Source organism: Drosophila serrata, unplaced genomic scaffold (assembly GCF_035046125.1).
Source record: "Drosophila serrata isolate PLE 108 unplaced genomic scaffold, ASM3504612v1 contig_184, whole genome shotgun sequence".
In the NCBI taxonomy this organism is placed as follows: Eukaryota; Metazoa; Arthropoda; class Insecta; order Diptera; family Drosophilidae; genus Drosophila; species Drosophila serrata.
This window is the reverse complement of record NW_028257082.1, coordinates 4,756,896-4,993,249: the sequence shown is the minus strand read 5'-3', so window position 1 is coordinate 4,993,249 and position 236,354 is coordinate 4,756,896. Positions and strand designations below refer to the sequence as shown.

At 38.8% G+C, this 236,354-nt stretch overlaps 34 protein-coding genes and 5 long non-coding RNA genes across 72 annotated transcripts; 20 read left to right on the top strand and 19 right to left on the bottom strand.

Moving 5' to 3' along the window:
- The first annotated feature begins 1,441 nt into the window (after positions 1–1,441).
- On the top strand, positions 1,442–2,869 carry LOC110180303 (uncharacterized). The gene is made up of 2 exons (XR_015270658.1): positions 1,442–2,138; positions 2,632–2,869. It is a non-coding gene; the product is annotated as an uncharacterized LOC110180303 (long non-coding RNA).
- A 4,224-nt stretch (positions 2,870–7,093) lies between these two features.
- On the top strand, positions 7,094–9,089 carry LOC110176919 (putative cytochrome P450 28a5). The gene is made up of 6 exons (XM_020943415.2): positions 7,094–7,332; positions 7,391–7,637; positions 7,707–7,811; positions 7,872–8,415; positions 8,480–8,746; positions 8,803–9,089. The coding sequence occupies exons 1-6, from the start codon at positions 7,145–7,147 to the stop codon at positions 8,967–8,969; spliced, it is 1,518 nt and encodes a 505-aa protein (XP_020799074.2). The 5' UTR covers positions 7,094–7,144; the 3' UTR covers positions 8,970–9,089.
- Positions 9,090–10,264: 1,175 nt separating this feature from the next.
- On the top strand, positions 10,265–12,329 carry LOC110177243 (putative cytochrome P450 28a5). The gene is made up of 6 exons (XM_020943890.2): positions 10,265–10,503; positions 10,561–10,807; positions 10,874–10,978; positions 11,036–11,579; positions 11,641–11,907; positions 11,961–12,329. The coding sequence occupies exons 1-6, from the start codon at positions 10,316–10,318 to the stop codon at positions 12,125–12,127; spliced, it is 1,518 nt and encodes a 505-aa protein (XP_020799549.2). The 5' UTR covers positions 10,265–10,315; the 3' UTR covers positions 12,128–12,329.
- On the bottom strand, positions 11,433–16,564 carry LOC147644378 (uncharacterized). Its single transcript, XR_015270657.1, has 3 exons — positions 16,311–16,564; positions 11,662–11,902; positions 11,433–11,572 (listed from the first exon to the last, which is right to left on the bottom strand). It is a non-coding gene; the product is annotated as an uncharacterized LOC147644378 (long non-coding RNA).
- A 1,625-nt stretch (positions 16,565–18,189) lies between these two features.
- Positions 18,190–21,106, top strand: LOC110177069 (F-box only protein 39). Of its 2 annotated transcripts, XM_020943589.2 has the most exons (6): positions 18,190–18,602; positions 18,687–18,841; positions 19,482–19,730; positions 19,790–20,134; positions 20,195–20,629; positions 20,695–21,106. In XM_020943589.2, the coding sequence occupies exons 1-6, from the start codon at positions 18,515–18,517 to the stop codon at positions 20,971–20,973; spliced, it is 1,551 nt and encodes a 516-aa protein (XP_020799248.2). In that variant the 5' UTR covers positions 18,190–18,514; the 3' UTR covers positions 20,974–21,106. The 2 variants fall into 2 exon arrangements, with proteins under 2 accessions (XP_020799248.2, XP_086683758.1); XM_086827632.1 differs by lacking the exons at positions 18,190–18,602; positions 18,687–18,841 and adding an exon at positions 19,271–19,404.
- A 1,403-nt stretch (positions 21,107–22,509) lies between these two features.
- LOC110183196 (uncharacterized) lies at positions 22,510–25,519 on the top strand. The gene is made up of 5 exons (XM_020951441.2): positions 22,510–23,419; positions 23,497–23,679; positions 23,733–23,880; positions 24,021–24,332; positions 24,530–25,519. The coding sequence occupies exons 1-5, from the start codon at positions 23,089–23,091 to the stop codon at positions 24,687–24,689; spliced, it is 1,134 nt and encodes a 377-aa protein (XP_020807100.2). The 5' UTR covers positions 22,510–23,088; the 3' UTR covers positions 24,690–25,519.
- Positions 24,688–25,822, bottom strand: LOC110183284 (uncharacterized). The gene is made up of 4 exons (XM_020951555.2): positions 25,714–25,822; positions 25,523–25,649; positions 25,089–25,450; positions 24,688–25,032 (listed from the first exon to the last, which is right to left on the bottom strand). The coding sequence occupies exons 1-4, from the start codon at positions 25,722–25,724 to the stop codon at positions 24,879–24,881; spliced, it is 654 nt and encodes a 217-aa protein (XP_020807214.2). The 5' UTR covers positions 25,725–25,822; the 3' UTR covers positions 24,688–24,878.
- Positions 25,823–26,658: 836 nt separating this feature from the next.
- Positions 26,659–30,285, top strand: Efhc1.2 (EF-hand domain containing 1.2). Its single transcript, XM_020951223.2, has 5 exons — positions 26,659–27,664; positions 27,721–28,274; positions 28,380–28,899; positions 28,957–29,481; positions 29,540–30,285. The coding sequence occupies exons 1-5, from the start codon at positions 27,614–27,616 to the stop codon at positions 30,188–30,190; spliced, it is 2,301 nt and encodes a 766-aa protein (XP_020806882.2). The 5' UTR covers positions 26,659–27,613; the 3' UTR covers positions 30,191–30,285.
- On the bottom strand, positions 30,211–33,311 carry Hacl (2-hydroxyacyl-CoA lyase). Its single transcript, XM_020951329.2, has 4 exons — positions 33,069–33,311; positions 31,908–32,103; positions 30,603–31,842; positions 30,211–30,526 (listed from the first exon to the last, which is right to left on the bottom strand). The coding sequence occupies exons 1-4, from the start codon at positions 33,117–33,119 to the stop codon at positions 30,307–30,309; spliced, it is 1,707 nt and encodes a 568-aa protein (XP_020806988.1). The 5' UTR covers positions 33,120–33,311; the 3' UTR covers positions 30,211–30,306.
- A 781-nt stretch (positions 33,312–34,092) lies between these two features.
- On the bottom strand, positions 34,093–43,166 carry LOC110176894 (sialin). 2 transcript variants are annotated; one of them, XM_086828337.1, is made up of 7 exons: positions 43,084–43,166; positions 36,841–36,908; positions 36,374–36,525; positions 35,321–35,863; positions 34,743–35,022; positions 34,436–34,677; positions 34,093–34,374 (listed from the first exon to the last, which is right to left on the bottom strand). In XM_086828337.1, the coding sequence occupies exons 2-7, from the start codon at positions 36,857–36,859 to the stop codon at positions 34,216–34,218; spliced, it is 1,395 nt and encodes a 464-aa protein (XP_086684463.1). In that variant the 5' UTR covers positions 36,860–36,908; positions 43,084–43,166; the 3' UTR covers positions 34,093–34,215. The 2 variants fall into 2 exon arrangements, with proteins under 2 accessions (XP_086684463.1, XP_020799041.1); XM_020943382.2 differs by lacking the exon at positions 43,084–43,166 and adding an exon at positions 42,362–42,482.
- Positions 43,167–43,435: 269 nt separating this feature from the next.
- Positions 43,436–46,054, bottom strand: Ate1 (arginyltransferase 1). Of its 6 annotated transcripts, none has more exons than XR_015270656.1 (8): positions 45,787–46,054; positions 45,267–45,722; positions 44,962–45,146; positions 44,435–44,781; positions 44,178–44,359; positions 43,952–44,115; positions 43,743–43,894; positions 43,436–43,682 (listed from the first exon to the last, which is right to left on the bottom strand). XR_015270656.1 is itself a non-coding variant. In XM_020942124.2 (8 exons), exons 1-8 carry the CDS (start codon positions 45,869–45,871, stop codon positions 43,566–43,568), a joined length of 1,494 nt encoding a protein of 497 aa, XP_020797783.2. In that variant the 5' UTR covers positions 45,872–46,034; the 3' UTR covers positions 43,436–43,565. The 6 variants fall into 6 exon arrangements, 4 of the variants coding, with proteins under 4 accessions (XP_020797783.2, XP_020797799.2, XP_020797775.2 ...); XR_015270655.1 differs by having other exon boundaries at positions 44,962–45,149; positions 45,787–46,010; XM_020942124.2 differs by having other exon boundaries at positions 44,629–44,781; positions 45,787–46,034.
- A 24-nt stretch (positions 46,055–46,078) lies between these two features.
- Hsl (hormone-sensitive lipase) lies at positions 46,079–50,135 on the top strand. 2 transcript variants are annotated; one of them, XM_020947136.2, is made up of 4 exons: positions 46,079–46,225; positions 46,606–49,017; positions 49,079–49,204; positions 49,259–50,135. In XM_020947136.2, the coding sequence occupies exons 2-4, from the start codon at positions 46,612–46,614 to the stop codon at positions 49,415–49,417; spliced, it is 2,691 nt and encodes an 896-aa protein (XP_020802795.2). In that variant the 5' UTR covers positions 46,079–46,225; positions 46,606–46,611; the 3' UTR covers positions 49,418–50,135. The 2 variants fall into 2 exon arrangements, with proteins under 2 accessions (XP_020802795.2, XP_020802786.2); XM_020947127.2 differs by having other exon boundaries at positions 46,084–46,545.
- An 84-nt stretch (positions 50,136–50,219) lies between these two features.
- Positions 50,220–51,403, bottom strand: PCNA (Proliferating cell nuclear antigen). Its single transcript, XM_020943718.2, has 2 exons — positions 51,096–51,403; positions 50,220–51,028 (listed from the first exon to the last, which is right to left on the bottom strand). Exons 1-2 carry the CDS (start codon positions 51,201–51,203, stop codon positions 50,354–50,356), a joined length of 783 nt encoding a protein of 260 aa, XP_020799377.1. The 5' UTR covers positions 51,204–51,403; the 3' UTR covers positions 50,220–50,353.
- A 745-nt stretch (positions 51,404–52,148) lies between these two features.
- Positions 52,149–53,052, bottom strand: plu (plutonium). Its single transcript, XM_020947254.2, has 3 exons — positions 52,919–53,052; positions 52,469–52,870; positions 52,149–52,413 (listed from the first exon to the last, which is right to left on the bottom strand). The coding sequence occupies exons 1-3, from the start codon at positions 52,932–52,934 to the stop codon at positions 52,319–52,321; spliced, it is 513 nt and encodes a 170-aa protein (XP_020802913.2). The 5' UTR covers positions 52,935–53,052; the 3' UTR covers positions 52,149–52,318.
- A 2,946-nt stretch (positions 53,053–55,998) lies between these two features.
- On the top strand, positions 55,999–56,998 carry RpS18 (ribosomal protein S18). Its single transcript, XM_020949929.2, has 3 exons — positions 55,999–56,193; positions 56,389–56,574; positions 56,643–56,998. The coding sequence occupies exons 1-3, from the start codon at positions 56,071–56,073 to the stop codon at positions 56,910–56,912; spliced, it is 579 nt and encodes a 192-aa protein (XP_020805588.2). The 5' UTR covers positions 55,999–56,070; the 3' UTR covers positions 56,913–56,998.
- Positions 56,653–63,969, top strand: LOC110182060 (phospholipid-transporting ATPase ABCA3). Its single transcript, XM_020950023.2, has 9 exons — positions 56,653–57,327; positions 57,424–57,925; positions 57,988–59,142; positions 59,200–59,752; positions 59,817–60,767; positions 60,828–61,122; positions 61,177–61,362; positions 61,430–62,296; positions 62,525–63,969. Exons 1-9 carry the CDS (start codon positions 57,083–57,085, stop codon positions 62,718–62,720), a joined length of 4,950 nt encoding a protein of 1,649 aa, XP_020805682.2. The 5' UTR covers positions 56,653–57,082; the 3' UTR covers positions 62,721–63,969.
- Positions 63,624–66,518, bottom strand: LOC110182066 (putative sodium-dependent multivitamin transporter). The gene is made up of 2 exons (XM_020950036.2): positions 65,240–66,518; positions 63,624–65,175 (listed from the first exon to the last, which is right to left on the bottom strand). Exons 1-2 carry the CDS (start codon positions 66,219–66,221, stop codon positions 64,388–64,390), a joined length of 1,770 nt encoding a protein of 589 aa, XP_020805695.2. The 5' UTR covers positions 66,222–66,518; the 3' UTR covers positions 63,624–64,387.
- A 1,005-nt stretch (positions 66,519–67,523) lies between these two features.
- cn (Kynurenine 3-monooxygenase cn) lies at positions 67,524–69,738 on the top strand. Its single transcript, XM_020944594.2, has 3 exons — positions 67,524–67,764; positions 68,146–69,189; positions 69,256–69,738. Exons 1-3 carry the CDS (start codon positions 67,669–67,671, stop codon positions 69,493–69,495), a joined length of 1,380 nt encoding a protein of 459 aa, XP_020800253.2. The 5' UTR covers positions 67,524–67,668; the 3' UTR covers positions 69,496–69,738.
- A 1,215-nt stretch (positions 69,739–70,953) lies between these two features.
- Positions 70,954–71,889, bottom strand: LOC147644377 (uncharacterized). Its single transcript, XR_015270654.1, has 2 exons — positions 71,789–71,889; positions 70,954–71,716 (listed from the first exon to the last, which is right to left on the bottom strand). It is a non-coding gene; the product is annotated as an uncharacterized LOC147644377 (long non-coding RNA).
- Positions 71,890–71,892: 3 nt separating this feature from the next.
- LOC110181946 (terminal nucleotidyltransferase 5C) lies at positions 71,893–126,385 on the top strand. Of its 5 annotated transcripts, XM_086828336.1 has the most exons (4): positions 71,893–72,985; positions 74,813–76,402; positions 106,139–106,192; positions 121,102–126,385. In XM_086828336.1, the coding sequence occupies exons 2-4, from the start codon at positions 75,347–75,349 to the stop codon at positions 122,767–122,769; spliced, it is 2,778 nt and encodes a 925-aa protein (XP_086684462.1). In that variant the 5' UTR covers positions 71,893–72,985; positions 74,813–75,346; the 3' UTR covers positions 122,770–126,385. The 5 variants fall into 5 exon arrangements, with proteins under 5 accessions (XP_086684462.1, XP_020805545.2, XP_020805552.1 ...); XM_020949886.2 differs by lacking the exon at positions 106,139–106,192; XM_020949893.2 differs by lacking the exons at positions 71,893–72,985; positions 74,813–76,402; positions 106,139–106,192 and adding an exon at positions 76,903–100,655.
- Positions 126,386–133,072: 6,687 nt separating this feature from the next.
- On the bottom strand, positions 133,073–136,755 carry LOC147644376 (uncharacterized). The gene is made up of 2 exons (XR_015270652.1): positions 136,618–136,755; positions 133,073–133,731 (listed from the first exon to the last, which is right to left on the bottom strand). It is a non-coding gene; the product is annotated as an uncharacterized LOC147644376 (long non-coding RNA).
- Gdap2 (ganglioside induced differentiation associated protein 2) lies at positions 136,715–150,404 on the top strand. Of its 3 annotated transcripts, XM_086828335.1 has the most exons (13): positions 136,715–136,939; positions 137,060–137,126; positions 137,192–137,343; positions 137,406–137,548; positions 137,612–137,744; positions 137,810–137,919; positions 137,983–138,237; positions 140,478–140,605; positions 140,677–140,777; positions 147,360–147,513; positions 147,578–147,717; positions 147,784–147,982; positions 148,053–150,404. In XM_086828335.1, exons 1-13 carry the CDS (start codon positions 136,914–136,916, stop codon positions 148,095–148,097), a joined length of 1,653 nt encoding a protein of 550 aa, XP_086684461.1. In that variant the 5' UTR covers positions 136,715–136,913; the 3' UTR covers positions 148,098–150,404. The 3 variants fall into 3 exon arrangements, with proteins under 3 accessions (XP_086684461.1, XP_086684460.1, XP_086684459.1); XM_086828334.1 differs by lacking the exons at positions 136,715–136,939; positions 137,060–137,126; positions 137,192–137,343; ... (2 more) ...; positions 137,810–137,919; positions 137,983–138,237 and adding an exon at positions 138,707–138,847; XM_086828333.1 differs by lacking the exons at positions 136,715–136,939; positions 137,060–137,126; positions 137,192–137,343; ... (2 more) ...; positions 137,810–137,919; positions 137,983–138,237 and adding an exon at positions 139,803–140,010.
- Positions 137,927–138,687, bottom strand: LOC147644375 (uncharacterized). The gene is made up of 2 exons (XR_015270653.1): positions 138,439–138,687; positions 137,927–138,380 (listed from the first exon to the last, which is right to left on the bottom strand). It is a non-coding gene; the product is annotated as an uncharacterized LOC147644375 (long non-coding RNA).
- On the bottom strand, positions 149,891–152,711 carry LOC110185096 (2-acylglycerol O-acyltransferase 2). Its single transcript, XM_020953823.2, has 6 exons — positions 152,509–152,711; positions 151,841–151,938; positions 151,654–151,776; positions 151,247–151,588; positions 150,989–151,188; positions 149,891–150,921 (listed from the first exon to the last, which is right to left on the bottom strand). The coding sequence occupies exons 1-6, from the start codon at positions 152,635–152,637 to the stop codon at positions 150,764–150,766; spliced, it is 1,050 nt and encodes a 349-aa protein (XP_020809482.2). The 5' UTR covers positions 152,638–152,711; the 3' UTR covers positions 149,891–150,763.
- A 1,382-nt stretch (positions 152,712–154,093) lies between these two features.
- On the bottom strand, positions 154,094–156,519 carry Dgat2 (Diacylglycerol O-acyltransferase 2). Its single transcript, XM_020962555.2, has 7 exons — positions 156,477–156,519; positions 155,524–155,870; positions 155,368–155,465; positions 155,179–155,310; positions 154,771–155,112; positions 154,517–154,716; positions 154,094–154,423 (listed from the first exon to the last, which is right to left on the bottom strand). Exons 2-7 carry the CDS (start codon positions 155,650–155,652, stop codon positions 154,266–154,268), a joined length of 1,059 nt encoding a protein of 352 aa, XP_020818214.2. The 5' UTR covers positions 155,653–155,870; positions 156,477–156,519; the 3' UTR covers positions 154,094–154,265.
- Positions 156,520–156,528: 9 nt separating this feature from the next.
- Positions 156,529–158,717, bottom strand: LOC110191640 (diacylglycerol O-acyltransferase 2). The gene is made up of 7 exons (XM_020962544.2): positions 158,526–158,717; positions 157,879–158,060; positions 157,716–157,813; positions 157,523–157,654; positions 157,099–157,440; positions 156,841–157,040; positions 156,529–156,785 (listed from the first exon to the last, which is right to left on the bottom strand). The coding sequence occupies exons 2-7, from the start codon at positions 158,005–158,007 to the stop codon at positions 156,628–156,630; spliced, it is 1,059 nt and encodes a 352-aa protein (XP_020818203.1). The 5' UTR covers positions 158,008–158,060; positions 158,526–158,717; the 3' UTR covers positions 156,529–156,627.
- A 1,160-nt stretch (positions 158,718–159,877) lies between these two features.
- On the top strand, positions 159,878–164,083 carry tor (tyrosine protein kinase receptor torso). Its single transcript, XM_020947233.2, has 14 exons — positions 159,878–160,282; positions 160,604–160,828; positions 160,887–161,124; positions 161,214–161,296; positions 161,352–161,520; positions 161,576–161,881; positions 161,939–162,274; positions 162,327–162,498; positions 162,559–163,060; positions 163,121–163,215; positions 163,273–163,395; positions 163,452–163,589; positions 163,668–163,814; positions 163,865–164,083. Exons 1-14 carry the CDS (start codon positions 160,130–160,132, stop codon positions 163,917–163,919), a joined length of 2,742 nt encoding a protein of 913 aa, XP_020802892.2. The 5' UTR covers positions 159,878–160,129; the 3' UTR covers positions 163,920–164,083.
- Positions 164,084–164,221: 138 nt separating this feature from the next.
- LOC110179630 (uncharacterized) lies at positions 164,222–165,865 on the top strand. The gene has a single exon (XM_020947245.2). The coding sequence runs from the start codon at positions 164,379–164,381 to the stop codon at positions 165,663–165,665; it is 1,287 nt and encodes a 428-aa protein (XP_020802904.2). The 5' UTR covers positions 164,222–164,378; the 3' UTR covers positions 165,666–165,865.
- Positions 165,866–166,191: 326 nt separating this feature from the next.
- Positions 166,192–170,154, bottom strand: Coq9 (ubiquinone biosynthesis protein COQ9, mitochondrial). The gene is made up of 4 exons (XM_020958526.2): positions 169,985–170,154; positions 166,727–167,406; positions 166,462–166,671; positions 166,192–166,388 (listed from the first exon to the last, which is right to left on the bottom strand). The coding sequence occupies exons 1-4, from the start codon at positions 170,043–170,045 to the stop codon at positions 166,350–166,352; spliced, it is 990 nt and encodes a 329-aa protein (XP_020814185.2). The 5' UTR covers positions 170,046–170,154; the 3' UTR covers positions 166,192–166,349.
- On the bottom strand, positions 167,686–169,912 carry LOC110188603 (glomulin). The gene has a single exon (XM_020958404.2). It carries the CDS (start codon positions 169,730–169,732, stop codon positions 167,801–167,803), a length of 1,932 nt encoding a protein of 643 aa, XP_020814063.2. The 5' UTR covers positions 169,733–169,912; the 3' UTR covers positions 167,686–167,800.
- A 167-nt stretch (positions 170,155–170,321) lies between the features above and the next one.
- On the bottom strand, positions 170,322–170,933 carry maf-S (MAF bZIP transcription factor K). Of its 2 annotated transcripts, none has more exons than XM_086828331.1 (2): positions 170,824–170,933; positions 170,322–170,773 (listed from the first exon to the last, which is right to left on the bottom strand). In XM_086828331.1, the coding sequence occupies exons 1-2, from the start codon at positions 170,854–170,856 to the stop codon at positions 170,396–170,398; spliced, it is 411 nt and encodes a 136-aa protein (XP_086684457.1). In that variant the 5' UTR covers positions 170,857–170,933; the 3' UTR covers positions 170,322–170,395. The 2 variants fall into 2 exon arrangements, with proteins under 2 accessions (XP_086684457.1, XP_020802132.1); XM_020946473.2 differs by having other exon boundaries at positions 170,322–170,761.
- A 181-nt stretch (positions 170,934–171,114) lies between these two features.
- On the top strand, positions 171,115–199,558 carry LRR (capping protein regulator and myosin 1 linker 1 leucine rich repeat protein). Of its 19 annotated transcripts, none has more exons than XM_020954368.2 (22): positions 171,119–171,842; positions 187,750–187,847; positions 188,967–189,017; positions 189,079–189,207; positions 189,281–189,364; positions 190,250–190,476; positions 190,539–190,700; positions 190,759–190,856; positions 191,088–191,129; positions 191,589–191,776; positions 191,840–191,917; positions 191,976–192,309; positions 192,367–193,354; positions 194,370–194,532; positions 195,058–195,132; positions 195,679–195,699; positions 196,064–196,658; positions 196,724–197,131; positions 197,202–197,318; positions 197,376–197,432; positions 197,599–198,002; positions 198,304–199,558. In XM_020954368.2, exons 1-22 carry the CDS (start codon positions 171,806–171,808, stop codon positions 198,394–198,396), a joined length of 4,449 nt encoding a protein of 1,482 aa, XP_020810027.2. In that variant the 5' UTR covers positions 171,119–171,805; the 3' UTR covers positions 198,397–199,558. The 19 variants fall into 19 exon arrangements, 15 of the variants coding, with proteins under 15 accessions (XP_086684454.1, XP_020810027.2, XP_086684450.1 ...); XR_015270648.1 differs by lacking the exon at positions 171,119–171,842 and adding an exon at positions 175,227–175,534 and having other exon boundaries at positions 197,599–198,119; positions 198,304–199,009; XM_020954057.2 differs by lacking the exon at positions 171,119–171,842 and adding an exon at positions 175,227–175,534.
- LOC110185712 (protein regulator of cytokinesis 1-like) lies at positions 184,956–187,581 on the top strand. Its single transcript, XM_020954730.2, has one exon. The coding sequence runs from the start codon at positions 185,707–185,709 to the stop codon at positions 187,426–187,428; it is 1,722 nt and encodes a 573-aa protein (XP_020810389.2). The 5' UTR covers positions 184,956–185,706; the 3' UTR covers positions 187,429–187,581.
- Positions 199,559–200,069: 511 nt separating the features above from the next.
- Positions 200,070–201,088, top strand: U2A (small nuclear ribonucleoprotein polypeptide A'-like U2A). The gene has a single exon (XM_020962881.2). It carries the CDS (start codon positions 200,217–200,219, stop codon positions 201,015–201,017), a length of 801 nt encoding a protein of 266 aa, XP_020818540.1. The 5' UTR covers positions 200,070–200,216; the 3' UTR covers positions 201,018–201,088.
- On the bottom strand, positions 201,086–202,089 carry LOC110191903 (GEL complex subunit OPTI). The gene is made up of 3 exons (XM_020962892.2): positions 201,818–202,089; positions 201,655–201,758; positions 201,086–201,587 (listed from the first exon to the last, which is right to left on the bottom strand). The coding sequence occupies exons 1-3, from the start codon at positions 201,926–201,928 to the stop codon at positions 201,392–201,394; spliced, it is 411 nt and encodes a 136-aa protein (XP_020818551.1). The 5' UTR covers positions 201,929–202,089; the 3' UTR covers positions 201,086–201,391.
- Positions 202,090–202,143: 54 nt separating this feature from the next.
- On the bottom strand, positions 202,144–203,532 carry LOC110191882 (mitochondrial import inner membrane translocase subunit TIM50-C-like). The gene is made up of 2 exons (XM_086828322.1): positions 203,398–203,532; positions 202,144–203,307 (listed from the first exon to the last, which is right to left on the bottom strand). Exons 1-2 carry the CDS (start codon positions 203,483–203,485, stop codon positions 202,229–202,231), a joined length of 1,167 nt encoding a protein of 388 aa, XP_086684448.1. The 5' UTR covers positions 203,486–203,532; the 3' UTR covers positions 202,144–202,228.
- A 41-nt stretch (positions 203,533–203,573) lies between these two features.
- On the top strand, positions 203,574–204,304 carry mRpL52 (mitochondrial ribosomal protein L52). Its single transcript, XM_020962904.2, has 3 exons — positions 203,574–203,760; positions 203,823–203,971; positions 204,028–204,304. Exons 1-3 carry the CDS (start codon positions 203,712–203,714, stop codon positions 204,211–204,213), a joined length of 384 nt encoding a protein of 127 aa, XP_020818563.2. The 5' UTR covers positions 203,574–203,711; the 3' UTR covers positions 204,214–204,304.
- A 2,800-nt stretch (positions 204,305–207,104) lies between these two features.
- On the top strand, positions 207,105–207,922 carry LOC110179614 (uncharacterized). The gene is made up of 2 exons (XM_020947220.2): positions 207,105–207,295; positions 207,358–207,922. The coding sequence occupies exons 1-2, from the start codon at positions 207,284–207,286 to the stop codon at positions 207,739–207,741; spliced, it is 396 nt and encodes a 131-aa protein (XP_020802879.1). The 5' UTR covers positions 207,105–207,283; the 3' UTR covers positions 207,742–207,922.
- A 1,119-nt stretch (positions 207,923–209,041) lies between these two features.
- On the top strand, positions 209,042–210,873 carry DCTN4-p62 (dynactin subunit 4). Its single transcript, XM_020943818.2, has one exon. It carries the CDS (start codon positions 209,153–209,155, stop codon positions 210,713–210,715), a length of 1,563 nt encoding a protein of 520 aa, XP_020799477.2. The 5' UTR covers positions 209,042–209,152; the 3' UTR covers positions 210,716–210,873.
- The last annotated feature ends 25,481 nt before the right edge of the window (positions 210,874–236,354 follow it).

Genomic DNA, 236,354 nt, shown 5'->3' with positions numbered 1-236,354 from the left:
TGCACTACACTAAAAATAATCTTTAAACTATGTACTTTGATTGTGGATCAAAAACTAAGCTATAGAATAGCCTCTTATATTTTATTTTCTCCATCAAAAGCAGCAGGTAAAGTTATACAATTATTATTATGATTATATTATTATGATACATTCAACTTGAAATTCCTTTCACATTTTCCCTATAGTTTAAACACAAATGTCAAGGAATCTAAAATTAAATAAATTCCTTCTTCAATTTGCATTTCTCGGTGCACCTCTAACTCTATTCTCCTTTCAGGGGGAGGGCGACTTGCAAAAATATGCAAAATTTGCAGCTTTTCCGAATTTATGGTTATTTGTGTTGCACTCTTAATGCTATTGAACTTGCACTTAACAAATAGCATCGGGCCCAGCCCCATTCGTTGCACTCCATTTAGACGATGAAATAAACGCAGCATCCACTTCCTTTCGAACTCATCCTTTCGTTTCCATCTGCTGGTGTGGCTGGATCCTTTGTATTTTTGTGTTTTTGGCTATCTTTCAAAACATTTTAGTTACATTTTGTATATTACATTTCAATATGTGTTTCTGATATGCGTATGTCTGTGAAATTGGAGAGCAGAGCCAACCCCAAATAGTTTTGTGTATATATCAAAAATATATATAAATATATGTACATATGAGTAGTTTGGGCGACTCTTGTGGTCAGAGGTTGAGTTTTGCAGCTTTAAATTTCGAAATAAACATGAAATGCAGAAATTGTGAAACTTATATTGCATATTTGTGTTGGGGATAATAAAAAAAGCAGAACTTAAGCTGGGTTGTTTAGGTATAGATTGACACAGGATGGACATATGGTTTTAATTAAATTTTGCCTGTCAACTGTAACTACAAGCTGGCATAAGACAACTCATAGCGGTTGTAAAAAATAATAAACAAATATATATATATATAATATTTCCCTTGTCCTTATTTACTTATTTCCTCATTGTGTAATTTATATTAACTATTTAAATATTTGTATGAGTTTCCATACATTTAGATATCATTGTTTGAGGGATTTTACTAGATTTTTTTAGAAATTACAAGTTATTATTCAGTTTGATTTCATAAAAAACCACCAGAATATATTACCAACCCACTAAATTTGCCAAAATATATCAAAAAACCAAAATCAATGTTCCTCTCTTTCGTATAAAGCACGTAATTTGCCACCCATTTGGAGCCATCTGTGAAACGCCCCGCTAATTAAAACCCATATGCGCCAGCTAACAGACAATAATTAGCACACAAACGCGTGCAAACAAACACACAATTAAAAGTGCATAAATATGCAAGAATTGTGCATGTTGGCAGAGGTCTTGCCATAACCCAAACCGAACTCAGATGCCACCAAACCCACGCCTCGCTGGCTGGCCATAAAAACTAAAGGCATTATAATGTCAGGCTGGCTTTTATGCACACGTCAGGCTAATCGCTAGCACAAACACACCTCTATAAACTGGGGGGAATCCCCTTCCAGTCACAGCCTCAATTCCAACCCCAATGACAGTACCCACCCACCCACAATCCTCTTTGAACTGAAACCCGTGCTTGTGCTGGGCAAATAGAGTGAAACCATAATTGTTGTACTTGGCAACTTGAGTTCTCTCCTCGCTTTTTGTGTCGCAGTCAGCAGCCATCGTTGGGGGACCATGAAATATGAATAATGTCAGAGGCAGCCAGGCAGCCAGGCAACCATGGAGTTTTGGCCAAAAGCCGAGTTTGATGTGCGTAGAGTATTTGCTAAACCCATTTAATGTGCCTCCCCCCTGCCGGCGTCCACTAATTTCGCTTAATTCACCAGCCAGCGGGGGATGGGATGATAGTTTCACGTGGCGAAAGGTTCAGATATTATTTTTAATGAAACGGGACGGAAGAGAGAGTCACTTTCACGGGCTCGTAACTGCAAATTGGGGGTACTTTTCAGCCAAAGATCTTGGGTGACAGACACAGGACGCAGGAGGAGAGTAACCGGAAGAAATATTTGCATTTTCACCCAAGGCAGTTAAATATTTGTGGAGCCACGTGATGGTAATTAAAAGATGACTCAGGTTGTGTGTGCTCGGGGTTGATAAAAAGATTTTGCCAAGTGCCAAGGATAATCATTAAAATTTGATGTAAGTGCATTAGTGAGAAGCTGACGCGGAAGTAATAGTCAAAAGATATTCACTAATTGCCTTCCCCTCTGCCTTGGACATCGCAAACGAAGTGCAAAAATGTGTATTTAAATATTTAAGTAATTCCAGTTTTAAGTTATTAATGTTTATAAAAATATTTGTGCACTCGTAATACTTATGCACCGAAAAAGAAATTTGTTTAAAAGGAAAAAAGTTTAAGAAGACATAGTTATTGTGCCTGAAGTTACTTTTTCTGCATTAAAATATTATTAATACTTACTGAAATATTTAATTTTTTTTTAAGGGTAAGAAATATCTTCAGAATTATGAACTTTAATATTAAATATTACATCAACTTATTGTTATTTTAAAAAAATGTCAAAATCCATTTCAACTCTTTTCTTTTACTCCTCTAGTTTTGGTCACTTTATGAATCCTATGTATTTTAAGGATTCATACTTTATACTTTATGCTTTATACATTTTTTTCCTAGGTGTGCACTTAAATATCGCATGTTCCATGGGGCCATCCTCCGGATGGACTGCGTCCAAAGTCCTGTCACGATATGTCAGTCGGCGTGACCTGCTGCACCGCCGGCAACCGCATGTCAGCGATGATGTGAAAATTGTCAAGGGCAACTCTTTTTTGTTAACACACACACACACGCTGCAGTTAATGTACACCATATTATACAATATATATATTATGCAAATTGCATATTAAGCTGAAAACTGAATTGTAATTTTATTTATACTCTGGCATGGCCAATTTTCGCACAGCTTATAATTTCTTAATTAACTTAAACAAAATTTTTTGGCTAAATAGATTCAGTTCACGCTCAACGAGTAATGAAAATGAGAAAACAAAAGCCATTACTTAGATTGCAATCAATAAATATAATCGAAAGGAACATATTGCTAAATAAATAAGCTGTGAGTTAATATTAAACCTCGAAAGCCCAACAAGTAAACCAAAATATAATTGCTGAAGTAACAGCAGTTTAAAATTATACAACTTCTCGTTTGCAAACTGAAAAATCGCTCAACGTTAATTACTTAATGGCTTAAAAATAATCTCATTGGAGGTCGTGCAAATTTAACTGCCAGCGATTCCGCCTCGGAAGCGGCAATTGCTGCTCGAAAACCGCACTTATAAACTCCGCTCGGCTTATTTGTACATATTTGTCTTTTGTAAGCATACGTCAGGTTGTGGCAGGACCAAGGACTAAGGACGAAGAACGAAGGACGATGATGCATCAATGGCAAACAGCAATAACAACAACAACAATAGCATGGCTTTCGCTTGTTGGCAAAACGCATGTTGTGAACAGAATTCAATTTTTAATTTACATGCTACTTGAAGAGAGACCGAGCTTTATACAAATACAGAGGGACATCCGTAATTTGAACTAACAATAGGAAAATACAAATAAAGTTGTCTTATAAGTTCTTACTTAATTCAAAATATATAAATAAAATAAATATATAATATAATCCATTTCAAGTTCTTCAAATTGTATTGATTACTTTTCATAGCATACTTTTCAGCACTTTTTAGTCGGACCTTAAAACACCAGAAAAATCTTTTACATTGAGTTAAAAACACTTTAAAATAGGTTATTAATAAGTTTAAATAATGTTTTTTAAGTCTTTTACTGTCGTTTTAACTTTGTGAATATAGTTTCTTAATTTATGGAACTTTAAACCAGTTAAAATTGTACAAATTTTAATTGAAACTCACACTTACCTCACAGTCAATCAAAATTCCACTTATTGATGCTTGACTATTTAAAATTTTCAGGAAGAGCAAGTCGAACGATTTAAATATATATCGCTGTATATGGACTGGCTGTTGTTTGCATGTGTGCGAGAGCTGTAATGAAATCCCCTTTAAATGTTTATGAAAAATTCATGACGCGTGCAAATGGCGCGAAAACAAGTTGCCCCGCGAGTGTGTGTGCCAGTGTGTGTGTGTGTGTGTGCGGGAGTGGCTTACATGTATATATATATATATGTGTATATATATATATACATATTTGAGGTCCTGGATACAGGGACCCATTGCATGGGTGAAAATGATGGCGCCAAGCTTTGCCGGACACGCAAGCGTTGCATGCAAAATATGTTATGAAAAGAATTCGGACGTTGTATTGTTGTGTATTACCAACATTTCTTGTTGTTGTTGCTGTTGTTGTGGCTTTTTGCGGTATGTTGTTGTTGTTGCCAACTGAACCACGTACATACATCAGTCTGTGCGCCCAATAAGTGAGCAAGTGCACGGGTCATCCCTGGCCGCACGTGATCACAAAAATGAATCCATTTGTTTGTTAACTCATTTTATCTCAATTATGCGCAAACAATGGAATTACGGTTACAACCAAAATGATAATAAATGCACCCACACAAACACACCCATGAATGTCCAATGCTGGGAAAAACTCTGTAAAAGTTGAAATTATTCCGTTTTCCACGCCCAATTAGAGATGTGGAAATCGAAAACCTAATTATACTAATTACAATATTTGGATTTTACTTTTAAAAAGTGCCTTATTAAATATAATAAATATATTAATTTAAAATATATATGTTGAAAATGATCAATATACATATATATTAGATAACATATGTTCCTTATCTCTCGTTCATATAATAAAAACAACAACTAATTTTTAAATACAATATTCTCATATTTATTAAATTTAAAATTCAAACTTTCGATATATTATCGATATGTTCGATATAAGCATTTTTCATCCCTATAACTACTTTTACTCACACTCTTACTATACTTATGTGGGAACGCGTCAATGCGCGAACAGGAGGGCCACATTCGTGGGGCAGAAAGGACGAGGGGTTGAAAAAACTTTGACCGTTTCAATACTAATGAGGCTGTCAAGTGTTTTGCATAAAAAACCAACCAAAAAATTCGGTGAATGAGAGCGGGAGCACTTTAAGTTAGGTCGCTTTTTTATGTTAATGGCCATAACACACGCACACTCTGGGCCTGTGTGTGTATTGGCATGAACGGGGCACGCACACACAAGTAAATTAAACTAGGCAGGACGGCGTTTGTAGTGCAAGTCAATTTTTCGATAATTTGAAAAGTTTATTTAATACAAAACGTGATTCAATTACAAAACTGACCGAAAAATACACACGCATTGCGGAAGTCAGGAAAAGGGGGTGTGTTGGCAAGTTGGGGCGGATGTTTGCTGTCCACTCCTTAGCCAACAACAAGACCAAAAAAAAAACCAACTAGTTTTTGCTTGTAAAGCGCAGCGTGTGCGCCATTTTGGCCGCTGTCCCTTGACTTGGCCATTATTGTTGCCGCTGTTCGTGCCACACAATGGCACTTTGTTAACGAAAACGGAAATGTAGGGGGCGGCGGGTGGCACATGTTGTGATTCTGGTCATTATGCTTTTTGCCAAAGCGTCCTTCGTCGCTGCAGCACCTGTCCACACCAGCAGAAGCTCATCGCCCCACTGAACCTAATTGAAACGTTCGATTTGAATTAAGGTCGTCAAAGTTCCTTCTTGATGTGAAAAATAATTATATTTATAGTAATGCTAGGGATTATTTTTTAAGTATTCAATTTGCAGTACAGTCAATTAAAAATGTCCTTAATGTATAATTTCTTATATTTATTTGTGTTTTATGCTGTTATGTTTGTAATCTATATAATTCTTTAAAAACGGATTCTAAAGGTATGCAGTAAAATGAACTGAAAAATATGGTATTATAGTTGAAAACAACTTAAAGCAAGTTTAAAAACCTTAAAAGAAATATATTTATGTTAATGTTAAAGGTATAATATTTGAAGTCACTTTAAAGATGTAAATAATAATGTTTTAAATCAAATTTTGAGCCCCTGAAATAAGTTCAGAAAAATAAGCAAAATAATAAATAAGTTTAATTGTTATAGGAAATCTAAAAGTATATAAAGAGTAATACCAAATTGGCATACTAAATTCAAGGGAAATATAATATTTATTATAATATTGTCTTCCAAGAAAATATAAATGGCAAGTATTGGACGATCTTAACTTAGCTTACATTTTAAAAGAGAAATTTACAATACGCCGATTGTATTGAACATTTTTATGATAGCTATTGTAAATATATTTCACAATTGCAGTAATAGACACAACGGGGTAAAACGTATCTCAAACTACAAAGTTATTACAGTTATTATATGCTTAGAGCATTTGCTGCTAAGCATTTATTGCTGTTTTTATATATGGTCAATTGAAGACCTATAGAACTGGTAAACTAAAAGAACTTTAATATATTTATAAGCGTTGCATTTTAGACTTTAAGTGAAACCCAAATTTAATTATTTAAAAAATCAAAGCTATTTATTGTGCCTAAAATTAAAGATGGTAAGCTTTCTCGATCTCTTACAACCGATTTGCACAATGTTCCTCTCTTTGTCGAAAGCTTTAAGCTTTAGTTTGTGATATTCGTGAATGAATTTCGTTAAGATTTTCCAGATTTCGACAGCAAACCTTTGTTGATAACAAAGATTATAAAAAAAATAACCATTCGATCGAGTTGATAAGAAGTGAGAAGCTTACCGCTCAATTAACTGTTTGCCGGTACCACAGAGCTTCATTGGAGAGCTTTACGCTCTCATGTTCAGGTGTGTTTGTTAGAAACTACAGGTGGACTTCTGCAAGTGCGACGCATAAAATATGTATGTATTTTTTTAAGGCTATCATGCATGCGGTGTTTATCTGTTAATTCATATTAATACAAAATATTAACTTATTTGCAATTTTTCGTTTTGCTCTTAAAGGTAGAAATCTTGTTAGATTTCTATACTATTCCATTTATTGAATGCATACTGTAATTTTTACCCCACGAATATTTTATTGTTTGTTTATTGCAAGCTTTTTTCCTGACCTAAAACAACTAAACAGTTCGCGGTGACTACAAATAGAGCGCAAATCCGAAACTTCCAACAAACGCTATTCAGAATTCGCAGCGGACGATCCACCTAGAAGAAGATGATTCTGATTACTTTGGCCTTGGGCCTCACTGTGGCCGCTCTTCTCTACCTTTCCATGATCTGGAACTTCAGCTATTGGAGAAAGCGTCGAGTGCCGGGTCCCAAGCCCAAGATATTTACTGGAAACTATCCCAACCTGTACACAATGAAGCGAAATATGATTTACGATCTCAACGATATATATAAGTGAGTACTTCTAGAGCTTTGAAGAGGTATTGTTTTTTAAATTAAAACTCTTTTAAAGGGAATACAAGAACAAGTACGATGCGGTGGGCATTTTTAGTGGACGTGTGCCTCAACTCTTAGTAGTTAGTCCAGAGCTAGCTCATCGTGTTTTTGTGACAAATTTCAAGAACTTTCATGACAATGAATTGTCCAGGCTGACCGACGAAAAGAGCGACTTCATTCTATCCAACAATCCGTTTTCCCTTACGGGCGAAAAGTGGAAACAACGCAGGGCTGATATAACTCCTGGACTGACCAACAGTAGGGTAAGTTGTATAATTAATCGATATGATATCTGTCAGATAGTAACTAATTAGCCATTATTTAACAAACAGATAAAGTCAGTCTATCCAGTGACGAACAAGGTGTGCCAGCAAATGACTGAGTGGGTGAAAAAGCAAATACGTTTGGGCTCACGCGAGGGAATTCATGCAAAGGATGTACGTATTCAGTTGTATGTAATATATTAGTTATCCAAAATATGTTTATTATCTCCACAGTTGACCCTCCGCTTCACCACCGAAATGGTCACCGATTGCGTTTTGGGTTTGAGTGCCGAAAGTTTCTCGGAGAAGCCTACACCCATAATGGCTCACATCAATGACCTCTTCAGCCCGAACTGGAGCTTCTTGCTTCTCTTCGCTCTGGTCAACACCTTTCCCTCTTTGGGACACCTGATCAAGCTGCGCATGGTGCCCCATCATGTGGAGCGTTTCTTTGTCAATCTGATGGGTACGGCGGTGAAATCACGAAAATCCCAACAGGCAACAGGAAATTTCCAGCGAACGGATTTCCTGGATTATCTTTTGCAGTTGGGTGAGAAGAGGAACCTGGGCACACGTCATCTGCTGGCTCACACCATGACCTTCCTCTTGGATGGCTTCGAAACGGTGGCCGCTGTCCTGTCTCACATGCTTTTGTTGCTGGGTCGCGATGAGGTGGTGCAGGAGCACCTCAGGGAGGAGATTTTACCCCATATTCGGGATGGAAGTATTCCCTATGATAAGCTCAACGATCTGCCATACTTGGATGCCTGCCTGAATGGTAAGATAAATCATGTTAATGATGGGATATATAGTTAATACTGACCCTTTTGCTTAATCCTTAGAATCTATACGCTTATTCCCACCTGGTTTTATGACCTCCAAACTCTGCACCGAATCTATAGAGCTACCAAACAAGGATGGCCCCAATTTCACTGTGGATAAGGGGACCGTCATCGTGATTCCCCATGCCTGCCATATGATGGATGAAGAGTACTTTTTCGATCCGCTGACCTTCAAACCTGAACGCTTCATGGAACCAGATGCCGCCAAAGCATTCAGGGAACGTGGTATATTCATGGGATTTGGAGATGGTCCGCGTATTTGCTTAGGTGAGTCAATGTACTTTGATTTTTAAACAATATTCTTATCATTTCTACACCAATAGGTATGCGCTTTGCCCAATCTCAAATTAAGGCCGCCATCGTGGAGCTTATTAGCCAGTTCAATATCAAGGTTAATCCCAAAACCCGTAAGGACAACTTGTACGATCCTTCCCTGTTCCTCGCCAACCTAAACGGAGGTATTTGGTTGGATTTGGAGGCCCGTCAATAAATGCCATTTAATATTTAGTCATTACGTCAAAAACATTGAATAAGATCGTTATCGCTATGGATTTTTCTGATCCGACCAAATTAATGTCTGTTCTTTAATTAAAAGTTGTTTTTACATAAATGCTTTTAGTGATTTTTAATTTATTATTGTGATTATTATCAAAGAATACAGCTATTTAATTATTCAGAGAAAAGAACCTATAGACCTTTTTAATGATTTAGCAGAGTAACTAGGTACAAATAAAATAAAATAACAACAGAATTAAATAAGATAAATCTTTTAAATATGAATTCATGTACTGTATTTATGTAAATGCATCTTAAAATTAAAAATTTTATTCGACAGCATTAAAAAACTAGAGTCATACAATTTAAAATCCATTAATGTTATTACATACAAACCTGTGAACTGTACAAAATACATCTTACAAAAAATCCAAATGAAAAAAAAAAAATATATAAATTATAAAAATAAAGTGAATTTAGAAGTATGTTAATATCTGCACAACATCAATGTACATTTCTACAAATAAATTTAGTTAAAAAGTACTTGAAAAGCAACGGACGAACACAGTTTTCGATTTTTTATTAGGTGCATTAAAAATTTAAATACCTCTCCGTATCATAAAGTAACTTTATAGGTTTTATAAATTGGTCGTTCAGTTTTTGATCGATTCAATCAATTTCCTTATCCCAATAATGAGATCCAATTCTGCCGTTGACCTGAAAATAAATTTTAAGCAATATTAATATGAATTGTTAATAACTAGAATTTCTTGACAGTTTAATATATACTGTGTTCCATATACTAAAAACTGTTTAATTAAATTAATATTATTAAATTAAAGAAAATTAGACAACTTAATCGTTATATAGTTTTTATTTAAATCAAGAAACACCAAAAATTCACACACTTCCAATATCTGAAGATTTGGTCGATCTTTGAACATTGATTTTCACAACATTGCTGCCTCTACAAAAAGCTTTAAGCTTTTGTTTGTGAAATTGTTAAATGACGGCTTTTCTTGGATTAACTAAAGGTCATCGCAAACATTTTTGATAAGAGAAAATAAAATTTAATCATATGGGGAAATCCTCAAGAATTTAATACCATTACTTACGTTACCATGCCTTAAAAGCTACAAAGTACATAAGTTCTCAATAGCTTAATTACATATTCTTGATTATAGTATTGGGTTCTTATCTTTAGTGTTAATTTGAAAGCTTTTTTCCCTGACCTAGGGCAAGTTAGAAGCAAGTATAAGTAGGGAGCGTTTGCCGAAACTTTCTACAGTCGGTCTTCGTAATTCACAGCAAGCGAACGGAGATCGATCCACCTGGAAGAAGATGATTCTGATTACCTTGGCCTTGGGCCTCACTGTGGCCGCTCTTCTCTACCTTTCCATGATCTGGAACTTCAGCTATTGGAGAAAACGTCGAGTGCCGGGACCCAAGCCCAAGATCTTTACCGGGAACTATCCCAACCTGTACACAATGAAGAGGAATATGATTTACGATCTCAACGATATATATAAGTGAGTATTTTTAGAGCTTTGAACAGGAATTGTGTTTAATTAAAAACTCTTTTAAAGGGAATATAAAAACAAATACGATGCGGTAGGCATTTTTAGTGGACGTGTGCCTCAACTTTTAGTAGTTAGTCCAGAGCTGGCTCATCATGTTTTTGTGACAAATTTCAAGAACTTCCACGAAAACGCTTTATCCAGGCTGACCGATGAAAAAACTGACTTCCTTATTTCAAATAATCCTTTCTCTCTTAATGGCGATAAGTGGAAACAACGAAGGGCTGATATTTCCCCTGGTCTGACCAGCGTACGGGTAAGCAGATTAAAATAAATCACTATCTATCAGATTGTAACCAAAAACTCACTTTGAAAATAATAGATAAAGTCAGTCTATCCAGTGACGAACAAGGTGTGCCAACAAATGAGTGAGTGGCTGAAAAATCAAATACGTTTGGGATCACCTGAGGGTATTTATGCAAAGGATGTAAGTTCATTAATATAATATATCGTTTAGATATTAATTTATGATATTTCTCTACAGTTAACCCTCCGCTTCACCTCTGAAATGGTCACCGATTGCGTTCTGGGTCTCAGCTCGGAAAGTTTCTCGGACAAACCGACGCCTGTTATGGCCCACGTTAAGGACCTATTGAATCCCCACTGGAGCGTCATGGTTCTCTTCGCACTGGTCAACACTTTCCCCTCTCTGAGCCATCTGATCAAACTTCGTTTCATACCTCGCCATGTGGAGGAATTCTTCACCGGATTAATGGGCACAGCGGTGCAATCCCGAAAAGCACAACTGGCCACAGGTGATTTCCATCGTGCCGACTTCCTGGATTATCTAATGCAACTGGGAGAGAAGAGGAACCTGGATACGCGTCACCTCTTGGCCCACACCATGGTCTTTCTCCTGGATGGCCTCGAAACGGTGGCTGGTGTAATATCACATATGCTTTTGTCCCTGGGACGCAATGAGGTTGTGCAGGAGCGCCTGAGAGAGGAGATTCTAGCTCACATGAAGGATGGACACATACCTTTCGATAAGCTGAACGATTTGCCATACCTGGATGCTTGTCTAAATGGTGAGGAAACATTATAATGGGAAATGCATATAGTTTATACTCTATTTCGTTTGATCCTTAGAATCTATACGCTTATTCCCACCTGGCTTTATGACCTCCAAACTCTGCACTGAGCCCATAGAGCTGCCCAACAAGGATGGCCCCAAATTCACTGTGGAAAAAGGAACTGTCCTGGTGATACCCCACTACTGCCACATGATGGACGAAGAGTACTTCCCGGATCCGTTTGCCTATAATCCTGAACGTTTCATGGATCCGGATGCCGCTAAAAAATTCCGCGAAAGTGGTGTATTCATGGCCTTTGGCGATGGTCCTCGCATGTGCTTAGGTCAGTAAAAATACTACATTTTATAGACATTATGTTTATTAATTTTTTAATAGGTATGCGATTTGCCACAGCTCAAGTTAAGGCCTGTATTGTGGAGCTTATAAGCAAGTTCAATGTCAAAGTTAACCCCAAGACCCGCAAGGATAACCTGTTTGATCCCGCTTTAATAGTCGCCCATCTAAGCGGTGGTGTTTGGTTGGATATAGAAGCCCGTCAATAACTACTCTAAAAGCATTTGTCACCACACCCTGAAGGCAGAACCAATTAAATGGAGTGCCATTATCAGAGGATGTATATATCCAAGATAGATATATATATAAATGATTGAATTTAATAGGTGTAACTTAAAGAAATAAAAAGAAAAAATATCTAAGAACATGCAACCGAAAGTGTTTAAAATAAATATAAAGTAAAAATGACCTAAACACACTCCTACTATTTCGAGGTCATAACTAAATAGGTTGTAATATAGATTAGTAAAGATTAGTTAAACTAAAAGATACTTTCAAGATTTTACTATACAACTTAATTATAAACTTCATACACTATCTAAGACCATTTCCTTTTCTTCTCTAATTATTTAAATTCTTTAATACTTTACCGCTTTTTATGAGATGAAATAAAACCCACTATAAATATGAAAACTTCTCATAATCATTTCAGCTGGTATTTAAATTCCCCAAAAAATATTCCTAGAGTGGCATTAACATTTTGTTATCCTCGGGATAATTCTCTTAGCGTTTTCTTTTCCTACCTTGCCTGCCAACTTGCCGCCAAGCCAATGAATTTTTATGCAAATTGCAGTCGCCTTGCAGTTGACAACGTTGGCACCAAGCTGAAGCTGCCGACGCACTCGAAAACTTTTACCAACCTCCGCCAAACACTCGACGACAAGGACGAGGACGAGCACGAGGACATCGGGGGTGTCGGTGCCATAAATCCTTGAGCAGCTATCACCACCCCTCGAGTGGGTTTTCGAGAGCGGGCTTGTTTACCTTGTTAGCGACAGGGGAGGCCCGCAAGGGGACTGGGGGAAAAATACTCCAGGCAATCAGACAGAATTTGCATAATTTGACAATTGTTTTCAAATTGCAATAACAATTTTAGCTTAATTGTTTTGCACACGCCAGCGAAAATATTCTTTTGCAGCAGTCCGCTTAATTTCCATTCATTTGATTAGTGAGCCAAAGTTGTTCCTTCTACGCCAATTCTTTTTATTGGGCGAAACTGCCACAGGCAGAAACTTTTTCAATTCAATTGTAAAATAAATATTTTACAAATAATTGCCGGGCATCCCACCCTTGCAGGGGTGAAGAATATTTGGAAAAAGTTTCTATTTTATACGCAGTTTCTTTTTTTTAATGGCCACACAATTTGCTGCGTTTAGCAGTCGTCATGCACAAAGAGAAATTAATGAATAAATTAAATAAGATTAATTTAGATTGGCAATAAATATATTTGCAAAGACTTGCTCTAAAAGTTGTACTACAATCAGTTAATAAACATGGAAGTTAAAAGACCTTGTAGACCAAATTAAAGCTTAATTTTTTCTGTGTGTATCAATGCCGGAAAAGGAACTTCCCTCCTCACTGTCTCCCCGCTAAAAAAAGAAAGAAAAAAGATGAACCGCAGCTGCTGCACAATTAAAATGCATGACTATTGTCAAGGCAAATTGCTTGGGTGGAGAATCCGGGATTGCTGTGACAATGGCAGAACAATTGAGTCAGGATGGGACAGGAAGTCGAGGACGACCATGAAACTGGGTGGTAGTGGAACTGCTGCAAATGGCCGATGTGATTGAGCCGCCCTATATGTTTATGCAAACTTTTTTTGGGGGGTCTTTAAGTTATCCACTCACCACAAAAACTTTGGCATAAGCAGCAGCAGCAGCTGCGCCATCGAATTTCATTGTTATTTTTAGGCAGTTGGAGCTGTCACAAAAGTTTACTGGCAAATGGACAAAACGAACTGGCAATCGGATCAAACAAAATTTAAGCCAAACAAAAGTGGCATATGCAACAACAACAACAAAAGAAGGAGGAAAAACACCTTGAGGGAGTTGGAAAAGTTGTAAAATGTATGCCAAGGAATTCGATTTGTTTTACAATCAGAGTTACGTAAGGCAAACATCTGTGATGTGCTTTATTTGTTTAATAAACGTAACGTCCTTTAAATAACAAAATCCCTTTCTATATAAAGATTTTTCATATGTAAATGAAGTCTCTAGTGTACCCCTTTTCCTCATTATAAACCTATAAATACTTCCATTCCCTTGATTTCTTCCATTCAAAATGCAATTCACAAAAAGCATGGCCAAGTAACACATCAACCTTTCCTAGTTCTTAGTGCTGTCCCTCAAGCAGAAGTCAACAATTTGCATAACCACATGGCAGAATGGGTCACAACGGCAGCTAAAATGCTACAAAATTATACATTAAATTGCGATGCGAAACTTGGCAACATCCGATGGCCAAACAATGGCCCCAAACAGCTGCCAGTGCGATGCACCTGAGCAAGGCCAACAACAAGGACACACCGCCACCAGTCTCACCTCACGTCAGACCCCACTCCGCCCCAAAGAGCAGGACTCGTTGGCCAAGTCCGGCTGGCTTGGTTAGCCAAGCCAACCAGCCACTTCCTGCTTCCCAGTTTAAGCTGCACGCACAGAGCAATATCCATATGCATAAGCGGACCGGCGAGCCTCAGTCATGATTTTCACAAAATTCACCTGTTAGAGGTGTGAGAGCGAAAAAACTAAAATTAATAGGAGATTAAGAGGAGGATTCACATATTTAGAAATCATTCTCATAAATTTTGATTATTTTTGTTATATACACATTATTTTTTTAACAAAATATTAATTTATGACAAGATGCCCATTCGTAAAAATTTGCATATAAAAGTTGTTTCCCACCAAGGCAAAATCTTTTGACTTTAAAAATATAATGTATTTATTTGGATTACATTTTGAAGTGCAAGTCAAAAAAACAATTTAAATAAGTGATTTACTAGACACAAAAACATTTATTTGAAAAATGATAATGTATTTTAAAAGAATGTAATACTTAAGAATTATTATTCTTTCATAAAACTGAATCGTTTTTAAAATCTGTAGACGGAACCTCTAAGAAGCTAGGTAAATATTTATTTTTAACAGAACTAAATTGCATTGATTATATATTTTGACTTCACGTAATTTAGAACAGTATTTTATGCAGAATAATTATAAAAAAATTAAGTACAATTTGGCTATTTATTTTCATTTTTATATAAGTTAAATATTTGTTCTTTTATTTACCCCTTTAAATGTATGTGTATTACTGGATGTAAAAACTAAAATTCCATTTAGAATTAATGCATTTTATGTTTAAACTTTTTATTTGAATTTTCCACGAACCACCTCATCACGCACTCATCCCTAATCGCTGCCAGCTTTTAATGGAGTTTGCATACATTGCAGCTCAGTCCTGGAAAGCGTTGCGAGATGGCTGACGGCCGGACTGGCTGCCTGCCTGCCGGGACTACAGACACAAATAAGGTTTTTGGGTTAAACTCCAAGTTTTTGTTGACATTTAAATTTGCATAGCAACATTTTGGTTGTAGCCAGCCGGGCAGAAGGCCCAGAACCAGAGCCAGAGCCGGAGCCGGACTCTGTTCTGTCCTGTCATATTTGATGTTTTCGCAACCGAAAGCGGAAGGGCGCTGCCAACTGTCAAGCGGCCAGCACACACACACACACACACACACACACAAAACATACACACATATGTGCGGGTGTCCGGTGAGTGTGTTTTAACTGGTTTTAAAATTGTTTTAATTAAGGCCGTGTTGCGCATTGTATGGTTTACTGGCAGAGCAGCCAGCTTTTTCCACTCAGCCGTGTGGCTCATTCAATATTCAACATATTTTTAAGTGCTTGGGCGCGGAAAAATGCCCTGATCCTAAGAGTATGCAACGCGGGACGGTAGAAAACAAAAATGGCGATACTCCAAAAGTTGCCGCTGGCTGGCCAACGCTTAGTGAAATGGCCGGAAATGCCTTCCCTTGATGCACTTTTTACCATTCCTTGGCTTCGACCCCATCAACATAAACAGCTGTTTCCGCTAAGTGTACCTGGACACTCGAGGAACGAGGCAAAATGACAATGCCCCATTGTGTGTCGAGCTCGGGAATGGACATGCACAAGTGGACGACAGCGGAAAATATCGGGAAAACTGACTGGGATAACAGCTGGCTCAGTTGGTGGGAACATCGTCAAGGAAACGGGCAATGGCAATGGCAATGGCATCGTTCGGTGGCCTGATGGAATTTTCCATCGTCTTTGCCTTTTCTGCCGGCAAAGTGGCGGTGTCAAGTGTCACCAAAGAGAAGCAAGATAACGCCAGGATTGGTAAGTAGCTTACAGGACTTTTAGCGCCGCACTTGCAAGTAATGTTGTACTTATCGTGTCCAATGCTTGAAATTGAAGACCAGCCTCCGTGCTAGACAATATTTAGAAAGAGGAACATCTTGTGAGAGTTATTTTTTGCATGAAAATAAACAATATTAATGATCAATTTGTACATATAAAAAATGGTAGAAAAGGTGCTAGTTTTTAAAGGGCTAACAAATCTGAATATTGAGCTTTAAATTGAAAAAATTCAATTTCTTTTCAAATTTTGACAAATTTAACGATGTAACCCCTTCAAAATTTTTTTTTTACCGGAGATGGCTAGAAAGATGCGGCTGTTGCTGCTGATCAAGAATATATATAATTTATAAGGTCTGAAACGACTCCTTCAGTGCTTTGCAAGCTTCGGACTGAAATTATAATATCTTAGCAAGGTTATGCAAAAATAGCCAAAGTTAGGCCAAAGTCATGTTATGTTTCGAAACTATCGTAATAATAAATACATTTATGTGATTAAGTAATAACTAAGTAAGGCTGTTAACTTTAAGTATAAGTTTGTGGGTATCCCTAATCCAAATTGGGGTATTACCTTATATTAAAATTAAGTAGTGGGGTCCATAGCAATAAGGAAATTGGAAAATAAATCAATAGCAGAGCTGATGACGTAGGTATGATCTCTCCTATAGCATCTATATGCATAAAATAATTGTCATAATTATCCTTTGCCATCATTGCTTGGTTCCTTTCAGTGTATTATTATATTCTTGGTGACTTTAATTAATCATCGAAGTGCGCTTCTTCCTGGTTGTCCACATGTATTACATTAGTCATTCGATATTTTTCGGGTCGAAGGGCAATCACTATCACTTTCACTATAGATGCTAACAGGGGCCTCCCCGCGGACGGACTGAGGCCAGAGCGACTGCAGTGCCTGTATTTATAGTCGCCGAGTAAAGAGAACAGAGAAAGTGAGAGCAAAAGAGAAAGTGGTATCGTTAGAGCTATGCAGAGAGAGATAGAGAGAAAGCGGTATCTCTAGAGATACATGGGGAGAGATCGACACACCGAAAAAGAGGCAGAGAAGCAGAGAGACAGAGAGGCAGAGAGACAGAGAGGCTGAGAGACAGAGAGCCAGAGAATACGAAATGGGTTTATCCCAAATTAAATGAAATCATGTTAAAAACTTTAAAAGTAAAAATTTGATTATAATTATATTATAATTAAAATACCCAGCAAGGGTATAATAAAATATAATTCCCTTACATTCTTATCCTATAAATTCACCAGCTCATATAAATTAAGGATGATGATGAATAATGAGTAATGCGACATAACAAAAAAAAAATTATTATCTCAAAAAGGATATATTAACTTATTACATAATTAATGTAATATTTTTTCTCCGTGCACATAGACCTGACACACGTGCATGGACACTCAAGTATGTCTGGCGGGAAATGCACATGCCACAAAATGCATATCGACCTGATCACAACAAGTCCAAACAACCCGAGTGTTTATTTATAATTTACACCTCGGCGGCATCAGCATTAGCATCAAGAGGAGCAACAAGTTGCCCCAGTTCCCAGTTCCGTGCTTCAAAAACGGAGGCCCTTAGACCTTGCCCACCCCACCACTGCCTGGCGTCGTCTAATTTTATAAATCGAAAATGAAAACAACAGAGAGAGAATCGGAATATCACAACAGTTGCCATATCTCGAGCGCAGTTCCAAGCATCAACAAAAAAATCAACAAAGAAATATTAACCAAAATAAATCCGAAGCGCGATGCGGAGGAGAACATGAGAACGCACACGGTCTTTGGCAACTGCGAGAACCTAACAATTTCGAACACGAGAACACGGGAAAGCGGAAAATCGGAAAGCAGTCTTTCAGTTCGGTTTCAGCTTTTCGAAAATAGCCAGCAGAGCGATTTGAAAATCTGTGAAGGAACCACTATCTCTATTCGGGAGACAGTCGCCTGGCCAAACGCGACGCAACTGCGAATGCAGGCGGACGGACGATCTCGGTCGGTCGGTCGGTCCAACTATATAAAAATAAACCGAAACTGAAAGCAAGAAGAAGCCGTCCGAGCAGGCTGTGCCAAAAAAATTTCAAAATTAGAGTACATATAGTGATGTGCGGTCGTTTGCGTTGTAAATAATTTGTGAAATAAGATTAATAATAAAAATAATATTACAAATATAAGCCAAACAACATGTCTGCACTGAGTGTGGGACGCAAAAGTAGCGGCCAGCTGGAGGTTATGCAAAAAGCTGGCTGGAAGATCGATGAGAATGAGAAAGGTAATGGGTCGGAAATTCCCATGTCTAGATTGAGGAATAATCTTAAATTTGTCTCCTAAAAAACTTATATATATATGTGTTCAGCCTGCTATATCGATGTGGATGAAGATGATGATGATGCCGGTGATGGAGCGAATGATTCCAAGCGGGTCTACTCCAATTGGTGCTACCTGCCGGACCTAATCCTCGAGGAAATTTTCACATATCTAAGCCCCAAAGAGAGATACTATGCAGGACTGGTTAGTATACTTAACTAAAGGGTTTGAAATTATATCTAATATGGATAGAACTTAGTTAATTCTAATCTTAATTTTACTTATACAAAAATATTGACTTTTTTCTTATAATACATATAAGAAATGATGATAAAATGTAAACTAAACCAATCAGAAGCAAAAACTATACAGATCTGGTTGCTAATTGAGTAATAATGAATGAAGAATTGATTGTTATTTATGTAAATGTGTCTTTGTTTGGATTTTATGATATAAACAAACTCTGTAAAATAATTCTCTAAAAGAAAACTCAAAGCACAATATGATATGTTCGCTTGAAAGACAAAAGAAATTGTAATACACATTTGAAGTTTACAGAAATATTTACCTCAAATTCATCAAAGACAATAAAAAATAGGCTTAATTTTTGAAAGAAACTCTTCTTCAAATATCTATACATTTAGTAAACAAAACACATATAAGTATACTTATATTTCAGTTAGATTCCTAGTTCAATAAATATGCTGTCACTATTTTATTAATTTAATTGCACAACATTCATTATTCATGATCAGAAAAATTATTAAGTAAATATATATTCCTAGATATATAATTATATCACGAATAAATTCTTAAAATTCCCATTTTACTGATATATTTTCAGGTTTGCCGGCAATGGTATCGTGCCTTTTACTTGCCCACGGTTTGGAACAACTTTGTGGTGGATGATCGCACCCTAACCCGACCGAAGTACAACTACTACTCCGGCTGGCAGTACTGCCTGGATCACATGCGTACACAGAACTGTCTGGCGAGGATTGGGAAATATTTAAGGGGAATTGAGTTTCGGCCATGGCACAGCTTTAACAATATCTACCAGTTTATGACACTATTATCATGGAGCATGGATAAGGTAAAATTACTCATTATTTAGTTTGTTACGATTAACTTTAAAAACTTTATTATTTTTAGGGTGCAGAACTGAATGCCTCGCCGGAACTGGTGTGCATGGGTCGCCGTATCCGGTCGCTGGTCTATCACTTCCCGTGCAACATGTCGCAGCCCAATGATCCCGAGGGTATCAAGCTCTTCGGCACTGGAGGGCAGCTCCTAAAGGGTTTGAAAGAGCTGCTCCTGCGGCTGACAGATCTGCACACTTTGAAGTTGGTGGACTTTGTGCTGGAACGCTTCGAGGCGAATCACTTGCTCGATGAGGTTGTTTGCAGCTGTTGCACCAAGATGAGGGTCTTGAATCTTGTAAATGTAACCACCACACACTGTCCCATTATGCATGTGGGTTTGTTCCTTAATCTGCAGGTGAAAAAATGGAATTTAACTATCTTTTTCGTGTTCCTAATAGTGTTATTTTTTTCCTAGGTGCTTACCATTTCCCCTCAGAACATAGACGACGATGTCCTGTCCCTGCTGGCGGACACCAAGCTACGTCATTTGTATTTACTTCAAAACTGCTATACGCCAAGTCACCTGACCATAAGTGCCTGCGGCGTGAAGGCCTGGCGAAGTCTGAAGAAAACGAATCCACGCATGCGCGTCCACCTGCGTGTGGAGAACCTGACGGATGGCGAGGTGGTGCTGCAGCCTGAGGCACCTGTCCACAGCATCACATACTGGGCACCGCAGGCCCGAATCCGGGTTGACCTCCTCGTCCGAATGGTGGACCATTATCGGAACACCTTGGCTGTCTATGGCCATGAGCTCCTGCCGCGCTTCTCCAGCCCCAAGCCCTTTCACAGCCGCGTCGATAGTCTGATGCTGCTCCTATGCCGGCAGTGCTTCAATCTGGACACACTGGTGAGTTTCTGATTACGAGTTTTTTGTATTTACTTCCACTTAATACCTCTGTACCCCCTCCACAGATAATCCGCGAGAAAGTCTCCACCTCGACGCTTTTGTTGATTGCCCGAACTGCCAAGAATCTGCGGCATCTCTATGTGCGACGCTTTGCGGTGATTCTACGGTGTGACTGGCCCAGGCATTTGGAGTGGAGCGATGAGTTCTACGCCTGGTTGAAAAGGAACTCCAGATCCTATGAGGCTGTGGAGCGGGAGATCTCACAGATCCTGGGAGAAAAGTGGCGCCTGCTAAGCGATCGGGACTTTAAGCAGCTGACTGTTAACGTGAAATCGGGAATCTAGAGATTGATTGATATATATGCCCTTCCTTGTGGGACTTGTGATAAACGGTGTAGAGCTTTAACAATTTAACCAAAGTTAACTGTACGAAATAAAGCAAATTGTTTTTCGATATTTTAACTAATTGACACTTAAAGGCCGCTGAAATTTACTTGAGTTTTGCCTCTGTTTATCCACCTTGGTGGGGAATTACCAAAAATACAGGTCACAGAATGATTTAAAAGGCAATGCATCCCAAACAGATGCATCAGTTCGTTCGAAATCTTAGCAGAAACATGCAGGCTTTAATTGTCATCTTAGGACTTCTCTTCTTCATGGCTGGAGTAATGGCCTTACCTCATCACGATCCGCACTACGATCCTCATCATGATCACCACCACGATCATCACTATCACCTGCCTTATATTCCGCACCACGATGTACATTGGGATCTACACCATCATCATTAAGGCCTGAAAATATATATTAAAGATCATCGTAAAGCTGAATTTTGTTGAACATTAAACAATAATTTAATAAAGCAAATATCGTGAACAATTGCCAATTTGCATGGGAAGGGGAAAAACATTTCTTCGAGTAATTCGCACCTTCTCAAGTTGCTGGAGAAATTTACTGGATTTTGTTTGTACACTTTGGTGATAGAAATTCCCAAAGATAACGTAAGCCAGATCGACTTAAAAGGCATCGGCAGCGTCTTGAATACTTCAGTTTGTTCACAGATCTTGGCCAGAAACATGAAAGCTTTAATCGCACTAATCGGACTCTGTGTACTTTGCGTTCTGGGATCTGTAGAGGCAACACCCATTGTTGTGGGATTACCTCTACCGCTGCCCATAGGTGTTGGTTTCGGAGTGCCTTATTCACATTCGCCATATGAGTACTATCCATCATCATACTACCATCATCATCACCATCATCATAGTCCCTATGATTATGGGTATGGATACGGACACTATGGATACTGAAGACCTCGGAGTTGTGCGAGTGAACACTAAGTTAAGGCTTTAAATGTATTGTAATTGCATAAATAAAATAATATTTATTACACGTTGTTAAGAAAATAAGATGAAGTTTTAATGATGCAGGAAAAAGAGCTATAGTTATTTTACTCTCATCTTGCTGATTTTTCAAGCTTCTTTCAGATTACAATAATCTATAAATTTAATATATTTCTTTAAGAAAGCTAACATAAGTATTTTATTTTCATGGATTTTAATAGGGACCTGCCATGGTATCTGTTTATTGTTGTATTTTTCACTTAGATGAATATTTTAAACACATAAAAATAAAATTTAAAAAGTACCCAAGTACTAAAACATAAAATGCAATACATAGACATAGTTTTTACAGAGAGCAACAGATTTTCCCAATTTATACACGCCTTTTCCCGAAAGCTTGGCTTGGACATATATCACACTTAGTCAAGCTTCCCACTGACCATTTTATAGCAACCTAGTGCCATAAAGCTCGATGCACTGCAGCTCGGAAAAGCTTGCCCTTTGCATTTTGGCTTTCAGCAAACGGCGACCTTGAGTGCATCAGCGGGGAAAAGCGAATCAATGCAGGCAGGAAAATTCAATGTCAGTGCCAAAGCTTCAGGCGGCATTTGGCCCGCCACCGCAAAAAAAACAGTTGCATACTTTCGGGCCGACGACACATTACGTATACGCCGTGGTGGATGAGCGCTATTAAGGCGATATATAGGTGGACACAGAAGAATCTCAGTGGTGCTCGCGCGAAATTGCGAAAGACAACGGTGCGAAGAGACAAATTTAGACGAGTCCCATTAGATTGAACCGCATTGAGGAAGCGCAGGCGGAGATTCTCCGATTCTCTGTTGGCCAGAGCAAACTGTTGCTGTTGCTGCTGCTGGGGCTGCCACTGGGCCTGAGCCACTGGGTGGCTGTGGTGGCGCTGGTGGCGGTGGCAGTGCTTCTCTGGCGGGTGGCGGTGCCGAGCGATGATCATGACCGCGTAAAGACGCATATAAATATAATTAAATCAACAAAGTATAAGCAGACTAAAGGCGACGCCGTCAAACAACAGCAAACAGCAGAAACAGCAACAGCAGCAACAACAGCAGCAGTGAGGGGATTGTGTAACTGTAACGGCACCGAAATGAACAAGACCATCCTGCACTGGAGCTATCTGAACTTTAAGGATGTGCCCATGGATCTGTTCCTATATGAGGATCTCGAGGAGGTCTACCTCAAGGAGAACTTCATCTCGGTGATACCCAAATGGCTGCTAAATATCACCACCCTCAAGTTCATCCACCTGGCGGGTAACAATCTCAGCGAACTGCCCACGGACATCTATATGCTGGAGAACCTAGAGTTCCTGGACGTTTCCAATAATGAACTGAAGGAGCTTCCCCCCACATTGGGTCTCCTGCTGAGCCTCCAGCAGCTGAACGTGGCGGGCAACCAGCTCACAGAACTACCAGTGGGTGAGTAAGACTGCCACTGGTGACTGACTGACTTCTAGCCACATTGCATCCACTTGTTTTCCCCTGTCCTATCCCAGAACTGAGCAGCTTGCGCAATTTGGAACATCTGAATATCGCCAAGAACCAATTTCGCCGCCTTCCCCTGCAACTGAGCGAATGCGTCCGCCTCAATGAGCTGAATGTGAGCGACAACGAGGCACTGGTCCACATCCCCGAGCGCATCTCCAATCTTCCGATGCTGCAGTCCCTCGCCGCCGATCGTGAGTATACGCAGAGATCGTGATGCAGTCGGAGAAATTTACATATTTTGCAGGTTGCTCTCTCATCTACCTGCCGGCCGCCCTCTCCAAGTTCATGAACCATGTGCGCATCTTCCACAACACGGCGATCAACTATATACCCATGGTGTACGAGAGGTTCTACCAGAATTTCTATGATAACCGCCAGAGGATTACTCCAATGTAAGGCTAAGGGTAACTAGGACATAATCAGTGTCCGAACGTCTTGGAGCTCTTTCTAATTATTACTACTTTTTTACTTAATCCAAGCATTTCTTTACGCTTTTCCAAAAATTCAACATTAAATCTTACCCCTTTCCCAGAGCCGTTCGTCGCAAAGGTCTGTTTTGGATACGCGAACTGGAGACGAACTGCCGTCTGGTTCTTCCGGTTGGCACCCGCACAGTATTTCCGGTTCCGTCCACAGAGAATCGGGTCACGCTTTACGACGACTGTCTGCATGCCCTGCAATCACTGAACCGCTCCTTGCCTATCTATGAGAACGTTGCACTCCATCGCCTGCTACCGGAACCCTATATGAGCTGTCACCTGAACAACGGCCCCATCGCCCGCTGCACGACTACCACCTGCTCGAGGTGTCTGTACACCTCGTACTACTTCATGGTCGTGAAGAGGTGGGTCCGCGTTACGTTAGTCATGTGGTCATTGTTTTGATGCGTACGAAACCGGTCCGCTTTCTAATTGGGGCGAATGGACCTATCACAACCGCAAGAAGTACAGTGAAGGTTGCCTAAGATGAGCACATGGAAAAGATATTAGTATATAGAGTTATAATTGCCAAAATTTAATCAAATCTTATAACTTTCCATAGGCGCGGCAGCACCTCCAAGCAGCTCTTCACCTGCAACTTTTGCACCAATCGCTGTGCCATCCTCTGGTTATCCAGCAATGACAAGAAATACTATCAGTTACCCTGGCGAGTCTCTGATGATGATGATGATGACGATATACCCGACTCTGGCGGCAAGTAGAGGGTATACGATAGATCTCCCTCGTTGTATATAGTCACATGTACATGTAGAATTATTTAATTATTATCTTTAATTACCATTAATTAGTTTTGTACATGTTATTTAAATGCTATTGATGAACTACTGACAACCGGCGCCATTCGTCCAAAGAGAAAGCTCCCGCGACCTGTAACTAAACGTAAAGACCTACTAAAGATAACTCTGTGTGGTTCGCCGTTCATGGAGGTGCACGTAGTCGTCCAGAACGCAATGGGTTGCCTGGGGATAGGCTCGACGGCAGTCGACGCCATGACGACCCATCCGATAGGCATCCAGGTATCGTCTATCCAGCGTGTGATGAGGTCTGGGAAAGGATCAAGGTCAACTTCGGTTTCAGCCAAAAGGGGAGACAAATCTCACCTTAAAATTCTGTGCAGCAACTGAGCATAGAGTCCACTGTGCTCGTCCACCTGTCCATTTTCACAGATCAAACGCTCCAGACAGGCTGTCCCATTCTGACCCAACTGATTCATGTAGCCTTCGGCGAATCGGAAGAGCAGGAGCTGAGGCTCATCCACCAAAAGACGAGCTGGCACCGTAGGTGTCAAAGATGGCTGCCTTGCAACTGGTCCCTTGAGGTCCCGGGAACTGTCCCATAGTTTCCACCAATAGATGGGAGTTTGTGGTTCATTGAACTGATAGTGGAAATTCATTAGCCAGACCAGCTGGCGCCAGGCCTTCTTCTCCATGAACGATACCGGAAAGGCACAACCAGAGACAAACTGTTTGAATACAAATTAATGTAATGATTTACTATATACGTTAATGATCAATAAATATATTTGATGTCAGACCTTGACTACGCCCCCGTTCTGGAAGATAAGGAAACGCTTCTGCCGCCGATGATGTCGCCAGGCCGTCAGATTAGCCTCCAGTGCACCCACCGCCTCCAGAGTTAGAAGGAAAAGTACTATCTTGGCCCTAAAGGGGGGTTAAATGATCAGTTGGACCTTACACAATTATCACTTCACGGTTCAACACTCACAACAGGTTCATTCCGCCGCTTTTAGTGCTGTCCGCTCGAGGTCTTGACAACGTTTACCGCCTCGATTCTTACAGTCCAAGTGCCGGGCCATCGTTTTACTATAGTTTTTATACCCTTGCAGGGTATTATAATTTCAGTCAGAAGTTTGCAACGCAGTGAAGGAGGCACCTCCGACTATATAAAGTATATATATTCTTGATCAGGATCAACAGCCGAGTGGATCTAGCCATGTCCGTCTGTCCGTCTGTCCGTCTGTCCGTCTGTCCTTCTGTCCGTCTGTCCGTCTGTCCGTCTGTCCGTCTGTCCGTTTCTACGCAAACTAGTCTCTCAGTTTTAAAGCTATCTGAATGAAACTCTGTAGTTAGCCTTCTATATACTCTCACTCGTATATATGTCGGAACGGGCCGGATCGGACGACTATATCCTATAGCTTCCATAGGAATGATCGGAAAATTTTTACAAAAAAAATTAACTTTTTCAGTTTTCAATAGAATTGGCTCAAATTTGAGATATAGCGATTTTACTATACTCTACAATTTTGTATAAAATTTTATAAAAATCGGACTACTATATCATATAGCTCCCATAGGAACGATCGAGAAATTAATACAATTAAATTTATAACTTTTTCAGTTTTCAGCTGATTTTCATCAAATTTGAGGTATAGCCATTTTATATAAGTCTTAAATTTTGTGGCAAATTTCATGAAAATCGGACGACTATATATATATCATATAGGTGCCATACAAACGATCGTTTGATGTAGAGGAAAAATGCAATCTGTGACTGTAAAATTGCAAATATAATATGTATAGGTGAATGAAATGAAAGCAGGTATTACTTCATTGTTTTTTAACACAAATATATATAATTAATATTGTATGGATTCCTATTCACAGAAATTCTATCTGCAAGGGTATATAAACTTCGGCGTGCCGAAGTTAGCTTTCTTTCTTGTTGTGTATAGTTTCTTTGGAGAAAGAGAGGTGAGAAAGCACGTGCTTCGGTGGGTTTCCTACTTTTGCCTGCCAGACTAATTAGCAAACAAAACGTCTGCACCGACGAGGGCATTTAGTCAGCGATGGCCAAGACTCTAGAAATTCAGTGGACCACGACACCAATTCAATCAACGATTGAGAAGAGATGCTTTCAGGTTCAAATATGACGCGATTTCTTTAACGTGAGTGAAGACAGGTGAGACAAGCACTTAAGGGACAGCCGACAATGGGAAATAAATAAATGTTTAAATAAAATAAATAAATAAAAGTTCAAGTTTAAGTACCAAGTAAGTTTGGTGTTTTCTTAAAAATTGCCATAAACCTTTGTCATTGATTAAAAATCATTTTAGTAATACACAAAGTTATGAATGCGGCCTATTTTTAAGTACTTAATATACAAGTTATTACCCTGGTTTTAACACATTTATGCTTTTAATTCCCAAGCAACAAAATATAACCATTACATAAGTAATTCCGCTTCTTTAAACCCAGGTTAAACCTACATTATTTGTATATAAATTAATAAATTAATTGGTAAATATTAAAAGAACTTAAACATCACCAGTGTTAATCAATTAACACAACAAACATACGCATAGCGATGTATACTTAGTGGTCGTAGCTCTATGGAAACCACTACCAGTTGCCAGTTGACTTTTCGGGCTGCCATGGCAAGTTGAGCCATTGCCATAGTTCCGTTTGTTCCATTTATCGAACAGCAGCAGGAGCGGAAATGTCGAAACACTCGAGCAGTCCAGGATTCTGATGCGTGGCGTTAACTGCCACAGAGTTGGTTTTGGCTTCGACACAAATGTAACCACAATAATTTGGCAAAAGGATTTTTGTAAAGGAGCAAAATTACACATTGGATATTTGGAAAACTCACGAAATTCACCGTCAAGATGATGCGATTACCGGGAATGCCCATGCTGCCAGGAGCACAGTTCTATGACGTGAGTTGGCATAACCAAAAGAGTCCTCCTCCTACACCTTCTACTCCTTCCAACAGCGTGGCAAGCGTCGCCATCCGCGGCAGCAGACCCTGATGCACTACCAGGGCATTCAGATGCTATCCGACCGCCGGGAACCGGAACTGGTGGAGCCCGATGGCATTGTGGCCGATCCCAAATGTCCGCCCGTGCCTGCCCAGATCAACAGTCTGTGGGCCCCCAAGGCTACCACCAAGTTGCCACCTTGGTTGGCCTATGATAAGCAAGTGCTTTGCTTCAGTGCCTACTTCAAGGAGAACCTCACCGAGATCTATCATGCACCCTACCAGGTGCGTAAGGTTAAGATCTACTTCTACCTGGAGGATGGTACCATGCAGGTCACCGAGCCAAAGGTGGAGAACTCTGGTATACCACAGGGTTGCCTGGTGCATCGCCAGCGTATTCCCAAGGCTCCGCCCACCGATCGTGAGTTCATCTCCATTTTTGACCTAAATGTGGATATCGATGTGCAGATCTTCGATCGGATCTACCACATCAGTGGATGCGATATCTTCACGCGACAGTTCCTCAATCGAGCCGGAATCTTTGTGCCTGAAACTCAGCAGGAACCAAGGTAGGATTGGGAAGACTTTAAATGTAGGAATTCTAAATTCGATTTCAATTTTCAAAGCCTTCTATAAATTATTTGTTGCCTAACCATTTTCTAATTTATCCCAAGTGATCCCACCACGGAAATACGCAAGCGTTCTGGTCTGAAGCAGACAGCGAGTTCCTGTCCTTCGGCTCTGCCCAAACGTCATTCCTTTGCCCAGTTCTTGGAGTTCGATCGGCGTGTGCTCAAGTTCCAGGGCTATTGGAATGACCGAAGCGAGTTTGGGGATGTACGAAAGCTGGAGATATGTTACTATCTGGCAGACGACACCATTGACATAAAGGAGAAGTTCCCACGGAACTCGGGACGTGAGGGACCCAGCACTTTCCTTAAACGTGGCAAGCTGCCCAAGGAGTTTACGGGTCTTCCCCTGCCGGGCCAACAGACGGCGGTGACACTGCTCAATGTCCTGGGCAATAATATGCGTGATGTGCGATACGTAGCCGACCCGTTGAACACGGGACAGAAGCCCTTGCATTACTACAACGACCAGGATCTGCAAATTGGAGCTGTACTGAATGTATTTGGTAGGTCAGTGGTCCTCACGGGCTGTGATCAGTTCACCCAAAGCTACTACAGGGAAAAGGTGAGTTCTAGAAAGATCTATAAAGACTATTATTATATTATTCTTTCTTACATTTAGTATGGAATCCAGGAGTTCGAGTCACAGCCCATTCCCGAGCGCAGCGATGTACGACCATACACTCAGGGCGGTGGTATGGCAAAGCGTCGACTGCCTCCCTACAATGGCTGGGGCAGTCACGAGGACTCCGAGGGGAATTGCATCACAGTGGAGCCCAAACCACCGCAGGCTGACTTTAAGAAGCTGTTCAAATACGACGGCTGCATCCTACGCTTCGGGGCCAAGCTTATCTCAGCCATTCGGGATAATGGTGAGCGCGAGTTTATCATCAGCTACTTCCTGGCCGACGACACGGTCCAGATCTACGAGTCATCGCGTCGCAACTCGGGCTTCCTGGGCGGCGAGTTCCTCAAAAAGGCGCGTGTTCCACTGCCGGGCCAAGATATGTTCGCCTCCTCGCGACCGGAGTACTACAAAGCCAATGATTTTTACATAGGACGCACCATGACCCTAAAGGATCACATCTTCCACATTGTTTCGGCCGATGAGTTCACTCTGATGTACATGGAGCAGCATCCCAGCGAGGTAAGCTTGATTGGTGTTCATGAAATGCAGCTTATAATATATATTTTCCGATATTTAGTTCCCCGTGGCAGATATCCAAAGGATCATGCAGAAAATCCGCGATGCCGTGCGTCCCCATTATAAGCAGTTTGTTCTCCAATGCAAGCCGGATGGGGATCTCGGTGACTTAACCACCGTGGGCTTTGACACACTGCGATCCACTCTCCTGTTGTACCTGTCCAAGGATTGCCTGCTCAACCACGAAATAGTGACCGTGTGTCGCTACTTCTCGGCTGAGCAGGCAATGCCTCCCAGCTGCGACAGGAACCGAGTGCGGGCAGCAGCCCAACTGGAGCTCAAGCGAGCTCTGTGGAATAGCGTGGATGAGTTGAACGATCACCTCAGTCACATCAATCCGGCCTGCAAGCCGTACATCAGCGAGGCCCAGGTTCGATCCACCTTAAGAGGCTGCCGGCTGCCCTTCAGTCTGGAGCTGGTGGAAGACATACTAATGGTGCTGCAGCGTAATGGACAGAACGAGATCGAAGTACGCGACTTTCTCGCCTTCTTCAATATGCGCAGCGACCAGGTTCCGGATATTGCTCCCCTCAACATCGCCTTTGAGCTTTGCCCCAAGCTGCCGTTCCTACACAAAGGTCGACTAGTGGACTTCACCTGGTTCTTGGCCTATCTTGGTCTGGAGGAGGAAATGAAGCGGGCCAACAGTTAAGAATTAGCAGGCAGGAGGGCTTATCAAAAATTGCATGTATATACAGAAAAAATTCGTGGCAATATAACTTTCGGAATGGTGAACTTTGTGCTTAAGACCTAGGTGTATATTGTATCCTACAGTTTGGACTCGGTGAGCCAGTTGAAAGACTGCGGCTTGCGGTCGGAGGACGGGCTGATAGCCACGTTAATAATGGTCGGCCTGTCCGTCAGCTGGTTGGCCGCCTTGACAGCCGCCTGCAGCTGCTCGATCTCCGTGCAAAAGTAACCCTGCATGCCGAACATTTTCATCATCTCCTCATAGCGCACCTGAACGCCCAGTGCCGAGGGTGGTGTGCTGCAAGATAAGATTAGCCATAAGTACTGCTGCTCCCAGATAAGCTGAGATAAGATGCATATGGGCATACACTTACATCTGGGTCAGATCGCCCTCACTGCGAATGGCCTCGAAGGTGTCCTTGTCGAAGCCTCCGTAGATGCCGTTGTTGTTCACAATCACAATGGTCACTGGCAGCTTGTACCGCACCATGGTCTCGATCTCCATACCAGAGAAACCGAAGGCGCTGTCACCCTCCACGCAAAGGACGCGCTTGCCGGGCGCAAAGTCACGGCAGAAAAGGGCGGCGGCCACGGCGAATCCAGGACCCACGCCCATGGTGCCGAAGGTGCCGGCATCTAGGCGATGACGTGGCTGCTCGTTCAGCAGCATCGACCGGCCAATGTCCATGGTATTGGCTCCCTCGCTGACAATAATCGTGTCCTTGGGCAGCAGCTCGCGCAGATGGTGGAAGACCGCATAGTAGTTCAACGGCGTCTCCGTGTTCAGCGACATCTTTTGCACGGTGTCGCGGTTCTGCTTGCACTTGACGGCCAGCTGCTTCCACCAATCCTGCTCGTAGCCAAAGCGGAAGTTCACAGCGTTCATCTGCTCGAACAACTGCTCGGCGAAGGGCCGGATGTCCGCCTGGATAGCCACCGAGGCAACCACCGAGTTGTGCAGCTCCTCGGGATTGATGTCCACCTGGATGAACTTCACGTCCTTGTCGTAGCGCGGTTGCTTGCCAAAGTGCAGGATCCAGTTGAGGCGTGCGCCCAACAGCAACACCACGTCCGCCTTCTGCAGGGCCAGGGTTCTGGCCGAAGAGACGCACTGGGGAGCCGTGTCAGAGACCACACCCTTGCCCATCGGCGTGGGCAGGAAGGGCAGGTTCGTGTTCTCAATGAAGTGACGCAACGTGTTCTCGGCATGGGCATAGGCGGAGCCCTTGCCCACGATCACCAGCGGTCGCTTGGCCTGGCGCAGCAGCTTGGCTGCCCGGATCACATCGTCGTGGGGAGGATAGGCTAGTGGTGGAGCCGGATGAGGCATCGCCTTGTAGATGCGATCTTCAACCGCCTTGGATTGCAGAATATTGCCAGGGAAGTCCAGATAGGCAACACCGGGACGTCCATAGGTGGCATAGCGCACAGCCTTCTCCACGTGTAGCGGGATGAGGGCGGCGGTGGCCGGACGCGCGGCATACTTGCAGTACGGCCGCGAGAGCTCCACCTGCGGGCACTCCTGGAAGCCGCCGATGCCCTCGTGATCCTGATTGGTGGCGCCGCCAATAACAACCAGCGGCCAGCAGTTCACCTGAGCATTAGCCATGCCACCTAGCGGGATTTATGTTTTTGATTAGCACAGCCAAAGGTATTTTCTTAACAGCAATGGGACATACCTGTTACGTGGAGCAATCCGGGTCCGGATACCACCAGGCAGACGCCAGGCTTGCCCGTCAGATAGCCAATGGCCTGGGCGGCATAGCAGGCAGCCTGCTCATTCCGCATGCCAATGTACTTCAGTCCGGCGGCCTGGAAGGCCATGGACAGCTCAATGACAGGGATTCCGATGATGCCAAAAACATACTCCACGCCCTGTTCAAAAAAAGAGTGCAAAGTGAGTTCATAGTTCGGGTATTAAGATAAGATTTAATAAAAGGAAGTCGATTACAATCTGAATATTTAATCTAAATTTAGCAAAACCTTTAAGTGGGGGCTTTTAACTTTGAAAACTCTAAACTATCTAGGGGGTAAATAAACTAAATCAACTTTTGATAAAACGTAGATTATAATTTCTTATAACGAATACGACTAACCAGTTGCAATAAGCAAATATTTTGGTTCAAACGGCTCAAATGCCATTTGTTTATTATTGCAATTAATTAAATCGCAGGCTTAAGCTGTTGTCCATTTACTTAATTTGTTGTTTTAAAATCCCTTACATTTATTTAATATGGAACCCTGGCCACACACACGCCCAAGCACGAACAGTAATCCCTAAACTAACCCCAAAAAATGCCGCCAGGTATCCAGCACCTATTCCATTTATCCATCAATCAAACATATGAGAACCCTTAACTCAAGGAATTTATAGTGCAAATCACTAACCAATATGCAAACACGTTCTCAAGTGATTGCCCCGCCGGATGGAATCCGGTCCGGTTAAAGTTTTATTGATTTTAATCTGGCGGCCCCCTGCGATAATCGCCGCCGTATGCAGGCAAACAATTCACAAGGGTGTTTGGGTCGTGGTACTGTAGGCTAAAACCTTTGGAACATTGACTTTATCACAATCCGTTCTCACTTGTACGCCTTTTATGAACAACAGGAATAATCGGGTGGAAACAACCAAAAACTACCAAGTGTTTTTGAACTTTGCACAACAAACAGGTGCCCAGATAAGAGGGCGATCCATTGTTCTTGCCAGGCCCAAAGATTCCAACGCATTTTCGGCACTAATATGGCGTGCCCGAAGATCCCCAACGAAAGATAATTGGCAAGTGCGGTAAACTGCAGTTTTGGGGGGACATGTTGGCGGACGGACGACGATCCTCGCTTACCTGTTGCTTCAGTGACTCGGCAATTATCTGCACGGCTTCGACCTCGGCCATTTTGTGCGCTGCTTGTGGTAATTGTGCTAAAAATGTTAAGTGCGCCGCCGCGTTACCTTGCGTACTGGCTAAAAATTAGTTAAACAAATTAAAATATAGAGTCCAAGAGAAGCGGTGACCGCAGTTCGCAAAACAGCAAAATACCAAATTGCGGCTGTGTGACCGTTCCCTGACGATGGCAAAATCGATTTCGACGAGTACGGGTAGTCGATATATTATCAGTTGCGGTTAAATTTGATTTCGTCGTACATAATTTAAAACACTTTGGGATTTAAGCAAGTTAATGAGCTTGTATAAAAATAGTAAAAGATATTTGGCAAAAAATTAAACAGCTTATTTTTCTTGACAATTATGTTTTCAGCTATAATTTGCAATATTAAGCAGTTGCCAGTCTGTCTTTATTTTTCACTCACATTTTTAAATATTTTTTTTTTCTTTAAATATGCTTTAAAATTACAAGTGACATAATATAAATTCATTTTTGGGGATTTACTTTAAAAAAAAACTTTAGTATTTATATTATTTGAAGAAAGATAAGAATGGAATTTTTGAAAATTCCTCATACTTGCTATACTCGCTGAAACTTTGTGCTTAATCGAATCCATTAAAAATCTTGAATGCATTTTTTACAACCAATAAATTGCGACTTAGAGTTACGCTCTTGGCACACTAAATTCGACTTGCCATGACGTAGATTTTCAATTAAAATCGGGAATTTATTAGCTGCAAAAAACGTCTAAAAAAGTGTCCACTAATTTGATTAGCATTTGACTAATTATGAGTGTCAATTCCATTTTTTTGTGCGAACTCCAAATCAAATTACTTCTGCACAGAGCCCCGCTGCCAACCAGTTCGCCAAAGTGCTTCCCCTGCACATGCAGGCTAAGGTCGTTGGACTAACTGGTTTCAGATACACCTGACTCGTGGAGGCAGAAATCACTCAAGCACGTGCCACCAATAAAAAGAATAATTGTTAATATTAATAAATACACGGCTAAAGCTTTAATAGGACTCTCCATTAACAACAAGCACACATCGGAGTTATGGCATAATACTAAACGTAAGCAACATCACAGGTGGAATGCCATTGCACAAACTACAACTTTGTGTTGACAATATCCTCGCGCGACTCGGTGGTCTCCACCTCGTTCCACTTTTGGATCTTACCCGATCCAAAGACCCAGAAAAATAGGGCAGGCAATATGTAGGCAGCGGCACCAATGATGAAGACCCAATGCCATTGATCGATGGTGTTCTAAATGGATAATATAAATTAATAAAACCTATTTAGAGATTTAAAGAATGTAATAACAAACCTCGTTCTTGGTGAAGGCTGCCACAATCAGAGGCGAGAAGATTCCAGGGGTAGTGCCTACGCAGTTGATGATGCCATAAAGCGTTCCCGCATAGTTAGGCGCCAGATCCTGTGAGTTGGCCAAATTGGAGGCCGTGGCAGCGCCATTGAATCCCAGGGAGATGGTCATAATGGCCACACACACGTACGGATCGCGGCCGAAGTAGGCCAGGATTATCAGCATGATGCCAGGCAAGATGTGAGCTATTTCAAATAATAATTATTTTAATTACTCTCCATTCAATAATAGTTGTTTTTAGTAAACTTACAAGGCAGGCAGAAGGCCTTGCGCATGCGAGTGACGGTCCACCAGCCGCGTCGGCGAATCCAATCCGCCACAGCACCGAAACCGAAGGCGCAGAGCAGGCGTGCCACATGAGGCAAACTGGACAGGAAACCAGCGGAGGAGAGATTGAAACCCAGCACCTCGCTGAGGAACTTGGGCGTGGCGGTGATCAGGAAGAACAGGCCCCACATGCTGCCATAGTGAAGCATCATCAGTGACCAGAAGGGAAGAGACAGGATCAGCTCCTTGTATGGAGGCCATTTCTGGAAAGAAAATGCAAATTATTGAATATGTATCTCCAAAGTAAAGATATTTGATTTCGCATTCAAATTGAGGCCATTTAGCAAGTCTTCATTATTAATTTCTGGGAAAACTGTGATATTAAGAACCCCTAAATATAAACCACGAAATTAGGTAACAGCTTAATAAATACTAATTAATTTCTGCAAAAATCCCCCGCTGTGACTCACATAAAAGTTGTAGTATTTTGTAAAATTTTATAGGTTTTCGAAGAAGGGAAATTGACAATATTTCCCAACTAAAAAGAGGTTAACAACTTACCTTCTTGTTGCTCAGTGTGTTGCCCAAACTGTTCTCGATGTATTCCCGCTCTTTGAGGCTGATACCACTGTGCTGGGCCGGAGTATCCGCCACCAGGTAGAACCACACGGCAACCACAACCAGCACAAATATACCAACGATGTAGAAGGCCCAGTCCCAGCCAAGATTCTCGATGATAACACCACTTATGGGCCAAGTTATTACAGTTCCAAATGTACCGCCCATCAGCGAGGCCACAAACTTGCCCTTCTCATCGGGTGGTGACCATTTGGACACAAGGCTGTGGCAGCAAGGATACACCACACCGTTGAGGAAACCAATCAGGAAGCGCACAGCGAAGACCGCATACTTGTCCCAGGCAGCGGCGGCAGGAGTCAGAGCCGTAAGGATACCGGCCACCAGACAACTGTAACCGGCCACATTACGAGCTCCAAGCATTTCGGCCAAGGTGCCGGCCGGCAGGGAGGTGATCATGTAACCATAGAAGTAGGCTCCCAGGAGCAGGGCCTGATCCGATTGCGTCCAATTGTAACGGGGTCCATACTAGAAGATATTTAAAAAAGGAATTTGAAGTATTATATTAAAAATGACTAACAAAATGCTTTAAATAACTTCAAAACCATCTATAAAAGTAAACAATAAAGCGAGGAACATTTATAAAGTTAAACATCGCTGTTTTTAATAATAATTATTAATAAATAATAATAAGGTATTATTTTAATAATAATATTATTCTATTATTATTAATTCTCATTAAATCATTATTAACCAATCATTAGGACTCATTACTAAGGTTTTTGTAGGGAAAGTTATTTAATTTCCAGTGAACTAATTTCCAGGCCGTATTTATTTTCACTTTTAGAGCAATTCAATTTGCGTCAATTACATTATTTTGATTTTTATTTTTGGAATTGAAAAGAGTAATATTTATACAGCTAATTCACAAGCTTAATGAGCAAAAAAGGGGAAAAATGTAAACAGACTCGTTTTTGGCAAATACTAAAGTTAATAATCATAACTGGAATGTATATTTGTTTCGGTTTCGACACTCACATCGGGCAGAGCTTCCACTGTTCCATTCTCATGGTTGCTCTGGTCATCCACCATGGCGATGATGTTGATCGAGAGATTCACCCGCATCATATAGCTGAGGAGGCAGGCCATGAAGAGCATGATCGCCACATTGATCCGCTTGGGCACATAGACTGCGAACGACAACAAATATTGATTATTGACAACGACGATATATGGATCAGGCACAGGCCCCTTGCAGCAGATTAGTCCAATTAGCAGATCAGAGATCTCCAGATAGATAACTCTATTCCCTGGCGGGCGTCTGAACTCATATCTCTAATGGGCCGCGCATGCGCAAATTTCAATATTTGGGCCCGACATGATTTACGGGGAATTTCACCTCGCCAATACGGTGATCGCTGAGATCACGTGAGGCTTTATTCATGAGATATTTGGCGAATCCCCCCGAGCGTGTGGTAATGTATTTTAATATGGAGAGTACTTACAGCACGGCATGAAGGCCATTTCGGCGGCTTTTGTTGTGGCTCCGGGTGCCGCGCGCGTCAGGTGTCAGCTGAAAAGCGAAAATAACAGGAAGATGTTAGCCAGACATTTATGCAGATCACTCCGGTATCCGTCCGGGTACTTCCCACAACATTTGCCGAATATAATAAATAAATTATTAAGTGGCGGAGTCGGCTTTGGCTATTTTTGGCAATACCTGATCTCAAAGACGTCTATTTACCAACATTAACAACTAATACGCAAATAGCACGCTATTCAAATTAAAAATTCAGAAAATACCCATAAAAGATGTTAAATATATTTAAATAATCTATTAATCATCTGTATTAATTGATTTTAAGTTTAAGAATGGCTTAAAAGTCTTTCAGAACTGTTTTTAAATGTCAATGCAGATAGCATCGATGGAATAAATTTGTATTCCCTTGCAAAAGGTATTATAAAATTTAGTCAAAAGGAATCGTTTCCGACCATATAAATCTTCTTGATCAGCATCAACAGGGGAGTCTATTTAAATATTATTTTTAAATTTTATAAGGGGTTACATCGTTCAAAAATCCCCAAAAATATAAAATTGTTTTCATTGTAATCTCAGAATGCAGATTTATTGACCTAATAAAAACTAACATAGGAAAGATTTCCGAACTAAAATTAATGTTTTTTTTTTGCTTAGTTATGTTTTTTTAACTTAACTTTATCTTTAATTAAAAAAATATAAAAACAACATTGATCCAAGATATTATATATATCAATAATATTTTAAGCTTAGGAACGATTTCAATTTAAATGCAAACTGCAAGGGTATATAAGCTTCGGTTTTTCGAAAATAATTTACTTTTTTGCTAAAAATCAATATTCATCATAAATCTTTGTGATTTCTGGGATTGGCTATGAATTTTACTTAATTAATAAATATTAATATAAATTTTCTAACAGATTGTGGGTAAGTAAAATAAAATTATTGGTTGCTATGCTACGAGCTCAAAAAAAACCAATTAGAAATATTTAACAATTAGTAAATATTGTCAAAAATAAATAAGAATTAAATATGAGCTTCCACTTTTAAATAATTTACCTTTTTTAAGATGAATGGCATTTAATATAAATTGCAACTAGTCATAAAATATCTTATGAATTGGATTTTAGTTTATTGATTTTTCTTGTTAAGTTAAAAGTTAAATAAATATAAATGAGTTAAAGAACGCCAATTTAATAATAGGCAAAGTTTTTTTTTAGAACGGTAAAAAAACAATTTTTCACTAATAATAATTTAGCATTATTTAGATTTAAATGTTCTTTAAATTTTTAAGACAGAGATTAGTTTTCGTAGAAATAGACAGTCAAAAATGGCTAGATCAAATCGCCTGTTGCTGCTTAAATATCATCTTTCTTCTCTTCGTCTGACAAATTCCCTTAGTATTAGCTGTCATAAGTATTACATTTAAATAAACTCTGCGATGATCATAGAAATACTCTATTGAAATCTTTAAAACTTTAAGGCCTTAATTTACGAGATTCTAGTTTAAAAATGTTACCTATTTTGTTAGGAAAAAAATATAACTTTTAAGTCGAGCCTCTGTTAGTTTTGTAAATAGTAGGTGTACCAAAAAGTGAAATATATATCATATAGTCTGAGTAGCAATATAACCGTCATACTATCGAGTAGACACTATTTAGTTTAAAATATATGTAATTACAATTTAAAAGTGATGACCGATTAGGGTCAAACACACAGATATATGTCACAATAAAAGCTACGATTATATTAACTGCACGTGTTGGGGTTCTGTTTAGAACTAAACCCTGCATTTCCGACAATTTCGCGATCGGTTAGTAACATTAAATCGCTTTTGCTTTGGTATCTGTGTGCATTTGCTGCACTTGTCTAATTTTATAAGCACGTACCACTTGGCACGTGAGGGTCGGACCGATCTGTGGCCATAACAAAATGCATAAATAAATCAAATGACCCGCAAAACACACAACCATAAAAGTGTCAATCGAATAATATTTCAATGTTTCGACAATGTCGTTGGAGTTGGAGGAAGCGGATTGATAATACGATCTAGTAATTGCCCGGCGTCATGCTAAGCTTATTTTCAAATTATCCTATCCCAGAGTGATCTTGCGATAGTATTAACTTAGAACACAACGCTTCGTAGCCGTAAGTATTTCTGGTAATTGAAGCATTTAAACAGCTGCCCCGCTGCAGTCGTCGTACAAAAGAAATGTTTGCGCGAAAGCCTTTCAACTCTCTCGTGCCTATAATCGAATATATACTATATTTATTTATATGTAAATAAAGATCGTAATGAGTTCTGGAGGGAGTTTAAATAAAAGCCTGCTCAATTATGGCCCAGTGAAATGGCACAGATAATTTATGACGCCTGGAAGTAAATTCAAATGATTAAGCAACAAAATCGTACCACATTCTAAAAAACATTTCCTATGGCTCCTTTAAATCTTTATTATTATTAACATTGAGAGAAGCCCATAAATATAAGCTTTATGCAGGCTTTCCTACGAACACGATAAGTAATCACTAACACGGCCAATCAAATTTATCAATGGAACCACAATACCCTATAAAACAAAGCGCCGCTCTTATCTTTAACAGCAGCAGCAGCACGATCCCCTTTTGGGGCCAATAAAAAGATATATGTACCAAGGTGGTATGCAACTACTTGTAAGCTTATTTTTCTCATTCCGAAAATACACAATTTTAGATATAACCATATCGTATCCTCCGGCTAGAGATATCTAACTGTAAGGTAGGGAACTAAAAACCGCACTAATTTGGGGCTTGCTAACGTGACTTGGATGTGAATTCCCGTAGATGATTGATTCGGGAAAAAAACTAATTGGAAGTGAACAATCGGAACGCAACATATTTTGGTCACTATTGATGATTCGCAAATACGTGAAGGTGAATTGAAATTATTTTAATTATAGGTATATACTTTCCGAGACAAGATCAAAGAACCCTGCCTGACCTTAGGCATTAATTTGGGGCCTAATACTAAGTTACTGAACCTCTAATTACCGGTACTCATTACAACCAACTCTGGATCGGAGTCCCGATAAACCGAAAGCATTATCATTAGGGCAAAAGCCTCTTCTTATTTTCAGGTTTTCCCTAATGTATATATGAGGAAATTAAGTTAACACCAACCAGCCTCTTCTCTAATCTTAAGCGTAACGCTTTTATCAACATCGACAATTTATGGATCGTAAAAAGGCCTTAAAAAGTATATAAAGTATAGTCGAATATATGGCGCATGGACTGGTCGTGATAAGTCAGTCATTTAGCTTGTAAACGACGATCATTAGACTCAGGTTAATCGTCAATTAGCCGCAATCGCAGTGGACTCTTTTGTTGGTGGACTCTCAGCTGGGCAATACTGCCATGTATTGCCCCGATAAATGATTTGATTTACAGCCAAAGCTCAGCTATATCGTAGGATCAAAGTCACTATATGTTGAGCCACAACGAACCCGAAGATGTAGCAAAAATCTTGGTTATTCACAACACGCGTTTATTATTTACATAAGACTTGCGGTGTGTTTTGTCCACTTGACATGGTTTTTGAGGTGCGTCTCAGCAGCTCCTCCCCGTGGGTCTTTTTCTTTTGCCTTGAATCCAAGTCGAGGCTTTGGCACTTATCAACGGGAATTTTGCCGCAGAATTCTGCAAATTAACTCTTGATGGCAATCAAGCGTAACTGACAACAAACAAATCAGAGGCAGAGGCAGAGGCAGGTAATGAACCCAGTTAGCTGCCAGCTTTATTGTAGTAGATCATTGTTTTTATTGTTTTTGCGAAATTCGGGTTCTCATAGCCTCCACTACTCTCACTCGAAATGTACTGGCATTTTGCACCAATTCCCATTGAAATCATATAATTTGTGTTTTTTTGCATTTTTGCACGTTATAATTAAATTTCGGAAAAAAAAACACAAACACACACATACAATTACGTGGCGCATGTTATATAGACTCTATAATGATTGTAAATACCTGTCCACCTATACCGATTCAGTTTCGGAATGAAATAATGCGAAATCAATGCGACAATTGCTAAAAATTGCACGCGCATGTTAATAAAAATCACGAGTGAAGCAAATATTGTCGCGCGCTTTGTTTTTATATATAAATATTTCAAATATTTTTCACATAACGAAAAAATGTTAAACCTATTGCGATTATTTTCCGTTGCATAAATCAAAAAAAAAAAAAAAAACTTGGCTGAATATTTTGCGAAGACCCAAACCTGTACATTAACCTAGATACTTCTTTCCATCAGACTGCCGCCTGTCTGTCAGTCGGTCTAACTTTCGGTCCAAAGTCTCCCCAATCCTGGTCCAACTTAACACAAAATCAGCACCAAATTGGGATTATAGCTTCCCGGCTGTGGTTGCCAAGGCCTGGAATTAACGGAACCCAGAGATCACTTGTCCGAAAGCGCAAAAACCGAAACAAAACAAATCGAAATTGTTTCGAATAGTGGTCGCGGTTCAATGAATCGAAATAACGAAACCAGTTATTATTTGAAATGCAAATTTTTTGTTAACTGAAATGAAAATGACCACAGTCGAAATTAGTGCCAAGCACGCAAAGAAAATCTTGAGATTATCTGACAATCGATATTTTTTTTACATTTTTCAATACATTTTAAATTCATTGGATTCTCATACTTTCTTATTTTAAGATACGCAAGATGCTTTAGCTCTTTATCTAATTAAACGTTTGCCTGAAACTTGATATTTTTGAAAACCTTATTGAATTTTAGATAATAAAATTAATTTAATCAAATTCAAACGAGCACCAGAAAATTATTTTTTTATCAAAACATTAATGCAATTATAATTTTTTTTTTAATATCGATTTATTGCTTTTTGAAACTTTTGAAATACACTCAAAACTGATGCTTTTTTTAATCCAAATTTTTTCTAAGTGCCTTTAGTCAAGCACACAGAACATATTTACATATGTATATATGGATAAAAACTAGATTAAAGAGGGCCTGTCTCTCTGAAGTGGCTTATACTTCTTGTTCTTGACCTTTTTGCAAAAAACATTTAACAGATCGATTAAAGATCTATAAAATAAATAATAAATATTGACATAAAAAACTTCTAAGAACAAAAGAACTTGGCATTAAATGACATTTAGCGCTAAGCTAGGTTCAAAAGGTCCATTAATAATCAATTTTTAACACTTAATTTGCTTGTTTTACACGTAAAATTTAAACAGAAACGCACACAATTCGCGATCACAAAACACCAAATTTCATCTTCATTTATCTTTGCTTATGTTTTCGTGTCGTACTTCTTCGTGGCACAAATTTTGCATGGAATTTTTCCATCACTACAGAAAGCCCTCGAAAAGATATTGACGACGATCATGATTATCAGAAATGTGGCATTATGGCGCCAAAAATCAAGTTCAAAATGCATTAAATGATTTTTTCGAAAATTCAAAAAACTTGACTGCACCGGGACTCACTTTTTGATTGGTACTTGTTTTTTTATATATTTTGGGGAAACGGAGAGTCCGCCGCCGGATCACGATACAAAACACTGCTGAGAACGTCGCGCGGCGAATGAAGCTAAATCGCCGACTGCCAATGGCATATATACTTTTTAAGCAAAACTTCCACCTGCCGCAACAGCAGCAGCAGCAGCAGTCTCAGTCTCAGTCTCAGTCTCAGTCTCGGTCGTGCTAGCAGCAGCAGCAGCAGCGAAAACGGTTAAAAATTGTTTAAATTGTTGCTGACGGACGATGGTTGAAGCTCACCGTCGGACTGGCTTTTAACGCTTTCTGATAGCGTGCCAAAAATCGCATGCGATTTTCACACAAAAAGCCGCGAAATTTTTAAACAATAAAAATTCACAAAATTGTGCTAAAATTTAAATCAATAAACACGGTGACTAATAGTCAAAAATAAAAATCCCGCACTCGCTCCTCTAATTTATCCAGTTGAGTGAATTTTAGAATAGATTATTTTCATTATTTATTATCTCAAAATAAAACTCGTTCTTTAAAAATACGAATTACCGCCTATAAAAAACACGTGTGGCTTCACTTGACCGTTCAGTTGTCTCAAAATTTGCCTAATTAGCGCATTTGGCAAATGCCAGTGAAAATTCACAGAAGCGTTTAGCCAACTTTATTGACAATATTTATTACTAATTATTAAGTAAATAAATATTGAAACTCCTCCTCACCTGGTATATAAAGACTGATGTCGGAGCCCTTCTAAACGCTTTCGCGACTTTCGGCAATTTAACTTGGCTTCCTAGCCCAACTATCTCACGATGTGTGTGCCATAAAGTAAACCACATTATCTCCCTGTACCAACAGTGCTGGGTGGATGTGTATGTTGCCAGCTCCATAAAGCTTAATTGATGCATTTAGCTGCTTGTTCCCGATAAGCAGCAACAGCAGCAACCACCACAATGATGAGTGAAAACATCTGTCCTCTTGCCTGACTTACGTTATATCAATGACAAGCACCTTTTCCCATGCTGCCTGTTGACAAATCCATTTGCCGCCATGATGATAATGTCATTACATGAATTTAATTTAAAACAAGTGCTCATTTATGAAGCTGATTTACTTGGGCACATCATTGGCTACGGGACTTTGATTATAAACAATTTTAATTACAAACTTTAAACAGAGGGACTAAAAAATTTTTAATTCATATTTAGGACATATTTACGAAGAGCATGCGTCTGGCACAGACCTTTCCTACAAGTTTGCTGTATTCTACAATAGTTTCGCGTTCGCTTGCGCGTTCTAGTTCACTATCCTGATGTGGTAACTGTCGAAAAATAAACATTTTATTGTTTTTTTTTTTCATTTATAAACTATATGTACTTACCTGCGTATAATGCTTGTAATCCGTGCAGGTTGAGGCATCCAACAACAGCATAACTGTGTCTAAATGCTCCATCAAGAACTCATTCACATCCCGGGCGCTAGGATCGGGATTTAAGCGAAGATATTTTTGTTCGTCTAGCTTAGAACGTATGGCTGAGGGGAAATTGCATTAATTATCAAATTATAATTAGTCAACGTTAAAGAACTCACCATCGGTAAGCAGAAACCAGTCATAAGTCTCGGGGCAGAGCAAATACGAGGCGGATAACTTGCCTTTATAGCGCATCTTTGGACAGGAGTGTATATAGAAACCCATGTAGTAGTATTTTAAGGCGGGAACACTCTCAGCAATGGTCTGCACCAAGTCAAGTTCTCTGAAAAATATCCATAAATTATAAAACATATTTCTGCACATAAATAGGCATATATTTCTCACCTGAGTGAGCCGTAGGTGCCCAGCGATAAAAAGCTGTAGTCTGGATCGTAGAAAAAGTACACAGAGCTTATGCAGGCTGGCAGAATGTCAATCACGCCCACGGCAATCAGCTGATCGTCCAGCCAATATTGCTGATGAAAGGAACCATAGCCCATTTCAGGCCCATCACTTGGCTTGTCATTCTGAAATTGAGAAGAAAAGGCTAGAGTCAGTTTAACAAGGGTTTGCAGTGATTAGGAAACATTCGAATGAGCAACCTTCATGGGCGTCACTTGCAGATGGTCCTTATAGGCCTCTCGATCCTTTGGCGGATCGTTGTGTATCGATATCTGATACTTTGCGTACAGAGCAAAGCTCTCGGGCAGTGTACGTTTAAATTCCTCGCCATGGACGGGCACCAGACGCAGCTGCGAATACAATTGTTTGGTAAGATAAAATGATTGATAATTACCTTCAAGGATGATTTGACCAAGAACCGCTGCATACTGGCTAGGGTGAGGCGTGCGGGGTTATCGTGGTGAATGGCTATTTGGTATTTGCGATACAAGGCTATCACTGCATCGGAGCAGGTGCGCTGTGTGTCTGAGGAAGCGACCAAAACGATCTGCAAGAACACAAACAGCACAACATGTGTCTACATGTAAAGGGTTCGGGGACTCGTACACACACACAGAAAAAACACGAATAACACAGAAGGAACACGCTAACTAGCCAAGATTTGCAAACGGTCAATCGAATAAAAAGCAATCCTAACTACTACTCTTTAACCATATTTGACACTCACCTTCAGCTGATGTTTGTTAACGCCGGTGTCGCTGTCGGTCGTGCACAAAAAGTCGCGCAGACTCTTCTCCTGAGAAGGACAGGCCTTTGGCGCCTGCGGTTCGTTGTCGCCCAGCTTGGCTTGACGACGCTCCAGTCGCATTTGCTTGGCCTTCTTGCGCGGTGCGTTTGAGATCGGTGCTGCAGCTGCTGGAAAAAGGTTAGAAAGGAGGTTACTCACGTCAATGAAAATATGGAGCTAACTTATTGGAATCTTAAGATGCCTGAGATCAATTGTGAAAGCTAATTTTTTTCCTATATACCCACATTTGTTGGGTCCCAGCGTTGGAGCTTGAACCGGCGGCACAGAATCTGGAGCAGCCGCCGCCGCCGCCGCCTGCTTGGCTGGCTTCTGTTTTTGAGCCTGCGCCAGTGACGTAACCTCCTCCACATTGATCAAGACCGGACTCTTATCGGGCAGCTGCGGTTGCGGCTCGCTGGCAGTGACCTCGCCGCCTCCAGGCGCGTCATCGCCGTCACCATCACCGGTGCCAGCCCCAGTGCTTGACTCACGCTTGCCGTCGCGCAAAAATCGATTCATACGGCGCAGAATGCGCTTGTGTGACTTTGAAAGTTTGAATTCCAGCGCATCGCATTTGATGGTGTAACACGGGCAACAGGTCTCCCGGTTGCGCATCTTGTAGCAGTAGTTGCCGCAGCGCCGCCAGCCGCGATCGATGAGATCCTGGTAGTCCTGGCAGTCCAGCCGATAAGAGTGCATTCCTGCATGATGACGAAATGCTTTGAGTACACTGCACTTGGACCGGAAGGGGTAACGGGTTCTTACCGTGCGACTTGCTGCAGTTGGTGTTGGCGCAGTAGCCGCACTTGCCCAGCTGGCTGCCGAAATATTGGACAATGCTCACGCTCATGTTCTCGCTTTGCCGAAGTTGCCGGTCAATGAACGCACATAGTGCAAATTTAATGAAGATGAATTAATTGCACGCGCCGTTCGATTGCGACATTTTTTTAGAGCTGCGCAAACTTCGATGACCGATACTTCATAGAAGGTATATTGTCATCGATGTTCTTCCATCTCTAGCGCAAAAAGCCTCATCAAAATACCGTTCGCTAACTTTTGGGATTTTTAAATTGCGCCAACGGTCACACTGGCCGCAATTAAGTTAATTCGGGCCAAAGTTTTTCCACAATTTAGTTATGTTAGAAGCCGCTTTAGATGTACTAGTTAAAAATGAATTAACTTTGAACCACAGAACCTTAATTCTGTAAGTATGAGGTCGTAAAACACGAATTAGGGTCTCTAGAGTGTTCAACACGGATGTTTCTAGGGAAGTGCGTAGTAGTTGTCAAGTGAAAGTTTTTATTGCATTTCTCAAGAGCTTGCAATGACATGTTTTTAAAAACTCGTTATCCAAAGCCATAATGGTCCGCTATTAGATTACCCTGATTGCATCATTGATTCCATTGAAATCCACGGTTTTATGACTACTCAAACCAACTGCTCGAGGCTCTATCAGTCTGGCGACCTTCACAGAGCTAGACACACTACACTCTTCCTGTTAAAACAATGAAAAACTTGGACATTGTACGCCGATGCAACAAAAGAAGTAGTAATAATGGCTAATATAATATGTTTCCTTGGCAGAACACAATGATTGACGCGGCTTCCGCCGAGCGGGGCAGTCCCAAGCTGAGTGCCCTCTTTAACGACAATCTGAAACTGGCGCATGAGGACGATGGCCACCACCCGGTCGCCACCAGCAATGGAAAGGCGGCACAAAGAACGATAGAGCAACCCACACCACCGCCACCCCACGTACCCGCCGAGCTGAAGGCGTCTTACCGCAGCCTGTTTACCGCTTGCCAGGATCATGCCGCCTTCTTCGCCAAGGACCACACCGAGTTCGGGCAGCGCCTGCACGCCGCCCACATTGCCTGGCAGGACTTCATTGTGCTGGCCAACCGGCTGGTGCAGCAGATCGAGGCCTTCGCCCACGAGTACGATTTCGACGAGGAGACGCCGGGAAATGGATACCGCAGCTTCGTCTACGTGACCAACGCCTGCATCTCGCACGGTGTCAGCATCTGCAAACAGCTGTCGACCACCCGATCGACGCTTTTCTTTCGCAAGAAGCTTTTGATGAAAGAGGTGGAGGCCTGCTCACAGCTGCTATCCTCGCTATGCACCTGCCTGCAGTATCTGCTCATCCTGCGCCAGTGGTCGGCTAGCACGGGAGATCTATTCGCCTGCGGCAATCACACGGCCGAACAGCTCTTCGAACTAGGCGACACCATCAATCAGTATTGTTTCTACGGTCGCTGTCTGGGCTTCCAGTACGGCGACTCGATACGCGGCGTTCTCCGCTTCCTGGGCATCAGCATGGCCAGCTACTCGGAGTCTTACTACTCACAGGAGGGCGATGGGACCATTGTCAAGACCACCCGCAGCCTGTGGACCAGCGGCAAGTACCTAATGAACCCGGAGCTGCGAGCCCGCCGCATAGTAAACATCTCGCAGAATGCCAAGATTGACTTTTGCAAGTCCTTTTGGTTCCTGGCCGAATCAGAGCTGATGCATAAGCTGCCCAGCATTGTGGGCAGCTCCATTAAGGTGAATCGACTGATTGAACTGCCCGCAGAGCCGCTGAAGCTGCCGAGACGAAAGGACTTCAAGCCTTCGGACAGCCCCGGCAGCGATGTAAACCAGAATCAAGGTGAAGATGATTTCGTGGAGATACCCGTGCCTTCGGCTCATCTGGGACCTGGCCTGCCGGTCTCAGTACGCCTGCTGAGCGCCAGAAGACGTTCGGGAATGCTGGGCGAGGGTCGCTATCGTGGCTGGCACAAACCCACTCCGCCGAGCCGCTCCATTTTGTTTCACTGCCACGGCGGCGGCTTTGTGGCCCAGTCCTCAAAGTCCCATGAACTGTACTTGCGCGACTGGGCCGTGGCCCTGGACTGTCCCATTCTTTCGGTGGACTATAGCCTGGCGCCGGAGGCTCCGTTTCCCCGAGCCTTGCAGGAGGTCTACTACGCGTACTGCTGGCTGCTGAACAATACCGAGCTGCTGGGCACGACGGCCGAGAGGATTGTGTGTGCCGGCGACTCGGCTGGAGCGAATCTCTCCATCGGAGTGGCCCTCAAGTGCATTGAGCAGGGAGTCCGAGTGCCGGACGGCCTGTTCTTGGCCTACTGCCCTACCCTCGTCAGCTTCGTACCCAGTCCGGCGCGACTTTTGTGCCTGATGGATCCCCTGCTACCATTCGGTTTCATGATGCGATGCCTTCGTGCCTATGCAGCTCCCGCCCAGGAGACGCTGCAGGAGAATGCCCGGCATGTGGAGGATGCAGCCCAGATACGTAATGCCCAAAAATCGAATGTTGGTAGCTTAAACTCTAGTCGTCGCACCTCTATTGCCCGAAGTCCGCTGACGCCACTGGAAGCCAACACGGAGCAGGATGACGAAAGCAGCGATACTTTTGCCAGTGCCTCGGCCTCGTACCACAGCCAGACCGTGGAGCGTACCGATCTGCCCAACAGCGAGAACGATAACAGTTCGTGTGTCTCCTTCGAGGATGACTCGCAGCCCATTGTCCACTACCCAGTCGAAATATCGGCCGATACGCCCAAGGACGCCGCCTCAGCAGCCTATATAGATAACTTTTTGGACAAGTATCTTATTGATACGGCTACCATGGAGGCGACAGAAGAGACGGCCAACCAGCCATTGCAAGGGCAAGCCAATGGACATTCTAAAGTCGGCTCCGATGACAACATTCTAGTGGAGACGGGGCGTGATCTCATAGCAATTGACACGTTGCAGGGACGACTGCAGGAGGCAGTTAACAACATCACCAATACTTTGACCCGCTGCACGCAGTCTTATGAGATCAATGGTAGCTCAACGATGGGCCAGCAGGACGTGCGAAATATGGATGCCCTGATAGCACGTAGTCCCAGCGAGGAGTTTGCCTTCGATGTGCCTAAAGACCCATTTTTGTCACCCTACTGGGCCAGCGATGAGTGGCTATCCCAGCTGCCAGAGACCAAAATACTTGTAAGTTTTCACATAATATTACTAAACCAAACTCGATTTTAATACTTTATTTCCCATTTAGACATTGAATATGGATCCATGTTTGGATGACTGCGTCATGTTTGCCAAAAAGCTAAAACGACTGGGCCGCCAAGTCAACTTGGAAATCCTTGAGGGCCTTCCGCATGGATTCCTTAATTTCACCATGGTAAGAAGGGCAATGTAAGCTACAGAACAACGCTTATTAATTTCTTTTATTTAGTTATCCAACGAAGCTATGGAGGGATCCAAGCACTGCATAAAATCTCTACAGACGTTGCTTCAGGTAAATCCGAAGCACAAACCAACCGATGACAAAGGCAGCTCCCTGGACGAGGACGAGGAATCATCCAGTCCCAGTGCAAGCCTGGCAGCTTCATAGGACGAGTTTAAGTCGGTCTATATACCTATAGGTCTGGAGAATCTCACACCCGAAGGGGATCAATGAACAGGACTTATCCAAAGCTATAGGTGTTTAGACCGAGTTTTGTTATGCGCAGGAACGAATTGTTCATTGTTAAACGCACTCTTCTTGCTTTTTTATTACTTTGTAATCTCAACATTTTTTTATACACTTTTATATGACACTGCTTTCTATGTTTTATATACTCACAAAATATGTATAGGATATATGATATATGTAGCTGTTAGCATAAGCAAGCCAAGTATGCAAGTATTGGAAGCGTGTAAACACGCACTATTTATTATATTTACAACTAACGAATGCTCTTGATTCCAGGCACACACTCGCTAAGAGAGCAGCTCCCGAATATGTGCCTGATATACGATACGAGTACTTATATACATTTGTATAGGATAATCGCTCATATTGCCCTTATTTTGACCCCAAACCACCCAATAGTTTGTCCAGTATGGAGGCTAACCCAGTTAAACTTCAAATATCTTGGAGATATGCCTAGTTTTCTTTGCCTAACCCACACGATACTCTGTCTGAATGTATATCGTCGTTACACCAGGTGTTTTGATATACAAATACTCTTTACATACCTACATATATACCGAATATGTTTGCAATCTCTCTCCTTAAACTATACCCAGTGTTAAACATGCGAATAAAAGGTTATTACTAGTAAATGGAATGCTATGGTTTCTACACTTAATCCAATTTGTTATGTTTTATCCCAATAACAGCTCTGGGAGAGCAGAGTAAAAACTAAAGCATATAACACTATAAAGTATCGCTTTTTATTGATCAAAATGTGCGGAATTTGCTTAAACTTAGGAATGATTGTACGTGAGGGAGGATGAGTGGTTGCGAAAGAGGGATATAAATATAAGGAGAACAGCTGCTTATGCCTTATGTCTCATTATCCTCAATCTTGGGCGCCAGGTAATAGCGTATGTGGCCCAGATCCTTGATCGCATACTCCACCACCAGCGGCACATCGGCGCACATCGACAGCTGCACCTGGGTAGACAATGGCGTCGCCTTTGTGAAGGCGTTCAGGTAGCGACAGGCAAATGTGAGCGTCACCGGCTCCTGCATTTCAATGATGACCGCCTCCTCCTCCTTATCCACCGATCCGGTTTGGGCCAGCTTAATGTTGGCAGTGCCTACATCACCGCTGGCCGAGAACTTGACGCCCTCCTTGGTACAGCAGATGACAACGGATTCGCTGAACTGGGCCAGATCACGGCAGATGCGCGCAAATTCCATGGCCGGCATTCGGACCACGCACGAGAAGTCCGTCTCTGGGATGCCAAGGTGCTCCTGGTCGAGGTTCATTAGCTTCATCTCGTAGTCAGAGACCTTTTCCTGGTTGGCAGACTCGAACATGATGGTGACGGTGTCAGCGTTGTCCTGCGCCTTCATCGTCACGTTGTCCTCGTTGTTGGCGCACTTCAGAATCTTGGCCATGCTCCCAAGGTTCATGCCCATGGACAGGTTGCGGTCGCATCGGAACTTGTCGAAGCCATCGGACCGCAGTGTCAGCGACACCAGGGACACATGGGAGTTGTCCATGGCCTGCAGCTATGGATGGATGAAACAAACTGGTGAGTGGCTGTGGCCACATGGCATGCGTTGTGCTGGGACTTACCTGGATGCCGGAGTCACTGCAGTCGAAGGTGGCCTCGTTAAGCAGATCCTTGATAGCATCGAGGATCTTCTTCAGAATAGTGGCTTGACCCAAACGTGCCTCAAACATATTGGCTTCTCTGTATTACTTGTTTTCAGGAAATACAATTTATGCGAATGCGGGGCAGTTACTGATGTGGAGCTAGTGGCTAAGCAGGAAAGATCAATGATGCTTCTACAGCGCTGAATTTAATACGAGTGACGAACGCGGTTTTTTCGCGGGAATTGTGCGAAACGGGCGGGATAGAGATGTGGAATACTTATCGATGTATCGATAGTACAGTAAAAATATTTTTACCGTGACTTTTTGCCAAAATATCTAAATATCGTTAATTATATAGTGATATTTCATACAAATTAAAAATATTTCTCTTGCGGAAGCAGCTAGTTAAAGATCATTTATTTGATGTGGGATCAATTGATAATTTTTCGAGTATTTTTACACCCTTTGTCCTTCTGTCTTCTATATAGTTAGTCTTCTATATACTCTCACTCGTATATTTGTCGGAACGGGCCGGATCGGACAACTATATCATAAAGCTGCCACAGAAATGATCGGAAAATTTTTACAAAAAAGAATAGGACATTTTCAGTTTCAGTCAAAATGGAAAAAACAGAATTTATTCCAATTTGAGATAAAGCCATTTTATATTAAACTACAATTTTGAGTAAAAGTTTATGCAAATCTGGCTAATATATCATATAGCTCGAGAAATTTGAGATATATTTACTGAATGAAAATCGCGGTGGCGATAACATTGTCAGTTTTCAACAGAATTTAATCAAATTTGAGATATAGCCATTTTATAAGTCAGGTAACTTTCTGGTGTATATATTTTTATTTAAAATAAATTTTTATATCGCTTCATAGCAATAATATTTCACGACATAAATAGAAATGTGACCGGGCGAAAAATATCGAAAGAATGTTAATATTCAATTCTTCATATAATAGAATATTATTCTACAATTTTGTGAAGAATTTTATGAAAATCAGACTATTATATCACACAAATTTTTCTTTTTATTTAAATTAAATATTAATATCGATTCATAGCCATAGTTTTTCACGACAAAAATAGAGATGTGACCGGGCGAAAAATATCGAAATACAGGTAGTATGCAATTCTTCATATAATAAAATAGAAAGTTTACAAATTTTTAACATGCTCAAGGCTAAACTCTTCAGCGAAAACGATGACGAATAAATGTGGGTGGTGATACCGGCTCCAAACGCTCTGTTTGAACAGCCATGCCTCGTAATTCCTTAACTCCAAGTCCTGCAAGCACGAAAATGTAGTTATTTAACAAATACTCAAGTTTATATTTACTCGCCATGAACTGTTTGAGTTTCCTGCACTCCGTTCGGATCTAATTGGGCAAAGAACTGCTCCAGATCAGCATGTTTTTGTACGGTGGCCACGCAGATAGCCGGAATCAAAGAGGACAGATTGAAGTCCTTGTAGGATCTTCGGCGCAACAGCTCCTGAACCAACGACAAGTGGCCAGCATATGTTGCCAGGGTCAGGGCGTTTTGGCCAAAGTAATTGACGGCGAATATATTTCCGCCAAACTCCAAAAGTGTGCGGGCGCACTCGAATCGGCCAAGGTAGCAGGCCTTCAATAAGGCGGTGTTTCCGTAGCAGTCCAATTGCTCCAGGCTGTTGTGCTTGTCACGAGCCATGGTGCAGACAATGCGCAGGGAAACTACATCGTCCTGAGCCACGCAGCTGAGAGCTGCAAAAACCAGCAATAACTCAAGGTTTTCATATTATTTTAAATTACCATTTATTTCAGTCATTTTGGAAAGCTCTAAAACATAACGGTGCTAAGCTAAAGTCAGGGCTACCATACTATCGGTATTTATTGTAATTGACATTTCTTAAAAGATTTAACCGCTCCATAGAGGCTTACACAAGTGCGAGCGAGTAGACTATACTGAACTTTTAATGACGCGAAAATCTATAGATCTACATCAAATATACTAGATACCAAATTCAACCGATAACAATATACTGCTCCAACGATTAAAATTGGTTGCGTTCAGCAGAACAACATGATGGATTCTTATCGATAGTTATCTTGAACGCGTATGATCACTGGCCAAAATGCTAGATTTCATCTATCATATTTAGCAAAAAAAATGACTTAGCGTCGAAATGGAACGAACTTCGATTTACGAACCGGTGTACATATGCACGGTATATAGGATTACTAGGGGAAGATTAACGAATATTTAGTGAAAATTTCAATTGTTTTTAACCGTCAGATTTCAAGAAAATCGATTAACAGTGGGTGGTGTATTTGGGCTGATAGCTAAGGCGCGAACTATGAAAATGGAACCAGATGGAACTTTCAGCTAAATCAGGGAAAGATTATTTTACAATATATTCCACGGCGGAATTTTATGCCCCTCACCCACAAACAAAATCAACGCTTACTTTTACAAAAATCGTACGCCCTTAAATGAACGCGTGCAAGCTTGCACGATATCTCAACCGATAGGGAAAATTATTCTATAATTTCGAATTAAATCTCTACTAAATCTAACCCAAAGATTTTTAGAAATTAACGTTTTCTTTTTCCGATCTCATTCAAAAACACCGGGCTTCGTATCGATAGGGGCGCATCCCACACCCTATCGATGAATAGCCCGCCAGAAAATATTCCTATTGACCATTTAAACAATTGTATGAAATGTGAATGTCCCATGAATGGAATTGACATTCCAAGCGTTTTGGTAGTTGTTTTATCAAAATCCGTTCAGTCGTTCATGAGAAAACACCACTTTTGCATTTATTTTCATAAATGTTCCTACGAAGAATAAATATATCTGGCAGCACTGCTTGCCTAAAATTAAGTCAATTTGTTTTAAGCTTTATTATAAAACTTATTAAACACTGAAAATCGTACAATTAACGGGATCGCAATTCTGAACAATTTGATCCACGTTTCGTCAAAATCCGTTCAGTCGTTCATAAGAAATCCCGACTTTTTCATTTATTTCCATTTATGTACCGGTAAAATATAAATATATCCGGCAGCCCTGCCTGCCTTGAAAAAAGTAAACTTGATTTAAACTTTATGGTTAAACTTATGAAAAATGAAGACTGTCCTATAAACGGCATCGCAGTTCTGAACATTTTGATATATGTTTAATCAAAATCCGTTCAGTCGTTAATAAGAAATCCCGACTTTTTCATTTATTGCCGTAAATGTACATATGTATGTATGTATGTATGTACGTTCGACGAAGAATATTAAATAAAAGAATGAATTTAAACTTAATGGTAGGATGTATGTATGCAAATGGAATAACGGCTGTTGATGCTGATCAAGAATATATATACTTTATAGGATCGGAAATAATTTATTCACTGCGTTGCAAATATTTGACCTGAAATCATATGACAAAACAAGGGCATTGAAGCACTAGATTTGAGAAGCAAATTTTCGAAATAACATTGAATAGTCTGCCCAATAAATGATATCGTTATTCTAAGCAATTTGGTAGGTGTTTCATCAAAATCCGTTCAGTAGTTTTGGAGAAATTAACATTTAAATTTCTAATTTATATATGTACAAAGGAGGCATGACTATGCACCCCTGGTACCGTACTGCAATAAATGAAAATGACAGATTTCTCATTAACGACTGAACGGATTTTGATGAAACATAGATCGAAAAGTTCAGAACTGCGATGCCGTCTATGGGACTATCTTCCTTTTGCATAGGTTTAACCATATATTTTAATTCAAGTTTTCTTGTTTTTTGGTAGGCAGGGCTGCGGGACACATAAATGGAAATAAATGAAAAACTCGGGATTTCTTATGAACGACTGAACGGATTTTGTTGAAACATGGATCAAAATGTTCAGAACTGCGATGCCGTCTATAGGACAGTCTTCATTTTGCATAGGTTTAACCATAAAGTTTAAATCAAGTTTTCTTGTTTTTAGGCAGGCAGGGCTGCCGGATATATTTATATTTCACCGGTGCATAAATGAAAATAAATCAAAAAGTCGGGATTTCTTATGAACGTCTGAACGGATTTTGACGAAACATGGATCAAAATGTTCAGAACTGCGATCCCGTTAATGGTACGATTTTCAGTGTTTAATAAGTTTTATAATAAAGCTTAAAACAAATTGACTTAATTTTAGGCAAGCAGTGCTGCCAGATATATTTATTCTTCGTAGGAACATTTATGAAAATAAATGCAAAAGTGGTGTTTTCTCATGAACGACTGAACGGATTTTGATAAAACAACTACCAAAACGCTTGGAATGTCAATTCCATTCATGGGACATTCACATTTCATACAATGGTTTAAATGGTCAATAGAAATATTTTCTGGCGGGCTATTCATCGATAGGGTGTGGGAGGCGCCCCTATCGATATGAAGCCAGTGTTTGTGAATGAGATCGGAAAAAGAAAACGCTAATTTTTAAAAATCTTTGGGTTTGATTTAATAGAGACTTAATTCGAAATTATAGAATAATTTTCCCTATCGTTTGAGATACCGTGCAAGCTTGCACGCGTTCATTTAAGGGCGTACGATTTTTGTTAAAGTAAGCGTCGATTTTGCTTGTGGGGGAGGGGTTCAAAATTCCGCCGTGGTATATAGTGAAATAATCTTTCCCTGATTTAGCTGAAAATTGCTCCAAATTGTTTTGAATAGCTTACATATAGCTTTGTATATTTATTATTTAATTTACTCACTGCCATAAGCAGTGAAGTAATGCCACAGGCAAAACTTGTCAACAAAAGCTTCTATCTTTGTAGAAGCGAACAATTTAATATTAAAATCTTGAAAAACAATTTAATTAAAGATAAGTTTTCCAATGATTTTTATTTTAATTACTTTAAAAAAAAAAAGAAAATAAAAAAAATTGCTGAAAAATGTAAAAACTTTGACAGTGAGAACTTGTTAAAACGATGTTGAGAAATCGATATATCGATACAGCAATCGATAGTAAAATCGAAGGTGCAGCTCTAAACGTCAGGGCCGCTTCCTGTTTCTTTCTTTCCGATAATTTGTCCCATACAAACGGCAAAATGGTTCGTCGACTAATTTTCGGTGCATCGAACAACAAAAGCGTCGAAATGCAACGAAAATGCATGCCCCACAGCATGAAGTGCGCGATGGGGGAAATATGCGCGGGATGCTTTGTTGCGAAAATGCAAAAAACCGATGCGAAGATCGTTTGTTTTGAAATGTACTAAATCGGCCTATCATGTCTCGGTGTTTTGCAGTCGCTCGTCATCCCAGAGAAGTTCCAGCACATCCTGCGTATCATGAATACGAACATCGATGGCAAGCGCAAGGTCGGCATCGCCATGACCGCCATCAAGGGTGTGGGTCGTCGCTACTCCAACATTGTGCTGAAGAAGGCCGATGTCGATCTGACCAAGCGCGCCGGTGAGTGCACCGAGGAGGAGGTACGTTCAGACTTTGTTGTATCCCCGTCCGGCAGGCACTGATTCCGAATTTCCCAATGCATTTGCAGGTCGACAAGGTGGTGACCATCATCTCAAACCCCCTGCAGTACAAGGTGCCCAACTGGTTCCTCAACAGGCAGAAGGACATCATCGACGGCAAGTACTGGCAGCTGACCTCCTCCAACTTGGACTCGAAGCTGCGTGACGATCTGGAGCGTCTGAAGAAGATCCGCTCCCACCGCGGTCTGCGTCACTACTGGGGCCTGCGTGTCCGTGGCCAGCACACCAAGACCACCGGTCGTCGTGGTCGCACCGTTGGTGTGTCCAAGAAGAAGTAAGCTGCTGCAACGTTCCCTGCCGGATTGCCGACTCTACTTTAACTTTTACTTCAACATCAAAATAAAAGAAAACACGGAAACCGGAACGTTTTAGTGCGGAGTATATATGTATGTGAAGTTTGTTGTATTTAGACTGTGTTTGTGCGTGCGCCATTTGAAATTATTGTATTATGTCTTCGTCAAATCCATCCGGTGGCCCGCCGTCGCCGCCACGGACCCAGAGCAGCGTCTGTGTCCTATGGCTGATCATCTGCAAGACGGTCAAGTTCCAGCTGGCCAACACATTGACCAGCGTGATCATCATAGTCGGTCCTATCCTTGTATTCTTCATCTACTCGGCCACGGCTGTCCTCCCGGAGTCGCACCAAGATCCGCAGAGGACATATCCGACGGTCAATTTTACAACTAAAGTGCTGTATGTATTATATGTTTATGCCTAGAGCGAACAGCTCTGGGACTGCCATACTAATCCAGGCCTTCTCCTTGACACCAATTGCCCAAAACGAATTAGAAACATTTACTACTCGCCCACGAGTCGTGTTGTCGACGAAATCATTGAGGATGTGGCCCGCGAAGTAAGGACCAAGCACACCAAGGGCTTTGCATCTGCGGCCATGCTGGAGCGTGCCCTCATCGCGGAGCCTGCTTTCGTGGGAATTGAGTTCGAAGACTCGTTTAATCGGATTACCTCGATGCCGGACAAGGTGTCGGTGGCCTTGCGCTACCCAATGCACCTACGCGCCATCCCGAAGATGCGCTGGGACAAAAGGATGTATTACAAGAGCATGTATCTGGGAACCGATTACTATTTGGTCGAGTCATTCCTGATGGTTCAGGTCAAGCTGAGCGAGGCTCTGATTAGGGCCAAGAGAGAGAACGTCGTCCTGCCGGAGGTGAAACTGAAGTACTTTCCCCAACCCGATCGCATGGAGGGCACATTCACCGAGTCGCGAGTGGCTCTAACCGGGTTTCTCTTTCTGCCCTTCGCTATATCCTCGGCTTATCTGGCACAGGTAGCTTATATATATCTTCCGTTGGGTTCCAGTGTTTGCAGAATCTGTATTTTAAATTTTAGGTAATCATTGAGGATAAGCAGATGTGGGCCATGATGCGGCTAATGCAAGTGCGAGGGTGGGTGCACTGGCTCTCTTGGTTCATTGTGGCCTTTCTTCTCTTCTTGGGGCCAACCATTTTTCTGGTGTTCCTGCTCAAGTGGCGCTTCTATCGGATGAGCAATTTGTTCCTGGTCCTGTTCTTCATGTGCGTCTACGTAATCGAGCTCCTGTCGTCGGCCCTCATGATAACCGCCATATTCTCGGACAGCATTGGCGTTCAGATGACTATCCTGTTCCTCCACATGATTAGCTGGCTGCCCTGGCGTCTCATGGTGTTGGGTTACCAAGCCACCGCCAACCGGGTCTATATCGCGTGCCTGTTTCTGAACAGCTCACTTGCCATGGGTCTGCAGGAGTTTATTGAGCACGAGAACTTCTTTATGGGCATGCAGTGGAATATGATATTTACGAAAACAGATCCAAGTGACGCGATATCATTGGGCACCATAATGGTCATCATGCTGCTGGGCACGGTGCTGCGCATCCTCATCCTGTGGTACGTGGAGGAACTGAAGAGCGTGAAGGGCAGAAAGTGGTACTTTCTATTTCAGTCCTCCTTTTGGTGTCCGCGGAGGGTGCGAAATTTGAATGACATTGAGGGTCAGGATTTTCACGCGGAACAGGATCACGAGCCATTGTCTCACAGGAACCGTTCCATCATTATCCAGACCAGGAACCTAACGAAAATCTACAACGGCCAGAAAGCCATCAGTGATGTCAGCTTAAACTTCTATCAGGATGAAATCACCGTGTTTCTGGGGCACAACGATTCGGGAAAGACAACAATCTTCAAAATGCTTGCCGGGATGGAAGAGCCCGACGGAGGTCACATCATAATCAATGGCTTTGACCTAACCACCCAGGATCGTAAGGCGCTGCGCTCGATGAGTCTATGTCCGCAGGAGAACATGTTCTTCGATAAGCTGAATGTCAGGTGGCACATAAAGTTCTATTGCCGGTTGCAGGGAATGAATCGAAAACAGGCCTCGGCAGAGGCGGACAAGTATCTGGAGATCGCTCACATGGAGGAACATGCAAAGAAAGCGGTCAATCAACTGTCAAGCGGTTACAAGCGAATGTTAGCGCTATGCTGTACCCTGTGCGGGCGTCCGGCGGTTTGATATTCATTGTTTTTTAACCTCCGAGCTTATATTAATCCTTACCAAGTACAGGTTGTCCTTCTGGATGAGCCCGGCACCAGCATGGATCCGCTGCTTCGTCGCGAAATGTGGGACATGCTGCGAAGGGAGCGAAAGGAACGTTGCATCATAATGTCCACCCACAACATGCTTGAGGCCGAGGTGGTGGCGGATCGAGTTGTCGTCCTGTGCGGTGGCGAGGTGAAAGGCTACGGCACACCCGGTTTTCTCACCCAGATCGCGGACTCGGGTGCGGCTTACGTTCTGATCTGTACCAAAAGAGACACCTGCTTGGTCGCAGAGGTATCGCACTTCTTGCAAATCCGCTTCCCGGACATCCAGCTGTTTCAGGAGTACGGCATTTACGTGACTTACAAACTACCGGCCAGGCATGTTGGCCGTTACTCACAACTGTTCTTGGAGTTGGATCAGGCTATCGATGATCTGCTGATCAAGGAGTTTAGTGTGAGGGCTCCCACGCTGGGTGACATCTTTCTACGCATTGGTGTGGAGTTGAAGAACACGCGGGAGTCTGTTCTCTATAATGAAGGACAATTGCACGCATCGCCCATGACGTCGCTGATCAGTGAGTAGTTTTATTCTTTTCAATGATCCTTAAGCTGGAAATTCTTTGTTGTTGGCACCCACAGATCTTCTGCCCAGCTTTGAGGTGCGTGAGGACGACTACAACGTGAAATGCTGCAATCAGTGTTGGGCCATCATTGAACGTAAAATTATCTTTATGTGCCGACACCGTCGTCTGTACTTTCTAATCATCTTGATGCCGATCTTCATCGCCTCGGTGCTTATCATATTTGAGCTCTTCATCTTGTTGTTAGACGAAACTCCTAACGAGATAAAAATCACGAGCATCTCCAATTCCTCTGTGATCTTGGTGCTTGAGTCAAAGGAAAACGATGCCATATCAGACGTGTATACCCGGAATGGTCTGATACACGGCGTCAGAACTAAGAGCACAGAGGGCGTTCCCCTTGGTGACTATATCATACAACAGATAAAAAAGAATGAGATGAATTACTATCGAAAAATAGCGGCCGGCGTTACAATCGATCAAGTTAATAGGTCTATTATTGCCTGGGCGAACAAGAAGCTGGAGGTCGGCTCGGCCCTGAGCTTGGGCCTGGTATACGAGACCCTGGCCTTGGCGCTGGCACAGTTAAAAATCGAAATTGTGAACAAGCCACATATGGGTACAATTATAGAGGCAGCGCGCGCACTAAGCCGAACCAGCTACATTGACTTTGCATTCACGGTGATGTTTTATCTCGTCGTGGTCACTGCCATTTTCGCTGTGATGCCGGTGATGGAGCGACATACGAGCCTGCAGCATCAACAGCTAGCCAGCGGCATGACCCGGTTTACCTACTGGCTGTCCCACCTGTTCTGGGACTTTTGTGTATATATTACGATGATCCCGATGCTAATAATACTCGCAGAAATTGCTCGGGGCACAATGGGGCCTATAGCGCTTTTACTGCTCTCCTTTGGCTTTTCGGTCATATCCTTCACCTATCTGGTTTGCCTTCTCTCCAATGACTTGGGTAAGATGTTCAGCATTATGATGTATGTGAATATGATAGGTAAGTATCCATCGAGTCGACTCCTGTTATTCACATTATATTTATTTGATACATTTACAGGTGTGCTTTCCTTCTTTATTCATCCCCACAAAGATGTAGATCGCTACAAAATCTTCGAATATGTACTCAGGGCTCATCCTCACTATGCGTTATTTAATGGGGTTCAAGATATAGTCTACACAGAAGACACCCTGACTGTTTTGCATACCTTAAAAGGGCCAGGAAACTTATTGACTACCGATATTAATGATTATTACAACATTGTGGAGATTAAGTGTATGCTAATAAGCGGAATGGTGTATCTCATTATGGTCCTTCTGTCGTGGATTCCGCGTCGGATCAATTACGTTTTTAAGTTGAGTCCGTATCACATATTTTTAACCCCAACTAACTTAATATCGTTATCCAGGTCGGTTAGGAACGAAAAAATATATCCAGCCATCGAGGATGAGGATGTAGAAGTGAACCGAATTCGACAAAGGTTGGACTTAATCACCACAAAGAATTTCAAAAGTTTTCCCCTTATCATGAAGAATGTGTCCAAACGCTACGGCGACGTTGTAGCTGTTCGCGCTCTAACGCTCGATATAAACCCGTAAGTGAAGAATGATTTGTTCACATCTAGGTATATGCACTTACGATTCCATTTTACTTTCTTCTAGCTTCGAGTGTGTGTGCTTGGTGGGCCGGAATGGGGCTGGAAAGTCAAGCACCTTCTACATGATTGTGGGCAAGAGAGCACTTACGGTGGGCACCCTCCACATCAAGGGCTGCAGCATCAAGACTCGTTCCAAGCAGGGGCTAAGGCACTTGGGCTTCTGTCCACACGAGGATATGCTGTCACCGTACATGACTGGCTGGGAAACGCTTCGTTTCTTTTGCTTGATCAATGGGATTCGGCAGAGTCACATCCATATGGTAATCAAGTCATTAGCTGACAGCTTCAGCCTCACCATCCACATGGACAAACCAATTAGAACTTATAGCAACGGCACCAAGCGGAAGCTAATGATAGCAGTGGCTGCACTGGCGCCGACGTTGCTTTGTCTAGATGAGCCCACCGCCGGAGTGGACATGTATGCCAAGTACGAGATCTGGGATATTTTGGAGAGCCTACGGAAAGGGGGTCTTGCCATCTTTCTGACCACGAACAGCATGGAAGAGTGTGAGATTATGGCCACCAATTTGGGCATCCTGGACCGCGGAACACTTCTCTGCTATGGAACTTTGTCGCGCCTCAGGTCCCGCTTCGATAAAGGTATCTTTGTCAAAATCAAGGTGGGCACAAGGGCAGAACTGAATATATTGAGGGCCGAGTCTGGTCGACTCACACATCGCACCAGGGAGGGGCTGTCGCCTACCTCGCGATCAACTCTGGCATCCCTCAAGTTTTCTATAATGCAATTCTCAATGGACGATGATTTCGATAAATCGACAAGCTCCGAAACGGACATCCGTGAGGATTACGAGACCCTGTTGAATGACGTAGAGGATTGGTTTTTGGAGGATCATCCATACAGTATCGTAACGTACGTAAATAAGGGTAAAAAACAAATAGTTGCACTAGCTTTAACTAAATATCTTATGTATATTTTCTTTTTCTCGTATAGAAAATATTTGATTTTACTAACATTTTATATTTGTGCACATACTCCTATTTCCCCGCTTTTCCTGCAATGCACAAAGAAAAGCAGCAGCAATAAACTATTCACTTTGTAGCACTCCCATCTAATTTCTATAATTTTTTATTTCCACAGCGAGAAGTACTCTTTTCGAGGAATGATAACCTTCGTCTTACCCAAGGAAAGTATAAGCTGGTCGGATATTTTTGCCTATATGGAAGATGTCAAAACTGATCTGCAGATAATGCACTATTCAGTCAGCCATACAGGTCTCGAGGATGTGTTTCTGGAGTTCGTGAGGGAGCACAACAAAAACAGCATGGATGAATAATGGCAGTAACAGAGAGCCCCCTCAAGTCGTCCAACTATTATATATTGGATGACTATCTGTAAAAGCTTCTGCCATGAAATGCTAACGAATTGCTTAATTTATCGCTTGGCGGTGCAGAATTGGCCGGCAAATGATAGTAAATAAACCAAGCGATTTGTGCCGAATCATCGTCAACAACAGGTATTGGGTATGGAAGAACATTTTTGGACCCTAATTAACACTAGTCTTATATTGTATGTTTTATAAATTCTGTAAGTGAATAATCGTACTATTATTTATTTATTTATTTATATGAAGCTAGCGGTTGGTTGTACTATTATAATTCCGGATATATAAGCAAATTTATAATAATATTTATCAAAGCAGAGCAACTGAAATTCGTTTGAACTCCTTTTCTTAGGGCTCTTCTTTCGCCAGAACGTTAGCCGAAAAAATGTGTGTCATCAGAGTCCATTGGTACTTTGAACCCTCTTCGATCAGAGAAAACTTTCCACAGCCACGAGTCAAAGAAATGTATATGTAGACAAGTTTCATTAACGATGGCTGATGTTACTACATATTTCAATTGGCATTTGTTTACAGCCAAACCACACACAAACCGATTCGAATATTGACCTATAGCTTTTCCAATTTTAAGCAATTTGCTGTCTCAATTAGACTTTGTGCCCGCATGGCGTAATAGTCAAATGGGAAAAGGTAAACGCACAATAGTTATAGCATTCATTCCAAAATAGATTCCTCATCGGGGGAGAGGCTCGCACAACCTTAGCTGATAGCGTACGAATTTGCTTATCGGAGAACGGAGGAAGTTCTCGGGGCTCTAATCGCGATTTCTAGGTAACCAAAGCACAGCTCTTATTTCAGCTTTACGCTTTCATTGCAATTGTATAATTAAAACCTCTGTTTTTGCCAATCACAAGTTTCTCTTTAATTGTCAGCAGTTGCTTTTTTTAACAAACATGTAACTTTTACTGCCTATAGTCATTATTGTTCAATAGCTGATTGCGTTACACATCATGTACATACATATATAGAATCTAACATATATATAATAGGTATATAGATGAAAACAGTTCACAATGTGGCGCAGTGCAACTATTAATAGGAGTTCCCACTGTAGTTTATATTTAAAGCCTCCTCCTGACCTCGACAGCTGTGTATTATGTGAAATAAAAAATGCTTTTTATGGAACAATACCAAAATATCATGTAACTTATTATTAAAATATTAGCTAAGGTTAAACATAAAAGTGTTGTTTTAATTAATCTAAGCTACAGAAAGCTAAAAATTTTTGTCTAGCATTGTGGCTGTCAATGCTGAACAATGGGATGATTATTTTTCCTAAATAATTTATTGTCTGAGTGGGAAAACCCCAAAACCTCATCGAATACAATTATAACATTCAATTTAACTATGCCTACGAGGTATGTTTAATGATTTTTTTGTGAACATGTGATAATTATCGTTGCGTTTATAAATATGGAAGACTCTGTTTTGGTCGAACTGACCACTGTATATGCCAGCTTCGTTCACACAGGTATACAAAAAGGTCACATTGTTATGCACTTTTTAGGTACGACATCCGTAAAAAGCAGAAAGTCTCCTGGAAATTCTTTGCTCTTCATATAAATATACACTAATTCTAGATTTATAATTCCGAGGAACTTCTACTGCCGCGTGAGTTTGGTCAGTGCTTCATCCTGAGTTGTTGTTAGGTGTTGTCTGCTCTCCGCCTGGCGCCGCCAGCGACGCGACAGAATAGGTGCGAAGAGGTTGTAGTCCAGCTGATTCTGATACTTGTCCAAGTAGATTTCAGAGTTCTCAGCCCATCCAAAGTGCGCCAGCACTATGCTGCCCACATAGCCGACGAATACAGCAACGATAAAACCGATTACACAGCTCCACATATAGGAGAGGCGATACAGCCAGAAGTAGTGCGGTTCGATGACCACCGGGCTGCTGTTTGCACTCAGCTGGAGGGCTTGGGCAGCCAGAGCTGTGGCATTTTCACAGCCCGACATGCTGAAGCTCAGGGGAACGGGACTGGGCTTGGGTCCACCGAAACCGATCCAGAAGGAGATGATTAGGGACACCAGGAAGCCCAGCAGAGCGCCCCGCTGGTTTGTACGCGTCGTGCAAACCCCCAGACTGAAGAGGGCCAGCAGCGGTCCGCCCACAACTCCGAAGATGGTGAGCGAGGCCTGCAGGACGCCGCCCAGAGATCCAGCTCCAAAGGCCAGTCCAATGCACAGCAGGCCAAAGAGGAAGGCCATCACTTTGGTGGGCAGCGTTGACTGGGAGTCAATGAGTGTTCTCTTGAATATCGCCTTGTACAATGGCTTCAGATAATCCTCTAGCGTCACGGCCGATAGAGAGGTGACTGCCGATGAAATCGTCGACAGACTGGCGGAGAAAATACCGGATACAAACAGACCGCATAGGCCGGGGTATTGACCTGTAGAAAGAACGGGAACTTAGCATATGATAAACTAACCCGACTGGGGTTCCCCCTCACTTACCCATCGTGTCCACAGCGAACAGCGGCATCAGCTGGTCGCGAGATTTGATGCGCCCCTCCAGCAAGGGATCACAGTCTCGATAATAGTAAAAAATAGCCAGTCCGCTGAAGATGGTGCTGAAGCTCAAGAGTCCCAGAATGGGCAGGTTCCACCACAATGCCGACTGAGCACTCTTCAGATTGCGTACACTCAAAAGTCGCTGAATCTGCGTCTGGTTAACGCCATACAGAGACAGATAGGTGACCATACCGCCAATGATGAGTGACCACCAGGTGTGCCTCACGGTTGGATCCAGCGAAAAGTCGTCGAACTGAACCCGTCCACGCTCCACAGCCACCTCCCAAATGGCCGCAAAGCCTCCGGCCTTAATCGCCGACACAGCAATCACGGCATAGATGGCTGCGAACATCAGGAACGATTGAAATACATCCGTGATGAGGACTGCCTTTAGGCCGCCCAACGTGGAGTAGAAGGTGCACACCAGTCCAATGACCAGAATGGCTGCCGTCCGTGGTATTCCAGTTACTGCCTCCAGCGCCAGAGCCGGTGCATACAGAGCAATGCCCATGTAGAGCACCATTTGGATGGCGAAGGCCAGAGAGGCGGACAGACGCGTGGCCTGACCAAAGCGCCGTTCCAGATACTCGTAAACACTGGTGGTTCGCATTCGGTAGAACACTGGCAGAAACACATAGGCCGCGATCGGTGTGCTTATCCAATAGGCAATGTTTATCACACAGAACATGGTACCGAATTGGTACGATTCGTTGGAGACTCCCATCAGCGAGATGGCGGACATGAAGCTGGCCATCAGGCTGAAGGATACCGGGAAGGTGGTCATGCTCTGGTTGGCCATCAGGTACTCCTGCGTGGTCTTCTGCTTGCCGCCCGTGTAGCGGTAGTAGATGCCAATTAGCGCCGAGATCACCAGGATACTAATCAGGACGGCCGCATCCCAGGAGTCGAACGTTCCCGTAGCCATGATTCCGGCCTGTTATCGCTGCCGGTCGCCAAAGGTGAGGTGCTTGAGCCCGCCTGAATTGATTTTTCCACAGCACCAGCGGCAATTCAGAGTGACTCGCCTCGCTTGCTCACGCCAACGACCTTTCCTTTCACAGTCAACGCTTTCCAAAGTGCGCGCAAGTGGACAGCTGACAGCGGTAACAACAGCGCGGGCGAAAATCACAGCGAAGATAAAAACACCAAGTTCTCGCAAAAGCTTCATCCGTTAAATAACTTTATTAGCACAATGTTGCCAGTTTAGCTTATTTTCGGCAATGCAAAAGCTTATACAGCTAGCAACTAGCTTATAGCTACAAAATAGTTAGTTTTAATATTAATCTAGCTAAAAATTATTTATAAAATGTGTTTTTTTTATGAGGAAATATAAATACATATTGTTATTAATATTACTATTTGAAAAAGGTATTAACTTAAGGATGATGGGAAAATACTAACTTTTCGTGTCAATTTTATTGCCTTTATAAATATAGTTTTAAAATTAAAAAATACTCTATTTATCTCATACCTCAGTTCTGCAACAAAATACTTATCTTTTTTACCCATTATTTTGTATTTAAAGCAAAAAAAACGGTCGTTAAATAACTTTTATAGGGATGAGAATTTTTATGTTATCGATAGTTGCAAGATTGTGTTATTGGGTACTATTAAGGAAACAAAACAAAAAACAGCTGTTTAAGTTCAGGCGCAATGACAGAATTGGCGCTCTTTTCAAATTATCAACATTAAATATTTTCGTTTTCAAGGAATTAATTTTTCTTTTTATAAGTAAGTGCATTTTGAAATTAATTTTACCATATCTTTAAATCAAGTAAAATTAAGAAAGAGGAAAGGAAATTCATTAGAATACAAAACAAAATTTATATTGATACGGGTTGTTAGCAAAATTAATATATTTTATCTATTTCTTGTTAAAAATAAATAAAACATTTTTAATAATTAAGCCTTAAAAGCATGAATTGTGCTATCAGTCTTTTTCTAAGCTCACTGTATTAATTCAACCCCCATGACAAGCACCGAAAATCTGAAACAAAAACACATTTAATGAGCCTACTTCAAAAACATATAGATTAACATAGCGTCTGCTCAAAGGTTAGGGCATCCGCACAAGGTTTCTGAGTGTGGGTATCTCTAAGCCCAGCCCACTCGACTATACCTCTCTTGCTAGATTTGTTCAATGAATGTTGTATTGCCTAAGAACAATGTACTACATGCTATGGTAATGCCCCCTCCAAGAAATGTTGGGGGCTACGCCCCTGCATTTGCTTGGCTTCCCGCAGCTACATCAAACAACCACAGATAGCATTTACTTGCCCATCCGACATAATCTTTGGGTTAGAAATTTCCCCAGCCATTTGGCTGGCTTCAATCTCACTTCATTTTGCTGGCGACACGCTAAAAGAACGGTCATGAGCCAAGGAGCCATCTTAACGGACGCGAACGGTCGCCAGGAGGCTGGAGATGATCGACGGAGGCGCAGGGTGGCGATCGTGGGAGCTGGATTGGTAAGTTGAAGTATAAATTTTAAGCAATTAATTACAATATTGAATTGTTTAAAAACTCACCAACTGCAAACTTAAAGTACAAAGAAAATCATTAAAGAAATATTGGTAATTTTTCGAATAAGGTTCCGAATAATATTCACTAAGATATCTTTAAAATTTAATCAGTCCTAAATCCTAAAGTAACTTTTACGATAATTATACCATATTCCCTGTTGGTTTATTAACAATTGCTCTTTTAGATACCACATATGTAGTTATGTGCACTTATCTAGACGGTCTTTATCTTTGGGGTTCCTTAATCCCCCCGCTTCTCAGATAGCACTCTCTTATCGAACTAAGATTTTTCACTTTCTCCTCCTATTATCTCTTTTCTCCCAAAAGGTGGGCTCTTTAGCGGCCCTAAACTTTGCCCGCATGGGTAACCACGTGGATTTGTACGAGTACCGCGAGGATATCCGGCATGCGTTGGTGGTTCAGGGCAGGAGCATCAACTTGGCATTGTCTCAGCGAGGTCGCCGGGCTTTGGCAGCCGTGGGTCTGGAGGAAAAGGTCCTGGCCACTGCCATACCCATGAGGGGCCGCATGCTGCACAATATCAAGGGTATTACCAGCGTCGTCCTGTATGATCCTTGCAACAATCAGTGCCTATACTCTGTGGGTCGCCGGCAGCTAAACGAGGTCCTTTTGGACGCCTGCGATAAGTTCCCGAATATCCAGTGTCACTTTGAGCACAAGCTGTCGGCGGCCAATCTTCGCGAGGGTTCCATGGAGTTCCGGAATCCCAAAGATGAGGTTATATCTGCCGGTGCGGACCTGATTGTGGGCTGTGATGGTGCCTTTAGCAGTGTTCGACAGCAATTGGTCCGCCTGCCGGGCTTTAACTACTCCCAGGAGTACATCGAAACCGGATATTTGGAACTGTGTATTCCCTCCAAATTGGGTGACTTTCAGATGCCTGCCAATTACCTACACATTTGGCCACGTGACTCCTTCATGATGATTGCGCTGCCCAATCAGGACAAGTCTTTCACCGTCACCCTTTCCATGCCATTTGAGGTCTTCGCCACAATTCAGAGCAAGGAGCAACTCTTGGATTTCTTTAGGAAAAACTTCCAGGATGCCCTGCCGCTCATCGGAGAGGAGCAGCTCATCAAGGACTTCTTTAAGACACGGCCACAGCATCTGGTGTCCATCAAGTGCCGACCCTATCACTATGCGGACAAGGCTCTGATCCTGGGCGATGCCGCTCATGCCATGGTTCCGTACTATGGCCAGGGAATGAACGCTGGAATGGAGGATGTAACGCTGCTCACCGGAATTCTGGACAAGCAATTGCCGCTAGACCAGGCACTGGCCCAGTTCACAGAGTCTCGCTGGCAGGATGCCTTTGCCATTTGTGATCTGGCCATGTACAACTATGTGGAGGTGAGTAATATTAGGGGAAGGAAGTAAAAGTTATCCTTAATCAATTTCACTTCCGTTTTATTACAGATGCGTGACTTGACCAAACGCTGGTCCTTCCGGCTCCGAAAGTGGCTGGATACGATGCTCTTCCGTCTATTTCCCGGCTGGATACCGCTCTACAATAGCGTGTCCTTTTCTAGTATGCCTTACAGTCAGTGCATTGCCAACCGGAAGTGGCAGGATCAGCTGCTAAAGCGTGTTTCCGGTGCCACTCTATTCGGCGTGATCCTGGCCGCAGGAGCTATATATGCAAAGCGTTTTATTTAAGATGGTATTTAGAAAATACATGCAAAGAGTTTTATACAATTTTCTAACAAATCTGATGATGAAATATTTGCCCGCAAGAGTATGCTCTAAAAATTAACAAATATATTTTACTTTAGTGTTTTGCGAGCTTTTAAACTACCAGTAAAGAGAATGAATATATAGATGCAATGTATAAATATTTTATTAATTTCGTAACGAAGCAAAATACATGAAATATACACTAATTTTATTTTAAAATTTAAATCAATTTGCGTTTCTCTAAATGTTGCTTTGCGAACATGTTGCTAAGCTGCTGTTGCTGGCAACAAAAAGTTCTACTCATACTTATAAACTGCTTATAAACATGTTCCTAGCTCGTATGTTGCAAAGCTTTATTAATTTCAGTTCGGTTTTAAATACTTAAATATTTGTATCTTATTAAAGATACATAAATTATGTATATTACAAAACAAAAACAAAAATGGTAAATTACAGTCCTCACTATTACAGAAAAATTAAAAATGATTTTATTTACGAGCTCTTTAGTTTAGTCACAGTCAAAAAAAAAACTTTTGTTGGTATTATTTTAAATATATTTCCCATAGCAGAAAAGCTTTCTTCCCAGTTGAGGGGGTTTTCCTTTTGTGAATGGAAATGTTTTTGAATGGAAACATATTGTACTTTATGAGTCATATGCAGTTTATGACGAATAAAACAAAATGTAAATATTGTGTGGAATTTTTAGTCGATTTGGATTTTCAGTTGTTCATTATTAGTTGCGTAATGAAGTTAGAGCAGTAACACATAACAACTTAAAGCGTTTGGTGAAACCTGGCCCAAGGAAACCCATTTGATAAACTTTTGTTTACTGTGGATTCACGCAGGTATTATAAATAATATCAACACCCATGCCCGATTTTGCTTGGCAAAATAATTGAAATTTCTCGTTGGCCGCGTGGCGGCTACTACGCATCGCATTTTGGTCTATGTCTATGACTACGGGACCATCAACTGGTGGATGTGAATGTGGATATTTTTGGGTTTGTTTTGTCGCTTCGATATTGGGGCGGCGACAGCCAAAAATACCGCCCGTAGTACCGCCCCACACACAACAGTGTGATTTTTAGCCACTCGAACGTTTATTTCTAGTCGCAGTTTTGCAGCCTTGGTCACGTGATCGTGATCCCGATGCATCCCCCAACATCCGGCAGTTGCACTTGCCCTTTAAGGATCGTCAGGGGGGATCCTCTAGATGGGAAAAGAATTTAAATAGATTTTAATATTAATGTACATATTAGTGTGTTGAGAATTTTAAAGTTGTACATCTATTTAGTTGTTTAACTATTAAGTTGGATTTAAAACTGATGAAATAAGTTGTATAATTTGATCAGAGTCTTATACTGTCAAGTTTTGGTAACAATTTAATAATTTAATAAGACAAAAATAAAAGGTATCAATTTTATGAAGCTGTAATCGATATATTTTCCGATATATTTATTTATTTTTAATATCCAATATTATATAAAAAGCGATAATGGAGCGATATATCATATATGATTTATTATAACGCTATATTCCCCTGACTAATGCCTATATAATTCATATTCATAAATGGTCATAACACGTCGATCGTTCGTTTTGACCAAGGAGCTTTCTAGAAAGAGAAGGCGTGAAAGCTTGCGATTAATTAGCATGCCATTTGGTTGCCACCCCAACCCTCTCACTGCTCGCCCGCTCCCACCCACTGCCCACCTTTCCCTTGGTGATTGGCAGGGAAAGAGAGAGAGAGCGCAAGGTCGGCGCTTTCTCAATTGCCGGCCGGTATTTTATTACAACAACATTTACACCATTGTGATCGAACAAAAGCTTGTTGTGGGGCTTTTTCCTATCTCCCTCTATCTCTCTTAGCCGCTCTTCGAAGCGCAGATAAATCAGCCGAAAAAAACTAGGCTTAAAAGTGAAAACTTCAAGCAAACCAATGGCTTCAAGCCATTTCTTGACCTACTACCTAATAGCTAAGAAGCACTCGAGCGAAGCTTTTGGCCACAAGAAAGAGCTGGAAAAAGGAGGCAATGAGAGAGACGGAGGCAGAGCGAGATTGAGAATGGAGGTGCTTTGCTCATTTCGGACTTAATTGTTGTTGCTAATTCCGTTTCGCAAACGTTTCGTTTGGTACTCTCTAGAATCGTCGGCGCCGCTCCTCTGCTCCCACTAATAACAGTGAAGCATTTAGAAGAAGAACCTAAAAGCGAAATATATTCAATTTGTTTTAAATATTATATACAAATTTTGAAAAGTTAGTAACATAATGTACCTGTGAGTTGAATTTTTTATGAGAATCTTCGAAAAGAGCCACCGGAACGAAGCTTCACTGTAGCGATTACGGCTGCCGCTGTACCGTCGCTTGGCTCTCGTCTTCTGCTTTGCTCTTCACGCTGTCGTTCCGCTGTGCCGCTATGCCAGCGCCGCCAGTTAGTTGCTCGTCACATGTTCGACACTCAAGTAGCCCCAAAAAGCCCAGGGAATATAGGAATATAGGAATAGCCGAGCGCCAACCGAAGACCGATCGAGTGTTGAGCAGGCACCGTTAGACAGTAAAGAAAAGCAATTGCAACAGTGACAGTGACAGTAACTCCTCCCAACTGAGAGCCAGGTGCGCCAAGCAAGTGCAGCTGTAATCAAATCAGAAATCAAGCAATCGCCTTGCCTCCAATCAGAAACCCATCGAATACGATCGCCACATTTCTCGAAGCTTTTCGGCAAGCTTCCGCTAACCGAAACGCGTGGTCCGAAAAAAAACGAAATATAACGAAAATCAAACAAGCAAATAAAGAGGCAAGCGAAAAAGTGAAATTGAAATTCGAATTCAAAGTCAAAATCAAATCGAAAAAAAGTTGGGAGTTAAGTGAGCGCCATATCGCGTGTGCATCTGTGTGAGTGAGTGTTTCGCAGTGTCTGTTTAAGTGTATCCGTGCAGTGCAACGGTATTAAAGTAAACCCCCATAAAATCAAGAAGCCGCAAAAGAAACGGTAGAAAGAAGAGCAACTCAGAAGTTAGTTGTCAGTAAAAATTTGAATAATAGACTTACGGTTTGATTTCTACGTTACCGTAGCAATCCAAAACCATAATCGAAACCGATTACCGGATACCGATCGCCATCCTGGCCAGCCGTACGCTTTTCGTGTGAGGCGCTGCCAGCGGTTCCAAGGAACGGTGAATTCCACCCACACCCTGCTGCCCGTCGTCGATAGCATACCGATACCGATACCATAACCGATGTCGACTACCCAGTGCCGTGTATAACTCTTTTGTTTTGCCTGCTCTCTAAACAGAAAAGCCCCACCAAGAGAGATATTGCATTCGATACGATAGGATTCGATTCGGTACAAGAATATCCCCAATAAGAACAGTAGCAAGTACGTGTGCTCTGCGGCACTGAGAGAAACAGAAGAGACGCTTACTGCGTGGATTTCTTTTTTTGGGGGCACACGAGCTGTCCGAATTGTTCAGGTAAATATAAGCACATATAAACGGGCACAATCGCCGTTATTGATCTCCCTCAATTAGTGGGGCTACGTGACTGCACCACAGTTGTGTGCCGGGTGTTCGGTTGTCTGTATTTCTGCGATCGCATCGTGTCGCATGGTTTTGTATTCTGCCTAAATGAAAAGCAAACCAGAAATGCGGATAACAATCTAGACACACACACTCACCTCCCCCCCTCTTTCGACCGATCCCGCTGCCCACTTTCGCGGTTAGTCTTGGCATCTGGCATTTCCGGTTTCGCTATTTTTTGGCGGTGTACCCAGAGATATGTGGATGAAAACACCTTCAGATCAGATATTATTCAACCCAAAATCCTCCCCATTATTTACTAACTAAATACATAAATACCATTAAATATTAAATAAGATTTTTATAGTACATAAAATATATTTAATAAATTTTTGGTCGAAAATAAAACGTAACGATTCTTAGAAACGAAACAGTTGAACTCTCTAACCTTTGATGAACTTTGTATAGCTTATGTACATATTTATTCCAAGATTTCTTTCTTAATTTTAATTATATAGTAATGGCAAGTCTTATAATTTTTATAGAGTTGATAAAGACAGTTTTGAAACCACTCAATTGTATTTTATAAATATTGTTTGTCTATTTTGTGTCCCCAAAAGTGCAATAATAAAGCAATTTAACACAAGCGGGAATACCCAAATAATTTAAGCTCAAAAGTGATGATGTGCGCGCTCGTTAGGCTAATAATTACCATCCATCATATTTCGGTTCAAGATCGGTTACTGTTCGACAATTCTGGATAAGTAATTAACTCGTTTTACGAGTGTTTAAAATTTCTCCCATATTCTCTTATACTGCGTTTGATTCACTAAGTTACGTGAAAGTTGATATCAGATCATTAACAGTATCGAAATTGTTTATTTTATCAAGGAGCCATATTACCTGACGTATGTATTTGTTTATTTTTTTTTTTGTACAAGTATGTAAGAATGTTTGTAAACATATATGTACATATGTACATACATCAAATGCATTAAGTCGTGTGCGGCAATAAAATAGCTTTTATGGGCGAATTAGCGAAGGCACTTTTATGAGACCTCAGCAAGTATATTGATCTTGTGATCAGCTTACTTTTCGCAGACACACATACATACATACCGACAGACAAACAGTAGCGGTGAAAAATAAAATAAAACATTCCGAAACGAAACTTACATCATCGGGTTGGGGATAGAAAGAGAGGGAAAGAGAGAACGCGCCCGCCAAATGGCAAGCATTTACATACTAACACACATACTATACGTACATCCAAACACCCACACACACAGGCATAGATATAAATGTTTTTTTTCGGCACTCTTGTTTTTGTTTTCTTGCTTGGACGCAACAAATAAGTAATATAAATTGCGCGTTTGGAAATGGGGGGAATTTCATTTTGCTGCTCCTTCAGGAAATCACAGCAGTTAATCAAAAAAAAAGTGCAAACAAAAAAGTGATAAAAACTAAGCAATCGTTAGTTCGCGAGAGAGAAACAGAGAGAGTGGCTCATACACAAACATGTACAGAGGGACAGCGATACAATCGCATCGAATGTGCGTTTAGAAACAATATTTTAAACGATTTGCTGGCTTTATAAAAATAAATCAACATTTTTGAACACATAAACAAAGCCCTAAACGAGTGCGGAAAACAACTGTGCAAATACATAACCAATAACTAATTCGGTTTCCTCTTCCCATTTCTTTACATGTTCTTCTCATCTGCTTCACCTTTCTCTTCCCCAACGATGCTGCGCTCTTGCGGTAAATGTCATCCAAAAAGGGATAGCAAAAGCAACAACAACAGCGAAAAGAATAGCAAGTTCGCCAAAAAGACGCAATTAAAAAAGTGTTAGCAAGTGAAAAAGAAAAAACAAATACAACGAGCCGAAACAACATTAATGAATTTCGTGATTAAAAACATTTGAAAAGGTACAACAAAAGCTCATTTAATATAAAAATAAGAAGAACGCAAACAGCAAGCGAAATATACAAAATATAAAATCGCGGCGCCAACAACAAAACGTGGCACAAACGAAATACAAAAAAAAGCTCCACCAACGAAAACGAAAACGAGAGCGAATGCGCGCGCGCGAGTGAGATAGAAAAAAGCTGAGCAAAGGCAAACGAAAGCAACGCCGTGCCGTGAGAGACGCAGCACAGTGATCGAGTGAGAGACAACAACAAAACAAAACCGCAAGCAGAAGCCAAAAGCCAATTGCGCACGGAACGTAGAACGGAGAAAACTAACGGAACTCTAACCAAAGCAGCAGGACGGATAACGGTTAACCAGGTTAAAGCAGCGCACAAAGAGACAATGGTAAACAAGGTGAGTGGCAAGAAGGCGGACAAGGACAAGGAGAGGCAGCGAGAGGCGGCAATGTTGCCGGCGGCGGGCAATAACAGCAGTAACAACACAAGCAACACTACCAACATTGGCAACACAATCAACGTCAGCAATCCTGGCAACATAACCACCAATGTCAGCAACAAAACCAACAACAAGACTAACAACAAAGGCTCGAATGCCAAGGCCAACAAAAAGAATGCAGGCAAAGGACAACAACAACCTCAGCAGCAGCAGCAACAGCAGCAACAGCGCAGCAGCAAAAAAGCTAAGCCGCAGCGGCAACAGATCTTCTTGCAATCTTTGCCACGCGACACCAGCTACTACAGGAACAACAGCAACAGCAACAACAACAACAACAACAAAAATGTTAATAACAAAAGTGGTAGCAACACAATTAGCACAAACAGTGGCATCACTATGGACACACCGGCCACACAGGATATTGCAGTGGCCAAGATTAATCCCGCCGAGCTGCTGACCGCGGCTTTGGCCGTGCCCTGTGCCAAATGCTCCAAGCCATCGATGATCTCCAGTTTGACCACCGCCGTGACCGCCACATCCTCCTCCTCCTCCTCCGCCTCCGCCTCGTCCTCTGTTTCCTCCTCATCGGTGTCCACCATCTCGTCCAGTTCCGGATCTGAGACCGCCAGCAATTACAGTGATCTCAATTATCCGGAACCAACTGTCTACTCCGGCAAGCAGTATCGCAAATCCAAGTCCTATATGGGCGTGTCCCAGTACAACGGCTCCGTAAATGCATATCAATCGGGATCGACATCGAGTCGCGGGCCCAGCACCGGGGGCAACAATGGTAACCACGTGGCATACAGACGCTCCCACAGCGATCGGCGGAACTCGTTCGATCGAAGCTTCGCCGAAAGGAATCGCGACTTCGTGCCCATCGTGCCGCCACCGCGTCCGGTCCTGTCGTCGTCCAACATAGCCGGAGTTATGGCCAGTTCCACCAAGCTGACGATTATAGAGCGGTTCGGCAAAGGACGTGTCGCATATCCCATAATGCAGGTGAGTCTGATGCATTATTTAATCTTATATTATTTATATTTTATATATAGAATCGACAAATTTAACATAACTATACTTTGGAGAAAATTTCTATTTAATTTTTGATTTTCGTTCTCAACCTAAATTTATACAATATCTTACGTATAGGACTCACATTCTTGCAACGATAATCGGTTAAACTCTTTAAAACTTGCTATTATTTTCATATATTATATATTTCCTTCGTACTTATATCTTTACAATCTGTTAAATCCTATTGAAATGAAAAAAGATCACTTTATAATGGAATGCTTGATTATTGAGATCATTCCACTTTCTACGTAATCTTAGATTATTCAATATTATGCAATTGATTGAACCTTTAGCACCTGAATAGGTCAAAATCAAGCACACAAGCATTACGTGCTATACTAATAATTTCTTTGTTTTAATACACAAAATACAAATTTTACGCTTTAACTGATGTGAAAATGCCATGAAATCAACTCAAGATAAGGGCTCAAATTGACTGTTTTCTTTTACAGTTTGAGAAAAATATTTACATATCTGGTTTGGAAATTGTTTACTTTTTGATCTCAAGAAATTGATATATTTTTCTATATTATTAAACATGTTTCGAATCAAACTAATTTGGGTATAACATGTCTAGTTTAGGATTTATTCTAATTTTAAGACGATCTTAAGTTGACTTGTGGTAAAACATGATATTAAGTTTGGTATTGAAAAGCCTTTGGTTTTTTAACTTGTATAAAAAATATTGGCTTGTAAAATAAATGTCAGGGCTAAATGCATACTTTGTGTAATTTTATAGTTGTGAAAAAGGGGGAAAAACCCTAAAACGCAATATTTATTTTATTCGAAATTGGGGAAGCTTTCGTAACTTTCCATTAGTTTCATTGTTGCCACAGTCGAGAAGTTGGCCGCTCTAATCAGCTTCAGCAGCTACCGAAGGAAGCAGCCATAATTAATGGCACACACAAACAAGAGCAGGTGATAAGAGCCAGAAAGGTGAGAAAGCGAGTGAGTGCTTACTCATCTATATATTTTTGATAAGCTGATTTCATTTCAGGAGTCGCAGAGTGAAGTATAGAAACTTCTTGCAACTCTCAAAACGAAAATAAGCACAAGAATTTGTTCTCTGCACTGATTTGAAGGCTTTTTTTTTTTTGTTTTCATTTTTGCAATTTTGTTATCTCTTCCCTTTAGTATATGTGGTCTTTTTGTTTGTTATTTACGGTTATGCACTTGGTGCGGTATATTACGTATACGCCCTGGGTGACAGCAAGCAATTTGTCGCCACCGATTTTGTGCAATCGAGAGACAAATGCGATGCTAATATACGGAAATACTGTCTGCTCGCCTTGAATCTCCGTCACTCTTAATAGCTGCTTATGTATATACTATATGTTATTCTGCCTCAACAACCAGATCTGGGATCCAAACAAAAATGGTAACCAAATATATCTATAGCCCGGCCAGAAGTTCGAATCTACTTAAAGTATTTTATGCAAATTCTTCGCTGACGTCGGGCTTGGTTTTTTTTGATTTTGATTTTTTATTGTGGAAAAAATATCAACCGAAAGTGGTTTGATTAGCATGTGCTGAGGGCACTTAGTTAGTTAGTTACCTACCAAAACTAGTTCTAAACGAATCGAACAAAACTTTGAAAACCGAAATCAGGAAAATAAAAAACAAGGCAAATTGATGCGAAAAGTGAAACTTGTTTGGGTCTTGGGGGAACACAATAATACAATATGTATTTCCTAAAAGCTGTGTTGCTTAGGGCTAATTTAGAAAGCCCCAAGACGGGCCCAAATAATAAAAAAATGTAAAGACAAAGCCTGGCATTTACAAGATCTAAGCCATCGAGTCTTTCAATTACCCGGCACTTCTTGGCCAAGTTTGCGCCGGCACAACTGTATCAACAATTTGCTTAGCCTTAGCATTGCCTTTGCTGGCCTTCAAATAAGTAAAAACAGAAACTAGACAAAAACATTGAAAATGTTTCTGAAAAACAATCCGAAAACACACATTTTTTCAAATGAATCACTAGAACTAGATCTCTCTCACCGCCTGCTCATTCGACTCTCTCTGGGCCCAGAGACACACATTAATTCATACTGCCCCACGTGAATTCTGATGCTGACGCACAGTGGGGCCAAGTTCTAATAAAAATTGTGCCTGGTGAAATTGTTTTGGCCTGGAAAAAAAATCTCTCCACACGTGGCAAACACTTTGGCAACGGAAATGAGCCGATTGATAAGATAGTGTATGGGGGAACTTGTCATCGGCAAAGCTCTCCGTTTGGCATATATGCATATCTGTACAAAAGGAGAAACAGTGCGATCCAACACATAAGAAGTTTATTTAATTATAATCAATCATTAAATATAATAGGAATTGCATTTTCTACGAAATACATTTACTTTTACAATTGTATAGACATTTTCAAGTGGAATCTCAAAACTCATATAGATTTACTCTCCAAGTTAAGATGATAATGCTATCATAATAGCAATTATAACCTAGAGATATCGCATAAGATCAAGACAAGTTATCGCAGGAAGTTAGAAATTATATAAATCAGAGAAGTTATCAAAGATTATATTATAGTTTCATAATAATTAAATGCATTATATTTTATATTAATGTAATACCTTTTTCCCTTTTTGTTAGGTATATAGAAACCCAATTCTATTTGCAAGCTTTACATTAATGAAACGTATATTTAAAAAACCCATGCCACACACATCTGTGTGCTTCTGTACGGGGGATTTCCAGGCCTGATTTGAATCTCGTCAAAGATTTTGCAAACATTCCCTGAGGCTTATCAGGCACTGCGAATGGTTGAACACACATCGGTTTATATTTGAATTGGAATATATCAACTCTTCTGCTTACGTCAAGCCTCACTTGATTCTATATGTGCATCTGCAAGTGTGCTATGTATGTATATGGACAGGTGGAAATGTAAACAAAGAACCATTTGAGTTACGAACTTTCTATTGCCAGCGAAAAGGCAGCTGGTACAACTCCTTTCTCTTTCCAGTTGATTGTTTATTTTTACCATTATCTAAATGAACAGATATATTCTATAATATATATTTGGACATATTTAGAACGCTCTATATGGCGTGCAAAAAAGCTTATTCTATTTTGTTTTTTTTTTTTCTTAATTGTTATATTTCTGTATTATTATTCGAGTCAGTAAATATTACGGTAGCAAATTGCATATTGTTTTTCAAAAATTGCCACAGCTGTGTGTGGCCAACTTTTGCTTTAGTTCGCTTCCATCAACTCAACTGCGTAGTAAAAATCATTTATACACAAAAAAATATATGATTTTGCTGGCAAAAAAGCGTTGAAGAGCAACGGAAACAACAAAAAAGAGTATATGTGTTGGCCAACAAAAAACTGCAATAGTGTGCGATTCTTTTGATTATGGAAATCAGTGGCAGAACAATTCGAAAATCAGAAAATCAAAAATATATAAATGGATTGTCAGGCGAGGAGTGGAACGGCGAGTGTTCCTATCACGTGTGCTTGAGATTCTACACGCTTATCGGGTCTGCCAGAAAGCGTGCAAAATATAATAAATTAAATGGCATGAGCCACAAAGAAAAAAAAGACAGCCTCTTACCATGGCTAGAAAGTTTCATGACTATTCAAATTTAGGACTCATCCACTCTGCCATATCATTCAACTTCCCGCCCCCCCAGGGGCCAGAATATAGCCATATTTCAGTGGTCTCAGATGACTCTGCGCCTATGGCCAAGATCATGAGTTGCTTGAATCATTTGAGCCCAGCCTAAAAATAGGCAATGCGAACTAGGTTTCACTTTGGGATTTGTTTGTTACTTAAAGTAAAATTAGTGTCGAATTTTTTAATGTAATGTGTATACCTTTATAAAATGTAGTATATTTTACTTTGAGAGGGTTAAGTTAAATAATTATTAGTAACTACAATTAACTTATTACTTTATATACTTAAAACCTGTCAAATCTCATATTAATTTTATAACCTATAAATCTTATAACTTAAACATCTTATTTTAGGTGGCGTGTTAACTAACTTTGCATTTAAATTATACAATTACAATGCGTTATACAATTGGGTAGAATTTAACAGCTTAATTACTGAACGAATAGCGTATATTTACAATTAATGATCTGTGCTCAAGCTCAGATTTAATGACTCATATAGTTATTAAGTTATTGAATCACCCTTAACTTATATGAGAAATATTATTAAATGAAATAGATGTTTGCTTAAGGTTTGTTTAAGGTTTAAGGTTTAAGGATAATCTTTGAATAATTATCTGTAATTACTTTAAAGAGTAAATACTAAGTCCATCACATGGTGACTGTTAGGTAGATCCATTTCCATCCAATGTTCTTTGTGGCTGGATCCCCTGCTAATTGGGGCAAACAATGGACCCAGCAATTAGGGGGAGACACCAAGATAATGCCACCAGAATAATGCCCCTGGCGACGACAATACGAGGCAAAGTCTGTTGGGATGACGATGACCCCCCAACCTGACATCATACTCGCAGCATATCTATGAGGAATTTTTGCTGTTTTGTGCCTATATTTAGGAGTACTAAGAATAATAATAATAAGTTATGAAATAAAAGTAAAGCAAAAACCATGAAAATGGTCAGTTGCCCGCAAAAAGATAAGAAGCGAAAGAAATGCAGAGGAACTTGAAATGTTTGCGGTTGCCACACACAAATGCCACTGCACATTCCCATATAAGTATTATTTTATTTATTATTTATTTATTTTGGCTTTTGAGGTGCTGGCTGTGCCTGTTGCTGTCGCTGATAAGGAGCCGAGAAAAAACAATGAGAGAGGAAATCGTAGAAAATACAAAATACAAGTTCAATTTCGATGTTGATAAGGGCAACGGACAGGCGGTGGTATTGGCTGTTCTCTTTTCTTTTTTTTTATTGAAAGATTGAGAGGCATTCCAATCAAAAGAAATTGTTGTACTTGTATTTTTTAAGGCACTTTAATATAGATTTGAGATTGCATTGATTCCTGATACCGTAGACCGACCACTTGACTTGTCGTAAACGCAAATCCAAATACTTTGTTTGTAACACTGCTGATAACCATGGCTCAAACGTAGACATCGGCTGTCACAGCTCCTCAATGAATCGATCCTAGATCGATAGAAAACGCAATATAGTAATATGCACTTGATTTGACCGAAAGTTGGTTGAACTCACCGCTGTTTTGTTGGATAACCAATCGGTATATAAACTCATTGAATTTCATAACAAATCTGTTTATAGATATAATTGGTTGAACGATGTGATAAACACAATTGCTGCTGCTTCTGGTGCTGCTTGTTGCTGCTTATTTTGTGCTTAACCAAAATTACTGCTATTTTGTATGCCCTTTAAGAGGGGTATAGATATTTGGGGATAGAGTTTGTAATGCAGGGAATTTGTTAGAGTGTATTTAAATTGTGCATTTATGTAATTAAATTAAATTGATTTTTAATCAATTAAAATAATTAGGGATCTAGGGTATATAATTTTATTAATTCGGTCAAAAAATTAAAATGGTGTGTTCTAAAATGTTCTCGCTAGGTATTCTTATTTAAGTCGGAAGTTTCCAGTGTATTATTATTATTAATTTGAAATGCAATATTTTAATCTGATATGATACCTATTTTTGGTCTTCTAGAAATCATAAAGACCAAAAATGGCATAATTGACCATATTCATATATTTTTTAATTCAACATTAAAATGTTAAATAATAAAAAATTAATAACTTACTAAAATATACCTACATTTTCATAACCAATTTAAAAATTCCATTTCCCTGATCTATTTGTAAGCTTACAGGGTATTAAACTACCGCTTCCCGAAGTCATCAACTTCTCTTCTTGTTTATTTTTATTTTCTTTCTTTTCTTTATTTTATTTGCAAGAGATCATCTAGGAAGAAAAATCTCTTAAGTTGTATCCTTAAAACTAGAATAAGAACATAAACAATATATTTTTTAATGTAACATTTTCCATCTTTAACTTCCTAATGTTATATTTAATTATCAAAACTTTCCTTTATAAAATATCCTGTAAGGGCATTCGCAGTTTCGCTCTTACCACACTGCCTTCAATTTTCTTTGTTTTTTATCTGCAATATGTAATGGTTTCAGTTATTTTTCAGGGGGGTTTCCCTTAAGGTCTTTGATGTTAATCGGCAGCCATCTACTTGTTGGCCTGTTAGTTTGTTGGACAAACAGACGCCGGGTTTTATGTACATACACATTTGTGTGTACTATATGCCTCATGGCTTGGATTGTGTACGTAAATTACTTGTTAGTTGCTGCCACTTGCATTCCTTTGTTGCAGTTGCAAATGCAACAAAATGCCTTTGCAATGCATTCGCGTGCACCTTTCAAATTTTTTTTTCCCCATTTTTTTTTTAGCTTCGCCTAATCTTTGAGTTTGACTTGCAATCGGCATTTTTGCCGCCGTTGATGTTGTTGTTGCAGTTTTTCTCAGTTTCATGTTATTGTTATACACTACCAGAGGGTATTACTAATTTGGTTTAAAATATAAAGTACACTTAAGAAGGTGTACACGATGATGCCGCAGGAAAGATCGTTTTAGTTACTTGAAAGCATTAAACAATTTAACATTTAAAAGTTACATCATGTTGGGTTTTTTGTTAAAATTAAAAGAAGCCAGGGAGTGGGTAATTTTAAAAGATTATACCGAGTCTAGAAGAACAATTTATTGACATTTTAATAATATTTTTCACAACTTGACTTGATTTTATTAACCATTATATCCATGTGGGAAATCATTTAATTTTTTGAGGTTCAGAGCATCCGATTGTCTCATTAACTTTGGTAGGTGTTCTTTAGTCGTCTGGGGCTGTGTGTGTTTATTAGTGGCCTCCTCAATTTGGTATTTAAGAGACATTTAACATTTATGCTTGACTAGCTAGCGCTTTATAGCCGGCTCTCTGACATTTAAATTAGCTTCTGTGTTGGCCAAAGAAGGAGGAGGAATAGTGACTGCCGGAGATCTATAAATTTAAATCCTTTCTAGTATCAATTTCCATGGAATATTTTCCCTGTCCAACCAATAAGTATTATTTCTTCAGCTGATAACAAAATTGTGTAATTGTATTTCCTAGAAGCAAAGCCTAGAAATAGATTTCAATGTTGCCAAATTGCTTTCTGATGAAGAAAAAATCAAATTTATCTATTGTCTATGTGGTGGGCACTGTCGGTTTTTTGTGTGTCTGTGCGTGACACAAGTTACTTCCGGCAATTATCAACATTTTTGGGCTGTCTTCGTCTTTTTTGTTATTGTCAAAAAACAAAAATATATCCAAAATAATGAAAAGAACACACACGAATGCACAGAAATTTGTGGTAAGGTTGAATCAAATATTTCAACAATAATAAGTGGGTTGAATCGGATTTAATGTGCTTTTCGTAAAATGTTTTTGTTTACGCTTCAGTGTGACTCGCAAAAAAAAGACTAAACAACAAATAAGAAACAAAAGTAAAACCGAAACGCAGAAAATAATTCAAACCAATTTTCCTATAATTATGACAAAGCAAAAAAATAATATTGTGTTTTGCCAAATTTGTAGTACGATGATGATGAAACGAATTTTTAAATATGGGTCTAAAGGTGATCCATTCAATAATGAGAAAATGGCAAGGCAATAATTATAACAAAGCAGTTATTTTTTGGTTGTTGCGAAAAAGATGGTAAATGAAATAGTCTATTAAAGGTGCCAGAATCAGAAAGCAGATCTTAAATGTTAAGCTATTTAAGCTGTATAAGATGAATTAGATAAAGTTAAATACTTTAATGATATATTTAAAGTATATATCTTAGCAAATTTAAGACAAATTTCTTGTGCACACATTTCGTAAGCCTTCAGATCTGATCTTTATTTATATTTTTGGCATTATAGTTGCATCTTGATTTATGGATTATGGATTAAAACAGTCAGAAAAGACCTCGAGTCAGCATTAAACACAATTAACAAATAAAGGTCGTGAAAATCTGTCAAATTAGAAATCCAAATTAGCTAAATTTTAATAAAAAGTTTATTGTGAAAGTGAAAGATTATAATAATAAATGAAATAGACTGTAATGACAATAATTACCTACAGAAAAAAGTTAAACACGTGCCAGAATCTCAATGATTTTATCAGAATAATAACAAAAGAATAGATCTATTTTTAGGAAATATATAAAAATACCACCCACACAGCATCCAATTTGTAAAGGCTGAATAATTCAAAAATCATGTAACATTCAGATTTATAATTACAACCAACTCGTTCAGCGATTTGCAGGTAATCAACGTGAGTAAACAATTGAATATTCAGTTCTATCCTCGTCAGATCTCGAATGAGTCAGTTTCACGTGCTGCTCAACTATTAGCATTGAAATAAAAAATCAGACTTGGCGTTTTCCCCTCTTGATATTAATTATTAAACTGTGTTTTTTTTTTGTTGTATTCTTTCAATTTGGAGCGTTTCTTAGAATGCGGATGTTGTGTTGAAACGGACGTTTTTCTATATAGAAATCTATTTATGACTCCAAATCCACTTTACTCCAAATCATTTATTGTTCCGCTATTGTTTATTGTTGTGGCCCGGAATGAAGAAGAGGAAGCAGTATAGTTAAATAACAAAAAGAAAAAAAAAAATATATACGCAGTTTTTTCCTTTTGGCTTTTATGTTGCCAATTTTTCAGTTACGCTTGAGCATTAAGAGCCGCTAATTCTTTTATTGCCAAAGTCGAAGAGTCATTTTTTCCACTCCGCTTGAAGATTGCCTTTGGCAAGGTCGTTTGTTAAGATATATATTTGTACATATAGTAAAATATACATATATATAGTGCAAGAAACCGTTTATGCATTTGGAATTTCTATATATATCTTGTATTTTTTGTGTTTTTTGGTTGGCTTTGCTGATGATTTCTTGGAATTTCTGATGCGACTTCACATAAAACTTTATTTAACAGGTGCTGGAATTTTCAAAGGTGTATGTGTGTGTTATTATTATTTATTTCTTCTATCCATACTTTGGTATTTTTGCCTTACGGCCATTTGCCAACTTCGTTTCGCTGCTAATGCGCAAAAAAAAATAAAATAAAAATAAAAAATTAAAGAAGAGCCAAACACTTTGTATTAAGTTTTGTTTAGTTTTTGTTGTGTGTTTTTTCGAGTTATTATGAAGGGTTTCAACACTCGAGTGGTGTGGTATGTGCTCGAAAATAAAAAACACACATCGACATCGGCTTGAGACCTTATACCAATTACTTTGTTGGCTCGAGTAATTAATGCTCCACTTAATTACATATTTTAAATTGGCTTGAGGTTGGAATTTAAAGGCTCTTTTTTAATGGCATTATTACTTACGAAATAGAAAAAAAATTGTAAACAATTAAGTGTACTGTATTTAATAGGTATTTACAACTAAATAACTGTGTAATATAAAGTGAAGAATATGAAATTCTATGAAACAATTCTATAGCTAATATCCGTCTCACTTTTTTAGTTAAATACCACAAAAAATATATAGAAATTTCTAGAAATGAAAATAGAATAGTAATTCTGCAGAAATCAGCACTACAAATTAATTTTTAGACTATAAAAATAAACAATATCAAGTCTAATGTCCAAATACTGCAGCAAGATAAACAATATTAAGTCTAATGTCTAACTATTAAAGTATAATCAATAAAAGGTTACCAATTTTGTAGTCAGAAATACTTAACTGTGCCATCACATATATTATATATATTTGCTATAAATATACCTTTTGTGTAATAATTAAACGGTCGCCAAGTAGGTGTTGTTTTTAGCTTCTAATCAATTGCATGCCACTTATGGGGTCTTAAATTTATTTCAAAACTATATAATCGGTTCAATTTGATTGCGGCCTGTCTGTTATGGACAGCCATATTGGCCTGGTCTGAGCGCACAGTCCATTATATATATATACATATAAATACTTATGAATATAAATCTCATTGTATAAGCTGATTTTGTTTTGCATGCATATTCATTGAGCCACGTTACTGTTGTTGTTGTTATTTCTGCTGATGTGGTTAAACAGGCAAATTAAAAAGCCAATTGCAAGAAATGAAAGGCAACCCAGCTACTAGCTACTAGCAACAACAAACGTGGCCCGAACTGAACGCATTTGCAATAGCAACAAACATTGGTAGGTTTGGCCCAGGTCTTGGCTTGGTCTTTTGCCATAATAATAACAACAACAACAACAACAATAACTGCGATATGGCTTAACAACGTTAACAACAACATCAACAACAACAACACTATGGTTCAACAACGACCAGCACCTTCAATGTCAATTCAATGCAGGTGGCTACGACTGCGCCCCAGCTTTATTTTACCTTACTTCAGTTCAGTTCATTTCAGTTGGCTTAACTCGATTCAGTTTCAGTTTCAGTTTCAGCCTCAGCTTCAGTTTCAGCCTTAAGCTTTTCGTCTTTTTTGGTTTTGGTCAAAACCATTGGCTCGTTGAGATTTATCTGTAACGCTGACCAAGTACTGGATGCTGTGCCCGCTTAATTGTTTCGCTTGGATCAAAAAAATGGTTATGTAATCGCATTATAAACATGGCAAATAGAAAGAGAAAAGAAAAAGCTTGTGGCTTGAGCGGATTCCAGTTCTATAAATAGTATTTTAAATGGGTTCCGATAGAACAATAATTGATAGTTGAATGGGTCTTATTTAGGATTAGTTTAGCAACCATTAGTGGAGCTCTTATTCTTGTTACTCATTGATTTATTAATAAAGTAAATAGTGGTATTATTTTAACCTTAAAATTAAACCAAGATCTTTGGTTATATTATAAACAACTGTGAATCTCCACTACTTATCATATATATGTAAAAACCCCAGCCGGATCTCTCAGTATATCCGCTTAACACAGCAACCTCATTTATCGGTTTATCGAATATACATTTATGCATTCACCATATCGAAATGGTTATTGTATTTTTGATTTATATCAAAACAAACCACACCCATTGGCAACCCAAATACTTCTTGGCCTTCTATCTATCTATCTGCCTGCCCTCCCATTCCCACCCTCTCGATCTGATCAGGTGAATGAAGGATTACCCAAACCCAAACCCAAGCCCAAGCCCAAGCCCAGGTCCAAAGCCCCCCCAAAACCGACACCCAGTCCAAGTTTCTGAGCCAAGTGGAGCTTGTCTACAGCTTCAAGCTGAAAACTGACAGCACCAGTAGCAGTACCACTAAGAAGTGCACTGTTCAAAAATACTTGTATTCGAAAATAATAATTTAAAAAGTACAATTTTGATTTAAAATGCAATATTATTACTTACAAAACACTTGGGATAGGCATAAATTGGGATAAATGAATAAAATCTCAAAGGAATAGCCACAAATTATATAATATATATAACCCCTGGTTAATGAATTAATAACCATAAAATAAATAATAAATTATATTTAAAAAAAAATCTTAACCATTAAATACATTATTAATTATCTTTGAAAAACAATTTTTCCTTTAGAAAGTATATTGAATAATAAGGCAATAACTTGTTTATTTTACATGTTTTTCTAAATTTATGATTAGTTAATTCTGGAAGTTGTTAAATTTTATAGAGATTAAAAATTACAAATTTTAAAACAATCTTAGAATATTCATTACAAAGTCAAAAGTTCAAACTTTATAGTTTGTACCTTTTCCTAAGAAATTAATTTTATATTTAAAAAAAAATATTGTTTGGAAACAATTTAAAATAAAATTGTACAAAACTTCCTTGCAATTTCTCTCAGTGTTGGACCTGCAGTAACAGCCACATAGCTGCGGCAAAAACAAAAGCAAACAGCAAACAGTTCACTGTGTCTCTGTGCGCCAAACTGGAAAGATCGGTTTCAGGTTTCAAGGACTTTTCGGTGGACATTCACTTTTGCCTATACCACGTATATATGTACATACATATGTATATGAATTTTCGTACAGAACCACTCGAAAACAAAACAACAACAAAAACTATAAACTAAAAAAGAAAAAAACAAAATAACAGAAGAAACAGAGGCACAAAACTCTTGAGCGAGTAACGTTGAGTCCGGGCTAAACTGCATTTTTGCGTCTCGAATTCGAGTTGGATGCAAGTAACTGGAGTTTTCAGCTGCTTCTTATTCCACCCAATTCCGAGCCCCCCCTTTGTCTTTTCCCCCTCTGCTTAAATCCACCGATCGATCGAGTCAAAAGAAATCCCAAAAAAAACTCAACCGAAAGGCCTCGCCCAAAGCTTTCAATTTGACTTTCAATTATTTCTGTCGGTTGATGCTGATGCTGGAAGCCCGAAGCTGCTGTTCAATAAAGCAACGGTACATTGTGCTTGCACTGTTTTTGTTTTTCGTTTTGCTTATCTTTAGCTTTGCATGGCTCCCCAACCCCACTCCTCCACCTCCCCCACCCACTGCCCCAATGAGAGGGCTGGCAAGTGAGATCGAGAGGGAGCCTCAAACACACACACACACAAACACACTTGTCTCGTTTCATTTGCCGTTGCTTTTGCCCTAAGAAAGAGGGGGGATCGATCAGCTATAAGATACAGTATATCCTTTCTTCACTTCTCCTTCAAGTAAAAAAATGTTTTAGAATCCAAAGTCGGCTGGGAAGAGTATATTATAAGACATAGGATCGTATTGGAAATCGATCATAATTTAGCTTAAAATATTTGCATTCTTTGTATCAATATTTAACGATATTATTTTATGAAAATTTAACAGACAAATCAAAGTTTAAACAGCGAATAATTTAAAGTTTTAACAATAGATATAATCGCTTTGAAAATGTCTCTCAGACATGCCTAGATCGACTTCCCTGTTGATGCTGTTTAAGTATATATATGATTTATAGGGTCAAAGTTCTGACTAAAATTAAAATATCCTGCAAGGGTATAAAAATTCGTGAAGAAAGCAAAACAATGAAAATTAAAGGAAGTCAATTTTTATGTTTACTTCTTATGTTATGGGTAGGGGACTGACACTGACACTGTTTTAGAGCTAAACTAAGCTTTTATTGTTTTTTAATGTATCTTGTTGTGTTAATATTTATTATTTTGAATAAAACTAGTTAATAAGAACTTAACCTCCTAACCATTATCGCACCATAACTATGAATTTTAACGATATTTGTTGAGTATTTCCCCATCGACTTGAGTGCTTTGGATGTCGCCAAGCATTTGTTGCATTCATTACACAATAAATTATAATACGGGTTTGCTGTGGATTCCAAAAGGTTTCGCCTGCTTTGGCGCCCCCTCTCATGATCATCATGGGGTATTATCATCATCATTATCATCATCATTAGTATTATTTTGCTCCAATGCTCTTTGCGATTGGATTGGGATTGGATAACTCGTTTCGATTCGCAGCCAAGTGCAAACTTGATTCGAAGACGTCGCATCTGCAATTTTGACATTTCGAATCAACCTTGAAATCGGAATGAGCGAGTGAGATTTGCAAGCCGCCCCACTCCTCCTCAGCCAGACGGGCCATCCATCCCCCCTTGAGCCATAAATTCATCGGTTTATGGCAATATGTTTTGAGGGTTTGGTAAAATGTGTAATTGCGATTCTGGCCATATGCTAAAGCCGGCTGGAATTCTCTCTATTTTTTTTTACGAGTAAGTTGCCGAAAGGTCACTAGTTTCGTGTTTTCCCTTCTTTTCTTTTTCCTTTTTTTTTTTTTTTTGCATTTGAGAAGCTTTCACTCAAAGCTGGACATTTCGCTCAAGGCCTGCGCAGTGACGAAGGTCATCGAAGGACTTGCTCTTTCGCTCCCACTCGATGGGATTTTATGAATGAAATGCAGAAAGCCTTCTTCACCCACACCCACACCCACACCCACTCCCCAGCCCAGAGCCTTTGCGGCTCTCTCTTGCTCCATCTTGTGCCCAACCTACGACAAAAAAAATTGGTGGGTATCCATGAATGAATGACGCAGTTTGTGGCGTCTGCTAGAAAGTTCTAACTGTCTCTCTCTCTCTCTCACTCTCCCTCTCTTGCTCTCTGTTGCTTTATCGTTACCCTGTGGGGAGCTCTCATTTTGGGCCACCATTCACGGTGACGTCAGCATGCGTAATTCCCAATTGCGGGGGCGTTAGCGTGGGCATGGTCTCATGCAACAATCGCCGCCCCATATAACTTACGCAAAAGAGCGGCAAAACGATGTGACGTGATTTGTCATAATTCGCATATGTATGTATGTATGTTGTTGCGGCTGAAAAAATCTGATAACATCACATCCCAACCGGGGGAGTACGGAATGTGGGTGGTATCCAAGCGGATGTGGTCTGAAGATAAAGCCGGCCCACAGAAATACACAAAGGAAACTGTTTGCACTTCACTTGAGCGGGCTTATAGATCGGTCAGGAAGGGGAGTTGGGAAATTTACTAGCCATCGATCGATTATCGGATCAATAAGGGGAACTTTACGTCCCCTAGGTACATAGTACTTACATACGTATTTGAAATTTGAAAAAATATTTTCACATTAGCAGAAAAAGTTATTCCGAGAATCTAAAATTTTGGCTATTATTTGGGGTGCTTTAATATATTTCCCTGGAAATAATTACACTTAAATTTTGGGTAATTCAACTAATGATTTATATAATATATTTAGTTTAAAATAATATAAGAATAGAAAAAGGAAACAAGAATTTGAATTTGTTTTTTATCATTGAATCGGAAATCGATTATTACTAAGCTTAAATTATTCGCATGCTTTATATCGATGTTTATCGATTTTTCAATTACACAATTTTCTGACAAATCAAAGTTTAAAAAAAACTATTAAATATGCCAAAAAAGCATAATTTTATAAATGGAATAATTGGTAAATCAAGAATATATATGATTTAAAGGGTCGAAAATTACTGTTTCACTGTGTCAAAATCTTCTAACTAAAATTATAATACCCCGCAAGTTTATAAATATGCACAAATTAAGATTACTCTCCCGTGGACCCCATTTCCATCTTGTTGGGTTATAACCCCCTTTATGGAGTTCACTTTACAATCGAAAAGAAGCCACGCATTTATGATTACATCAGTGTTACTTGGGGCAGCAACAATATCAAACGATAATTATATGTGTAGCACACATTTGGCCAATTCTTCAACCCCAAAAACGCCATACTCCTGTACCTACTCACGAGGTCCTTCTCCATACAGGACTTACGTAATGCACTAGTTAAGCTTAAATTGCACTTAATTGAATGTTATATTGCTGGTCATGCGCACGCCCACGACGTTACTCCGGCGCCATATACGGCCAAAGGACACGCCCCTGTGACTGCCGCCCACTTCCCACTTTCCTAGCATAGAGTCCCCTGTCGTCCTTATTCTCGGCTCCTGTTCATGCTGGCAGCAGGCGCCGGCAGCTTTGCCGACTGTGTCTGTGTTTGCAACTTGGTCTTGAGCCACTGACAGAAAAACATAGATATGAAATATAAGGTACAGCATTTTAATAATGAGTTTCTTAAACAATAAAGCACAAGTTTTAGTTGTCTAATCACTCTATAGAATATATATCTTTATCAGTCTTGTAAAGATATTCCTAATTACCTTAAAATTTCATTTTCCACACTTTTCTTTTGAGTGCACAACAAACCACAAGGGCCAAATGGGCGCCTGTCGGCTGCCAACCTCCTGTTGACTGGCAAAGGACCTTCTCCCTCTGCTCCCTCGCCTCTTCGTACACAGCTCCACCTACACGTACCTAGTCCCTTGGATTTTTCCTCCCTCTTGGCCGTATGGACGCCAGTTGTGAGCCGGCTTATCGATTTTTCATTACTTACTCAATTTAACGTTGACGTCGTTTGGGGATCTGTGGCAGGTTGCCGTGGAGGATGTGCGAATTTGTGGTCCTTGTTCATCGTCTCTGCGGCCCCCTGGACTTCCACTTTCTTTTTTTTTTTTGCATTTGGTATTTTACTTTTGCGTTGGCGTTTGTGGAAGGTAAAATATAAAAAAGGTTTCCTAGATGAGCCAAAAAAAGTTTTGGCAATTAAAATGAAGGCGAAAGTTTTGGACCATGCTAGGAATAACTTTAGGGATTAGTTAAGGGGGAGAAATTTTGAGTAATTCTTGTTAGGTAGAGCAGTGTTTGAGTTCTACAAGTAATTGAAAATAAGTGGGTTTTATAGGTAGGATTTAAATACGGTATCTAATAATCTGTCACTTTATTACATTTCATAATATTGTATCCTTTATTAAGAACTAAATCTTAATACAAGTTCCAAAACCTATCTTTAAAGAGCATTTATAATTCGTGATATATATTTTCTCTGTGATAACATTCCCTTACGATTTTCACGCTTTTCTTTTGTCGGTCCTGGTTTCTTCATTTTCCTTTTTCTTTGCCTGTGTTTGCTGATTTCGTTTTCTTCTTCTGTTTCTTTTTTTTATGCGCTGCCCACGCCAGCGTCAATGGGATTCTATTTTTAGCTAACTAAATTGCAAATAAGGCGAGTCACTCAGTCGAGAATAATACCAGCGCACTCTGAAATTGGAATCGAATTTGAGGAAGCAGCAGGATGATGTGCCACAGGACACAGCCACAGCCACAGCCACAGCTGCAGATTCAGGACGAGATACAGATACAGCTTGGGGTAATCTGCGGTTTGAAGCCTTTTGGGTCCTTGTCCGTGTGCCCGTGTGGGTCGTTGTGATAAAACGTGTAAATGCTTAGCACCAATTTACGAGCATTTTGCACTTGACACCCACGCGAAATCACTCGAAAAAAGTATTATATATATTATATGGGCTAAGCTGTCAAGTATTTAATTGATTGCATTTGGGTTTTAGGGTTTAGAAAAGGATGAAAGCACAGGTTTTAAAGGTTCTGTGCCTGCTACATTTTGCTTATAACTATATAATATCCTTTAGAGATTCTATAGTTTAATTTCAAAACAAATTAGCTCTTATTTCTTCGAGTGAGCTAAACCCAAGTTCCAGCTTGTAATTTCCAGTGGTTCCTCTTCGGTCCAGAGTCTCTCTCTCTAGATCCCTGACCCTGCCTCTGGGCATGATGGCCTTATGGTGTCCTCGGCTTACCGGCGTCAGCCAGGCGACAGGATAATATCCACTTGGCTTAGGTGTTGCCCAAGTGTCGCTGTTTCACGCTCCACTCGCTCTTCGACAAACTTGCCGCAGACCAACTTTCAATTTTCAACCAAAACTGGCAACAAAAAAAACATATATACAAAATATATATGTATATAATAATAATTGTTGTGCGTGTGTGTGAGTTCGCTGTGGGGCTTTGTATTATCAAATTGGTTCATGGCAATTCTTGTGCGTTTTGTGTGCCGCCGTTGCAGTCGCGATTGGAGTTGCAGATGGAGATGGAGATGGAGACGGAGCTAGGAGCTTGGGAGCTGGAAGCTGAAGCTGGAGCTGCACGAGCTCGTTAGCGGAGGCTGTTGCCTCCATGGAGGCGTTGTTGGTTACTTGGTGACTTGGTGACTTGGTTACTTGGTCCGCCAGCGAGCTGAAGAGTGTTAGGACACACAGCTGCTGCAACCAGTTCCAGCCTCAAGACATTCTAATGTGTCCGTGTCTGCAAAGTGAGCGTTGTTACAGTAGGCTTTCGATATAGGAAAACAGGATGAAAAGATTACCGTTTGCTAAGGTATTATAATAATAAGATTAGATTAGAATTCCAGAATATTATGGCTTTTTAAAGCAATTGATTTTAATGTTTAAAGCATAAGTAATCCTTTTTTAATTCTTCATTTATTTATTTATGGACTTGGCTTCTTCTCCCCTTTAATTGTTTAGGCTTTTAAAATTATTTTAAATACATGCAAACTCTACTAGTTTATGATCTATTATTGTTTTATAGTTTCTGTAATTTTTTTGCTAAGAAAATCTTGTTTAAAGCCTTACTTTATTACCAATTTGTTGGCTTAAACGAGTCCTCACTGTCTGCAATTTATGTGGAGTGCATGCGTTGCATGGCTGGTGTGTTGCTGCTCTTACTGCGATTGCCCTTGGAGTCGTTTCTTGACGTGCCACAAGAAAAAAAACACACACAAATATAACAACAAATATATAAAATTAAGAAATAAAAACAAAAACACTAACACTTTCGGTAACTCCAACACGGACACAATTAAGGTCGTTTCTGCGTGGGCGTGTGATGATGAGGAGATCGTAAATCTGCCTCCGCCGGCTGCTAGAACGTGTCTGGAATCCGGAATGCTTGGTAGTAACCAATCCAATCCAATCCAATCCAAAACCAATTCATTCTGAACCCTCAATCTTCTTCTGCTCAGCCTCAGGCCTTTTTTTTTTTAGCCGATCCACGCGGCGTATACGTAATATTTGAGCCGGGTCTCTCCAGCTGCCTTTTTGACTTTCACTTTTTGTTTGCCTTTGTTGGCTGGCTGGCTGTCTGTTGTTGTGTTTGCAATTTGAAATTCTTGCATAAAAAGCGAATGCAATTATCGGTTAAATAACGTAAACGTAGAGTACAGAAAATATTTAATCAGTTGCAATGATATAAAAAAAAGTGAGTAAAGTGTGTAAAAAGTGTGGCCCTGAAAGTGTGGCTAAGCCTCCATACGTAAATATTTTGCCAATATACATTCACTTACCTTTTTTTTTTTTTTGAGCACAATTCTTGAGACTCGACAGTCTTTGGTCTTAATTCAATATTTCAACAATTCACTTTGCATTCTCTCGGCCAAGCAGCCATAATCAAACGACATTTTTTAGCCACTAAAGTCAACTAAAGAACGGCAACAACAACTAGCCAACAGCTGCTGGCCAACACCCAATATGGCTAACACAGACACACACAGAGAGCAGAGCAGATTTGATTGCATTAGAGTTCGCTGCAGCTTCAAGGGGAGGAGAGGAACTTTTGTTGGAAAATGCAACAGAAGCGAACTGATCTGAACCGAACTGAGCTGAGCTGAGCTGAGCTGAGCTGGGCAAACTAAACCAGTCTTGAAAGGTGTCTTTTATATATCTATCTATATTAACCTGGCACTGAGACATCGATACATATATATACATATATAAATCGATATATATATTTGTAGAGGCAGCCACATAGAGACCAAAAGTAAAGCAAAATACTTTTTGGCCAGCCGAGCAAAAGTAAAGTCTGTGTGTCGCGTCAACAAGTTCCAGGCAGAACTTGTTGCCGTTGTTGTTTATTGGTTGTCTTGAGGTTTTTATTTCTTTACTCTGCCAGTTATTGTTGTTTCTGCGGTTAAACCAAAGCACTGGAGCATACCATGCTATTTTGCTATATATATATGATATAAAATAAAATAAAATAAAATAAAATCAGACGACTGCGGTTAAGACTTGACAAATAAAAATGTATTTTAAAAAAGAGATGAGAGGGGTGAAATGATATAGAGAAAAGGTATTAAAGCTAAATCAATAGCAATAGGTTAACTCCCATTGGGGCGGTACTCAAAAAATGATTTGTAATCTTAAGATTAATATTTTTAAGTAACTGAACATTACACAATGATTTAACCATTTATATAATGATTAATTTTCAAGCGATTGCCTAAATTCCATCTCGTTTGTTATAATCATTATTAATTTTTCATTTCGTGACTCAATGTTTTACCCCAAAACCCTTTGGTAAATGATTAGCCATTTAATGTTGGTCTATCGAATCAGATTATCTAATATTTTTGGGACTAGAAATCGTTTAAGTTGGTATTTTAAATTAATTATCCAATTTATTATTGTTTTCCGTTGGTTTTCAATAAGTTTGAGACTATTATTTATAAGCAATTATACATATTTTAAGCTGCTTATTTTATTTTTGTATTGATTGTCTAAATGGGTTTTTATTTCTTTTCTGTTCTTCTCAACTACTTTGTTGGTTATTAAAAGTATTTCTTAAATTGTTTATTTACTGGATTCAAGTATCTTTTAGCTTTAAAATAAATTCATTTACAAAATAAATTCTGTTTTATTATATTTACCTTTCCTTATGTTTTATCTATCCACCTGCTCACCTTTATAATTAAGGTTATATTCAATCATAAGTATTTTGAATTTTTGCAAACTTGTGCAGTTGAAAGTATTTTCCTAATCAAATTCACTTGTCTGAGGTTTGAGTTTTTTGTTATCTCTTTTTGTTTTTTATTTTGAAATATTAATTTTTTTTTTGTATTTATTTCTTGTTATTTTTATTGGCACTTTTTGGTATTCAACGTTGCGGATTTCAGTGAATAAAAAAGCAATTTGAACGTTTCTTGTTTTGCGACTATTTGTGCGAGTGTGTTTATGTGTTTGTTTGCCTGAGACTGAGAGCGTAGTAAACACATTTTGAAAATCGAAAGCAAGGTCTTTTCTGCAGACAAGATTTGCCCGTTGTTATTGGTGCTTTAAGCCGTTGTACCTTTGAGCCTCGGACTTTTAGTTTAGAACGTAATTTATAAATTAATTATTGGCCGGAGTCACATGTTTGGGCCACGAATGTGAACGCTCTCAGCCACCTATCTCTAACGTATTAACAATTTTTGTCTTTTGTTCCTTTTTTTTTTGTCGTCGTTTGGTTCTCATTTGTTTTGTAGGGCTTTAAACTATTTTTACATGGGCAAACAAACAAAAGGGCAGACAGAAGAACGCGAAAATGGGGAAATGCATATGTTTGAGATAGCAATGCCACCACCCCCTCAGAACCATACCGTTACCACCCACGGAAAAGGGTATCGCTGCTTTGGCACGTGTCTGTCAGGGCCCTCGACGTCATCGGCAACTAATTGCAATTAGCAAAGACCCACAGAAGCAGCAGTGGCAACAAAGAAAGCAAAAAGAAACATTAAAGCTATAAATCAGCGATAGCTTCTGGGGTGTATCTGGTGATTTATAGAGCTCCATAAGGCTCTAGGTCATAATACTTTCTGAGTGATCATTACAGGGTATTAAAATATCAGTATTAAAGCATTGTTTTCAACTTTAAATTTTAGCAGAAGTAAGTCTAGATTCAATTCATGTCATTTCATTATCAAAACTTTATTATAAATGCTGAGTGTCTTAAAGTCGGTGCTTTTAAACATGTTTCATTTTTGTTTTTTAAAGTCCCATAATTCATCTGGTGATCAACATCATGAAAAAGAATCTGCAGAATTAACATTGAACAAGAGATTGTGCAGCATTTGCTTATAGAAATTTTAAAAGATCATTATCTGTTTCAATAATATATACAATTTATTGGAATTTGATTTATTTTACTTAAATTTCACAATTTTGTGCTTTTCTGTATGCCAATTAGTCTTATTTTTACTTAGAAATGTATATTTAAAGTAATTTTTTACATTTAAATTATATATTCAAATATAGATTTTTTCTACTTTTTGAATTTGTGCATTCATATAAAGACCACAGGGCGTATGAGTAATATTTGTATTTCAATAAACTCATATTCTGAAATGTGAAAGTAATTCTTTTTACTTAAAGTAATTTTTATCTTCAAATACATATAATTAAATAATAATGTGGGTTTTTTTTATCCATCCAAATTTCGCATTCATACGTAGCCCACAGGGCGGATGAGTAATATTTGTATTAAAATAAAATGATATTCTTAAATGTGAAAGTAATTGTTTTAATTAATTTGTATCTGCAATTACATGTAAATTTAATATAAGTATGAGTTTTTTCCGATCTATCGAAGTTTTGCATGATACAAAGACCACAGGTCGTATGAATAATATTTGTATATAAATAAAATTATATAAAATATGAAAGTAAATGTATTCATTCAAAATAATTTAGATATACAAATACTTGCTTATCAAATATTATTATTGGTTTTTTTCTTTTTATTTATTCAAATTGTACATTTATACATAGAACACAGGGCGTATGAGTAATATTTGTATTTCAATAAAATGATATTCTTAAATGTGAAAGTAATTCTTTTTATTTAAAGTAATTTTTATCTACAAATACATATAATTAAATAATAATATGCAGTTTTTCTATCTAATTATTAAAATTTTGCAGTCATACATAGAACACATGGCGTATAATATTTGTATTTCAATAAAATGATATTCTTAAATGTGGAAGTAAATCTATTAATTTAAAATAATTTTCATCTTCAATTACATGTAAATTTAATATTAGTATGGGTTTTTTCGATCTATCGAAGATTTGCATGATGCAAAGACCACAGGTCGTATGAGTAATATTTGTAAGTAAATAAAATTATATTCCTTAACGTAAATTTTAATGTGCTTAAATCTTTTAAAGCTTTTAAAATGTTAACATTAAAATAGTGAGAAATCTGCACAACACATATATATAAATTATATGTACATGTGTTTAACAGGGCGTATGAGTGATAATTTCTTTAGTACTTTGCATTTGCGAAACTTTTTAAGTGATCAGTTAATTCAAACTTAAGTTATTTCTGATGAAACGCATTAAAATCGATTAAATTGTTAACACATTGTTGAAGACAGCTTCAAAAAAGCGCCTCTTCAAATGTAATTCTTTTCTAAGAAGCCTTTCGTGATTCTCTCAACTTTGCCGTCTTTTCGACCAATTTGCAACCCACACGGCGTATACATAATCTCAAGTGATTTGACGAAAATAAACAACTCATTGAAGAGCAGAACAAATAGCAAGATCCTCGTATAAAAATAAATTGTTTATATCTAAAAATAAAGTAAATCGAGCGAAATAGTTTACCAAACAAAGGCAAATGGAAGGCAACAAGAAATCGACAAAAACAAAAAATAAATAAAATCGTGTGAAAACTATTAACCAAAGCTTTGAAAACAGTTAAGCTTTTAAGCAAAAATGCATTGATTAGGGCATTGATTAATGCACATTTTCCGATAATTTTGTTATATTTAATTAATTTATGTTTTTTTTTTATATTGTGTGTGTGGCTGCAAAAAAGCTCAACGTCGCTGCTTCTGACGTAATTTTTGCCGTTACCAAGAGCCAAAGAAAGCAAAAACAAAAAGCACTCACTCACACAACAGACTTCTTCTGATCGAAGTTTGCTCGCTTTGCCGGTTTCGAAAAAAAGCAACAAGAAATCGAGAGAAACAAAAACGGCAAAGAAAACGAACAAATAACAAAAATATATATATATGTATATAAAATAAATCGACAAGACACAGCACACAGCATAGCAACTAGTGGCGGTGGCGTAAATATAATTAAACTTTCGAATGGGATCAGCAGCAGCAACGGCAGCAGCAGCAGCAGCAGCAGCAGCAGCAGCAGCGGCAGCGCCTGCAGTTTCATTTTATTTGATTTTCACTCAATTCGAGCGAGCGAGCTTTCCGCCGCCTTTTTGCCGCAAAGCTTTTCCCACTCAATTGGAATGGCCGCGTAGTCAAGTTTCATGCCAACGCCGAATGCCGTTGAAATCAGTCGTTCAACGAGAGTGACCGCGTGCGAAAGCCAGAATCAAGACCCATCATCATCCACACAGCTCAGCAGCGCCATACTATTATAGCTGAAACCTATACTATATATATAAATATATATGTATTAAAATAAGAGTGCTAAGGCGCAGATACAAGCCAACGAAGAAGCACCAAATCTACAGAGCAAAAAGAACAAGAAAACCCCAGGTATCTACCATCATCCCAGGGAAAAGCTGAAAAGCGGAAAAACTTGAGGAGAACATTCTAGCAAGTTGGCAAGTGGCGAAAGGACTGTTGCTTCCATCGCCGACTGGTTCAAGTGGTTCAAGCGCACCCAACATATGTTCGCCTGGCTACACCCAAGCTGAGATACCTTTTGGACCATATGTTGTTGGCCACGAGCTGTTGTCGCTGCCTCCTTCTACAACTGCGTTGTTTCGTGTGCGTCGTGTGACCGAAAAAAATATATACATCTCCCCCCTCCAAAAAATTCAAAATAAAAAACGAGATAGAAATAGCAAAAAAAAAAAATTAGATATAAAACAACAGCAACAAATTTTTGAGAGTGCGCGTGTGTTGCATTTATTTGTGAGTACAAGTACCTTTGTCGAGTGGTGTAAGGAAGTGCAATTAAAACATAAAAAAAAGTAATAAAAAACAAGTCAGTGCTAATTGCTAAGGCTGCAAAAAAAAGGAACCATCTGGAGAGCTTATATACGTATATATATATATTATATATCCTGTCGCACGTCGCATCCAGCAGCATTCTTATGAAACCGGAAAATTGGCATGAAACGTACAATGCAAAGGTAAATGTCAAGACCACGCCCACAAAACAAGAAACCACCTAACACCGCCCAGCACCCACCACCACCCACTATCCATCCAGAGCCATTCATGTTGCAGCATATGGCGAAACTTAAATGCGCAAAAATCCATCTGAATCTGAATCTGATTTTGTATCTGTATCTGTTCGCTCTCTCTCTATCAATGACAAATCTCGTTAAAGTCGTTTTCTGTTTGTATCTTTTTGTTTTTGTTGATTTTTTTTATGTATCTTTAAGTGCGTTTATGGCATCCGACTCGACTCTCTCAAACTGTTTATTGTTGTAGTTCGGTTTTGGCTCATTAGGTTTGAAGAATTCGCAATGATTATTGTTGGTTTATTGGTCTTGTATTGAATTTCCTCTCATGTGGAAGCATAAGCAACAGATGTTTCCAGTGGCACAAGGCATAAAATGATTGAGATTGGCATTGAAAAAGGGTTTTATATTATTTGAAACTTAACATTAAGGCTTTGAATTTGAATTGTGAATGGTAATTGTTACCTTTTTTAGGCTTTGAGGTTTTGAGAACTTATATTGTCTAATAAGATATATTTAAAAATAACTTTCAAACACTCATTAAACTCTGCTAATTTAGATTTTGGTCTTCTTAGTTGTTAAACTATTGAGTTTTGGGTTCAGTTTCTTAAGAAGTTATTGCTGATAAGAATATATAGTTAATTCTCCAATTATAATCTAAATATTCATATGTTTTCTTAGAAGTAGTCTAGTTTTAATTACTTCTTAAAGATGTCCTCTTGACCTGAATATGTTTAATTGCTTTTTCCTATTTATTTTTTTTCAGAGACATGTGTTATTTATTTCTACATAATTACTCATTTTTGTAGTGCAGAATTTCGAGTGATCTGTCAAAGTATTTCATCATTTTTTTATTTTTTGCATATTCAAAATATTCATTCAGAAAACTCCTTGAACGCAATACTGCGTAGTTTTATTGGCATAGTATACAACTATAGTTTTTCGTACGACATTCAAATGAATGCAATGCATATCACCAATTGTGTGGCTGCCTTTGGCTTGGAATTTTAAAACGGAATCGGAATTCGAAATTGGTATTCAAATTCAGTTTCAAACACATAATATCGTCTGCAGTCTGTATATATCGATTGTATATATATATACACATATATATAAGTACCTAGGGCCTGGCACATATCCGGGTTCATCAGCTACGTCAGTTTCGGCTTGAGCCCAAGTATTTTCAGTGAAACCTCACGACTTGGGTCTTGGTCACTTTGTCGTATTTTTATTTTAGTTATTTGTGTGTGTTTTTTTTTGTCTTTTACTGGTCTGGGCCACCGTTTGTCTGGTCACGTGTAGCGTAGGCCAACAAACGCAAATTACATTTTGACGTTGTTGCATGCAACAAAGGGAGACACCGACTATAACATCGAACAACTGAAGCAACTGAAGCAACCCTCACTAATTACATTACATTATATATAACACTTGGCGCAATGTCTTTTCGGGCTCTACTTGTATCTATTTGTATTTCGTTCACGTTGTGTCACCTCAATTGGAATTTTAAATTTTTTAACGCATTTGATACTAGGCAGCGTCCCAATAAAAGAAATTATGTAAACAATAGTTTGGAAAATGGGTAGGGGGAGAAAGGTAAATAATAAATACAACAAGATAGATAGAGAGATATTAGTAAAGTCAATAGAAAAGTAGTTTCTTTCGTTTTGTTTGGCTCACAGAAGGAACATTCGGTTTGTGTTTTTGTTTAAACAGTTTGCAGTTTATTTATTTTAACGCCTGTCGTTGCTCCACGAGCACACTCAATGGGGGTCTATGGCAACATTGTTACTATTTAATCCGCTGCACTTGTTTCTCGAAAACAATCGTTATGTATCTGTATCTGTAGCTGCCACTGTGTCTGTATCTGTATCTGTATCTGTCACTGTCGCGCATTTGAATGTCTGGCACATATTTGCTTAGTTGACCACGCGAGCTTCATATTTTTCTTTACCATTTTTTCTCCGTTTTTGCTGTATTTTTTTTGTAAGCTGAGGTTAATAACCTGACTTTAAATTAGCCAAGCTAAGCTCAGCCGGCAGCTCTACCTGAGTTTGCTGATGTATCTTGTATCTTGAGCTTCAAGCCCAGCTCCACGTTCCCCGTTACGATGTTTGCTGGCTTCTGACCCCAATCCGAATCCGAATCCGAATCCGAGTCCAAGTCCGAATACGAATACATAATAATTCCAGCTTCAGGGCAAATCCGTAAAGTATCTCTCAGATATTAATTACGAGGGCCAGGCCCCAGAACGTGTCTTGGCCGAAAGAACGTAAGCTGATTATGCCTCGCTTGTCTATTTTACAATCTGAGATTCGGGAATCTCAACGCAAAGAAAAACTTAATTATGCAACAAGTATTCAAGAGCTACGGGGGCGTTTGATTTATTCCTCCAGAGTGAGGATCGGAGCAAAGATTGGAGATCTCAAGCGCTCTGTTTTGGCCAGTTTTCTCACCTGAGCAGCAGCAGAGGCAGCAGGTTGTTGCCACAACAGCCTAATTGCAGTTTGCGTGGCCCGACTTCGTGACTTGTAAATAACTTGAAATCATGGCGAAAACAACAAAAGCATTTTTTGGCTTAATGATGCAGATACAGAGTGGCAAAGAGCAATAAAACTGCGTGTTGAATAATTCTTTTGATTCGTCGTGGAGAAGAAGGGAACCGAATGCCTCAAGTTTGTATTATGCAATGCCACATCTCTTATCAAAGCCATTTGGATATTTACCCTTATCTGGGCTTTATAATTATATGTCTTACATATCTTACACTTGACTGTGAATAACCTTTTCTTATCTCTGTTGCTTTTATAACTTTGTAAATAATTTCAAACTGATTTTTAAAAAAAAGTTATGCGAGTTGGGAATTAAATACAAAAGGGTATTGTATAGGGTTCAAAATCTTAATACAAAGAGAATTTATAGATAAATATTATTATCATAATTCCTATAACATTAATATCTGTAAATACCAGAACTAAACTCATTTAAGCTCTACAAATAATAAATACCTTTTTGTTTTTATTGTTCTTTATCAATTGAACACAGCAGATGATGTTCTCATTATTTTTATTTAAGCTTTTTTTTACCTAGATCTTTTCTTTTAACTACAAATGATGATCTCCTTGCTCCACTTTTGTTTATTTTTCTTCTCCCCTCCCCTGGCTGAACATTTGTTAACCTATTTTCCCGTAAATAATCATTTGCATATCAACCCATTTGTTGAGAAAGGTGGTTTTCTCTATCGGGTTTCGTTTGCATTTGGCACACGACGACAACAAACGGGCTTTAACATATTTTCCATTATGCATGAGTGGCCTAATCAGAGTTGCATTGGGCAAAACAACACAATTTTCAGCTTCAAGATGGTAAAACAAAACCCTTCTTTTGTTGGTTTTTTGAAATGCAATCAACTTTGATAACTTTCGTTGTTGTTGTGCTCTATTTAGTAGCATTAGCAATAGGATTGTTGTTGGGTTTGCTACTGCTACTGCTGCAGTTGTTGTTGATGTTGTTGCAATTGTTGTTGTTGTTGATGTTGTTGTTGTTATTGTTGGTGTTATTGATTGTCAACCTTCAGCGAACAACGTTGTATGCCGCACACGGCGAAGGTCGGCCACTGCGTTCGTTGTCCGTCGCATTTGCTATTACACTTGAAAATAAAATAGAAAATTGTCTTGTTAAAATTATAAATTTTATTGAATTTAAAATTTTGGGGTTTTTTATAATTAAGAACATCTTTTTCTTGTATTAAATGTTTGGTATAGTTTTAAAACGATGTATTTGGAACTTTTTCTTACAACAACCCTTGATTTGAAGTAAAACTAACAAATATAAAGTTTTTAATATTTTTTTAGACGAAAATCGATTGTAAATCTATAAACCATCAAAGTATTTCCAGTTTTAGTTATAAAATAACAAAAGTCCATATAAACAATCAATAAAACAGGGGTTCCAAAGGGTATTGATCATGATAACATATAACAATAATGAAATAATAAACAAATGCTGCTAGTTTTGGAGATTCTTTAATTGCTTTGTAATAATTTTCTGAAAAGATCTTTATATCTTAATTAAGAGCAGAGAAATATATTTAAAAGTTAATTAAGTAAAGGTACAAATGGAGCATTTGATTTTGCATACATTATAACTTGAAAAAATATATTCTCAATAATGTACTAGCATTTTGGTAAGCTTATAGTTTAAGATCTTTTAAATGTTTTTAATAATACTAGGAATAAATTGTCTCTGTGCATATTATGGCTATTATTGTTGTTGTTTCTAATGCAGCAGCTACTGTTATTGCTGTTTTTGTTGTCGCCCGGCCTATCGGCATTTATTTCATGCACAAAAAATAAAAACAAAAAACAAAAAACAAAAAACTAAAACTGAACTGAACCGAACTGAACGAGCTTTGAGCTATATGCATTTACATACATTTGGATACCACAACACATACAGATAGACAGACAGCCTATATATCTTTGACTTTGATTATATATATATATATTTGTAGATATATATATGTGTAGATATATATAGTATATAGATATCTGGTCCGAGTGTGCATGCAATTGGCGTAGGCAAGCGACGCCGCGAATTTTGCACCGTTCTAATTAAAAATGGATACGTTCAAGTTAAGGACGGACTCGCGGCTAATTGAATTAAGGCGAGAGCTGCGTAGCACACAAAAGGTATCTACGAGTCGGGGTTACCTTTCTTTCTGACGTTTCCCTAAATTATTGTACTCAAACTATATATAATATATATATCGACACGTTGCCATAGTTTTCCCCCTCGGGTGCAAGTGCTTCGCTTCGCTTTGTTTGTGCCTTCAACAATGGCAAATAAACGAACAACTTTCAGCTGTTTAAATAGCACTCAAAAGCCTAAATAAAATATAAGAAAGAAGAAATGTAGAAATTTTGGGTATATATAATAGATATAGCCGGTCGTATGTAGAGCACAAATGCTGTCCTAGATTGGGCCAGGAATGTGACAATTTTTGAATACAAGAAGAGTACACCAAGTACAGTGAAAGGTCGTTGGGCATGTCTTAAGAGCTTTAAAGGTGGCCAAGGGTTTATCTTATTCGATGTTTACTATATTTTGTGAAAAAACCAAACAAACGAGCCAAATTAATTGAAGAGAAAATGTGCGCCTTGGCAGAATCACAATCTGATTTCTATGTCTTCCTCGAGATCGTTTCTATTTTCTTTTTTTTACCTTTTCTATTTTTCTATTTTCCTTTTTTTTCCGTTGCCAAGCGCCGCCAAGTTTCCTAGCCTTTTGTATATTTTTAAATACATTTTTCTATTTTCTGAATCTTTTTAGCAGCGACACACGTTTATCTGTCGTATGCATAATAAATTTCTTTTCGTTCTATTTTATTTATTTTTATTAACCTTTCCCCATGTCTCCTTTCTTTGCAGGTAAGCAACAAAACTATCGCGCCGGTAATCGGTTATCGTTTTCTTCGATATTGTGTAAGTATCGACTTTGTTTAATTCGTTAAAGTTCACTGACCAAAACACTTTTCTTCTGTTTGACCGACACAGAAATCAAAGAAAAGCGCGTTTTGAAGAAAATCCAACAAAAAGCGAAGCGAAAACAAAAAAATAGATTTCACTTTCACGCTTTAAACGGCAAACCCAGCCAGTCACAGATACTTTGTTGCAGTTGCAATGCCAGTTGCCAGTTGCCAGTTGCCGTTTGCTGTGGCACTTGCAATGGCAATTTCAATTGCACATAGAAGTTCCACTGGCCGCAAAAGTGAAGATGAAAATTTTTGTTGCCACTACTGCTGCTGTGGCTTTTGCCAGCCAATTTCATCAGTGCCTGTGGCTTTCACAGCGAAAAGTCAAAAGCAGCAAAAGCAAAGCGAACGAGCGAGCGAGTGAGCTCCACATGGAATAATGGTACATTTATATATATATTCCACAAAAGTTGAGGTCCAGTTTGAAGGGGAGGGAATTTCATTTCATTTCATTTAAATTAAATTTAATTTTATTACCATCAGTTGGATATATAGTGTATGGCAGAGTCTTAATTTATATCAAGTGGCCTAGCAGTTTCCAGCAATTTACCATGATTTCCATGTGGAAGAGCATTGTGGTTTTAAAAATGAAAGGGTTATGCGCTAAGGGATAGAAATTTATTAGTTACTTTGTTAAGTTTAAAATAGCTTCGAATATCATCTTCAATCTAATTAACTGAAATTTACAAAACCCTATTTTATTGTCGTCTCTTAAACAGAACATAAATAATAATTACCATTCATTAGTTGATGTTTTAAAAACCCGTCTTTGGCTTTGTATCTTATTATCTCAACTCCCTTAAAGTGCATAAATTAATATGTACAACTTCATTATGCGTTAAAACAAGCTTCTGTTATTTTCTGGCTAATTAGTTAAGCCTGTAACCCACCCAAAAAAAAAAAAGTTGCATATTTTAAAGTTGGCCAAGAGATCGCGCAGAGATCTCACAACTCTGGTTGGAAAACCCTCTCGACAACAGTTAGTTTCAGTTTCAGTTTGAGTTTCAGTTTCAGTTTCAGGTGCATTTGCAGTTGCATTTGGCTGAGATTAAGTCTCGTCTCTTTTGGCTCTCAGGTGCTTCTATGTACCTTTATTGTGGGCTAGATGGCTTGATGTCTGTATGGCTTTAAAAGTATAAAAGCTGGCCAATGTGGTGGCGCAACGCTTTGGCATGTGCATGTTCATGTGCATGACTCGAGTGCATTGTACAACACACAAAAGCAAAGGCAAACAACACACACACATGAACAATTGCCACAACAACATTAACATTAACAGCAAAACGGCCAACGGCCAACGGGCAACATTTTGTGGCTTGTTTGGCTTTTGGGTTGGGCTTTTGGTTTGTTTTTGTTTTGGTTTTTCTTTGGTTTTTTTTTTTTTTTTTGTGTTGTATTATTCATTTCTTGCTGTTGTTTGCTAAGTGAAAAGCCTTGTTTTGTTTTCCAGTAATTTTCACCATTAGCCATTGGTAGCCGCTTTTGTTGTTGGTGGGGTTCAACAGTCAGTCAGTCGTCGTTAGTTCAATAGATTTCAAAGCAAAAAGGTAATGATTTAATTATGTGGCGCCCACGCAATCAATTTAGTTCATTGATTTTTTCCCTTTCACCGTTCGTTGTTTTCCTTGTACAGTGGACACTAGATGGGGTGAATATTTAGTACTTCTTGAAGTTTTGTTTAAGAATCAATAGTTTTGAGCCTCTTATATTTTATATTCATTATTTTAACAAAGTAAGAGCAACAATTTGATGACAAACAATTACTAAATATTTATAAAAAACACTATAAAACTATTTAGACTTTTTAAGAGCATTTTAACAATTGTTTACATAGAAAGAACTTAATTTAATACATTTTATACATAACTTGGTTTAATATTTTATGATTTTAATTGTATTCAGAAGCTTGTAACCCTATGAAGGAGTCATTTCCGACCCTATAAATCTTTATATTCTTGATGAGCATCAACAGACATTTTGAGCAAGCTATTTTTTCAAAATTTTGAAAATTTTATAGATTTTCAGACCTTTTAAAAAATAACATTTGACAGCTTTCTGAATTAAAATTAATTCATTTTTGCCTAAGTTATGAGTTATTTAGACTTTGATTTATTGAAAAAATTGTCATGTAAAATTTTACGATAAATATCGATCCAAAAAATGCGATTATTTTCGGTTTAGTTACATATTTTTGATACTATCCTGTAACTCAAATCCAAACTGCAAAATAGTTTATTTTCTTGCTATTTTAGATTTTATTTTTCTATAGTAAAAAATCCATAAAAGTTAAGTTATCGAGTGCCTATTGTAAATGTCAAATTAAATGTTGTATTTCTTCTACACATTTTTCGTCTTCTTTAAATTTAATTTGGCAACGGTAAACAGGAGAATAATAATAATAATAATAAATATACAAATGTTTGAAAACTCCTTTCACTTTTTTGAAAAGTTGAAACCAATCCGTCGCTGTTGTAGTTGTAGTTGTTGGTGTCGTGCAACGAAGCATTGCCTGCAGCAGCAGCAGCAGCAGCGGCAGCGTCGGCAAACTCGCAGAATGTTTGCCACATTGCCACAGATACTACAGATACAGATACAGATACAGATACACGCGGCAAGGTGGCATTTCAGAGTTCCACTGACACAGAGACCAACTAAAGCGCAACGCAAAAACGCAACGCGAAGCGAAACGAATCGAAAAGAAAAAAAAGAAATAAAAAAACGAATCGCGAGAAACGAGCCGAAGTACGAGTATCTGCCAGATACAGATACAAAGGCAAAGCCAGCGTTGAACGAACTTTCGCATGTTGTTGCTGTATATAGTTACAGCTACTAACCTTTCCGAGAAGTGTATTTTGCTGCACCAAGAGGAAAGAATGAAATAACTGATAATGATGATGAGTAAAAGATATGCAGATACAGATAGAGATACAGATATATACAAAAAAGTAATAACACTTTATTTTCTAGCCAAGATTAAGTATAAATTCTTATCTTTCCATTAATAATTTGTATTTTAATATTAATGAATATTGATTATTAATTTTAAGCTTACTTGATGCCTGTCTCTGCTAGTTCAAGATACATTTCTAGACGAATCTGACACGAAAATGCTTGGCCAAGCGCAACAAATGTATCTGCTAGGTGGATAGATAGATGGCTAAGGTAGAGTCGCTCTGATATATAGAGAGAGAGAACTATAATTGAAATCGGGTTTCTATTTTTATGATTATTTGATGATTGTGATGGGTGCGCACTCGAGTGGAGCTGAGTAGAGCAAAAAAAGCGATTCCGAAGGCATCGGCTCATGTCTAATAAGCAGATTACGCAGCTCGCACTTGAATGCCCACACAGCGGCCAATCCTCGACAGAAACTCAAAACAAGAGTCACTACTTCAGCCTCAAGAATCTGCCAAAAACAAAAAAAAACTAAAAACTGAAACAAAGAAAATCAAACCTTAAGAGATTCAGAGCATGCTTAATTTATAACTGACGTAACTTGCTTGGATTTATAATCCATTTTACAATTTTCTTTCGTCCCAGCGAAATGAAACTATTATTTTTTTCGAATAATTTTTCCCTATTGCATAACCGTCGTCTCTAGTTTTTTTTTTTACGATCTATTTGAAATGGCAGCCACGTAGCTGTCAAGAGTTGTTGTCACGTCGAAGAAAGTGAAATTACAAAATTTTTGAAAAATCGAACAAGTCAGACCTAAAAATAAAAAGCTGAGCTGTGAAAAGGGCAGACACTCGCCCGGGCAGGTCATCGAGAAAAATTCCAATAGTCCAGATTCGTGTCTCAATGAATGGATTCCCGATTTCCGAATCCCAATTATATAGATTTCGTTGTAGATTGCAGATTTGTTCAGGTGATTATAGTGTAGTGCAATCGTGATTTTGTTGGGGCCATTAACCGATTTGGCCTGCACGTGCTCTCAACATCATCTGAGTATGGCAATGATTAATGATGATAAGGCATCGGGAAAAGTGCACACCAGACCCGGATTAATAAATACTGACGCTTACATACAGTTTATACATAAGATGTAATAAGCAAATAATTTGTTTTCTCAATTTTTTGTTTGTGCAAGCAATTTAATTTTTATTTAATTCGAGCGTCTTGTCTTGAAAGCTCTGTTGCCGAGCTCTCTGCCATCTCAATTTGTTTTTATTTTCTTTATTGTATTATTTGCTTACATACTAAATGTACTATATATTATTATTATATATATTATATGTTATATACATGGTCGGGGCAATAAACTCTCGGCGACTTTTGAACGCTGACATATAGAGAGTGCTCATGATGATGATGATGGTGATGTGCTGGGATCGAATCAGTTGAGTTGGAAGGTTGATTAAATTGTTATTTAAGTGGATTTTTAGGATGGCCCAAATCTTGAGCACTTAAGGGACACTTAGCGAAGGCAACATAAATCAGTTGTTGGACTTTTTGTATTGTAAGCGATGAGTTAATTGCCTTGTTTGTGTTTCTCTCACTTACCTGTTGATGGTGAATCAACTTTTGCAATCATCTGGGCCAGGCTGGCAAATCCCAATTGGTATTAGTCAGCCAAACATCTCGGCCCACATCTCTTGACAGGTATTTCTGATGTTTTGTGGGTGGTCTCACCTCTTTCTCTCTCTGAATTGCAATTTGCAATTAATGACATCTCGTAGTATCTATAAGGTAGTTACACCTTTTGGAGATATACATTTGTGCTTTTCGTGCTAAATTAGCTGGCTAATCCGCACCTGAATCTGGCACAATTGTCAACTGTTGATACAACTGTTTTGTGCTCATGATATTTATATATCATACTTTACTTTATATATAGATACAGATTGTTTCAGTTGACATATTATTTTTATAGCTTACCTGGCATGTTCCATTTAATATATCTGTCTTTCGTTGGCATTTCGTACCTTATCAGTCGCCAGCGGAAATAGTGTATATCTTCAGAGGTAACCAATTTTTTTTTTGGGTGTCGTTAACGGAAGTAAATGAAGTCATGGAAAAAATTTAAGCAAAATTATTGTTGACGCAAAGAAATTGGTAATTATTTTGGGTTAGAAAAAGTGCTAAATAAGTACATTTTTTAAAAGGAAAACTAATTAAACGAAGCCATAACTATTATAAATATGAAATGAAAAAATATGAAAATAAGACAGTTTGAAGATATTTTATATTTTATATATACTACTTGTATAAAATATATTTTAAAGGCTTCTATATCAAGTTTTTAAGTTGTAATTGGACTAAATTATATGAAAACTTGAGAAAAATAACTTAAATAACGATGAAAGAATACTTTAGTGCAGCGCAGACTATATTTTTCAATACCATTTAAAAAACTCATTAGTGTATAATTAATACATTAAATAAAACTCGAATTTCTAACAATAAAACCCTACTCAACAAAAACTTACCTATGATATATGGCTTCTCAGGAGATTAATAAATACAGTATGAACAATGCAATTATTTATGGAGAAACCATATCTCGATTAAAGTGCATCCCCCACAGCAGGCACTCTCACAAGAGTTGTGCTTATTTTTCACCTGGCTGTCTGTCAGTTTAGTATATAGATACATATATTAACTTGATTTGAGCAGATGCCACTTTCGATTCAATTCCCAGGAAGCAATTGATAGTGGCTAAAGAACAGTTTTAGTGGCACGAAGTCATTTATCAATTTTAATTACGAACGAAATTTCCAAAGTTTTGTTGTTTCTGCTTTTTGCTTTTTGCTATTGTTGCTTTTCTGCTTTTTGCTTTTGTTGCCCTGCCTTTCAAATGTCGAAGCGAAAAACAAGGGGGGAACTCACTCTCTGTAGGCTGTTGCTTCAAGGTCTGGCACACACATCGAAAGTATCTCGGAGTTTCGATGTAAGCGATTTTAATTGATTCCGAGTCAAATTGCCATTAACTGATAGATGGAAGGCACGTCGACATGGGCAGGTAGAAAAAATAGAAAAAAAAAAGCAAAATCAGAAACACACACGCACACACCCAGGTAAATCCGCATGCCGAAACTTCATTACTATTCTGCCTAACGAGTGTTTGCTTGTCTCGTATCCCATGGATACTCGGATACTTAGATACTCATCGTCACATTGCTGTAATTATAAGTTGCATGATTCTGAAAAGTCACGCTAGAAAACAATGAGCAGTCAAAAAAAATGGAAAAACAACAACCGAATAGCACTTCAGACAACACATAAAGCACATCAAAATGATATCAAAACTAGGCGAACGAGCAGTCGTGTTTGCCATTTTCAAAGCAGAATTTGAAACACAATAACAAGAAATTTAAATACAAATAAAACTAGAAAAGAACTACGCAAAAAGACGACCAATGAAAACAATAAACAAACCATTTGCAATTGAAAGTTTTGTTGTTTATCCGTTTGGTTTTAATCGCTTAATTGAAATCAGTTGATACTCTAAGCGTAAATTAAATTTAACTCAATTAAAGTCGCCATAATAGTTAACAGTCAGTGGCAAGGTAAATAAACACCAATTTAGGCCGGGCTTAAAGCCAAAATAAATCAACTTAAAATGCAATCAAATATCTGCCCGCTATAGTAATCCATTTTAACCTATTTTTATACCACAATTTCAATTTAAATACTAAAGTCTTAAGCAGGTATAATCAAGTTAAACTCTTTTATAAAGAAATTAAATTCCGTCTTAAATTAAAGCATTTTGTTTCCTTTTCTTTTCATTGCAGGTAAATATTTTTCGCTTTCATATGTTTGCATCGAGCGGTAAAGTAACAAATATTTAACAAATATTATGACAGCAAAAACAAAAGCAAAAGGAAATAATACAAAACTCTTATACAATATTTTTGTGTCAAGAATAATATTTGCACAAATGGCACTTATTCTTTCCATCTGTGCCTATATTTCTATTTGATCAGAATCTTTTCGAGTTGACAAATTGAATGTGCAGAGAGTGAGGCGGATATGGTTCATAGACTATATAGTATAGTCTAGGGTATATTCTAACGACTCTGCTGGTTCCCCCTAATTTCATATCTATTAACTAAATCACAAACAATTTTCCCCCATCATTTTTTGTTTGCTGTCGTTGTATCTTTTGGGCGGTAACTTTCTATTTTTCAATCTGTTTTAATGAACTTCAATTAAATGGCTTAATCTAAATTTGCCCAATCTCAATTTGTATTTTGTAATTTACCTTTGTGCTAATAATTAAGTTCTGAATATAGTTTATTTTATGATCACTTAAAACACGAGTCGCAAATGGGTCTTAATTTTTGTATTGTTTTTGGTTTTGGTGATTGCATAATCTAACCAAAAAGTCGAGAAAAGAAAGACAAGCCCATGAAATGAATTAAATTAACTGAGTGTGTCGGTTGTCCAATCAAATCCAAATCAAATTCAGGCGGCTCTCTATCTCTGTGTCACGTTTGTGAGACTCAATTCCACACTTTTTTTTTTTTTGACACAGAAAATGAGGAAAGGAAAATTAAACCCGACCAAAGTAGAGCTTCATCGCCAGACACACAGCAAAACCGAAAGTCAAGAAGCACTGAAAGGTGCACAAAGCGCAAAACCAATAAAAGCTACTACCTAGAAAAGATACAAAGATACAAAGATATAAAGAAATGAAAAGAAAACAGAAAGAAAGGAAGCTAATTTTTAGCTTAAAGAAATTCAATTTCCGCTTTGTCATAAACAGCAAAAGGGCTAAACACTTCCGATCAGCAGTTTATTTCAATGCAATTATTATATATATTAGACTTTAATTGCTTTTAAATTTCACGGAAAATGTATTATTAAATATGGCAATGAATGACTAAATGAATTTTATAAATGACAGCTTGAGTTTTATTTTGTTAATTACTCTTTTGAAAAGTAATCTAAACATTCCCATCAAAGAAATTCTTTATAAATACTTCACAAAACTCTTAACCTTTTAAATTCTTAAGTGTTAAGTAAGCCTAGTTTCCTTATTAGTCTCAAAGGGTATTCACATCTTCGTTTTGGTTTTATTTCTAAGTTTTCCAACGATTCTTGGGCGCTGGTCAACCCGGCACTTTCATTTTCAGTCTTGTCTTGGTAATGCCAGTATGTGAAGCTATGCCAAAAACGCAAGTGTATCTGAATCTGATTTCTGATTTCTGATTTTGTCCGCGTGTTTGACGCTGGAATTGAATGGAATGTATTGGAATGGAATGGAATTGAATGTCGGTCGAACTGGTTTTGGGGTTCCTAGCCGCTTGGCTGGCATAACAATTAGTTAAGCGATTTGCATTTGTTTGCGGATCGATGGGAGCAAGGCAAAAGGCGATTGGGTCTAGAATTTTTGGCCACCGAACATCACATCGCACTTTCGTTTCGGCATTTGCCAAAGTTAAAGTCCGCTGATCGAATGGCGGAACTGAAGTATCTGATCTCTTTTGGGCTAACACTGCACACGGAGAGCGTGAGAGATACAGATACATTCGCAATGGACTCGACACGGCTTATTGGGTCAGGGTCGCCCTGAATGAGTCTGCGTCGTCTTGCCAAACAGCCAAGACATCATCAGCCGCAGATACAGATACACATTGAGGCAGCAGGCAACAACAAACGGCTAACAAAACAGCTAAGACAGCGCAGCAATGGCAACAACAATAGCATTCATAATGGCAACAAGCTTGGCCCGACTTCGACCTCAGCTCTCAGCGTTTTATATTATATTTCTTGTATGCTGCCGCTGCAGTGCAAGATGGCTTTGTATCTGCAAGATACATTAACGCTTGCTTGCCTCAATGCTACCGCGAGTATTACTTTTTTCAGGCGTCCATCACGAGAGCGAATAGGCATTAATCAAACAATATCCCAAAACAACCTTTCAGAAATCAAACACCCCCCCCCCAAAAAAAAACACAAAATTTGTTGCCAAACGGTTTTTGGGTAAATTATAACATTGAGCCCCTCAAACTGACAGTTATTCTGCCCCGATAATAACGGTAAAGCTAATGAAGCTATATTTTGTACTCGCATATATATATTATACCATCCAGATTTTTGCCTTCATCTCATTACTGTTATTATAAAGGCCAAACGCATCCAATTTAAATGAGCTGAGAGCAGTCGAAACAAGTATGAAATATATATGTATATACTTTTATATACATATATTGAGTAAACATCAGATAAATACCCCAATATATATACACAGCGAGCGATTATTGTTGCTATGCTTTGTGTTGTCGCTACTAAATAATTATTATTCACATAATTTTTGGTCTATTTTTGGATTTCTCGATAGCAGCTACGGTCTCCCCAATTAACATAACACTAATCTGTGTGCACGAGACGGATTTGGAATAGGAATAGGAATATATATGTATGCATATGTAGGTCTTATCAGTAGGGCAGGGCTGCCTTTTCCCCGCTTATCTGAAAAGGTTCCCCCTCTGTTTCTTATGTTTTCGATTTTGTTTTCCTTTGTTTTGGAGTTAGAATTTGAATTGAAGCCGAAAATAAACGAATCTGAATGTTGGGGAATTTTGAATTGGGAGAATACTACACTTTTCTTTATAATGATAACCATAATAATATTAGAAAAGAGCTTAAAATTCTTGTATATTCCTTTTAACTGGAGGTAAACACTTTGTTTCTGAAAAATGTATTTCTTTATTTAGTTTTTATTTAGTATCTTTAAAGGAGTATTGTAAAAATATACCAAATAATGTAAAGTTTGATTTTAATTTAATTTTTGTATAGAAAAATGTTAAAAATGTTAAGGTTTTAAAAATTCTTTGAGGGTTTTAAATACCAAAAACTCTTTAAAAATGTAGCTGTCAAAAAATTAAGTAACCCCAATAGGGCATATTTATTAACCAAAAACATATATTTATTACCAAAATAATTATTTCATAATTGTAAATGCTAAGCCTATTGAGCTTTTTATTTTCTCTCGGTGCATACTTAAAAAGCAACAGCAACAAGTGAAGTGCTGCTTGCTGCATACAAAATAATGAAATCGAAAACTGACGGCCTGCAAAAATGCATTACAAAAATGGCATAAAAGCGGCTCACACGCAAACACACTCACACACACACTCACACACCTGCCAATATACAAACTTGCGCACCTAGGCATAGTGCTGCTGCTTCTTCTTGATCGCTTTATCAGCTGAGCGAGCAGCACCCGCATATTGCAGAGAGATACAGAGACAGACAGACAGAGAGAGAGAGAGAGAGAGAGAGAGATCGACCGACTAACCCACAGTGGTGTGCGTATGTGTGTGTGCCCTTCTAAAAAAGCCCAAGCAGCTACAAACTCACTCAAACAGCATTCCAATTCCACTCAAGCCTTGTGACGTCAGCGGGCGAGCTTTTATTGTGGCGCTCTCTCTCTCTCTCTCTCTCTGGCTCGCCAATATTCTAAGCGCGACAGCGACGCCGACCGAGGCAGAGGCAGCTCCCCAAAGTGGGAGCTAGCAAGCACAGCCAGTCGGCGACGTCAACGTCAAATGGTTTTCGAACGCGCAACTTAACGGTCGACGGCGGCCAAAGAAATAAAGAAATAGAAAAATTAATAGTCGAAATATAAAGTACAAAATCCGACTAAAATATATCAATTTGTGTACAACAAAAAAAAGTTCAAAAGTGCAAGAGGATAAGTGTGTGTTTGTGCTTGAGATTTGCCCAAGAAATTAACAACCAGAAGCGCGAATTAAATTGAAATCGGAACGGGGGAAAGAAAATCGGGAGTCGCTTAGTCGCGTTTAGTAGGCGCCAATTGGGCACCCGCCGCTGCCGCCCATCGCCTTCTTTTCCTAGTCCTCCTGCTCTGCCGCTGCTTCTCGTTCGATGGTGATGCGGTGCTAAAACAAAATCCACACGGAATCCATATTTGTTTTTTGCCTTACTTACTTTGCACTCGGTACGTTAAAAAAAAAAAAAAAATACAAAACTAAGCCTTTTTACACTTGTTTCTTCGTATATTTAAGTGTGCGATTGTGTGTGTAGGCTTTGAATTTTCGTGTAAGAGACTTTCTGCCATTGTTGTTTGCTGCTTTCTTCAGCGGCGAAAGAGTAGATGGGAAGAGAGAGAAAGACAACAACAACGATTTTCACTTTTATTTGAGACCAGTCTAGGCCAACACCAATACATGCACACAGAGCACGCACAGCACTCACGTACGGTAGAGCTTGCACCTGTTTGCATGTTGACGTGAGGCAGCAGCTGCACACTGCCACTAAAACACCGTTATGATAATGATAAACCTAATGATAATGATGCATAGTGCATTTACAAAACTACAACAACAACTACAGCGTTTTGAAGTTTACGAATTTAGCCACAGAAATTGGTGAAAATTACAGCGTTAATTTGCGGTTGTATTTACCTAAGAGTGTGTGTGAGTGTGTGCGTGTTACCATAATTGTGAAATTAAAGTGTTTAGTTTTGGGGAAAAGGGAATGGAGTTGAAGGATCCCATTTTTATAAAGAAATCAATTCTTTAATTCAGAAATCTATGAGTTAAAAATAACAGCTACTAATATATAAACATTTCCGAAATTCCATAATGTATTATTTAGAAACGACTTAAAAATATAATTAATAGGCTGCTGTAATTTATATTATTTTATATTATGACATTTTTAAAATCCCCTTTTGTGAAATAAATTACTTAAGTAATAAACATTTCTTAAATTGGTGAAATTAAAGTCTAACGATGCAAAAACTAAATTTCTTGACGGCTATTTAATCAAATATTGATTCAGCAAAACTTTGAAAATATTTGATAATTAAAAAAGATCTAAAACTTACAAAATTCGGTTACGAAATAATTTGTATAATAATAAACAAGTGAAAGAACTACATTTAAACTGAAATAATAATTGATTTCATTATTTGTTATATTTAAAATTGGATTCTTATGTAAACTTAATAAATATCCGGTTGATTTTCAACTAACAAAACCCAAATATTGCTTTTAGTGCACAGCAAAAAAACACTCAATCGAAACTATAGAAAGTAATTAACAGAAAAATTATAAAAATCGATTTGATTTCACACTTTGTTCAAGTTATTAACTAGCGCAGCGGTGTTAATTATATTTTGAAAGGGAGAAACTAAGAAAACTAATGCTGACCAGGGGAGTTCCTGGATGCATATCTTCAAGGGCAAATTCTTCACAATTTCGATTGGCGATTGCCTCATGAAAATGCAGTTTAAACAATTACAATAAATACATGACAGCGGCAATTTGTGCTGTGTGCGGCGGAGACGTCAATAGCAATTAATAAACAACTAATTGTCTGGCAGAAAAAAAAAAAACAAAAAAACAGCAAAGAAGCCAGACTTTTAACTGGAACTGAGTGAATAACAATATGTTGCTCGTGTATATACCCAAACCCCATTCAGAAGTGTGAACCCAGCCACGCGGCAGTTCACTCGGCTCTCATTTCCCAAGACTCAAAGATTCATACACTAAATATCAGCGACATCAGGGGGGACCAAAACAAATTTTAGTTATATTACCCAATTCACACGAAAAGCGACCACAAATTAATGCACTCGCCCTCGTGAGTTTAAAAAGCAGACAGTGTTGTCGGAATATAAGCAGGGAGAATAATAAAAAATATACATATATTAGGATAAAGGAAAAGTCTAGAAACAATTTTAATTTTAATTTTAAATAAGTTGGTAACCGGTAGTAAAATGCGGAACCAAACTAATTGAGGGAAATTATATAAGTTTTTACTTAAAACATTTCAAAATACTGTAATCAACTTTGAAAATATTCAAATAGTGGTTTATCAATTAAATTTCACCTTTAAAACTAAACAAAGTATTGAAACTTTCCAAATATAGTCTGGGTCTCTACTCAGGCACATTCATATAATCATTATCATTGGGCAATAAAAAAGGCGATAAGCAATTATTGCATCAGCTTCAAGCGCAATATTTGCTGAATAATAGAAAGTAGATAACCTAAAGTTGGAAGTTTGCAAATATCCCGGATATATTCTCGTATTTAGTACAAGATTCATAACAAAAAAACGATTTTTAAGATCATGGGGATAATCTGGGAGCTGGAAGAACCTCCAAGTGCCCCTGTCTGACTTAGATCAAACATTTGTAGCCAACGAGACAGCACTGCTCTGATCTCAGTTTTAATGTACATATATATTTCTTTATTTTTTTACGCCGTGTGAATGTATTGTTTTGTTGTATTTTAGTTTGGATTTGCATGCGACTGGGTGAGGAGACTATACTATATATATATTGTGCAAATCGGCAGGTCGTCCGAAATCGGTACGCGCGGCATATTCTCGGGGTTAACTAAGTTGTTTTGAACTGCACTGTGAATCATGCGATCCGAAGAGTCCCATTTTGTGAATTTGAATTGTATTATGGCAATCGGTGAAATGGCTTCCTTAACTCGTTTAGCCATCTAACCCCACTAACTATAACTATATTATGTATATATATATTTTGTGGTTGCCAGCCAGTTATGCCACAAAATTAAATTCTTTCTTTCTCTATTTTTTTGTTTTTGTTTTGTGAGTGAACGCACAAACAAAATGATAAAAAAAAGAAAGAAAAATGAAAAAAACGAGAGCCCAAAACTCATACATATACACACCACAGATAAAACTTATACAAGAGATAGAGCTAAACGATATAATGGGCCATGTATGTATAAACGGAAGGCAAAAAAATACTTTGGGGGGGATGGGAATAGGGAAACGAGACTAGGAATGGTAGGGATTGTTTTTGGAAACAGAAAAGGAAAAATAAAACAAATAGAAAAAGTAATAGAAAAGGCATAGAAAACAGAATAGAATCAGAATCAGTATCAGAGAAACGTCGCCTGGTCGATAACAACGCGGAACTTTTGTCTCGGGAGCATTTTTCGAACCAATACGATACGATACGATCCACAATTTTGGGTTGCGATGCCAAAAACCAATGTCGATGTTGTTATTGCCGTCGATCTTTTGGCTTGTTGGTGGGAACAAAACAGGCAGAAGCAATCAAATAAAACTACCAACACAGATACACTAGAAAAAAGTGAAATAAAATAAGCAATAAATAGCACAGAATTTAATGTTTAGCGCGTAGGCCGCACTCACACACCGAGGAACAAATTTAGCGAATTTAAAGCAAATTAATTAATTAAAAGAAGCCCCCGGGCGGCATTTGGCATTGGCTAGATAAAATGGCAAAAATAAATAAATAAATAACAGTGACAATATCATGATGATGATGATGAAACGACAACAAAGAGCAAAAACATAATAACAAATAGAATCAAAAAAACAAAAAACCAAAGTGCGGCAGGTTGATAAATTTGGAAATAGAAGGGAAGACAAACACGTACACGGTCTGAAAAACAAAATAATCAACAAATTTGGCATTAGAGTTTACAGGAAATTAAAAGAAATGGCTAAAAAAGTGCTTAACGAGAGTTGAAAATGAAAAGACTATTTTCAACTAGTATTCAATGTTCCATTTACTCAATTATTTTTACATTTTCCCCCCCAAAATAATTTTTTAAACATTTTACAAGCCATCAAGCGAGGCTATTGAATAATAATCACTTGCTTTTTAACCAGACTTCATTCGTTTGACCTCGACATTTCCACTTCCACCCAAAATTCCTAATAAAAAATTCGGTTTTTTCCAACAAAACCGTAAAAGACGAGCCAACCGCTTTAGTTACAATAACAAGAACGATGGTATTCTAACCAGCCAGAATCAGTATAAGATATAATAGATATACAATAGATTCAAAAAAATAAAAACAGATTGATAATAGGTACTAGAATTAGTATGCAAAGTAAATCCAACTAATCTTCTTTGTTCCCTTATCATTACAGTGCGGGACACTAGACGGAGCCGAACCGTTATATCATCAGCAGCGCAGCAACAGAATGGACGTTTATCAGATCGATGATGGTTTCCACTCGGACGGTGGCACCGAGACACCACCGCCATCGCCCAGCTCGGGCTCATCGATTGCCTCAACATCGGACCATGGATCCCTGGAGAGCGTCGATACCGGTGGGACACAGCGGCTGGCCGTGCTCTCGTTCGAGCAGGTGAGCAAGCTGCACAACGTGATGGACGAGAAGGTGGCCATACATGGACGCGGTAACTTTCCCACACTGGAGGTGACGCTCAAGGACCTGGTCAATCTGGTGCGCCGCAAGCTGGAGGCAGAGGTGAATGCCGGCGGCGCCGGGGTGTTAGTTAAGGACATCCGTCTCAATGGCGGGGCAGCTAGTCATGTTTTAGCCAGCGAGGATCAGCCGTACAATGACCTGGATCTGATATTCGCCATCGAGCTGAGTTCGCCGCGCGTCTTTGACCGCGTCAAGGTGGCCGTGCTCAACACATTGCTCGACCTAATGCCGGAGGGCGTCTGCAAGCGACGCATCTACACGTGCTCCCTGAAGGAGGCCTATGTCGGCAAGATGGTTAAGGTGAATAATAACAATGACGGTGACCGCTGGTCGCTCATCTCGCTGGGCAATTCGCCAGGACACAAGAATGTCGAGCTGAAGTTCGTCGATACCATGCGGCGACAGTTTGAGTTCTCCGTGGACTCGTTCCAAATAGTACTCGATTCGTTGCTACTCTTCTACGACTGCGCCGCTCTGCCCATCTCGGAGAACTTCTATCCGACGGTGGTCGGCGAGTCGGTGTATGGAGACTTCCAGGAGGCCCTCTACCATTTGCAAAAGAAACTGATCTCAACGCGTCAACCGGAGGAGATACGAGGCGGCGGCCTGCTCAAGTACTGCAATCTATTGGTGCGCAACTACAAGGCCGTCGACTCGCAGCTCATCAAGACCCTTGAGCGATATATGTGCTCGCGCTTCTTCATCGACTTCCCGGACATCAATACGCAGACGACCAAGTTGGAGGCCTACTTGCGTAACCATTTCTGGGGCGTCGATGAGGAACCGCTGCAGTATCAGTACCTGATGCATTTACGCGAAGTGGTCGAAATGTCGACTGTCTGCCTGATGGGGCACGAGCGACGACAGACGCTCCATCTCATTCAGTCGCTGGCCGCCCAGGTGCTCTTCAACAAACAGGAGAAGCAACACCAAGAACAGTACCAACAACAGCAACAGCAACAGCACCAGCAACACCAGCATCAGCAACATCAACAGCAGCAGCAGCAGCAGCAACACCAGCAGCAGCAGCAGCAACAGCAACGTCAGCAGCATCAGTTCCTGGACACAGCGCAGCAGCTGCAGCAGGCACAGACGCAACAGCAGCCGCAGCAAGCCACCACATTGACTTTGGTCTCACAGGCACCGCCAACCGGCCAGGCGCCACAGACGATCTACGTGCAGCAGGCCGCTCCCGCTGCCGTCTGTTGCACGAGCAGCACGGATCAGACGGCGACAGCCGCTCCACAGACCATACAAATACAGGCCGGTCCGCCGGGACTCATCTATGCCAATGGCGTCTACTATGCACCTGTGATCCCCAGCACCATCTGCACGTGCAACTCCACCTGGCTGAGCACGTGATTGGAGCAGCAGCAGCAGCATCATCATCAGCATCAGCATCAGCATCAGCATCAGCAGCAGCATCAGCAGTTCCATCAGCAACATCAACAGTGGTCAGAGAATACATTGGGATCGTCGCTTTTGGCTGAAACTGAAACGGAACCACCACTAGAAACAGCACTTATAGCACCACAATCATCACAGTCACTAATAGCACCCGGAACCCAAGTCCCTCACCATAACATACCCGCGAACAGTCAACCAATTAGCACCAGCAATAGCAGCAAGAAAAAGAATAAGACTCAGACTCAAACTCAGACTCGGCAAGGAGCTGAAGCAACAGCAATGGCAGGAGAGATCACTACAGCAACAGAAGCATCAATAGTAGCAGTAGCAGCAGCAACCATGACAAGGACATCGAAGAAGAGCAACATAATGAATCAGGAGGCAGTAGTTGCAGCAACAGCAGCAACAGCAGCAACAACAGCAGCAGCAGCAACAGCAGCAACAACAGCAGCAGCAGCAACAGCAGCAGCAACCGTAGCAGACACAACAGAGGCAACAGAACCCGGAGGAGGCGGCGGTATTACGGGCAGCTTGGTGCTGACACCTCAGCAGATCAACGGACTGCCCGTCTACAGTCAATTGGAGGACGGCGGAAGATCGGCGGCGGGCACATACAGCGGACAATTTGCCTACTTTTATCCGCACGATGGCTCGGCGCCCAGTGTGTTGCTGCTGGGCGAGGACTCATACCTCAATGTGACCGAGCAACAGGAGCAACAGCAAGTCCAGTTTGTCTAGAAGGATGTCGAGGGAAAGAGAGAGAGAGGGAGAGAGATTAGAAAGAGAGAGAGAAGGGGATGAGGGTCATTCATGTTGGCTTGCCCTGTCTTGCCCCTATGTATACTGTTTCGATTACTGTTGTTAATTCGTCGTTATTCATTCGGTTGGCTAATTCTTTTCGTTATCTGTGTACGATGAGAGGTCTTAACTTAACAACAGCTCCTTTTCTAATGCAATTCAATCGATATATGTGTATATATATATATATTCAATGTGACCCAAATGTCGACTTGCAAGAAGACTTTCCCACCACCGACACCGACACAGACACCGACACCGACACCCTTGGCACACGCTCCTACTTTAATAATATATACATGCCTGCAGACTGAACATTCAGCCGCTGTTAGATGTTGTTAAAGAGACTCTCATGCCACTAACCCACATACCATCCAAGACCCAAAATAAGCCACGCCAAGATGGATTGAAAACGATTTCGAATCGAACCTATCATAGTTAAGGATTGTCACTAGGCTCCTCTCCACGTTACTTGTGTGTCTACAACTAAATTTCAATTTGTAAAATCAAAAAAAAAAATCAAAAATTACCAAAAAAATTAGAAAGGGAAACACCAAATGAAAAAACTAATGTAATGCCAAAATTCAATTTGTTAGCTCGGTCCAAAATCGTTTTCATCTTTTTCCAACTTTGCCCATGATCATTTTTTTTTTTTTGTAATAAACAAAACCCCTAAAAAGCTAAAGCTGAATATGACTTAATTTTGGATTTGCCCCCGCACAACCCACCCACCAACCACACACCACCTAACATTGTATTTTTTTAAATAAACAAACACACACACACACACACAGAAAAGCAAAAAAAAAGAAAAACTGAAGAAAAATGATTTAAAGCCGGCAGCAGCAGCCTGTTAATTATGAATTGACCTTTTTGTGGGCCAAGTGCAGCGAGTGTTGGGCTCTCTTCCAGTCTGGAAATTCCAAGCAACAATCTAATTGCAGGCTGAAACGATGATAAATTCAACGATGATATATGTAAATATTAGTCAAATTGAAATGTAGTAGAAGATGTCGGAGGAGAACAACGACGACGAGGCGGATATTCAGAGGATGTATCTCTAGGCATCAAGGAAAGAGTTGCTCAATGAAATTCAATTCACAAAACACAAAAAAAAAAAAAAAAAAAAAAAACAAACAACTTAATTAAATGTAAAGAAAATCAAGCAACAAAAACGATAAAAAATATATATATTTATATAGGGAAAATCTCTGAGAAGTGTAATATTTTGTAGAACATTTTCGGTGTGTCAAGCAACAGCAACACGTATGTGAATGATTGATTGATTGATTGTTATGGAGTATTTGCTAATGAAAAAAGAAGGGTGATAATGTGTATGAATGTTAAACTGATATATATATACATATATATATTTATGCATATGAAACATAAATATTCTCTAAAAACAACAAAAATATTTATACTTTGAATGCTACAAACAAAATGAAAATAACAAAAAAAGAAATATAAGAGAAACCTCAAGAAGTGTTTGCTTTATGTGTAAGTCTCCTCTTTTTGCAATTGCAATAAAAATACAAGAAAATATATATATGTATTCTCATAATGCCCGATAAATATATAGTATATATATTTATATTCACAACAAAAATGAAAGACAAACGGTCCACGATGATGACGATGATGATGATGATGTTGAATGACGTTGATGATTACGATGTTTCCTCTCTGTGTGCATTCTTTGAGAATTTTTTACCAATCACACACAACTACACCACACACACACACACCACACACAAACAACACACTCTTTTGTATAATGTTAACCCCCCTGAACTTGTGTTTTGAATTTATGTATTAACTTTAGTTTAAACATTGTGACATAATGAACGATGTACGCTGTATGTATGTGTATATATCCAGATTATCTAATGCATATTCGACAAGGTCCAAAGCCAACGTATTCCAATTTGCAGTCTGCAAAAACATTTTATTTAGTGCAAACTTTAAAACGTGAAGAAAACCTAAGCAAAACAAAAAACTGAACACTGAAACCGCGAAACTAAAACTGAATCAAAATCCTAAACCAAAAAGGGAAAATTACAAAAAAAAAGTAAGGAAGAAACGAATGAAAACTGTTTGGTTTTGCCAATTGCAGAAAAGAGAAGAGGGTTTATTTTTAATATATTTGGGTCCCACAGCAAAATAATGCTTGGGTTTTACATACAATACAATACCATACAATACAATACAATAACAATAAAATATAGATATATACACATATATATATATTATTTAGCTGTATGTTAGTTGGATAAGCCTGTAGAGAAGTGGACATTTTTTGAAATATCTCTAGCGTGTAATCTTAAATTTATACATCTACATCTACATATATATATACAGATAAAGATACCAGATACAAGATACAGATACCAGATATAATTGTAAATTCAAGCAAATCAATCAACAATCCATTGAGATTTGTATATAATATATACTTAATTACGTATATCTAATTATTATACCAACAAACATACACACCAAACACACCCCACTATATCACACACACACACGAAACACACCCACACACAACAATATATAAATATTACTTACATATTACATTATATCTATAAATGATAATAATAATAATGTATCTATATCTATACCATATACAAAACAATTACCATACATATTACTTCTGTGCGCTTCTTGCGATCTAAGGAATTTCAATAAAAACAAACAAAAATTACCTAAAAAGTATAAAACCAACGAAAAATGATTACAAAAAAAATATACAAAAAACAAAAAATATAAATCCCCCGCTTAAGCATTTATCACTCTCGGTTTGGGTATGAAGAGGTTGGGATGAGGGGGGTTTTGGGCATTATATGGACACCGGGGCTCGAGAAGTTCGTTGGCAGATTCGCCATCTATAACCAGTTGGCCATTCCAATCCATTGGACAACGACGACGACGAAGCAACTGTTTCCTCCTTTCCAATTTTTATGGCTAACATCTGCCGATTATGAGAGAGGCGACGCCGATGGAGACACACCGAAGTGCATCCACATCCATGGCCTGGGACTGGAACTTGGACTGGAGCTCCAACTCGGACTACAACTTCATCTTCATTTTCATCTTCATCTTCATCGTCGACGGCGGCGGCTTTCGCTTCTTCTGGCCGCCCGGTTTCACTTTTTCTACGAGAGTACAATTTAATTCGCCTGTGTTTTCGGGTAATTGTATAATTTTTTGTGTTTTTGTTGCAACAACAACAACTACAACAACATATATGCAGCCATTGCCAGTCTGGCTATGTTATATGACCCACGAAGATGTTGATAGGTTGGAAATATGACAAATACACATTGGATTGGAAGCCGGCGCAGGTGAACGGTTCGCCATGCGGCAGCGTGTTTATAGTTGGCATCTGGGATATTGGTGATTTATGCATTTTGATTAGCCCGTTAATGGCCCAAAGAGTTTTTCGCGTGCCTGAAAAGATACTAAGCGAGCCAAAAATAGATAACAAGTCTATGTAGATGAGGCGCCAGCCAATAGCGGCAGGCATTCATATAGCCATAAAGACACACAATTTCAAGCAAAACAAATACCTGGGGCGCAGACACCTGCTACTTAGATAAATATATGTCTTTAGCAAATCATTAAAACTTCAATAAGAGCTTAAAACAAGCATGACTTGATGCGTATACTTAATATTTGCAAATATTAAGTATACGCATATATTTTAAAAAATTAAGTATACGCGCCATGGGATTCGAAAAGCTTTTCAAAAGCTTTGGGTTTTGTGCCAGTTAGCTTTTTTCTGCAATTTAAATTACTGTTTGTATTTTTTAGTATTTGTTCTTAATATATATATTGTTTTGGTCAAATTATTTTTAACGAGCAGACATATTATATATGACAGGAACAAATGTTACATATACACATGTATATATATATAGTCCACCGATTCGCCATTCTCCGACTTATATATATGTAACATTATATAGACGAATATCTTCATAGTTTAATTCTAATAGCTTGCTCTTAAATTTGTTCCAAAACAAATCTCGCACATCTGTACATATGATTGCCAACTAGTTCTAACATCCCCGGAACGAAGTGACTACTGCCGGCCATGTCTCAGAAATGTGTTGTGTTACAAAAGTTGCAAGTCATTGTTTATTTGTGTTCAAAGTTAGTAACTGATCATACATACATACATACTAGTCATAGATACTTACGGGTCAAAGATAATTACTGTTCATAGATACTTACTGTTCAGAGTTACTTACTACTCATAGTTACTTAATGCTCATAGATCCTTACTGGTCAGAGTTAATTACTGATCATAGTTAATTACTGGTCATAGATACTTACTGTTCAGAGTTACTTAATGTTCATAGATACTTGCTGTTCATAGTTAATCATCATAACATATGATTCCCAACTGGTTCTCACATCCCCGGAACGAAGTGACTGCTGCCGGCCAAGTCTCAGAAATGTGTTGTGTTACAAAAGTTGCAAGTCATTGTTTATTAGTGTTCAAAGTTAGTAACTGATCACACATACATACTTACTGGTAATAGATATTTTCTGATCATAGTTACTTACTAGTCATAGATACTTAATGTTCATTGAAACTTACTGATCATAGTTACTTACTTGTCATAGATCCTTACTGGTCAGAGTTAATTACTGATCATAGTTAATTACTGGTCATGGATACTTACTGTTCAGAGTTACTTAATGTTCATAGATACTTGCTGTTCATAGTTAATCATCATAACATATGATTCCCAACTGGTTCTCACATCCCCGGGACGAAGTGACTGCTGCCGGCCAAGTCTCAGAAATGTGTTGTGTTACAAAAGTTGCAAGTCATTGTTTATTAGTGTTCAAAATTAATAACTGATCACACATACATTCTTACTGGTAATAGATATTTACTGATCATAGTTACTTACTAGTCATAGATACTTAATGTTCATTGAAACTTACTGATCATAGTTACTCACTGGTCATAGATACTTACTGTTCAGAGTTAATTACTGATCATAGTTAATTACTGGTCATAGATACTTACTGATCATAGTTACTTGTTGGTGATAGGTACCGTTCAGAGTTACTTACTGCACATAGATACTTACTGGTCATAGATACTTACTGATAATAGTTAATAAACGGACAGACGGAAATGAAATTATAATTTTACTCTGCTTAAATTTTTCTAATATAAACTATACTCAGTTTTGATTAAGTTTTTCTAGCTTTTTACTTGAAAAATATCTGAATCAGTTAACAATTTATTATAGTTTGATAGAAATAATTGAATAACATTTAGAATACTTAAAGCATATTAAAATAACTTGCTCAGTCACAGTTTATGGTATTTTATAGAGGGTTAGGTTTATTTTTCACGAAAACTGGTAAATTCCCGGCCGCCAGCTTCGGCCACGCTGTCAAGTCAAGTTTTCGAAAGTTTAAAGCTGGCCCAAAAGCTCTGGTCAACTTCAGTGTCGAACGCGGATTTCAGACGAGAAGTGCGGTGGGCCCAAAAAGAAAAACCAAGAAGAAGCGATTCGAGCCGATTTTGTGAGCCACACAGAAACTTGCAACACAACACCAAAAACACACACGGACACCACACACATACACACATAGGCGTCGTGCACAAAAGTGGAGTTAAAAGACACTGAGCGAAACGGGACGCGAGACAAAAAGTGATTTGCGAGTGCGCCGCAGCTGCTACAAGGAGTTGGAGTTTGATTCATTGATTGACGGAAACCGAGTGCGTAAAGCCCGTAAAGTTTGGAATTGCAAATACACACACGCACACCAAAGCACCCACGCACACACACACTAACATATATACGTATATATATATATATCTATATATATATATATCCATATATATAGAGAGAGAAGCGCGCGAGGGTAGAGTTACCTGAGCGACCGCCGCCGCGCCTACCGCGTTTCCCTTATCTCACACCCACCACCCCACCCCCTCGCGACCGCTTCGAGTATTTGTGTGTGAGCGTGTTTTGCGTACGTGTGTGCGTGTTGTCTTTTTGGTGTTTTCATTTTGAAAAAAAGGAAGAAGTTGTGTGTGCAGTTTTTTGAAAAAAAAAAAAAAAACGAAAGAAAGTAAAGAAAGAAAGAAACGAGGCCAGTTACCTGGATCCTCCATCGGGGGTTATACAATAACCACAGTATTTTGATTTTATTTTTGTGAAAAAGCAGTAAGCCGTAAGCAGAAAAGCGTTCTTTTATTACAACTGACTGAATATAAATACAAAAAAAAAGAAACACTCACACACACACACACACCGACAGTCACATCGCAGCAATTACAGAGAGACACGCGCACACAGTCGCACGTTTTGAACAGAAACAGAAAACAAAAAAAAAAGAAAATGTGGAATAACCTTCAAGAGCCGAGCTTGTGCAACTTCCACTTGCTATGCCACTAATTATTTATGATTTTCGGTTTAATAGCGAGAGCTTCGGCTTTGCCGTTGGCTTTGCCAGCCGCTGTGGGTGGCGCTAAGTTCATTCAGTGACAGGTTTATTCACTGACAACATTTACCTCACAGCGGGAAATGCTGCTCAGACCCCATTTTCCACACACACACACACAGCTCAAGCTCAAGCTCCTTCCGGCCCCCGCATTTGTACGTGCTGCAACATTGACTGTGAATGCATTAGGAATTTATACGAAAAATACATAAATAAGCGAGCGGTGAAGCATTTTGATTGAGCTCAGAGAACCGGACCCAAAAAAAAAGAGGAAACACAGCCAGCTTTCACCACCAATTTCCATTGCCATTTTCCCTCCCTCCCCCTGCCTGGGGGCTTATCCTTGCTCCTCCTGTGTGCTGCTGAATATGAAATATGACTGCAGTTTGGCCCCATCAAGCCCATCAATGTTCCTCCGGAAACCAGCTGCCAGGGTTACAGGCATGACCTGCATGGCTGTATCCCCCTCGAGACTGTTGGTTAATTGACAGTGCAATGTCCAACTCAAACCCTTGAGGCTTTCCTGAAAGCAGCCTGAACGCAGCTCCATTATCAAACGTTAGTGAAATTGCTCAGAGACAGCCAGGGGAAATCGCATTGGGCCAAGTAGTTGGTTGTAAAATGCCATAATTATTGGTTTTAATGGTAAAGAACTAGCGAAATGTTTACCATTTATGTACAAAATGGATTTTAAGTTACCAGAGATTAGAGATTTCTTTATAGTTTTAACATATTTCATTAATTTTATCTTTATTATTTGATATTATTTTTATAAAAACTATATTTACTTTAAAACATTAGTAAAATCCCTGAAAAAAATTAAGAATGAGATATAAAATTAGTTCTATAACAAATAACTAAATTTAAAGTCTTTAGAGTTAATACTTTAGTTTCAAGAAACTGTTGTGTTATTCATAAATCCTTTTTTTAAATTCTTAAAGCTCATTACACACATTTACACTTAGCTCGGCCATAATTTTCTAATTTAATAGATTAACTTTCTGTATTCCTTTTTAATTACCTTTCAAGCGAAATGGCTAGTAAAACTCATAAAAAAATAAAGAGAAATATGATAAAAAGGTAATTAGTCAAGTTCGTGCTATGGAAAAAAAGTGTGTTATTAATTTTTAGAGAATTGTACTTCATTCGAGTAGTTTGTTTTGTAAGAAACTTAGAAGAAAACTTCTGTGTAAATATAATTAATTTCTAACTCAATTTCAAACCAAAGATACTCTGCAAAGTTTCCAAATACTTTACAAATTTTTATAATACCCCTTGAACTTGTACCCCATTTCCAGTCGGTTGGCCCCACTGTGCACCCCCCATTCCAGTTAACTGACAATTATTAATAAGCGTTTTAGCATTTGCCGCCGCCATACAATATGTGTACTCAGCACACATAAATACATACACACACATGTTTGTGGAATTTCCTTAATAGAAATGTAATTTCCCCCGCAACCAACCAAGCAATCGGCATTATAGCCGTATATTGGAGTTATTGTGCTGGCCAGGCCGAAACTTATTGGGGTCATTTGGAGCTGGCCGAGCATGGCATGGACAATTGCCGAGTGAAGCCATTGTTCTGACATGCCAAGGCAGGGTATTTGACCATCCATTTAATGCTCCAGCAACCATCATTATATAAATGCATTCGCCTCCGCCGTTACTAACATATAGACCAAGAAGCTTCGGCTGACTGCAGCAAATTATAATTAGTTTTTTGGGAGGGGGAAGGCGGGGGGTAGACCTGTGCGACAATTTGACACAATTTGGTGGCAGATAATGCCCAGAAAATTGCTGCAATTTGTTGTTAACAATGGCGTTTGGATCGGGAACTGCGAAATTGGGAAATTAATCTCGGTGACGTCAGGGCCCTGTGCATTGTTGTTGTTGTTGTTGTTGTTGCTGGTGGAACACTAAGCCATAAGCCGGGCCATTGGCTAATGATTGGAACGCTATATGGCTATATAGTCGCGAATGGCGACGAGGTTAGGCCTCGCCTATGACGCATCCGTAGTAAATATAAACAACAAATATTTGGGCGGCGGTGACTTGACGCTAAAATTCCAAAGATACACAAATCGGGGACCGCTTCCCGACTGGCACTGTGTGTTTGAGATGGGGGCGGGATTGGATTTGCTTTTGGCCCGTTTCGGTCTCTCTGGGGCCGGTCGAGAGATCAAAAGGCAAAGGACAATGCCAACAACCTGCTCATACACTGACGGCACACACGGCGTATACTTAATATGTGTTTGTTCGGTTTCTTTCGGTGCCAAGCGCAGCCCAGTTGGATTTCGCTTGCTAACTTGGCTCTGACTCCACTCCGGTGGTAATGCCAATGCTACTACTGCCGCTGCCACTGCCACATCCACTGTGTCGCCCCTGTAGTTTTACATGCCCCACGACGCCAACAAAATCCAAGTATTTTGTATTTTTGCAGCATTTTTTTTTTCTTTTTTTCTTTATTCTTTCTGATTTTGTTATTTTTTTTTATTTTGGAACATGCCCAGCTCGACAGAGGACTTGGCATGTGGGCGACAATTTCGCATTTATTATGCAACAGTTTGGCGGATTGAGCGTGTAGCGTAAACAAACTTGCTGGCAGCAATTTTTGCCGAAACGAGAACGGGTGGCGAAGGGCATCGCGTCGAGAGTCCCATAACGAGGCCCATATATGGAAGAAGTAATAGCCATGATCGACTGGGAAATGCCCTTACCTTTTGGGTTTAGTTAAATCTTTAAGCTTAAATTTCCAGGGGAATCCAATAAAAAGTATTAATTTCTTAAGTAATATTCATAAGATTCTTATTTCCTGCAAGATTTCTATTAAAATTAACTAATTCTTTACCTTTTTTAATGCTACTTACTTAACAAATATATATAGAAAACGTCAGTTAACTCTAATTCATTTAAGCCATTATAGAAATGAGTTTAATCTTTCAAACTCTCTTATTAAATTGAAACCCAACAAGTTTAATGTTTGTTTGCATTATAATAAGCGTTATATTGAAATACTTCTATCTAATCTATAATCATTACTTTATTTAATCGATAGTGTGACAGGAAACACCACATACATTAAGCTTCAACAAAATTGATTAAAATAAGAGCGATAGTTCTCGATAATTTGTGTATCTTCCTTTATTGTCTTGCCATTTGCTAAGCAATTTGAAAACCAATTATAGTGTATTAGCCTTCGGCAGATTTTGGTATCATTGAACCAATACTATGCTCCCCAGACCCCTTTTGCTATTTACATTTTAGTTATTTGCCTCCTGCAACTTTTCACAATTTCCGAATACCACCCACCTCTCCAGGGGGGGATGGGGGTATGGAATTGTGGAGGCAGAAATCATGTCATGCAGCACAGTTGAAATAATGTAATTGACTCGGGCACGCCAACTGGCAAGACAAATCAAGGCGAGGCGAAGGAAAGCTGGGAATCACATGTGCGCCCCCATTGGACTTTAGCCAGTTGGGTAACGTAACTGCTTCTGCTGGTTGAGGTGGTCTTGCCTGGACGGGCCTGGCTAGTGATTGCTCATGTCGAATGCAATCCGAGGACTTTCCTGCCAAGCCAGTTATCAGCAGGAGCGCAGGGCCTGCCACATGGCTGGGTATAGTTGCAAACCACAGCTTAAAACGAAGATACAAGCATACAATTAATACGTATATATATTCAATTAAATAATTAATATATACCAGTTTGTTACTATAGAAGAAACAAGAAAAAATTCACAACATAGTATTATTTTATACCCTTACAGGGTATTATAATGTCAGAATCATACAACTTAGTGAAAAAGTCATTTCCGACCCTATAAATCATATATATTCTTGATCAGCATTAACAGACGAGTCGATCTAGCTATGTCCGGATAAAATTTAATTTTTTCAAAATTTGAAATTTTTTTAAGGTGTTAGTTACATCGTAAAAATTGTCAAAATTTGGCAAAAATATTGAATTTCTTTAATTTAGAAATTGAGTATGCAGATTTATTAACCTAATAAAAACTAACATAGGAAAGCTTTCCGAATTTGAATTATTGCATTTTTGGAATAGTTATGCGTTTTTTAAGATCTGATTTATGGTAAAAATTTGAATATCAAAATATTCAAAAATAATGATTTAAGAATGGGAATATTTTAATGTTAGATATGATCGATTTGAAATAAGATCCTATAATTCAATTGCATTCTGCAAAGGTACATAAACTTTAGCTTTCCGAAGGTAGTTTTCATTCTTGTTAATATTTGGAATATAAAAATTGCTGAAATAATTCCACAAGTCTTTGAAAATGCGGGAATAGATTTCTAAATCAGTTTTTCATCGAAGAAGTTTATCAAAAATAATAATTTCCCATAGACAAGGTACTACTTAGACTTATTGCGCCTCATTTTCGCTATCAAAAGCAGATTCATTAAAGTAAAAATATAATTATGATAGTTTTAAGTAAGTAAGTAGATAGTATGGAAATTCTTCAACGATGAGACAAGTCATTACTATTCTTTGTACTGTTTGCATCAACCACTTTGTTTGTTTCTCGATAAGCATTGGGGTGAGTGGTAGTAGTACTGGGCCTGGTCAAAAGGCCAACTCATTTAAGACGTCATTTGCCTTTCAGTTAGCTACAAAACATCAACAACAACAACAACAACAACAACTATAACTAATCTGTAAAGTATTTGTCAATTTTGATCGGTGGTTAGACCAGTCTGACTTGTATACAGGGTGCCTCTGTTAAGCGTAGAATACAAAATACAAAATTAAAATAAAAAATACAAAGAAAGCTTGCCAAACTTATGTAAGGCCTGCGATCAGTAACAGATCACGTAAGGCTACGCCCCCCTCATTTCTTGGCCCCATTAAGAACATTTGAATGTGTGGCTAATTGCCGTTCGTTGGCCGATCTGGCAATTGAAATGACGTTATAGTGGCTTCCATCTACGGATACACGTTGAATGAAGCTCATTATATACACATAATGGAGGCCAGGGAAATATATATATATATATCTGTTTGTTTGTGTTTACAACTTTCTTATCTTTTCGCTTGAGTATCTGTTGTGTGGGGGTTTAAGATGCCAATAAAGATTCGAAAGATTCTTCGCAGTTTCTTAGTGAGACAAGCGAGAGAATGAAGGTTTTTTCCATGCTGATTCAACATTTATTTATACATTTTTGGTTTATTTTTGTTATAAAGTGATCTTTTTATATACTCGACATATGGAATGATAATTATAATTAAGTAAGGAAGAGATGTATAAGCCATGAATTAAGTAGAGTTATTTATTGAAGTTCATAACTTTGGCATTTTTAAATTAGTTTATAGTAAAGAAAAATATCAAGGTTATCTTAAGACCTTTTATACTACAATTAATGGTTTTATCTACTACTTTCTTATATAGGTGACTTAAGAGTAATTGAAATTAACTACATTCTAAGTAAAGTTCATCTTTCAAAGTATTTCAAAGAGACTTTATGTTTATTTATTTATTTAAATGATTATTTATTTATTTATTTGTTGTCTCAGCTTTAAGATCAGTCTTTGTTTTTATTGATTATAACCAATTAGCCTTAATTTAAGTCAGATAACGAACATTTATATACAACTTAAACTTAGTATATTTCGTTCAAATCAACAATATTTACTCAAGTGTGGTAGTGTGGATAATGCGACTGTGGAAAGTTTTGTTTCAAGCGAAAGCACCCCGAACCTCTCGACACAAATCCGTGACAATGCCAGTGATCCAATTCATAATGTATATGGATATATGTGTATATATAGCCGCTCGATTCCCAAAGAGGCAATTTGGGTCAGAGTCTTGCATCCATTTTGAGGTTTCTGCCGTTTTCTCACCTAAGCCTGTGAAGGGCAAAGGGCAAAGGGCTCAACTGGTGGACGTGGGCGGTTTGGTACCGCCCTCGAGCGTCTGATATGGCAATTAAGAGCGCAGCTGCAGTTTGCACTTGCCAGCTTTTCTAGCCTCTGCTTTTGTTTTCACCTTTCACTCGGCTCGAGTGACGCACATTCAGGTGTGCTCAGGTGAGATGAGCGGCGGCGGGGGGTGGCTGTGGGGACGGAAACTGGTACGGGGACTCACTGCAGCATCTGCCCCTAGGTTACAACGTTCTATATAGTTATAGTGATGGGAAGACAGTTTTTCCCTAGAATTGCACTTTAATTTTTTAAAGGGTAAAAGTTTATTCACTTTTGAATAGAATGGAATAGAATAAAAACTTATATTTCAAAACCTCTTTTTAATGAGGAATACTAGCCTGCTTCCCTAACAAAACATATTCTTTACACTTTATCATCAAGATTATTTAAATAAATAAACTCTGATCAAGATGAAATTGTTAATTTCTGCTTATTATTATGTTAAATATTTTACCATTATTAACAGCGATAATTCGCATTGATATATAAAAAAATATAAGATTTAATATAGTCACACCCTTCTTTGGCATTGTTAGAACACAATTTGAGCTGTTTTTCCTCGAGTTTTTTTTTATATTTACTCGCGAATTAAGATCTTCCGTCTACGTGATGACAACTAACGATGACAATTAGAAAGTAAATATTTATAGATTTCATTCACTGCCTTTTTGGCTCCAGAGCGAACTAAATAAATGGCTTTCTGTGTGAGAAATGTCGACTAGGTTCAGTCGTTGTGATTCATTCGCGGAGTTCTGGACACTCGGAGATAACTTATACCCACTTGTACACTCATATTCATACTCACACTCAGATTGTGCGAGCTGAAACTGGCCGAAGCCGGACACAGAGTTGATTGTAAACAAATTTGTTGACCAAAATGGGAACGGTTCCACCTCAAATCGAGTGAGCGGAACAGGTTATGTTGGGGATAAACAAAATTTAGTCGGTTGAAGACTGATTGATTGTTGGATGACTCGAATCTATATAACTAACTTAATTTTGATCCCAATTTCCATTTCACAGAGCGATGCGTCTCGACACGAACTCAAATGTGGACTTTAAAGCATTCGAATCCAGCTCCAGCCCATGTGTAAGTTCTATAAAATAGTATGAGTTTCTTGGAGAAAGAGTTGCTCATTGCTTTTGATCTTGCAGCTCGTCAAACTGGATAACCTAGCCACCTGGGGTGGCTCACAGAAAACAGACACACGGCTACCTATCACGGACTATTCGTCCTTGGGCGGACCACGGCACAACCGGAGTCCGTTTCCCCTGTCCAAAGATGTCAACAATCGCTTTGTAATATGGTAAGAAAACCACAAAGATTGATCAAAAGAAGCTTCACTTATTGCCTTTTTTTATGGTACAGGGATGGTGACATGACCACATTGGATGTGGATGCCATCACAAATACCAGCGATGAGACTCTGACTGAAAGCAATAGCATATCGGAGCGGATCTTCGCCGGCGCTGGCAACCAGCTGCGCGAGGAGCTGAGCACCACTGTCAAGGGTTAGTCTAAGGATTAGCGATTATCCTTTTAGCTAACTAACAACTATAATCTCTCATGTTTAGAATGCCGCACTGGGGATGTGCGCATCACGCGTGGATACAATCTGCCCGCCAAGTACGTGCTGCATACGGTGGCACCTGCCTATAGGGAAAAGTTTAAGACAGCCGCCGAGAACACACTGCACTGCTGCTACAGGTGCGTTTTTAATGATACTTAAGATACTTAAGATCTCTTTCTAAATTCCCTTACTTTTGCTACAGAAACGTCCTTTGCAAGGCGAAGGAACTGAACCTGCACACCATTGCACTGTGCAACATCAGTGCAAACCAGAAGAGTTTTCCCGCAGATGTGGCCGCCCACATTGCCCTGCGTAAGTATTTTCTTTTGACTTTTCATCCAATTATATTTGAACTCTATTTATTTGGATTTACAGGAACTATCCGACGATATCTGGACAAGTGCACCCTGCAGGTTGTGATATTGTGCGTGGGCACTAATGAGCGTGGCACGTACGAGGTATTGGCCCCCCTTTACTTCCCGCGGGATCAGCTGGAGGAGCGCAGTGCCCTGTGGCAGCTGCCCAAGGACATTGGCGGCGAGTTCGGTGAGCCACAGCATCCGGATCCCGATCGTCAAATACGTATTATTCGGAATCCCCAGCACAGTGTCCACATGCGTCATCGCCAGGGTGAGTTATTATACTGAAAAGGCCATTAAATATAATGATAAATAGGTGGTTTAAATATATAAATTATTATTCATTACTAATTATTATAAATCAGTAAAAGTAATAATATAAAATAGTCAAGGGTTGATCGTTATGCACTTGATCTATAAGTAATAAGAAGATAATTACTAATTGCATTTCTCAGCATTTTTGGTAAATTACTCTTTATAACGATTAAGTTGAGATCTTAATTTTTCTTCCTGTGCATCGCCAGAGATTGTGATTTCGCGATTGTGCCCTCCGTCACTGTTTGCTCATCGTTCGCTTATCAATCGACTGTCGATGATAAAGACTGTGTTATCACCTGGCATATATACAGTTCCATTGTTGGCTGTCGATAAGATTAGTACCGAAAAAACACAAGAGAAATGGGAGGAAAATTCGCTCGTCAGCAATCTATCTTGACTGACTGTTCGACTTGTGGGGCTTCAGTTACGTTGCAAAGTCGGTTGTGTGCGGGTCACTTGGCAGTAGGTGCATTCGATTTGTCAGCCAAAAGTCGCGCGTTTTCGGTTTATTTTGATTATATTATAGAATTGATTTAATATTTCACATACTTTATAGTTTACTAGTAAGTGTTCTAGCCAAGGATATTATTTTTGACCAGCTTGGGGTTTTTTATAAAGTGAAATTGTGAAATTTAAAAGATTAAAAACAGTATTTAACAAGCGATGTCGCAGTTGCCTTGGGCTGAGCGACAGCAGACTGAGTGCTATGAAAGCTGTAGAATTCGTAGCATACTTTTGCGATGAAAATGGCGTCGTGTAAAAGTTATTACTTTTTTCTGTAGGAAGAATGTGTGCTTAAAGGCAACTTAAATAATCAAGTATTGAATGTTTTAGCTAGATGATAATATAAAAATCTATATTTACTTTTAATTATTTATGAAAATACAGTGAAATACTCAAGAAACTTGAAATACTATGGAATATCAATAATTTTATTTTTGCAGGGGAATAAGATTTATATTTTAAAGCATTACAAATAAATTATATCAAAAAGTGAACTAAAAAATAACATAACTGAATGATAAAACTTTATTAATTTAAATTCGTTATGATTTTCAATCTTTGCTTGCTGTGTTACATAAATAATAAATTGTGTTACAAATTTGAAAACTTTAAATGTCATAAGAAAATCTTGATTATTTGCTATCATTGTAAATTGCAAACCCTTTTTGATTACGTTTAATTATTTAGTCATTTAATCGTGTTGATCTAACTACAAAACATTTTCTTATTTGTATTAATTGTTAGTTTATCAACAAGTTAGTTAACTTACCTGAGCAGAGTTACTTATCACAACAAGTGTCACTCACTTGTATATCTCTGTGTGTGTGTGTTGGCCAAGTTTTTCATTCGGGCCTAAATCATGTCAACGCCGCAGTCGCGCGTTATCAAAGTTATCATACTTATCAGCTTATCTCTCTCCCTCTCTCTCTCTCTCTCTGTCTCTTTGTCGAGAGAGATCTCTTCACAGATGTTGAGGAAGAGAGGGGAGCTTGTTTGTGTGAGGGGGCGGTCAGCATCCAGTTTTTGCTTAGCGCTCGTGTGCGTTTCCAACGCTCGTCGTTGCTTTGTCAGTGTCTCATTTGGCCAGAGCTCGTGTTCCGTTCAACTCACATTTCGCAGCGCCGAAGTTCGGAAAAGATACAAAAAGTGCAATTAAAGTTAGCTCTGCGCCGATAATCGAAATCCAGCGGCAGAATGATAAACAACTCGTTTGAGTTCTCGTGTAAAGATCATAAACTCTTTCCCCTTATACTCCCCCTTATGACAAAGAGTGCATAAATAAATATATAATGATTATAATGATAACATGGTACAAAGGGATTAACATGTTATTCAGACTTAATGTAAAATATGTATAATGTATACTGATAATAAATCATGTTTTTAATAGAAAGATATATAAAATAAGTAAGAAATTTTATAAACGTTATATGTAAATTATAAAAAATGATTTAAATAGGTAAAACTTCTTATGAAGGTCTCTCTTAAAATTCAAAATATTGGTAGTTTATCCGTAAGCCATCAGATAATTAGTACTTTTACTTCTTATTATTGGAAATGGTATCATTTGATGAAAAAAGCCTTTTATGACATTAGTTAATATTCAAATCCATCATTCCTATATACTTTATTATTATATCTTACAAATAGCTAATAAAAATAATTATTTTCCTTATTTTCTCTGTTTAGCCGACGACGATTCAGACGTCAGTCCGCACGATATGGAAGGTAATAGCTCGGATCTGGAGTATGGAGCTCGGGATATGAATGGTCTGAGCCTGAATTCCTACAGCAGCGGTTTACAGGCACAGCTTCAGGTAAGTTTTGTTTAACTACCTTCCCAGTAAAACAGTTTCCTAATTTATATACTTCTTTGATCTTAAAACAGCTAGATTTGGACCGACAGCATCTGCTCAGCGATCGTCCGCGTACTGGAGTTTACGAGAATGTCATATCCGAAGGAGTAGAAGGCATCGAGCACCAAGAAAGGTGAGTGTCGAAAGTTATTTGAGGAGCTACATATCATTAATTAATAATAAGGAAGAGGTTAGCAAAGGGTCCCACAAACCTATAGAACTTTGATTAGCTTCAAAAACTGTTAAAAACTTATTAAATATTAATGTAAATGTTACCAAGGTTGGGAAATTTCAAACAATCACGATATTGAATAGTTAGGGAAGGAGAAAAATGTTTTTCCAAAAGATATTTTAATATCAAATAATGCTAAACATACCTTTTATAAGGAAAGAAACCCCTGATAGGTCAGGCCTCCGTCAATGTTATATTTGGTTCAAACTAAGTTCTTTTATACCGAACAATAACATGATCAAGATAGACTTATTATAATTCCCCTTTAGAATCAAATTTTGATTCATCTGCACAAATATGCTGATTAAGATTATAATATTCACATTCATATATCCCTTGTTTTCTTAATCGCTGGCACTTGCCCAGATAAAGGGATCACTTACGGACTTTTATGGATTTATCGGTGTAGATCTCGAGCGATTTAAGATTACGCACTGTCCCAGACTGACATCTGCAGTTCATAAAACCGCCGGAAAGACACGCAGAATGGCTCGTAGGTCGCCACCAGCTCCACCATAAACACCTCGTAAGCGAGCCTTTTTGGCCAAGTATATTTATTACAAGAACATGCCGGAAATATCTTAACCGTCTGGCAAATGCCTATTCCCGCCATCGGGCCTAAGCCATCCGCTCTATGTAAATTCCGCCGCTTGTCGAAATTTTAGAGACCCGTGGCACGCAATCCAGGAGCAGCTCGGTTTCGGGCTCAAATTGAATTGAATTGAAGTGGAATGAAGTGGAGTGGCGAAAGGAAAGTGCTTACTTGGCCATCGTCCTGCACAATGCTAATTGGACATTCCAAGTGCCCTTCTGTGCTTTTCCTTGTGACGTCGTCCAACGTGACGTATGAATATGTTATGAAAGGCTGTGGCGTCATAGTTTGCATGAAAGAATCCCCAAGCGGCGCAGCTGGGGAACATTCTTATTTATAGTCCTGTTTTGGTCATTCCAAAATGGGGGGCAGGTCTATAAAAAGAGTTTAATTCATTTTATGACCAACAAGGAACCTTATAAGGTCTTCTTGGAGACTATCTTTTTTTACGAAATCGAGCTTTGTAACGTTATGTAATTTATTTTTGAGGGAAATTATGCTTAAACTAATGATTTTTAATTTAAATAGATTTCTTAACGAAATATTATAGATAGACATTCTGAATTATATATATTCTTGATCAGCATTAACAGCCGAGTCGATCTAGCTATGTCCGGATAAAATTTAATTTTTTCAAAATTATAAAAATCTTATAAGGGGTTACATCGTTAAAATTGTCAAAATTTGGCCAAAAGTTGAATTTCTTTAGATTTGAAATTAAGTATACAGATTTATTAACCCAATAAAAACTAGAATAGACGAGCTTTTCAAATAAAATTATTGTATTTTTGTATTAGTCATAATGGATATAGAAATTTCGGTTTTCCAAAGTTCGTCTTCATTTCTTTTTTTAAAAATTATATCTTTATACTCAATCGTTCTTAATGTTTATTTAGTTCGAAGTTCAATGCATTATTCTTTAAAAACAACTCTTAAAATCTGCTGGAAAAACATTTATTTTTCCGTTTTACGTATCTGCTAAAAAAAAAAAAAAAAAAAAAAAAAAGCTTAGAGATAAATATTTATGAATATTTACAAATGCTCATATGAGCGGAGATAATGTCTATGACAAAAGCAAGTGACAGCGAAAGAATAGATAAACCGCTTGAAAGGTACAAAACTCCAAGTGATCTAAATCAAAATAATGCCTTAAATGCAAAATAAATATTATATATTCGTAATCCATTTCTATAATTAGACTAATCCCTGAATAATTTTATGAATATTCAAAAATACGAGTGTAGCTGAGATCTACAATACAGTAATTCACCAAATATTATTCATATAAAAATGAGAAATGTGATTTCGCATATTAGCCATTTTGCTAATTAAAATAATTAAAATGACAGCTGAGATCGGTGTGGGAATGTGTTGGAGGCATTGGGGGGACTGCGAAGGTAACCGGATCGGCCGGTGGCAGGTATAATCAGAATATCGAACCGTTGCAGTTCATTGAATGAAACCGCACAAATGCCTCGCACACATTTTGTAGACATTTAAATGTAACATCTCTCAGGCATCTTAATTTATTCAACCGATTCCAACGGTGAAGAGAAGCGGGCGGATTCTGTGGGGTGGTGACAAGTGGGCGCCGCTTCCTGGACGAGTTTTTTTGAGTGCGTGCGGGGGTAATGCACCCCACTGTGCAGCTTCTTCTTGGTCAGTGTCTTTGTTTAATTACAGACTGAGGTCATCTTAAATATGCAGTTATGTTAATTATTCATACTTAACCAATAAAGCGTAATATTAGCTCAAACTGTAATTTTAAAATATTTAAAAATTGCATACATTGTTTAACTTTCTACAAATGTTTCCTATTTGTAAAGCAAATGAGATACATATATAGGAAACCCATCGATTTTAATTATTTATTGATATGAAGCAGAATGAATAATAGAAAACACTTTCAAGGCTTTTTTAATTGTTATTTTCCTAGTTTTCCATCTAAAAACCTATATTTGGAATGAAATCTTGGCCATTCCGTCAGAGAAGATGTATCATTCCCATTTTATGTTAATTGAATGACTCAACATTGTTATTGTTTATGGCCATAGTATTGTTTTAGCATTCCATTTTGATGGAAATGTTGCACATTGCACGCGTACGCAAGTTGGTGTGGGTGGGAGGAAGAACCGAAATAGAATTCGTCTGTGTTCGTTTTTTGCGCATTTAGCTGGCAACCAACCGACAGAGCAAACATTTAAACTGATTTCATTTTTTGGACAGTTTTGTTTTAGCCCCAACTGACATTAGTGCAAATAAAGCGGCTAAACCGATGTCCTTGGCTCCTTCTCATTGTTGTTACTGTCTTTGCAACCAACTCTCTTGATGTTGTAACTGATGTCATTCAGGAGGTAAAAGGGCGCAAGCTCAAAGAGTGAGAGCGGATGAAAGCATCACGGCGCGTGAGAGTGCGAGAGCTTTCTTCGCCTTCCTTTCATGGCGGCATTTGCCGCTCTCTTAAGCTCTCGCTCTGCCTTTCTCTCCTAAGTGGCTGCTGCTACACTATACTACTCTGGTTTTGTACTCTGTAGAGTCTATTGAATTTCACATAACTTTAATATGTTTTTAAAACATTTGTAATATTTGTAATATTATTTAATTATTTTTTTTCTAAATGTAGAAAGTTCATAATATATATTTTTTAAAACACTTTCCATGATTTCTTGCCTCTGAACTTGTTTTAAAATATAAGAGAAGCCTTCGCTTTGATTATATTATCTATCTTGAATATGATAAACTGCTGGGTTTAGTGTATAGCATATAAATGTCATATCATTGTGCTCCTCCCATATAGAAACCCTTGCTTTCTTGCTCAGTGCTGTTCAGATGCCGTTGGGGGGCCGCAAAAAAGATTCAAGAGCAGTGCCACTCGCCGCCAACTCGCTCAATCGAAAAGCTCCACTCGCGGCGAACGGACGTGCACCTAAGCGAATCCCCAGTGCTGGCGCCAATTCTATATGTGAATCCATCGGTGATAAATCCATAAAGTCAACTGTAGCAAACAGCTATAGGCATAAAGGAGAACTATTTTTGCATTTCCATTCGCGGCTTCCGTAAAACGCAAAAGTCTGGCCACCAAGCTGCCCACACACTGAACATTTAACTTAATAAGTGTTTTTTCCCCAACAAAAGCACACTGAACTATTTATAAATATTTAGCAAAAGAGGGGAAAACAAAACGAAACTATTCGCGTCAATTGAATACGAAATCGGGCTAAAGACCGCGGCAAGCAAATCAAAACGGACAGTTGGAGCTAACTGTAAAAACCCGAATTTCTATTTTGACTTAAAATCGATAAACAGTAATTGTGCGCGAGGGCGAACGGGCCGACGGAGTCAAAGGGAACAAAAAGCAAGGAGGAAACAACAAAACACAGTGCCACCCACCAACAAAGGCAGTAACGCCTACAAACACAACCACAACTACAGACTAGTGTAAAACTATGACAATGCTGGAAGGAATGACGTCGATTGACCTGGGCTCCAGTCCCATGCAAGAAACTACGGGCGACATGAACGACGTTCTGCCCGATGAGCTCATGGAGACGCCGGAGGAAAGGTAAAAAACAGCGCCTCCAAGCCCCGTCGGAAGTTTATATTGAAACGTGTCAGTCACGGAGTTGGATAGGCTATAACCGCCGCCCATCTCTGGCCTCCCCCTATTGCAGTAAACAATTGGTCCTTGCCAAGGGGTAATGACGTCAGCGGTGGGCGGGGGTGCATTACACAGGGAAAACCATTCAAATCAAAGTCATAACTGTCAGGAGAGAATATAGTGGGTTTTGTCAGGAATTCTAATTCAGGTTAACGAACTATTGTCCTGAAAATATATTCATTGTGAATTTCGTAGAATTGAAATTTAGGTAGAAGAACCTTACCTTTCCTCATAACAGCATATGTTATTTAATGCATACTGGTAACTTGCAAAATATTAATACTACAAAATGGCAATAAGTTTAGAGAATTATTACTTGCATAATTCATATTTTATTTGTTTACTTAAGAATTGAGTAGCTGTTTTCTGAAATAATTTTTACAAGACAGACCAAGTGGTAATTACCAGTTATAGCATTCCAGATTTGTGACCAGTTAGCGTTTCAAGTTTTTATAGCTTTCAATAAAAGTCAAAACATTCAGTTAGCTATTTAGCCATCGATAAGTACCACTGTGCTTTGAGGGAACTGCTCTGAGTTCCATTTATAGAATTGTGCATCCTTTAGTTCGTGCATCCTGCAGTTTGTCCCTGACTTTTGGTTTAACCATGCAACCTTCATCCATTCAGTCGCTGCATGAAGTTAATCCGCTCCAAAAATAAAAGCCTGTCTCTCGCGGCCTTGTTTTTCCGTACGTGCCAGTTGGTAATAACATGCAACGCGGCATGTGCGGCACAGGAAATGTGATCTAACAATATTATTATTACTTATCCGTGGCGTTGACTGGTTTAAGTGTGAGATTTATTCTACGGATTAGCATTGCGCTTTAATATTCATTGTGTTTTTCGCACGATAATCACATTCATGGGGGCACCGCCCGGCACCTGCCCAATCTATCTGCATCCGTATCCGCAGTTGTATCTGTATCTCTTTGCCTGGGCAAACACAAGCAATGAGTTTGAGATGGAGATTGAGTTGGCTAAGAGGCTGCGTCACAATGCGTCACTTTTGGATACTTTTATCTCGATCTTTATCTGGTTTCCTCTCTGCAGTCCTAAAAGGCTTATCGGTTGCTGCTACCGGAGCTTACTGCGGCACGAGGCGGCCAATTATCGCATTCACAATCCCGTCCGAAAGCATTTGGCTTAATCATGGCATTAAGTCAGCTGCAAATTGACTCACATTAGTCTCGATTTAGCGGAGGCTAAGGTGTTCGAAAGTTTGTATTCCGACGTGTGGCGGCTGGGAAAGTTGTTAATCACTTTAACACAGCTTTTCGGCACCTTTTAAATGTATATATATATATATATATATTGATTCGCTTTTCAATTTCATTAGTGAGTCATCTTGGGCAATCTGCGCATTTATCTAATTACCCAACTAATGCAAGTTTTTCATGCACATTTAATTGGATGACCCATTTTGTCCCGCCCCCGTTCCCATTCTAATTTTGTACTTTTTATCTGACAAATATTTGCCTCAAATTTAGCACACTAAGCAAATAAAAAGCAAGCGAGCTAAAACATCAGCTTAGCACGCCTTTCAAATTTATAATTCGCCAGGTATGTTAGATAAACATGATGTTCAGTGCTTTTTGCCAGGTGAATTTCAAGCAGCAGTCGGCCAAGGCGATTTACAGCAGCTTCTGGTCATGACAGACACTGGGGCAGTGACACCAGCTACACTGTTGCCATTAATTGCGTATATGGCCTGGAATATTGCGTGACGCCACATAATAATCGATCGAACCAGGCCTCCACATGTCTCCATTATGTTCAATAAATGTATATATTCGTAGTACTTGAGAAGTCAGAGGCCAGGGCATAAACAAAGCGAAAGGAATCTAAAATAGAGGCAGCCAAGCGTGTAGACCACATTGCAATCGATCTTATGTAGGTGCCATTGTTTATTCTGTATTGGATTTCTCAGAATAGTGCACTGTGTGTATCTTTTGGTTACAATTTAAGAAAGATAAATATTGAAACAGCCTAGAGAACATGGAAAGCCACCTGGAAATAAATAAAAAGATACACAAACAATAAATCTCAAGTAATAAATATGCAATAAGTATTTTTAATTAATCAACGCAATCTATAGAATACAAAGGTTTAAGAAAGAGATTTATGTTTACTGATCTTATGTATGTAAACTGATTATTTCAATATTATTTCACGTAAATTAAGATCTTCTAATTGTCTATCTATAAATCTAACCTTGCATTTCATCTTTTTCCAGATACGAACGCCTTTTGCGTCGCGCCCAAGTCGAGGACTTGACGGAGGTCTCTGGCATCGGCTGCCTTTACCAGAGCGGCGTGGACCGCCTGGGTCGGCCTGTGATTGTGTTCTGCGGCAAATGGTTCCCCGCCCAGAACATTGACCTGGAGAAGGTAATATATATATTTAACTTAAAAATCTTAAAAAACAAAAGCTCATTTTCTTGTGGCTCTGCAGGCCTTGCTATATCTGATTAAGCTACTGGATCCCATCGTTAAAGGAGACTATGTCATTTCGTACTTCCACACGCTGACGTCCACCAACAATTATCCTTCGCTGCACTGGCTGCGCGAGGTCTACAGTGTGTTGCCCTACAAGTGAGTCCTGACTTTCGAAAACTCCCCAAAAGAATCATCAACTAAACCTGATCATTTCCATTTTAGGTACAAGAAGAACCTGAAGGCCTTCTACATAGTTCATCCCACATTCTGGACTAAGATGATGACCTGGTGGTTCACCACCTTCATGGCGCCAGCCATCAAGGCCAAAGTGCATTCGCTGCCGGGTGTGGAGCATCTGTACTCGGCCATCACAAAGGATCAGCTGGAAATTCCCGCCTACATCACCGAATACGACATGGCGGTAAGTTGGGATGTCTTTTACATCAAATGTAACACCGATTTTATATGAATATTTGTATTATTATTCACAGACCAATGGCCTGCATTACTTCAATCCTGTGCCGACTGCCTCGTAGATGGCGGCCATTGTAGCTGTCTAGAGACAGTGATCAGCCACCATAGCATATATATACATAGATACATACATATATATATATATATAGATACACACACACTTGTGAAGTTTTTATAGATTTTATATAGAACGTATTTTGTTTTCTTGATAAGTAATATTTGTTTACTTGCGCATAACTTTCGATGTTGTCGTTTATCGATTGACTTGCCGCAAGTTTGTTGAACATTGTGTAGCATACTTTTATGGGAGTGGCAGAGTCGCCCGATCCTCCCCACAAAAAAAAGAACATAAGAAGAAAGGAAGAAAAACCAAACCAATTAGCTAAAAATTAAAAATCGGCAAATCCCAAAAGCAAAACCAAAACCAGATAATTGTGTAAAACATTCTTATGAAGTGCATGGAAATTAGTTAATTAGTTGGCATTGGAAATTGATTGAACAACCAAACACCCTTGTTAATTCGCTACAAAAAACTAGATGTTGAATAATTGGTAGGTGACAGTACAGAGGGTATGGGGGTAAGGACTCGTTGACGAGACAAGGATACCAAAAGAAACCAAAAAAAAGAAAAACGTTGGCAATGCTGAACAAAATGAAATTTGATTAGAGAACCCGCATATACCGATATATACAAGATTATTCTAAATATCAAAATTGATAAATTGTACTTGATTAAACGGAAAGGAAACAAAACTACATGAATAAGTATACATATTGTTAGTTATCTTTGCAATTACAAATTGTATTATTAATGTATTAATACTAGAGCTAAAGCGTATGCAGTTTGATCCCCCGATATATACACACATACGTACTATAATTCAATTGTATTTATACATAACTATATATATTAAATATACACCACTAATAAATTAAAACAAAACAAACCAAAAACCACGCTGGGAGAGAACCATATAGCATATACATATATATTTTGAAGCTCAGGCGAAGGATATGTAAATGAGTGCAGCACGGAGCCTGCCGAACCTTTTGTAGATACTTACTAGAGCTCACCGTAAGGCCCCTCCCAGGAATCGAAACACCAATAAAGAACCTAACGAATACCGAGTAATGAATAATGAATAATGAATAATGAATACTAATTACGCATTAAATGTTCAACTTTGATATGAGAGTATAATGTTGAGGCGCAGGAGATTTCGAACTCGAGACACGTCCCCTTTATCTTCCATGCACCGTTTGCGCTCAAAAGAAATTCAGAATCAAAGCCAATAGCACGCCACTGCTATACACAATATATATATGTGAATATATATATATATATATATATTTGTAATTGTATTACATAGGTAATTAGTCGAATCAATTATGGCACTCGCAGCAATCGGCAGTAATCAGAATCAGAGCCACATTCAAACCAGAAGCCAGAAGCCGCCAAACAGCCACAGCAAAACACCAGCAGTTGATTTTTAGCAACTACGCAATTAAATGCAAAGTAAAATGCACTCAGGGATTGATTTAAAACCAAAAACCAAAAAGTAAATTCAAAACGAAAACAAAAAGCTAATGAAAACGAAACAAATTTTAGATAACGACAATGCGCTTTCCTCGAGAACCACAATCGGCAGCCTGGCTAGTACCTAAAATGAGAAATCAAGTAGAGTTATAGCGACACCAAAAACAAAAAAAAAGAGAGAAGATAGTTTTTTGGAAACGTTCTTATAAGTACATATGTTCAGCCGAGGATGTCCTCGCCTATACAATTATATGCCAATTACATATATTTTGTATTGCCTCACCAAAAGAATTTAGGTAAAAATTAATCAGAGTGCGTTGGGGGAGCTAAAGAATCACAGCAATTAATACTCAAACTAGCCTGCAAGTACAGTCTACTCAAAAGTTATGCTTGTATGAGAACCACCTTACAGGAGTACAACAATCGGGATATATACCTATATACCATAATTACATATATCTATCAATGGCGCTTACTCTCAACTGTTATTGAACAATTAAATGATAATACAAATAATACTAAACAGAGAACCCCTCCTAAGGGAGATCAAAACCCAAATCGAGACCCCATGTTATGCCAAGTGTTCCTTTCTAAAAGTATATATTTAGACGAATACTTTTCGTAATATTTGAATATTTGTAGATAAATCTAAAGTCGATCATTGAATAATGAAGCCAACTACAAGTAACTAGTAATCTCTCATTGAATCTAAATATTTCCCAAATTTTCCCTTCTAATATTGCTATTGCTTTAGCGTTAAAAAAAAAAAAACTAAAATAAATTCACAAAACAAAACTATAAGAAGCTAATAAAAAAATTGATTGAAAACGGATGACGATGATTTGTTGCTAAATTAATGAAATTGTACCTTTGAAAGGAATTCTGCGATTGATTCTTTCCTAGCGTAGCACAAATTCCTTATAGTTGTTAAATCGGAATCAAGATCGAGAATCGTGGCACAAAAATGCGAAATTAAGTTAAGTTTTTCCAAAAATTCGAGAATCCAACCTCCTTGTTCTTTTTGTATATATAAGTACATACAAGGTAACAAATTTAATTGGTAATTAATAAAAGAAAAACAACAAAAAACATGCGCTTTCGTTAAAAATAATCTCTCAACTGTGTCCTGTATTCCTTAAAACTCTATTGAAAATCACATTGTACAGCAGATATCCGAAGTATTATTCCCAATTACTGAATAATCAACTTGTTCTGCTTGGTATTTGGTATGTACTTTTCCTTGTACTCCTCGAACATCTTCTCCAGCGCCTTCATCACCTCGCCATGGATTTTATCCACATAGGCGGCATCGGGTTGATCGCTCTTCACCACCTCGATGGGGGAGCCAACTGGAATATTTAATATTTATATTAAATAATATATTTAATAGTAAACGGCAGCCTTTTAAGGACTCACCAACTTGCACAATGCGTCTTCGGTGAGGCAGTATTCCAAAGGAGTAATTAAACATGCCACGACCCTTGGGCAGCAGCGGTGAAATGCCTGTAAATTTCTTGAACACATTTTGGAAGCGACGGAGCAGGGACTCCGGGGGATTGGCCACCTGATCGTATATATCCACCTCTCCAAAGGAAAACGTGGGCACTATTGATGACCTACAAATAGCAAAAATATAAATACCAGTTTCGACTTCATTCCAAGCTCATCCCTCACCCTGTTCGAATGGCCATTTTGACGAATCCCTTACGATTCTTTAGGGTCAAAATGTATTGGCCAGGATAAGAATCCATGGCCTCTTGGGCTCCACCAACCAAAATGGCAACCGCATTGGACGTAAAACCATCCCGATTATCCTCATGCTTGGGATCATTCGATTTGCTAAGCAAGTAACCCAGAGAATCCTTGGAAACTGACACCATACCCCAATAGCGAACGATATCACGCAGGATTGGGGTCTTGAAATGATGATCCAGAGTGGCAATTTTAGGTCGAACTTGTGGGAACAATTCCAGCCATCTTGCGATATCCATGCCCATGTTCACACAGATGCCAGTTCTTAAAAAATTAACCAATTTATTATATTATTATACTATAAAATCTTGCATTTTTAAAATGCTTACCCAAGAATACCGTGAGGAAAACAAGCCAGGATATAATTTTTGTTTGCCGGCAACTCAACGGTTTTTACAAGTTCCACCGGAAAGTAGTTGCGATATTTCGGATTACTGCGGTAAAAAGACCAGCTACGAGAAATTGATAATGCCATTATCTATCAAGTAAATGAGCTATAAAATGTATAATACTTACCCATTGCCCTCCATAGTGCCGTAGTTTTTCTTGTAATCCTTATAGATGATTACAAAATAAATCATAAGTAAACTGCGCAAAATGAGACCTCCATAGTACTAAAAAGAAATGAGTATTTAATAACAATTAAAATAATAAAGTAAACCAAATTCGGGAAGCCGAAGCTTATGCAGTTTGCATATAAATTATTGGATCGATTTGGAAATAACTAAGCTTAAAATATTCGAATTTTTTTAATCTATTTATGTAGATGATAATTTTTTGGATTAATCAAAATTTTAAATCTTATAACTAAGCCAAAATCTTCAGTTAAAAATGGGGAAAAAGCAAGATATAAAAGTAAATGATCTAATTTTTACAAAGTCTTTATAGCCAGATGTCGTGACATATGATTCTGAAGTAAGACTGATGTACTTGGACCCGAGTCTCAAAAAGTTAGTTTTTTATCACCGGAGTTATGAAGTCTAGTCTACATTTTGTATATTATTTTTATAATGTTTTACAAAACACTCTTTTTCACATTATTTTGTAATTTAAAACTCCAGAAGTCACATTTATTTATATTTTTGTACACTATTTGTTCACTCATTTAAGAAGTTCATTTACAGCTTCACTGTTTCACTTTTCACATTTTCGTTGGATAAAAGAGCAAAGCTTTCAAGGATTACCAGCAGGAGACCTGTCATGATCCAGGCTAGAAGCGGCATGGAGATAATTGTGTAGGTAAAGCAAGCCGTGACCAGGGTCTGGAGGCGCCGTGCCAGCGGCACTTGGAGGGGAGCCCACTCGATTTTCATGTTAAAATCTTGAGACCGATCTTCGACACAAAGTAGCGACTCTGGCGACGTCTTTCGAGCAACTGAGCGATGGCATAGCAGCGGCAAATGATTTCCAGTATGTAAAGGCGGTACTTATCCTTATCAACGAGGCGGCGACCCGCCGCCTCTTCTTCGGGGCGTGATGGAGGACCTCACTCCAAGCGGCGATAAGCCACAGATAAATGTCTAAGCCAGGCACTAGACATCGGGCAAACAGAGTGTTAAGTAAGATTACGTCACTCACTGCAGATGTACAATGTATGGACAAGAGCCTATTCCATACAGATTTATATGCAGAAATTATAATCAAATCAAAAGGCCATATCAGTGCGATAAGGAGCGTCTAATAGTTCGATTTAAGAGGGCCTGTAAATTGCGATAATGACCATCATAACAGGTGGTAAACGATCCCCGTACGCTGAATCATATCTTGGGTTCAGGTTATATGGGTCTTGGGTACGATTCCCATGTTGGACACAGTCACTGTCGTATCACAAAAAAAATTCTTGACCTTTAGAACAATTTTTTTTTTGTGTGTCACACATGTTGGTGCTGGTTCGCAACAGTCAAAATTTTACTCTGCGTTCCCCAATACTATTATTTTTTCTTTTTTGATAAGAGTTTTGGTTTGACTTTTGTTGTTGTATTTTTACTATAAATTTGTGTCCCTCTTATCAGGCCTCGATTGTCTCCGTCGAACAAGTGCTGATTCATGCAGATGCCGTTACAATGAAATGTAAATAAAGTGATGTAATTGTAATATGAACATTGGCACTTTAATCCCCTTGCAGAGGGTTAGTCAGAAGCTTGGAATACAGTGAAGAAGTCATTTTCGACCCTATAAACCATATATATTCTTGATCAGCATCAACAGGCGAGTCGATCTAGCCAAATCCGGTGGAAAAACAAAATTTTCAAAATTTGTCCCAAAATGTGATATTTTTATAAGGGGTTATAAATTTTCAGAAATTAACAAAAATGTTAATTCTTTTAAATTTTGAAACCCAGTATACAGATTTGTAAGCCATACAAAAAGTAGCACAGAACAGCTTTCCGAATTAAAATTCATGCATTTCTGTCTTAGTTATGATCGATTGCACATTCGAACCTATAATCCTATGACTAACTATAATCATATCCACACTGTGGCTTCCCGAATTTCGATTCCTTTCGTGTTTTTATTTAAGGTAATTACTGGAATTACTTAAACTTATACATTATATCAAAGTAAACATTATCTTGCTTTATGGGGTGCAGCGCCTCCGCTGTCATAAAGCATTCAACCAAACAATCGAATTGATAAGGTTCGAATATTATTTAGGTTTTTAATCACACAGTATAAAATTAAGTGCTTGATAATCAACTTAATTTTAAGTGAAACAATTGGGATATTTAATTAAAACGGCACTCAACCCCCATAAACAAAAATTTAAAATTCAATTTAATTTATATATTCTTTCTAAATTAATATTGCTTTATGCTTACATCAAAGCTACAGTTGGTTTAGTTAAAACAATAAATAACATTCCAAGGTCTTACAACTAAAGCTCTCTAAAAATGCAACTTTATAATCTCTTCTTTTCATAAAATCGTTAAGTGTTTTCCAATTACTGTATAACCAGCTTGGCCTTTTCAGAGTTCTGCAAATATTTATCCTTATGTTGGTTGAATAACTTCTCTAGAGCTTCGATAACCTGTGCATGAATCTTTTCCACATACTCAGGATCGGGTTGATCACTCTTTACCACATCAATTGGAGCACCAACTGCAGAAAACAAATGAAAATTAAAGTCATTACAGATAATTTCAAATAATAACGGTAGCAAAATTTCAAAATATAATAAATTAAGCAACTTACCAACTTGAACAATTCGTCGACGGAAGGGCAGGAATCCAAAGGTATAGTTGAAGAAACCACGACCCACTGGAATCAGCGGAGAAACGCCGGTGATTTTCTTTACAAAATTCTGAATCCGGCGAAGTAAGGAATCCGGTGGATTGGCCACCTGTTCGAAAATGTCCACCTCACCAAAGGAAAACGATGGCACAATAGAAGACCTAAAGAAAAAGAACACATTAGATATGTCTTAAAAGTTTGATTTAATCACTCACCCCGTTCGAATGGCCATCTTGACGAAACCCTTGCGACTCTTTACGGTCAAAATGTACTGGCCAGGATGCGAGTCCATGGCCTCCTGGGCACCACCGACCAAAATAGCCACGGCATTGGAGGTGAAGCCATCTCGATTATCCTTATGCTTGGGATCATTTGATTTGCTCAGCATGCGGATCAGGGCCTCCTTGGAGACGGATACCAATCCCCAGCAGCGGATAACCTCCCGCATGAAGGGTACATGGAAGTGCTGGTCCAAAGTACCCAGCTTTGGTCGAACCTGTGGGAATAATTCCAGCCACTTGGAGATCTCCACACCCATGTTGATACCAATGCCAGTTCTACAAGCCAAATCAGTATCTATTTATATTTAAACGATAAGATTAGCTTTCTGTCAATGTACTTACCCTAAAATACCATGGGGAAAGCTGGCCAAGATGTAGTTCTTGTTGGGGGGAAGTTCGGCTGTCTTAACCAACTCCACGGGAAAGTAGTCCCGATAATAGCGATGGTACCGATTAGTGCGAGTTATCATCCAACTATGTATTTATCAAACGAGGTGATTTCCACAGATTTTTCCTTTTCAAATCACTTACCCATTATCATCCACAACGGATTGAGTGTTCTTGTGATGCACATAGACGTAAACCAAGTACATTAAAATCAGACTTCGCAGCAAGAGGCCTCCATAGATCTGAAAAACATAAACTTTATCTTTTTCATGTCTTTATAATGATTAATAACTTGTTTACCAGAGATCCAGCCACCAATAGAAAAGAAACCGACAGAAGAATGGGCAGCATAGAGGTAAAGAATGCCGTAACCATTATCTGAAGACGACGCTCCAGAGGAACCCGAAGTGGTGCCCATTCGATCTTCATTTTTATTTCTTAACTATTTAGTTAGAGTCCAATAATCCAGTAGCTACTCTTTCGGCGGTTCACCCACGACTGAACGATATGCCAGCCAGCGACGGTCAGTTTTGCCCTGCATTAAACTTGTACTTATCCTTATCGCTCTGGGGTCCGATGGTGGTCGCCCGCATTAGGGGCTAATCGGTTGCCCACTAACCAGCCAGTAGTTGTTCTTTGTTTTGGGTCTGATGGGAATGTTCGATTAAAGTGATAAAGATGATAAAGGTTGGCCCATAATCGACGTCGGGCAATCACGATCACAGGTGCAAAGGTATGCGACGATTCAAATGCGGCGGCTACTAAATTATTGCACCCGTCGAATTAAAGAGCAAAGAGGTGATTCAATTAGCTTATTATGCTGGGGTCGTATTTCATATGATAAGAAAAAGGTTTTATTTTTAATCCGATGCCAACTGCGAGTGATTAGTAATGTTTCAATGATGAAATGATTGGCTAAGCTATGGTAATTGCTCTAAGTGCACAGAGTCCAATTTTTGTAGAACAGGTTATGGGTTTTATAAAGCACTGATTAAGTTGATACTGTAATCAAAGTTTAAACAATATTTTCAATTAAGTATTTTATAATATTTACTATATTACATTGAATTTTTTTTAATATAAAACCGTTCCTTAATATTTAAACATTTTCCGCGAATTTAATTTTAAAAGCGATTTTCTCTCACATTTACCAGCACTACACATGATCGGTTTTATCGATATATTTTTAATTTTAAAGCTTTCACTTTTGGTTAATCGACTTAACTTTATTTAAAAATGGAATCCCTACTTACTGTTATTAAAAGCTTCACCCGAAGAATCAATAAAACAAACAAAAGCGCCAAATTTATAATATTAAAAAAGTTTGTTTCTTATAAATGCTTATAAAGCATTTGTTTGATCACATTTTTCTTTAAAACAAAATAACACGATACGCTCGGGTGACTAGTGAATTATCAGCTTGCTCTGTTTGGAGTTGGGAATATATTCATCCTTGTACTTTTCGAACATCTTTTCCAGGGCCTCAATGACCTGCTTATGAATTTTGTCCACATAAGCAGCATCCGGCTGATCACTTTGCACCACATCGATGGGAGATCCCACTGTAATGAGTTCCTTAAGTAAAGGCATTACCAGTAATCCTAATGGAGGACTCACCAACTTGAACGATGCGGCGGCGATTGGGCAGGAAACCAAAGGTGTAGTTGAACACACCACGACCCTTAGGAATAAGCGGGGAAATGCCTGTGAATCTTTTCACGAAGTCTTGAAAACGACGGACTGAGGAGTTCGGGGGATTGGCCACCTGATCCAGAATGTCAACCTCGCCAAAGGAAAACGTGGGCACAATTGAAGACCTGTAACAGTAAGAATCCTTTATAGATATCCGCCAGGTTAACTAACTCCTTCACCCACCCCGTTCGTATGGCCATCTTGACGAATCCTTTGCGATTCTTTAGAGTCAAAATATATTTTCCAGGATGCGAATCCAGTGCCTCCTGAGCTCCACCTACCAAAATGGCCACCGCATTGGAGGTGAAGCCATCACGATTGTCCTTGTGCTTGGGATCATTAGATTTGGTCAGCAGATAGACCAGGGCCTCCTTGGAAACCGAGACCAATCCCCAGGAACGCAGCAAGCCGCGCACAATGGGCGTCAGGAAGTTCTGATCCAGGGTGGCCACCTTCGGTCTGACCTGCGGAAATAGCTCCAGCCACTTGGAGATGTCTAGACCCATGTTGATGGAAATGCCAGTCCTATCGCGGGTTTCAATATTTACATAGAGTTTCGTCACTTGAGCGGTATCCGATAAGATTGGCTATCAGTCAACAAACTTACCCCAGAATTCCGTGGGGAAAGCTGGCCATGATATAGTTTTTGTTCGGGGGCAGCTCGGCTGTTTTAACCAGCTGCACGGGAAAGTAGTCCCGATAGTGCCGAAACAGCCAGTTATTGCGATTAATCTTCCACCTGAAAGGGGATTATTTTAATTGGTTTTATTCCGCTCTCATTGAAATTACTTAATGCTCACCCGTTGCCATCCATGATGGAGTGCGTTCTGCTGTGATTCACATAGACATAGACCAAGTACACTAGCACCAAGCTGCGAATCATGAGGCCACCATAGATCTGAGGAAATTCCAGTTGAATATTACATATTTTCAATAACTAATCAATATGTTTCTTTGACTTACCAGCAAGGCGGCACATAGTAAATAGGATCCCAGGGACAGGATCATGAAGGATACAATAAAGAAGGCCATGGCAAACGTCTGGCGACGCCGCTCCATGGGAACTTCTCGGGGAGCCCACTCGATTTTCATGTTAGCTGCTCTTCAATTATAGGGTAGCGGCTCTTAGAACGGTCCTCCAGCGACTGAAAAATTGTTTTAATGTTTAGTACCCAATTCTTATCCTTATCGGTGTCCGCCGATGGCGCGGGTTTGCGGCTATCGGTAACAGTTGTTAAAAAAAATACCACCGATTTAATAGTTATTTGCTTGGGGCGTTAAAAAATTCTGGCAATCAAGATAATGATTTGCTTATAATAGAAGTCTGGCTGCAATTGTGATATAGTCTTATCATTGTTAAAAGCCGACCATTGTGGCAGTTTAAATGAACCACGCTCTCTGTTTATATAATATATATTAGAGTAGATACATTAATTATAAGCAATTTGGTTTTATAATCTAACTCCCATTTAAATGTCATTAATACCGAAAAATGATACTAGATACTAATTACATGGAGCAAGCTTTTATTGATAAATAATTAGTTTCACCCTGAAAGTCTTCAATTATTTGTTCATTTTAAGAGAAATTAGAACTATATATTTATTGACCTCCAAAGCTCTGTCATAGAAGAGTCTCCCAGTTGTATTTATTTATTTTTGTTTGGAACAGAGCACGCTGCCTTAATGTTTACACACGTAATGGATCGTTATCGCATTTTGAGAGCAGAACCGACGCCGCGAGCGTGCAATACTTAACTAAATTAGCAAACGAACTCACTCGTTGAGAACTTGGAGCGTATTGCACGAGATTCCCATATAGATGGCATTACTCGACTAGATTTCCATGCAACAACTGACTCACAGATGTAATTGCGGCGTCTAGGCGATATAAAGTGAATCAGGGGCAACTGGGGTCAGGAGAAAGACCTGTTCCTAACTAGATATGCAACTAGTTTAATTCGAAATCGAAGCGAGGAAATCGGGTATAATTAAATGCTTAAAATTAGCGTATTCAATCACTAAGTTATAGGCTGAGTCAGCAAATGTTTCTGATGTTTATATTCAAATGTTGGCGCAAAGCCTTCGAACTGTGATTACATTCCGGTGCTATTCAACACTGCAGTAGAGGTGATAAAAGAAAATAAACATAACTAAGTTAAAAGATTATTATATACTTTAAAACAAAAATTGTAAGCTGAAAATTGAACATATTAAATTATGACAAGGGTTCCCTTTTAAAAATGTTCTAAATTTATGTATATTTTTCAATATTTAATTATCAAATTTATGGTAAATCGAAATATGCTTTTTGAAAATAAACAGTATTGGTGTTGGTGGTCTTATGCCTTCGAGAAGATATGAAAATCCTAATTCCTAAAATCAATAGTTATGGATATTTAATAGGATAATTTGATGAATCAATAAATGTTTAGGAATCCATAACTAAGTCAAAAATGCGTTAATTTCAATTCGGAAAGCTTTTCTTTGTATTTATTAGGTTAATCAAACTGCAATCCAAATTAAATATTTTGAAGTATTCAAATGTTGTTCCTTATGAGAAATTTCCCTTAAAACGTTATTCATTATAGTTCAAAAGATTTAGAAAATCCCCACTGAAGCCTATAAAAATATATGTATATAAACCAAGCTATTAAAATGAATTACTACTTGGAAAAACCTAATGATCTTTATCTTAATTTAATTGTGATATTGTTTATTATCAGATATGTTGTAGTCGCATTGAATTTCGAAATCCTCCTTGGCGCTACGATGACGAAGTACCGATTTTTGCATTTCAAATGACCCCTAGTCCAATCCACTCCACTGCATGGAAGGGAAGACCCCCGTCGAAGAAGTGAATAACAAAACAAAACAAAATAGCACAAAATATATTCAGCAAGTCCACCGTTTTTCTTCATTCCTTTTTCCTTCAGTGTTTCCTCTGTCACATTTTGGGTCGCAGTTTGTCCAGATAAACCGAGAGAAGCGGTTGCTATTGATCTATCTGATCTCGCTTCGGGACTTCAAGATTTTACTAAACTCTTTAAAAACAAAGTACTGATGAATAAATGCAATAAATTAGAGTATCAAAGTGCATGACAAAAGTGCAATAAACCGAAGGCAAAGCTTGAAAAGAAAAACAAATATTTTGCATGCAAACCCAAGTGTAAAAGAACTGAAAAACCTAAATCTGAGAACAATAATAAGAGAAAATGCTTATTTTCTACGGCAAATATGCATTTCTCTTCTGGTTCTTCATGGGCACCAACAAGGGTGAAGTGCTCCTAATGCAGCAAATCTCCCACGACAATACCCTGCTCAATGTGACCGCCTGCACCCAGAATTGTCTGGAAACAGGCAACCAGGTAGGAGCTTCTCGAAGTAGTGCCAAACATTTGGCTTGGTACTAGTCAAAGGTGGATTATAATTAATCATTTCAATGGAATTCCTTTAAAAATATTATCAATTTGGAGTTTTAAATATGCCCCATAGAAAAAGAAGTCCATATTCAGAGGAAGCTCTTGGTTTTACTTCTAGAATCTGCTGCAAGAAAACTAATTGTGATGGTATTATTTCTCCTAATGAGTTAGAAAGTGGGAGGTGTTTTAAAATTACATGTTACATAGTATTTAATTCAACAATCTTAATCATTAATCATACATAATGATGATCTTATTTCATTGCAGGACTTTCGAGGCTGTTACAATGACTGTAAGTCCAATGGAACTGCTCCTGGTCCACTACGCAAGGTACAGGAAAACTTTCAGCTGCATATGCTGTGTCGCACAGAGTCGCAGATAGTTTTTCATATAGATTGGGTACAGCATCGTGGGGGAAATGAGACAGCGCCTAATGTCACCTACATTATCAAGGTGGCCAGAGAGAAAATTACTGAGACGAAGCTTTACTTGGTAAGGAAATACTTGAGATACAAAAAAGACTTATAACTAATTTCCATATATCTTTTAGTCTGACGAGAACTTCATTTTACTGTCCCACTTGGAGTCAAACTCCAGTCACAACATAACTGCTCTGGCTGTGCATGGAGATGGTAGCTATTCCCTGATAGCCCGGGATCAGAGTTTTGTCACCCTGCAACGTGGTTACCAACCCAGCAAAATGGGTGCCGTAAGCCTGCGAGGATTTGTACCCCAAAACAATGAGACCCATCGAATAGCCGCTGAGATTGAGTGGCAGCCTTCGGCGGGTAGGGATCTATGTTCACATACTAGAAATACTTCTTTCCAAGTCTATGTAGTTTTTAGCTCTCAATCCAATTAACCTTTTCTCTTCCAGAGCGCAACTGCTACTTCGATATGGTGTCCTACTCAACCAACAGTGTGAATATGGATGAACCACGGCAGGTGGAGTTCCGGGATGTGAGTCTTAACATATCTCCTATATAATAGATACTAACACACACAATATCCCCAGCTACGGAAGCTATACAGACACACCGTGGACAACATGGAATTCGACAAAACCTATGTCGTGGGCGTTAGAACAGTGAATATATTAAACCGATTGGAGAGCGAAGTGGAGTGGCTTACTGTAGAGGCGCCCAGTTGCTTGGACTGGTATCCCTTTAATTACACACTTTGCGGTGAGTCCTTCTTGTACTCTCTTAACTTGATTTAAAAAAGTATATCCCTTGATAGCTCCTCACAAGCCTGAAAATCTAAGCGTCCTGCAGGAGCAGTATGAATACAATACGTTGACTCTGAATATCAGCTGGTCGGAACCCAGTCTTCTGCCGGACAACTACACACTCCGTATTTTCGATTTGTTCCTAGGCAGCAAGGAGGTGAACTTCACTCTGGATAAGAGCACGACCCACTTCTTTATACCTAGGATCACTGTCTTAGGCTCCCACTTCGAGGTGCATTTGGGGGCTCTGTCTCAGGGAGGCAAGAATTTCAGCGTTCTGACCCTGGACAAGGCACCACGGGATGCCTGGTTGAGTGGTGAGTACCAAGGAGAACTATATTTATAAAATTAAATGAATTCTCTTTCCTAAACAGAGGGCAACCTGGTTAAGCTAATACTCTTCATCATTGTGCCCATCTTCTGCATTTTGATGCTGTGCTCCCTGACGTTTTGCAGACGGAATCGATCGGATTGCCAGGCCTTTGAAATGGAGGCCAAGGAGGCAAAGGCCAGTGATTTCCACCTCTCGTTGATGGATAGCAGTGGCTTGCTGGTCACCTTGTCTGCCAACGAGAGCATGGACTTCACTGATGAACTAGAGGTGGAGCCGCGATCGGTCCTCCTCCAAGATGTACTGGGCGAGGGCGCCTTTGGTTTGGTTCGACGTGGAGTCTATAAAAAGCGACAGGTTGCCGTCAAGTTGCTGAAAGGTGAGTAGTTCTAGCTCTGCAGAATATATATTATTTAAATACAACTTTCCAGATGAACCCAATGACGAGGATGTGTACGCCTTCAAATGCGAGATCCAGATGCTAAAGGCAGTAGGCAAACATCCAAATATTGTGGGCATTGTGGGATATTCCACACGTTGCAGCAGCCGGATGATGTTGCTCATCGAATACTGCAGCCTGGGTAGTCTCCAGAACTTTTTGAGGTGAGGCGAACTATTAAGAAATGTGATTTAAACCTGTCAACCCAATGCTCTATATTTCAGAGAGGAGTGGAAGTTCCGGCAAGAGCGCTGTGTAGTTGGTCTCAAGCATAATCTCGACCAGAACGCAGACAAGCGGCAGTTGCAGCGACCCAATCGTCTTTCCATCCACGACCGCATAGAGGACATCAACGGCTCCATGTTGTCCACTGTGGAGGAGGAAAGTGAGGCTGATCAGACTCACAACAGCAGCCGAGTGGAGACCTACACACTCACTCGAATCACAAATGCAGCGGACAATAAGGGATACGGATTGGAGGATATTGAGAATATCGGTTCTTATCATAATCAGAAAGTTGTAGCGGCTGCCAAGAATGAGTCCAAAGTGGAGCAAGGCCAGGAGACCAAGGAGGTATTCAGTGTGGAGACGAAGCTAGACAGCAAGAGCCGAACCTTCGAGAACAAGGAATACTTTGATTCTCTGAACTCCATAGAGGCCAAGCCCAGAGTTCCACTGAAATATGCGGATTTACTGGACATTGCTCAGCAAGTGGCGGTGGGAATGGTAAGTTACTAAAAGTATTTAAACCAATCAAAAATATTATAAAAAATTCACTTTTTCCAGGAGTTTCTGGCACAAAACAAAGTGGTGCATCGTGATTTGGCTGCTCGAAATGTGCTGATCTCGTTGGATCGCAGCATCAAAATTGCAGACTTTGGGTAAGACTCTTTTAGGATCAAAATAAACCATGTTCTTAACCCTTCCTTTATTTATAGACTGAGTCGCGATGTTTACCATGAGAATGTCTACCGAAAGTCTGGAGGTAGTGGAAAGTTGCCCATCAAATGGCTAGCCCTGGAGTCCCTCACCCACCAGGTGTACACCAGCCAGAGCGATGTGTAAGTGTTGCCATGATATTTGTCCTAAGAGCTCTGACTATCTTTTCCCTATTCAGGTGGTCTTTCGGTGTCTTACTTTACGAAATCACCACGCTCGGTGGGATGCCGTATCCATCGGTGTCACCCAGCGATTTGCTGCAGCTTCTGCGACAGGGTCACAGAATGAAGCGACCTGAAGGATGCACCAATGAAATGTGAGTCCGTATAACATTATGATACCTAGGATACTGAGTTCAAATTACCTATCTTTACTCAAACTTCCCGCGCTTTAGGTTCGCTTTGATGGAAAGCTGTTGGTGCTCCGTTCCCTCGCACAGACCGACCTTCACCGGACTCAAGGATAAACTGGGTGCAATGATTGCGGCCACCAACGATATGCCCCAGAGACTGCAGCAACTGCAAGCCAAAATGGAGTCCTGGTGAGTTTAAGTCTTAATAGAGTCCTTTGGGTAACACTTCCTTCGTTTAGCAAAGTGGAGCAGATGTCCTCCGAGGAGGAGCCCTACTTGGAGCCTCTGCAATGAGAGCGTCGCCCAGATGAACATCTTAAGTGCAATATGAGATAGTTATGTAGAAAATTTTTGGACAGCAACAAGATATCCCACAAATGAAACCCGATTCAGACAAAGCTAAATGCAGCTACATAGATTTCGCCTGGAAATAAACAGTAAAATTAGTTCTAAGTATATATTTATAGCTTTGATTAATTTTTGGTAAGGTAAACTTTAATAATTAAGACCCATGAAACGAAGGGAATTAAGAATCCCAGAGGGGAGAGAGACCCCGGATCCAGTTCGAGTCCCATAGCTATGGCTGTGCTGTTTGTGTCATCGTTTTTGTGGACAGCTGCTCCTCCGAAATCATCTTTTTTTTAGCACCAACAAGTAGACATTGCAAGAAGTACGAACCCACCGGCAAAGGTGTAGGTCACTCCATTAAAAATTCTAAATTTGAAGACGTCTCAGCTGCTTTAAGTGCTCCCCATGTGCATCCATTGCTGCCGCCTGCGCCGGACACCGTGTCCCCCAATCCCCTACAGCTGTCCGCATTGCCCGGTGCGCACCATCTCCAGCAGCTGTCCGCTGAGCCGTCGGTCCTCCAGTGCAAATCCCTCTCTGTTGACCAGGCCTGAAGACCCGCCATCTGATCCGTGTGACACCTTGCCAGCGCGCTGGCTGGAGGTCAATCGTCGGGTGATTTACGGCCTGGCTAAGAGAATAAATCGATCCCCGGAAGCAGCTCACTATGCGGTGCTACTTTTGCTATACGCCAACTATGGAAAAGTGATGATGATAGATCGAAAACGTCGATCTTTCCGGTTACCCAAATGTGACACCTCTGAGCAGGATATATTTCCTACCAGAGGATCACTCTTTAATGACGATGGCTTCATTGCTGATCCGATGGCCCCGGAAACACTTGGCAAACTACTTCGCATGTTGCAGGACTATATCTCCAGGTTGAGGCAGCTGAACTACAAGTTTAAATGGTATCGAAATGGCGAGGATCGAGAAGAAATACTCTGTCTATTGGGCGAACAGGATGAACTAGTGCGTCTGCTAAGGTCACTCTTTGGGGACAGTCGTGTGGTCTCCATTCCACAACTGCTGCGGGCCCTCCACGACCTGGACTTGAATTATTTTTATGGCAAGTTACCGTTGGTAAAGTCGCCTTGGCCGGTAAAAAGTATATCTAAACTCTATTCGGAGGTGGTGGACCCCTACAAATCTAAGAAAAATTCATCGGAATGCAGTAGCAGTAAATCTTCAGAAAATCAAATCCAAGAGGTAACAATACACACAATCATTTCTCCAAAAAAACCACCACCCAAGCCCCACAATAAAGGAAAGAAGAGCACGGGCACAGAGCGTCCGGGTGGCAGGAGTGCCAAGCATCGAGTGCGTCACAAGCACAATGATGAACAGGTGATAACACTAGAGTCCATGGCCAGAAAATCTCCTCCTGCCTACTTGCCACCTGAGATGCCGAGGCTCCTCTACGAGCCTTATGACTCAAGGAAGAGTTCCACTTGGCGCTCCCGCTACTCGGGAGCCGAGCGACTGCTTTCGGATGGTCGGATTGCCAATCGACGTGTGGGGCACTACATGGACACGGATAAGCAGTGGGAACTAAACAAAGTGCAAGACGCGAAGTGGTCCGTGGAAAACGAGAAGGACTATGGGGATATGTTCGGCGCTGATATGAAAAGGAGGAGAAGCACGCGAAAGAGCTTGATCGGCGACAAAAGAAAATCGTTAGCCGACAGATAGCCAGGCTATGGTTATGCCAACTGATCCAACTTTACAGAAGCTTGGAACAGTTTGTCTAGCCATTGGTGGCTCTCTCGGGTCCATATATTTTTGGCAAGACAAAAAATTTTGATCTATATGTGTGTTGTTTTAGTATTTGAGGGATAAGTACACAAAAATATAAATATTTTAATTAAAAAGCTATGAGTGAGTCAATTAAAGCCCATTAATCTTTTACTGTGTTGTCGTCGTTTCATTTTCGGAAATTCGAGCTGTGAATAATCATCTTTTAGGAGTTAAAACTGTCACCTCTGAAGCACTTAGGTCAACACAAACCCTAAGTGCACATTATGTAATTAACCAGACAAACGTAGACATTCAAGAAAAGCCACAGTATGATAATAAAACTAGCAAATAAACAAGTTCAAATAGGTGGTGGGTTTTCCTCATTTTAGTTTGCAAATATCTTTGATGCTACCTTTCAAGATTCGAAAAGCAAATCATTTAATGTGAAACACCAGCAAAACCACGAAAGATAATCAACAGCTTTTCGTACAAAGGTTTACCTTTATGCACAGTATATACATAGGGATTTTAAACATAAGAGTAGATCTTTAGGTGGGTCTCTCCCACCTGAATTATTCATCTTTGGACTGCATGTGCCTTGCTAGAGGTAATGGATCACGGAATACCTCAGCTTCCTTGCTAGTTACGGTTATAACCCAGACCGAGTATATTACGCGCCTGTGAAATACATAACAAATAAGCCAGGATGAGTCATTACTCTAATTGTTAATTTAGTTAGCGGGTGCCTCACCGTTATGAACGCCGAGTTGAAGGAACGCTGGAACGTGTGCGTCATGCCCTCCGTTTGCGAGAGCATCATCTGCAGCTGTACGGCCTCATCCATACGGTTCTTAAGGAACTCCCAGGTCTGGGCGTGTCCTGGAGAGGTATCCTGCAGGAAGTACAGCTCAGTCATCTTCATGATGGTCGCCAAACCCACGCGTCTTGTGTACCAACCGAACTGAAATAATACTATGTTAAACATGAACATACCTGAGAGTAAAATAAAAACTCACATCGACGGATCGATCCCCGGAGTAGTAGCAGATGTCATCCACCAAGGTCAAGACCTGGGCCAGAGCTGTGGGCGCATTTTGTGGCTGCGCTATCAAACCCATTGCCTGTGGCCACTGCGCCTTATAGGGGACAACCATCTCCAGGCGCTGGCGTACCGCCTGCACCAGAAAGTCGAGAGGATTCTCCACCTCCAGCTTACCACCATCTGTTTTTTGCTCCAGGCTCGCCACCAGCTGAGCATTGCACTTACCATTGAAATGGGAGACCAGAGCAAAGCCCCCTTCAGGAAACATGCCGTGTATTACGCTGGGATAGCCACTGTCCTCTGCGCCCTGGACAATGGCCTGTTTGGTCCAGCCGTGCTGTGGGACATGCAACAGCGCGGCGTCCAGGATCTTGACTCTAATGGCATCGACTTTGGCCTGCTTGGCATCATCCTGTTTTCCATTTGCTCCTGATCCCGCTCCAGCACCTCCTCCTGCCGTACCAGCCTCTTTTTGTGCGGCCCTAGCCGCCGCCTCATCGGCGGCATCCCGTTCTTTTTCGCGCTGCTCTTCGCGTGCCCGAAAGTCATCTAGATTGGTGGTTGTTTTTTCATCATTGGCATAGGTCCTCCTTGCCAGCAGGAAGGTGAGCGGTCTGGGCTGCAGAGAAGCCAACTGACGGGAGCTTTGTGCATCTGCAAGTATTAAGAATCTTTATAACAAGGAGCAGCCTATCTTGGAAGCTATTAGAACAGCTATTTGTTTACAATAGCTGCTACTGGCTGATGTATTTTTTAAGCTAAGTGTTAAGTGCTAAGTTCTAATATGCATTTAGACTCGTATACGCAGATACTTCCCATAACGCAATGCAAAACCAGCATTTTGTGGCCAACTTATTAGCACCCCACAAACTGGCTCAATTAGCCGGTTAATTATCGCCCCAGCCAAGAAGAACGCAAAGCACATAGACCAGATTTGAAATCAGTTTCAGTTTCGTTTTCGTTTAGATTTCGGTTTCCGTTCTGTTTACACACAAAGTTTACGCTAATATTCTGCTTTTGTTGTGAAAAAAATGTAGGCAAGAATAAGTTAAGTTTCCGAAGCCGTCGTGCTGGGTGGTATGATGCGGCGCTGGCGGGCTGACTGTTCAATGCACTCGTTGGCACGCAGGTATAGGGCCAGCAGCGATTCCAGTCCCGTGATTGAGCTGGCCAGCACCTCGAGCTTCTCCTTGGTGCCAATGTCGGGCAGGTTGTTGTCCCCATCTTTTGCAGCCATTCCACTGTTGGTGATATTTACCGCCAGCATGTTGAGCTGACGCTGCATTAGGGCATCGTCCGAGGCACTCTGGCCGTTCTCCACACGCTCCTTGTACGCCTTGTAGTGGGCCATTGAAAAGTCCAGGGCCTTTCCCAGCGGAATCAGGAATCTTAGCTCAATCTCTGGAAGAGCCTGCCAGAACCCTGTCACGTCCTGCTTGTCCTTTATCGCAAAGTATCTCACTATATTAAGAGCACTACACAGGCGATCCGAGTGCAGCAGCAGATCGGATTTCACATCGTGTGGCAGCACGCAAACGCACAGCAGCAGCATCTCCCGGAACAACTTGCCGCCGTAGACTTCAGGAATGGTGGAGGATTTAAGCAGCACCTCGTGCACCAGATCCTTGTACATTCCTGCCAGGTAGCCCATCAGTCCATCGTGTTGCTGGGTCTCCAGCAGGTTCTTTATGATCAAATACTTTCCTTGGTCCTCGAAGGCTAGCACGTATTGCCGGAGCACATGGATCCCCAACTGGCGTAAGGAAACCTGTGGCGAGTACCCAACAATCTTGCATAGTGCCTCGAAATAGCGCTTGTGTACATCCAGCTGCAGCGAGGCATACGGAACGGGGTCCCCCAAGGTGGTCAGGAGATACTCCACCAATCGGAGACCACAATGCTGCAGCGGCGGCTCCTGCTGCTTGAGCAGGACTTCTGCCAGGTAAACAATCGATTCAAACAGAAACAAAGGTGCATATATCTTGGGCGCTGTGGGCGGTAGTTGGTTTCCCACGAAGAGCGAATGGTAGTACATGGCCAGGGCATGTAGTGGCAGCTTTTCCTCGATTAGAAACACGTTTCGGCTGCTCATTTCGTAGACCCCCTTCGAGGCATCCAGCTTCCTCTGCCACCTGGCGCGCTGTTCCACCAGATTAAGCAGATAAAATGGGTCGCCAAGGCATTGGCTTGCATCCTTGGTGAAGCCCTCCACCACCTGCCTTACATAGGTGCGCGTCATGCCCTCCTTTACGGAGCCCATCTCCAATAGCGCCAGCGGTCGGCCCAAAAGTTGGATGAAGAAGCAGGCGAAGACGTTGCGGCGGTTCAGTCCGCAGTTCCTGAAGGTTTGGTCAGCCGGACGCACATCCTGCTGCACTATTTCCGTAACAATGGGTGTGCGAAAAAGCCCCACAGTGATATAGTGGGCCAACAGGTCCTCCACTTCCTCCTCCTGTTCTATAAGTTTGGCTTGGGCCTCGTCGTAGCCCTCGGTCAGGTATTCTGGCAAAGGCAGTTCCTGCAGTCGGCTGTAGACACTGTGGAGGCACCACTCAACCGCCTGAGGTTTGTCGCGTCCTTGTCTCTGTATGAGCACCTGCAGGGCGCGCAGGTATGCTCCGAACACACTGATGCTGCTGCTCTCCCCCACGCACTCCATCAGCTCCAGCATTAGCTCCTGCAACGGAGCGTATTTGGCCAGCAGCTTGAGCAACTCGTCCGCACAGTCAAAAAGCTCCGACTCCTCGCAGTTCACGTCGTCCGTGAGGTTCGGGGCGCACACGTCGTGGAACAGGTCCATGGCTATCAGCGGCAGGTGGCGGCTGTTCCGCTCCGCCTCCTGCGGACTGTTGAAGAGCATCCGCACGCCGTCGTAGGCCTTCTCCAGCAGCAACCGCTTGATGAGCTTCAGCAGATTGGCCGCCTCGACGGGATCCACCGCCGGCGCCTCCACCTCCAACTCCATCTCTTGCTCCAGCATTTTCTGATCCCGTTTTACAACTCGCTTTTTATGTATCACTTCTCAAATAATTATAATTTTGGGGGAAAATTGTGAAATTTACGACGGCTCCCGGCATTTGGCTTTTAACTTTTTCTCCCCCTTCCCCTCTCGCACTCACACGCGCACACTACTCGATCGAACAGCTGATTCTTGTTGCGGGCTCTCTTTCGTAACGCCCGCACGCAGTCAACGGGGAGCTTACAGGTGTATGGGGGGGCTTGCTTTACTTACTGAGGGGCAGGAGCAGCTTCTGCAGGCGAATTAACTTTTGCAAACAACGCACACTTGCCATTTGAGCGGCTTGAAATCTAGCGGACGATTGAAATAGAGCTGGGAAAAAATCGATGTCCACAACGATACTATCGATTTTTCTGTTTTCGAGCGACCAACGATTTGGTTTCGTATCGATATATCGTGAACCCATTAAAATATTTATGTACACACACATATAAATTAATTGTTTATATATATTTATTTGTATTCTTCACATACATATTTACTCAAATCTAATATAAATCCAAATTAATGTTTACAAGAAAGAACTAGCTAAATAGGCGACTAAAAGTAGTTTGTTTTTAGGTTTAGGTTTATTTTTTATTTTTTTGACTGAAAAAGGAATGTGACAGGTTGGATCAGATGGAATCAGTTCCCCTCCAGCTCGCTCGGAATAGGGATCTCGTTCTGGATGGCAAACTGTAGCAGGGCCTTGTACTTGTTCTTCCAGTTGCCCACCTCGCGGCGGATCTGCTCGTTGTCCTCGTGCATCTGCTCCAACTCCGTCCACTCGTACGATTTCTTGGTCTCCAGCTCGTCCTTCTGCTCGATCCGCTTGATGCGGCAGCTGGCGGCATAGCCACGGTTTTTCAGCGTGCGCCTCCGCTGCTTCATCCGCACAATCTCCTCGCGGTTCAGGCCGCGCATCTTGAGAGTCCGGTTGAGGTCCCGCACGGAGATGCTGACCAAGTCATCATCGGTGATGTCCGGAATGGGGCACGGTGACAGAGGGGCCTGAAAATCGCACTTCTATAAGGGTCTTCTTTCTTCTATAAACAGGGCTTCAATCTTCATACCAAAGACGACTTTCTCTCGCGTTTAGCATCCATTGTTAGTTGATTTCTCCTTGTTTTTGTTCAATAGACTTGTTTTTTCTCGAGTTTTCCACTTTTGCGTTGTTATTGTGTGTGCTTCTTCTTTTCTGAAAGAGGTGTGAAAAATGGTACTATCGATACTATCGATGAAGTGGAACTATCGATTATCTTCAGTTATTCGATGACTATAGATGGCGTTGCCAGACCGAGGTCCGTAACATAGCCACAACAGAGCCATAACAGCGTCTTAACAGGGATCGTTAAAAACCTATCGATGATTGGTCACACTGTTTCTTGTTGTTGATTCGTGAAATTTTGCCCGGACTAAGTTTAGTCATTAATTAAAAGTGCGCTCGCCAATTTGTCCGATCTGGCTCAGAAGTCTTAAGTGCTAAGTGGATCGCGGGTGCAAATCAACGAATAATACACAGCGAAGTGGAGGCAAGGCTAAAGGCAAAGTGCTGGCGGAAAATCCAACGGCTGTCTGTGCGGCGGCGTCTCGGCGAGAGTGCGACTTTTCCGAGTTTTCCGACCCCGCGACGAGGGTGGAAACGCGTGAAAAACCGAAACGAAAATCGTGCGTGTGTGTGCAAAAATGGTGTGAATAAAATTCGGCCACAGGGAAAATAAAAGTTGATAAAAAATAAGAAGTGGCGAAAAGAAGCGGAATGTCCGATCGTCGATTTTCAGTGCGGGAGCAGCTCAAAAATCCAGTTTCGGGCTGCAAGGCGTGTCATCAGGATTGAAATCCAACCACCACCACCAACAACAACAGTACACACTACAACAACAGTACTGAAAACAGCAGCAGAAGCGGCAGCACCGCAAACAACAACAACAAGGAGAGCAGCAGCGGCAGCGAGGGAGCGGTGGAAGCTTTGAGCCAAATTCGTTGGCCCTTTTCCTGGTTATTCCTGTTTGACTTCATTTTCGCCACTTTCGCCAGAGAATTTCGGAAGACAAAATGTCGACGCGCTCGCAATTAACCAAGGACCTCAACGGTGAGTAATCCTCGCTCTCTCTTGCTCTCCCCTTTGTGCCTCCTCCTTCTCCGTCTCCTCCACCTTCGCGCTTTATCCGTCCTTTGTTTTGAGCAACGCATGAACAAAAACAACTGCAGATGCAGATGAGTGCATCCCCCGTCCCAAGCGACGGCGTTTTGTTTTTACTCTTTACTTTTATGTTTGGGCCGCCGGCTTCCGTTTTCCTCAATGCGACACCCCAAACACATGCACACACACATACGCTCAGCGACTCTGTGACATTTCCACCCACCCGCTGCAAAACTCCCTCCCACTTGCAGTTTGGCAGGCATTAGGTGATCAGTGGCTGCAAAACCCTGCCATTGGAGGTTTTAATTAATGTGCTTTTAACGGGAAAATATTGATGTCGATTGGAAATTATTTGCAAGAACGGCATTTTTAATTAAGAAATCTATATCTGTAGATACATACATATATCAATGAACAAATAATCTCTGTTTTTGTGGTATTTTTAAACCATTATTGTCATTAAAACAAAATTTGTTTACTTGCTTTTGTTTTGATATTACCATTTCTAATAATTCGTTATACTTTTCACTATTGCAAGGAAAATCAGCATTATTTTATTTAATCCTGGCATTTCGCAAAATGATTAGATAAAAGTAGTTTTCGTTTCATATTAACACAAATTGTTTCTTAAAACCCAAACAATGAAGTTTAATGCCAACTTATTCCGGGTAAAAGACAATGTACATGCAAATAAATTTGCATTTTATATAAGAAAATGTATATTCAAGTTATGAAAGTTCGCTGCTTATGATTCCGTGATATTTAATTGAGCTGAAAGCAAAGGCAAAGCAATGCCAAAGTCAGAAAGTGGAAATCGCAATAGACCACTGCGCACACGATAAGCGAAAATTAAACATAAATAAATATAAAAAGCGAGTACATAATGAAACACTTTTGGTAAATATAAAGCAGTAAGTCAGCAAGGGTTTCCATATAAATGACATTCAAAGCCAAAGCCCCCGCCGATATTGATATCAGTGTGAATAGGGGAAAACAGTAAACAAACAGAGAGACCCATTGTGCATTTGCTGCCAGTAAGCATTATTTTTACTTGAATATATGTATATAAACATGACACATGGTTACCCATTAAAGTTCTGGTTCCTACGGAAATCGGTTAACGCTCGGCGGCTCGTGGTTGCCATCTCCGCGGGGCGTGAAAAGAGATCTGACAAAGGCCGAATCACCCGGCGGCGGCATGCCCCATGACAGGTGTCTGGCCCAATCGCAGTCATCCTCCATGGGGCATTCACATTGGTTCCAAATCGACTGGGGGGAAAACCGGAAGAGCTGCTGCTGCTCCACTTATACATACTTTGTTGTGGCCTCAGAACTGTTTGGACTGGAATTCAAGTTGCTGGCGGGGGTTTTGAACCCGTTTGCAACGCAAGAGAATTATTAATTTTAATTGACTGATAACGCTGAGCTAATAAATTCATTTAAATTGGTGCAATATGCACAATATGTACTAGATGGAAAGGGTTTAATAAATAAATCAGACCGATAACAGGCTCTTTGTTTAAAATTGATTCAATTTAAATTGAGTCTGACTAACGAAATATTTAATAACATTATAATTAACCTAGTTTCAGAATATTTGTATATATTTTGGAATTTTAATACCTGAAATCCCTTTCCGTGGCACCACAGTGCCTGTCATCAGGAATTTAACCCCCAACTCGTCGCCATGTAGAGTAATTTAATTTGAGTGCAGTGGCAGTAACTTTTCCAGCTCCTGCTCCTGCTCCTGCTCCTGCTCCTGCTCCTGCTCCTGCTCCACGCTGACAGTTCTTAGCTCGTAGCACCAGCTCCATGTTTCCATCCATGACTCCTGTTCCCAGGTGTGGGCGTTGACACCTTTTGCTGTTTGTTTGCTCGCTAGCTGGTTTGTTTGCTCTACCTGTCGGTGGTTGTCTCCACCTGGAATACTCATCCCATCCATCCGTCTTGTTGTTCTGTCCCATTTAGGCTCCAGAACAGAGTTTGTTTTCCGTCTGCCAATTAACGAGCACTGATTAAGTGGCTGGGCGGACATGGCAGGGCCTTGCACAATCCCACCTTCAATGCCCATCATTCACAAAATGTTTTAATTCCAACGGCAGCTGCAGCAACTGCAGGGGAATCCAACGGAATCTGGAGCACTCGCTCCAAGTTGAGCATTGACAATTTTATTTATGACGGCGGTGGTAGCGCAGCGCTGCTCCGGTTCCAGTTGGTTGTCCAAAATAAACTCGATTCCACTCGGAGGCGGTTGCTGCACCCGAAACCCAATTGGGCATTATATAATGGGCGCGATCGCCTGCCTGATTTATGCAATTTGGGCCGCGTTCTGTTGTCATTATTTCCCAGTCGCTGTCTTCGCTTCGCATGGCTCAATTTCTTGTTTATTTAATTTAATTTTTACTGTTTGGACACCTGTCGCCAGCGATCGACCCTATAAATCATCGGCCAAATTGTTTGCCCTTTGTCTATGTAGCGAGGAAACGACAAAAAAGATACCGACCAGCATTTTGTCCGATTTATAGAAAACGATAAGAAAGAGTATACATGTTCTCCCACGAGTATGATTAACAACCAAAACAGTTTTTTTTAATCTAGACTTGCCATAAAGCTTTATACGATAAGAAAGTCTATAAATGGCCGAAAAGTGTGATGAATAAAACAATGATATTATTGGGAATTCAATTCCAATCAGTCAAATCAATCGCGGTGTGCTATCGCTCTTTAGATTTGAAAAACTCCCCGTAAATCTTGAAATTAATGTACAAAATTGCATGCGCAATTGATACGGAAATATTATTAGATTCTTTTGATTATTTACTTCTTGATCAAAATTCATTACTGTCATTACTGAAAATGAATAACAACTTACACTTTGTAATAATTCCATTTTAATGTTATATTTCCGTTTGTAATATTCGCTCTATAACAATTTGTATGCCATAAAGTCTTTTGTTTATATTACTTTTTTATTGTTTATTGAGGCAATTAATGAGTGTTTTCATGGCAAGTTTTCCATATAGGATCTATTGCAATGACTCTCAAAATTATATTGATATGGATAATGTTTCTGATTTTATTTAAAGGGTATTTCCCTCTTCAATTATTAAACTCGTTTTACTTTCTTTTCATTTAAATTTTGCTATTTACAAGCACCAAGAAATAAGTAAAATATATGGATGGATTCAATTTATTATTCCAAACGTTACCTGATGGATCACCCTGTAAAATAGTGTGTATTTCTTGCTTAAATTCTCTTGCTGGTAAGCGCTCCCTCTCTCAGTATTGATAAGCTCAAATATACTGATAAGACGATCGCGTTTATCAGCGTTCAGTGCTGAAATCGCCGCGTTCGGTGCCTGGCCTGCTTTTTGAAAGTGGCCAAGTGGCAGTGCACTACCAAGGCTAATTGGCCTGGACGCAAATCCGTTAAGGCCGCTTCGTCCGTCGCATAAAAATATCTCATATATACATACATATATCATAGCATTGTCTGATAAGTGGTAATTACGATCGCAAACGCTAAAGCCCGCAAATGGCTGAAATGTACACGATGGAGATGATGAGTCACATCGATCAGTACCTGCGCCGCATAATGGAGCTGCAGATACGGGCCGTGGTCAAGCAGAATCGCGACGAAGGTGAGCAATAGAAGATCACTCAGATCGTCGGGGCTATATAGTGCAACAATTGTTTACGCGATGCGTCATGCTTTGGCGAAATGCACATATTCCATGTCTCTGATAAATACACTCCCCAAGTTTAGACTCGTAATCAGTGTTGAGGGGTTTAGCAATTGCTAGTTATTCCGGACGTGCCAAAGTTTGGTTTCTATCGTCAAGTATGAGATTTATTAAAGTAAAAAGGTTTTGCCTAAATTAAGCTATTAACAACCAGTTTCAAAGCTCTGTAATGAATCAACATTATCCAAGTCTCATATTCTTTTGACATGTAAATATGTGTGTATTTATATGGTTATGCAACTAACTTTTATAGTCATAATTTATCTCTTTGTAGTATTATTTGTTGACAGATCTGTTCCTTTTCAATCGGGGAAAAGACTGAAAACACTGGCCGGGACTGATCGCTTTTATTTTTCAGTCAGGTGTGATTGCTCAGACCATATTTTGCACTTCATAAAGTTTGTTATTCAGTTCCCGCCCAACCCCTTTGGCCAACGCCTCTGACCGCACCTTGCACAACGGAAATTGACTTGTTGAAAGTTTATTGATGGTTTCTCATCGCTGTTGTTGTTGTTGTTGTTGAATATATATTGTTATTGTTGTTGTTCTGCCTGTTGCTGCCAACTCTCTTTGTTTGTTTATTTATTTGTTTGGCCTGCCTTCAAAGGCTTATCTCGAGAGTTCCGACTCCGTTTACTCATCCAGAAGACAGTTTCTTGTTCCAAGTGTATACTTATATTGTAAAGCCCCCGAGATATGGTCGCTGTTGTTATTGTTATTGTTGTTGTTGCAATCGCTTACGCCAAAAGCGTACAATATGTATACACCATCTATAAACTATGTATCTACGCATGCAATAAGGCAAATAAACAAATGAATTGAGTGTGTGTGTCTTGTGGGACTTCAACGTGATCTACTTAAACCATAAATGGGCAACATTCTGAAAGGCATTGAGTGGGAGGAAGACAATTGAGTTTCTGAGATAAATTCGTAGCAACAAACACCAAGGAATCCAAAAATATCGCCACAGACAGTTTAAAATTGTAATTAATATCTTGTTAACTGTTTTGATTTGTAACTTTTGTTGGAATAACAAAATTAACTACTTCTAAAGGAGATGCTTTGATATAAAAACGTTTATGTTTATTTATAGTCAACTATTGCTAAAGTTTTTCCAGCAAAACAATTGTCGCTCCTTAAGAATCAACCATGAACAAATATAAATTAAATTTATGTTACCTACATAAAAATCTAAACAAAAAAAACCTTACCTGAAATACGGTAAAGTGATAATAAGCAAGAGAGTCTTTTTGGCCATCTTTGAGATACTTTTTGTATTTTTTGTTTTCCATTTCCATAAATGCCTAGAGCAACCCTTCCATTAGCCCAAAACTCCAAGCTGTGTTCACCCAAGCTGAGTTTCGCCTGTGGCTGCAAAATTTAAAATGCAGATTCAAATCGTTTGACCTTCCCGTCTTCGCGCAAAGTGGACGCAATAAAATTGATTGCTCCCATCCCACCCGTCGACTGGAAGATGGGTGTGAGAAAATTCCCAGAGCCAATGCAAAATGCAAAATGTTTCAAATGTTATACAAATTTCATTCGGCACAGAAACAATGGGTCTTGGATTGGCCCAATTCATTGGCTATTGCGAAAGCCGATGCTCTGACCTCTGGCTGACCCACTTATTGCCTTTATATGTACATATGTACATATATCCATCCCGTGGATATCAATGCGCCGGTCGATAATTTATGCCAGCAATTAAGCTCTGGTCATTTGCCATGCAACTAAGTGGCAAATTGTCCGCAATTAGTGAGCATATTTAATCGCTGTACATACATATTTAATCCACCGGCATCCAGCTGGTTTCCAGTGACCTATAAGCGTGTTCTCAGCCTCCGCATTTCACTCTCGCTTTCGATGCTCCAATTGGGCGATACCTGCGACCCAGTTATCCTCCTCAGCGCTCATTAGTGGCGCGCAGCGCATACTTTTCACCCGATTTGGGGAAACTAGTTTGACAACGTCTCCGAAAAGCCATTAAAAAAAATGATAATACAAAACGAGTGGCGGGCATAGAAAGAACGCGCACGCAGAATTCACAAAAGCCGAAACACACGCTCCATGTATGCTCCATTTTCCAATAGCCAAATGCGAATGTTCCCCGCCGTCTCTTTCTCCTGGCTGTAAGCCCCTCTCTTTCTGCATCTCTCTCAGTGGTGTTTGGTGAAATTGTGTCACCCAAGAAGTGACGTTAATGACGCCGCTCGCATCGCATCCCTGACCTGGCTCTGCCTGCTGGCTTCTTCGTCGGTTGGCCAGCAGCTGCTTTTGGCCCACTTCTTTTTCGGGGAGACCAAAGGAAAGAGAGGGGCTTACTGCCAGGGAAAGAGATGGAGAGAGATTGTCAGAAAGAGAGAGAGAGAGAGAGCTCACGAGTCGTAGGAGAACCTGAACCTGTCGCTTTCTATTACTCTGCACAAAGAGCCGAACGAAAATTTCGCACAATAAATTGCGTTTTGAGGTCAAGCGAATTAAACTCGCCACTTGCCACGCCCACAACAACACACCCGCCCCCTACACACAAAGTTGGGCGTCACAACTCGTTAAGCAATTAGATCAACCTCAAAATATATATATTGTGACTCACAATGATACAATTTAAACTTTGTTGGTTGTTTACATTATCGGACAGGAGCAATATGTTCGAACTTCTTGGAAAGTGACCTGATTCCGAGAATCGTAAACTTTGTTAAATGCTATAAATGCAACAATTTGCATTTCTGATATCTTTACAATCCAGGCAAGGAAATGACGCTGTGGTAGCTATAGTGAAAACTCCGTTGAATTAACTTAATTAAGAGGGGTACCTCTGGAACAGAATACCTGTATTTTTTAGGAAGCTTTGAATATCTTACGCTGAATTAATTTAGGGAAAAATTTAAGGTCTGAGTTCCAAAAATTATGATTATTTTTTTTTATGTTGTAGAAAATATACCTCGAGTTTAATTAGTTATATTTTTCCAGAGTTTCCCTGGCTACAACATCTCTATGTATCTCTCTTGCACCTCCCACTCTCGTTGGCCCATGCATTTGCCCCACTGTCTCTGCCTCATTGTGCAAATATAATTAACATAACGTAAAGTAATCGCAACTTTGTGCAAAGAAAAACGAAAATAAAAATCTTCGTTTAACTTTCTTTTGTGCGACGCTCAGCTTTTGCCGCCGACTGTGGCAGAGGCCTTGCCATTGTTGTCTTTGACTTTGTTTTTTTCTTTCTTTCTTGGCCCACGAGCATTAAGCCCGTTTGCCGTTAGGAGAGTGTTATTGTTGTACTCGAACTTCCGATTATCACAGCAGACAAAATTTTCCCAAAAGTTGGAATTACAGAAACTCAAAGGGAATTTACGTTGGCGACAATATTCCATTTAAATGTTTGCTTTATTCACGCATTAAACCTACATTTACACAAATAATCATAGATGTCATATAGTTTCCGATTGTTTCTGAAATAGAAAATTCTATGCTCTTAAAGGTTAATCTGGGAATTATTATGAGAAGTACAATTTCCCAGCGATGTCCTACAAATACTAAATAATACTAAATTGGTTGTTACCACCTAAAATTGCATAGATGGTGGCATAGGAAATAGGAAATAATAGAAATAGAAAATTTCCTACATTTTCCACAGTATAATATTATGAACCTCTTGAGCTCATCCTCACCTTCTAGCAATTGCTGCCAAACTGTGAGGCGACTCTCTGTCCACTTTGTTGCTCCTATTTATGCATTTGTTTGCCGACCAGTTTTGACAGCCTTTGTATTTGCATAGGCCGAGATGACGTCCATTTAGAACCTGCAGCAAACGGAAAGTGTACACTCAGCTGCAGACTGGGAAAACGAGACAATGAAAACACGGACGGACTGCTGCAAACACGGTGTTAAACGAAAGGCGCTGTGGACAGATGACACAGGCACACTACACACAGCCCAGAACTACACACTGCACACTGCACACAACAGAGATACATCTACAGATACAGATACTTGTATCTGGCAGTCCGGGTATTTTGAACTCGTGTAATCTCTGCCATTGTGCTGAGCTTTGCAGCTGCAAAAAAATATAAAAAAAGTGAAAAAATGCACTGAATTGGGTCACACTCGTTGGCTTTTATGCCAGCTTAGATTGTTGTCAATGCCTCCACCTCCGCCTCCTCCTCCGTCTAGGCCACCGCCGCCTGCAGCTCTCCCGAACGAGTGGAAACTTTTTTGACTAACTTTTCGAGTATCAGTTCTTTGAACCCCAAAGGCTAAATGGAAACATGCACTTGGAAAAAGTCAATTAATGAGAAAAATCAATTGATCTTGAGCTTATTAAAGTTTATAGTATCTAAAGATACTTCTTTAGCTTCAATTTAATATACGAACTTCAGCCAAGTAAAAGGGTTTTAAGTATTTTATTACAAACAAGAGAGGAAGCTAACTTCGGCACGCCAAAGATTGTAAATCTTTGCAGATTGAAATTCGATCAGTAGGAATTATTACAATATAAATTAAATATATTTATGTTGCAAAACAATACAGTAATGCCTGCTTTTATTTCATTCACCGCTTAGCATTTTACTCTAATTTTAACGATCGTCTGTATGTCAGGCTTATGATATAGTAGTCCGATTCTCCGATTTTTATTTTTAACATAAAAGACTAAATTAATATATAATGGCTATATATCAAATTTCATGAAATTTAGTTTAAAACTTTTTGTTAAACATTTCCGATTATTCCAATGGCAGCTATATATATGTGTATATATAGTTCACCGATCCGCCATACTCCGATTGAAAACTAGTAAAATTATATAGCAGACTAACTCCATAGTTTCATTCAAATAGCTTGCTCTTAAATTTGTACCAAAACGAATCTCGCACATCTGTACTTATGATTCCCAACTGGTTCACACATCCCCGGGACGAAGTGACTGCTGCGGGCCAAGTCTCAGAAATGAGTTGTGTTACAAAAGTTGCAAGTCATTGTTTATTAGTGTTCAAAGTTAGTAACTGATCATACATACATACTTACTGGTAATAGATATTTACTGATCATAGTTACTTACTAGTCATAGATACTTAATGTTCGTTGAAACTTACTGATCATAGTTACTTACTGGTCCTAGATACTTACTGTTCAGAGTTAGTTACTGATCATAGTTAATTACTGGTCATAGATACTTACTGTTCAGAGTTACTTTATGTTCATATATACTTGCTGTTCATAGTTAATCATCATAGCATATGATTCCCAACTGGTTCTCACATCCCCGGAACGAAGTGACTGCTGCCGGCCAAGTCTCAGGAATGTGTTGTGTTACAAAAGTTGCAAGTCATTGTTTATTAGTGTTCAAAGTTAGTAACTGATCACACATACGTACTTACTGGTAATAGATATTTACTGATCATAGTTACTTACTGGTCAGAGATACTTACTGTTCAGAGTTAATTACGGATCATAGTTAATTACTGGTCATAGATACTTACTGTTCAGAGTTACTTAATGTTCATAGATACTTGCTGTTCATAGTTAATCATCATAACATATGATTCCCAACTGGTTCTCACATCCCCGGAACGAAGTGACTGCTGCCGGCCAAGTCTCAGGAATGTGTTGTGTTACAAAAGTTGCAAGTCATTGTTTATTAGTGTTCAAAGTTAGTAACTGATCACACATACGTACTTACTGGTAATAGATATTTACTGATCATAGTTACTTACTGGTCATAGATACTTACTGTTCAGAGTTACTTAATGTTCATAGATACTTGCTGTTCATAGTTAATCATCATAACATATGATTCCCAACTGGTTCTCACATCCCCGGAACGAAGTGACTGCTGCCGGCCAAGTCTCAGGAATGTGTTGTGTTACAAAAGTTGCAAGTCATTGTTTATTAGTGTTCAAAGTTAGTAACTGATCACACATACGTACTTACTGGTAATAGATATTTACTGATCATAGTTACTTACTGGTCATAGATACTTACTGTTCAGAGTTACTTAATGTTCATAGATACTTGCTGTTCATAGTTAATCATCATAACATATGATTCCCAACTGGTTCTCACATCCCCGGAACGAAGTGACTGCTGCCGGCCAAGTCTCAGGAATGTGTTGTGTTACAAAAGTTGCAAGTCATTGTTTATTAGTGTTCAAAGTTAGTAACTGATCACACATACGTACTTACTGGTAATAGATATTTACTGATCATAGTTACTTACTGGTCAGAGATACTTACTGTTCAGAGTTAATTACGGATCATAGTTAATTACTGGTCATAGATACTTACTGTTCAGAGTTACTTTATGTTCATATATACTTGCTGTTCATAGTTAATCATCATAGCATATGATTCCCAACTGGTTCTCACATCCCCGGAACGAAGTGACTGCTGCCGGCCAAGTCTCAGGAATGTGTTGTGTTACAAAAGTTGCAAGTCATTGTTTATTAGTGTTCAAAGTTAGTAACTGATCACACATACGTACTTACTGGTAATAGATATTTACTGATCATAGTTACTTACTGGTCAGAGATACTTACTGTTCAGAGTTAATTACGGATCATAGTTAATTACTGGTCATAGATACTTACTGTTCAGAGTTACTTAATGTTCATAGATACTTGCTGTTCATAGTTAATCATCATAACATATGATTCCCAACTGGTTCTCACATCCCCGGAACGAAGTGACTGCTGCCGGCCAAGTCTCAGGAATGTGTTGTGTTACAAAAGTTGCAAGTCATTGTTTATTAGTGTTCAAAGTTAGTAACTGATCACACATACGTACTTACTGGTAATAGATATTTACTGATCATAGTTACTTACTGGTCAGAGATACTTACTGTTCAGAGTTAATTACGGATCATAGTTAATTACTGTTCATAGATACTTACTGTTCAGAGTTACTTAATGTTCATAGATACTTGCTGTTCATAGTTATTCATCATAACATATGATTCCCAACTGGTTCTCACATCCCCAAGACGAAGTGACTGCTGCCGGCCAAGTCTCAGAAATGTGTTGTGTTACAAAAGTTGCAAGTCATTGTTTATTAGTGTTCAAAGTTAGTAACTGATCACACATACATACTTACTGGTAATAGATATTTACTGATCATAGTTACTTACTGGTCAGAGATACTTACTGTTCAGAGTTAATTACGGATCATAGTTAATTACTGGTCATAGATACTTACTGTTCAGAGTTACTTAATGTTCATAGATACTTGCTGTTCATAGTTATTCATCATAATATATGATTCCCAACTGGTTCTCACATCCCCGGAACGAAGTGACTGCTGCCGGCCAAGTCTCAGGAATGTGTTGTTACAAAAGTTGCAAGTCATTGTTTATTTGTTTTTAAAGTTAGTAACTTATCATAGATACTTACTGGTCATAGCTACTTACTGACCATAGTTATTTAGTGGTTATAGTTACTTACTGGTCATAATTACTAAATGTTCATTATAGAAATAGTATTCTTCTGCTGATAGTAGCTCACAAATATTCTTTAAACGATACATTTTTTATACAACAAATATATATCTTGATCTTTGATGATTTTCCTAGTTTTCCCCAAGTGTACTTGTACATTTAGAGATGTCATTTTCTGAGCTTATCGTGGCCTCCGAGCAAAATAACCGCAATAGCCAATTAAAGTCAAATTTCCTTCTGACGGAAATGGAGTCGCGACACAAACGGACAGACCATGTCCGGTGCAGACAGGTAATCATGGCCAAAGAAGCTATGCTGCAACACGATGCACCTCTCAAATGCCACCCAAAATATGGCCAGCTCCAATGGCAAATAACAAATATCAAAAGCAGAGCCACAGCCAAGCTCAAGTGTACAAAGTGTACATACATATATATGTGCAGGTAAACAGCTCACGCCCTTGCCAGAGTTCAATGTTTGCACTTTTCGCCTCCACAACGGCTTTTCCTCTATTGCTGGTACTGCTGACTTGGCAGCAAAGCTTGTAATTGTAGTTATGACCTCACAACTATGGTTATTTTTAAACTATGACTGGATTTGACAATGAAAATAGGGTAGTATATAATGTAATACATTGTTAGGTTGTAATGTAACCTAATTTAAAGTTTATCAGGGAATGAACTACAATTATTTATTTAACACCCCAAGAGCTCTCCATAATCCATAGACAAACCCACAGTTCCTAGATATATGGTCTTATTCTGAGGGTTTTCCTAATCAGATAACAAAGTAACTAAATTTGACACTTTGTGGAAGCGCATGGAAACTTCGGTAATTTCCGTTTTCCATCTGTGAGCCGCTTTGTTGGCAGCTCCCCTCTACCGCATGATATTGACATAGTGGCACCCAAAGTTCATCTCTGGCGGCGTTCTGCCTGCCCAAGTTCATTCACTTTTCGACGCGCTTCAGCAATAATTAAGAGGGAATCAGTGAGCTGTTGTAGATTATGCTCGCTTGATTTTTATCGCATAGCCACTGCGGGTGCGTGTGTATAGTGTGTTTGGTGTGTATAGTGTGTATGGTGTGTAGTGTGTAGCGTGCGTGCCGAACCGTCTTAACAATCTATTTTGGCGTTATTCCCCACATCTAACTTTTCACTTTCGGAGTATTTTGGTAATTGCTTGAAAAGGCCTTGTGTTCTGATTCATTGGTTATTTTACTTATTCACTTATGGGGCCTGTAACTCTTTGTTTTTTTTTACAAATAAACATACTATGATATTTGTTTTTAAGAAGGGCATTACTTCATTACTAATGCATGGTTAGAAATTTGTTGATGAAAACATACATAGACTCAGCTTATAGTATATTCTCTTCCAGGGTATTAGCATGTTCACAACCTTAAGCATTTCATTTTTAGGCATTGGATTTTGGCATGTATGCGATGGAGGCTAACCTTGCTGGCAGTCAGAATTTTCGACATTTCAATTCCGCTTTTCCCTTTGGCACTTGTCCTTTTGCTCCTTTTTCATTCCTTTATGCTATGTGGCATGCCCAGACGGGGAGTCATAACTCTCGGCTTTATGTTGGAGGTGCTTGGGAATCCGACATGCCTGTAGCATGACATAATAATGTCACCCCCGAGGAGCCTTCTCGGTTCGCCTTCCCCCGTACGAAATGATATCTCACTCTAAATAATTCGTCATCGCTGGCACGAGTGTTGGTTGTGTGTGGTTGTTGTGCGAGGGGAATCGGGGGTGTTGTGTGTGTGTTGGAGTATCTATATATGCTAAGTAGCTGTTGTTGTGGAGGAAGGGATTTGTGGTGGTACTGAGGTGCCATCGACAGAAAATTGTCTCCTCTACGTGGCTCGTTTGAATACGTTTGAATCAAATCGTTTCACTGGCGGGCAATGATATAATACTCGAATTTTGCATGCACAACAAAGCCCCAAAGTGGATATATAATGTCATATATATGTATATTAAATATATATATATGTATATCTGAATAAACGCTTGCAGTTGTGCACAGGAAAGATATCAACGATATTCGTCATCAATTCGGTGCGCAAGTTTGAATGAACTTGAAGTTTAAAATAATGAAAATGCAGTGCAGGATTCATTTCCGACTATACATATTCCTGATCAGCATCAATAGCCGACTTAATCTAGCTATTGAACCCATGATCCTATGGCTAACTACAAGGATTTACAAGGCTTCCCGAAGCTAGCTTCATTTCTTGTTACCTTATCACTTTATACAAATTCATTAACATGAACTTATTAAGCTAGGAACAGCTTGTTTGCCACTGTGTTTATATTTTAAATTGTTATCGTAAGCCGCAACTTTCCAGAGAAACGCCTTGTAACGACCTCGGATGTGACTAATTCTACGTTTCGTATATTTATATGCCAGCGATGCACGCTAAATCAGAGATGCCTTTGAGAAAACTCAAGCTTTTCACTAAATATGAACTTATAATATTAAGTCTTACATTATATTCTAGTTTAAGGGAAATTTAAAAAAAGCAACCTTTGGTATACTTGTTAAAAAATCAACCAAATCTGTCATAGTCAGCTGTCAATATCACTCCAGTGACAAAAATAGAACGAAATATTTGCTTTACTTGTTTTAAAATCAGTCATGAATCCACTCAGTACCAAATCGCAAATTCTGGATATGACCAGCGACCAGGTGGATCAGTTGCATGGTCTGTGGGAGCAAATGTTTCCACCCGAGACCTGCGAGGAGCACCTTCAAAGGCTCAAAGAGCACATTAAGGATTTCTATGACGATTTGCTAAACGAGTCGCGCGAGAAGGAACAGACCATCTATGACAATATTGCCAGTCTTCGGGAGCAGGCCAACAATCTTGGACACCAGCTTTCGGAGCCGTTGGATGTTACCGAGAAACCGGATGACGTTCCCCTGGTCATCTGGCAACTGAAGCTGGAAAAGAGCATTGAGTTCCTACAGGATAAGCTGGCCAGCCGCCGGGCGGAGATCGGCAAGCTTCTCCTTGTGGAGCAACAGATCTGCCACCAACTGGGTGAGCTACCACTTCCACTGCCAGTAGATCCACTGCCTCTGCCAGAGAAACTAGGAACCATTAGGGATCACATCGATCAGCTGCGAGACCTGCGAGAGGAACGCATAAAAGAAGTGGACCTGCTGCGTCGGAGCATCAAGAATGACATGGAGCTGCTGGAGTGCATACCAACAGACTCCGAGAAGCGACTGCTGAACCAGGCTAATCACTGCCTCACACCCGATGACTTGGAGCAGCTGCGTCAAATGCAAAAGGATTTTGCCGACCAGATGGGGGAGCTACGCAAGCGAATCGATGACATGCGCGAGAAGATTTCGGTTTTATGGGATCAAATTCAGGACAAGGACGAAAATGCCAGGAAACGGGTACAAGAATCGGTAGCCTATACACAGTACACTCACGATATCCTTGTGGAAGAGTTGCAGCGCTGCCAAAATCTCCGAAGGCAGAAGATGAAGACCTACATCGAACAGCTGCGCCTGGAGATAAAAGAGTTGTGGGATCTCACCCTAAAGAGCACACAGGAGCGCAAACGATTCTACCACAACGAATGGTATCCGGACCTGCTGGAGCTACACGAATTGGAGTATGACGACCTTCAGACATTCTACAACAAAAACAAGGAGATCTTTAAGCTGTTCAAAGCCCGTACAGTACTTTGGGAGCGCATGCTAGCACTGGAGGTCAATACCAGCGATCCCAACCGCTTCAACAACCGTGGCGCCCAGCTGCTGAAAGAGGAAAGGGAGAGCAAGGCCATTACATCCAAGTTGTCCCAAATTGAGCAACAAATCATAGCTTTGGTACGGGCGTACGAGACCCGTGAGAACACTCCGTTCCTGGTGCACGGTGAAAACATATTGAAGCGCATGGCCGACGACTGGGAGCAGTATCGCCAGACCAAGCAGCATAGCTTCCGCAAGAAGGCCGAGAAGACCTTGCAACCCACTGCTCCGAGCTCGCTGCGTAACTTGTCCGCCTTGTCCAGCTCCACAAGTTCGCTGCACAAGTCGGCTTCGCAACAGTCTCTGAAGCCTTTGAACAAGCTTCCTCCTTCGAGCAAAAAGGAGACTGCAAAGACATCAAGCAGCCTAAAGTCCCAGAAACCATCTCCAACTATTCGGAACACCAGCCAGCGCCTGCTGATGCCTAGTCAGAAAACAAACCAGTTAAAAGCAGCAAAGCCTCCGCTAAAGGAAGTTGGAACCTCTAACATTACTTTGCGATCCACCAAAATGTTGAACACAAAAACCTCCAAATTCAATTCCTACCAAGACGAGAACTCCAAGCCCGAATGCAAAGCAGCTAAACCTTAGCAAGAGAACTTTAGCCTCTAAAGATTAACTTAAACTGCCAAAACCCCAAGTACTTTATTGTCTCCACTTGATATTTCTATTACTGTTTTATTTATTTGGCATTATACGTTTCGTTAATAAAATTTAATTGTGTTTTAGTTTGCCAACGAAAAAGATATTGATCTGTATTTAACATGGAATGCCACAGTGGATTTTAATTGCATTTCCGTTCTGTCTGCGAGCGTTCTTCGTTCCACTTCTCGCTCCAATTCCGATTTCGATTCCAAGTCTGATTCACAATCTTAATCACATTCACTCGGTTCTCTCTCTGTCTCTTTGCAGAAAGCGTCAAATCCATACTGGGTCGCCACACAAAGATACTGGTCAAGTATATGGTCAAATTGGAGACGAAAGGCGATAAGACGGAAAATCGTGTTTTGGTAAGTGGATCCCCGGCAGTATATCTCTGTGATTGGCCTGGCTTTCAGCTACTTGAATGTTTTCTCTGCCACAGTGGCAGTGCCGACGGGCAGCAGACGCCGCCTGTCAGCGGCACAGATTCAAATTGCTCCATCTGGGGGCAGTCAGTGTCCAATTTGTGCATGGAAATTGCATCCTCCTGCAGCCTAATTGCCACCAATTCGCAGGAGGCTACCGTATCGCCTCAAGTGCCATTCAAGTAATGAATATCTGGCTGCCAGAGCTGAGACGTCCTATTTAAGGATGAGTTTAGCATAGCTTAAGATATGAATTTAGTTTCAAAGATAACTTTAGGAGAGTTTACTAAAGTGAAACTAAAAGCATAATAGTAAAGAACTTAAAAGGTAAACAATTTCCCACCTAACTGCTTTAAATTGCACCTTCCACCCCCGGAGAACATAATTGAACGCGGTCTAATATATCTATTAAGCTGCCAACTTAGCTAAGACCCTCAAGTCTTGTACATTCCGATGGGGGGCAACCGATTTGCACTTGCCCGGAGGCCTGCAACTGGCCCAGAACCGTAATTGATATTTTATGGCATACTTAGCGGCGGCAGGCACGACTTCTATCCTAACCCACCTGGGCCATAGGGACTTCAGCTATGCTAATTCCATGACTGGCCACTTGTACGGCCGCTTGGAGAGCGCACAGAGCTGGAAAATTGATTTGTGCAAGCGGCTTACAAGGTGGCAGAGACAAAGTGTCCAATTACCAAAGTCGATGGGGCCAACTCCTCCATGGAGACCCCGAGCTCCTCCTGCTGCCGTTTGGCCCCTGCATTTGAGTAGCTAAACGAATTACTTGACGCACTTTGATTTGCCATTAAAAGCTGCGAACTTTCCTCAATCAATTCTGGCAAGACAAAGGCTGTCCAAATTGAGTTTCAGTCCTCTTATAATGGAGTTATACTCCACTGATTGTCTGAGAAATGGCCTCCATCAGCCCACCCCCATCTCCTTGAGGTCTTAGCCATGCATGTTGGCACGCATGTCTGGCCCGTGTTTTTCTTGTTTGCCAATTACAACACTTTTCACTCACGTGCTGCAACTCATCTGTGTCTCTACCTTTCCCCGCAGGTCTTTACCCCCGTGAGGATCTATTTGCTCAGTGCCAAAGTGCCCACCAAGGTAAGGAAATTATCTATATATAATGCACACAAATTATTAATGAATGTGTTACCTTTTCCAGATCGAATGCCATTTCCACTACCTGGACATTGTGGGAGTCGAGAGCAAGAGATCCACCCATTTCTCCATCGTCACCAACGATCGGCCATACTCGTTTGCCACCACCGGCGATGCGGGCAATTTCAGCTCGGTAAAAGCACCGCTTGCTGTAATCATTTGTTCCATATGTAATTACCTTGGTTCTGTTTGTGTTCATTCTGCAGAACGCTGATGTCATCCTGACCGATCTGGCCTCGGCCATCAAGCAGATATTCCCAACAGTTCCTCTGAAATACATCATCCGCAAGGCAAGTGTATTGACAATAACGATAAGGGGATAGATTTTAGAACTAAGATGGATTTTCTTTACTCAAAAAAATTCACAATAAGAAAATATGTGTATCTTTAAATATGCTTTCTGTAGAGAAATGGTGACCCATCGCTTTAACCTACAGAACATGGTTGAGTGGTGCTGCTTCGATCGCATGTGACTCACGTTGGGCTTTAATTAATGTTTAATTAAATATTTAGTGAACAATTGCGGGTATCTGCTGTCCATGTGGAACATGTTCGCTTATATGTATATATGGATCTCACCCACTGTGTCATCCCCGCCCATGTCCAATTAGGCTGTAAGTGCATAAACGTCGCCATCTGCAGTTGTTGGGTTGGGGGTTAATAATTCAATGCATTTGTAATGCTCCTGGCCCCAGCACAATGTAAATTATGCCGACTACGTTTATGCTAATAGACTGGGGAGTTGGGGAGCCAACAATACACCCACGACTGTATATAGTTTATAGTTCCCTCAGCCATTTGTTGTGCGACTTTTATCTGGCAATTCGACTTGGAAGTGGCAGCAACAACCATTGAAGCTTAGATAATTGCCGGCGGGCACGCGACCTGGGCGTCATCAGGTTGACGCCTTCAAATGTAGCCATCAAGACTCACATTTACCACGAGTGTTAAATGCGAGATTAAGTTAAGTTTTAAGCGGGGAGGCACCAAAGGGACGGTGTGCTGCTGAAGGAGGTTAGCAGGCAGTCCGAAAACTTTGCATTGTTCTTGCTCAAGTTGGTCAACTTCAGTTGCTGCTGCTGAACAACAAAGACGGACACTTGAGACCTAAAAACTTTTAAAATGAATTTTTGCATCAGGTCAGTGAACTGTTTCTCTACTCTCCCCACTTTCAGATCGATATACAGCCGCCGGAGCGAGAGACCATATTCTCAGAGGAATTTCGACCCTCCGATCCGCGCAATGTAGGCCCCTGTGGGGGATTCAGTGCCCAGTACGCCTGCATGTGCGACTTCCATAGTGTTCCGTATCGCGAGGAGGTAGCCTGGGATGTGGACACCATTTACCTGTCGCACGATACGCGAGTCCTCAACCTGCGCGATTTCGATCACCTGGAACCAAAGTGAGTTCTTCAATCGTTGAAGATTATTCTTGTTATTAAATTTATGCTTTTTTCAAAAACAGAGACTTGATGGCCATCGTTTCGGCGCTGGAGTACAACACGTTTTTTCGTGGCCTAAAGGCTGCCCATATGCGATTGTCCCACGAGACCCTGGAACGCATCCTGCACGTGCTCAAGCGATCAATGTGGCTGGAGGAGCTGCATCTTGAGGCACTTGGCCTAAGGTGAGTTTTTACATAACAAATAGAACCTGGGAATAACTATCACATTCTTCTACTGCAGATCGGATTTCCTGAACAAGTTATCTTTATCTGTGATAACGAATAGCAATCCCGCCATTCGCACCATCGATCTGAGCCACAATATAATTGAGGATAAAGGTGCGTACTTTAGAATCCCTTGAGGCCAGTCAACTGTCTTAAACCTACATATGTATATGTCCCGGTTTCGGTCCGCCCTGTGCTGCCTTCCATCGAGTTGTAATCGAGACCCGACGCCTTGTGTAAACCAATTAATCCAATTTTTTTGTCTACCTCTCTGCTATCGTTTCTCTTTTCCCGTTTGTCAATTGTCGTTTGTCGTTTTGCCATTTTGATTTGTGGCTTGTGTAGGAGCCAGTTCGTTGTGCGCCCTACTTGGAAAGATTGTACAAGGTTTGCAGCAACAAAAATAGACACCATAGCACCACAGCCACTTACTCTTAAGCCCAAATATATTCTTGCATTCTTATCGTTGTTGTTGACATCATTGTTCTTAATTTCTCAATAAGCTTGCTTCTCTATTAGTTTTGCCATTTGTGTGGCCATTGTTGAGGCTATCCACTTGATGAATCCTTGAGTTCCTTTTTCCCCTCCACAACCAACAACCAACAAACCATCGACAATAGCCACACAGGTTTAAACGCATTCGATAAGGTTTTTCCATATATTCTTCATATATATTATACTTTCTCTGCCCTAAGCTACTAAATTAAATCATTCGACCCCAAAACAAACTAGTCACACTCGAATTGGTTACCAAAATTCATTTATTCTTCATCTTACTATCGTTGTGAATGAAATTTCAGAGTGTTAAGAGTTAATTAACAATATTTTACATCTTTTCTGTAATAGGTGCCATCCATCTGGCAGGACCCATAGCAAAGGTATCCAAGGGCCTGTGCAAGCTGGCCCTAGCCCACTGCGGACTTACATCCAAGGGAGTGAACCAGATGTCGCAATCGCTGACGCTCAATCAAAGTATTTCCAACTCGCTCACGTATTTAGACCTTAGTGGTAATAGTCTCAAAGATGATATAACCGTAAGTACTAACTTATAAGGCAAAGGTTCATGGAATTTCTAGAATGTTTATTTGTTTATACAGAATCTGCACAATTTCCTGGCTCAACCCAATGTGCTGGAGCACTTGGACCTCGCCTCGACTGACATCACTCTGGAGAATGTATGTGTTTTCCCATTAGCATCTATTAAGGTACAATCTAATAATCTATTTATTTTAGTTATTTGGCGCTCTGCTGCGCGGCTGTGCCACGCATTTGGCCCACCTGAACGTATCGCACAACTCGTTTAGCACCAAAAAGGGCAAGGAGATCCCGCCGTCGTTCAAACAGTTCTTCACCAGCACCCTGAGTCTGAAGCATCTTAACATAGCAGGCTGCAAGCTGCCCATGGAGGCCCTGAAGAACCTCCTGCTCGGTCTGGCCTGCAACGAGTCCACCGCTGGTCTCTACTTGGATCTCAGCAGCAATACGCTGGGCGCCCAAGGTGCCCACGTTCTCGAGTCCTGCATCCATGGAGTGCGTGTTTTGCAGAGCCTGGATATTAGCGACAACAGTGAGTGCAGAACGAATTAAGGACCAATTCGCAGCTAATCTCTTTTGTATCTCTTAGATTTGGATGCAGAGCTCGCCCCTGTGCTGACTGCCATTTCGAAGAACCCCTCGATCCGAACACTCCACCTTACCCGCAGCCTCACGGGCATGAAACCCAAACACATTCCTCCCGTTATGGATGCCCTGGTAAACCTTATTCAGAAGGACGACTTCCCGTTGGCCGAGCTGGTACTGTCGGAGAATAAGCTGAAGCACGACTTGCACGACTTCATTAATGCCCTGGGAAGCAATCAAAGCCTCCAGAAGCTCGATATCAGCGGAAATTACATGGGCGATGTGGGCGCTCGACTCCTGGCGAAAGCTCTGCAGATCAACAACAGACTGCGGACCATTTACATGGACAAGAACGGGGTAACGCTGCAGGGATATGCGGACATCGTTTACGCGTTGGAGCATAACCACAGCATGCGTACCATACCCTTCCCAGTCTTCGATATCGCTCCACACTTGAAGAGCCATCCGGAGAAAACGGATGCAGTTATGCGGAAGATGCAGGAGCTGCTGCAGCGAAATTGCAACGGCTTAAAGCGGGCCACTGGCCAGGGTTTCCGTCTGCAGCACGGCTTCATGCTGTCCTCCACACACCAGCTGGTGGATAAACTAGTGGCCGAGACCCAGGACACCATCTCGCTAGCCAAGGGAGGCAGTGACTCCGCTTCCGCAGTGCAGCGCCTTATCACAGACGCCGAGAACTGCAAGCAATTGATGCCCAAGTTACAGGAGGCTGTTCGCAATGACTCCCATCCCATCGAGATGAAGCTGACTCGCGTGGCCAGTGAGCTGGGCTACACGATCAAGAGCTATCTGGAGGAGACGCTGGAGACGATGATGCGCACGGGCATAGAGCAGTGTCCCAAGACCCTGGGAAACCAAATCGTGGTGCAGGACCTGCGCAAGGGTCTCGCCGAGCGCCTGGTCATCCCCGAGGAATTTCTGCAGGCCTGCCTTCTGAACAATGCCGGCAGCGAGATCATGAACAAAGTCGGGTGAGTTCCAAACTATTTAATACAAGATTTTAAAAGAGAGTAAAAAGAACTGGGGAATTGGTAGTAACAAATAAAATAAGAGGTCTTATTTAAATGAGCTCTAGCAACAAAAAATACAGCAAAAGATAGAGTTTAAATTAGACAAAGAAACTCAGTCAGTTAGAAAGGAGAGAATTTCAACAAAGAGTATAAAGTAAGCTTATATTAAACAAGAGGGTAAGGGTTTATAGAAATTATTCTATTTTAAATAGTCAAATTAAAATGGAAAAGGAAATATCAGGTGTAAACACACTTGGAATTAAGAGTAAAAACCATAGAAGTTATCACATTTCAATGCTGCTTGTCCCAATTCGCAATATTGTTCACATTTCGCACATTGCTTGGAATGAGAAACAAGAAATGAGAGTCGAAAACAAACATTTGCTTTCCGTTTCTGTTTTCCATACTCAAATTCCAAAAAACAAGCTTCCAACTGAGCCCTCTCAGTGCTCATTTCGCTCCCACAAACACTAGAAAAAGTATATTTACTTCAGTGTGTGCTGGTGTATCTGCGAGTGAGGGAGAGCGCAAGCCAACGCTTAGATAAGATTAAAAACAACACACCGAAAAAATCGAAAAACAGCTGAATGCACTTCCCACTGCCGCCGGGATTTCAGAGCGAATCACTTCTGTTTACGGGTTACGCCAAATCGTGGTTCCATCAGAGCTTAGCGTTCTCAGCCCTTTCAGTTAGCCTTCAGCTGCCAGCCAGCTAGCCAGCCAGCCAGCCAGCCTTTCTCTCCAGGAAAAATGGGTCTGATGCGCGCTTTGTGCTGCTGCTTCGGTGGCCAGAACTCCAAGGCTTCGGAAGGTAGTCCCGCCTACAGAGAGTGTCCCGATGAGGAGCCATTGGAGGAGCTGGAAGAGGAGACCCAATCAGAGGGTCCTTCTCAGAAGAAGTACTTCTTGCCAGGGAGACTTAGAAATATTTTGTAAATATAATTTCTAACTTGTTGTCTTTCTATTCTCCTTTCAGTGAGATTGAACAATCCCTGGCAGCTGCCATTTCGGACCGGGCCACGGATGAGGTGCTGGAGGCTTTGACCCGTTATCGCCGTGGCATGGGCATCGCTGAGTCGCCATCGGTGCTGCTGGACGAGCCACAGACGCCAGATATCGTACGCAGTCGCTCCAGTCATGTAAGTTTATTATTCGTTTTGGGGTATCGATCGGGCCTATCGAGTGGGTGGCTCTTATCAGCCACGGCTAGCTGGAAAAATTTTGGGAAAGTGCTGACAGTTTGGGCTAATTTCTGGCTATTTTTCGACGCACAAAAGAGGGAAAAATATTTCAATTTTTTTTTTAACGCTTTTCAAGCTGTTTTGTAGTTTACTTAGAAATTAAAAGAACATATTCCCATTTAAATACAACAGAAATAATTAAACGGTCAGCACTGCTTGCTGACGGGGGCCGGTTAACGACAAATGTGATGTCATGGCCCTAAGCTCCTCGGGCGGGTTCACTTTCCCTCTCGAACCACGAAATTGAGGCAGTTGTTATTGTGATCGGCGGTGCTTCTGTGCCTTAGCTCCGCTTATCAGCTGCAGCTCACCGCATTCGATTACAAACGTATTTCTTTCACCCACTTTGGGGAGTTGCCGAATCGAAGAACTATTTAGAGTGGACCTAGACTGAAATAAGCACCTTCTCTCTCTCCCGTTTAGGATGCGGATGGATTGATCATACGCCCTGGAGGACGAGGCTCAATATTGCCCAAACTGGGTCTGGAATCGCCCACTGTAAGTGTTGAAAATCTGTCGCTACCCAAGTGGATGCAATAGAGTCCGCCGAAACAGAATTAGATCGTAACAAACGTCATATATTAAAGAGTATATGCGAGCAGTAGAGAGTGCCAAGTGTCGAGAAGATATATCACCCACACTCATCCCATACAGTCACCGAAAAACACACGCAGTGATCCCACAAATGCTTAGTACATTCATGTGTAAAATGAACTCATACACTACTCCACACTCCAAGCCCAACTAGCTGAAAGTAGTCGACACACATGCATCACATTATACATCGAATCTCATTAATAAATTACTTAAATGTGTACACCAAATGCTCATGCTCATTATTTTTCTCGTGTCTTCCTGCCCCGATTTGATCATCATCATCATCATCACCATCAACCGAAATCCAAAACCGAATCCGAATCTGTACCATATCGCAAATACTCGTTCTTGTTCTTAAAAACATAATACTATAATTAAACCTTGTCTCCAACTCATTTACATAATTTGCATTTCAAAATCCAAACAAACAAACAAACACAAAAAAAGAAATTGGAATATCTCAACCTTGTAAGTAGTTTTTGTCTTGATCTTACGTCTATCTATCAGTCTCTATCAATCTCTTCTCTTGGACAGTGGTTCTTAGACTTAAGGGAAATTCGGGTCTTCTCCTGGGATTCCCCTTGAGTTGGGCCTTGTTTATGGAGATCTTTATCCTATCCTTATAGTTATCCCTCTGTAGCCTGTAGCCTCGTTTCTGTAGACTGTCTCTATCTATGTGACCATTATGATTTGTAGCTGTTGTAGATTCCCCAAAAAAAGTAAAACAAAACAAAAAACAATTTTCATTATTTCACACACGAAGAACCATGAAACATACCAAAATTTGCCGAAAACGAATCCTTCTCATACTGCTTTTAATCCCAACCAATAGGCCACGCCGCATCTGCCCACCAAACGGCGCAGCCTTGCTAAGAAGGTGCGTCCCCAGTCCGTGGTGGAGAATCTCAGCCTGGGCCACTTCCCCGATCTCCTGGAGTCGCCCTCTTCACATCGCTCCACCTCCCAGTTGTCTGCCCGCGGGGCTGCCGGAGCCGCTGCCGTGGCAGCCGCCTCCAACATGACTGACAGTCTTGCGGTGATGGATGATGGTGGCGTAGACGAATGCTGTGACTCTATAACCGAGCTGCCCAGCGCCTCTTTTCAGCTGCAGCATTTGGTCAAGGGACGACCGAAGCGGGCAAAGACGCGGGCTCCCACCAGACCTCTGGTCAGTGCCGAGTGCAGTGCCGGAGGCAGCCGTGAGATCGGCGAGGGGCTCGAGCACTTCTTTCGGCCAGGCTCGGTGACGCCCACCACCCTCACACCTCTCGTTTCGCCCACGTCGGAGGAGTGCAGCTCTCTGTCCTTTGTGGACAGTCCCACGATGAGCCGCGATGGCAACGGCCACATGACCTCCGAGGAGACGACACCTATTCTGGAGGAACGCCGGCCAATCAAATTGGAACGCCAGTCGCCGCTGCTGAAAAGTAAGTGGAAGATAAAATCAATTTTAAAAGAAATACTAATAAAGTTTTCTTTTTTAATGGTTTAGGTGCCTCCTGGGCTACCCGCTCCCGTTCCACTGACAACCTGGAAAAGTATTCGCCTTTAGTGGGCCGCAAATCGCCGTTGGTGAAGATGCGCACTGAGGGTGGGCCAGGTTCAGGAGCAGCTGGAGCCGGAGCAGAGGAGACAAACTCCAATCTCCTAAAAGCTACCGGTCGTGAGGATAAAATGCGCTCGCCCAGTAGCGACTCGATCAAAAGCCATGCCACCGGCGAGGGTAGCGTGATTGTGAAGACCGGAAACGGTATCTTGCGAACGCCAATTGTGCTACAGAAACCCAGACCGTGGTCAGTGGTGGGCAGCGAGCCGAAGAGCGGAGAGCTGATTACAGGCAACAGCAATGGCAATGGCAACGCAGACTCCAACAAGACAACGCCTGACAAACTTGAAGAAGGTCAGTGGAGGTTAAAACATTATTGGTTCTATAATTCACTAAATTCACTAAATTCCTTTTCCCCGCTTAGATGATGTCGAGATCGTTACCTTCGGCGCTAGTAGCGGTGGCTCTATTGTAGGCATTACGCCGGGCATTGCCATAGGAGGTGGCGGAGGCGGTGGCAGCATTGTAGGCATTACACCTGGTGAGTGACACCTCTTCCACTGCTTCAAAAGCTTGGTGATTTATTTAAATCTATTAGGAGCGGCCCTGGAGAAGAAATCCGTGCGAGAACTGGCAGCGGGACTCAACAGATTGGGTAAGTGTAGATTCCTCCGCACACGCACGTATAATTATTGTTGAAGATGCCTGCCTGCCGTGTCATTTGATACCCCTATTAGCAGTAGTTTTGATTTATTTTGTTTTGTATCTTATTTATTTTCATATTTTGATTGATTTGTTGTACTCCTCGTTACTTGTAAAAGAACTCCCCCTCAAACCGCCCGTTATGCCCAGAACCCTCCTGAACGCAGCCAGTGCGCGCACAAGCACCTCATCCACGGGCTCCTCCAACGGAGGGCCAGTCACTGCATCCACGACAACCAGCACATCATCTACCACAGTATTAAACCAGAGCCAGACGCGATCGAGGATCGTGAGCTCGACGAACAGCTCTGGTGGCAGCAGCGAGACCATTACGGAGCAGAGCAGCATCAGTAGCAGCTCTTCCAGTAGCCAAGAGCAGCGGCATGCCATGGCCTGTGCGAGTTTGATCAGCAACGAGATCCTAAGCATGCGCAACGGCCAGTTGGGTGCCAAGTCTGGCAGTTGCGCGGATAGCGGCGGCGTTAAGCGGATAGCCGGCAAGGAAATATCCACAGTATTCGAGGTTTGAAATTCTCCGAGGCTGGAGCTGAAGCTGAAGCTGCATTACGACAGCTTCCTGCATTGATCATCGCTCAAAATTTGGTGGCGACGTTGCTTCGTTGATTTCGGTGCTCATCCTGTGCGTCTAACATCCGCATTTGTTGCTTAGTGTGTGTGTGTGTGTGTAGTCGTTAAGTTGTGTCCGCTAGCCAGTAAGAAGCATGTTGCCTGTAATTCATCTAGTATCCGTAGCTGCTCGTTGAAAGACTGTGTTATCGTTGAATCGACTAATAATGTGGAATCACTTTCCCGCTTCCCCACAGGAGACATTAGTTGAAGAACTGCAGCAGAGCATTGCGACCAGACGCATGTTTAGAGACTCGGCCTACACCAAGGAGGATGTCGTTGATTTATAAGTGTTTCTAGTGTTATATGCTCAACATTCCCTCACATCCGGCCCCTCAGCCCGCCGCCCAACCTGTCACAGTCCCATCCTGTGACGAGATCGATCGTAGGGGGGATGAGTAGTTTCAGCGATGCGATTATGATGATAAGATGGTGATGGAGAGGGAGATAGATGGAAAACGAGGTTGCAACTTATTCGTACTGAAACATTAATTTATGTGCAATGGCGCGCGTGTGTATTGTTTTCATTTAGCAATTTAAAATGAACGTGATTATTTATTGATACTTTTATCCAAATTAACCTTTGCATATTTATAAAGATGTTTTGTGTGTACTATATTTTATATTTTTATGTATTTTAAATGAGTTAAGTGCCAATTATATACATACATACAACCAGAAGTCTATTTTTAGCGCATGCTAAACAACAATTTCTAATGAAAACTAACGAAGATAACGCAATGAAATGATACTATCTATATATACATATTATGTAAATCGATTGCGTGCGTAATTAAGAACTATTTTAAATGCATATAACCTAAAGAAATCTTTAAACAAATCTAAGTGAAAAACAATATTTTTTATAACTGCTTCCAAATACAAAAACTTTATCAATTATTATTTCTTGATTTTTATTTACCTTACCTATAAACACAACTTACTTATAGTATTCAAACGACAATCCGTTTTCAAATTTTCGAGCGCAATATGCCGCCAGAAACGAATGCATTTATTTAAAACGAAACGGAGATGGGCGATATTATTGATTATTTTCTAAAAAGTTAACAATTTACGCTAAGAAACTAGGCCAGGCGACGGATGGATACCAACAAATAAACAAATTACTGAATGCATTTAAATAATAAAAATAAACAGCAGAACACCAAACCTGTAAACTGATAAGACAAGTAAATAATTACTATAATCGCGAATCGATCGATTTAAATTTTGAAGATCAAGTAGTTTGCACCAACGACACAGGAAATTTTGCGAGAAACGTTTAACCCAGTCCTCCACCACCGACCACACACACTTCAGATTTTGAGTGTTACCCGATTCCCATTCAATTTCAGAAATACGAAAAAACTTAACGTGTTCATTAAAGTTAAGCAATTAAAACTTCATTGTAATCTATTGAAATTCAAATTAAACGGAAAACGATAATAATAATGCTGTGTTTTTTTTCAGCTGCAGCTATAAGGTATAACAACTTTGCAGTCTAAACTGTCTCAAATAAGTATAACTAATTGTCTCTTCTAAGATTTCGTGTATCAGGCGAACATAAAGCACGACAGGACGATCCGTTTGAGACGTTTTTGGTAGAGGAGTGAAAGGTAAAAGTGAGAAATACATGAGTTAATACTTATGAGCCATCTATGAGTAGTTCTTATGAACTATACTTTTACGTAGCATACTTTTGGGTACATGTGTTCAGTTTAGTGAAGCATATTTTTGGGCTGCATTTTAAACTTGGTCCTTCTGCGCTCCTGGTGCATGAAAATTAGCATTTGATGATTTTACACTGATAAAAGGCATAATGAGCCCTTGTTTTTTGCGAACAACAACATATGTATAAAAACAATATTTTTACAAGCGAACATTTTACATTCCTCACGTTAAAATATTACGTTACGTTGTTTAACACGTTAATTCGTTGATGTGACCAGACCATTTAAGCAATGGTATTTTTTACCGGTTCAGATGCGGTTACACTTTCTTCACTCGCGTCTGTAAATTGTTTCGTTTTTCTAAATTTTAGAAAAATAAACGAAAAGAGCGAATAAAAAAGCCTCCTTCGGCCGCACGACCGTACTCACACTCTGTCACAATGGTGAAGCTAACGCCGGAGTTGATTAACCAGTCGATGCAGTACATAAACCCGTGCCGTGAGCGCGAGCTGGATTTGCGCGGCTACAAGATTCCACAGATAGAGAACCTAGGCGCCACACTGGATCAGTTCGACACGATCGATCTGTCTGACAACGATCTCCGCAAGCTGGACAACCTGCCGCATCTGCCGCGCCTCAAGTGCCTGCTGCTGAACAACAACCGCATTCTGCGTATCAGCGAGGGCCTGGAGGAGGTCGTGCCCAACCTGAGTTCTATCATCCTGACGGGCAACAACCTGCAAGAGCTGAGCGACCTAGAGCCGCTGGCGGCGTTCGCCAAGCTTGAGACCATCTGCCTGCTCATCAATCCGGTTTCCACAAAACCCAACTACCGCGAGTACATGGCCTACAAGTTCCCACAGTTGCGGCTACTCGACTTCCGGAAAATCAAGCAGAAGGACCGGGCGGCGGCCCAAGAGTTTTTCCGCACTAAGCAGGGCAAGGACATGCTGAAGGAGGTCAGCCGAAAGTCAAAGCTAAGCGCCGCCGCAGCCCTGGCTGCAGAGGCGAGCAACGGAAAGGGCAGAGGGTCGGATGGCGGCCGTTTGGCCAATCCGGAGGACATGCAGCGTATCCGCGAGGCGATCAAGCGTGCCAGCTCGCTGGCGGAGGTCGAGCGCCTATCGCAGATCCTGCAGAGCGGCCAGCTACCGGAGAAGTTCCAACACGAACAGGAGGTGGGGCAGAATGGAGCTACCCACAACGGCTCCGGATCCGTGGCAGTGGCCATGGAGTACTAGGATACCACTCATCTGTCAGCTACCTTATAACCGTAGACCAATATTTTATAATAAAACGCCGTAACAAGTTGTTTCATCGTATTCTGCATTCTAGACATACACAAATATAAAGTATCTTTTTGTTCTCAACTAGGCCGCTGGCTGGGACCTTTCACGGAAAGATCTGGCGTTGTCGATGGCCATCTTAGAAATGCATGTACATGACCATAATTAGCTAAAAGTTTAACAATTTACACCGAGTTTAAAGGGGACAAAACAGGAGGAGCGGTTATCTTATTTGGCTTCGCAATTAGACCTGCGGGAAACTGGGGATTAGGATCTGGTTCTGGAATCGGTTATTGCTTGGATGCTGCGGTGGCGGCGTCTGGCGAGTATTACGAGGCCTTCGCCGCCATTATTGTGTCGTAGTGCAGCCCCGTATAGAAGATGATCCACGTCACCAGGAAACCCGCAAACGAGGTCATAAAGCCCTCCTTCACCAGCTCCCAAACCCCGCCGTAGGCGTCCTCGTCCACATTCTGGAAGTTGATGGCGTACAGATACACAATACCGCAACTGATGCCGGCAAAACTGTGGGACAGAGCAAAGGGACGTTGGAGTGGCAGTGGCTATTTATAGGTTAGAGATAGCTACTCACAGTACGAGGCCCAGGAAGCCTTTCAGCGGCACAACGCCCCAGATTACGCCCAGGATAATGCCAAACACCTGGCGAGACCAGTATATGACGTCCAGAAACTCCTCCTGCGCGTATGGAAAGGATTAGCATGATGTCGTTTTACGACCACCGGAACTTTGCTCACCTTGTCCTCCCACTCCGATTTTGTGATGGCGCGCGCGCAAATTTCTCGCAGGCTAGATGACTTGGCAGCTCCGTTAGCGGTGCGCTCCACTGTGTTCGTCTTGGTGGCCATTATTTGATTCAGGTTTTGCGAATTCACTTTAAATTATTTTGTTAATTAATTTTTTCACTATCACTTGACACAGATACACCTTCTAAATGAAAATACCACATAAAGCGAAACACATGTGTTTTTTAAGTGTTTTCCCCAAACGGTCACACTGAAAGCTAAATAAACAAAAACAAGCTAGCTGTAAGCTTTGTGGTTGAAATTAAAAGAAACAACACTTTTGGTATATAAGCATCCTTCTATTTTTTAAGAAAACAAATATATATATGGCAGAAGAATGGTGTCTCGGGCTGGCTGGTGCATCTAACGACCCAGAATGTTGCGCGACCATTGTTTGACCATGGGCTTGGCCTTGGTCTGCTCGATGCGTTCCGCCTCCTCCATTTGCTCGGCCAACTTGCGCTGATTCTCCCTGAACTGGCTAATGGGGTCGTCAAATTGGCGGTAGTAGTGCAGCACTTCACGCACATCGTCCACATTGCTCTGGGCAATTAGCTTGAGGAAGGAAACGAGGTCCAGCAATTGGCCGTCGTCGTCGTTGCCGTGCCAGCGGGCAATGCCAAATGTGTTATCCGGATGCATTTTGGTAGCATTCGCATCCCAGTCAATGACAATCACCTTGCTCAAGTCACGGTTCAGGTTGTCCAGGTTTTTAACATGATGGCCGTCCACAAAGTGCGTGGCATCCCTGACCAGGCGGTACATGATGTATCCGTTCGGATCCAAGGCATCAAGTATGGGAAACACGGTCATGCCCTGTTCGGCGGTGAATACAACGATTTCAAACTCCTTGGCGCACTCGGCCAGAAAGTGATCAACACCGGGTCGCTTCTTGAACCGCCAGCCTGTGTGGTATGTCCAGTCCGGATGCACCAGGACGTCCTTCATCTCCAGGACAAGCGTATAGCGCGGCTGGATATAGGGTGGCTTGAGCGGATCTGGCAGAAGCTTGTCCCGCGACGGTTCCTGGATCATTTTCTGGTAATAGTACATGCTCTTCCACATGCGCTGTATGTACTGTTGCACCAGTGGCTTGTCCATTAACTCATCCTCGATGACCTGGCCATTTTCGTCCACCTGGGGCTTGCCAAACTCGTAGACGGCCCATAGGGCAGTGGCCAAACCTCCGCCGCCAAAGATTGCGAAGCCCAACTTCATGCGCTTCCAAGCGCGCTCATTCTCCTTGGCTTCCTCCTCATCGCGCTTCTTGCGCTCCTCCTCTCCACCGCGGTCCACCTCTGGAGAGGTCTGTGGAAACAACTTGGCCAGCAGCGGGGCATTGGCATTCACTGTCGGTCCGTGAGATGCTGCTGCTCCTGCTGCTGCTGCTTCTCCGCCAGCTGAAGCGGCTTCCTGCTTAGTGCCCGAGCTATAGCTGCGGGCTGTGTGGAGAAACGGAGACAGGGAGAAAAGCGGTGAAGGAATTGACGGCGAAGTGGATATTGAACGGCGCTGCTGCAGGTGATGATTACCCAATGCACCGTGGTAATGGATGGTTGTGAGGACTCGCGGCGTGCTCAGGCTGCGCAGCATCTGGAGGACGGTGGCCGGGGGCGCCATGCTCAGCTTCGTTTTTCTGCCTTGTGTCAATTTTAGTGTCCTGCCAACTGAGCAGTTAACTTTTTTCCTTACAAATCCCCAATAAAAGTTCAACCTCGCTCTGGCTCTGCAATGGGGTTATGTCTGTAGCTGTAATTTTGGGCATTTGACGAGGGGCCGAGCACGGTCATACTGCCGCCGTCAGCTGTTTTGGTTATGTGAATTTAATTGAGAGTTTTAATAAATAATGCTGAAAATAACGAAACTCTGCCTGGCCAGCAGTGCCTCCGTAACAGGTGAGTGCCGCACTTTATTTTAATGTTGCCTTAATTCATTTACACTATTTTGACTAATCTAGCACAGCGTAATATCGCTGTAACAGCCGCACGATGCATCGATCAGAAATGGCGTGCAGACAAGGGATTACCGGAAAACCCAAATGCTTTTGGACCCCTCACCAACATGCCTGATTACACGTTCCTTGACGGCAGGACTACGCCCCTGGGTGTAAGTGTTACCCCGAATAACCTATGAACTTACGTTTAACACAAATTGCCTTGTAGTCCAACCAGAAAAGACGCCTTCTAAAGCAGCAAGAGATAGCCTCCAAGATTGTGGAGCTTAGTGGGGAGCTGGAGTTTGCTAAGCAGCGACATGAACGTCTTAAGGCGGAGGCCGCAGCCGAGAAGCAACGCATCATCCAAAACAAACTGAAGCCCAAGGGTCATCTGCTGCTCAAGCAGAAGTAGTGACCAGCCGCCAGCGGAGCTTCCTGTATAGTTTTACTCGTTGTTGCCTGTGTATAAGTTATCATAAATCGCTTAGTGAATGGAGACGAAATTGTACGATGGGTCTTGTGATGTGGACACATGTTTGCCGAAAACACGTTTCAAAAACGTTCCTCAAACAGCAAGCGTGGCGCAGTCGTCGCTTCATTAGACGGCCCGCTAATGATGATTTAATTGCAACTAATAGCGGACACCCCTTGGCGACACATCTGCTGCACGTTAATTGAGTGTTAAAACGCCAGTGACGCACTTGCCTGAGCACCGTGTCCTGGCATTTAGTCGAGATGAAAGCCATGCCCGCTTTTCCGAGTACTCTGAATTTAACCCTTGGTGTGGCAACGTAGCCCCTTCTATCGCATCCCATTTTATGGGCTCCTATTCACACATTTGTTGCTAATATGAGGCCTACGCTCGCACATTCGAGTCACTCCTCAAACTATTTTTGTCAACAAGGAAGTCAGTCAGTGCGGCGCTTTAGCTGTTTATTTGTAAGCACTTGTCCAAGGCCGTTACAAGCTGGCTCGGTCGATCCTCCTCTTCCGGCCAGCGCAATATGGGACAGCGTGGTGGGAGCAATCGCTCCGGAGAGGTTAATGGATCGATCGTGCCAGCGGAACCAACCGAGCGTAGCAAATATGAGGCCTGCTGGTATTTGGCATTATCATAAGTAAATATGAACAACCGTTTACCAGCTAAATATTTGCACACCTTGCCCAGAGTTCCCTTGTTTTTCCTAGTGTTTGACTTTTCGGTTAGGAGATCAAGAATTTTGCACGGCTCTTAAATGTTTGCCTTCGCCGCGGTCATAAATCCAATAACAGGCATAATAAAACCCACCAATATCTGCTCCATATTGGGCCAGGCTGCTTGCTAAACAAATTAATGAACTTTCATTGGGTTAAATGCTTCGATTAAAGTTATTTTCAATCAAGCAATAAATTCTATTAATATTGCAGTGTACATCAACACTAAGAAACAGCCCATTTTGGCGAGCTGAGCTTTGCACTTCCCGAGAAAAACATCAACATCAACAAGGGAGATCCATTGATCCCTCTAGGTGGCAGACGTAAAAATTTCCATAACGCTTTGTATTCCCCCAAGTCACACCAGGTCGAAATGGGTAAAAGTGGCAATTAAATAAACGGATAATGTGCCATGATCAATATTCAAATATCGCTGGGCGCAAATTTAGATGTTTACATTCGCACATTGAGCTAACAAAGAAATCAAGTCTGAGGAAATTTTCTAAGCAGATGATAGGTTTGCGATCCGCGACCAAAGAGCGGACGGCCTGCAAGAAGTTTGTCACACTTCTTGCATGAATTAGCCGAGGCATATGAAATTTGACACCGCCTTTCAAGTTTCGCGGACTTTCTGCTGAGCGGGGGCGAAAGAAAACGTGCCGAAAGGAACGTGCCTCCGCTGACGAGCTCTCAATCAAAAGTCAGAAGCAGCTGCTGCGCCGAGCTGCTCCAATGCAGCTGCCAATCGTGCGTATACGTAATGCGATCTGATTCCAACTGGATTGTTTATGTTTTCTTTATCTTGGGCAAATCTCGCACCTTTCTGTTATTGTTGACGATGTTTGGGTGTGCAAAAATATTTACCCCCCGTTGGGGTGGCATGGAAAAAGGTGGAGTTGTGGAAAACAACTGATTATTTTGGTTTTGCCGCGCCGCGGCGGCGTCTACTTTGCATTTATATTTATATAATTGTATAAATTCATTTGATTAGCGGGTTTATATTTACGCCAGAGACTTTTCGAAACCAAAGCCGCTGATGGGGATAATGAAGTGTGAATTAGTTTTGGGTCCAAGCGCAGGTCTTTTCCTCAATTTCGGCTGATTAACGATTTGTTACACTAGTGACTAGTATCTAAGCCTCGCAGTCTGATTCATCTTTGAGTGCAAGCCCCATAAACTAAAGTCATGCCCCTTTTCGAAGCCTTATTCTAAGCACTGACCGCAGCTTCTGCCGGGCCGAGGGTATTTGTTAATTATTTTACTGCTCCCGGTGTCGAATAATTTTTTTCTAGAAAATTGCGGTATTTCTCACTTCCTGACTCAGACACTTTTCACGACGAATTGATTAACCATCGCATGAACCCATGCGGTTGGATATTTTTAAAGTCTGAACTGTATTTATAGACTTCGGCTTATTTGCGTGTCTATGCTGATTACTGATAAAAGCGACGAATTTCGTTACAACGACATTCGGAGTCTGAATTTAGACATAGCGTGTGACCACAAAAAAATTACCACCCGGGGACCACAGCGCCTGGTACAACAAACATTACTCATACGCCGTGTGCCAAAATCCGCAAACCTTTCCATCCAAAAGCCCACCTAATTACTTTCGTTTGCCCTCTAGCTGCCGTCTCCATCTACGTCATTGTCGTCCAGTCCGCTATCCACTCCACCGTAGACGTCAGAGCAACTAAAAATGAAATAATTAATTAAGTCAAATCAAAACAAAATAGTCGCAGACAATGGGAATTTTGGGGGTCCGTGTATCTTTCCGCATTGTAAAAACTTTTCCGAATCAAACTGGCCCCCGGCCACGCTAACAGAAACACTGCACCCGGCAATTAGAGCCTTTCGTCCAATGGAATCCCATGGAGATAAGACAACAGCCCACCGCAGAGATCTCCGATCCGATCCAACTCGAAATTAAAGTCACAGCAGCCCCGCATGCGCAAAAGCCAAACACATACGACACATTGGATGGCGTCAACGAAAGAGAGTTGGAGGGACGTCGAAAATGTCGCTGCGTTTCCTCCGGACTTGCGTCACAGCCCGGAGCATCCGTCGGCTCGACCCGAAAGCAAATTTTCACATTTGGGTGCGAATATGGGGACGAGTGCGTATATAAAGGAAGGGTTCTTCGCAAAACAGCACACAGAACTCGCCAGACGTTCAGAGCAATCACAGCAAACGGCAAAGCCAACAACCAAAGGATAATACCTCAACCTTTCCCCTTCAACGGATTTTAGAAATTATAACCAGTTCAAACCGAAACAAACATACACACCATGGATCTTAAGGTAAGCATCGCTTATACAGAGATCTTTAAAAGAATTAAGCTCACCCACCGCTTTCCCCTCAGCAATTGTACTCTTGGGTCTGCCTGCTGGTTAGCATCATTATCTGCAAAGTGTCCCAGACCGCGGCCAAACCTACCTACTATGACCTGGATAGCTACGAGGCATATGATACCGATCGCTATGACAGCGGCAGCTCGTACGCCCTCACTTATGGGAAACCCTTGACAGAAAACCGCCTGAAGAAGTTGAACCCAGGCTACTACTACGTGGACGATGGCTACATCGCACCCGTCTCATCCAGTGCCGGGACCAATACCCGCCGCGAGGATTCAAGCCCGCAAAACGGCGCCGCACTGCCATACAACGTCAAGTTCACTCCCATTGTTCGCGTCCGACAGACCAAGACCAAGCGCAAGAAGCTTTTCGTGCCCAACTTCTTCGGCTAGACGGTGCTGGTCCTTCTGCCGGGACTGAGAGTACAGACTGAGGATGATTAGTATAGAGCTTAGTTTTAGAATTCGCGTGGCTCGCACACCAAAGTACCTTATACTGTTACCTATTTAATACGCTGACCAAAATATATATTTATATACTGAAAACATTTTAAATATACAAACATATTACCGTATTCATGAAAAAATGTCTTAACTAAATAATTATTTGAGCCGTTGCAACCCGAAACTTTGGCCACGCGAGCTGGAATCGTGAAATTTGAATTAAAACGAAAAGATATTAAAAAAAAGGCGACATAAAGCCTTCGAGTTTGTAATGTACAGTTTTACTAGTGATTGAAATATTTTATAAAGTCTTTGCTCCCTCAGCCGAATTTAGTCGGTTATCCGCAGTCAAGGTGTTGATTCAGTTCCATCTCCAATAAACAAATACTTTACATTTTAGTAACTCTTTACCAGATAGCATTTGCTGTCGCTTATCACTCCTACACTTCTAAATGAAAGGCGGCATATGGAATCCGATCATCCATAAAGTGTCTACTTCATTTGGCGATTCGGTGCTAATTGACCACTTAGCCGATTTATAAAAATCAAAATAGTATTTATTCTTGGGCTTCTTTTAAACCATGTATAATAAACCATTTGGGATGATGTGAACAATTAAAATAGAAAATTCGTAAGCCATAATAATCAATTGTAGTCTGCGGTAAAATAAATTACTTTTGAATAATACATCGAAAAATCTTTAATTTGGATATCTTTTGATATATACAAAAAAGTTAACTTAAGCTAATTGAAATAGATTCAACAAAATGTTGTCAATTTCCGGGCTTAGCCAAATTTGCCAAGGACTTTAAACTTTCCGTCCTGCTATAACATGGATTGTTTTGAAAATTACTTAATACCTCCTACCTACCTATGTATATCGATTTATTTCGTTTTCTTGTGAAGTTATTTTATTTAATATATATTTTTTATCCCTTTGTTTCTTTGTTTATTTTGCGTTGTCTTTCGTGCTTAATTTTTATGAGAAATAGTCCTTTAATCACCATAGTTACTGGTACCAAAGTCAAATTATTGCATAGTCTTGGGCGTTCTTTGCCAATAAAATCGAAAATAATAACAATTAATATTTTATTGCTCATTTAGTACTTGTATGATAGTTTTTGCCTTCAGTATTATAATTCTGCCCTGAAGGTCTTTGTATTTTAATATTGAAGGATTTCCTGTCGTAAAGACCACTTCCGGTACAAAAGGTGTGACCAGCTTGTACCTTTTCCATTCGCTTTGTTAAGTCGTTATGGTATTTTAAGCGGAGAGAGCGGCGAGCACACTGCTGTCGTCATTCGTGGAAGAAGGAGAAAATTTGCAAATTTATAATAAAGAAAAGAAATTTGCGTTCAAGATGAGCTTTATGCAACCGAGTCCCGTGAAGTACGCGTGCTCCTGCGGCATCCTGAACCCGATCAACAAGCTCTTCTTCTGCCGCCACTGCCCGAAGCTGCGCTGCGGCTATTGTGTGACACACGAAATCGAATCCCACTTCTGCTCCAATTGCCTGGAGAATATACCGTCCACGGAGGCGCGGCACAAGAAGAACTGTTGTGCCAACTGTTTTGACTGTCCCTGCTGCCAGCACACGCTCTCGGCCAGGGCGACCACGGTGCCGGTGGTGCGCAAGTCAGAGGAGTCGAAGGACGCTAAAAAACCTGAAGATGAGGGCGTAGAATCTCCTGCGGCAGCATCTACCCCGCCCACCCCGGCGAGCAGCAAACCCTCGGCGGTGCCCACCACCAAGAAGATGTACTACCTGTCCTGCTTGTCCTGTCGCTGGACCTCGCGAGATGCGGGCATTCCAGACCAGGGCGTGGCAACGGGCACTTGGCCAGACAACGAGTGCCTGTACCAGGCGCGCTTCAACACCTTGGTGGAGTACTTTCAGGCAGTGGTGCTGCAGGAGAAACAGGAAAAAATTGAGTTTATGCGGCGAAAGACGCCCAAGCAGCACAAGTTCCCCAGCCTTACGGACCGCACTGGTCTGACGGTGTCCCTTATTCGCCGTCAGATGGGCTGGAACGACAAGAGCATTCCCAAAGCTAAGGCTGTGATCACGCCGGCGGAGGCCACGGCCGAGGTGGAGGAGTTGTCGGCCGACATCTTCACTGAACCGTTGAATCTGCGGAACGTGACGACGATCGCTCAGCGCCACAGCCAGCCGGCTGATCAGCCGACGGCCGTAAGCAGCCTCTACCCACAGAGGCGTACACTGTGGATAAAGCGATCGCTACGCTGCCGCCAGTGTGAGCACAACCTTATCAAGCCGGAGTACCATCCCACATCGATCAAGTACCGCATCCAGCTCTTCGCAAGTTGCCATGTACCTGAGGTGGTAATGGTGCGCTGCGAGCAGCCGCTGGCGTCTGGCAAGAGCAACGCCATCCTTCTGAAGTTTACTAATCCGACAATGTACGATATGACGATTCGACTTTTAACCACAGTTCCGGCCGAAGAACCCGAACTCGCTGTTGAGGTCATCCGCATCAAAGAGGAGCCGGTTTCCTCGTCCCCACTGCTTAGAGCTGCAGGCATTACCTTGTCGAGGCAAAACTCCACACGGGAGGTGAAGCGCGAGGTGGCGGATGTGTCCAATGCTGAGATTGTGCCTTTGGAGAGCGAGTTTGTGCTCAGCCAACGCGACGACTCCAAAGAGTTCGACGAGTACGTGCAGCTTCCCACCGAGGAGCCCAAGTTCATTGTGTGGCGCAAGGGCAACAAGGTCCTCATCCGGCTGCAGTTCACTCCTGCCGAGGAGCTGCCTGCGAGTACAGAAGTGGTCCTGGGCTTCGCCATGCAGTACACATACGTGAACACGGTAACCAATGCTTCCGAGAAGAAGGAGCCCACCACCCACGCACTCTACTCGAGGGTTTTCATTAATGCGGGAGCTACTGAGCAGACGGCTAACTGAAATGGAAATTTATCCGCATAGTATACTAATTGAACTTAACTGCAACTAAAAGCCGCTTTATGAAAGCTAGGCAACTATGTATATGTATTTATTAATTTACTCAACTCGTGGAAAAGCAGCTAGTATTACTGTTGAATAAACCGCTTGTTCTAACCCTATTCGTGCGCTTTATTCAGTTTGAGGGTAAACAAGACTGTTCATTTGTAGCACTGCTCCCATACGAACTTAGCAAATTTTTTGTCCTTGGTAGCTGGGCCCACATCCTTCGGTTTCCAATAACTTCAGTTCACGATCCAGTGCTACAAATCTATATCGAGGTAAGTTTGAAACATTTAGGTTGGTTAACAAATAATTGACCATATGATTGAGGCCCAACTAGAACTCAATTCTTTGTCAGTCTCCGAGAACATCGCATGATGCCACCAATGTTTTTTAGAACACCTGAGCCTGTAACGCAGTGAAGGAGACATTTCCGACCCCATAAATCATATATATTTGTGATCAGCATTAACAGGCGAGTCCATCGAGCCATGTCTGAACGAAAAATACAATTTTCAAAATTTGTCGAAAATTTGAAATTTTTATAAGGGGTTACATCATTAAAATTTGCAAAATTCGACAAAAAATTGAATTTTCTAACTCTTAAAACGAAGTATGCAGACTTGTTAGCGCTGTAAAAACTAACACAGAAAGGCTTTCCGAATTGAAATTAATGAATTTTTGGCTTAGTTATGAGTTTTTTAGTTTTTGATTTGTAGAAAAAAATGTCATATAAAAATATAGATAAATATTGGCTGACAGATTGGTAATAAAATTTCAGTCACTTAAGTTTTTTAAATTAAAAATTAAGTATGCAGATTTGTTAACCTAATAATAACGAACACAGAAAAGCTTTCCGAACTAAAATTAATGCATTTTTGACTTAGGTATGCGTTTTTTAGTTTTTGATTTGTAGAAAAAAATTATCATAAAATAGTGATAAATATTGTCTCAAAAATGGTATTTTACTTTTAGTCAGAAGCCTGTAACGCAGTGAAGGAGACATTTCCGACCCCATAAATCATATATATTTGTGATCAGCATTAACAGGCGAGTCCATCGAGCCGTGTCTGAACGAAAAATACAATTTTCAAAATTTGTCGAAAATTTGAAATTTTTATAAGGGGTTACATCATTAAAATTTGCAAAATTCGACAAAAAATTGAATTTTCTAACTCTTAAAACGAAGTATGCAGACTTGTTAGCGCTGTAAAAACTAACACAGAAAGGCTTTCCGAATTGAAATTAATGAATTTTTGGCTTAGTTATGAGTTTTTTAGTTTTTGATTTGTAGAAAAAAATGTCATATAAAAATATAGATAAATATTGGCTGACAGATTGGTAATAAAATTTCAGTCACTTAAGTTTTTTAAATTAAAAATTAAGTATGCAGATTTGTTAACCTAATAATAACGAACATAGAAAAGCTTTCCGAATTAAAATGAATGAATTTTTGGCATAATTATAAGTTTTTTAAACTTCGATTTGTAGAAAAAAATGTCATATAAAAATATAGATAAATATTGGCTGACAGAATGGTATTAAAATTCCAGTCATTTAGGTCTTTAAAATTTAAAATTGAGTATGCAGATTTGTTAACCTAATAATAACGAACACAGAAAGGCTTTCCGAACTAAAATTAATGCATTTTTGACTTAGTAATGCATTTTTTAAACTTTGATTTGTAGAAAAAAATTATCATAAAATAGTGATAAATATTGTCTCAAAAATGGTATTTTACTTTTAGTCAGAAGCCTGTAACGCAGTGAAGGAGACATTTTCGACCCCATAAATCATATATATTTGTGATCAGCATTAACAGGCGAGTCCATCGAGCCGTGTCTGAACGAAAAATACAATTTTCAAAATTTGTCGAAAATTTGAAATTTTTATAAGGGGTTACATCATTAAAATTTGCAAAATTCGACAAAAAATTGAATTTTCTAACTCTTAAAACGAAGTATGCAGACTTGTTAGCGCTGTAAAAACTAACACAGAAAGGCTTTCCGAATTGAAATTAATGAATTTTTGGCTTAGTTATGCGTTTTTTAGTTTTTGATTTGTAGAAAAAAATGTCATATAAAAATATAGATAAATATTGGCTGACAGAATGGTATTAAAATTCCAGTCATTTAAGTCTTTAAAATTTAAAATTGAGTATGCAGATTTGTTAACCTAATAATAACGAACACAAAAAAGCTTTCCGAACTAAAATTAATGCATTTTTGACTTAGTAATGCATTTTTTAAACTTTGATTAGTAGAAAAAAATTATCATAAAATAGTGATAAATATTGTCTCAAAAATGGTATTTTACTTTTAGTCAGAAGCCTGTAACGCAGTGAAGGAGACATTTCCGACCCCATAAATCATATATATTTGTGATCAGCATTAACAGGCGAGTCCATCGAGCCGTGTCTGAACGAAAAATACAATTTTCAAAATTTGTCGAAAATTTGAAATTTTTATAAGGGGTTACATCATTAAAATTTGCAAAATTCGACAAAAAATTGAATTTTCTAACTCTTAAAACGAAGTATGCAGACTTGTTAGCGCTGTAAAAACTAACACAGAAAGGCTTTCCGAATAGAAATTAATGAATTTTTGGCTAAGTTATGAGTTTTTTAGTTTTTGATTTGTAGAAAAAAATGTCATATAAAAATATAGATAAATATTGGCTGACAGATTGGTAAAAAAATTTCAGTCACTTAAGTTTTTTAAATTAAAAATTAAGTATGCAGATTTGTTAACCTAATAATAACGAACATAGAAAAGCTTTCCGAATTAAAATGAATGAATTTTTGGCATAATTATGAGTTTTTTAAACTTCGATTTGTAGAAAAAAATGTCATATAAAAATATAGATAAATATTGGCTGACAGATTGGTAATAAAATTTCAGTCACTTAAGTTTTTTAAATTAAAAATTAAGTATGCAGATTTGTTAACCTAATAATAACGAACACAGAAAAGCTTTCCGAACTAAAATTAATGCATTTTTGACTTAGTAATGCATTTTTTAAACTTTGATTAGTAGAAAAAAATTATCATAAAATAGTGATAAATATTGTCTCAAAAATGGTATTTTACTTTTAGTCAGAAGCCTGTAACGCAGTGAAGGAGACATTTCCGACCCCATAAATCATATATATTTGTGATCAGCATTAACAGGCGAGTCCATCGAGCCGTGTCTGAACGAAAAATACAATTTTCAAAATTTGTCGAAAATTTGAAATTTTTATAAGGGGTTACATCATTAAAATTTGCAAAATTCGACAAAAAATTGAATTTTCTAACTCTTAAAACGAAGTATGCAGACTTGTTAGCGCTGTAAAAACTAACACAGAAAGGCTTTCCGAATTGAAATTAATGAATTTTTGGCTTAGTTATGCGTTTTTTAGTTTTTGATTTGTAGAAAAAAATGTCATATAAAAATATAGATAAATATTGGCTGACAGAATGGTATTAAAATTCCAGTCATTTAAGTCTTTAAAATTTAAAATTGAGTATGCAGATTTGTTAACCTAATAATAACGAACACAAAAAAGCTTTCCGAACTAAAATTAATGCATTTTTGACTTAGTAATGCATTTTTTAAACTTTGATTAGTAGAAAAAAATTATCATAAAATAGTGATAAATATTGTCTCAAAAATGGTATTTTACTTTTAGTCAGAAGCCTGTAACGCAGTGAAGGAGACATTTCCGACCCCATAAATCATATATATTTGTGATCAGCATTAACAGGCGAGTCCATCGAGCCGTGTCTGAACGAAAAATACAATTTTCAAAATTTGTCGAAAATTTGAAATTTTTATAAGGGGTTACATCATTAAAATTTGCAAAATTCGACAAAAAATTGAATTTTCTAACTCTTAAAACGAAGTATGCAGACTTGTTAGCGCTGTAAAAACTAACACAGAAAGGCTTTCCGAATAGAAATTAATGAATTTTTGGCTAAGTTATGAGTTTTTTAGTTTTTGATTTGTAGAAAAAAATGTCATATAAAAATATAGATAAATATTGGCTGACAGATTGGTAAAAAAATTTCAGTCACTTAAGTTTTTTAAATTAAAAATTAAGTATGCAGATTTGTTAACCTAATAATAACGAACATAGAAAAGCTTTCCGAATTAAAATGAATGAATTTTTGGCATAATTATGAGTTTTTTAAACTTCGATTTGTAGAAAAAAATGTCATATAAAAATATAGATAAATATTGGCTGACAGATTGGTAATAAAATTTCAGTCACTTAAGTTTTTTAAATTAAAAATTAAGTATGCAGATTTGTTAACCTAATAATAACGAACACAGAAAAGCTTTCCGAACTAAAATTAATGCATTTTTGACTTAGTAATGCATTTTTTAAACTTTGATTAGTAGAAAAAAATTATCATAAAATAGTGATAAATATTGTCTCAAAAATGGTATTTTACTTTTAGTCAGAAGCCTGTAACGCAGTGAAGGAGACATTTCCGACCCCATAAATCATATATATTTGTGATCAGCATTAACAGGCGAGTCCATCGAGCCGTGTCTGAACGAAAAATACAATTTTCAAAATTTGTCGAAAATTTGAAATTTTTATAAGGGGTTACATCATTAAAATTTGCAAAATTCGACAAAAAATTGAATTTTCTAACTCTTAAAACGAAGTATGCAGACTTGTTAGCGCTGTAAAAACTAACACAGAAAGGCTTTCCGAATTGAAATTAATGAATTTTTGGCTTAGTTATGAGTTTTTTAGTTTTTGATTTGTAGAAAAAAATGTCATATAAAAATATAGATAAATATTGGCTGACAGATTGGTAAAAAAATTTCAGTCACTTAAGTTTTTTAAATTAAAAATTAAGTATGCAGATTTGTTAACCTAATAATAACGAACATAGAAAAGCTTTCCGAATTAAAATGAATGAATTTTTGGCATAATTATGAGTTTTTTAAACTTCGATTTGTAGAAAAAAATGTCATATAAAAATATAGATAAATATTGGCTGACAGATTGGTAATAAAATTTCAGTCACTTAAGTTTTTTAAATTAAAAATTAAGTATGCAGATTTGTTAACCTAATAATAACGAACACAGAAAAGCTTTCCGAACTAAAATTAATGCATTTTTGACTTAGTAATGCTTTTTTGAAACTTTGATTAGTAGAAAAAAATTATCATAAAATAGTGATAAATATTGTCTCAAAAATGGTATTTTACTTTTAGTCAGAAGCCTGTAACGCAGTGAAGGAGACATTTCCGACCCCATAAATCATATATATTTGTGATCAGCATTAACAGGCGAGTCCATCGAGCCGTGTCTGAACGAAAAATACAATTTTCAAAATTTGTCGAAAATTTGAAATTTTTATAAGGGGTTACATCATTAAAATTTGCAAAATTCGACAAAAAATTGAATTTTCTAACTCTTAAAACGAAGTATGCAGACTTGTTAGCGCTGTAAAAACTAACACAGAAAGGCTTTCCGAATTGAAATTAATGAATTTTTGGCTTAGTTATGAGTTTTTTAGTTTTTGATTTGTAGAAAAAAATGTCATATAAAAATATAGATAAATCTTGGCAGACAGATTGGTAATAAAATTTCAGTCACTTAAGTTTTTTAAATTAAAAATTAAGTATGCAGATTTGTTAACCTAATAATAACGAACATAGAAAAGCTTTCCGAATTAAAATGAATGAATTTTTGGCATAATTATGAGTTTTTTAAACTTCGATTTGTAGAAAAAAATGTCATATAAAAATATAGATAAATATTGGCTGACAGATTGGTAATAAAATTTCAGTCACTTAAGTTTTTTAAATTAAAAATTAAGTATGCAGATTTGTTAACCTAATAATAACGAACATAGAAAAGCTTTCCGAATTAAAATGAATGAATTTTTGGCATAATTATGAGTTTTTTAAACTTCGATTTGTAGAAAAAAATGTCATATAAAAATATAGATAAATATTGGCTGACAGAATGGTATTAAAATTCCAGTCATTTAAGTCTTTAAAATTTAAAATTGAGTATGCAGATTTGTTAACCTAATAATAACGAACACAGAAAAGCTTTCCGAACTAAAATTAATGCATTTTTGACTTAGTAATGCATTTTTTAAACTTCGATTAGTAGAAAAAAATTATCATAAAATAGTGATAAATATTGTCTCAAAAATGGTATTTTACTTTTAGTCAGAAGCCTGTAACGCAGTGAAGGAGACATTTCCGACCCCATAAATCATATATATTTGTGATCAGCATTAACAGGCGAGTCCATCGAGCCGTGTCTGAACGAAAAATACAATTTTCAAAATTTGTCGAAAATTTGAAATTTTTATAAGGGGTTACATCATTAAAATTTGCAAAATTCGACAAAAAATTGCATTTTCTAAATCTTAAAACGAAGTATGCAGACTTGTTAGCGCTGTAAAAACTAACACAGAAAGGCTTTCCGAATTGAAATTAATGAATTTTTGACTTAGTTATGAGTTTTTTAGTTTTTGATTTGTAGAAAAAAATGTCATATAAAAATATAGATAAATATTGGCTGACAGATTGGTAATAAAATTTCAGTCACTTAAGTTTTTTAAATTAAAAATTAAGTAAGCAGATTTGTTAACCTAATAATAACGAACATAGAAAAGCTTTCCGAATTAAAATGAATGAATTTTTGGCATAATTATGAGTTTTTTAAACTTCGATTTGTAGAAAAAAATGTCATATAAAAATATAGATAAATATTGGCTGACAGAATGGTATTAAAATTCCAGTCATTTAAGTCTTTAAAATTTAAAATTGAGTATGCAGATTTGTTAACCTAATAATAACGAACACAGAAAAGCTTTCCGAACTAAAATTAATGCATTTTTGACTTAGTAATGCATTTTTTAAACTTTGATTAGTAGAAAAAAATTATCATAAAATAGTGATAAATATTGTCTCAAAAATGGTATTTTACTTTTAGTCAGAAGCCTGTAACGCAGTGAAGGAGACATTTCCGACCCCATAAATCATATATATTTGTGATCAGCATTAACAGGCGAGTCCATCGAGCCGTGTCTGAACGAAAAATACAATTTTCAAAATTTGTCGAAAATTTGAAATTTTTATAAGGGGTTACATCATTAAAATTTGCAAAATTCGACAAAAAATTGAATTTTCTAAATCTTAAAACGAAGTATGCAGACTTGTTAGCGCTGTAAAAACTAACACAGAAAGGCTTTCCGAATTGAAATTAATGAATTTTTGGCTTAGTTATGAGTTTTTTAGTTTTTGATTTGTAGAAAAAAATGTCATATAAAAATATAGATAAATATTGGCTGACAGATTGGTAATAAAATTTCAGTCACTTAAGTTTTTTAAATTAAAAATTAAGTAAGCAGATTTGTTAACCTAATAATAACGAACATAGAAAAGCTTTCCGAATTAAAATGAATGAATTTTTGGCATAATTATGAGTTTTTTAAACTTCGATTTGTAGAAAAAAATGTCATATTAAAATATAGATAAATATTGGCTGACAGAATGGTATTAAAATTCCAGTCATTTAAGTCTTTAAAATTTAAAATTGAGTATGCAGATTTGTTAACCTAATAATAACGAACATAGAAAAACTTTCCGAATTAAAATTAATGAATTTTTGGCATAATTATGAGTTTTTTAAACTTCGATTTGTAGAAAAAAATGTCATATAAAAATATAGATAAATATTGGCTGACAGATTGGTAATAAAATTTCAGTCACTTAAGTTTTTTAAATTAAAAATTAAGTATGCAGATTTGTTAACCTAATAATAACGAACACAGAAAAGCTTTCCGAACTAAAATTAATGCATTTTTGACTTAGTAATGCATTTTTTAAACTTTGATTAGTAGAAAAAAATTATCATAAAATAGTGATAAATATTGTCTCAAAAATGGTATTTTACTTTTAGTCAGAAGCCTGTAACGCAGTGAAGGAGACATTTCCGACCCCATAAATCATATATATTTGTGATCAGCATTAACAATTTGCAAAATTCGACAAAAAATTGAATTTTCTAACTCTTAAAACGAAGTATGCAGACTTGTTAGCGCTGTAAAAACTAACACAGAAAGGCTTTCCGAATTGAAATTATGGAATTTTTGGCTTAGTTATGAGTTTTTTAGTTTTTGATTTGTAGAAAAAAATGTCATATAAAAATATAGATAAATATTGGCTGACAGATTGGTAAAAAAATTTCAGTCACTTAAGTTTTTTAAATTAAAAATTAAGTATGCAGATTTGTTAATCTAATAATAACGAACATAGAAAAGCTTTCCGAATTAAAATGAATGAATTTTTGGCATAATTATGAGTTTTTTAAACTTCGATTTGTAGAAAAAAATGTCATATAAAAATATAGATAAATATTGGCTGACAGATTGGTAATAAAATTTCAGTCACTTAAGTTTTTTAAATTAAAAATTAAGTATGCAGATTTGTTAACCTAATAATAACGAACACAGAAAAGCTTTCCGAACTAAAATTAATGCATTTTTGACTTAGTAATGCATTTTTTAAACTTTGATTAGTAGAAAAAAATTATCATAAAATAGTGATAAATATTGTCTCAAAAATGGTATTTTACTTTTAGTCAGAAGCCTGTAACGCAGTGAAGGAGACATTTCCGACCCCATAAATCATATATATTTGTGATCAGCATTAACAGGCGAGTCCATCGAGCCATGTCTAAACGAAAAATACAATTTTCAAAATTTGTCGAAAATTTGAAATTTTTATAAGGGGTTACATCATTAAAATTTGCAAAATTCGACAAAAAATTGAATTTTCTAACTCTTAAAACGAAGTATGCAGACTTGTTAGCGCTGTAAAAACTAACACAGAAAGGCTTTCCGAATTGAAATTAATGAATTTTTGACTTAGTTATGAGTTTTTTAGTTTTTGATTTGTAGAAAAAAATGTCATATAAAAATATAGATAAATATTGGCTGACAGATTGGTAATAAAATTTCAGTCACTTAAGTTTTTTAAATTAAAAATTAAGTATGCAGATTTGTTAACCTAATAATAACGAACATAGAAAAGCTTTCCGAATTAAAATGAATGAATTTTTGGCATAATTATGAGTTTTTTAAACTTCGATTTGTAGAAAAAAATGTCATATAAAAATATAGATAAATATTGGCTGACAGAATGGTATTAAAATTCCAGTCATTTAAGTCTTTAAAATTTAAAATTGAGTATGCAGATTTGTTAACCTAATAATAACGAACACAGAAAAGCTTTCCGAACTAAAATTAATGCATTTTTGACTTAGTAATGCATTTTTTAAACTTCGATTAGTAGAAAAAAATTATCATAAAATAGTGATAAATATTGTCTCAAAAATGGTATTTTACTTTTAGTCAGAAGCCTGTAACGCAGTGAAGGAGACATTTCCGACCCCATAAATCATATATATTTGTGATCAGCATTAACAGGCGAGTCCATCGAGCCGTGTCTGAACGAAAAATACAATTTTCAAAATTTGTCGAAAATTTGAAATTTTTATAAGGGGTTACATCATTAAAATTTGCAAAATTCGACAAAAAATTGCATTTTCTAAATCTTAAAACGAAGTATGCAGACTTGTTAGCGCTGTAAAAACTAACACAGAAAGGCTTTCCGAATTGAAATTAATGAATTTTTGACTTAGTTATGAGTTTTTTAGTTTTTGATTTGTAGAAAAAAATGTCATATAAAAATATAGATAAATATTGGCTGACAGATTGGTAATAAAATTTCAGTCACTTAAGTTTTTTAAATTAAAAATTAAGTAAGCAGATTTGTTAACCTAATAATAACGAACATAGAAAAGCTTTCCGAATTAAAATGAATGAATTTTTGGCATAATTATGAGTTTTTTAAACTTCGATTTGTAGAAAAAAATGTCATATAAAAATATAGATAAATATTGGCTGACAGAATGGTATTAAAATTCCAGTCATTTAAGTCTTTAAAATTTAAAATTGAGTATGCAGATTTGTTAACCTAATAATAACGAACACAGAAAAGCTTTCCGAACTAAAATTAATGCATTTTTGACTTAGTAATGCATTTTTTAAACTTTGATTAGTAGAAAAAAATTATCATAAAATAGTGATAAATATTGTCTCAAAAATGGTATTTTACTTTTAGTCAGAAGCCTGTAACGCAGTGAAGGAGACATTTCCGACCCCATAAATCATATATATTTGTGATCAGCATTAACAGGCGAGTCCATCGAGCCGTGTCTGAACGAAAAATACAATTTTCAAAATTTGTCGAAAATTTGAAATTTTTATAAGGGGTTACATCATTAAAATTTGCAAAATTCGACAAAAAATTGAATTTTCTAAATCTTAAAACGAAGTATGCAGACTTGTTAGCGCTGTAAAAACTAACACAGAAAGGCTTTCCGAATTGAAATTAATGAATTTTTGGCTTAGTTATGAGTTTTTTAGTTTTTGATTTGTAGAAAAAAATGTCATATAAAAATATAGATAAATATTGGCTGACAGATTGGTAATAAAATTTCAGTCACTTAAGTTTTTTAAATTAAAAATTAAGTAAGCAGATTTGTTAACCTAATAATAACGAACATAGAAAAGCTTTCCGAATTAAAATGAATGAATTTTTGGCATAATTATGAGTTTTTTAAACTTCGATTTGTAGAAAAAAATGTCATATTAAAATATAGATAAATATTGGCTGACAGAATGGTATTAAAATTCCAGTCATTTAAGTCTTTAAAATTTAAAATTGAGTATGCAGATTTGTTAACCTAATAATAACGAACATAGAAAAACTTTCCGAATTAAAATTAATGAATTTTTGGCATAATTATGAGTTTTTTAAACTTCGATTTGTAGAAAAAAATGTCATATAAAAATATAGATAAATATTGGCTGACAGATTGGTAATAAAATTTCAGTCACTTAAGTTTTTTAAATTAAAAATTAAGTATGCAGATTTGTTAACCTAATAATAACGAACACAGAAAAGCTTTCCGAACTAAAATTAATGCATTTTTGACTTAGTAATGCATTTTTTAAACTTTGATTAGTAGAAAAAAATTATCATAAAATAGTGATAAATATTGTCTCAAAAATGGTATTTTACTTTTAGTCAGAAGCCTGTAACGCAGTGAAGGAGACATTTCCGACCCCATAAATCATATATATTTGTGATCAGCATTAACAATTTGCAAAATTCGACAAAAAATTGAATTTTCTAACTCTTAAAACGAAGTATGCAGACTTGTTAGCGCTGTAAAAACTAACACAGAAAGGCTTTCCGAATTGAAATTATGGAATTTTTGGCTTAGTTATGAGTTTTTTAGTTTTTGATTTGTAGAAAAAAATGTCATATAAAAATATAGATAAATATTGGCTGACAGATTGGTAAAAAAATTTCAGTCACTTAAGTTTTTTAAATTAAAAATTAAGTATGCAGATTTGTTAATCTAATAATAACGAACATAGAAAAGCTTTCCGAATTAAAATGAATGAATTTTTGGCATAATTATGAGTTTTTTAAACTTCGATTTGTAGAAAAAAATGTCATATAAAAATATAGATAAATATTGGCTGACAGATTGGTAATAAAATTTCAGTCACTTAAGTTTTTTAAATTAAAAATTAAGTATGCAGATTTGTTAACCTAATAATAACGAACACAGAAAAGCTTTCCGAACTAAAATTAATGCATTTTTGACTTAGTAATGCATTTTTTAAACTTTGATTAGTAGAAAAAAATTATCATAAAATAGTGATAAATATTGTCTCAAAAATGGTATTTTACTTTTAGTCAGAAGCCTGTAACGCAGTGAAGGAGACATTTCCGACCCCATAAATCATATATATTTGTGATCAGCATTAACAGGCGAGTCCATCGAGCCATGTCTAAACGAAAAATACAATTTTCAAAATTTGTCGAAAATTTGAAATTTTTATAAGGGGTTACATCATTAAAATTTGCAAAATTCGACAAAAAATTGAATTTTCTAACTCTTAAAACGAAGTATGCAGACTTGTTAGCGCTGTAAAAACTAACACAGAAAGGCTTTCCGAATTGAAATTAATGAATTTTTGACTTAGTTATGAGTTTTTTAGTTTTTGATTTGTAGAAAAAAATGTCATATAAAAATATAGATAAATATTGGCTGACAGATTGGTAATAAAATTTCAGTCACTTAAGTTTTTTAAATTAAAAATTAAGTAAGCAGATTTGTTAACCTAATAATAACGAACATAGAAAAGCTTTCCGAATTAAAATGAATGAATTTTTTGCATAATTATGAGTTTTTTAAACTTCGATTTGTAGAAAAAAATGTCATATAAAAATATAGATAAATATTGGCTGACAGAATGGTATTAAAATTCCAGTCATTTAAGTCTTTAAAATTTAAAATTGAGTATGCAGATTTGTTAACCTAACAATAACGAACACAGAAAAGCTTTCCGAACTAAAATTAATGCATTTTTGACTTAGTAATGCATTTTTTAAACTTTGATTAGTAGAAAAAAATTATCATAAAATAGTGATAAATATTGTCTCAAAAATGGTATTTTACTTTTAGTCAGAAGCCTGTAACGCAGTGAAGGAGACATTTCCGACCCCATAAATCATATATATTTGTGATCAGCATTAACAGGCGAGTCCATCGAGCCGTGTCTGAACGAAAAATACAATTTTCAAAATTTGTCGAAAATTTGAAATTTTTATAAGGGGTTACATCATTAAAATTTGCAAAATTCGACAAAAAATTGAATTTTCTAAATCTTAAAACGAAGTATGCAGACTTGTTAGCGCTGTAAAAACTAACACAGAAAGGCTTTCCGAATTGAAATTAATGAATTTTTGGCTTAGTTATGCGTTTTTTAGTTTTTGATTTGTAGAAAAAAATGTCATATAAAAATATAGATAAATATTGGCTGACAGAATGGTATTAAAATTCCAGTCATTTAAGTCTTTAAAATTTAAAATTGAGTATGCAGATTTGTTAACCTAATAATAACGAACACAGAAAAGCTTTCCGAATTAAAATTAATGAATTTTTGGCATAATTATGAGTTTTTTAAACTTCGATTTGTAGAAAAAAATGTCATATAAAAATATAGATAAATATTGGCTGACAGATTGGTAATAAAATTTCAGTCACTTAAGTTTTTTAAATTAAAAATTAAGTATGCAGATTTGTTAACCTAATAATAACGAACACAGAAAAGCTTTCCGAACTAAAATTAATGCATTTTTGACTTAGTAATGCATTTTTTAAACTTTGATTATTAGAAAAAAATTATCATAAAATAGTGATAAATATTGTCTCAAAAATGGTATTTTACTTTTAGTCAGAAGCCTGTAACGCAGTGAAGGAGACATTTCCGACCCCATAAATCATATATATTTGTGATCAGCATTAACAGGCGAGTCCATCGAGCCGTGTCTGAACGAAAAATACAATTTTCAAAATTTGTCGAAAATTTGAAATTTTTATAAGGGGTTACATCATTAAAATTTGCAAAATTCGACAAAAAATTGAATTTTCTAACTCTTAAAACGAAGTATGCAGACTTGTTAGCGCTGTAAAAACTAACACAGAAAGGCTTTCCGAATTGAAATTAATGAATTCTTGGCTTAGTTATGAGTTTTTTAGTTTTTGATTTGTAGAAAAAAATGTCATATAAAAATATAGATAAATATTGGCTGACAGATTGGTAATAAAATTTCAGTCACTTAAGTTTTTTAAATTAAAAATTAAGTAAGCAGATTTGTTAACCTAATAATAACGAACATAGAAAAGCTTTCCGAATTAAAATTAATGAATTTTTGGCATAATTATGAGTTTTTTAAACTTCGATTTGTAGAAAAAAATGTCATATAAAAATATAGATAAATATTGGCTGACAGATTGGTAATTAAATTTCAGTCACTTAAGATTTTTAAATAAAAAATTGAGTATGCAGATTTGTTAACCTAATAATAACGAACACAGAAAAGCTTTCCGAACTAAAATTAATGCATTTTTGACTTAGTAATGCATTTTTTAAACTTTGATTAGTAGAAAAAAATTATCATAAAATAGTGATAAATATTGTCTCAAAAATGGTATTTTACTTTTAGTCAGAAGCCTGTAACGCAGTGAAGGAGACATTTCCGACCCCATAAATCATATATATTTGTGATCAGCATTAACAGGCGAGTCCATCGAGCCGTGTCTGAACGAAAAATACAATTTTCAAAATTTGTCGAAAATTTGAAATTTTTATAAGGGGTTACATCATTAAAATTTGCAAAATTCGACAAAAAATTGAATTTTCTAACTCTTAAAACGAAGTATGCAGACTTGTTAGCGCTGTAAAAACTAACACAGAAAGGCTTTCCGAATTGAAATTAATGAATTTTTGGCTTAGTTATGAGTTTTTTAGTTTTTGATTTGTAGAAAAAAATGTCATATAAAAATATAGATAAATATTGGCTGACAGATTGGTAATTAAATTTCAGTCACTTAAGATTTTTAAATAAAAAATTGAGTATGCAGATTTGTTAACCTAATAATAACGAACTCAGAAAAGCTTTCCGAACTAAAATTAATGCATTTTTGACTTAGTAATGCATTTTTTAAACTTTGATTAGTAGAAAAAAATTATCATAAAATAGTGATAAATATTGTCTCAAAAATGGTATTTTACTTTTAGTCAGAAGCCTGTAACGCAGTGAAGGAGACATTTCCGACCCCATAAATCATATATATTTGTGATCAGCATTAACAGGCGAGTCCATCGAGACATGTCTGAACGAAAAATACAATTTTCAAAATTTGTCGGAAATTTGAAATTTTTATAAGGGGTTACGTTATTAAAATGTGCAAAATTCGACAAAAAATTGAATTTTCTAACTCTTAAAACGAAGTATGCAGACTTGTTAGCGCTGTAAAAACTAACACAGAAAGGCTTTCCGAATTGAAATTAATGAATTTTTGGCTTAGTTATGAGTTTTTTAGTTTTTGATTTGTAGAAAAAAATGTCATATAAAAATATAGATAAATATTGGCTGACAGATTGGTAATAAAATTTCAGTCACTTAAGTTTTTTAAATTAAAAATTAAGTATGCAGATTTGTTAACCTAATAATAACGAACATAGAAAAGCTTCCCGAATTAAAATGAATGAATTTTTGACTTAGTAATGCATTTTTTAAACTTTGATTAGTAGAAAAAAATTATCATAAAATAGTGATAAATATTGTCTCAAAAATGGTATTTTACTTTTAGTCAGAAGCCTGTAACGCAGTGAAGGAGACATTTCCGACCCCATAAATCATATATATTTGTGATCAGCATTAACAGGCGAGTCCATCGAGCCGTGTCTGAACGAAAAATACAATTTTCAAAATTTGTCGAAAATTTGAAATTTTTATAAGGGGTTACATCATTAAAATTTGCAAAATTCGACAAAAAATTGAATTTTCTAACTCTTAAAACGAAGTATGCAGACTTGTTAGCGCTGTAAAAACTAACACAGAAAGGCTTTCCGAATTGAAATTAATGAATTTTTGGCTTAGATATGAGTTTTTTAGTTTTTGATTTGTAGAAAAAAATGTCATATAAAAATATAGATAAATATTGGCTGACAGATTGGTAATAAAATTTCAGTCACTTAAGTTTTTTAAATTAAAAATTAAGTATGCAGATTTGTTAACCTAATAATAAGGAACACAGAAAAGCTTTCCGAACTAAAATTAATGCATTTTTGACTTAGTAATGCATTTTTTAAACTTTGATTAGTAGAAAAAAATTATCATAAAATAGTGATAAATATTGTCTCAAAAATGGTATTTTACTTTTAGTCAGAAGCCTGTAACGCAGTGAAGGAGACATTTCCGACCCCATAAATCATATATATTCGTGATCAGCATTAACAGGCGAGTCCATCGAGACATGTCTGAACGAAAAATACAATTTTCAAAATTTGTCGGAAATTTGAAATTTTTATAAGGGGTTACGTTATTAAAATGTGCAAAATTCGACAAAAAATTGAATTTTCTAACTCTTAAAACGAAGTATGCAGACTTGTTAGCGCTGTAAAAACTAACACAGAAAGGCTTTCCGAATTGAAATTAATGAATTTTTGGCTTAGTTATGAGTTTTTTAAACTTCGATTTGTAGAAAAAAATGTCATATAAAAATATAGATAAATATTGGCTGACAGATTGGTAATAAAATTTCAGTCACTTAAGATTTTTAAATTAAAAATTGAGTATGCAGATTTGTTAACCTAATAATAACGAACACAAAAAAGCTTTCCGAACTAAAATTAATGCATTTTTGACTTAGTAATGCATTTTTTAAACTTTGATTAGTAGAAAAAAATTATCATAAAATAGTGATAAATATTGTCTCAAAAATGGTATTTTACTTTTAGTCAGAAGCCTGTAAAGCAGTGAAGGAGACATTTCCGACCCCATAAATCATATATACTTGTGATCAGCATTAACAGGCGAGTCCATCGAGCCATGTCTGAACGAAAAATACAATTTTCAAAATTTGTCGAAAATTTGAAATTTTTATAAGGGGTTACATCATTAAAATGTGCAAAATTCGACAAAAAATTGAATTTTCTAACTCTTAAAACGAAGTATGCAGACTTGTTAGCGCTATAAAAACTAACACAGAAAGGCTTTCCGAATTGAAATTAATGAATTCTTGGCTTAGTTATGAGTTTTTTAGTTTTTGATTTGTAGAAAAAAATGTCATATAAAAATATGAATGAATTTTTGGCATAATTATGAGTTTTTTAAACTTTGATTAGTAGAAAAAAATTATCATAAAATAGTGATAAATATTGTCTCAAAAATGGTATTTTACTTTTAGTCAGAAGCCTGTAACGCAGTGAAGGAGACATTTCCGACCCCATAAATCATATATATTTGTGACAGTGTTGCCAGGTGATGAGCGCCCATATAAGCTAGATTTAAAAAAAAAATAAGCTAGAATAAGCTAAACAATTTTTAAAAAATGCGAAAAAACAAGCTACACCCAAATATGAGAAAATACGAAACATATAATATATATTATTATATTATATGAATATGTTATTATTAAAGAAAGTCTTAAAAATATGTTCTTAAAGTAAGCACTTAAAACAAATTAGTTAATATTTCATCGATTCCTTCATGTTGTTCGTCGCCGAGTGTTCGGCAATGAACAAACAAAGCGCTGCTTCCTGATCCTGAGTCTTGCAACACTTAGCCGGAAAATTTATTTTTTGCGATTCAGCAACTGATCTCATTGATAAAATGTGCTTTTTCGATGCCGCATGCTGCCTGATTTAAAAAATTTTGGCTGATATTGTCGACTTACAGTAGCAACAATATGCTTTGGTTCCTTCTCCTGGCACTTAAATTCGTTGTTTTGGAGCCAAGCATCCCGAAAAATCTGTTTATATATAACTTTCGGCATTTTGAGGACACGCTTTACCTATTTTCACAACACAACAAAATTATTGGTGGTAACACTTCAGCCAACAAATAGATCTCCGATGACACTTTCGATTAGAAATAAGTTCACGATCACATAAAATGCACATAACCATCGGAAAAAAAGAACAAACTCCAATATTTTCATGCTATAAAGCATATTTTTCGTAAAAAACATTCCGTGGATGTCAAAAATATATAAAAAGCTAAAATATGCTAGATGAATTTTAAAATAAGCTATATTTCAAGCTATAAGCTAGATGGAAATTTTTCAAGCTTTTCTAGTTTCAAATATGCTAGAACTAGCTTATAATAAGCTAACCTGGCAACACTGATTTGTGATCAGCATTAACAGGCGAGTCCATCGAGCCATGTCTGAACGAAAAATACAATTTTCAAAATTTGTCGAAAATTTGAAATTTTTATAAGGGGTTACATCATTAAAATGTGCAAAATTCGACAAAAAATTGAATTTTCTAACTCTTAAAACGAAGTATGCAGACTTGTTAGCGCTATAAAAACTAACACAGAAAGGCTTTCCGAATTGAAATTAATGAATTCTTGGCTTAGTTATGAGTTTTTTAGTTTTTGATTTGTAGAAAAAAATGTCATATAAAAATATAGATAAATATTGGCTGACAGATTGGTAATAAAATTTCAGTCACTTAAGATTTTTAAATTAAAAATTGAGTATGCAGATTTGTTAACCTAATAATAACGAACACAGAAAAGCTTTCCGAACTAAAATTAATGCATTTTTGACTTAGTAATGCATTTTTTAAACTTTGATTAGTAGAAAAAAATTATCATAAAATAGTGATAAATATTGTCTCAAAAATGGTATTTTACTTTTAGTCAGAAGCCTGTAACGCAGTGAAGGAGACATTTCCGACCCCATAAATCATATATATTTGTGATCAGCATTAACAGGCGAGTCCATCGAGCCATGTCTGAACGAAAAATACAATTTTCAAAATTTGTCGAAAATTTGAAATTTTTATAAGGGGTTACATCATTAAAATGTGCAAAATTCGACAAAAAATTGAATTTTCTAACTCTTAAAACGAAGTATGCAGACTTGTTAGCGCTGTAAAAACTAACACAGAAAGGCTTTCCGAATTGAAATGAATGAATTTTTGGCTTAGTTATGCGTTTTTTAGTTTTTGATTTGTAGAAAAAATGTCATATAAAAATATAGATAAATATTGGCAGACAGATTGGTAATAAAATTTCAGTCACTTAAGTTTTTTAAATTAAAAATTAAGTATGCAGATTTGTTAACCTAATAATAAGGAACACAGAAAAGCTTTCCGAACTAAAATTAATGCATTTTTGACTTAGTAATGCATTTTTTAAACTTTGATTAGTAGAAAAAAATTATCATAAAATAGTGATAAATATTGTCTCAAAAATGGTATTTTACTTTTAGTCAGAAGCCTGTAAAGCAGTGAAGGAGACATTTCCGACCCCATAAATCATATATATTTGTGATCAGCATTAACAGGCGAGTCCATCGAGCCGTGTCTGAACGAAAAATACAATTTTCAAAATTTGTCGAAAATTTGAAATTTTTATAAGGGGTTACATCATTAAAATGTGCAAAATTCGACAAAAAATTGAATTTTCTAACTCTTAAAACGAAGTATGCAGACTTGTTAGCGCTGTAAAAACTAACACAGAAAGGCTTTCCGAATTGAAATTAATGAATTCTTGGCTTAGGTTTGAGTTTTTTAGTTTTTGATTTGTAGAAAAAAATGTCATATAAAAATATAGATAAATATTGGCTGACAGATTGGTAATTAAATTTCAGTCACTTAAGATTTTTAAATAAAAAATTGAGTATGCAGATTTGTTAACCTAATAATAACGAACACAGAAAAGCTTTCCGAACTAAAATTAATGCATTTTTGACTTAGTAATGCATTTTTTAAACTTTGATTAGTAGAAAAAAATTATCATAAAATAGTGATAAATATTGTCTCAAAAATGGTATTTTACTTTTAGTCAGAAGCCTGTAACGCAGTGAAGGAGACATTTCCGACCCCATAAATCATATATATTTGTGATCAGCATTAACAGGCGAGTCCATCGAGCCATGTCTGAACGAAAAATACAATTTTCAAAATTTGTCGAAAATTTGAAATTTTTATAAGGGGTTACATCATTAAAATGTGCAAAATTCGACAAAAAATTGAATTTTCTAACTCTTAAAACGAAGTATGCAGACTTGTTAGCGCTGTAAAAACTAACACAGAAAGGCTTTCCGAATTGAAATTAATAAATTCTTGGCTTAGTTATGAGTTTTTTAGTTTTTGATTTGTAGAAAAAAATGTCATATAAAAATATAGATAAATATTGGCTGACAGATTGGTAATTAAATTTCAGTCACTTAAGATTTTTAAATAAAAAATTGAGTATGCAGATTTGTTAACCTAATAATAACGAACACAGAAAAGCTTTCCGAACTAAAATTAATGCATTTTTGACTTAGTAATGCATTTTTTAAACTTTGATTAGTAGAAAAAAATTATCATAAAATAGTGATAAATATTGTCTCAAAAATGGTATTTTACTTTTAGTCAGAAGCCTGTAACGCAGTGAAGGAGACATTTCCGACCCCATAAATCATATATATTTGTGATCAGCATTAACAGGCGAGTCCATCGAGCCATGTCTGAACGAAAAATACAATTTTCAAAATTTGTCGAAAATTTGAAATTTTTATAAGGGGTTACATCATTAAAATGTGCAAAATTCGACAAAAAATTGAATTTTCTAACTCTTAAAACGAAGTATGCAGACTTGTTAGCGCTGTAAAAACTAACACAGAAAGGCTTTCCGAATTGAAATTAATGAATTCTTGGCTTAGTTATGAGTTTTTTAGTTTTTGATTTGTAGAAAAAAATGTCATATAAAAATATAGATAAATATTGGCTGACAGATTGGTAATTAAATTTCAGTCACTTAAGATTTTTAAATAAAAAATTGAGTATGCAGATTTGTTAACCTAATAATAACGAACACAGAAAAGCTTTCCGAACTAAAATTAATGCATTTTTGACTTAGTAATGCATTTTTTAAACTTTGATTAGTAGAAAAAAATTATCATAAAATAGTGATAAATATTGTCTCAAAAATGGTATTTTACTTTTAGTCAGAAGCCTGTAACGCAGTGAAGGAGACATTTCCGACCCCATAAATCATATATATTTGTGATCAGCATTAACAGGCGAGTCCATCGAGCCATGTCTGAACGAAAAATACAATTTTCAAAATTTGTCGAAAATTTGAAATTTTTATAAGGGGTTACATCATTAAAATGTGCAAAATTCGACAAAAAATTGAATTTTCTAACTCTTAAAACGAAGTATGCAGACTTGTTAGCGCTGTAAAAACTAACACAGAAAGGCTTTCCGAATTGAAATTAATGAATTCTTGGCTTAGTTATGAGTTTTTTAGTTTTTGATTTGTAGAAAAAAATGTCATATAAAAATATAGATAAATATTGGCTGACAGATTGGTAATAAAATTTCAGTCACTTAAGTTTTTTAAATTAAAAATTAAGTATGCAGACTTGTTAACCTAATAATAACGAACATAGAAAAGCTTTCCGAATTAAAATTAATGCATTTTTGGCATAATTATGAGTTTTTTAAACTTTGATTAGTAGAAAAAAATTATCATAAAATAGTGATAAATATTGTCTCAAAAATGGTATTTTACTTTTAGTCAGAAGCCTGTAACGCAGTGAAGGAGACATTTCCGACCCCATAAATCATATATATTTGTGATCAGCATTAACAGGCGAGTCCATCGAGCCATGTCTGAACGAAAAATACAATTTTCAAAATTTGTCGAAAATTTGAAATTTTTATAAGGGGTTACATCATTAAAATGTGCAAAATTCGACAAAAAATTGAATTTTCTAACTCTTAAAACGAAGTATGCAGACTTGTTAGCGCTGTAAAAACTAACACAGAAAGGCTTTCCGAATTGAAATTAATGAATTCTTGGCTTAGTTATGAGTTTTTTAGTTTTTGATTTGTAGAAAAAAATGTCATATAAAAATATAGATAAATATTGGCTGACAGATTGGTAATAAAATTTCAGTCACTTAAGTTTTTTAAATTAAAAATTAAGTATGCAGACTTGTTAACCTAATAATAACGAACACAGAAAAGCTTTCCGAACTAAAATTAATGCATTTTTGACTTAGTAATGCATTTTTTAAACTTTGATTAGTAGAAAAAAATTATCATAAAATAGTGATAAATATTGTCTCAAAAATGGTATTTTACTTTCAGTCAGAAGCCTGTAACGCAGTGAAGGAGACATTTCCGACCCCATAAATCATATATATTTGTGATCAGCATTAACAGGCGAGTCCATCGAGCCATGTCTGAACGAAAAATACAATTTTCAAAATTTGTCGAAAATTTGAAATTTTTATAAGGGGTTACATCATTAAAATGTGCAAAATTCGACAAAAAATTGAATTTTCTAACTCTTAAAACGAAGTATGCAGACTTGTTAGCGCTGTAAAAACTAACACAGAAAGGCTTTCCGAATTGAAATTAATGAATTCTTGGCTCAGTTATGAGTTTTTTAGTTTTTGATTTGTGGAAAAAAATGTCATATAAAAATATAGATAAATATTGGCTGACAGATTGGTAATAAAATTTCAGTCACTTAAGTTTTTTAAATTAAAAATTAAGTATGCAGACTTGTTAACCTAATAATAACGAACATAGAAAAGCTTTCCGAATTAAAATTAATGAATTTTTGGCATAATTATGAGTTTTTTAAACTTTGATTAGTAGAAAAAAATTATCATAAAATAGTGATAAATATTGTCTCAAAAATGGTATTTTACTTTTAGTCAGAAGCCTGTAACGCAGTGAAGGAGACATTTCCGACCCCATAAATCATATATATTTGTGATCAGCATTAACAGGCGAGTCCATCGAGCCGTGTCTGAACGAAAAATACAATTTTCAAAATTTGTCGAAAATTTGAAATTTTTATAAGGGGTTATTACATCATTAAAATGTGCAAAATTCGACAAAAAATTGAATTTTCTAACTCTTAAAACGAAGTATGCAGACTTGTTAGCGCTGTAAAAACTAACACAGAAAGGCTTTCCGAATTGAAATTAATGAATTCTTGGCTTAGTTATGAGTTTTTTAGTTTTTGATTTGTAGAAAAAAATGTCATATAAATATATAGATAAATATTGGCTGATAGATTGGTAATAAAATTTCAGTCACTTAAGTTTTTTAAATTAAAAATTAAGTATGCAGATTTGTTAACCTAATAATAACGAACACAGAACAGGTTTCCGAATTAAAATGAATGAATTTTTGGCATAATTATGAGTTTTTTAAACTTCGATTTGTAGAAAAAAATTTTATATAAAAATATAGATAAATATTGGCTGACAGATTGGTAATAAAATTTCAGTCACTTAAGATTTTTAAATTAAAAATTGAGTATGCAGATTTGTTAACCTAATAATAACGAACACAAAAAAGCTTTCCGAACTAAAATTAATGCATTTTTGACTTAGTAATGCATTTTTTAAACTTTGATTAGTAGAAAAAAATTATCATAAAATAGTGATAAATATTGTCTCAAAAATGGTATTTTACTTTTAGTCAGAAGCCTGTAACGCAGTGAAGGAGACATTTCCGACCCCATAAATCATATATATTTGTGATCAGCATTAACAGGCGAGTCCATCGAGCCGTGTCTGAACGAAAAATACAATTTTCAAAATTTGTCGAAAATTTGAAATTTTTATAAGGGGTTACATCATTAAAATGTGCAAAATTCGACAAAAAATTGAATTTTCTAACTCTTAAAACGAAGTATGCAGACTTGATAGCGCTGTAAAAACTAACACAGAAAGGCTTTCCGAATTGAAATTAATGAATTTTTGGCTTAGTTATGCGTTTTTTAGTTTTTGATTTGTAGAAAAAATGTCATATAAAAATATAGATAAATATTGGCAGACAGATTGGTAATAAAATTTCAGTCACTTAAGTTTTTTAAATTAAAAATTAAGTATGCAGATTTGTTAACCTAATAATAACGAACACAAAAAAGCTTTCCGAACTAAAATTAATGCATTTTTGACTTAGTAATGCATTTTTTAAACTTTGATTAGTAGAAAAAAATTATCATAAAATAGTGATAAATATTGTCTCAAAAATGGTATTTTACTTTTAGTCAGAAGCCTGTAACGCAGTGAAGGAGACATTTCCGACCCCATAAATCATATATATTTGTGATCAGCATTAACAGGCGAGTCCATCGAGCCATGTCTGAACGAAAAATACAATTTTCAAAATTTGTCGAAAATTTGAAATTTTTATAAGGGGTTACATCATTAAATGTGCAAAATTCGACAAAAAATTGAATTTTCTAACTCTTAAAACGAAGTATGCAGACTTGTTAGCGCTGTAAAAACTAACACAGAAAGGCTTTCCGAATTGAAATTAATGAATTTTTGGCTTAGTTATGCGTTTTTTAGTTTTTGATTTGTAGAAAAAAATGTCATATAAAAATATAGATAAATATTGGCTGACAGATTGGTAATAAAATTTCAGTCACTTAAGATTTTTAAATTAAAAATTGAGTATGCAGATTTGTTAACCTAATAATAACGAACACAAAAAAGCTTTCCGAACTAAAATTAATGCATTTTTGACTTAGTAATGCATTTTTTAAACTTTGATTAGTAGAAAAAAATTATCATAAAATAGTGATAAATATTGTCTCAAAAATGGTATTTTACTTTTAGTCAGAAGCCTGTAACGCAGTGAAGGAGACATTTCCGACCCCATAAATCATATATATTTGTGATCAGCATTAACAGGCGAGTCCATCGAGCCATGTCTGAACGAAAAATACAATTTTCAAAATTTGTCGAAAATTTGAAATTTTTATAAGGGGTTACATCATTAAAATGTGCAAAATTCGACAAAAAATTGAATTTTCTAACTCTTAAAACGAAGTATGCAGACTTGTTAGCGCTGTAAAAACTAACACAGAAAGGCTTTCCGAATTGAAATTAATGAATTTTTGGCTTAGTTATGAGTTTTTTAGTTTTTGATTTGTAGAAAAAAATGTCATATAAAAATATAGATAAATCTTGGCAGACAGATTGGTAATAAAATTTCAGTCACTTAAGTTTTTTAAATTAAAAATTAAGTATGCAGATTTGTTAACCTAATAATAACGAACATAGAAAAGCTTTCCGAATTAAAATGAATGAATTTTTGGCATAATTATGAGTTTTTTAAACTTCGATTTGTAGAAAAAAATGTCATATAAAAATATAGATAAATCTTCGCAGACAGATTGGTAATAAAATTTCAGTCACTTAAGTTTTTTAAATTAAAAATTAAGTATGCAGATTTGTTAACCTAATAATAACGAACACAGAAAAGCTTTCCGAACTAAAATTAATGCATTTTAGACTTAGTAATGCATTTTTTAAACTTTGATTAGTAGAAAAAAATTATCATAAAATAGTGATAAATATTGTCTCAAAAATGGTATTTTACTTTTAGTCAGAAGCCTGTAACGCAGTGAAGGAGACATTTCCGACCCCATAAATCATATATATTTGTGATCAGCATTAACAGGCGAGTCCATCGAGCCATGTCTGAACGAAAAATACAATTTTCAAAATTTGTCGAAAATTTGAAATTTTTATAAGGGGTTACATCATTAAAATGTGCAAAATTCGACAAAAAATTGAATTTTCTAACTCTTAAAACGAAGTATGCAGACTTGTTAGCGCTGTAAAAACTAACACAGAAAGGCTTTCCGAATTGAAATTAATGAATTCTTGGCTTAGTTATGAGTTTTTTAGTTTTTGATTTGTAGAAAAAAATGTCATATAAAAATATAGATAAATATTGGCTGACAGATTGGTAATAAAATTTCAGTCACTTAAGTTTTTTAAATTAAAAATTAAGTATGCAGACTTGTTAACCTAATAATAACGAACATAGAAAAGCTTTCCGAATTAAAATTAATGCATTTTTGGCATAATTATGAGTTTTTTAAACTTTGATTAGTAGAAAAAAATTATCATAAAATAGTGATAAATATTGTCTCAAAAA

Excerpts from the sequence above, each read along its gene's own strand:
- mRpL52 (XM_020962904.2), top strand. The coding sequence starts at position 203,712 with ATGCTGAAAATAACGAAACTCTGCCTGGCCAGCAGTGCCTCCGTAACA. Across the intron at positions 203,761-203,822 it reads CAGCAGTGCCTCCGTAACAG|CACAGCGTAATATCGCTGTA; the intron begins GTGAGTGCCGCA and ends TGACTAATCTAG. Across the intron at positions 203,972-204,027 it reads GCAGGACTACGCCCCTGGGT|TCCAACCAGAAAAGACGCCT; the intron begins GTAAGTGTTACC and ends ATTGCCTTGTAG.
- Ate1 (XM_020942116.2), bottom strand. The coding sequence starts at position 45,871 with ATGAGCGTGAGCATTGTCCAATATTTCGGCAGCCAGCTGGGCAAGTGC. Across the intron at positions 44,782-44,961 it reads TTAACAAACATCAGCTGAAG|ATCGTTTTGGTCGCTTCCTC; the intron begins GTGAGTGTCAAA and ends GTGTTCTTGCAG. Across the intron at positions 44,116-44,177 it reads GGCACCTACGGCTCACTCAG|AGAACTTGACTTGGTGCAGA; the intron begins GTGAGAAATATA and ends GATATTTTTCAG.
- LOC110182066 (XM_020950036.2), bottom strand. The coding sequence starts at position 66,221 with ATGGCTACGGGAACGTTCGACTCCTGGGATGCGGCCGTCCTGATTAGT. Across the intron at positions 65,176-65,239 it reads GTTCGCTGTGGACACGATGG|GTCAATACCCCGGCCTATGC; the intron begins GTAAGTGAGGGG and ends TTCTTTCTACAG.
- Efhc1.2 (XM_020951223.2), top strand. The coding sequence starts at position 27,614 with ATGATGCGATTACCGGGAATGCCCATGCTGCCAGGAGCACAGTTCTAT. Across the intron at positions 27,665-27,720 it reads CAGGAGCACAGTTCTATGAC|CGTGGCAAGCGTCGCCATCC; the intron begins GTGAGTTGGCAT and ends TCCTTCCAACAG. Across the intron at positions 28,900-28,956 it reads AAAGCTACTACAGGGAAAAG|TATGGAATCCAGGAGTTCGA; the intron begins GTGAGTTCTAGA and ends TCTTACATTTAG.
- LOC110191882 (XM_086828322.1), bottom strand. The coding sequence starts at position 203,485 with ATGGCGCCCCCGGCCACCGTCCTCCAGATGCTGCGCAGCCTGAGCACG. Across the intron at positions 203,308-203,397 it reads CCATTACCACGGTGCATTGG|CCCGCAGCTATAGCTCGGGC; the intron begins GTAATCATCACC and ends TTCTCCACACAG.
- U2A (XM_020962881.2), top strand. The coding sequence starts at position 200,217 with ATGGTGAAGCTAACGCCGGAGTTGATTAACCAGTCGATGCAGTACATA.
- maf-S (XM_086828331.1), bottom strand. The coding sequence starts at position 170,856 with ATGGATGCTAAACGCGAGAGAAAGTCGTCTTTG. Across the intron at positions 170,774-170,823 it reads GCGAGAGAAAGTCGTCTTTG|TGCGATTTTCAGGCCCCTCT; the intron begins GTATGAAGATTG and ends CCCTTATAGAAG.
- cn (XM_020944594.2), top strand. The coding sequence starts at position 67,669 with ATGAGCCAAGGAGCCATCTTAACGGACGCGAACGGTCGCCAGGAGGCT. Across the intron at positions 67,765-68,145 it reads CGATCGTGGGAGCTGGATTG|GTGGGCTCTTTAGCGGCCCT; the intron begins GTAAGTTGAAGT and ends TTCTCCCAAAAG. Across the intron at positions 69,190-69,255 it reads CCATGTACAACTATGTGGAG|ATGCGTGACTTGACCAAACG; the intron begins GTGAGTAATATT and ends GTTTTATTACAG.
- LOC110176894 (XM_086828337.1), bottom strand. Across the intron at positions 35,864-36,373 it reads CAGTGGAAGCTCTGCCCGAT|TATGGACCCCGTTACAATTG; the intron begins GTGAGTGTCGAA and ends AATATCTTCTAG. Across the intron at positions 34,678-34,742 it reads CAAGGCCTTCTGCCTGCCTT|CTCACATCTTGCCTGGCATC; the intron begins GTAAGTTTACTA and ends TATTTGAAATAG.
- DCTN4-p62 (XM_020943818.2), top strand. The coding sequence starts at position 209,153 with ATGAGCTTTATGCAACCGAGTCCCGTGAAGTACGCGTGCTCCTGCGGC.
- LOC110188603 (XM_020958404.2), bottom strand. The coding sequence starts at position 169,732 with ATGCTGGAGCAAGAGATGGAGTTGGAGGTGGAGGCGCCGGCGGTGGAT.
- LRR (XM_020954057.2), top strand. The coding sequence starts at position 175,429 with ATGGCTGAAATGTACACGATGGAGATGATGAGTCACATCGATCAGTAC. Across the intron at positions 175,535-187,749 it reads CAAGCAGAATCGCGACGAAG|AAAGCGTCAAATCCATACTG; the intron begins GTGAGCAATAGA and ends GTCTCTTTGCAG. Across the intron at positions 197,433-197,598 it reads AGCGGGACTCAACAGATTGG|AACTCCCCCTCAAACCGCCC; the intron begins GTAAGTGTAGAT and ends TACTTGTAAAAG.
- LOC110176919 (XM_020943415.2), top strand. The coding sequence starts at position 7,145 with ATGATTCTGATTACTTTGGCCTTGGGCCTCACTGTGGCCGCTCTTCTC. Across the intron at positions 7,812-7,871 it reads AGGGAATTCATGCAAAGGAT|TTGACCCTCCGCTTCACCAC; the intron begins GTACGTATTCAG and ends TTATCTCCACAG. Across the intron at positions 8,416-8,479 it reads CTTGGATGCCTGCCTGAATG|AATCTATACGCTTATTCCCA; the intron begins GTAAGATAAATC and ends CTTAATCCTTAG.
- LOC110177069 (XM_020943589.2), top strand. The coding sequence starts at position 18,515 with ATGTCTGCACTGAGTGTGGGACGCAAAAGTAGCGGCCAGCTGGAGGTT. Across the intron at positions 19,731-19,789 it reads TATCATGGAGCATGGATAAG|GGTGCAGAACTGAATGCCTC; the intron begins GTAAAATTACTC and ends TATTATTTTTAG. Across the intron at positions 20,630-20,694 it reads GCTTCAATCTGGACACACTG|ATAATCCGCGAGAAAGTCTC; the intron begins GTGAGTTTCTGA and ends CCCCCTCCACAG.
- Dgat2 (XM_020962555.2), bottom strand. The coding sequence starts at position 155,652 with ATGAAGATCGAATGGGCACCACTTCGGGTTCCTCTGGAGCGTCGTCTT. Across the intron at positions 155,466-155,523 it reads TATTGGTGGCTGGATCTCTG|ATCTATGGAGGCCTCTTGCT; the intron begins GTAAACAAGTTA and ends TATGTTTTTCAG. Across the intron at positions 155,311-155,367 it reads TCCGTTGTGGATGATAATGG|TTGGATGATAACTCGCACTA; the intron begins GTAAGTGATTTG and ends ATAAATACATAG.
- LOC110191640 (XM_020962544.2), bottom strand. The coding sequence starts at position 158,007 with ATGAAAATCGAGTGGGCTCCCCGAGAAGTTCCCATGGAGCGGCGTCGC. Across the intron at positions 157,441-157,522 it reads TTTCCCCACGGAATTCTGGG|GACTGGCATTTCCATCAACA; the intron begins GTAAGTTTGTTG and ends AACCCGCGATAG. Across the intron at positions 156,786-156,840 it reads CCGCCGCATCGTTCAAGTTG|TGGGATCTCCCATCGATGTG; the intron begins GTGAGTCCTCCA and ends AACTCATTACAG.
- Gdap2 (XM_086828335.1), top strand. The coding sequence starts at position 136,914 with ATGGGAACGGTTCCACCTCAAATCGA. Across the intron at positions 137,127-137,191 it reads AATCCAGCTCCAGCCCATGT|CTCGTCAAACTGGATAACCT; the intron begins GTAAGTTCTATA and ends TTGATCTTGCAG. Across the intron at positions 137,745-137,809 it reads ACACTGCACTGCTGCTACAG|AAACGTCCTTTGCAAGGCGA; the intron begins GTGCGTTTTTAA and ends CTTTTGCTACAG.
- LOC110179630 (XM_020947245.2), top strand. The coding sequence starts at position 164,379 with ATGTGCATCCATTGCTGCCGCCTGCGCCGGACACCGTGTCCCCCAATC.
- LOC110183196 (XM_020951441.2), top strand. The coding sequence starts at position 23,089 with ATGAACAAGACCATCCTGCACTGGAGCTATCTGAACTTTAAGGATGTG. Across the intron at positions 23,420-23,496 it reads GCTCACAGAACTACCAGTGG|AACTGAGCAGCTTGCGCAAT; the intron begins GTGAGTAAGACT and ends GTCCTATCCCAG. Across the intron at positions 23,881-24,020 it reads CGCCAGAGGATTACTCCAAT|AGCCGTTCGTCGCAAAGGTC; the intron begins GTAAGGCTAAGG and ends CCCCTTTCCCAG.
- PCNA (XM_020943718.2), bottom strand. The coding sequence starts at position 51,203 with ATGTTTGAGGCACGTTTGGGTCAAGCCACTATTCTGAAGAAGATCCTC. Across the intron at positions 51,029-51,095 it reads GCAGTGACTCCGGCATCCAG|CTGCAGGCCATGGACAACTC; the intron begins GTAAGTCCCAGC and ends ATCCATCCATAG.
- tor (XM_020947233.2), top strand. The coding sequence starts at position 160,130 with ATGCTTATTTTCTACGGCAAATATGCATTTCTCTTCTGGTTCTTCATG. Across the intron at positions 161,297-161,351 it reads GGCAGGTGGAGTTCCGGGAT|CTACGGAAGCTATACAGACA; the intron begins GTGAGTCTTAAC and ends CAATATCCCCAG. Across the intron at positions 163,396-163,451 it reads TACACCAGCCAGAGCGATGT|GTGGTCTTTCGGTGTCTTAC; the intron begins GTAAGTGTTGCC and ends TTCCCTATTCAG.
- plu (XM_020947254.2), bottom strand. Across the intron at positions 52,414-52,468 it reads GGAAACTCAAACAGTTCATG|GACTTGGAGTTAAGGAATTA; the intron begins GCGAGTAAATAT and ends TCGTGCTTGCAG.
- LOC110191903 (XM_020962892.2), bottom strand. The coding sequence starts at position 201,928 with ATGGCCACCAAGACGAACACAGTGGAGCGCACCGCTAACGGAGCTGCC. Across the intron at positions 201,759-201,817 it reads AATCGGAGTGGGAGGACAAG|GAGGAGTTTCTGGACGTCAT; the intron begins GTGAGCAAAGTT and ends CCATACGCGCAG. Across the intron at positions 201,588-201,654 it reads GGCTTCCTGGGCCTCGTACT|TTTTGCCGGCATCAGTTGCG; the intron begins GTGAGTAGCTAT and ends TCTGTCCCACAG.
- LOC110185712 (XM_020954730.2), top strand. The coding sequence starts at position 185,707 with ATGAATCCACTCAGTACCAAATCGCAAATTCTGGATATGACCAGCGAC.
- RpS18 (XM_020949929.2), top strand. The coding sequence starts at position 56,071 with ATGTTGAGAAATCGATATATCGATACAGCAATCGATAGTAAAATCGAA. Across the intron at positions 56,194-56,388 it reads CCCATACAAACGGCAAAATG|TCGCTCGTCATCCCAGAGAA; the intron begins GTTCGTCGACTA and ends GGTGTTTTGCAG. Across the intron at positions 56,575-56,642 it reads GTGAGTGCACCGAGGAGGAG|GTCGACAAGGTGGTGACCAT; the intron begins GTACGTTCAGAC and ends ATGCATTTGCAG.
- Hsl (XM_020947127.2), top strand. Across the intron at positions 49,018-49,078 it reads TGCCAGAGACCAAAATACTT|ACATTGAATATGGATCCATG; the intron begins GTAAGTTTTCAC and ends TTTCCCATTTAG. Across the intron at positions 49,205-49,258 it reads GATTCCTTAATTTCACCATG|TTATCCAACGAAGCTATGGA; the intron begins GTAAGAAGGGCA and ends TCTTTTATTTAG.
- LOC110185096 (XM_020953823.2), bottom strand. The coding sequence starts at position 152,637 with ATGAAAATCGAGTGGGCTCCCCTCCAAGTGCCGCTGGCACGGCGCCTC. Across the intron at positions 151,939-152,508 it reads TCATGACAGGTCTCCTGCTG|TACTATGGAGGTCTCATTTT; the intron begins GTAATCCTTGAA and ends ATTTCTTTTTAG. Across the intron at positions 151,589-151,653 it reads TTTCCTCACGGTATTCTTGG|AACTGGCATCTGTGTGAACA; the intron begins GTAAGCATTTTA and ends TAATTTTTTAAG.
- LOC110183284 (XM_020951555.2), bottom strand. Across the intron at positions 25,451-25,522 it reads AGAACGGGGGCGTAGTCAAG|TTTGTCTCTGGTTGTGCCTT; the intron begins GTCTGACATCAA and ends GTATTCAAACAG. Across the intron at positions 25,033-25,088 it reads TTGCTGCACAGAATTTTAAG|ACCTCATCACACGCTGGATA; the intron begins GTGAGATTTGTC and ends ATCCTTTCCCAG.
- LOC110182060 (XM_020950023.2), top strand. The coding sequence starts at position 57,083 with ATGTCTTCGTCAAATCCATCCGGTGGCCCGCCGTCGCCGCCACGGACC. Across the intron at positions 60,768-60,827 it reads GATGTATGTGAATATGATAG|GTGTGCTTTCCTTCTTTATT; the intron begins GTAAGTATCCAT and ends ATACATTTACAG. Across the intron at positions 61,363-61,429 it reads CTAACGCTCGATATAAACCC|CTTCGAGTGTGTGTGCTTGG; the intron begins GTAAGTGAAGAA and ends ACTTTCTTCTAG.
- LOC110181946 (XM_086828336.1), top strand. The coding sequence starts at position 75,347 with ATGGTAAACAAGGTGAGTGGCAAGAAGGCGGACAAGGACAAGGAGAGG. Across the intron at positions 76,403-106,138 it reads TCGCATATCCCATAATGCAG|GTAAGCAACAAAACTATCGC; the intron begins GTGAGTCTGATG and ends CTTTCTTTGCAG. Across the intron at positions 106,193-121,101 it reads ATCGTTTTCTTCGATATTGT|TGCGGGACACTAGACGGAGC; the intron begins GTAAGTATCGAC and ends TTATCATTACAG.
- LOC110177243 (XM_020943890.2), top strand. The coding sequence starts at position 10,316 with ATGATTCTGATTACCTTGGCCTTGGGCCTCACTGTGGCCGCTCTTCTC. Across the intron at positions 10,808-10,873 it reads CTGGTCTGACCAGCGTACGG|ATAAAGTCAGTCTATCCAGT; the intron begins GTAAGCAGATTA and ends TGAAAATAATAG. Across the intron at positions 11,580-11,640 it reads CCTGGATGCTTGTCTAAATG|AATCTATACGCTTATTCCCA; the intron begins GTGAGGAAACAT and ends TTTGATCCTTAG.
- Coq9 (XM_020958526.2), bottom strand. The coding sequence starts at position 170,045 with ATGGCAAGTGTGCGTTGTTTGCAAAAGTTAATTCGCCTGCAGAAGCTG. Across the intron at positions 167,407-169,984 it reads GAAGCTGCTCCTGCCCCTCA|ATGCACAAAGCTCCCGTCAG; the intron begins GTAAGTAAAGCA and ends TAATACTTGCAG. Across the intron at positions 166,672-166,726 it reads CCGGGGATCGATCCGTCGAT|TTCGGTTGGTACACAAGACG; the intron begins GTGAGTTTTTAT and ends GTATTATTTCAG.
- Hacl (XM_020951329.2), bottom strand. The coding sequence starts at position 33,119 with ATGGCCGAGGTCGAAGCCGTGCAGATAATTGCCGAGTCACTGAAGCAA. Across the intron at positions 32,104-33,068 it reads CCGAGTCACTGAAGCAACAG|GGCGTGGAGTATGTTTTTGG; the intron begins GTAAGCGAGGAT and ends TTTTTTGAACAG. Across the intron at positions 31,843-31,907 it reads CGGATTGCTCCACGTAACAG|GTGGCATGGCTAATGCTCAG; the intron begins GTATGTCCCATT and ends AAATCCCGCTAG.